The sequence below is a fragment of the Pungitius pungitius genome, chromosome 4 (assembly GCF_949316345.1).
Source record: "Pungitius pungitius chromosome 4, fPunPun2.1, whole genome shotgun sequence".
Lineage (NCBI taxonomy): Eukaryota > Metazoa > Chordata > Actinopteri > Perciformes > Gasterosteidae > Pungitius > Pungitius pungitius.
The window spans coordinates 17,662,441-17,918,723 of NC_084903.1; the positions used below are offsets into that span (position 1 = coordinate 17,662,441).

Sequence of the window (256,283 nt, forward strand, 5' to 3'; positions counted from 1 at the left end):
AATGTACGTACGATCTTAGTGGCCATCCATCAAGCACAATAAGTGACACGCCCAAAATGTTCAAGGGCCTCTACAGTAGGGGCAGCAGCAGGCCGACTTTCACATAATCTGAGAATACGGATACATTTAGTTCAATTAAGGCCTTAAGGTGAGGGCGAGCGGCCTACTTCTACATTCATTGCCTGTTAAAAACAATAACACATAATAACACTGACACGGCCACGATCAATATTTTCAGTGTGGTACGACAAGAAGCAGGCACGGCCCGGGTTAAATACATCTCATCAAACAATCAACTTGATGTCAAAAGAGATGTCCACATTCCACCACGACTGCACTGGAAACTGTTGAAGCCTGCAAAACATCCCGAGAAGGGACAGAGAAGATGGAGGTGTGCCTCCAGCACGCCTGTGGCAAAGCTCCGTCAGATATTGTTTGTGTTTAGCGCTGGGCGCCATGAAGAATTGATGAGGCTCTCTGGAACGGCGTCTGTCATCGGGACAGCGAAGAATCAGAGCATGGCAAAAAAAAAAAATGTCGTCTCTGCCTCTGCTGTGCGAAGCCCGGGCATTTGTTAGAGTCATCCGTTAGGGTCCCGACTCCATCACATTGCATCCGTCCAGTGGCCACTGCGGTGAGAGGGTGGTAGTGTGTGTGCGTGTGTGTGTGTGTGCGTGTGCGTGTGTGTGTGTGTGTGTGTGTGTGTGTGTGTGTGTGCGTGCGTGTGTGCGTGTGTGTGCAAGACAAGAGGCAGGCAGGAGATTTGCTTTTTGGCAAAACCAATAAGGATAGGACAAACAGGGAAATTAAAAGAAGGACATAATAGTGACAACAAAATAAAGTCTATATAAATTCTGTATGTTCTGTGTTTGAAGACTGAGTCAGTGAAGCAGTACGGTGGCTGGTTGAAAACATTTGACTGCATATTAAGTATGCGCTGATGGCATGAGGCACATCCCCTCACGCACTCCGCAGGGGCCATTATGACCGGTGGCTTGTGCGCGGCCTAAGGCACTTGCCAAATGCTGAGGGGTAAAAGCATATGTGTGTGTGTCAGTGTGCGTCTTTGTGTGTAAATGGTGAGACAACAAGAGCTGAAGAATGATTAGAGAAAACATACAAACGCAGAGATTAGAGGATTATTAAAACAGAAATGTGATGTGCAGTCATAGCTACAAAGCATAAAGCGAATGCAAAGGGCACAGCGGTAGCAGAAGACAAACCCTGCGCACACACATTCTCACACACACACACACACACACAGCTGATCTTCTTACATATCCTTGGCTGTCTGTAGGCTAACCACAATCCTGCTCCCAGCAGTTCTGACCGCAAAGCAGTCAACAGAGGCACACTGGGCCTTATCCTGCATGACACGCTGGTCGATAATCATGCACACCACCGCATAGCAACACCACTGTAACTGCAATACCTGGATCTGCCCGCCCGCTTGCCTGCGTGCACAAACAAACGCGCCTGGATGAAGCGATGCTCACGGTCACAGTGGCACATCACGAGGAAACGGAGATCGTTTTAGAACGTGTTGAATATTTGTATCTATTCTCACTGCGGCACTTGTGAGCTTGAAGCAGTTTGACGCCACACTGAGTTTGTGGGGAATTAGAACAAAGAGAGTTTTTCTCTCATATACTTTGGGACTTTGTGGTGAGATGTACCGCCCTACCACCCACATGTTAGCTGTTATTCTTTTTTTTTTTATTTGAATTTTATTTCATGGGACTAATAGGCTACAGAATAATTTTCTTCTTGCAACTCATTTAGCCGTTGCTATGATTTGTGAAAGTTTGTTGAGGCCGCACAGACTGATGGTGGTTAATATAATAACTTTATTTGCAACAAAAAAAAGAATGTTTCATATGGTTTTATTGGTTGGAAATGACTGGTGTGATTTTTCATGCTGTAACCAATTAAGATATGCAGAGATTTACAAAATAGTTACTTTTTTGATGCATGTTCCATACAGGAAGAATAATGGATACCACATAAAACAAACCTCTTTTTTATTATTTTAGAGAGAATGTGTCTGTTTTTCCGTGAGGTTTTTTTTTCCGGTTGTTTCAATACAAGATTATTTTCTCACATGTCAAAGCTGGAAGTCATTTTCAAAAGAATGTTTCATATGGTTTTATTGGTTGGAAATGACTACTGTGATTTTTCATGCTGTAACCAATTAAGATATCCAGAGATTTACAAAATAATAACTTTTTTGAAAACACAGTTTGCAACCTTTTTTAAATTATTTCCAGCTTTGACATGTGAGAAAATAATCTTTGTATTGAAACAACCGGAAAAAAAAACCTCACGGAAAAACAGACACATTCTCTCTAAAATAATAAAAAAGAGGTATGTTTTATGTGGTCTCCATTGAGAGAGTTGTGTACCACACAAATTAACTAAAGAAGTGAAAATTAATTAAATAAAAAATACTGTAAAATGCAGCCAGTGATGTCCTCAGTTTTACCATGTCAATAAAATGTCTGATGGATCACCATTAACCGACATTGCACAGCCCACAGGAACACATTAAAAAGAAAACTGTCATAATTATGCTCATGCAGCCTTTTTAAGCTCTGTCCATGCAGACCAAACTACCCATTGCACCATCAGCCCATTTTTCATCATGAAGTTTGTGAACTGAACAATTTAGTGTGTCTTTTATCCGGCAACAGCTGTTACAAGAAGTAACGGAGAGACAAATACAGCAGAAATGTAGGCTTCAGTGATCTCTCACCACTGTATACAGAAAACCAAATGAAATGCGTATCACAAAAAGTTCTATCCTTGCAGGTCTCCAGAATTATTAATTCACAAATTCAATGTTAATGTTTCAACATTTGAAACAGGGTAAGACAGATGTAAAAAAAATCTATTAATTGTTATTTGATAATGTGGTTGACAAGAACCTTCCCCAAAGTTTAATTCTGCCGGACACTGAACCAGTGGAGAATTTTTCATTTTCATTGGAGGCTTCCAGTAGTAAAACAGGGGGCTTTGATGAGATCGTTCCAATAAAAAGAAAAAAATGGACGGTATCCTTTGAGGTTTTTGTTCTATTTTTTGACAACTCTGGGAGCAGTTTAGACTCTGTGTTAACAGTGTAGGACGAGCAGTCCAGCAGCCTGTGACCATTTTCCTTACAAGGCCTCACTATTCACTGTGAAATCAAACAGAAAAAACAAAGAATGTGGATGGAGAGACTTTTGTTAAACTCAACAGCGCCACCTGCTGTTTATATGTGCCTTGTCCTCTGGGTTCAAGTTTGCGCGTCCCATTCTCGCAGTATGGAGTGTACAGGATGGATGAATGAAGATAACCAGACTGATACAGGATGATTATTAAATCTTTAAGCAGAACAAGCAAAAACCGTTTTTCACATGAAATATACATTCTATGAAAATGGGCACATCATTATTTAGATTTTTGTGGCTTTCCAAAGTTTAAAAATGAAAATCTTAGTTTTCTTGACAAGGCCATGGAGGCGTGGGATTTGAAAAAAATGGGTATTTAAGAGGCCGAGAGGGTCAGATAAAAAACACATTATGGAGAATGTAGGTTGTTGTGTTTTTTTATCTGGATATCACCGCTTGTGCTGCATTGATTCTTTCTGACTATTGTTTTTTCGTCTCTCTCTTTTTCCCAACTTTACTGCAGTTCATTACTAATACTACAAATGCAATACTTGTATGTGTATGTCAAACAAGTTGAAGAACAGATTTATAGTTTTTAATCAAATAATTAAATTTGAATGAGTCATAGATGTTTCATTTAGAAAAGGGTGTGGGCAGTAATGTCAAACCAGAATCACAATTTATTGTATCGAAAATATTCTTTATTATGTGGAAGGACAAGTTAAAACTGGTAAAGGAATGAATGAGATCGCGGCTTGCACACGCACACTATCAGAATCACACAAAATAAACCGGATACCTTTTATCTGAATGTCAAATCACAAGTTACTTTCCACTTTACAGTCCTCTGAACCTTACAAACTAACACACACAAAAGGTCAGTATGTGCGAGCGCACACACACACACCGATTACCCACAATCCATTATCTCAAATATAAACTAAACCCGTACGCATGCATCGACACACTTTAAAAAAAATCCATCCGTCCTCTTTGAAGAGAAACTACAAAGCAGAGAGTGGCGCTGGTCCAGAGAAAGTGGGCTCACATGGGCCCGGATCAGAGGAGCGAAGCCAGGCAGGATCACAGTCCTCGTGTCAGATAGATGGCACCACTTAGCAAATTAGCGGCCTTTTCTTTCGTCCATTGCGACGCACGCGCGGGGCAAACAATGCAAGCGCAGTACACACGTTTGTACGCAAAAACCAGCATCACGTGATGGTGAAAGGCCAGGTCATGAGAGACCAGCAGGAATAGAGAAAGAGAAGAAGAGGGAGAGCAAAAGAAGGAGTGAGAAAGAAGACAAGAGTTATGAGGAAGGTGAGAGGTGAGTGGAGGATGATGGCACACAGAGAGAGGAATGGACGAAAAAAAACACACACAACCAAGAGGAGAGGACGATGGTCAGAAGGTGCAAGGAAAGAGAGCATGAAAAAAAAGAAAAGAAAATGGAGGCAGGTGAGGGGGACGGCGTGCGTCCCAGTGGAGGGAATGGCCACTGGGCAAATTAGTGTAACACCAACAGCCAGTCTGTCTGAGGGACCGTGGGGTGGGCAGAGAGGAGAAGACAGAAGGGGGAATTGCCTGTGGCACGCATCCCTTTTACAGGGGTCACCACCGATACACAGCGGCTCAAATGCACACACACACGCTTACACACCCACACACAGACACACACACACCCTTTTCCCATCGTTTTTTTTGCACCGCTACATGCACTCTTCTAAGGGCATTTTGAGATCATCGTATCAATACGGACGTGGTCGTGATCGTATCAGTGCCGGTTAAATATTTATACAACGGACAATCCACACAATTATGCCTCCTGGTCGTGTTAGTGTGTGTGTGCCCACCCTGCCTCCATCCCAGCATCCAGAGCGTCGCATCGACGGACTAACGGGAGAGCGGAAACACGAGGATCAGATTGATTAACATCGGAGTTCTTAAGAGAGCAAATAAATGTTTTATTCAAAGCCGGACCAGCATCAAACGGTAGAAAAGGCCCCCGACTCGCTCTATAGGCTCTTTCCTCCTCCTCCTCCTCCTCCTCATCTTCCTCCTCCTCTTCCTCCCTTAGCTGTTGATTTTCAGCTGTATTGTGACAGCCACTACAGTGTGTCTCACTAGCTACTACAGGCCCTGCCCTTGTGCCTACACATAATTAGCTCTCCATCTGTCAACTTCCTAACAGGTTCCAGCTAATTCCCAAGGACTCGCTTCATTGCATTCCTATCCAACAGGCAGCAGGAGTCAGATGAAGTCGACGCGCCTCTCTTTTCCTTCACTTTTCCCCCTTATAGCTTCATCCCTCTCCTCTTGTATCCAGTTTGCCAACGCCCCCCTCCCCCCCCCTCTCTCTCTGAACTCATCCTTCACATTTAAACTTTCCTCTCCTCTCATCCTCCCTCTCGGCTATTCTACTCAGACTTGTTGTTTGTCAAAGATTCAATGCTGGCGTCAACAGTAAACAGGGGATAGAGTACGGAGGTCTCTCTCTCCCTCAAACACACACACACACACACACAGATAACCCACACACAATACAAACCAAAGCGACCGGACAAAAGCTGCTTCTCATATCCGTCCGACGCTTAGCATGCTCACATGGAATACAGGCAGACAAAAATCAATACGAATGGGTGGATATGCAACATTGACATTTAAAATACAAATTATAATGAGAAAGCACAGAAAGATGTAGTGGCTAATGGCAGCGACGTTGACACCGGTCCTAGCAAATGGGCTTTGTGGCTGTGTGTGTAACTCTATCTGTAGAGGGGGAATACAGCAGTGGTTGGGTAATGGAAAGGTCATTTAGCCAATCCCCCAGGTAGGGGGGCCGGTCTGACACGGCTCGTTTGTCACAGTTCAATAACTGCCACTCCAGGGAGTGTGAGGGAGAGAGAAAGAAAACGAGTGAGAGAGGGGCAGGGACACTTAAGTGTATTTGTGTGTGAGTGTGCAGCCTGGTGTACCCTGGTGTGTGATAGTGGGCTCAGACCCAGGCAGCACAGCTGATTCCCAGAGCTTGTCCCTCCATTAGAGGCCTCAGACGGGGGTCACAGCAAAGGCCAAGCACCACAGACTCAGTCATCTCCACTCGAAAACTCATTGGGAGCCTTGGTCTCGGAGCTTATTCTGACTTAAACCCCTAAATGTTTCCAAGTGGGACAGCGGAATTAATTTAATCTCTTAAATGCCCAAAGTGGCCGCTCCAGAAGGAGTGATAGCTGGCTAGAAATGTACCCAACTTCCTTCAAAGTATTGGAAAAATTCATTTATTTATGAGAAGTTTTCACAGGAAAGCATTCTTGAATAAATCATCCAAAATAAGATCAAACCAAACAATCAATAAATCAAACATGTCTCTGGCCGGTGTAATATATGTAGAATTGCACCTCAAAGTGCTTCATCATTTATTTATTTTTAAGCACATAAAAGACGACGCTCTATTATTGTCAGTTGGCTGTATTGATTAGTTCTGTCCCTTTTACAACCTCTATGTCGTTAGATGTGTGAATGATCTCTCAGCTTAGCGAGAGAGCCAAAGATTTTCACACATTTCATTGAGTGACGGGTGAGAGACACTCTGTCCTTCTCCTCACTTTGAAAATCAATAACACGCTTCTAGGTTCACGTGTCCACATATCGTCCCAGAAAGACGCCTGAGGCACAGATTTGTTTTCAGCTCAACCGGATTGAGGGATTTGTGATTTTATCTGGGACCCCGGAGACTTAAGAACCACCGACTCCATAATAGGAGGGTTTGATTCCATGTAACACGTGGAGGCTTGTGTTTTTTTAATTTTTTTTTTAGAAAGGTCTGTGTCTCCCCCTTGTGTTCATCACAGGAATGTGCAAGACAACAGTGGGAGGAAAATGTTTTGTCTGTCACAGTACACCTCTTTGAGATATTTATTTGTTATATGGAAATGGTAGCCTAAAAATATATATATATATATATATGTGTGTGTGTATGTATGTATATAACACCATCTGAGCCATCTGAACTGTGAGTTCGAGATGCCGTGTCAATCATTGGCTGAGCTGACTGGTGGTCAGTGACATCATGGGACAGAAGCTCTTCCTCATTCTCAATGACTCACCGACATTCAGGCCACTCACCGCCTTAGCACGGTTTAGTCCGCCTACAACAACTTTATTCAAGGTGTTCATCTCTCTTGAGGGAGAAAGAAGTGAATGAAGTTTACACTGAGGAGCTGTTCAGTGCACGGAGGAAACGGCTGAGATGACACCTTTGATGTTTAAAGATGCTTTCTGGGTGAGTTGTTGTTTGGTGGGCTCATGCCTTGCTGTGGTTGGCTTAGTCCTTGAAACTGAAAGTGCAACGGTGTCTTTGAGGTCTCGCTGTCATCAAAGTTTTTAAACTACAATTGAATTCATCCTTTTATCAGAAAACCAAAATGTCTTTCTTGAATTCCTCGAGTCCTCACAATAGAGCGAGAGAGCACTGCACTAACTTACTGCTCCACTCGTAGAAGGGCAGTTTCATCAAGTACTCACAATGCTGCCATGTCAGAGAAACTATTTTTTGCTCAATGCTAGTTCTGCATTTTTACCTAATAGTGACCCCAGGATTGAGTCAATAACTTGTTGCAACTACTGTTGATAAATCTCTTGCAGTATTTCTCTAAACTTTTTCCATGTCTTCCAAATACAGGGGTCCAACTTCACCTGCCATGCCGGGTACGACGCCGTGATCCAAAGGTTGCAAGATGGGAAGCAAATGTGTAAAGATGTGGAGGAGCTTTTAAAGATGAGGTAGCTTCCGTTTGTGCTTCGGTAACTGAAACCAACACTTGGGGATTTGCCAAATTCTAAATGAGATCATTGTTGTAAAATTCTGTAACCATAAGATATTTCCATATACAGCGCAACAGTAGAAAAAAAGACGGTTGAGTTTCACAAGGTGTTGTGTTGTGTTCTTACTTCTCAGGACGCTAGCGGAGGAGAAGTATGGAAAGGAACTGGTGACTATCGCTCGCAAAGCGGCAGGACACACAGAGATCAGGTTAACACATGAACATCCTGGTTACAGCTCATCAGCATCTACTGTACACACATGCTGTACACTCGGTATATAAGTTAGATATATCAGAAATGCAAATGCAATGAGTTTAATGCTGATTCAAAGCGAGACAACATATCCCATGTGACTTATACACACACTAGTCATGGGTCTATAAGTGATTTGTTCATTTAAAAAGGAAACAACATGAATTGTGTGTGGAACAGAAAGACAGAGATGGAAAAAATAGGTTGTACTGTAGCCTACAGCCTACTACTACTGTACTTCCTGTCACATGCAGTCAGACATCTACGTTTTACTAAGATTTCTCTCATTTATTTCTGATCCTAAATGTGCATTCCTCTTCCAGCACCTTGAAAGCCTCTTTTGAACGATTAAAAACAGGTAAGTTAATGAAGCCAAGGACGAATCGAACCACGGTGCTAAACATTGCTGCGTTTTTTCTGTGTCTATAATGTGCAGAAGTAATTCATTTAGGTGTTTTTGGCTGCAGAAATTGAGAACGTTGGTAGCTTTCACATCCAGCTGTCCGATATATTGAAAGAGGAGGTGAAAAAGATTGAGACATTCAGAGAACGCCAGAAAGAACACAGGAAGAAGGTATTTACCAAACCACCTATTGTACACAAGTTGAGGTTTCAATGACCTGTAATTTCCCCCCAAAGACCATAATGTAACGTTTGATGGCTTTCTTCAGCTTGTGTGCAGATTGTATGTATTACTTTAAGATTATTTAAATCCCTTTTTAGGTAATAAATATTTATTGATATTTACAAAACCATGTAATCACAAAGAAATACACACACCACTTGTATTCTAGTCCACATTATGTTATGTTTTACCTTTAATGTAAGTGAAGTTAGAAAGAAGTCAGTTTATTATTTTACAATAGATGAATCGAATGAAGTTTAAGTTTCACCATTGTGCTTCTGCTCATAGTTCCAAAGCATCATGGAGAAGGTTCAGAAGAAAAAGGTTTCTTTGTACAAGAGGACTGTAGAAGTAAGTGATATCTTTAAGACATTTGGCATTAAATCAGTAAATCAGTAATAAAACTGAAAAAATGTTATGGACTGGTTTCTGTGTCTTCTTTCAGTCTAAGAAGAACTATGAGGCGAGATGCAGAGAGGCGGACGAGGCAGAACAGGGGGCCGAGAAGACAACTACTTCCTGCAAAAACTCAGAAAAGGTTTCATTAAGTCAACTGGCCACCTCACTAGAAGAGTAATGCAGCCCCGTTGGCAGTTTTAAGGAATTCAAACATTTAGCTTTTAACCCCAAACTGCAAGTTTACTGGTGGAACTTCCCTCTAAATGGCTAGAGTGACGCAATAATGCAACATTTAGCAAAGAGGAAGTGAAGTATGTTTAAGTCGGTTTAACATCGGAAGTAAAATTACTGCCATAATACTTAGACGTTTGCATAGTAACGGGGCCAAAGACATATCTTTGAGGGATCTAGCAAACTTCGACCGTATGATGTTTTAATTTGAAGAAGTCTCAGCGGTTTTTGACAAGAGCTTGTCTCACTTGTCATGTTTGTTGCTTCCTTTGTATATACTTTATTCACAGATGCGTAACAGGGCTAAGCAATGCAGACAGGCAGCCAATGAAGCAGGTAGGACCCAGAAGCATGTTTCATCTCTAGAATTTCAGGAATCAGGAAACATTTATTACCAAAATATGCCAGAAATGCAAGGAATTTGACAGCAGACCGTTAGACATATTGAACCTGTCCAACTAAGTGAAAATCTTCATACAGCTTCTAATACAGTCATCACATATTAAATAAGCTTTTAAAAAGATTTGCACCGAGCATGCTTTACAAATGAAGTTGTGTTTGTTGCTGTGTTTCATTTCTATACTAAAAAAAAGTCTAATGTCACTACAATCTCTCACAGAGAAGCTATACTCTACCAACATTGTTCAGCTAGAGAGTGTTCGCAACGACTGGGTGGAAACACACAAAAGCACCTGCGAGGTACAGTGGACTACATCCTATACAACATGCACTGGTGTCTATCTTAGTCATAAACCACGGCGGGGGCTTCTAACCACACACACTAGAACCACCAGACAGATATCCTCTCCGCTACCCCTGACCAGTGAGGAACTACACATCCTGCATTCGGCATGCGATAAAACAATAAACACACAACCATGTTCAACCTACAAAGTTGAGCTATGCTGTGGTTTTTTTCACTGTACATTTTCACAATTGGCGCATCAGCCATTCCTAATACAGTCATCTGATACTGCCGGTGTGTAGTAATGCAGAATTACAAGTTGTAAAGAACATAAATGTTTTAAGTACAGTAGAAACAGAGTGCATGTTTCTCAGGTGTTCCAGCAAATGGAGGGAGATCGAATCCGCATGCTCAGGTGTTCTCTCTGGGACCACTGCAATCATCTGTCCATGCAGTGCGTCAAAGATGATGAGGTGAGCTTACTCTCTTTTTTAATTAAACACAAGCAAATGGATATGAACTCAGGGACAGTTCATCCCAAAATCTAAAATGCACATTAGTGTATTGTGTTGATATTGACAATGTAGATAGCTTTGGTGTAAAATGCAAAGTTCTGTAGGTGTGATTCCCCATTTTTTTGTTAGCATGCTCAGGTTTTAGCTTGCAGTTCAGTGCAGCCCGTATTAAAGCGTGACTGTAGAGCAAAAGCCCTTTTCAGCATTTGGTGGGTAAAGGGTACAATTTGAAAGAATCACCGCTTATTTTCCAGTTCATGGAGGAGGTGAGGCAGCTACTGGAAAAGTGTGACGTCACCACGGACAACAACTACTTCATAGAGATGAAAACCACAGGATCGAAGCCTCCAGGTAACCGTGTGGATTGTCCTTTACCTTTCGGAGAGCCCTACAAACTGAAGGAGAGAAGAGGAAGAAGGGGCCATTCACCAAAGAACAGCTCAACTTCTCACTCTCTGTTTTCAGTGGCAGAAAGCAACACCTGAGCTCCCTTCTCAAAGAAGCCGTTTCTCTTTTCCTCGCACAGAGCCCTTATTGTTTGAAAGCTACTACCGGACGAACACGTCCCGGGACAGCAATCCAAGCCGAGCTCACGTTGCCGTCGGTGAAGAAGACACCGTGATGAGGTCTGACGGCATTGTTATTGTACAACCTAAGGGGTCAAGGGTTAAAACACGCGAATACTGCCAGAGGGCAGTGGCAATAAGGCAATGCCCAATGTCCTCCTAGTTTCTACCGTACCTTTCTCCATTTAAAAATCAAATGTCAAATGTTGTGTGTGTATCCTATACATCTACTCGGACCTGGATCAATCAGGTGCTTTGGTCCCCTTTTCATAAGTGCTGGGAACAGCAGCGTCGACAGTCTTCAAAACTCACACCAGTCACCAGTCGCTCCCTCTAACGAGTGTAAGTAACTAATTCACTTTGCACATCTCTTTTGGAGCACAGTGTTGAGGGGGGCAGTAGCATAGCTTATTTCTACTCACATGGTGAATCTATTTGAATGTCAATTTACATTTGAAATATGACCTTAAAGCAACCAAAATAATTATTGTACGATTTGCATGATGAGTTGGTTTTATACAAATAGATAAATATTGAATACTTGCAAAACACCACACCCTCAATTTTATTACAGCGTTACGGGAATGTTCATATTATTCTTTACATTGGACATGGACCACTTATATTTGTACAATCTATTCAATATACTATTGCTCACTTTCCCTCTGCCTTCAGCTGATGCTTCAGATGGCGGCTACGCGCCCCTACTAGGCCTCCAGTATGCAGCATCCTCAGCCACAGTTTCAGCTGATGTTTCAAATGGAGGCTACGCGCCCCTACCAGGCCTCCAGTATGATGCAGCATCAACGGCCACAGTTTCAGCTAATGCTTCGGATGGAGGCTACGCGCCCCTAATAGGCCTCCAGTATGATGCAGCATCAACGGCCACAGTTTCGGCTGATGCTTCGGATGGAGGCTACGCGCCCCTACCAGGCCTCCAGTGTGATGCACCATCATCGGTCACAGTTTCAGCTGATGAAGAAAGCTACGTCGCACTTTATGATTACGCCGGCCGGGTGATTATTATGACACATTAATCTTGTCACGGTTTATTTTGTAGTTTCATGCCTCTTGTGTCCCCGGGTTAACTTCATCCCCTCTGATTGTCTGCCATGTCTATAATTGTTTCACCTGTATCCAATAACCTGCACCCCCCCCCGTGTGTCTCTTGTCCCTTGTCGTGTCATTGTAGTCTGCAGACGTCTGCATGTTTATATGTTCCTGGTGACCGTCTGTGTTTTGTCCCCCTTTGGAGTTGTGACTATTAAAGTCCTTTTTCGTTTGTGCAAACTGTGCGTTTGGGTCCTCCTTCCTGCCTCTGCCTTCCCCAGCGTGACTAATCTTGTATTCTCTGCAACGCTAAGAGGCTACTGGACATGAACCCAAGTGTACCATCAATGAGTGTACCATTACAGCACTGTACTCTCATTGTGAAGAACGCAGGTACAAAGGTCAGAACTTTCAGCGATAAAGGCCCCTTAATGTGTAACCATTTGTCGTCTTTTTCAGGAAGAGGACGAGCTGTCTGTCAGTCGGGGCGACGTGGTCCGAGTGTTGGAGCAAGGGGAAGATGGCTGGTGGACGGCGGAGAGGAACGGGCAGACTGGACTGGTGCCAGGAAACTATCTGGGAAAAATCTGAACGACTCACCAGAGCTGAACGTTTGGATGGAACGTTTTGAAACAGCATCCAGTGACTCTGCTTCTCAGTATGTGTTTTTTTTTCCACAAAAGTCTAATGAGCAGATGAGGTTCATACGCTGTTGTTAGAAGAGTGACCAGTATTGTGCAGGAGCACTCCATGTTCAACGTTACAACCACAGCATACCTTCGGCCGGCGCAAATGATACAATTTGACATTTGTCTTAATGTGCCAGCGTCATTTAACCTTTTACCTCTTTTAGCAACGTGTACAATAATCCAACTGGTCAGGTTCCTCTTCTCCATTCCCCGCTTGCGTTGACCATTTGGGTAGCTAGATAATTATTCTCCTCCATTGATACTTACTGCATTTGTGTTTGGGATTTCCTTCCGAAATGTTCCGTTGTTCTTAGGCGCCAGTCCTTGAACAGTATTATGTTGATCTCCTGTTTGGATTACAACCATAATCTGCACCTGGTGGGTCGTGAGGTGTTTGATGCAGTTGTTCCTCAAAAGGCAGACTTTCCAAAGTGTGCCATAGGAGATGATGCACCTAACTGGTGGGTCGTTGCTGTGAGATGGTTTTGTTTTGCATTGGATAGCTTGTGATGTCATAGAGCATATTTAGCAAAGATGGCGCGTATAATGATGAGAAACAGCAGGCGATGTTCTCTGCTTTGCTTTATCAGTTATTTTTCCCAATAAATATATTAACTCAATCCGAATAAGGTCAGTAAACTATGCCTAGCATACAGATTTGATCTAATAGGAAGGAACTTTTATAGTTCCTGTTTATACATTGAAGCTGAAAAAAGGTTTTGTGGCATTTCCTCAATGCTAAATATGTGTTTGAATCGGGGCGGATTGAAAGTTACAATACATTTTATGTCTGCGGTTCATTGGGGGCTTGTAACTGCTGGGTAGAACAAATGTCACAAAAAAGTATTAGAAAATAAACTGTATAGCCCGTATATGTCTACACACACTCATGTGTCATGCAACTGACGTTGTTTTATCCGGCAATACACATTCATGTAAATTAAATTAAACAGCCATGTTGAAATGTATGACTTTATTTCTATCTTGAATGTTCTACAGGGTATAGCTCATTTTGTTCGTCATGTTTTACTGCGGCACCAGCTAAATGTCTAGGGGTCAACTTAAAAGCTCAGAAATATGAAAATGGTGCACACTTTCACAAATACGTACCAAATAATGTGTCATAATTCCGATAGCAGGGAAATAACTAACAATATAAACAAAGGGATAGTAAAAAAATCTACACATACAGGTCTTCGGGTAACACTGATAGCACTACTAATAATAGCACTGGACACTAAATGGTACAATAATACATTGGAAATGTCAGGCTAATGAAGCCTGACTCAGAGAAGATCATCACCACAACAGAACATTATTCACAACCTGAATATTTGTGATTATGAAGGGAGTTTTTCTTTCAAACACGGCTTTGAGAAACAAAGCCAACAAAGCCAATGCAAAACCCTTCACCGAGATAAATTAATTAAATTTAACCAATTAACCATTATTTGTACATAGATTTCACTTCACAGCCAGGAAATACTTCCAGCGCTCTGGACACAAGGAAATACATTCTTCTTACGCTCCAAATGAATTATCATGATCCTCACTGGGGGGTTTCATCAAGCCACATTTAAAGAAAAAATTGCAACATCAATAATGTCAATTAGCCATATACAACTTTGGCTACTGTAACTATTCATTTATTTGAAAAGTGAACAAAAAAACAAACATTAAAGTAACAGTAACTTACAAAGCAGGTCAATAAATAGTTAGCTAGTTTCCCCTTGAAGCAAACCTCATCATCGGTGTTCGCTACTTTATCATGAATTGTGCAAGATGTGCTTGAGCTTATGTTACTACAGCTGAACTCTACTGTGGACAGGTCTGGTGATGCTCCTTTTGATTTGTTGAGTGCTTTTGTTGGTGTGACGCCTCTCACCCCCCGTCCATCACGCGTAGCTGTTGGTTGTGACCAGCAGCTCGTATGCAGGGTCGTGGCTCCTCCTGCACAGCACCACGCAGGCACAGAGCATGCCCAGCATCTGCAGGCAGCCAGCAAGCCAGCAAAGGAGAAGCTGTTATTAGAGTCCTTGTGCTTTTCACCAAACCGCAAGAGCGAAAGCTCGGTTACTTTTCTAGTTCTCGTCAAAGCATCCACTTTGCTACAATTAGATAACACTGTGTAAGCAAATGAAAAAACCAGGAAGCGTGATATTTTAACACGATGTGTTATAATGGTACGGTTTGAGTGTAATAACGAGCGATTGGCCGTGCTGTCTTGGTCGCTACTTGGGGAGCATTGTCCTTCTGGTCAGCAGAAACCATGCTGGGCTTCTAAAGTCGGGAAGAATGATTTGACACAATTAGGTCAGAGCTGCTGTCGGCTCAGTTTGTGTTGAGAGAGCCGACTGCAGCTTTAATTATTCTCCCAGTGCTTTTGACTTGTTTTATACACAGTCACGGAATAAGATGACGTATGTGTGTTTTCTGCAGTGAGACAGAAATGTGTTTTTAATAAAGTAACCATATTGTAATACTGACTGTAGTCCTTTTTTATATTTAAACTTGTCCGGCTGTTTGCACTGATTGACTGCCAAATATATTTTGTGTTTTTCCTGATGGTGTTGTGTAGCATGGAAGTTCTCCTACTTACCTGTATAGACGCGAAGGTGAGTGCAGCCCATATAACATACATCATGATCTCCTTCAACTTTTTCACAACAAGAGCCTCACAACCCTACAAAAGAAAACAAATGACATTAATAATCATAATTAGCCATAACAACATTTCTCCCAAAACAAACATGTTAAATTGTGCTTCGGTTTTTGCAAAACTAAAAAAAAAAAAGCAATGCAATCCATGACTGTGACTGTTCTGTGGTTGTGGCATCTTGTACCTCTTGGTAGAGATCTGCAGGTCGGGTCAGAGTGCCGCTACAGTTACTGATGCTGGGCTGACAGCAACTGACTGGGACACTGTTGTTCTTGGATTCTTTAAACCAGCGCGTGTTCCTCCAGTCAGAGTAGTTGTGAATGCCGCAGCAATGAAGCTAACAGGTGGAAGAGGAAAATAGACAGGGGAAAAATATTATCATCACACAAGAACTTAAAAGACGAATGTTTGGAGCAACAGACTTTCCTTCTTACCTGCCTCTGCACATAGTCAATGGCGCGGCTCGGGGCATCGCTGTTAGTGCCGTTGTACTGGTTGTAAACCTTCTGTATGGAGTGATTCACCTCATTTTCTACCTACAACAAAGGCACAACAGCAGATGACAGAGTCCTTGTTGTATGACTGCACAGTTTTAACGGTTATCTCTCAAGGGACAGTCTTTAACATTATTGTAAAATCTAATTTACAATGCAGGCCTTTAGAATAGCACTCTACACATGCAAAATATGTTTTGCTGAAATGTCTAAATTCTACAAAGTATATCCATGTATGTTCCACCTATATATTCCCCCAAATACAATATCACACGTATAGATGCAAAGTTTGAGATTCGACCACATGCTGCACACCTAAACCCACTTTAACTTGACTTGTGGGCCAAGCGGAGCGTGTGTTTACCTTTGCCCTGTATGTGTAGCCGAGCACCACCACCACGCACTCTGTAACAAATACCAGCAGGAGAATGGCAGCAAACTGAAATGACAACAAAGGCGTATTGTGCAGAGGCTCGTTAAGAACAAAATGACTACTTCACATTGGTAATGACATTTTTTTTGGTGCACACTCACTGTTGCCAGGCCGCAGGAGCTTTCACGTATTGTTGCACAGCAGCCAATCAAGCCGATGATGAAGAGAAGAGTCCCGACAGCTATTATTATGATGGCGGGAATCAGAGTGTACACATCTTCAAAGAAGTGGTCGTAGTCGTCGTATGTGATGAACACGTAGGCTCCGATGTAGCATAAAATCCCAGCTGCGGCCTGCGGGAAAAACACAAAGCACAATCAGAAGTAGGACAGGGGACTTTTTTAGTGTGTTCTTGTCTGTTAATTGTTAAACTACGTCTCTGGAATTTTTCTTTTTTGTTTTTGTAAATAGTGAAAATGGAATAAGGGAAAATGGAACTAAATACTGAATTAAGGAAAGAGAAGAACGAACGGTTCCTGCTATTTATAATTGTCTGATTGTGTTTTGTGTGCAATCTGCTTTTTCTGGTGTAATACCCAGAATTTCCCCGCTGTGAGACAAATAAAGGGTTATCTTATTCTATTTAATTATACATTACTATGTAATGGTCTTTTTTTTAAAGATAACCCGAAACTATACTGGTGTGTGTATGTATATTATATATAATCAATACAACGGTAATAACAAGTATACAACTCCACGATTCAACAGCTTAGCCATCAGCAGCTGCAGCACCGAACAGCTTTTGCATTACGTCACCGCTACAACGCGTGGGCGTCAGATACCGACCCACTGCAGCGCGCTGCCTTCACATGATCCTTTCTCCACCCGGGGAGTGCTAAAGTGTTCCTTTGGGACCGTGCATGTTCTGCTTTGAAGGGAGGAGGGTGGCGAGGGGGGGGGGGGATGAAAGGTGCTCGTCTATCGCCGGAGCGGAGAGTGCAGCGCATCTCTGGCGCAGTTCGCTGGTGTGCTAAAGCTCCGCGTCCCCGGCCTCACGGGGGGATGCTGCACATTGTTCACACACGTCGGCGTTTTCTTACCCAAAATATGAGATTGAGGAAAACCAGCACGGTTTTGGATGACGTAATTCCGCACTGTCCCATGGTAACTCCCAAAATGAAAAATGTGAATACAAAAATATATATATTTTGATGCACCTGCACTTTTGCTGGTGTGATAATAAAATGGCTTCGCTCGTCCTGCCTCAAAGTGCAGATTCCTCAGGGCTCGACCAATGAAAGCGCCTCAAAAAACAAGGAGAAAAAAAGGTCACATGCTCCGATGACGTCACCATTCAAAACACTGGGATGAAGTATACTTGGACATTTAGTCCAAAGTAGTGTTTTTACGTACCGTATACAAATAAATAACTGCACCTTCAGGTGTTAATTACATTTACTGCCTGTGAAGTTTTTGGGGGAGAAAAAAAACTGAAAAAATTAATAATTTCTCAGCTTAACGTGAATTTAAGTAGTATGTGTATTACACCTCAGCTATAGTTTGTTTGAAAGTTTTATTATTTTGTGTAGAAACGGCTCCCTTCTTTAGAAGATGACTGTAAGCTCGCTGAAGCCTGTTAGGCGACACGAGGATGGAAACAGTTCAGGGTGTTTGTGTCATCGGGTTTTCTGCCACAGGGTGGCGCTGGAGTACCGCTGGTTTTACCTCACGATAACGACAAAACAAAATATAACAAAACAAATACTCACTGCACACATAGAAACCTGTAGTGGAAATTAATTAATTTAATGTGCCCCAGCTTTCTTTAGTTAAATCTCTAATCTCCTATGAAAGTGGGAGAGACTACTCAAATGAAAATGTGTGTTTTAGGGACACTCACTCCATAATGACTTGGACTTGTCCCTGAAGCCTTGTTTTTATTGAGTTAAAGCTCAAAACATTTGTCTCAGTCTGCCTTTGGTTGTTCAAACGGAGCACTTAGAAATTCAAGGAGAAGCCAAAGCTGGATACACAAACAAAGACATAGCGTGAATTATTAATCAGCGTCACCTGTTGGCTTAACTTTGCTCGATTTTGGGGAAAAAAAACTTTTAGAGTTTAGAGTGTGGCTTCACTTACTTAAAAGTTGAGTTGAGTTTTCACATTCTTCACCTGTTATCAGATTAAAACAGAATGTTTATTCATTTCAATTGGGTGACAAAAATGATAAGTCTTCATAAGTGTACTGGGCAGGAATGCAAATTGAGTTGCCAAGATTCACTATTGTCTGGTAAACATCAATGTCCTCTACTGTCTGTTGTGATTGTTCAAAGTAAAATAATCTCACAAATGGCATACGGAACGACTCTGCAGGCAAAGCTTGAATCAATAAAACACTAAACTGTCTGACTGTGACAAAGCGTCAGTATGGAACCATAAGAACTTTTTTCTTCCCTCAAACTATGAGCAAACAAAAGGAATTACTGATCCCTCACTGAAAAATATACACCTCTCACACAGCAGTGAGTTGGATAAGGTTATTTAAAAAAAATCACTTAAGTATGAAATTAAATAAGTATTAAAATTAACTTTTTTTAAAAGATAAAAATATATACGGCATAATGGATGCACCAGCATAACTTAAGCGTAACTTAATTCTGTAAGCTCAATGTTGTATCTGTTATTCGGGTCGTCTAGTGTGAGTTTCAAGCTGATTACAATTATTTAACAATTATTAGTACAATTCTCCACAGCTATTATACATAACATTGCTAAACTATCTAAGTATTAAAGAAACATTAACTTTTTATTTGAACTATCTGAATCCCAAACTGATCCCTAACTGATCTTGTAAGGTGTACATTAAAATGGCTCATACCAAAAATAATAAAGTTTAAAAAAGAATCCATGAGTAAATAACATTTTAATTTGCTGGAATTTGAAATGTTTTTTTTTAATCTTCAGCAAGCCAAACCTCTGAAATTGTAGACACGCAGCTTATCATATGTGTAGTTTGGCAGAAAGAAGGATAATTGGAAACATCTTGGTAAAAGAACAATAAACAGAGATATTCAAAGTAAACAAAGCTGCTAAATTAAATCTTCCCAGAAAGTTGTGCTCATTTGCAGAAGCACACCAATGAATAATCACTGTATCAACATATTGATCTCAACTGTGTGACAGATTAATAACATGTTGCCGGACTTTTCCAGTTGGTTGATAGAAGAAACAATATTTGTATTTGAGTAATAATTTTATCTCAGTATTAAAAAACACAAGAGAACATGCATGTGTTACCTGTTTAAATAATAAGCAATGCTGATTCATTATTAGACAATAAAATTGTCTTGATTGTTTTCTCACTGTGAAGACAAAGGAAAAGTTTGTACTTTCACAGGTAACCAAAAAGAATGTGTTCACTCTCCTCATCAAATCCAAATGTTTTTAATTATGGACTTTTTTGTAACTACCGAGCAGGCTCATTTCATCAAATTGTACCCAATTTTCAGGCCTAATTTGTGTATAATGCTTTTTCACCTTAGAGCTACAGCTTTGGCAAAACAAGGTTGGCTTAAAATGTGTATTTAAAGAAAAGAAAAAAATTGACTATTTTACCAGAACAATTCTCTCTCTATGACTCTCTATGACCATGAATAAATATTACACTTGAACCTTTTAGGACTGCTCTATTGGATTGTATTCAATTTTAGTGGACATATTCTTTATTCCAAGTTTCCTACTTAGACAAATTTTAAGATTTAACAAGAAATCTAAATTATGCAATTCTCATCTGAATAGTGGATTAAACTATGTTTCCTCCCACCTTTGAATACTGTGAATATGGATGTAAAGCATTAGTCAAAGTATTATGTGAGAGCTATTAAAATAGCCTTCTCTTTATCTGCAAAGTCTTAGCCCAAGGCAAAGAATGGGCCATCTCACCTCAGCACTATCGATCGAGAGAATCATCTCTTTATGCCTTTTATAAGATGCCTACACTTGGATTTATATAAGTTTTATTCTGGACTTATGTACAAAAGTTTTTAAAAGATTACTCATGCTTAGCATAGGTTGGAGTGTGGAGGTAAAGTGTATATCAGACCCTTGTGAAGGCAAACAGGGGCACAAGTTTTCAAGCCATTATCTCAATTACAGAAACCGGACTCTGTTTATTTTAGACCACGTGCACTGGTGCCCCAATGAGCATGTCTCCATTAAGAAACATATAAGAAGCCTGCAGTGGGGGAGCCACAATAAAGCACTTCCGTGAGGGAATCAACACATTCCAATCTTATCATCATTTTTCTGACTCAGATCAAAGTCACAGCAGTGCAAATAATTATTTCATTTATTATAAATAATTTTGAAAGACCAAAATATCATCATGAAAATAAATTGGGGGAGAAAAAACGTTACATGTATTGCAGATGAGCATACATAGTTACATTAAATGACAATCATGATGAACTGTACATTTATTTTAATCCCGGTCAGATGACGTGGAGTCCGTGTTCATGCGTGACGGACATCATCTGTATCACTTTTTGCGTTGGATGTAGCTTTCTAAAATCTTCATCAACATGTCCGCCTCCTGAAACAGAGAGGCCATACCACCACATTCAATAAACATCCAATGTCAGTGCCTTTCACTGCGCAAAACGCAACTGTGCGCGTGTGTCAGTCACCTGGGGGTTCGAGCTCCTCTCCCTGGTATCCACCTGCGCTTGCAACTCCCCCCGCACGAACTGATGAAAAAGCTCCAGGAGGGCGCTCTGCTCCACGGGGAGGCTGACCTCCAGCGCATCGATGCCCTGAGCCGCAGGCAGCAGCGGGGCGTCCATCACGCTCTTCTTGCCCATGAAATGTCCTGTCAAATCCAAGAACGCGCTCGTGAACAATTTACATCAAACCAAAGGGAGAATACATCTTTACCAGAAACGATAGAAGCAAGATGTTATGAGGTGAAGCGAAAACGGAGACTATTGACAGAATTTAAGATCAGACGAGCTTTCTTACCTGTAGCCCAAAGATTGCCTCTTGGATTCACTTTAATTTTTGCAACTTTATTCCTAAGCTCGGCCAGATCCAAACTGACTGCAGCGGTGAAAGACACGAAGGACAGCAGGATAAGACAAGCAAATAAGCCGCAGTGGCAAACTGTATTCAGCGTAAACCCTCTCATCTCAGCGCGGATCAGCGAACTGTCCCCCAGGGTTCAAATTGTCCGATCTGTGTCCTGTTAATCGTGGATTGCTCAGACCCACCCAGCTTTTATAGGCTCCCCTGTGCGGGGCGGGCTCTGGCTGTGTTGCGTTTAGTTAACTTTTCATCAGCTGCTTCAATTTATGTGTGACGCGTCATGCCGTTGTCACGGTTTTGTTGAACCGAGCCTTTGGCTGTGCGTATTTACGCACCAATTGATTCATGTTAATCTCAACATAGATGCGAAATCAGACAAAACATTACACCAAGCAGCCATTATGGTGTCGTGTTTCTCCAGGTTTGGGGATTTTTTTCTGCATTTATTCCCCCAAAATAAATGCATCGTGCACGTGGAACCAATCAAGTACATTTGGATAAAAGCTTCACAAACACATGAATCTTTTTGGGGGTTTGTGCACTTTTGGTGTGTATTGTGCAACCCAGCAACACGGATGAGGGGATACTGCTCGCTGATGGAGGAACACAACAACAAGTCCCTTAACCCCCCTCCCCCCCTCTTCCTGCGGTCAGGTCTGACCCCTAACAATGACTAACAATGCGCCACATGGCATTTGGCCAGTTTGCAGCATGTCGCTGTGATCGCCATCAGGAGAACCTGCTGATTCTCTCTGCTAATTTAGAGCTGATCGGACAGTCAGTCTCGTTGTCACTTCAGGGTGCTAAAGTTGCATGTTTAAGGGCTTCAGTTTGCATCTTGCCCTTTGCATAACCTTTGGTATTCACACACACACACACACGCGTACACACACACTTTTTTAAAGACATTCTGCACAGTTGAATGTCAGTCTAATTAGAAGACTGTCTGACCATCACTCTCACAAACTTCACAGATTAGATCAAATGAGACAGTCACGGTTTTGTGCAACACTGCATTTACCTTATATCGCCTGGTGGATATCACAATTTACTTCTGACCACCCAACCACCAACTGATACTTGATGAACAAGAACTATGGAAGATTGATCAAAAAGTTTCAAGAGACCTCTTGATATTTAAATTTCCTCATCCGCGGTTAATTTCTCATGCTTCAAAATACAGGCAACGACATCAAGGTCTTTAGGGATTAGAGGAGACTTCCAAATAGAACCCCAGCAGTTTCACATGGATCAATATTATGGTTCTATTTTGATCCATACTGCTTCATGATTACATGGCTGCGCTGGAAAGCCTCAGCCAATTTCATGTTGATGACAAGGTTACTTTCAGTGTGCTGCCACTGCATGAGAGGTTCAAACTTAACATGTCTAATGTTCAGTTTAGTTGGGAAAGTTATAGTAAAATTAACATTACATCTTTTATATGACACGTGCAACTAGTTATTTTGGGTATATTTGGGCAATTCTACCTAATTTGAGCTTGCTCCTGGTTTCAAAGAGTATTTAGCTTTATGAATAAAAAAAAAGAAAAACAGGTGGTATGAAACTGTCATCAGACATTTGACTTCAAGGAACTTTATTTTAATTTATTTTTTCTTTACATTTTCTATCAAAGAAGGCATTGCTCAACATTATTTAGGATAAGTAACAATTTTCCTCTTAAGAGGATATCCAGATGAGATAATGCTCCCTGAACAAACACTGAACTGGATTCTGTACTAATAAAAACAGATGTAGGCACGCCATTAATGTGACAGGTCCTGTCATAAGATTGATACTGTTGCTGGATCATCCAATTTTTTTTTTTTAATATAAATTCCATCACTGCAGGGTGAACAATGGCTTTTAATGTAACACAGAGACAAGAGAAAATGAGACAGAGTTAAAATAATCTGTGGATTATCGTGGATCAAAACCAGATTTCATATTTAATATCATTCATATCCAGTTTTCATAAAATGAATCAACAGGAAAAAAAACTGGTTCATCTTGATGAATGCAGTTTCACATTCTCCGGATTACAAATAAAGATGCATTTCAAACTAGATGTAGCCTGATTCCCTAACAAAAATATTTTTAAAGCTTCAATTTTTCAAATGTAAAACACCCTATCCACATTTCTACAAAATGTTCACACAAATGGTACAAAAAAGCCAGTTGGGTTTGACAAAATCTAACTTAATTCTGTTTTGAAAGGCATGCGTGAGGTTTCCTGGACGTGGTTTGTTTTTTTTGAGTTGTGAAGTTTGGGCATCTCACTCTCGGTGGACCAACACAAAGAGACCCAGCATGAAGAGAACAGCATACTGTGAAATGAAGACAACATTTTTAACAAGTTAGTTGGTCGTGCCGAAAATGTTCAAGCCTAAAAAATGAAGCAAATCTTGTAATTGGTTCTCACGGGTCGACACACTTACTTTGAACTTGGGGTAATCATTCATGAGAATGGTAACAATTCCAATGTATGGCACAAACCTGGAGATGTTAAAACAGGCTTACGGTCACGATATTGCATCATATACGTAGCTCTTTAACTGATAATGTTTCCCACAATACACAAAAGGTGTCAAACTTCGGTGAGCAGCTATATCGTTTTGGGATTTAGGTGTAGTTGCAAAGACAAACTTAACAGCACGGCCATTAAAATGATAAAGACAATTAAGCCATTAATCAATATGCATTATTTGATATTATGTATTCTATGTGGGTGATGAAACTTCCATTGATTGCAATTCTCCTCCAGTTTGAGAGACAAATATTTTAATTATACTACAATAGGGGAAGTTTTCAGTCCCATTATTTTATGAAGATATCTTAATCATTCTGTGATTTTGTTCCCAACAGTGTACTTACCCCCTAGCTCGTCCCACCACATCTTTTTTCTCCAGCCAGTGCTGGCCCTGCTTGTAAAGTCCTCTGTCGTCCACTGCATTGTTGTCCCCTTTGGTCAAAAACTTAATGTCACCATTTTCCCTGTGGAGGAAGTATCAGTGTGATTGGGAAATATCACAGGCCTTGCATATTCAGATTACTTTTAAACTTTTAAATTCAAATTAACCAGGGGCAACACTACTAATAGAACGTGTTCATACTTTTCATGGATCTTTAGTACTCTGTGTACTATTGGGATCTCTCTGCCCTCTATCCTGAAGACAACAATCTCTCCGACTCGGATGGGATCCTCTACCCGGTTGGTCAGAAACAGCAGGTCTCCCCTGTGGAAAGCTGGCTCCATACTCCCACTGAAATGAATGGTACATACGAATCATCACATTAGTTACTTAATACCATTGAGATCATTCATAAAGAACATTTACACTTTTATTAAATATGCTACGCCATTCTCAACCTTTTGTTTAACAGAAAATAGCTGCGTCTTGTGGCAGCGAGAATATACATACATTTTAAATTACTTCAAACTAAAAATAATTAGCATATGACTGAAATAGTTTTAAAAAAAATGACTCAACTGAAAACCCTTGGGCAGGAAAAACATAGATCACAGGGTGAACGAGTGATGCCATCGTTTGAACAGCACAGGTGATAATAGTACACGTCCTAACAATATGATCGACAGGTCCACAGTCGATCGCCTGCTTCTACACATTGTTACAATTAGCTACAGATCAGGGTAGACCAAAGGGTTTTGTTGCAGAATGATACTATATCCATACAATATTTCTGTATTTAGTATAATAATGGCAAATGTATTTAATGTTCTTTTTGTTTTCAAATGATTGGCATTATTAGGTAAAACTGCAGCTCAATAAAGACTTTGGACTGAGAGTCAAATATAGCTTTAGTGATCTGTGTATTACAGAGGGATTTGCAATTCTTCAAGATTGTTGACTATATTCTATCTGGATGAGGCTCTCTCCAATGACCAACACATATGTATAATAGAGAGATGCTGTATAAAGAAAAACTACATCCTAGTAAAAATGAGAAAACCCATGATATTCAGTGACTGAGCTACGGTCGCCCGACTGAAAATACCAACACCACAGAAACCATCCAGCTTTTACAAATGTAGCTTGGCTGACATACACATTACAGACTGTCCTTGGGGTGAAGTACTTATTCTTTATTCATGCATTTTGTCATGCAGAACACATTACCCTGAGAAGTTCTTCGCTCCTCACGGAAAGTTAGCTACTTAAATTCACACATCAGTAACTCCCATCACCAGGGGCTACAAATGCCACATTAAGGCAGTGCAAGAACTTAATAACCAACAAATGTGACTCATTTACCTGAGGACAACAACAATTGGACTCTCACTACCAGTGACAACCATCAGTCCCTTCCAGATCATCAGGGCAGAGGAAACAATCATACCAAAGTTCAGCACCTGGTAATAGAGCTGCAAACAAAAAGGAACATTAGAAATGCATCTCTAGTAGTATCCCCCCTAAAAACACCAGCTATATGATTAGCTGTAAATAACACAAACCCTGGTTTTGAATAACTCACGACCCCAAAATCGTTGTTAACTCTGAATATTACAACCATATGTTTGATCGGATTGAATTCCGTGGGGATTCACCGGTAACGTTGTGCTAATGTTAGACTTCAGCTAACGGTGCCGGGACGATTGAGTGGTAAATGAGGAAATTAGCTAGCAAAGCTCCGCTTGAATCGGGGTTATTGTTTGAGCAAGGTTACCAGGCGTATTTAAACTTATGCTACAATATGAAAGGGACCTTTAGGAGACACACGGCCACGAAAACGGGGCACTTTCTATGTTGCTAACAGGTCATAGACGGGCTCCAGCGTAAAAAGTGGCTAACATTAGTTAGCTCAGCGGTACCTCACCATACAAAGACGCGGTCGTAACATCGGAGTAAAATCGTGTTGGGTTACATACCTGACGCTTATTCATGCGCCGAACATCGTCTAGAAAGTCTAGCGACATCATTGTTGCAAACACTACTGGAAAGAAAAGGCGCCTAACGCTGAATCACATTAAGACGTTCAGCGCAATCTGGCATATGGATGCACGGTCCACAACTGAAACTTGCACCGGAGGCTTCCGGGTGCGCTTAACCGGAAGTCCCGCCCCCGTGTCTGCGCTTTGTTGAGGTGTCAAAACAGGATACGAGAGCAGAAGCGGTGCACGAAACTACAAGAAAATGAAACGTGTCGTTGCTCTACTTTTTAAAATCATGCTTCATAGTAGATCATAGACGGCCAAGAAAACATATTGTATTAAAATAAGGACGTCAGTTTTCATTCCCTGGTGATTCAGTAGAAATTGCAAATATAGTAAAGAAAACATAATAAACATATTTATTTATTTTCTTTCTTTTTCTTTTACATAAAATGCTAAATGTTTTGTCAAAAGTAAGATGTAAGTTCATAGGGAAAAGTCTGAGATCTAAAGTAGATGGATAATACAGTAGATACTTTATAACTCTACTATAATGTATCCTTTCAGATTACACACACACACACACAAGCCTTTCGTTTGATGAGCCTTCCTTAGAGCCAAATAGGGTAAAGCTTACAATCAGTGGTATAATTATAATGACTCAGTGGAAATCATAAACCAAACAACCACTATTGTAAACAATAACTCTGAAAGAGTAATTGGTGGCCTATTTGGAGGTGGGTAAACACTGTTCTGTAAATAAAACAGTGCATAAAGGAAATGTAGGGGAGTTTACTTTCCACTACATCCCTAATCAACACACACACTGTGAAAATTGTAATAATATGACACACATTACAAACAAGTGGGAAGCTTTCAACATCCCTAATTATTACTTTTTGTTATCAAGGACCACATCTAATTTCCTCAAGGATGTGCGATTGACTGAGTAACTGATAACAGAATTATAGTGACTACACAACAGAAACCCACCCTCCATGTATTTTTGTTGACTCACCCAGTGGGGACCATTAGCAACATATATGAATCTATTTGAGCCATCATTAAAAAGTCAGGTTTTATGTTGCATTTATATGACTAACACTTAATTGTTTTTCTCTCAGTGTTTAATATTCAAATTGATGTGTTGGTCGTGTGCTTTTCTGGATTGTGTTTCATTATTCCCCTTTTGTGATTGGACTCCATGTTATACTAAGATGGTGTTTTGGCAATGTATCAAACAATATATTAAACAATTTGCTATCAACCAACCGAGGGCAGAGGTAATCTCAAATCCTTTACAATTTTGTTACGACTTAAAAAATAATTGTAACAAAACCTTCCTCCTCTGCATGCATGAAGATCCAAATGCACTTATGGAACAACAGCAGCTGTCAAGTTCCCACACACAGAGCAGTTCAGTTACTCATTGATGAAATTGCTTCTCTTGGGTAGTTTCTGACCCACAAATACTGAATTGAATTCAACTTTTTTCATTCTTGCTGAATTCATAAAAATAACTCAAATGTCTCTGAATTTCCACTTTTGTACATGCCTGATGCAAGCACACATCATCAAGAAGACAATGCAATGTCACTGCTGGTTGATGGTGTCCGTGTCAGTATTTTTATTACAAATACCTCTTTACACGCAGGTGTTGGGAAATGTTGTCATGTGCTTGTAATGCAAAACATATTTGAGAAATCTTTGGCAGGGTATTGTTGGAGATTCGTCTAGCATCTACACCTCCTAATCCTCTGCAGTAATTGAAAGGAGGACTTCTCCGCCCTATTGGATAGCGCTTCAACATGTTCATGGCTGCCATGCAAACATAGCATTTAGACAACACTGATTTGATTCAGATTTAGCCTTTGTGTGATATTCATCAGAATGTCCCTGTTACTTAATCTGCAATAGCTTGCTGTAATGTGATAGATTACCTCAGCATCGACACTCAACCAAGCGATGGCACAGAGACCAGTGGCAGCCTGGGACTTTTGTTGGAAGGTAGATAAAACTTTTTTCAAATACCAACTAGTCTGTGGCATTTAGGGACGTGGGATCATTTTCATTTAATCTGCCCAAATGGTCAACTTCCCTGGCCCGCTGATGGTAATTGAGGTCAGTTAGCCTCAACAATGTGAGGTCAGGCAGCCTCGTGAGAAAGGCCACACACAAACTCGGTGCTGTATCCGTTTCCCCCTTTTGTCTTTTGATTTAATTGGATCTTACCAACGTCAACCTCATTGTTGCTCTGATGCTGTGCAAATAATGTAGAACACAATGTAAAGATGTAATTTTATAATATTAGTCAAAATGGTGATAATGAAATTTGATCTTTGGTTGGAGGAGCATATTTCTTAAACGTTGCAAAATAATTAGGCTGAATGTGAAACTGACTTCTACAAATGTGTTTAATTTATCAAAGACCCAGCCTCTGAGTGTGAGGTCTTCACATTAACGAAACATTATGTCTTATTAAATGAAAAGTCAATTAATTTGGCCCACATGGACACAAAATTTCTACAGTTGGGGACTCACAATTGTCTCATTTGCTACGTCTTATCGTGGGTATTAATGCTGAGATTACTATGAGCGATCCAGTGCTCTTCACAGCATTCAGTCAGAGCTACTCAGCGCAGCAAGAAGATCTGTGCCAATGCATATTCCCTCTGTAATTTCCACACTTTGCTCATAATTATTTCTGTTATATCTTGCAGGACACTCATTCGAATTAGGGTATGTCTCATTGTCATAATTCCTTTCAGACAAATGGGATTTTGATAACGGACAATGAAACTGTCATATTTTTTGCCACTCAGTGATAGTAATGAGAATAACCCTTTATGGTAATACTTTTATTTGTTTGTAAGGAGTATGTCACTTTTTAGAGCACTAATTTACTATTGTGCTAGTTTATACCTGTCATTTAAAAACTATCGACTCATGGAACCCTAAAATTAACCCTAGAAAACCATTACGGCAGTATGACCTACTGCAGGTAAAGTTGTTTTCACTTGTCTTATTTTCATGAACGGTGCGATGATTGAACAAACAGTAGGTGGCAGGAGTGTCTTGTTTCAAGATAGGTCCGATATCCTCCATGTTGTTATCACACATCAACTACACAACATCCATTATGTTCATCTGCGATACCGGGGGTGTGTGTCTGATCCATATATATATTTATATATTTATACATTTCCTTGTGTTTCCTTCCTCACAGATATGCAATGTAACAGAAGTGTCAGCTACCTCACACTAAAGCCTGTCATCGCGTCCTTCTGTTGGCAGCCCTTTACGCTCTCACACTGCTGGACAACATCAGAGTTGACAGTGAACTTCTTTGTGAAGTGTACATTTTGATGTGCGTGAGGCCAATGCTTACATAAAGGATGACTCACTAATGACTGTGAATCACAAATGATTATCATGATGAAGTTTGCCTTTCACCCAGTAAAAACACACTAGTCGCGAGTGTCACGTCACTCTCAAATATTTTGTGTTGTTAAGCATGCAACTAGTGCCATCATCGAGTCAAATTCAAATTTTCCTAATTCTTTGGTATATACCTGAACCTTTTTTGCACCTAAACTACATTCTAAATATTAGCATGTTAGCTCAAAGCATTGTTTCAACCCTGCAGTGCAGACACACAGCCGCCAGCACTGCAATGTCTCATTTTGGTCTTAAAGTCGTTCATTTTTTGTATTAAGACCTGGTTCCAAAATAAACTGTGTTGTACATTCATGCTCCCCATACAGCAGCATTACTTATTTGATCAAATTCTGAAGAATATGATGAAAAGGAAGTGTGACTTTAGTAAAATAGTCAAAAGGAAACAAGCCCAAATAAGGCAGTCCCCTTCATAGACATGCTATAAATAACCAGCACTTGTCAGTATAATGAGGGAAAGCATTGTGACAGAGTCCTCTCAGGAGTCTAAGATAACACAGTGTTACTTATCTTTCAAGACGATGTGATAATGAGTGACTGCAGATGTCAGAGACATTGAGTGGGCTGGTTACATTGATGTGATTCAGCTCACTCCACAAAATTCAAAATTCAAAAAGCACATCATGCACCTTTACAGGCGGTTTCCACAGACATACTAAGCATCATTATATTTTTTTATTCAGTCAAAGTCAAATAAAATGTGCAGTTTGCAAAATGCAGTGCAATGTAGAACAGCAAGTAAACATGACAGGTTACAACATAAAAGCAGAGCACCATTTGCCACCGTACAACAGTGTCATTTGACGCTACATTTGGCTTGATACATAACCAAAACATTTGGTTTGTTTACTCACAGCGTGTACTCAATGTGCTGTACTGTGCATCCGTTATAGCTCAACTTTGCTATTGACATGGCAAATGCCCTACATTCAGATTACTACAATAAACCTCGTAATATTCTAATTCAGTTCAAAAAGTGTTGTCTTGTAAATACATTCAGTACAAATAGACTGTCCTGGGATTGGGATTCACAATCTGTGACATGCAATGGTACATGGATTGATAGAATACAATCCCAGGAAAGCTTCTTCTCACTTTACTTCACTGTATCAATCCCAAGATTGGTTGAATGTAGGAAACAAAAGACAATAACCACAACACGTGAGGACATCAATCCACTCTGATTGATATTGGAGGAATGGTGGCTGTCAAACACTATATATTAATCTCTTTCCTGGTCTCTGTAAGGGTCTTATACTTCTTTCAAAAACAGAGGCGTAATCAGGCTTATTTTGTTTCACCCAACAGTGTTGATACAGTGAACCTTTACCCGTTTAGGACGACAAGTTTTGGAGCAGCCTTTTCTTCAGTGGGGGTGTTTCTTCCCTCTTGCTCAGTCTTCCTGGGCAGTCGGGGGCTTCCAGCAGCTCTGCGGCCGGCCTGAGGGCTGGAGGAGCCGCCGGCCATTTTGCGTTGGAGCAATGGACTCCGGGAGCCCTTCGGCTTCGATGGTGTCGGTAAACAGTCCATGACCTTCAGTGACCTCAGGCTGAGCAGACCGCAGAAGTAGTTGCAACGGTGCTGGGAGACAAACTGCTCAAAAACTTTGGGATTCCCTTCAACAGACAGACCTTGATGCCTGCAGCAACACACGACAAAGCCAAATGTCACAGCTGTGATTGTTGTCAGCATGAATGTAACTTATCTTTAAAACTAGGGTTTCACTCCATAATTGTACTAACCCCGTTGATTTCACTGAAATCCCAACATTGGTGATCTTGGTGTCAACACCTGCGAAAACAAAACAACACAATTACTCTTTTTTTCTGTTGTTCAGTAGACATTTTCAAATACAACAATGTGAATATTCACTCGATTGACTGAACATGTAGGAGAAAAAAATTGACAAGTAGACTCTTATTGCAAGTGTAACGCTTCATAACAAAACTTGTGTCTGTGTGGGGAAAACACATGTCTCCTTCTACGGGTTGAGAAGGTCACATTTTAAGTAGATCAGCACAGACAAATTGTTTGGCTCCCACACTCTTAATTGCAAGCAACATTTTACTTCATTTGTTATGGTGACTAGTGTGTGTAATCCATCACACGCTCAATGCCTCCTCAATTCAGAATAAATGCTTGTTTTTGAAGCGGCATTTAAAGAAAGAAGGCGGCCCCAGTTCAAAAGCATCTTGTATTCCAAAACATTCTCCTATTAATAAAACTTCACTTAACATACATTTTTTCATTTTCGCTGTTGAATTCAAGCGGCCGGCCTATACCTTCGAGTCGAGTGAGTAGCAGACTGCCATTGGTCCACTGAAAGATCCAGTGCTGCAGCGCACAGCACTTCTTTTCTGCCTCAGAGCCTGACCGCATGTCTATTGCGCCTGAATGATCGAGGGTGGAGTATTTCTGAAAGACCCCCGACAGATCAGCCTCCACTGTGGCATAAGGGACCGGGTTTGCTGGTCGGTACATCAGGTAGACCGGGATCACCCTGTGTGACAAAGATGACACCATTGACTTTAAAGCGACGCTGAACAGTGCGTGTACTGTAAAACTAGATTTTAACTGTTGAGGAGAAGTTGAAGGAAAGATCGTACGCACTCAATTCCAGGGCCGAAGTTTGGAATCGTTCTTGCCTCAGCGGAGAAGATTTTGCAGTATTCCCGAGCCAAGTTCTGAATTTTACACTCCTGTATCCAGAACATTGGATTTTTTTTAATCCTGATCAGATTAGTGCCTTAGTAATTATACGTGGGTGGCAAGAATGACTACTGACTGAATTACTTTAATTCTGGATTTGTAAACGGATTGAATGACGTATCTAAGAGTAGACAAATCAAACCTTTTTACATACCTGCTTCACAATGTCCAGGTTCCTGTCTATAAGGGAGCTTTCTGCTTTACCTCCGTAGGCGATGGGGTTGCATGCTTTGATGATGCACGGTTTTCCGGACTCAAACACAGGCTCCAGACCATAGATGACCTTTGCCCTCCAGACTTTACGAGCACACCCATCTCCAATATGAGATTCCTGCATCATTATACGTCCAAAAAATGTGTTACCCCAGACGCCTGAATCCGCCACACCCTTGTTGAATATCATGGGTGTCATTTCGATCTCTTCTCCAACTGCGTAAAGAACAAATGTAAGAATGGCAGTCAGAAAATAATTTGGAAAAGCTGTGGATGAAACACGTAAAGTCTCATCTTACCACCAAGGTCCTCACGTAGGAACATTCCAGCCAAGACTGCAACAGTGACAGAGAGAGAAAGCGGAATAAGACTTATTTCAGTCCAGTAATGTAAAGACAAACATTGGTTTTAAACCAAATGTAAGGTAAAAGAGTACTTACTATCTGCACTAAGGAGACAGTCTGTTGATTTGGTCCCATATTCATTAGTGATCGTGCAGCTGTAAACACCAGAGTCTTTGCAGGTGGCCTGAACAATTGCAAGATTGACCTGAGTTTCATCCCCTGCGCTGAGAACCAGAGAAGAAAATCTTTGTTTTTCCATTTCACACAAGAAGCAACAAAACCATATTATATCATTTTTTATATGATATATTATATTCAGATTTTCCTTGGACTTGCAATGAACACTTACTTTACGTTAATCTGAGCAATTGGCTCTGTATTTCTGTACCATTTGATTGTAGAGTCACTGAGTACATTGAAGAACTGGCACCACAGTTTTAAGTGTCCGGAGGCATCGGCAAACGTTTCACCCCTGACCTTACGAATAACTTGAGGTGCTGGAGGGTAAGAGGCACAAACAGAAGGCATAGTGATGTATTCTGGGGTGTATATTAAATAACAATAGATAATTTAGCTTAAATGTGGAAAACAGATTTTGCACAATTTTTCTCAATTTATACATTATAATTATTTTTTGATACAACTACTGCTAAAGTAGGACAATTTCTAATCAGCCAAGCATTGTAACAATTTCTATTAACCATTCTGGCTATTGTACCTTTGAATGGGTCGTGCTTCTCCTTCTCCGCCGGTTTCCCCTGAGTCTTTGGGACGTGGATATCCTCAGTGGGCGGTTGACTTGGTGCTTGAGACTCAGAGGCCATCTTCCTCCTGCTCAAGAGCGGAGAACGTCTTGCTGCAGGACTGGTCTGCTCCACAGGGGGCCGAAGTAGAGGTGACCTCCTTGACGGCCTTGGAGATGTGGCGAGGGGTACGGGATTGGCGGAAGGCTTGCTGCTCTCTGAAGGATCTTCCTTTGTCTGAGTGGGGTTATCAACCTGTAACGTGACCTCTAAGGCCTCATCGGTTTTGGCTTTGGGAACGATTATTTTGCGCCGGGCCCCAGACGCCAGTTCTTGTGGAGTAGCAGAAGGAATAGGGGAAGCAGAGTCTCGTGTCTTTGACAATGGACTAGCACCAGAGGTTGGATTGCCTGAAACGTCGGCCCTTGAAAATTCCTCAACTCTTGAGCTCTCTCGCTGAGTATTTTCTTGTGTATCTGTTCCATGTACACTTTCAGCGGCCAACATCTGCAAAGGACTGCTGTTTGAGTCGCGTTCTTCCATTTCGCCTTGATCTAGAGTTGTGGAATTAATATCATTAATCCCCTTTGGTGTTTGGTAGTTGAGTGTAGTTTCTGTGGTTAACTTTAGTGAAGCTTGGATGTCTTTGCCGTGAACAGATTCACATTTGGCACGCTCCGAAACTGCATTACTTGACTCTTGATCCCTGTGCTTGAGGGGTGTAAGTGCGAGTGGAGTCCCAGGTTCTCGTGAGACAGTTCCAGATGAAAGTCTTTTGGTCAGTGCATCCTTAGAGTTCAAAGGGGTATGAATTTGTTTTACATTTTCGCTTTGAGAAAGGGAAAAAAGTGGGGAATCTTTAAGAGGAACCTGAGTTGAGGCTCCAGTTTCCTGGCTAATGTCCATGACACCATCATGATATGTTCTGTCACTACCATGAAGTCCTGCAGTCTCTGTAGTGGAGCCGGTGTCTATGACAGAGATTGGGGGGATTACAGATGGGTTTTGTAAAGCCTGAACATGCTGTGAGGTTGCACATTGAGACTGACTCTGTTGATGATCCGTTTTATTTAGTTGGTTATAAACGTCAATGAGGGTTCCTTTTGTGTTTCTGGGAGGAGTTACACTTGTATCAGTTTCCCTGTCAGACATCAACTTCTTCTCTGTTGGTTTACTGTGATCTTCTTTTAACTCCTCACGTGCTTCTGTCACAGTTGTAGTTGGATCTTGTACAAAACAAGCATGAACCGGTAAGGCGGTCACTGAATTTAATAGCACCGAATCAAGAGCCTTTATTTGTGATGCCAAAAGTACAGCTACATGTATGTCATTTGGTTTTACCTGGATCTCTTTAATCCTGAGTTTATTTTTTGTGTGTTCTGAGGGTTTTTTCTGGAGTGGGATTGCAGGCTCCAACATAGATGAGTGTAGATCCTTTGTTGTTGAAATAGTTTCCTCTTTCATTTCTAGCATGTGCTCATTCTTCTCAGTTTCTTTATTGGATTCACCCTCTTTATCGGTTGCGTCTTTGGTCTTTTCTGCTTCTTTGTGTTCAATCATATGCAGGACAGTACTTTTAGTCTCCATCTCAACTATCTTCTCATTTGGAGCCACGCTGTCAGACTCCAGGAACACCTTACCTACCTTTTTGCCTTCGACTTTCTCATCAACTTGTAATTCTGTCCCTTCAACAGTTTTTATAGCTGTATTAAATTGGCTCTGCTGGGCGCAGGGAGAAACGTTACACCCTTGGAAGTTCTCACCACCACCAGGGCTTTGCAGGGAGGACTTCTGTATGTCTGTAAAAAGGGCCCTATGGCTTTCATTTGATCCCCTGGAATGGTCCCATGTGTCCTGTGTAATTTTATCAATCGCTGCTTGCAGACCACAGTGCGACAACGGGGTCTGGGTGTCATCTGCCACCGCCTCTCCTTCTGATCTGGTCTTTTGTGGTGGTTGCGCACCCATCTGGTTGGGGGGAAGCCCAAGGCCGACAGGTGCATCATTCCTCTTCATCTTTGTGTGGGCCTGTGTAACCTCGGGGGCAAAATACAAGCAGAGGTTTCCACGCTGTAAATACGTATCCCCTTATCCCTGGCTATGCAGAACGTGGACAAACACATGTCAATTCAAAAACAGCAACAGCGTAGCTAGCAACAAACAGAGAACGGAAGAGGAGGAGCTTGGCGCAAAAAATGGATTTATGAACCAGAGAAAAGATGGCTTGTGAAAACAAGAAACTACACATCCATCCCTCAAGAACCACTTTACTTCCGGTCTTTGTTTAGTTCCCCGCCCCTTTCCCCCCTCACAGCTGAATTCAGGTTACCATCACTTCACCTATATTTAAGCCCCAATTAGTCACTCAATCCCTGTCAGGTTATCCATCATTCTACCCCAACAGTGTTATTTATCAAGCCCCCAGTGTTCTGAGTGCAAACTATTTTTTAATTTAGCACGAGAGGTTCCCTGTGTCATGTCATGGGATAAGTCACGGTGTAGCTTAAGAGTCATTCTAATTCTGTCCATAGGCTATTTCAAAAAGCAACTGCGAAACATTCAAATACTCAAATATAAATTCTTATTAAATGTTTTAATAATGTTTAAAGAAACCTGTGGCTTTGCTCAGCTGCTTGGTTTCCCTTTCTATCTAATGCTGAAGCCGGCAGGCCTATTCACCAGGAAGGAAGCTATTTTACATTTAAGTGTCGCCAGAAAGGAATGCGAATCATTTTAAGAGGTGCTTCAGCTGTGCATGTTTTTGTCTCAGCACTCACTGCTGTCAGTATTATACCATAAAAGCTAGAGTCAGGAGGATTGCATGAGCGGTGTACAATAAAGATACACAATCCAAATAGCAAAGCTAATGCTTACATAGTCTGTTGAAACATGTACTGTTATCATAAAGGCCTAAACTCAGTAGTTGTAAAGTTACCAAATGTCTCACTAATGGAATTGCTTAATCTATATATCCTAATATTTTCACAATGCCAAACTATAGTTATGAACTAATGGCATGAAAAATATACACCGGAACTCTCAACCTTTTAAAATGAATGTACCTGTTGCATCTGTCAACATGTGCGTCAGCAGGGCATACTTGTAAAAGCCCTAAATAGCTCCAGGATGCTTGTGTTACTGATGAGGCCTCTGTTGGCAGCACAAAGCGCCCATGAGCTCATGCAAAAAGGTTCGCTCACCTCGTTCAGCGGCGCTGGGCGAGACACAGGCACATTCCGTTGGGCGGGGCTTGTTTCCTTCGCAGGCAGCCGATGTCCTGCTTGTTCACGTGGAAGCGAAGAGGTCGTGCTCTCACGTGGTGTGTTCACCGACACAATGTCCCCGCGTGCTAAAGATTCACCAGTGGGAGCGTGTAACTTCTCATCCACATCCATGACTTCAACGCGTGCCGTCTTAGAAACGTAACCTTTCACTGTGCTTCGGGGTGGTGCTGTTGCAGCACTTGACTGTGGATGTGATGAGGTCAAGTGTGGACTTTGTTGCTGCATTTCAAAATGTTGTTCTGTTTCATTACCTTCAGATCCTGAAACAGTAGGACTCGTAAAAGCAGCAGCGGGTACTGAGTTTGGAAGTTGTACTTTCTCTAAAGGAACAGCTACCCCAACAAAAGTATGTCCCTCCTTTAAAGGCCTTTCACCACTCAGTACTCCCCCTGTTTTAGTTCCTGAAACAGTATGACTGGTGAAAGCAGCAGCGGGTACTGAGGTAGGAAGCGGCCCTTCCTGTGAAAGAACAGCGACCTCAACACGTACATTTTTACCCTTTGAGTGTTTTCTTTCAGTTTCTGATTTCTGATGTCGTTCTGACACCTTCCTTGAGTCCTCCGCTGATGAAGTAACCATGTTGTCTACATCCATAAACTCCTCTGAATTCCCCTCTGAGGGAACCGGCTCTGTGCACGCCAGACTCAGAGAGGTTAGGGTCTCATCTTTTGCCCTTCTGCCCTCAGATGGCAGCTCTCCTGGTGGACTGTTGGACATTTTAATCTTCTTTTTGACAAAGGGGGTCTTGGGTTGGTGTGCGATAAAAACCTTCTGGGAAGAGTCGTACGTAAACGTCCCGCTCTTGTTACCAGTTTCACACACCTGTCCATTAGTCACAGCCGACACCGCTCCATTAGCGACGCCAACTGGCTTCTCCTCCGCCTGCTCCACAGTCGCCTCCTGTAACCTGGCTACGGTCTCCACAGGTGCAGCCTGAAGGCTGTCCTCGGCGCCCCCGTCCCCCGTGGAGCTCGGCGTGCTGAGAAAGGCCTCCATTGTGGAGCGACGCTTCCTCTGTGTGCGGTCCGGACTGATGGTTCGTAGCGGCTCCTGGTTTTCTTTGCCTTCCGCTTCGCTGCGTCTGCTCTCTGCCTTTTGTTTGAGTTTGGCGAAGTAGCGCTGGTGGATCTTGAACTCGTTCATTTCGCCCACCTCCAGAACCCCAGAGCAGGACACGATGCCTTTGCTGTTGCTGGCTGAGGTCTGGTATATAGCTGCGTCCTCCACAGTGCAGCTGCAGAGAGAAGCCAATTTCGTTTGTGAGAATTCAAAAGTGAGAATTCAAAAGGGCTGTTTTAGCTGAACTTTGCTGTACAGTCATTCAAGTTTGTTTATTGAAAGTTTGTTTAGAAAAAAATGCATTCAGATGTCATATTGGTGTTTCCAAACATACATACTTGTAGATGTGCAGGGAATGGTTCTGTCCATTGCGGAAAATTTCATATTTGGGCAGTCCACAGTATCTGTCCAACTGCACATCATCCTTGTACCACATGACTTGAGGAATAGGATATCCTTAAAAAAATGAATATACCATCATCATCATTATCATCATCATCAGAGGAAAACATTTCTGTATCAACTAAAAAAGTTTATCCTGCAATTCCTTCCCTGCAGCGTAAATGAAAAAGCGCTTGTCTTGCATATTATACAAATATTTTCAGATGTATTGGCAGCGTATTGAGCCATATTTTTCTTTACGTTTTCACAAAGACATTTTTTCAACAAGAATATAATTATTGTATGTTCCTCTAATGCATTTCCATTAGGGCACAAACAGCTTAAAGCCTTGAAAAGTTGGACAATGAGGTTGTTTTACCTGTAACCACACAGGTGAACTTCACATTGCAGTTCTCAGACACAGCTCTTGACTTGAGGGTTGTTTCGAAGGAGGGCTGAGTTTCCTCAGTTAACTGTGCCATCATGCTGCACAGTGTGCTCCTGTGCAAGAGATTAAGACCACACTAAGATTGTTTCCATATAGTGTTCCATGCCAGTTGTTTCCCAGAGACAACAAAAGCTGAGGCAAGTCTTACAAATTCTGTTTCTATATGCATTCCATATGAAAAGGAAAGAAATGTATACTGGTTGATATTTGGCATCTGATTTTTAGAATGAATAAATATTTGTTGTATCGTTAGAAAGGCCCAATTATTCCAGAAATTTTAATTAAACAGATGAGATACTGTACATCACCATACATGTAATGGCTAAGAACACTGATGTGGAAATGTGGAAGTAACATCGGACACTTACAATGACTTGAATTAATGTTGGCTTGAATGCATATTATAAGAGCAATATTGTGGCGCTTGTATAATTATCTGGTGTTGACATCCATTTCCTTATAGGGTCAGTGTAGTTACGATTACACTCCACTGCATGTGACTCGATGAGCAAATAAATCAAACAAAAATTCATTTATTTAAGGTACTGTGCATAAAGTGAATAACGCTATAAAATAATACTTCAGTGATTTAGCTATGACGCGTACAATTTTAAGCAAAAAATAGTTATTCACCCAATTATGGAACCAACACCACTGTCTATATCCTCTAAATCAGCTTTATGTATCATTTTGCAGTGATAACGCTCAGCAGATTTTTGGGGAATGGACCACAGGGGTAATAGTTTTTTTCAGGACCAACATAAGATAACAACGAATCAAGTTTCTTAAATTTACATTCCCATGCCACTGATGCTGAATATCACTGTATTATCTAATCAGTTAAAACGTTCAGGGAGTAGACAAAAATATATTCATCTCATCATCTTAAACCTTAAGGTCAACTGTTGCGTGAACAGATCTTTTTTTAAAGCCAAACCTATTGTCGGTGTGATGACAATGCTGCCTAACTGGGAGGCTTTTCTGAAGCAACACTTGTGGGCAATGGAAACAAACATAATAACAATATCCCTCCCAAGGTTTGATGCTGCAACACAACAACAGGTAGTACAGCACCCTGGGTTATTGTTGAGTGTGTACCTGTTCTCTGGCCGCACGTTAGAAAGGTAGCTGCAGCTACTGGACCGGCTGCTCCCACTCATATCATCCCCACTGTTAGATCTTCCATTGCCAAAGGAGGAGCGCGACGTCGTCCTCCGTGAATCCATTTTCCACAAGATAAAGTAATACTCCAGGAGAAAAAGAGTTTGTTTTGTCCGTTTTTTGTGGGGCGCGGGGGGCTTTCCAGAGAGATTAATAAGAGCTGAAAGTAAGCCAATAAACAGCAATTATGCAGACAAAAAAACACACAGTGTCCTAAAATATGAGAGATGCCTTGTAAAAATATCTTTTAGATCCTTTCCTATTCATTGTTTGCATAAACTAGTTTATAGATTTAACTCACCATTCACAAGTGTCTCTGCCTCCTTTGACAGACACCCCTCTGCACTGCCTTCAGCCACTGCAATTTCCAATCAAACATGAGCATGCGAAGGCTGCTGTACTATTTATAGTGGGCCTGCAAATAGGCACAGGAGCACATCACAGTTTCCAAAACTTGCCGATGGACCATTGAAAAAAAGAAAAAAAAAAGTTAAAAGCCATCACAAAAGTCTGGAGAGAAATGAAAAACAAATCCTTTTGAAGAAGAAACTTCCAGAGGTCCACGTCAAATTGAAGGTCTTTACGGGCTTAGTACCCTGAATTAAAGGAGAGGATTTTTAAAAAATGGGTGAGCTTTCTTTTCTATTTGGTTTCCAATGCATTACATGCACACAGAGAAGAGAGGACGCAGCTGTGTGGTCAGCTGTGTGTGCTGTCCTTCTCCTCAAACCTTTTGGCTCTGTGTACAGACTGTGGCAAAGAATAACATGAGTCCGTCAATCAGCAGAATGACGACTTCACTCTTAAGCCCATTAATGCGAGCAGCATGTTCTCTCTGCCATGCAGTCTCACCAGGTTACTTTCCAAAGTGTGGATGACAATGACTTCTGTTTGACTGAATTGGCGTTTTATCTCCCCTATTATCAAAAACATTAAAATCTAAAAGGACATTTTACTACTAAATAAAAATCGGATGGTGAAGCCTTCCGGAGAGCTGTGGCATGCATTCTCCAGGGAGCCACAATTTCATTGGATCCCCAGAGGAAAAGCAGTAGGAATAGAACAGCCTTATGTAGGCCGACAACAACGACTGCAAACCCAAGACATGGGTTTTTATCTTTACAAAACATGCCCCCGCACAGACGCACACGCACTCGTCTATTCTCACACACACACACACACACACACACACACATACACACACACACACACACACAAATTAGCAATCAGGGATTACATTTTTTTTTTTTTTTTTAACCAGACAAGTAGAAATTATTAAACATCACTTATACAAATGTTTGAATGGAATGCCAGCATTGACAAAGAGAAACTAGAGCTATTTATTATCAAAATGGCAATAAAAATTCTTCTTCTTCTTCGAGTTGCATGGTAAACAAACTGTAAATCCTTCAAATCTTCTTTCAACTCCGCTGATACCGTTGCTATCCTCTGAATTAAAACTTCCTTGAGTCTGCTCTCCCAAAATCAAGTTGAAAGATGTAATGTTAGACTTGTATGGGCGGTGGAGCCCTGTGTATGACAGGCAGTCCCCCTTTAAAGGCCTCAGCATGGTCTGAATACTCAGGACGGGGTGTGTACAGAGAGATCAAAGCACAGCGCGGGGGGGGACTGGGGGGGCACACAGGGGACAGGAGACTCTGTCATGTGACTCTGTTTGACAGTGAATCCCCTTGTTGCCAAGCTGCTGATGGCTGGAAAGGGATTTCCTAATGTTGAACCATTTATGTCAATACATAATAAAGGCATAAGCAAAAATATTGTCAAGAAATAGGACCAATGGACATCCTTTCATAGGTATCCAATTGCTATTTTTCAATTATTCTTTTCCACCTTTATTGGGCAACCACTTCAGAAAAGGCTACAACCCTTTTTTGCTATCTTTTTTTAAATAATTCCTGTCCAAATATTTAGACACTGCATGCCAATTTCCACATGCTTTTCTTTTTATAGCACTTCTCCAATTCCTCTTGTGTCTTAGTCTGGCAGATTTATAGAAGGGGCTACAGATAATGACCACTGAGATCTCTATACATCTGGCTTTGACGATACCATTATCCGTTTTTGCTAACATAATGGTGCACATGGGGCAAATGTGATTTGTTTCAATCAGTCATTAGAGCCCAGTGGGTATTGGTAGAGCTCAGTTCTAAAGGACTGTTTCCAGATGTCACAAGAGGGTTTTGACCAAAACGTACAAAGCAGAAAGAACAAGTGTCAGCTCCACAGTTTCAATGGCATTTATTTACCAGCTCCATAGATCTTTAATAGTGACCATTCAGCAAGTGATCAACTTTCTCTTGTTTTTCTGGGTCAGTTAAAGTGTAAACTGGCCATTGTAGAACACACCCATTCACCACTAAAACATGTACTATTTGCTCTCTTGTGGTGGCGAAAAACAAATGAAAATGTAATTTAATGTTTCTGTGCAATTTAACAGTCACAACAATTTTGTTATGAACAGGTGCCGTGTGTGACTTCTCCCCAAGTAGCCTGACAACAAATAAACATGTGATGGCTGACAGGGATATTCAAGTCACTTTTATTGGCTGGCATTTAAAATGCCTTTGATGGTGTTTTATGAGGTAATGAACCCCGCTCCTGTGTTACAGAAAGACTTCTAACCAATGTGGAGTGTTTCCTCTTGTTCGGTTCTGTTGATTAATCAAGTGGTTGGGTGCGTTCAAACTATTTTGTTTATTAAGGAAAAAAACTTTTACACTTGATGCAACTAGTTAACTAAAACTCTTAAGACTATTAATAGTAGTTTGTGTACAAAGAATTAATTTGTGATTGAATAAAGTGGGTAATAAATGTTTGATGCTTCCCGTGCAGCAAATCAACACTTGAGATTGATCACTACTATTCAACCTACATGGAGGGCCAGCTGCGCTGGAACATGCTGTTCCAATCCAACTCGGATATTAAAGCACCCAGATCCAAGATGGTGTGAGTGGCGACGTGTCAACACGGACCCACGGGAGAGGGGCGCACCAATGTGCAATCTCGGATGGAGGCCGTCATATGTCAATCAATCCTTCTGGGGAGCATCGTAGCATGTTTACGGGTCCATGAATGCAGACTACAGACAAAACAGATTTTCAAATAAGTCTGATATGATTGAGCGAAAGCAGCTCAGCCAGTGAGGTGTGGCTCTGGCGGGAGATTTTACAAGGCAGGGTGGCCTGATGCCAAGTGTACCCTCAGTGACGCTCCAACACGTACGCACAGTATGACAGCAGATTGTTGTGATGTTTGAGAGGTCTCTGTGGAAACCGAGCTCGGCTTTGTACGGCCGTTGAGGCTGTGACATCATCATCTGGATATTCACACCAGTGTCAGCTCCAAGGAAGCCGAAACAGGAGAAGACTTGGCCTCAAAAGACAGCTGTTATGAGACACACACACACACACACACACACACACACACACACACACACACACACACACACACCCCTATATTGGTGGGCATTATGGTGAATGAGATACATTTTGCATGTATCTGTTTTCAATTGAATTCCATCACATATTGTGTAGGGATACATGCACACACACACGCTTAATAATATAAATTATGAAAAATATCAGTTTGACAGTGTTGCAATCTAAGCGTTCCTTTTTTGCACAAAGTATAAGGTCTCTGTTGCTCAGATTGGACCACAGCTGCTGAATGTCTTCAGCAATACATGTTCCAACTGCATACTTTGTTTTTCGTTTTACAGTCTACTGACAAATACCTTCATAAATATTATTATACACCTCTTTAAAGTTGACCAAGTCCGCCAATGAATGATCTCCAGTAATACTGCACAGAAAAGTGATTTTTCAGCAGGTGGGCTGACAGTGTCCTCTAGTGGTATTAGTAAGAACTCCAAAGTACCACAGAAGAACAAACTTGGATTGAGTGGCTCCATTTGCTGCTCACTATAATGCAGAATGATAGACATCGAGCCATAGACGTTGACCAATTCTGAATAATATATATTAACACCTGAGCAGTCATACAAGGAGAATCTCTAGCGTGGAACTGTGATGCATGTTATAATAAAATTTAAAATAAAAAGTCACATGAGAAGCAGTACCTACCACAGCTCTATAAAAACTCTAATACATTTGAACTTTAACTCCATGCATGAAACATTCTACAAGACTAACACTCACTTTTAAACATTGATATAAATAGAATATAAAAACTGTAGTAAATATATAAAAAGGTAACCTTATTAGAGTGTAAAAAGAAAGACATAGTAAGCTGCCTGGACACATAAATGTACGAAAGCATCAAATTGATTTTTAATGAAAAGCCATATATTACACAAAACCTTTAGAAGTGTACAGTTACTTTCTTCTGTCTTTTTTCTTCAGCATGTCAACAACAGATGGAGCCTTGCGCTTTATGCCTACAGGAGAAAAACAGATAGGACTGTTAGGAAGCAGGATGTTCTGTAAACATGAGAAACACCAGCGAGGATAAACCTCTCAGAATAGATAAGACTTCCCTGCTCTACCTTGTTTTTTGATGGGTGATTCGGCGGGGTCTCCCGATCTCTTAGCATAAGCCAACTTCATCCTCTGGATGTTCTTCTTGCTGATCACTTCATGCTTTACAATGGGCTGCGGATAGTCTTTACCCACAATGCATCCTGCTGCCTGCTGAACACTGCGCGGCGCTTTCCAAGGCTCATAGATATACTCGGCCGGGAACTTCTTCAGAAGAGGAAGGTACTTTCTAAAAGAAGTAGTATGGAGGCATTATAATACAATTATATCTGTATAATTTGTGAAAACACGAGTTTTTTAGGTTCGCGTTCTTACTTGATATAGTCTCCATTTTTGTCCGTCTTCTTGCCGAATGCAACAGGGGAGTAGACCCTGAAGTACTGGTGGAAGAAGGCACTTGCTGAGAGCCATTGCCAGTTTCCGGCATTCAGAGCCCAGTCGCCATCCAGTAAAAGCTCCTCAAACACCTTCAGGGGCAGTCAGCAAAAGTGAGTCCTCCACAGATTTAGCATTGCACTCCTCGAACACTTTCAGGCGGATGGTTGAAAAGGGATGACAATCAATGCAGGAGAATCCTGTTGTTTTAATTCCATGCATTCTACTTCCTCATCAAAACCTGGCGCCTACATGTTTCACAATGCAAACCCGAGTGCCCACAGTTTGCTAGGAGATTCTAGTGTATTATGCTTGTAGCCCAAAAGGTACCAGCTGGAAGCAGAGGTGATGATGTGGATACAGAGCTGTACAAATGCTTACATTTTTCTGACTACACACCCTCAGATCTTTTTTAACTTACTTTATCTTGTAGACTTCACCCCCAGCTGACCCTACTCAAGGCTTTGTACAAAGCAATATTTATATCTAGATGCAGTCTCCTTTTACACACCTTCTGCCCTTCTTCCCAGCTGATCCACAGGTCTCCTCTGGTGAGAAAACAAGCCACAGCATGTCTGGCCAGGTGGTGGATCCAACCCTCCTGCCTCAGCTGAGTCATGATGGCATCGATGAAGGGGAAACCAGTCCGAGCCTTGAGGGACACACAGGATATCCAGGAAGAGAGAGAGGAAAACAAATAAAATAGCGGTGCAACGGTTATAATAATGAAATGTTTTTATTTCAGTTCTTTCTATTAAAAAATGTAAACGATTCAGTACCTCTCTCCATGCAGCCAAATATTCAGGGTTTGTGTCCCAATCCACCTGGGTACATACAGGGTTGCCCTCCATCTTGTTGAAATTGTCGATACCTACACTAGCTGTGTAGAAAAACTCTCTCCACAGTAGCTGACCATGCAGGGAGACCGGAGGATTGGAGTGCTTCTTCTGCAATGCCGCACAAACAAAAACTAAGTCCAAAAGTCTAGAGTTAAACCTACAACACATTTTCTTTCCTATTTCTTACTGTTGAAATGTATTTAACAGCGAGGGAAGTAAAGTCACAATACTATTATTACAGACCATCAGTTGTGCAGCCTCTTGCACGGTAACACTCACCCCCTGATAGACATCCGCCAGCCTCCACCAGAAGGTGCGTGCAGACAGGCAGCCAAACGTGACGTACGGACTGAGGACAGTGGTGCTCGGGCTCAGAGAGTTTGGAGAAGTCTGTGGCTTCTCAAAGCCGCAAACCCATCCCTGAAGAAAACAGGCCATGAAAGTCACACAAAGCCTATCCATCAACGATAAGACGTGCACACTTTCTGTTTTCCGGGTATAATACAAATGTTGTATTTATAGAAAATACACCAAATGGAATCCAGTCCAGTGATGCTTTACTTAAAGGAAAGATGTACATATTCTGTTAACTCAACATTCTTTGGTGCAGATTGGTGCTACGTGGGTAGCTCTTCTCCCCCCTGCTTCTGAAAGAAATTAAAAAGCTCCTGTTGCCGCAGAAACTCTCCATTCTGGCAGAGAACCTCATTAAACACAGATCAATTCTCTTTTGAAAAGCTTCCACAATCTCAAACGCTCCCAGTCCGGCTCGCTCTACCAGCGCCTTCAAAACAGTTTAATGATAAAGCATTGAGACATCAAGGATGTCTCAAACTAGAGCTCCCCGCTTCCCTTCCTCCTTTCGTCAGCTTGTTTAGGAGCTTCTGGCTTTAAGGTAAAAGCTTCCCTGGGATTATTCAGCTCGCCAGGAGAAGTGCTTCACTGGGTTTGACGGCCTCTAGTTTGCTCCTCTCCTCCTCTGGCCTCAGCGTCTGAAGACAACTTACAACCCTTTTTACCAGTTGTCACTGCATTAGTGGGCCTTCTATTGGCCTCCTGAAGGGGTTTCTTCACCGTTGAGGGGCAGGCCACTTTCTATATATATATCTTTCTATATGCCCATCTCATGGATGATGGCTTCCGCTCTCTTCATAATAACCACCTACTCATGTGACACATGGTGACGGACTGGCACTATCCGACAGCATTTGAAGATGCTGCACCTCTGAGACTGACCTCTCATTTTGTCTTTTTTTTGTGGAGAGCTCATTTTGAAATAGATGTCATAGGAGAATCTTCTAAACGAGAGAAAGAGCATATTAATGTTTCTGCAAAGAAAGAAAGTGAAGTACCGTTCTCTTCATATGCTCATCTAATCTCCTCAGGGCCTCCTGTTCTCCTCCTGGGAACTTCTCCCCTCCGAGAGCTGCTGTGTCCTGGCTGAGTTCTTCCAGAGTGGGAATCCCGTAATTCGTCTCATGGGTTTCTGAACATGGCGTCATTGCATCTGTGACAGAAGAATTCGGGCGTATTTCAATTAGCCACTTGTTATGTTTTACTGTCATTTCAATAATGTTTAACAGGATCGAATGTCTTCATGAATGTTTTCGTGAATGCATTCTGATAATTCACTGGCATTACCTGGCAGATCTTCTATGGTCGGTGCAGGGATGGGTCTCTTAGGAGGACCAAGAGTCTTCACTATTGCCTGCATTCGGTTATAAGTAAGCGGAGCCTTGCCACTGTTTTCCTCAATTATCCTATGAAGGCAACAAAAGATTTGTTTTTTAATGTATCACACAGCAGGTAACATCTCTGAAATCAAATATTCCATAACTACAATTGCATAGAATTTAAGTAAAGTATGTAAACAATTCTCCAATGTGTGTAGGCGACAAGTCGATCAATAGTAATCAATACCTTTCTGTATCATAAAGAGTGTGCGAGATTTTGTAGATGACTTCGACTCCGTGTTCTTTGGCCAGCGTGGCCACCGCTTTGTCCCGGCTCAGGCTGTAGGGCTCGGTGTCGTACTCGTAGGTCAACTTTGTTACCTTCCACCTGTCAAACAGCTCGGGGAACACTTCCTCGGGCTTCCCCCTCACAACAAACAGCCTGAAGGAGGCAAAACAAACCCACATCAGAACATCTTTGTGTTCCTTCATAATCAGCACTTTTTCTGAACGTGGTCCTGGTGTCTCTACCTGGAGTTGAGTCTCCTGAGGCTGCAGTCCAGGTCTTTGAGGGCTCCGACGAGAAACCTCCAGCGGTTGATGCCCACACAGGTGTTGTTGTGGAGGTGAGGGTCCACAATGAACACGGGATACAGCTCCTTACAGTCCCTCAGAGCAGCCATCAGGGCTGGGTTGTCATGCAGACGGAGGCCCTTGCGGAACCAGTGAACACACGTATGAGCCATGACCCAAAACCTGGGAACACAGGTTAAGTGAGAACATTTTGTTATTCAACTATGAGCTTAAAAGGAGGCACAAAGGGAATGACTGCACAGACATTGTATAAAAATGTAAACCTTATCTAAGTTAGAAGATTTGTGTTCAAGTTTCAATCCTGCTTGAAATTAGTTGATCTATATTTTGAAACTGTATGTTCTTTCTTTTACCCTTTTACCACAGTGTTGCAAAAAAATGTCCAGATTTGGCTATAAAACCCCTAAACATACGACCCAAGAATATGACAGCAGTGAAGCAAAACAATACCTTATATAGCCCCGAACACAATTCCGTTTGTTCGATGTTGGGTATGCTGGGAGACGTTTGGTAACCAGCACATTTTCGTTACAAAACAGGAAGTTCTGCAACGTGCTCAGCAGAATCAGCCAACCGGAGGGGAGGAGAAGCACCACGTGCGCCCCCGTGCAGTGTGTCCGTTTGTACACTAGATGTCACCTCTGTGCAAACATTACGAGCCGAGCTGCAAGTTTCCTCAGCTAATCATATATCTTTTATAAAAACATTGTTCGTGGGAACATTTACGAAAGGAAATGATTTTGTACATTTTCCCTCCGTACTATCGTGAAGCAGAGACCGCATGCACGTGTACTTAACCAGCCAACAATTCATACAACAGAGCCGCCCGGGTTCCGTGTCAGCCTTAAGTAGGGGTTTTTGCCTCTACACATTCGCCAGCTCATCGTAGCTCGCCGTGATCGTATAGTGGTTAGTACTCTGCGTTGTGGCCGCAGCAACCCCGGTTCGAATCCGGGTCACGGCATTGCGATACACAATGTCACGGCAGATGGGCTGTATTTTTGCAGTTTTCGTCTGTGACAAACTCGGTATTAACAATCCGAAAACCGCCTTATTTTTCTCCACGGAGGTTGTTTTACGTTAAAGTAAGCATGATGTTTTGTATCTTGTGTAATGAGTAGACCTACATTTACTCAAGTAAATCATCATAATAATAGTAGCAATACCGCCAAAGTGCCTTTGTCCACCTTCTACGAATAATTCATTTTAGCCTAGAAACATGTATCGCTACATTTTAAAGTAAAACGAGGAGGTTCTGACGTCAAATGAAAAGTTGATTTTGTAGAGAAAACGTTCTCGGCATACAGCGAAAACACAAATAAATACAATATAAATAATACGATCATATTTTATAAATTACATTGACATTGCATATGTTGCATTTGTGTACAATAAAATAATGAACATTTAAAAAAATAGTTAAAATTAATGAAATATATGGACATTATCGTAGCAATAACACCAATCAACACCATAGTAACACAACCATGCAGGGGACCCTTTTTCTAATAAATGTGTATTATGGAAGTAAGGATGGAAATGCAGGGATTGTTACGGAACGTGTCATGATTAAGTATTGACGACTTTGCTGAGGTAGAGGAGCTAAATGCTATATCGACAGTGTTTTCGTAAATCGCCAACAGAGGGAGACACAGTCAAAGAAACCGGAGAAACACTACTGCAGTAGAATGTTAAGTGTTGTGCGTGACAAAAAGACGTGCTGTATGTTTGTATGTTACAATAACCTTTGAGCTTTTCCCATCCCCATTGGTTTATCAATACACTCATTTGTTTGTGAGTACGTTTATTTATTTTTATTTACAAAATAATATATTTTCGTGCCCATATTAGCTTTCCTATAAGACTAACTGTGGTTACATTAGACATGAGGCAAATACCCAACAGTATAATCAAACGGAAACACCGATTATTTTTGTTTTACATGTCTGCATTTCAAGTGTGCAGGAAACTATGCGTAGCTGCCTTCAAGATATGTCGGAAAAAATCAGGGCGAGTCAACAAATGGTGAAATTAGTAAATCTGGCACGTGCTTACGTTTAATTTATTTAAAAAAAGGTATTTTGTTCATCCAAAAAGTAAAGTTTATGACATGAACATGTAACGTTGATGTTTATTTGTGAGTGCACACCTTGTGAAACCGAAGCCCCTTTGCCTCCCACACTCAAAAAAGTCATTGGTAGAAGAACTCAATTCATTTGTGTGCAGGGTTTCCATCCAATACATATGTGTAGACATACCTCAATCTAAGAACATCATTGAATAGATTAAAAATGTTGTTAGTTCAATTTAATCTCCACTCAAAAAGAAAGTCATTGGATGAACTCAATTAATTTATGTGTAGGATTTACTTTGTGTGTAGACATAATTTAATCTAAGAAAATCCATGCAATATGATTACATTAAATTAGTCCAACTTATTTTAATCAAATACTTAAAAAAATAATTATTTTATTACAAACATGTTTTTATGTGATGCCCACTCTGTTTATTATTCACACGTGGCTGCAGTCACGACCAACGCCAGCCTATCGGAATTCCCTCCCCAGTCGTCACCCCCGTGGAGGCGCAGCCCCTGTGTCGCGGCTTCCTTTTGGCTGAGGGACTCGCCATTCACCGGCCTCGGCCCGCCCTGCAGCGTTACAGCGGCATGGCAACGACGAGGAGACGGCCAACGTGAGGTGAAGGGGGAGGTGGGGAGGGGGGGGGGGGTGACAGTCTTACCGGGACCAGAGGGAGAGCGCGTAAAGCAGCTGCAGGCGCTAAGGAGCACCATTCCCACTCCTCCTCACTGACTGGAAGAAGCGCGCGGAGAAAACGATGCACCACCACCGCCGGCGCTCCGCAACGGTGCACCGTCACTGCCGCTGACCGGGTGTCGGACTACGGGGGTGGGGAGGAGGGGGGCCTGGGTTGGGAGAGGGGGAAGGGGGGGAAGGGGGGGTGTCGGTTAACGGGTCAGAAGATACAACTTGTAGCCTATATGCATGTGCCCCTTCTCCCTGGTCCCGCACGCAGACGACCGAGAAGATGCTGAGCCGATTGATGAGCAGCAGCATCAGGAGTCTGGACAGGGAATGCAACTGCACCGTGAGGCTGCTGGACGACTCGGAGTACACCTGCACCATCCAGGTCAGAGGGGACCAGACATCTCCTGTTTCCTTAATCACCTTTTTTTGGAGGGGGGGGGAGAGGGGGGGGGGTGCTTTTGGCATGTTATAGGGGATCAGGTAAAGATCCCTCAAATCTAATCAGATCAGATCTTAATCAACCCGCTGCAGAGGATGTCTCACAGGACCCTAACTCCATGCAATGTCACTCAAAATATAACATTTGAATGCTCCTATTTTGTTTACGTGCATACGCCGGTCATCACTAGGCTGCAGATGCATGCTTTGGTCTGCGACCACACAGCCTACCTGTGGGTACATAATGATGTGCAATGCGTCAATGGCTATTAATCAGCACTGTAGTAGCAGATGGCAAAATAAATCAAACCAAAATCTGTGTTTAAGCTTTCGACATTTGAGGTGCTTCATGCATGAAACAAATCGGGATTATCTGATCTCGAATGGTTTCAGTGACGAGGATTTCTGTATTGTCTATGTGATAGAGGCAAGGCTGATGAGGTTTTTGGTCAATAACAAAAGATTTAGATTATGTTTTGTCTAATCATAATTTATCATAACATAGAAGGTATCATACCCTGAGTTCTCCATTAGCCCTTCAGACTGACCCCATGTTTGACCCCGTGTTTGACCACAGAGTTTCGCTTTGCTATGAATTTTGGACCCCATTAGCCCTGTTTGGATTAAGTTTACGAGATCGGTTGGCTCCTCAAACCTACAGATCAGTGAACTCATGCAATGCCTCGTTTTTTTATCATGACCTAATGATTCAATTGTCATGGGTCCAAATCGGGTTGAAGCATTGGATGAGAATTAATTGCAAAAAGACAATGTGCCTTAGCCTCCTTTCCATCACTAAAAACAATATTAGAAAATTACACAAAATAACCAGTTGCCCTTCTATTATGCATTTGTTGAAGCTAAATATTGGTCAAATGTAGGGTTAGTTCATGTTCATTTTGTGACTAAGGCTTGTAGTGCTGTTGTATAAAAAGAACTAAGGACATCCCATAGTTACCTGTTGTAGTTTGGGGTCTACCTTTCGCAGGTTTATTGATCGGTCTCCCATGTTCCTCTGTAATATAGATCAGTTCTGAACATTGGAGTCAGTCAATCAGTCAGTCAATCAGTCCCTCACTCAGAGAATCCTTTGCAGATTTGTTTTTTGATTGCTCTTTATTTCTTGTACATCTTGAGGTGTCTCAAAAATCAATTGTATTGACATGAATGAAGGTGAGACATGACTCGAGACAGTAAACAGGCCCGAGTGTTTATAAGCGAGAGAGCGGAGGAGTAAGAGCAGGAGATTATTGTCCATTATTTCCCTTATAAATCAAGTGTGGGTTGTTTACATCGCTGCAATTCCTTTAGCGTTGCCGCATCACTGGCAAGTGTGTGCGCATCATCTAACCTGGTTATTTGAGTAGCTGGAGCTGCGTTTGAAGATTGTTATTCAAAGAGATTCCGTTGCTGCACAAGTGGCAATGACAACAAGCAGAGACCGTCAGAGGACCTGTTCTTTTATGGGATCCGACTGCAAAGAGAAAGCAGGCCTTTTAACGTCTAACATCTTAAAGTGGCAGCACTCTGGGGACAAATGAAACGGTGATTTTACATCAGTCTCGAGTCCCTGTTTGCTCGTCCTGTCTGTGTGTAAAAAAATACATATTGCCAACAAGTGGGAGACCCATGATCTTTTTTTAGACTCTGAGACTCTCATGTTTTTGATTTGGGACTACGCATCGAGATGGTTGTGGATTTCAGTCCCTGAGCAGAGGTTTTGCATTTGATCGAAAATGAATCCCTTATTGTTTAAACAACGTCCCAACAGACCGATCAAAAAACAACATTATGTCCCTCTTTACCTTCTCACTGCATTGTGTCTACCAAATACATCATGCATCTTTACTTTTGATCAGCTCCTTCTCTGAGTCATGTCTTTCTGGGAAATGTTTGGCTCTTAAGAAATGCTGACCCCACCCTTTTAAAAACCGAAAGCACGCAGCAGCGCCCAAATGCCAAATTGCATTCGCTGCAGTGGAGCCCCTGTTAAGAGAGGATTAGCTCTCCATTTTTCATAATTTCAACCATGACAAATGATGAAATATGTTATTATTTGATACTATGGGGCTCATGATGACAAACACAGCTGGTCTAAATGAAAACATAAATAGGATCATCGGCTTAATCATTTGCCTATTGTTTACAAGAATGTCACCGTTGATTTGCTGGCATTGGAACACGTGAACACAACATTTTAGGGAGTTCTAATAATTATGGCATAAGCCCTGTTAAAACTGTAATTTCCTTCATCTCCATGAAGCACGACAGTGAACTTAGTAGAGCATGACAACATTCTGACTCCTTTCCTGCACACCTCAGAGATGTGGCCCAGAATAAGGACCCTAGTGGTGCTCGACAATTGTCACACTTTCCCTTTAGCTCAATTAGCCTACACCTCAAGCTGCTGCTGTTGTACTGAAATCCCATTATAGTGGAATGATGGTTGATATGACCCTTGTAAAAAAAAATATATATTCTTGCAAAGGCATAATGGAGTGTCAAAAGAAAGGAGGCCAGGCAAAGACAGGAGGACAGACTCCCTTCGCCCATTAGTAGTTTGCGGGCTCAAGAGATTCAACCACCACCACCACCACCCATTTACCTCCGCCTTCTGAAAACATTGTTGCTGATTACATCATAACTGAGGGAGCATGGGAAGACTTGTGCTTATTCATTACTTCTGTCATTTCAAAACCATTCATTCCTCCAGGATTTTCAAAGGCTTCTCATTGTCAGGATACACTTTCTTACATTCTCAATACAGGTAATAATTGGTTGGTGGAGACGTGAAATGCCCTGAGAAAGGGCCTCGAAGGCACCATAGAGGCTTTGGGAAGCCCAAGACACAGACGTGAAGGCAGGAAGGAGTTTTAGCTATATGATTGTGAGATGGTGTTGGTGATTCACATCAGCAAAAAATGTCCATAAATACCAGACGCAATATCTCTTTTTTGAAGATACCAGCCAGTGCTGCCTCACTAGAAATTGCCTGGTAATAATCTGAGAGCTGTCACACACAAACCACTGGACACTTTCTCAAAGTAAAAGTGTGGATCTTCCACACTGTGTTGGTTAGGGAGAAAAGGGTGCTTCCAATACCAATGCCCACACACAAACGTCTGAAAGTATCCATGATGGATTATTGTGAAGAGGAAAGACTAAAGAGCAAATGAGAGTATTACAGAATTGCTATTATTTATTATCCGTGTCAATTGTTTCGTGTTGTAGGGTTAGGGTTCTCTTTAAGTCACTTTCCATGTAGTTGTTTGTCACACTATTTGCAGTGTTTGGACTGAGCCTTATTTAACGTATGTAATTAAAGAAACACACAACTGCAGGGATTATTAGGATATATTCTTTGGCAGCGATACAGATGCCTGGTTGTAGTGAAGCAGCTATGGTGCACCAGTAGTATCTCATTAGATAACACAGAAGAGTAGAGTATACACTTTAACGACCTACATTCTATATAGTTATATTGAATGAGTGTATTGTAGTTTGTTATAGGAACATACAAAGCTATGTGATTCAAATCCATTGCATGAACTAAAAGATGCAGATCACACAATCTCAGATTTTGAATTGAGTCAACATAATGTGGGACCATCATGGTAGATATTGGAGCCAGATACTGTGGGCCATTTTCTCTACATTAATATTCCACCCGTGAAGCAAAATGATGTATATCCAAGGTGGAAATTAAGATGAATGATGGAAAACCATTGATCCAGGGAGAGGTACGTTATCAGTGTGAGTGAGTGGTTCGGTCACCTGGCACCAACTCAGACCTCGTAAAGACCACTAATGAAATTAGGGATTTTCGTTTGAAGCAAAATGCAGAACTTGGAAGGCGCTCTGCTCATTTTTCTTTCAGAATGCATAATTGAAAAAGGTTGTTCTTGTCTCTTAAGTGGTCTCTGTGCACTCATATTGTTTTCTTCTCAACATGCACGGCTAAAATTGGAAAAGAGGTTGTAACACATTTTGTTTCCCTTCATGCAACGATCTGTTCTTCTGCAGGTGTTGCCTTTTTCTCTTTACTAATAAAATCTTAATGGCATCTTACCTATAAAGACAATAGATTTTATCATTTAAAAAAATATTATTATTATTTTACTATGCTGCATCATTGATATTAACATAACAAAGGATTTGGTTCTTTTCTTTAGCTGATAGTAAGTAGTGGAATTGTTCCAGTATGCTGAACTACTGCAATCCTTGATAGAACACGATGCACTTCACCTTCACATCTAAGAGGATCTTGGAAGCTGAAATGGTTACGATACGACATTGAGGATTTTGATGTTCATACCCTTTTATTTTATTTCCCTGGGATTGACACAGCTGTTTCAGAGCAATGAGACCAATGGTGTGATTTGCTAAGAGCATGTTTATTATTATCACCACACCACTAGGTGCAAATGCAGCTTCCCCCCCCCCCCCCCCCCCGTTTGCCATTTGCCTTGCTGTTCATAAATAAACAAAATTAGCAGGTGCCGTTTTAGACACACACCGTTTAAGTCTGCTAACGTCACTATGCTCATATTGTAAATCCTGACCGTGTTCATTAGCTATAATGTTTAAAATGGTGATGATTAGTTTAACCATAGCATGTTGGACAATGAAAGTCATGAGGGTCAATCCTCTAGGAATCATGAATGTTGGTGCAAAATGTCACAGCATTGGTCTGTACCAAACTGGTGGGCCAAATTACCAGAATGTCCATCCAAAAGGCCATGCCTACAGCTAATTAAAGTACAAATATAAATGCTGTCTTAAGCTTGTCAAATGTGAAGGTGATTTCAACACGAGATAGAGAGGATTTTAACTCTAACGGTCGGATGAATTAAGGGAATTCTCTTTGGGCTCCATCCAACGTCTGATGGGCATTTGTCAATATTTATGCAATGTTATTGACTGCAGTAAATGTAGAATCAGTCAAACTAAGAAGTAATCAATGGGTTAGATTGCTGCTTTGGGATCGCATTCTGGAGTAATCTTGGATACAGTCGGACGTGCGACTGAAATGACTTCACTCAAAAGCTGCCGTATGAATGTCTATCACCAGGGCTCTCAGTCTCAGCTTTTGTGGATCTGCTCGGCGGCTGATAACAGAAATCAGCTTGGATTGGAAAGCTCACAGATGCAGGTTGGGGCTAAATAGGAATTTAAAAAAGGAGTTCTTTTTGTATTTTTAGACAACTAAATAATACGTTTATTATTGAGTCTGTTGACGGCTTCTCTCCCACACTTTCCAGCACATAGTTATTGAATAGAGAAATGGTTCAGGCTATGGCTAAATATTAATCCACAGCCTGGCAATGCTGGAACAAAAGTAGGATGTGCCTTAGCTCCACCAGAGACAAACCCACATGTCTTCTTTGATTTGAAGGTGCCCGGCTAAATAACATGCTGATCCATAATGGGGAGAAACGTTGCGATAAACCCTGAAGGCTTTGGTGTGCTCTCACGATACGCCACACGGCTATTGGCCATGACACTGATGTCCGGGCCTTCACTCACCACACTGACAGCACATTTACTACAACAAGATTAATCATTATACGACTTAAACCAACTGATTAAATCCAAACCCAAATGATTGACTCTCGTTTAACAAATTAGTAGAAAACTAAGACTACAGGCTAATTCAAGGTAATAAGCAATCAGGGAGAATAACTTTCAGTGAATTTACATTTCTAATAACGTCAAATTGGTGCATCTTTATCATTTTTAGTACAATCAGCAGACTTTTAGCTATTCACTGATTCACTGCTAATCACACATTGGTTCTGAAGTTCTGTACTGACAGATGACTTGCTTGAAGCTTTCATTTAGAGTAATTAGAGAAAATTTGATTAGATAAGACTGTAATAATAATATAATAATGCTACTGTGCAAAATAAAAGTATAATTAATGCACTACAACCATAGCTTAGGCCTATTGTATTTTAAAAAATATATATATTTTGGATGAATTATCACATATTCCACAAGCGAATTTACTGAATATATTATTTAGTTCAATCTAAATGGCTTTGATTCTCAACACTCTTCATTCATCTTCATCTGCAGTCATGTTTGAACAGGGGGCCTTTGAGTCTCACAGGATCTCGTGCCTCCATGGCCTGTCAAACACACCTTTCACTCTGGAATCATGGCCGCAGAGACGACTGAAATTGTGTTTTGAGGGAGAAACACAGAAGGTTGTTCTGGGTTGTTGGGTTTTCTAAATGTGTGTGTGACATGGGTCAATATTTAATGTTGGTAGTCTCTGATGCACGTGAGGTGTTTGATGAGGTCAGCCTGTGCGATTATGTGATGCAGTTGCAGCAGAGATAGGAGAACCCTCCCCCAGTAAATGTAGTAGTACATTTGGTTGCTCTTCCGTGATGTCACACTATCTACTGTGCATATAGATATTCTTCCATTTGATGTCTCTTTCATGCTTCCTCACTTTTCTTGTGCTTTTTCTCCTGGCTTGCCTCTAAATTCCACAAAATCCCTCCTTTGTTCCTTTTGTTCACTTTTCTCCTCTTCTTCTCCCGTCCTTGTCTCTCTCCTCCTCTCTCAGCCAGTAGCACTGCAGCTGAACAGATTAATGAGCTTGCTCTGACTGAACAGGACACAGTTAGATGACACTGCAAAGACATGCTATATATGACCAGGGCTGGGCGGTATGGCCAAAAATCCATGTCACACTATTTAGAAAGACGGTATTTGCAGACACATTAATTCATTGACCCCGAAATGGACCGCCGGCTACCCGAACAGCAGGCCGGCTCGTTAGCTCGTTGGCTAGTTAGCTAGTTAGCGTGTTAGCGTGTTGTGGCTGCTAGTGTTGCCACCAGAGGCAAAACCAGCAGATCGTGTCACAAGTTGTTGTGTCATGTTTTACACTGTTAAAGAGTGTTTGCTGGGGGTAATTCATTGTTGTTTTAAAGTTATAACCATGACTCAATCTCAACACACATAAGAGTAGCTCCGAGGCGTTAACATACAGTATATTCTCCCTCCTGCCGAAGAGCAGCGTGAGTTGTTATGGCGTAACACCGGTATGAACGGAGAAATCTTATACGGTATACCGCCCAGGCCTATATATGACACAGCAATGAGGATGCTGCAGGTATGCACATGTGCATGCAGTCTGCGTGGCCCCAGGTGACTATGCTTTAATCAGAACAACTTTAATTTTCTTTTAAAGCAGAATTTAAAGAAGGTCATTGAGTCCATCTGCTGTGGTCCAAACTAAACAACCTCATGAGTAAATGAAGGAGTGAGTGCAGAAAAATAGTTCAAAAGTACATTTAAGCTCAGCTCCACTAGATTAAATAAAATAGTCAACAATCAGTCTAGCAGAACTCCTCCAGTATGGAGAATTTTAATTTTTGTAGAAACATAATTAAGTCATTTTCCTGTCAGCCTGACTGCATCACCCCAATGTAGGGAGCAGGTACATTTCGGGGACTATTTAGTACGACTACCAGGCCACTGGTAGTTTTATAATTCCTTCTGTGTTTCCTTCATTTAGCAAATCCTGTCACGGCTCCATCCACAATATCAGGCCCAGCTGCAGTAAGGTCTTAAGAGGTACGGCTTGTCTTCACAGAGCTGCAGCGAGGCTCTTAAGATTAGCAGAATGAATGTGTATTAGCCTCTCATCGCTGGTTGACATCAGACTGGCAGAGAAATCCCTCTTTCCCCAGCACAGGTTTTCCAGCAGGGAAATCTTTCAGGCTTTACAGAAATAAGAGATTGCTTTCTTGTGCTCACCGAAGAGTTTTCCACTGCTCCTCTTCCTCTTCTTTCATGTGAAACTTAAAAAGGGCGACAAAGCTTATTTTGGACAGGCGGAGAACCTGTTTTGGTGTCGAGAACTTCACGTGAGAGGAGGAGTTTGGGCACAGCGGTGATTCTGTATGGAATGATGTCGGTCGCATTGACATTGGAAATCATTCTGGCGTGATTTTTTGCACAGACATGGGCCTCATGTGTTATTCATGATTCATTTCCTTCTGGCTGCCACGGTGGTTATTTATTCACCATGCTAATGATGTTTTCAGATGTTTTCTCCTTACCTGTGTATTGTGTTCTGTGTAATAATATTTGTTTTGGTCTGTGTCTTAAAGTAAGAAAAAAAAAAGGTTTTTTGATTTGTGTGAAATTTTGCATCAATAAAGGATGGCAGAATAATTTCTGGGTCCATTGGAGTGAGTGTTGGGTGCTTTTGTAAAGAAAAGGCAAAAAGCTTTAATTACACTCGGATTCTGACGTCCTGTGGGGCTGCCTGCTGGCTTGGCACATTACAGACAACAGTATCCTGTTGTGCGTGTGTGTGTGACTGGAGGTGCTTTGGGAAATCAGGTTTTACATTGGACAAGAGGAAATAGAGATAAAACACCAGAAAGACTAGTCCAATGTCTCCAGGACTTGTGCGGTGGTAACACGCTGTGCATGCTGATTACTCTGCAGCAGAGTGACAAAATACAAAAACATGAATGCGTGGAGATGAGAGGATGCAATATGACTATATAATACTCTCTTGATTGTTGAAACTCTGGGAGTATTTTGTTTTTTGCTATGCCATAAACATGCCTGGGGATGTGCACTGGTGTCTCTATACTAATGTAAGAGTGCTTGCGTCGGTGCGGTCAGTACAGGACGCGTGTTGCGGTCTGCGGTTTGTGTGTGTGTGTGTGTTTATGTTGTAGTTGTCATGTTTGTCGTCTCCTGGGAGTGTGCCGGGACTGGTCTGTGCTGTAAGATGGAATGATGCTGTGTGCTTCCTGTTGGATCCACAGAGGTTCAATTCAGGTGGTGTGAGAGTCATGTGCATCTGCACCAATCAATTAACGATACAAGGATAAGAAATACGATGGGAATATATCAGCTGATCTGTCCTATCACACAAACTACACCAGAAAAATCACGATGTGGTAATGCTACTCTTCCAGAAGATTTTTCTTCTGAAGACCTAGCTGCTACCAACATGTTCCAAGCACTTTTACTACCAAAACACCTGAAAGCTTTTATTTCCTTGTTTGTTTTCTCCACCACAAAAGGAAGAACTCGGCATCTCATTCTGTTGTTCACATTTGTGAAATATAGAAACCAGACCGGTGTGATAACAACTTATTAATTGAATTTCATCTGCTAGGATACGTTTTTTGGGGGGTGGCTGAGCCGTAGCTGAAGTAATGTGGGGGCCAATCCCAATGTCTCCCTGGACCCTAAGCCCTGAACCCTGAGGGACTGAGGGTTGAGTGTGAGAGTCGGTGAGGGCTCAAAGTGGTGTAAATATGAATGGGACAGCACTTTGCTGCCATAAGTCGTGTCACCATGACAACGTCAAAAAATGTGATTTACTATTGAGGTTATTTATTTCATACTTTTTACTTTCTTATTTGAACATTTTCCAAGGTCTTTCCTCGTGAGATGAGAGGTCATTTTAAATATGTTTTTACTAATTTTCTTTTGGTGACAAAATGTATTCTCTTTTGATATCGTCTGATCTCATGTGGGTTTTTTTTAAATCTTTGATTCTTGATGTCCTAAATGTATACAATTGAATATGACAGTCATAACACATGTTCACTTTTTACGTTTCAAAGCTTCCACGGGTTATCCGTTTTTATTGTCACATTGCAATGATTGATGGGTAATTTTCTTGGGCTTAGTCAGCAACTAATGCTGACTTACAGAGAGGGTTCATAAAGGGCTCAAAATTTCAAAGACTCAACGATTTGACAATAGGACAAAAACAATCCCTGAGGAAGTTAGTGGGAGCGCGCCTCAAAGTCCGGGATCGGACCAAAATGTCGGTCCTGAAGAAAAAACCTTCCCTCGGACGCCTGCATTCAGATTTCATTCAAGAGTTTGAATCGAGGCTTATGAATTTTTCACAGGGCTTCGGAAGAGAGATGCTCTTGATATGGCGGCTTTTGTTAAATTCCCTGCTCAGTCCCACGTGTGTTTTGAAGGAGCAACTGAGTTTTGCAAGTGCACTTTATATTTCTGGAGTATGAAACGCATCAGTGTATTCATTTTTATTCTTTTCTTCCAACGATTTTTAGGATTACTCAGCACCGGTGTACAATCATTGAACACAATTGTTGCAAGCATGGAGCAGAGTGGACACACAAACAAGTCCTGCGTGCAAAGCTTTAATTCTACAGCTTTGAGTTATATAGTTTAAGGTGACAAGATGACAAAGATGCCTTTGATCTGATGCCCGATATGATGTGGCAGCAATATGGTGCTAAGTGAACAGTTTGGCAATAAAGCAAGCACACTTTCTTGCCATCTTGTTGAGATTCATTGAAAAGATCAATAAGAAGAAAAAAGAAAACACCTATACACGTATTCTTTCAATAAGTCATTGTGTCCATGTCAGTTTAATGGCATTTCATCATGACAGATGGTTACAATGGTGGTCGGAGAGATGTGAGGTAATTTAAGACCGTGGAAAATAAACAACGAGGCAATCCATTAAAATGCTCTAATGTCCACCACCAATTAAAAGAATGCATGGAAAATGTGGGGGAATCAGAGAAGTTTTTCAGGAGGGGTTCAGTCAATAATTATCATTACCAAGGGCAAAGCCATCCTTACCCCTCCCCTCTCTTCACCGGACGCGGCTGCACGCGCCTTTTCAGCTCAGTTTCTATTTTTAAACTCTCGCTATAGTGGAGCGACCGTGTGTGTGCGTGGAATATTAAGCACTCCTTCTGGCTCTCGCTCATCCCCACTCTTAACTGTGGGTATAACTGTGTAGTCATCGTCGGCTCCCTTCCATACGCAGAGCAGTCGCACACTTCAGTCGAGTGCCAGCCAAAGAGCCCTCGCTTTTTTCCGTCCCGGCTCTCTTGCCTTCCCCTTTTCGCATTCTTCTCCCAATAAAAATCTGCCCGTCGTCTTGCAGCCTTTCATCGCCTCTCTAATATTCCCTCTTTTTTCCCCAGCTTAGCTTCTCCCCCGTTTTGTGGAATGGTAGGCAGTGAAATCAGTGAGCAGACTGGCTAACAGCCTACTTGGTAACCCGATGACGTCTTGGAGAGAGCTGCTGTGTACGCACGGCTGATCACAAATGAGGAAGAGGCATCACAAGGTTCCATGAGGATGCTTCATCTTCTTCATCTTCTTCTTCCTCCTCTTCTCTCGGGTATTTCTTCATGGCTCTCAGCGAGGTGAACAGCTTGAATGACTCACTGAGAGAGATTGATCTTGCGTGCCGCTTGGATATCCGCATGCTGTCATTTTGTACAACGTTGTGTTCCAGGGTAGAAATGAATGTCTATGGACCAAACTTCACTTTTAAAATTGCAATTGTTTGTGCGTCAAGGCTCAGAGGTTTGAGTAATATTTTCCACTCAATGTGGGAGCTTTCAAAGTAAAGTTGATTTAAAATGTGTTCATGAGTAAAACATGCAACTATCCTGGGACTCCTGAGGAACTGCAGCTCTTTAGACATTAAAGGTCTAGTGCCACAAAACCAAGCTGTCGTTGATAACAGGATATGACATTCCTGCACACACGAATCCCAAACAAAATGACCGTAGGCTTATTTTTGCATCTCAGATGTACAAATAGACACAGGTCATACACATTCAATGAGAAATGCAATGGTGACTGCGCATCTTTCATAATTTTGTAGCCGTGAAAACAGATGAGAAGGAACTTTCTAATCAGGGAGAAGAACTGCTGCATTCACACAATACATCATTAGATACAATACATTATAGCTGGAGAGGTGGGGATTTGCAGGTAAGCATTGAAGGGAGATAAAACCCAAAAGGCTCCAGAATCCTTTCAGGGCGGAATGTTCAACATCACTTGGTGCCGTCTTCATGTACTTAACCTGCTATGCTGGACGCTTGACTTGCAGCACCAACCTGCTTTCTAGTTTTACCGAAGGGATGTTGATGAGTACATTTCGAATGCAGAATTATGAGTAAGCATAACTTAAGTATTAGGAGTGCGCGCTCGGTGTTGATTTGTATATTTTTTACATTCTGAAATACTAATTTTATTGAAATGGTATTCATATACACACACATATAAATACAGAGATATCTCTGAGACCATCGAGACGTGGTGTGTTTATGAGATGTAATTAATTGATTACTCAAACAAAATCATATCATGTAGAGTTTTATAATTTTTTTGTTCCCCCTCAAAGTATTTTTTTGTCACTTGAAATGGTTTCACGTGTTATGTATTTGTTATATAAACAGGCATCTAATTAGATGGAGCTGGGTTTCTAGGCCCTAGACATCAAGGCAGGGGTACACTTCATCTCCATGTTTTAAAATGCTATGGCTTTAACTAATGATGAGATGCTGGCTGCAGAGCTCTTTTTTCTCTCCTTTGTTTTTGTTTCCTGCAGCTTTTTTCTCTCTCAGCCAATTCTTTCATCCTTTATTTCCTGTTTTTTTCTCATCTGGATCTCACATCTTCTATGTCAAAAGATTAAACAGGTTCTCTGCCTCAATTACGGGTGAGCAACTCCTTAATTGAGGAAAACTCCCAACCCACACAGCTTTAAAAACACGAGTACACATGTGAAGGTCACTTTTAATTCAGCTCAAAGGGCTGAATTTTATTGTAGTTTTATTATAGTTTTTGATTGTGTTGATCCTCCCAATATATAATAATATATGACAACATATATATATATATATATATATATATAGTGTGTATATATACATATATATATGGTATATTTACACACCAGCTTCCTGAGAAGGGGAGGACAGTCAGATGTCCCCGCACTAGCGGCTGTGTATCATCCTGACACAGCAGTACCACGTCCCAGCCAGCCGGCCCGCTGACTTTGCTCCGCCCTTAGATTTTTTGGAGATGCTGGGGCACCACAGGTCTCCATGGCAACAGGATTATTACATCACTACTCTCCAGCTGCTGTCGTCAAGCTGGTGTTTGGCCAGGCTCTGCGGCAGCCCAAAAGTGACTCCGCACACTCACAACAGAGGAACACACACTGCTGTGCGTGCCAAGATCTTTACCATTAACTCTTCAACAAAAAAGAACCTTGTATCCTCAAATCAGGATTTTGTTAACTGCTAGCATGCTTACATTCATGTTTATTGTGTAGAATCAAAGGGAAATTGTAAAGGTTTTGTTTTAAGGATGGGTGCCACCTCTCTCTGGCGTCCTGTATTTGTGTATTTGAGCCATTTTACTGCAGCAAGACATTTTTTTACAGCATTGATCAGAGCTGAATGCAAAACATGGACCAGCTCTTTGACTCCTTGACTCTGTGTATCTTTTCTGTTTGTGTATACATTAAAGAAAATGGCACATGACTGGATGTTGGTCTGACAAAAATGCCCATTTAAAAATGTGGCATCTTCGGATGTAAGAAATTGTATTTCACACATTTTTCTGATATTTTATAGATCAAACACAAAGTGAATTATCTTCTGAAGAAAATGAAAATGAATTATTGTATCCCTACCTGAAACCATGTAGAAGTCCAGACAGAAGGGGGAAGGAAGGAAGAAAATAAAGCAGAGAGCATGATCATGAAAATAAATAATTTTAGATTAGTGATCGTGTCTGCAACTGCCTTCTCCACTTGTAGCCATCTCTACCCCAGTTTGGTTTTGCCTTGGGGAAGGTTGGTTCTTATAACATTCTGCTATCTTTAAATGGGGTTAACACTCTCGGTTAGCCCAATTTCTGGTGGACTGAGTCCCTGTGGATGTCAGTGATAGATGGCCACATAAAAAGGAACTTACCTATAGTCATCTGTGATGGGCTAATAGTCACAAGGTTGGTACAAAACACTTCAGGAGCACCGGGCCTGTCATTTGTATGCCTTTAACAAAGCTGGCTCTCTTTTACCAAGCCTCATCTCTGCCAGCAACATGGCTTCAAAAAGTGTGGAACATCCACCTGCATCATTCATCAAGCTGACATTACAGGCGATGACAAGACAGTGTATCCCAGAAGGCCTCACACACATCCCTGTTTGTGCAGAGGTCGGTGCGACCTTGCTGCCCGACTGAACTCTCTCCGCTCTGATTATGAACATAACAACATATTAAACATGAGTGCGTGCACAGCGTGCTGTAAGCCCTGGGGTCTGACTAAGTTAGACGGTTCCAGGTGGAGCTTACCTGGCTTAAAAACACAACTTTTACACTGGGTATAAAGACGCTGAACCCCGTATATATATATATATATATATATATATATATATCCTTCTCCTGCATTTTAGAGCAATGCTAAAATAGGAATTAGGATGTCAGCACATATATATGCAGAACAGTCATGGGTGTGGGGGGCGGGGATTTAAAAATTCATAGTGTCAGAATGTGTAAGATAATGCAGGAGAAAAGGTGAGGAGAGAAAGATCGGGGGCAGTGAGAAAAAAAAAGCATGAAAAAGGATGAAATAATTACACCAGCAGTTACATTTGTGTAAATTTTGAGGCATGTCCTCTGTTTAGCACAGTTTCTTTTCTTTAATGTGGCCTTAAAAAAGATTTCATAGCTCAGCCCTCAGGTGTTGTCATCATTAAAATCATGAATGAGGAGTGATGTGAATGGATTCATAAATGAACACACAACACAATTTTCACACTGGGGTTCATCTTTTCGGGTTCGAAAGATCAGAAAAACTCATATTAAATTGAAAATATTGAAGCTGTGACTTCAATGAATGCATCATATTTGATGATTGTTATTCACATGTCTGTACATTTCTGAAAAAAATATAAATTTATTAAAATACATTTTAATTGAATCAAGTTTTTCCTCCTCACTCGAGTAACAAGTCTAAAAGGGTAAACTAGTAGTGAGTAGAAAGCACTTTGAAACTTATTGAAACTTAATCCACACTTTGAAGGTTTTAGTACAATTAGTATATGTCATAAAGATGACTCCTAAACTCTACATTTTCCCTGAACTCTACGGCTCAACTGCTCCTTAATTAGTCAGTTGGTTCTGACTTTGCAGAAATATTTGACCTTAGTTTCCTCTTACTACCTGGATACTTCAACGGCCCGTTAATTAGCTCTTGTGGGGATAAACTGTGCTAAAGTGCTTATCTTGAGTTCTGGATCAAACTTGGTTGTTCTGTTAGTGATTAAGCAGCGACGCTATTCTAATCCGTGCAGCGCTGTTTCCTTTAGTCAGTTTTGGACGTATTTCCTTATTTATTCCTGCTCATGTGTTTTAAGGTTTCTTTTGCAGGGTTTTCTTACTGTCCCCCCTGCTAAATGGAAGGAGATTTGGCGGCTAGAAGAAGCTCTGAGCGGTTGTAAAGGATCTTTATAATTCATATATCACATGTTGTGTTGAGATATTTTTAAATCATTGTCCTGCTGGTGGTGTTGGAAGAAAAGTCTCTAATGTCTCTATTTAGGAGCAAAGTGGTTCACTGTGAGACGGACTGAAATTGCCATCCTTAAAGCACTTAGAACAATACTCTTTTGTATTCTTATTTTTTTTGGGGGTTATAATATTAATCAACTTTCCAACCTAGCTGAAACAGCGATTAATGGCTTTTTTTGCAATATGAGGCACTTATTAACGAGCTCCTCTTGAATGGGGCCAATGGTAATGTCGCTTAGCCGAGCTCTCTTCTCCACGGGCAGCCAGACTAAAGACCTTTAGAACACATCTGGAACTCAATTACCAACTCAAATGACCAATAAGTGCTCCATTCTTTGGAGAAATGGAGTATAATTATGATACCTGGACCACAAAAAACATTTTCTCTCTCAACAAATCTACAATTTTAAAAACATGCTTGCTCCCAGTCTTCTGGGCTACTTTTCTCCAAAATGTGTTCACGTGACATGCAGCGAGTGGCACAACCATGACGGTAGCAGGCCAGACTATCACCAAGAAACAGATCTGCTGTAAAGATCTCACACAATGATCTAATTCCCTCAGTGTAAAGGGTTCGCATGCTCTACAGCTAAATTCTTCTTTTGATGAAACATGGATACTCAGGAAGCCGTTGGGCGCTGCGCACATCTGGCTTTAATGAGGCTTTTTAATGCTGCAGTCATTGTGCTTGCTGTTAAGACAAGATCACACCACTTCCTCCATAAGATTCCATAAAGCTTTCAACTGGCTGTCTTGTCATCAGGGTTGTTGAAGTCACTGCCGTTTTCACTTTTGGAATGAGCAGTCACATGGGGTCACCATGTCAATTTCATTTATTTACCGATCTTTTTTCTGTCTAAAAAATGACATGATACCAAGACAGAATTTTATTGTTGAAGTCACATACAAATGTTCAGAAAATCGCCTCTTTCCCTGCAGACTGTATAAAGACAACTGGATGCCAAACTGCCCACCAGCCTTTTCTCCAACCACAACTCCCAGCCATCGGTCCAGCCTCGTTTACTTCCTTATCGAAAAGGGGAAGGAAGAATTACTCCGGATAAAATTAGTTGTGCAATTTACAACTAACGATTTCAATAAGGGCTACTCATGTATTCACATGTTAAAAATGAAGATATCTGGAATGTGTATGCAATGAGCCGTGTGAACAACGCACTACAGGCTATGCAACACACCCCTAGTCTCCTTAGTCCCCTGCTATTTGAGGCTTCTTCCCTCTCCTCCTTACCGCACAGGGAGAGTGACGTAAGTGTTGGAGGTACTGGAGCTTTTAATTGAAAGACTTGCACAGGAAGTATCTCCGTCTTCCCGATGGGACTTCCACTTCCTCCACAGCTGGAACTCTTCCCTTCAATGAGGCGCAAAGATGAGACTGAGTTTAGACTTCAATCTTTTTATCAAACTCTTAACAGGGTAGAAAAGTTTGCACTGTAGATATTTCCTTTTCACTGGTGGAAAACAGCATATCTTTTGACATATCTCATGACATATCAAAAGAGAGAAGGAAGCATGCTAGCCTTACCTATGTAAACCTGTGTAATCCTATCTGCACCTTCTCACACTTTATGAGAGTCTTAGCAGGAAAAGCACAGCACAATGTTTAGTACACAGATATCACATTTGTTTTGATTTTGAAACCTGTGATGTTGCCAGATCCCATTTCACGGCCATTGATTATGCCGCAGAGATGCTAACGGCGCAGGGCGCAGGGGAATTTGTAATGCCTCAGTAAAGACAAACGTTCAAGCGAGTTGACTGCTAACTCCTCTCTTGTGTTGGACATTGTGTTGCCAGAGGTCGCATGTTGGCACTGCCCACAATGCCCTACGGGTGGGAGCTGGCATGGATGCGGCTGGGTTTAGCCGGGCAGGTGCCCTCAGACAGGGCTCCACCTCGCACCAGGGCCAAAGGGCAGTGCTCTGCGGGGGAGGTTTTGTATGTAAATGCTGCCCAAAATGAAATAGCTGTCTCTGACCTTTAGCTGTCATCAGACTGACCACCATCAGTCCATTACCGGTCAGCCAATGGCAGTCGAATGACAAATGAAAACCTTACACGGTCACGAGGCTAAGCTACGACGTCAGGAAGACAAGATACAGACGGAAAGCCTGGGCGGCGTTTGCCGCGGCAGCTTTTGGTAACGCATATCCTCCTTGACCTTTCTGTCCCGTCGGACACATTATGCAGGGGGCCGAACATAATTCACAATATGAATCACGGCAGCTGGTGGGAAGCTTGACTGGTGTCGGGCGGCGGGCTGTGTGACAGGAATTAGAAGGACTCCTGGTTGTCCTCACAGGGGCTCAGTGACTCTGCAGCTCTGCAGCTGTGTGTGTTGTCATTCTGCGCGCTGAAGCAACATCGCTCTTGTCACAGACTACTATTCGCCAATTGAACACCTTTACGTTAAAGTTTGGTTCAAGATGAAGCCTGTAGATGCAGCAATATTCCAAGCGATATTAAGACTCTCCACTTGTCGGTCGAAAGGATTGTTGGGAACACCTTCCTATGCACATATTTCTGCAAAAAATATTTTGAATAAAAGCCACTGTGCATCTTTTATTCAACGTATCTAGCACACAGACAAAAATCGGCACTGCACCTTTCACTTGTTGTTGAAAACCATTGTTTATGGAGAAAAGAACGGAAGACTGCAGATATGCTTTAGAAAAAATAAATAATTATCAGTACATGGTGTAGTTACAGTACTTGGCGTGACTGACTTTCTTTATTTGTCAGAGCATTTCAGTGAGTCAGCTGAATGCACACATGCTGCGTTGCAACTGAATGGAATTTGAATGACTCAGCAAAACCCACTTGCTGGCTTCCTTTACACCCCTGAGTGTGTACGCAGCCAGTGAAGGCCACCTTTGAAGGATGGTCATTGACGTGGCCTCCACGATGTGTTTCCCCGTCTGCTGTACATGACAATGACGCTGCGCCGATTCAAATTTAGGAAGAGATACAATATATATTTTGCTTTACCAATACAAGGAAGTTATGTACACACCACTCAAAACAAGCTTTCACAAATTAAAAACCTTGCTAAATCAGCATTATATTGCCAATCTACTAGGTGATTAAATTCTTCACAAATATCTAAAACATTTTTATTGACAATTTTATAGACTTTAACACTTTTGCACTTTTTATATAGCGCTTTTCAGAAACTCAAAGTGGTGAGTGCTCCTCATGAGCTCTTCCACTAATGGAGTCCAACAGGCTGAATGTATTGACATGATGTGACTGGACTTTGTTCTATATATGAGCTGGTTTGCAGCAGTGTTTGATTCTGATAACAGAAATGTAATGTGACAGTGCTACCATGACGACTAGAGCAGCAAAGACCTTTGAACTCATCTCAGGGTCCTGGTGCAAATCTGGGAGATGAATGTTGATGTTGCACTTCAAAAAATTAGCTTTTCCTGCACCTAATTTCACTTGGATGCGGCAGGTTTCAAGGTTCCATGTAACCGGAGGGTGTAATTATATATTGTGAGGCTTTGTATTAGGACAGCTGGCTGTCCTTGTTAGTGGGATTTGGTTCAGTTAAAGCAAATAAAATGCCTTTTTTTTCTTCAGTCTTCACTAAAGCGGGAGATTTATGCGGATACGTTATATTTCAAGTGTTCTGTATGCACTGACCCTGCTGTCCGTTAAGACTTTGAATTAGAAACATAACTTTTTCTCTCACGGGTATTTGTGTGCTCTTGGTCCCTTGGTGCCCTTATAATTTCCCCCTGTTACTTCAGAAATAGTTGAAAATGCCTGTTAATGTTTGTTTGCTCAAGTGCATATTTCATCTTCATCTAGATCATTTGAAAAAATCCCATTTGCGTACAAACTTTGGTTGTATATGAGGAGAGCAGCTCAGCGGGAACAAAGAGAGCCCTGATAGGGCCTCTCTATCCTGCAGGCGCCAGCTTTGACACTGGAGCTTTCTTGCTGCAGACCTCTTTCAAACAAAGGAACCAAAAATATTTTCAGAAACTGCTAATTGTCTATAAGCTGTTGGAGCAGAGGTTCTCCTTGGTGGACCCCACAGCGTGGGTGGTTTAATCTCATGTGCTGAGGTTATATGGCTGAGATAAATAAAGCAGAGGGCTGTGAACGCCTGCAGGTAAAACAACAATGGAAAATACAGTAGTGTCGTATGCAGAGAGTTAAAAAAAATAGACATTTTAATATAATAAAGATATTCATCGTGATTATGATTGTCTTGTCTAGCTGCAGTATGTTCAAGATGCTGATACACTTCCCTCACTGCCCAATCTCTACCGTGTCTCCTCCGATTCATCGGCTACACCAGGCCACCATGGTGTGCCTGTAAGCATCTGTCAAGACTTAAGATCACATATCATCTGTTTCTAAGAAACATTTTTATTTTCCTCATGTATCTCTTAAGTTGCATGAAGAAAACTACCCCTACCTGAATGCCACTGTAGTTCTCCCTGGTAAAGGGAGGGTGGTCATCTGCAACACACCATCAGCTGGCAATAAATCGTCTACACTGGGGCTTTAAATGAAGCAAATAGGATGGGAGGTAAACTTTTCAGAGCCCGGTGCGTGGAGATAAAGCCAGTTTGAACTATTTTCGGTGTAGAATGTATGCAGAGGTCAGAGATTCTCTCCCAGAATCAGAAACACTTTTAAAGGCTTGAACACACATTCAATTTTATCTTAGCTGCCAAGGTAATTCATAGTTTATCTTGTTGTAGTAGGAAGAACGTGTTCGAGATATAATGCACCGCTCTCTGGCCCATTCTCTCATGACATCCACCTACAACAATGACCTTAACTGTAAGGGAGATATCTCCGACGGGGTTCAGCTGGTGTGAGGTTGCTTCCACAACAAAGGGGTATCCTCTTCTTGCAGCAGCGTATTGTGTTCTATTCCAAGTACAGCATCATGCATGTTAGAAACAGTTGGGATTTTCCGAGGGGCTCTTTTCTTCCCTCCCTATTAAAACAGGTATTGTTTGTACTGATTTTTCTCAGGTTGACAGATCGGAAGGAGGCTTCACTGCTGCTTCACTGCTGCTCCGGCTCAGTTTCCTATTCACAAAACCATTCTGGCAGCATCCCGACTGTTGTGACAGCGCACCGCCAGTCACGTTGTCCCCGAAAGCATATAAACCTATTCATCCGAAACACAAGTGTCCATTTTGGGGAGCACATTGCCTGTACATTGTCTCAGAGCGTGCCCACCATCTGGTACTTTTGTGAAATAAGATTATTATAAAATGCATGCCTATGTGTGTGTGTGTGTGTGTGTGCGACAGCGTCCTTCCGAATCCTTGTCTGGATGCTAGCGCAGCAGAAGCAGGGCGCCTCCTTCCATCCTGAGCCGCGATCAGTAACACGTTTGACCTGCCGCTTGCTCGCTAAGGGCAACGGTATCGGCTGTTAGCACTTTTTACAGAGCCTTGTGTTACCTCAAGCCACTGCTAAGAGTGCTGCCAAGGTCTTTCCAGAGAGAAATGCATGTTTCCTTGACAAACTACAGGATGAATATGTGTCCTGTGGTCTAACTAAATCTTTGTGTTGGATGTTGTTCCTTCTGTAGTTTTTCTCGTGGGGATTCAACCACAATGTTGTGCAGTGAATGTTATCGCTTACCTTTTTTTATAGCCAGCCAAACGGTTGCTCAGCCAAGTAATAAACTCTATGTATTAGCAGTGCTCCTTGAGTTAATTTCTTAAATGGACGGCCATTAAAGCGTCTCGGGGCATTTAGCCTCTCATTACTTGCTTCTGTCACCTCAACGCAATGAGAAATAACCAATAACCGATGGCACAATAGCAACACATTTTCAGAAGAGGTGTTTTAGAAATCTCATCCGCGAACCAAATGACCTCCTTACTGCCATTGGCAGTTGCATGGCCTCTTATTGATATTATATATCATATTTTTTTCCCAACCACATTCCCTGAACAACCGCCCTACTGTGGCGCGGATTGGCTTGAGCTCATTGCAGTGCAGTCTATTTATAATTCAATAAGGATTTCAACTCAGATGTTCTTTTTTGGGCCTTTTTTCATACATGGGCCTCTTATATAATTACAATATTCCAGTGTCATTACACTGACTATGGGAGAAACTCCTTTTTTTATGTTGCTCTGCATAAATGCATGGAATTAAATGATTAATCACAGATATCCCCTGCTCTTCTCCTAAAAAAATTAAAAATGGCTTTGCTATATCATTTATTATTGTAGAGTAAAGCTGTTTAACTGACGTTATTCATCACAGCATCTGAAGTTCCTTCATTATTGTTATGATACCACATTTATAAATTTTTGCATATTCCAGCTGTAGTTTAACACAGTGTTAAGTGTGATAATGCCCATTTTAAAGTTAGTTTATCACAAAATGCCAGCTTTCAATTAAATATCGTAAGCAGCATTGCCCTACAAATGTTTTTAGTTGTCTCATTTAACATTTCCTACACCAGCTATTTTGCTTCAATTCGGTCCTTTTTAGTTCTTCCTGGTGTGCGATTTCCAGGAGAAGTGCTCCTCATCTGCTGACCGGTTGTTCTGAATCATCTCCCGTTGGTGCTTCTGCTCTGGGTCAAGTTTGTGTAGACCTAAAATTCATTTTGACCTTGTTTGACAAAAAAATAGTGGAATAGAGACCGTCTGCATTGGAATGCTTTCGTCTGTATACTTTGTTCCACCTTCCTTGTTCACCTCTGCTGTGGTTCGTGTCTCTGTCCTCTTGGGCCAGCCAAATGCACAAGCTGTTGGTGTGCTAAATAATACATGCTGCAGAAAGAACAGTATTATCTAGCAGCAGGACCTTTCCTACTCCTTAATTACTTCGGTTGTTCCATCAGGTCAAAAGCTAGATGAATGTGTCCAGTTAATGAGTCAAAAGATTATTAGTCACGGCAGCAGCAGGGCTCCCTCAGTCTGTAGGTTGGTCTCTTCTTGTGGATGGACTGTGCTGAAATTTAGTTCAGACAGTCAGGAAGAATTGCAATAATTTTGATGATCCTTTTCTATGGCCCCTGCAGAATTTTCTAAAGATTCTTATCTGTAATGAGCACACATTCTAAACTAAGAGGGTGAACATTGTAAACATCATACCTGAACTGCTAACAGTGCTAGACTTGTTTAAAACAGCTTTGTTTGTCTATACTCATCCAAATTAAAAGCATATTTTTATGATACCTTTCTAAATGCAACATTACGCATCTGTGCCTTCAGAGATAAGCATTATGCTTGAAGATCTTGCTCTTTCAATGTTTTGCTGTTATTTTGCTGATTCATCCTTCTGCTGTTTTCCCTTTGCAAAGTCTTTCATCTATGTCACTGTTTCTCAAGGAAAGGATAGGTAAAGGGCAAGCAAAGTGACCCAGTCGCTCCTTTTTTCACTGCAAAATACTCCATAAGTGAAGAATCATAAGCAGTCACGAGTAAACTCTGCATGCACCACAATCGATGACTGTACTTAGCAAACATACCATTTTAACACATGAATGATAGATGCAACTTTGATACTATAGATGATACCATATACACAGCCTTTTACCTGGAGCTGTGTCTGTAATTTGTTGAGATGTAAACATTTGTCATCTCATAATTAAAGCGCAGAGGCTCCCTTATGCATGCAAGACTGTCAACATAACTGAACTGAAGATGAGTGATGGTTTATTTTTTGTTTACGTGACTGTCATTTGAGTTTCAGCCCTTCGTACGCTGCGCTCTAATGAGCTTTCTCTTGAAGCTTGTTTAAAAGAGGAGTACGGATGCCAGATGGAGCAGGTTGAAAGAAATGTTTGCAGTGATGATTAATCTGCACACTGAGCAACACAATTGATACAATGATAAAATATGGTATGGTATGACGTCATTCGACTGGCTCCACCGGCTGGATTAGTTTGTAAATGTAGGGGGTTGTTCAACTAAGCTCCAAGTCCAAAGTACGGCTTCCTGCAGAATACCTCGGACTAATAAATGAAAGCGTGGAGACAATTACATTTCTATTTGCAGAACGTCTCCTGTGATCAGGAGCAATGTTCCAGATTTTTGACACAGTTTAGTGGATCCCATTAAGAGTGTCCCTTTATTTTAAGAACATTAACACTTTACACGATAGGCGTAACCGCGCATCCATTTGGGCGGGTCGTGGGTCGCGTCCCCCCCAATATTGAGCAAGACGAAGGGCGGATGAATCTGCTTCTACTCCAACACCAGCTGGTGCAATGACTTAACAGTGATCCTACAACACTGGTCTACTAATGTGGAATCTTTCATCATTAACTGTAAACCCTTTTCATTTGCCGATACCCGAAAAAATGACAGGAAAGGGGAAGGGTATTCATTTGGACACCCCCCCCCCCCCCCCCCCCCAATGTGTAAACCATGGTTACGCCGTTGCTTTACACCCAGTGTTATAAAGGGAGGACGTCCGCCGTCTGATCGCATTCTGGCCAATCAAAAAAAATGTAGAATATGGGATGGAGATGGAAAATTATTATTAGTTATACCTCGGCCCCTGGAGCTGCAAGGTCAAAGGACGGAGAGAACGAGTGCTCAGTGTTTTGGTTTCTTTTTTTTGTTGTGCACATCACTGACCTTTTTCTAAAAAGAGACTTCTCAAATAGGACAAAAAGACACCTTGTGAATGTTGTCTCCTTTTGTCCCGTGGCCGTCGCCTTTACTTTATTATTTCTTCACCTTTCCTTTATCGTTTTCCTTTTCCATTTATCTTCCTTTAGCGTTTTTTTTGCATTTATTTTCCGCACAATGCCGCTTTTCCTTCATCCTTCCCTTACCAATTATGGTGTTAAAGAAGTGGTGAGCACTCAAAGTACGGTCGGCCCTATAACTCTTACTCACTGGGCCTCTCCTCCGCTGTGGCATCACTTAAATGGCGGACCTGGGAGCGGGAGTCGCTGTCTAAACCGGAAAGGATTTACCAGCGTTGCTGAAACCGAGGGCCAATAAGATGGCAGCCTGCTGACAGGGAACGTCTTTTTAAGAGGATCGTTGTCTTTCCTGACTGGAGTTTTAGGTTTTTTGTAGAGGCATGTGATTGAACTTTGTGTTTTACACTGAATAATCTTGTGTTTGAAGAGATATTTTGAGGAGTCTATATGCAGGCAATGTGCTCGTCCGCTAGAAGACTGAATGGTTACGGTCAAGTATTTGGTCAACTTGTTTGTTATCACGAATCTTCATTTTCTTGCATGTGTGCTGTCCACAGCTTTGATTGTCACGGCTGTGGTTCACTCTACTAAAGGGACTGTTGCAGTCCAAAGTATAAAGAAATGTTTTATTAAAATGTTGTGCTTTTATGTTCCACTCAAGCAAAGTCAAAGCACCATCCTTGAAAGTAAAATAAAATGTTAAAGCAATTACTGCGTAAAGGCCCAGGCACCTAAAACATACAGCTTCTCACAGCCTTATTTCACTTGCAGAGTTGTTTCCTGAGTCATGTTGAGGTTAAATAATAAATATATATCAGGAGCAATATGAAAAAGTGCCACAATGCTGTTCAGCACGTATGAATCACCGGCATGCAGCCAAATTACAGTAAAGGCTGTGCATCCAAATAAGATCTAATCTCATACAGTTTTGGAACTTTTGTGGAGAGGAGTGAATCTATAATCTAAAAGCAGCAGTGTGAGTCATCCTCAGAGAATAACCACTACCAAGGATTTTTTAGAAGATGATACAACTCATGGAGGATTTTAAATACCTGAAATACAAACTGAAATACCATTTAAAAGAGGAAATAAAATACCTAATGAAGACAATTTGCCATTACATTCTGCTTATTTGTTCATTTATATCAGCTCTTCTATGTAAACACCGAGACAGACCCATTGGAACCAGCCGGTTATGAACATTCCCATATCATGCTACAGCTATTCATCACCAAGTTATCTATTCCGTTCATTGTCTTTAAATTAAGAAAAATGGCTGCACAACATAGCTAAATAGCCCTGATATAATCATTGAATAATGACTGCTTGTCTGCAGGTGGCCTTGTGGATGAATATAACACATTTATTGCTCATAGTAAATTGTCAAGAGAAAGCTGTAAATCCTCGAACACCATTCATCTGCTTTCTTGACAGGAGCTTCAGCTCCAGTCTTCCACGTCTCTGCCTGCTCTCCAGTGTATGGAAAGTAGCCTGCACATTACCATATCATCAGATTATAGTAAGCCATTTACAAGCTTTGGTGCTCGCGGCCTTGGAGGCTGCAGCCATGAGAACGGTGAAAATCAGCCTGAAGATCATGCAGTGAGGCGCTGAGATGTGCCAAACCGCATACGTTGCTGTTGAGCCCCAAAGCAGCGGCCGTTGTTTTAAGACCACCATAAAGCATTCGTCAACCCAATCTCCTGCTCGCTCGGAGCTCATGGCTGTATGTGAATAAAAAAACTAAAACAATACACCGCTGAGCACCAGCGTTAATGGACGCGACCGCGGAAGCAGAAACATTTCAGGAATTCACCCAGTTGTTGCAATTTCCATCCTCTTGTTTAAAATGACACCATCATTTATTGATGTGGTGTTTCCCAAGCTGACATGGAGCCCCTCTCAATAATTAATCTGACGCAATGCTTGTCCAGGGCCAGAGAGCGGCGTGCTGCCGCCCCACTGAGGACCGCAGAGATCAGTTGGCCCCGGTCTGGCTCATTTCCTTCCACCCGTTTATCACTTTTATTATAGCTGTGATGAGACGCTCTGCGTGCTTCCATAAAACACTTAGGGGGGGTTCTACTTCTTTAATACTTTTCTCTCCCACTGACAGGCTTGCAATAATCTAATTTACCCATGAGTCACTGTGGCTGATATCACCGGCTGGCCATTGCACAACAATAGCATTAGTATAACATATGAAACATATCAGACACATAAATATGAGCATCTGTTACTACCTGCACATGTCTAACAGCCGATGTTACCAGGCAGCAAGTACCTTTAATACTGCTACTGCCACCTTCTTATTATATTTTCATTTAGCTGATGCTTTTATTGAAAGCGATTTACAATAAGTGCATTTAACCAAGAGGGTACAGACCTCAAACAACAAGAATGAAGAAAGTACTATTTCTTCAAAAAAGCCAAATGCAATGAGTAAGGTCCATCATAAGTGCTAAAAAAGTGCTACCTGGTCTAGGTATAGTCGGTAGAGGTGTGTGTGTGTGTGTGTGTGTGCGTGTGTGTGTATGTTTTGCATTGGAAGCTGTGTATGCTTTCTGCTGTCCTGATGTCATTGGGGAGCTCATCCCACCTTGACATGACTCCTGTTTCCACGGTTTAACCAAGTTCAGGCTTTCCACTTAACATGGAGGCCTCTTTTCTTGTTTCAAGTCCGAACAGAACACACTTGCTTTCATGAAATGTTGTGATTTATTCGGGACACTCAGTGATGGATTAGATATTTCAGTTTCTGGGTTGTTACAGTGTACAGATTTGAACAATGTTGTTTGTTGTAAAGTATTCTATAATGTGTAGAATAAATAGCTGAATCGTTTGTGTAAGTTTTCACTGTTTAGCAATTTATCTCAATAGCAGGTTATCACGTTCCTTTTTCCTGGTGTTTTTGCAATAAAAGGGTTTTAATCCTAAAATAGCATGGATCTAATTATTTCCCCCCACAGCAATAACAACCCAAGGGAGAGAAAACTGTAAGGGGAATCAATTCTCACAGTGAAATCACATGACCACAAACCACATCAAAGATCTGCATCGTATCTTCTGTAAAGCAATAAAACAATGCTTTAACTGTGCATTGCAGCCTGGCTCTGAGTTTAAATCTCATAAGGACGTTGACGAACACTTAACTTAACAGATCAATAATGTTTCCGCCTCAGAGCCTGCCTTTGTGTCCCGCCGGAGCCCTGGTCAGCTCGCTGGAGTTCAGGGTGTCTCATCAGTATGCAACGCAACACCGCACGTACATCAGAAGTGTTTGGTCAGCGTCCCGCGGGCCAAAGAGACTGCTGCTTCGTTCCAAAGATGTTCAGTCGAGCGAGACAAGGAGCACGCTGCAAAGTTAGAGTCTGCTTCGATTACTCATTGTTACAAACTGCATGAGCGCAGAGGGAGGCGGGTTACCCCGGGACGACAGGATTTCCCGCGCTGCACTCAGTGTGTTTGTTGCGCAATACTCAAAATCAGAAGCTGTTTATTAAGTTGCACCATTTCAAATCGGTTGTGAGGCCAGATGAATCCATTGCAGAAGGGCGTGGGCTCACACTCTTTTGGTGAGTTCAGACATTTTCATTTGCTGGAGCGTTGGACTGAGATGAATCGCACCGCTTCTCTGCTGTTGCTGCAGAACTTTGACCTTGGATGTGGATCATCACAAACCTCGCGCAGAAACAGACTCAGGCAGGCTATTTGCACACTGGTGCACACACAGAAGAAAAACCGGCACGATCGATTCTGAGGTTCTTTTGGGGTATTGCTGCAGTTTCACTGCGGTGCACAGCAGAAGGAAGGAGTGGGAGGTTCATGCTTTGAAGATGAGGTTTCACAGGTGAACCAAAGACATTTATAATAGAGCAAGAGGGTGGAGGCTTCTTGTGCGCGACTGCACATTGAAGTGTGTGTTTCTATTTTTTTCAGCAGGCCTGTCCTGGTGAGTCAGGGTGTAAGTGTTGACAGTGACATACACTGAGGGGGGGTGGAGGGTCAAACTGGTGCATCCTGGGTCTGCAGAGGTCCGTTAAGCGAGTAGATCTTCACGTTTTGTTGTGGGGATTCAATGTAACACAATATCTTTACTCGCTTTTCAGATCTTCTACTCATGATTATCATTAGAAAATTTACATATGACAATTTCTTGTAATTCTAGCCACAGCTTGGACCTTAATATTTTATTCAATATGGGTGACATACTGCAGCTTTCAATGAAGTACTGAAACAAGCAAATACAGTTTGATGTGTGGGATGTTTTCAACAAGACTGCATTCAAACAAAACAAAAAATATTTTTTTATAGGCAGCGACGGAAGGATGCAACTGTAACTGCTCGCACAAATCTTTAAAAGTACAGAGAGAGTGAAACAGGAAAGAAAATGTTAGAACCGGAGTCACAAGTATAAACTGAGTTCAGTGAGTGACACAAATGAATGTAAATTCCTCATTGCATGCTGCATTGGCTGAGAAAGCTGACATTGTAGCTGCAAAATCGTCTTTTTGTTCTTCCTGAATCCAACGCTGTCAAACAGCGGTAACGTATTTGGATTTCAAGTCTCCACCAGCGGGCGCTCCCTGGACGCTGCTCACAAACCGCTTCCTCTTTCCCAGCATAGCTATATGTTTCCAACGGCTAAAGCGGCATGACATCATTGCAGACGGCGTTATGGACGAGGACACATTTCATAGTGTTACGTCTTTTCAGCTGTATTTATTTCAGCCAGAGAATGGGTGCAGAAATGCAGCCATACGGGACCCCGGGTGTCAGCCATACTGATGGAGGCCGAGGCTGTGGCCACATTAGTTGTGCAAGAGGCTACGGCTGCGCTCAGAAGCTTTTATTTTGCAATGCACTCTTTGACTGCACATTCGATGGCACAGCTTTCTCTGTCCGTTTTAGTGAGGCCTGAACATTATATAACGCTTTGATCAAATACGTTCACCATCAGCACTGATTGGACATCGACGGACTGTTAAAAGCTGCGGCGTTTTCTCTTTGACCCACATGCCAACTGACAGGTTTTTGCTCTGCCGACTCCCGTGACGTGGAGTCAAACAGAAGTGTGAAGAGGCTCACGCATAGAGATTCTCACATTTTCTTCAACGCTATGTCTCAGCGCGTGTGGGGGACTCTGTCAATGTTCTCCTGTCCTCTCCTTTGGGTTTCCGTGCTGTGGCATGCTGCATTGAGACGGATTGATGACCGGCCCGGCGTGTTCTCTCTCTGCCGCTTCCCCTCCTCACTTGGTTTTGTCTTTCTCTTCTCTTGTCCTCTTCCACGCTCGCTTTCTGACTCTGCACTTTTGTGTCACTAATGTGCACGCAGTGTCTTCTCTGAAGGGGACTGTAGGACATTTTAAAGCGTCCTTTGCCACTGTAGGAAGGATAGATTTTAGTTTTACTTAGCACAGTTGGAGGAATCTGTGTTGATATCACTGACACATCACATGCCTAGATTGTAATTGTAATTGGCGTGTGTCAAATTTTGGGGAAAATCAGCTTTAATACGGGTTGTTGTATGTCATTATAAAGATACCAAAGGGGCTGAACTTGGCCATAGATTTACCCAGTGCGTAGGAGATATACGTTTCAGACAACATCGCGGTGTTGGATAACAGTGTGGAAGTTTTTATCTATTCCTTCTCTACGTAACCGCATGTTTAAACTAAGAATTCAAATACGGCTTAAAATAACAACTTATCTCCAGGTTCTCAAATGATACAAAATATACAGAAAGTATTCATGGAAGGGTCCGGTTTCCTCTCCTCTTCAGCCTGTCCTTTGTCCCCACATTTTATCACTTCTTCTGCAGCAGAAATGTCTCAAAGCTTTCACAGGTGGCTGCTGCCTCAATATGAATATTTGATAGGCCTCATATATGTCCCTTGAGGGTAATTAAATATTAAAACACTTTCTGGTGGCTGTTTTGACTTTTTCAGGGGCTCCAAAAATGAGACACTATTGATATGTTTCTTTAAATGTGTGATGCTGTTTGCATGGGTAACTTTCAGTTATAGTATTGGGCACCATTGATTAGCTGATTCATTATTATTATTATTATTATTATTATCATTATATGACTTTTCTCATATTCTTTCTCTTTCAGCGCGATGCCAAAGGACAGTACCTGTTTGACCTCATCTGCCACCATCTCAACCTGCTGGAGAAAGATTACTTTGGTATTAGATATGTTGACCCAGACAAGCAGAGGGTAAGCGTTGGTCCGCAATAATAAACCAAAAAATATTTCAGATTCCTTTTCTCGACATTATTTGCCCATCTCTCTTACTTTATGTCTCTTTATCTCTTCACATTTTTTCATCTGAAATATCTGGAAATATTTCATTTTGAATTCGCCCCCGTAAAAAGTAGTTCATCCAAGTTTTCAGAGAAAATCCTTTATCTCGTAAAACCATATTTTGTTGTTGAATACGGCTACGTGTTTAAATGGGCAAAACTCGGTTTTTAGACTGATTAAACATTTGAGACAAATGTAAATCTTAAAAAGTCCAAGGAAACATTGCAAAGCCAACTCAGATAAGGAACCATCTATGGTCATAATCTACTAGCTTTCACCATCTCCACTCGGGCTATTTAATATGGGATAATTAACATAAATGGAGAAGGAAGAATTACTCAGGATCAGATTGGCATTGTATTATTTTGGCAAGCCTGTATATCAAATAAGTCTCACAGTGAGAGACGGATGCTTTAGTTAATATTGTTAGGTACAAATACCTGAACTTACAGATCGAATGATGCATTTTTACTCCTCCACATAAGTATAAAGGACCGGTATGTAGGGCCTGCTGGTCAATTATGCAAAGGTTAACCACCTTTGATTGCAATAGATATTAATCACAGATATTAACATAACATTTGGTTAATTTGCAGAGTATTTCAGGGCTGGAACATGGCATCCACTTTGTTCTTTGTTTTTGCATTTCAGCTGGGAGATATTTAAAGAACATTTTGAAAGCAATTTTCAATCACATTCATCATTGTGTTTCACAGTCACTGCATTGTTATTCCATCACTGGCTGTGTTGTTTAAGTAAATACAAGGCAAGGAGATGAGTTATTCAACTGTGCCATTCATCTAGAAATCACAATGCTCAGCTGCCGAGCAATCAGACTTCAGAAACGCTGTATCCGCCTTTACTTCTCTTTCTCTCCCCTTCAGCATTGGTTGGAGTTTACAAAGTCAATTGCCAAACAAATTAAATGTAAGTATTTAAATGCTGTATTTCATTAGCTATGAACCCTCAAGGAAATATGGGCTAATTCCAAAATAATAAAGATGACCACACCACACATACTAACAAACTTAAAAACCATGATAAAAGATTTTAAATATTTATCTTTCCCCTCAGCCCAGCCTCCATTCACCATGTGTTTGCGCGTCAAGTTTTACCCGCCTGATCCTGCTGCCCTGAAAGAGGAAATCACCAGGTAAGATTTCAGGATTGATGCATGGGCGGCAGACGGAGGGGGGGCTTGAGGGACTGATGGAAATACAATTGTAACCTTTGCCTCTCATGTCTCCCGTTGTCTCCCAGAGGTTTTAAGAATGAATGAATGTCGTGACGCTTCCGCTTGTCATGTAATACAAGCAGGTGGTTAAAAACGGTTGTTGGACTTATATATATATATATATACATGTTTCTCTGGTACAGCAGATGTTCATAATCAACTACCGGTTGGCACCCGGTTTGACCTCACTGGTGCTAACAACAATAATGAGGAAAAAGGGATAGAAATACAACACATTTGGCATCAACTCAACGAGGGACAATTCCACCATACAATTATATTTTGGGACTCTGAACCACTGTGTAAAAAGGTTGACAAAGAGCAAACCTCGGTGCAGTAGCATTAAGAATACAATGAATGAATAAAAGTAACAGTGATGGCTGCAGCAGAGTGGGCAGGTGAGATGGAATCAGCTGATGAGGTGGGTGTCACTAACAGGTGCACTGGTTGAGCCGATTAGGAGAGAAGTGAAAATACTTCTTAGAAGTGTAACCATTCTTGATTGAAAACTGAAATTGAATAATTTTATGATGGATTTTCATTGAAAACATTTGCTCAGTTTACCGTCTCTATAATTTGGTGAACTACAGTATTTTTATTTTTAATTAAGTGCAATAACTGGCGCAGGTGCTAAAGTAAAACCACAATATCCAGAGGTCAACAGTGAGTCTGTGTGCACGAGGATTTGAGTTTACTCTGTTTCTTATACAGTAAGCTGCAGTGTCATAAAGCTCCCCAACAGGACTGTAGCCTACAGTGTGTGGCGTCCTTGACAGCTGAACAAACGGCTGTGAGGAGTAAGCCACAGCGCTGCGGAGTGCACAGATCCCTGAAAATCACGTCCCTCCACTGGTTGCCAAGCAGTGAAATCTCCTATTTGCAATCCAGCTCTTCTTGATTGAGCTCGAGCGCCGGCAAGGGACGGCGCCTCCATCCTCCTCCTTCTGTTCTGTCTGGAAGCTCACACACACACACACACACAGACACAGACACACAAACACATGGTGGATAAGCACACGCATGTTTTTAACTGCCTTTATACTGTTAATGATGTCACAAAGTGGTCAATAACATCAACCCTAACTATACTGTGGCATGTTTCATTGCAATGCTTCGTGCCGCTGTTCTGTTTATTGCTTTGTTGCTTGGAGAGAAGCAGGAGTTGTGGACAAGATCAAAATACTGAGGTACTCTCACTGGACTTCAGTACAAACATCAGTCATATTGTAGATCATACTTGATTCTCTAAATGAAAAGCCTGCCTCTAGTTCTGCATTCAGGTTGGATTCATTTCCCGTGTCTAATGACTCAGACAACTTTGGATTGGCAATCTTTGATTCATTAGTCTTTTTCTATGCACAGGGTAATTGTAAAGGGGGGCACGAGTAATGGAGTTATGGACAAGTGCTGCATTTTATAACCTACAGCCATCACATCTAAAGGAGACTGGAAAACAGGGCATCAACCGTTCAATATAACAGCCTCTTAGTTTCTTAACACTATCAACTAAAAACACATGTTTCAGGTTCAGCGTCAGGTACGCCAACACATATAAAAGCACACTTTAACACCACACACCTTTTACCGGAGTCAAACACTTCTAACAACCTCTTTGACACCCATGTTGCGTCAAGTGACACCTTTCCTTCAAATCGTAAATATCCACCGTGTGCGTTTACCAGAAGAGGAATGGCGACGATATCGGGCTCGTCTAAATAAATGACCCAGATCCGTTTCTCTGTGTTCCACTCCACAGATATCTCGTCTTCCTGCAGGTTAAGAGGGATCTGTACCACGGCCGCCTCCTGTGCAAGACGTCCGATGCCGCTCTGCTGGCGGCCTACGTATTGCAAGGTACAACAATTAGAGTCAAATCTTTTTAATACTGGCCCTCTCACTTTTTCATTTTATATGGTTAAATACCATATCTCACACATTGTTGCAAAGGGAAATCCCTTAATTTCAATGTAGCCTTGGATGAACGTCCACAATCGTGGTTATACACATCAAACTATTAATCGAAAAGAATGTATTTCCTCTGACAGTGTTTTGTCTGGCACATGTGACATATATATTAATCAGACTGTTTGTGACACGCCGTGGATGTTAGATTTCCCATATGGCCCTGGATGGTAGATTAAACACCTGGCAGCTGTGTTTGTGTGTGTTGGTTTTCACTTTCTGCCACACAAAACATGTAAGTTACTGTGTGCAAGCAGGGCGTGTTTGAAAGGTTGATGCCTCATGCTGCTCTCCTTTGTGTTTAATAGGGAGCTTGAGGATCTGATTCAGTGTTTTTTTTTACTGTGAATTGTACGTCTGGCACTTGCATCTACAGGGTCAGCCGTGACGTTTGGTAATGCAATCGAATTTCAAATCAAATAGGTTGATTAAAAAGATATGGTCAAACACGGAGGTTTTCTTTTCTTTTTCTAATCGTCCAGCTGAAATTGGCGACCATGACCCCGGGAAACACCCACAGGGCTACAGTTCCAAGTTCCAGTTCTTCCCCAAGCACTCTGAGAAGTTGGAGCGGAGGATTGCTGACATCCACAAGGCTGAGCTGATGTAAGGTGACACTGGTCCATGGCCCAATTCCACACTCACTGATACATAGACTTTGAGACATGCTGCAAATGATTTGTTTAAGTATGCACTGCTATAGGTACACACCTGTGCGAATGTGCTGAATATACACTTCTGTTCAGTACATGTATGTGTGTGTGTCCGTGGTTTTTCTTTTTGGGAAACGGTGTTGTTTTAAAGGTCTGAAACCAAGACACCGAAATGTTCACGTTCGGGTGCAGAACACTCTCTCGCACAGCAGAGTGCTCCCTACGATTCCCCGGCTTGGAGGGGCTCTGCCTCAGGCGTGCAGTGACCAGTAGCCAGCGCTCACGCAGCCAATAATGCTGCTGAGTTTGTATTTGCGAGTGCACAGGACGTGGAGCGGCGGGGATGCCGCAGTGCCCACCCATTCTCCCACGGAGCGTTACGAGCGCGTTAGGAGCACGTGGCGTGCGAGTGGCGTCGGGCTCAGCCGATCTACGTGTTCACACCGGTGATGTCGGAAAAAGGTTCACCACTTTTTGGATTTTGGGTCTAGTTTTTTTTTCATGCTGCGATAGGCGCAGTGCTTGTGTTGTACCCGGGGAGTGATGAGAGGTGCCGGTCAGTCAGGGCCGGTTAACGTTGCTTTGCCTCCTCGGGCCCTCAGGTGGAAGGGTGCTCGTGCATGCAGAGGTCGCAGAGGTCACAGCGGGTGTACACGGCGACCCTATCGCACAGAAACCTCGTCATCCTCCGTGCATTACCGGGCTTAGCTGGAATAATATAATAACATGGTTTACTGTGCAAGCTTCGTATGATTTATTGGCTGAATGTATCAACCATATTTGTGAGTACAATGTTTGCATTTTCACCATCTTTCGCACTCACGCACAGGCAGATACAGACATACAAACACAGTATTTAGAAGTCAGGCGGACACAGGCACTGGTTTGATCCTACGCTGCCCTCTATCTTCCATTCATTCAATCTTTTTTGACAGAAATTTAAACATTCAAGATGCATCTCCCCAAACTCAAACGTCATCGCAGAAAAAAGTTGTACCTGACGCCATTTTAAGAAAAGATCATCCTGATACTAATAGACTCCAAAACTAGAGAGGGGGCGATGGGGAAATGGCTCATTTATTCAAAAATTGCCACAAACCTTGACTCAAAGGATGAAATTGAATAAATGTTAAGCACAATAAACGTACATAGTTGTCTGTGTCAGAAGCCGATTGACTGACATTTTATTATTTTCTCTCAGAGGTCAGAGTCCCGAAACGTCAGAGCTCAACTTCCTCCAGAAGGCTCAGATGCTGGAGACATACGGAGTGGACCCTCATCCATGCAAGGTGGTTATTACAAAAACACATGTTTGAGCTTTTTATTAGTTTTAGTTAAGGATTAAATGTGCCATGTGATGCAAAAAAAGTTTTTGTTTGAGTAAATGTGAGATGAACTTATCAAAATGTAATTGTTATACTACTACACTTCTTGAAGTGTATCAATGTATCAATGTTGGACATTTACAATATGATCTGTGATTTAAAATGATGATTCTAAAATAAAACATGGGTTTATGTGCCTGTCAGGATGTGTCTGGCAACCCTGCTTTTCTGGCTTTTACTCCTTTTGGATTCACTGTGCTGCAAGGAAACAGGAGGGTCCATTTCCTCAAATGGTGAGTGAAGATGAACAGTTAAAACTGTATTTGATGCTAGATAAAAAACATATGCAACGGCCAAGTGCATACTCACAAAGCCAGACTTTTTTGTGGTTTTTGTAGTGAAAGTAAAAGTAAAAGCTCCGGATAGAAAAGCAAAAGGATCTAAGCAGACTTTTTGTCTGTGAGTCCTAAATGTCATGAGGGGCAGGTGAACCTAATCAGGGTCCCCAGACGATCAGACAGGTGAGAGAACACAAAGTCAGGATGTAAAACTCACACAAGCTTCTTTTAGCACAATCCAACAGGAAACACTGAACATAGAAAGGGACAATAACAGGGGACACACAAATAAAATAATATAATTAAATTTAACTGATGCTTTTATCCAAAGCAACTTACATTGCATTATGAAACCATGCACTACATTTTTCCTCGGGAGGAATTGGGGGTTGGGTGTCTTGCTCAGGGTCACTTCGACGTGGCACACAGAGACGCCGGGATTTGAACCCCCAACCTTGCGGTTCCTAGCGCACCACACTACTCCACGCTACTCCATCTCCCAGACAATGCACCTGAAACAACAATGCATCTGAAACACCAATGCATCTGAAACACCAATGCATCTGAAACACCAATGCATCTGAAACACCAATGCATCTGAAACACCAATGCATCTGAAACAACAATGCATCTGAAACAACAATGCATCTGAAACACCAATGCATCTGAAACACCAATGCATCTGAAACACCAATGCATCTGAAACACCAATGCATCTGAAACAACAATGCATCTGAAACAACAATGCATCTGAAACACCAATGCATCTGAAACAACAATGCATCTGAAACACCAATGCATCTGAAACACCAATGCATCTGAAACAACAATGCATCTGAAACAAATTGTTGGGAGGAAAGTCAGTTGTAAGGAAAACCTGCTGCATTGGTGTCGCACTGTAAAAACAACAAAAAGAGTAGGGTAAATAAACCCAGGGACAGTCAGACACCACTCCACTAAACTAAATGTATTGCATCATGTCTGTCTGTCTATTTCACACACAGGGAGGAGGTGACCAAACTCAAGTTTGAAGCAAAGACATTCCATATATATGCAAATCAGACAGAGGTACGTGTGTATTAATTATTAAAACCTTTCCCTTTCTAGCCCGTGGAGCTCGGGAAGTGAAATGATTGTGGCTTTGTTTTATGCATGGGACACAGTGGGAAATAGTGCTGTGCTGTGCTTGTCTCTTTAACATGAGAATGTATTGACGATTACCACATTGAGTTGTATTGAAAGTTGTATAAACTGTATTGCTGGACATATTACAGGATAAGAAGATCATACTGACATACTTTGCACCTACACCTGAGGCCTGTAAGCATCTGTGGAAGTGTGGAGTCGAGAATCAGGCCTTCTTCAAGTGAGTCACAAGACCTGCAACACAAAGTGTGCAGAAAGGACACAATGTCTATCATTATTTCATAAATCATGTAAATCACAATTTTCGCACAGGTTGGAGAAGTCAAGTCAAGTCCGCACTGTGTCCAGCAGTAATCTCTTCTTTAAGGGAAGTCGCTTCAGATACAGGTGAATAATTAAGTAAGAATATTAAGCACACATACAATTAGGCAGGTAAACATTTATATGTTAAGAACAGCCTTTGAAATGTTATACATACTGTCCGTCGGTGTATAAACTCAAGTTTTTAATAAATCACATGAAAGGTTTTCCTTTTTCTTTTTTTTTACGTTTCTTTAGTGGAAAGGTCGCAAAAGAGGTGATGGAACAAAGTGCCAAAATTAAGAGAGACCCACCTGAGATACACAGGTCAGAATCTTTAAAAATATAACATCTAAAAATATAACAATATTGCCCTGAATGTGGGCTAGCCACGGTTTATTCATTCGCTGTGTTTTCTGGTCCAGGCATGGCATGGTGCCCAGCAGGAGTTGTCCGTCCATCACGCACGGCCCTCGTTTGACCAGTGTGCCGAGGACCCGGCGGAGAGCTGTGCACATCTCCATCATGGAGGGTAAAGCACACAATCAAAAGAATAGAATAACGTCGTAGAGTAAAACCACTAACTTGTGTCTCCATCAGTGTGAAGCAGATGTTGGTCAGCGAGTCGCACGTCCAGTGGCTATTTTACATACATATTACAATTCTTTCATTTCCATTTTAGTGAAATAAACGAAATAAAAAGTATTTAATTTAAACGTACATTTTTTAAATTATTTTTTATATTATTCAAGTTTGGCACTAGTTGAATAATTAACATTTCAACTATTTATTCATTACAATTAGCTATTGCATGATTAAACTATACATTTTTACCCAGTTATTTCTCCCAATTTTTTCCCATAAACCCTTTCACCATCCACCCAATACATCACCTATCTCCATACATTCTGTTTGTCTAACTATAATTCATTCATTATTTCTATATAATGCTCTTTCAATAATTGCTGTTCCTGGTGTACAGGTCTTGCAGTTTCATGCAACTGTGTGGCTTTAAAAGAATATAAAAATTGTTTTACTATTCAAATAACTTGAACCACTCCACAACCCTCTGGCAACTGAAAAGCCCTTTGGGTAGGATATTTTGGGGGAATCACTTTGTTGGTCCATGTGACTTGATCTGTTGGGATCACACACACACACACACACACACACACACACACACACACACACACACACACACACACACACACACACACACACACACACACACACACACACACACACACACACACACACACACACACACACACACACACACTCCTCATGTCATCCGGGGTCCTTTTTAAGGCGCTGACCTTATTTAAATACACTGATGTCCTGTTTAGACAATGCAGACTTTCCGTCACTCATCTTCTTCACTCAGGGGTGACATCTCGCCCTTTATCTCTTGCTGTACTCCTTCTAACACACTCACACACGCCCACACACACAAGCTTCTGGAGCCAGTGACTCGCAGCAGTATTTAGACACAGAAAAGTCAGTTTATAAAGGGCACGCACTGACCCGTCCTTTCTCCAACAGGCTATTAACCTTTTGCCAATGCTGTCATTGTGATTGAATTTGCTCTCCGTTGACAAGCCTCACTAAAAATAAGCAAACGCACGTTGTAGTGTCTTCAACAAAGAGGGCCTTTTTGTAAAACCAGCCCCCCTCTTGTCACCAACACCCAGGGAAGGCCCCTGACATCGCGACCCACTGTTGCAACGATGAAACAACCCCCCCCCCCCCAGTGTGTTTTGTCGCCGCTGTGGCATTTCCACTGGTAATATTATCCCGGCCTGAAAATAGCTCCTGCCGTCAGGGGCCACGCCGCCGTGCACTGCAGCACAAGTGAGCCACATTCCCCGGGCCTTGTCTTTCACTCTCCTCGTCCGTCTTTCGGGGAGGTAGACCGGAGCCATGGTGAAGTGTCTGATCCGCATCAAGACCAAGGTGAACGTCCACTTGCGCATGGTGAATCATTGCTACAGGGACGTGAAGGTGCGCGTGCTCTCTCTGGGCCCCAGGCTCCTGGGAAGGGTTCTGGGGCTCGTGCCGCTCTTCCCCGCCCTCCCCGGGGTGGGTTTTGCGACCTCGGGCTCTGGTCCCGGGTCGGGACATGGCTCCGGGACTCCTTCCAGACTAGCGGTGCCGCCCCAACGCCACGGGCGCAACCAAGCAGGTAACACACGGGGCTGGCTTCTGTCACGCAGGATTGTGGAGTGTTGTTCTTCTTGCGGATTCAAATGGGACGACTTTGTCTGAAAGAGTAGTCGGAACAATGAGACAGATATTACAAGTTTCTCCGATTGCAAAACCCCAAACCATGGATACAATTTATGGAACTTTGTAATGTGTTGTGTACTTGTTGTGGATATCGGAAGTTTTGCATCTAGCCTCCAGAGTAACATTTGCTCAAACGGAGTGTGGTTTACTTGAAGGTTGGAGTTGCCGTTTATTTCATTTAGAAAACGATGACAGTCTCTCGAGCATAGGTCATGACAAGCTGACCGCTTGTTCAACAGCTCACAGTACCTGAATACTCCCAAAGCCAAAGCTCAACTAGGACCAAATGATCTGAATCAACAATCCCATTTGTGTCCTTTAGAGTCACCGACTGGTCGACCTAATGGGCCACATTTAGTGTCAACAACACCTCCCAGTTCTTAACTATGTCTCCCCCTGTGCTGTGTTTGCAGGTCTCGAGTCCCTCCGAGACAGCGCCCACTCCACACCCGTGCGCTCCGTCTCCCACGGCGACTCCTTCATGTCTTCTCGGGGCCACCTGGAGGACGGCGGCGAGGCCAGCACGTCGGCGGTCATCTCCGACGAGGCCTACTGCCCCTCGGACAGCGTGCTGTCCACGCCCGTGGCCGAGCACGGGGCGGAGATGCCCCCGGCGCGCCACCTCAACGGCGCTCCGCGCAGCGGCGACGAGCAGGGGGGGTCGCAGGCGGGCACCTCGAAGGAGGGCCACGGCGCGGAGTCCCCCTGCGACGGGAGGGCGCCGCGTCCGCTCCGGGGCAAGGCGGCGGCGGCGGGGGCGGCGCCGAGCGACGTGGAGGAGCTGAACAAATTCATCCTGAGCGTGCTGCGGTTGTTCCTGGTGACCATCGGACTGCTGTTCGCCCTGCTGCTGCTCCTCATCATGCTGACCGAGTCGGACCTGGACATTGCCTTCCTGAGAGACATCCGCAAGACCCCCGAATTCCAGCAGTTCCACTTTGAATACTTCTGCCCCCTGCGGCGCTGGTTCGCCTGTAAGTTGCGATGGATGGGAGGGCTCCTCGTCAGCAAGTGAGGCGGAGCCAGGAGCGCAGCGACGCAGGGGATGCAGGGGGGTGGGGGGGGGGGGGGGCAGATGCGACGGAGAGAGAAGGATGCCGTCCGTGTTCCCGATATCCACTCGCCTTCTCCCGGGAGGAAGTTCCCGTGCCAAGCCTCACACTGTTCCCCGCCGTGTTTAATATGTTTGGCCATCACTGCAACAACAACAACAACAAAAAGAAGGAAATCACATTTTACTTTGGAAACTCAGGTCATTTCAAGGTATTTTATTTTTTACACAAAGACACAGTAGCCCGGTTTGATTCAAACACTGAAAGGGACGAACAAGTCTGACAGACTTCACTTATTTAACCAGTTAATAGTTGCCTTTATTTTTGAATTCATTTCCATGTTGCAATATTATTGTAGGACAGAATGACCTGGTGTGTTGTGTAACCCTAAGGGTTTGAATTAAGCACCGAGGGAAAAACAATAACATTCATTACAATGCGAGGAGATAGAAAAGTGCTGTGAAATGGATCAGTCCTGAGTCAAATAACACTCGCAAATGTTAAAACTGTTTTTAGCTGTTTAGCCATGAAGGGTTTTTCACCATGTGACACGAGACAGAAGTGTAGGAATATGAATTCAGCCCATTTTGAGATAATTGTCCTAATGTGCTATACAACCCAACATCTGGTAAGTCAACTGAAACAAAAGGAATGGAATGTATTTGCAGTCACTATTTGACCTGGCTGGGAAGTTGGCGCTGTCCATTTAGATGGCTTAAATGGTCCTTTTTGTAATACGTGTGACTTTGTGGTCGTGGTCGGACATCTATTTAAAGTGCTCACGTGACCATTTTTGTCCAGCCACTAGAGCATCACTAAAGTTGTATTGTCCCGATGACTTTAAGTTATGGATACTTGTAAAGTTATAAGTAATGGAGGTGGTAGGTTAGTGGGTTTTTCCTTTTAATAGCAGCCAAATAATTCATAAAGCTACAATCAACTTTGATGTGTAAGGAACAGTTGTGCGTTTGCCGTAGTTACTATGACTGTAGTTGTAAAGGTGATGGGAATATGTGAGCTCCAGCTGTAGTGATAGTGAAGTATTTGGTTAGTCCTTTGACTCCCACACTCTGTACAAAGGGTTTATCTTGATGTGCAATACTGTTGATACGAGAAAAAAAACAAGCTCCTTTCCACTAAGGGAACTTTGACCTTGTTTTGACATTTTTTTTCTAAAGTACATAAATGAGTGCTATCTTTTCCCCACATCATACAGTTAGGAGAGCTTGGGTTTGTGTACCTGCCGCGTTCACATTCATGCATTTACCTGTTGGCACTGAATACATTTAAACCATGTTTGCATTTTCGTACAGACTGACGTCTCATTTACACGTGGAGATTTCCTCACGGGGGCTTTTAATGGTCTTGAAGCATTATTTTTTCACAGCGTGATGTATAGTTTTTCCCCCTGCTTACAAGAAAGCCCAAGACACGTCACGTTTACGTCCTACTGCAATATTCCTCATCACCACTACCAAAGAAAGGAAAGAAACAAAAGTTGTCTGATGCGTCAACAGATGGGAATTCTGATAGTCTGCTCTCCTTCTCCAGCCTTATTACGTATATTTTATTTCAGTTTGTCTTTTACGTCACAGAGCAGTCGGATGGAGCATAACGGAAAACCACACAGTTAAATATTGGTCCTCCTTACAAGCCACTAGTGATTAAATAAAGATAGGTATATACCATCTTACCTAAAATTAAATGGATGTGTTTCTTATACAAGAGGACTGGTACAGGATGATGATTGGCTGAAAAGTTTCCTCTACATACAGCAGCTTGACAGAAAACACTTAAGTTCATCACTCTGGTGTTAAATACATGGCTTTTAATGTTCATTTAAGTTGTTCATTTTAAGATTTAGAAAACAGTGAAATAGGCGAAAGTATTAATAATTGTAGTAATGCGTTGGATGATTAGGACAGACACATTGACCCTTGTGTTATATTTAACCAAAAAAAGTGTTTTTTTGTGATTGATTTTCAGACTTGACAAGTGACTTATGCATTTGCTTTGATTCAGACGGTGCTCGCTGGTTTCTGATCGACTGTCAGGTGAAAGGCCGGGAGAGGCACATGCGATAACTGTAGTATAATTTGTTCTTCAAATTCTCATTTTATGTTCATGTGTAAGAAGAAAACTAAACATAATTTGAGCAATAAATAACAGCTAATGTTATGAATAGTAATAACCATCCACAGCAAAGGAATGTTGGTCTGTCTGCTGAACAAGAAGAGCCCGTAGATGCACGCGGTGAAGGGGGCGGTGCCCGCTGTTCCCGACCAATCGCAACCAGAGTAACGTCGTCAGCGCGCTGCTCTTCGTGGATTCATTTTAGAGATACGGAGTAGACGCAAGTTGGTCAAATACTTGTAAATGAACCAAGCACCCATCAGTGGACCCATTCTCACCTGACCCTGAAGAGGTTTTACCTGAACGGATTGTATTTTCAGCTCATAAAGAACAGCAGAAGTAGCAGATTCAACTACCTTAATATTTCCTCTGGCAATGTAGTGATTTTTGTATTGTTAAAATCTGTCAAATCACTTGTACTGCTACAGAAGGGGGGACGGTTCCATTAACAGTCGACTCTTGTATTTGTTTTATTGAATCCTGTAAGCAGGAACGAGGCCTCTGATGTGGTGTTACTGTACGCTTCTTTCTTGTACCATGGCGCTGCACATGGAAATGTCTGTAAGCATGTGTTCTGCATTTATTACCTCCAAACAAGACCGCTTATTTCCAATCACTGACCTAAGGCTGGTGTCATTTATTCATGAATAAATATAATAGCAGGTAGTACCTCTACACGTTCAATGAATTCATAGAGGAAGCAACGTGTCGAGAGGAAACCGCTCCTTTTGATGGTTTTCACATTGTCCCTAAAACCAGACTGGAGTCAATGAGAATAATCACAATTCATTTCTGTCACAATGCTGCCCTCCAAGAGGTAAAAACAGTGATGCTAAAATGAGTTGCACTCACACTCAAAATGTTTTGTATAAAAATCTTTTTATTTATTCACTTTGCTCCAGAGGTTAAGAAATAAAAATATATATTTTTTAAAGGAATACAAAAACCACCGAAAGGGAACCAATTTTAGAAATTGTTTAGGTCCTTAAACACATTTGAAGTATTAAACGCTATAAATATTAGAACAGAAAAGTAAAGCGCAAAGCCAAAGTGTGACGAGACAGGCATTTGATTTATTGACTGCTGTTGGAATGTATTTTGGAGTTTGAACAAATATTAACAAAGATTAGCAGCCGTAACTTTAATGAATAAAATCACAAATGACTCTCTGCCATTCTTAGGAGAACTATAAGTAAAGAAACAGGGAGGGGGGGAGGGGGCTGTTGGCCCCCTGACAACGCTTGGAGGGAACAATTTAGTGTGCGACTTGCGACAACAGCCCTAAAGCGATGTGGAGATCCAGACAAAGGAGTGGACGAGCACCGAGGAAACCACTGTAACTGAAATATTTCCTACCTAAAAGAAGGTCGACTAAAGGTCCGGGGTCACATTATTGCTTTTCATCTCGGTCGGAGAAGACGTGCAGGCGCCCTGACGCACTGCCACCGAGGAAGGCATTCCTTGATGGGTGGAAAGCAGTGACCGACACCGCTGTGTAGAAGTTCTCCTCGTCCACAAAGTGGTGCTGCAGCTCGCCGCCTTGGTGGAACACCTGCACCGACCGAGCCCGCGTCGAGTTGACCACAAAGCAATCTTCCCGTTTGGGGTCCCACACCGCCGACAGCTTGGTCCACCGGGCCGCGTGTGTGTTGTGTCTGAGGATGAGGGACGATAGGACAGGCCGTGAGCCTCACACAGACACAGAAACCGCACAAAGAACGGCAAAGTGTGCGAATGAATGAAGGGACTCACCTGATGGATGTCAGCAGGGGAGATTTTGCCGTCATTGAAGATGTGTCATATATCCTGTCGGTTGAGGATAGAATTGAGCTGGAGTTGGAAGGTCAATTGCAATAAGAATAACATCATTTTGCTGAGCCGGCTTCACCTGATCATGTCATCCACGCAGGCTGTGAGCAGTCTGTTTCCAGAGCAAGGGGAGAAATAGGCGTTGGACGTACTTAAAGAGTGTCCATCCAGCTGGGAGACCGCCACGGTTTTAGATTTTTTTAGGCATCTGCTGTCGTAAATATTCACCACCCTGCAGACGAGACCAAAACGTTTCTTCAGTCTTTCAAAAAGACCAACAAGACAGGGGAACATGGATGTACCATCATAATCAGACATACCGGCTTTCTGCAACTGCAAAGTACTGCTTCTGTAAAGGGTGGACGCTCACACAACGCAGGGTCTTGCCCAAAGAGTGAAGGGACTCGTGGGTGTTTCTTCAGAGAAATGAAAAAGCGTGTTTATACAAAAGATCATTTCATTGACAAGAGTTATAATTGTCCACAAAAACTGTTATTCTTCTACACAAAAAAACTCATGCATCTCATTATCCGTAGCAGTTACCCTGGAGTCCGCCTATCGACAATGGCAACTTCTCCAAACCAGTTCCCGACTACCAGTGTAGAACAGTCATGTGACATGAAGTCGAACTTTCTCAGGCCATCTTCAACGTCGTACACCTGCGACAATGCACAAAAAAAGTTACCATAAAAGGCGGTACCAATAAGTAAGGAATTATGTACAAAGGGTTCAGCTCACATCATGAAAGACGGCCTTCTCTACGTCCATACAGCGAACAGATCCGTCGTGGCTGAGGCTCAGCAGCTGGGTGGGATGAACCCTGGAGAACGCCATGCAGCTGACTGGACGAGTGTGGGGCTCGAAGAGTAGCACGCCATCGTCAACCCCCTCGCCCCCCTGAGGGAACATACAAATAAAACTGTGTTTTTGGAGATTTCATGTGATATAAAAAGATACATAAATAAAAAGTGAGATATACAACACATTTCCCCTTAAAAATGTGCACAAAAAAAAGGCATCAGGTACATCTGCTGTTGTTCAGCCAACTTTTCTTTTTTGACATAGCACAATAAGTCCTGTCTTGAGCTGGCTTTGGAGTCTGTGGTGCCATCTGGTGACCAATGTATAAACATTATTAAGATCAGTGGAACAAAAAAAATAACGCACCAACTTCCAGAGTCCAACGTTCCCCAGCTTGTCTCCGGCGGCAACCAACAGGCTGCTGGTACAGGGGTGGAAGGAAGCAGAGTAGATGTGGTCCTTCACCACTTTGGCCACTCTGTCCCCAGTGATCCTCATGTCCTTTAGGGCTGAGCGGTAGCTGCATAGAGACAGTAGTGAATGCACTGGCCTGAGTGAGCATAACGTGCTCTCAGAGATAGAGGAGTCACTTGAAATGAATCAAATCTGAACCAAAACATAAAAATCTTACGCGTTCAGATCAAGATCCTCTTTTCTTTCTTCAGGGTAACCCTATGAAACGAAAAGTCACTAACTGATCCAGGAGCAGGATAAGCATCATCCAGCAAATATGCAGGCAACATATCAACAGTAGACATTTTGTCTTCTAGTTCTAGAGGTCATGGGGCACGACGGTAAACAGCTTAATGTGCATTTCGAGTTCTGGGAGAAAACCACATTGGGAGAAACATTTACAAAGTAATGTCAAAATGTAACATTGCAATAACCAATAGAGGCCAGTCCCACCTCTGAGCACAGCTCAAGAAGTGATGACGGCAGCTTGCTTCCCTCTTCCATGTTGATCGCATCCAAAGGCAGAGGACCGGGAGGTTTCTTCATTGACGTTAACTAAATTAGAATAGTTCAAAAATCAGGAAATAAATAAATACATTCAAAAGAAATGCTCGAGAGACTATATAATCATTTTGATGTAGCTACCGTTTGCATGTCCAGGAGCCCTTTGGGTATCAAGGCGTTTGGCTCTTTATTTTGGAGACGAAGGGATTTGCGAGCCGGCAGCGCTTCCTTTGCAGCAGCCTTCAGCCTGCCACTGCAGAAAAGAACAATGACAACATAACATAAAGGAGACACTGGTTTGTTGGGCTTCTTAAACTTAAAATAAGAAAAGTGTTGTGTGTAGGCAACATCCTTGTCTGAGGAGATGTTTAAAAAGTAATCAATTATCAGGTGTATGAAATGAAGAAAAACAAAAGGGACATCATTTTAACTGACCATCTATTATCTTTACAAACACACGTTCTACCCAATTACCGTTTGAAACCATATCCTCCCAGACACATTTAAAGTAATTGGCGGGGTGATGTATGATGTGCACGCCGGATGTAAATGACTGATCACTGATGAAGAGGTCAGAATTCACACGGTACCTCAGGAGACCTCTCTGCGATGGCTTGGGCCGTGTCAACTGCTTTAACTCCTCAGTTGCCTTTATAAAAGAAAAAGAGAAACACAAAAGATGGCAGTTGGTATATTGGTATTAATGCAAAATAAACCAAAATAATTCTGACCCACATTTTCCACTTTGAATAAATATCTCATTGATTTGGACTGTTGAGTGTGCAGATTTGACTCCACTTTGATGACAAAATAAAAGCATATACTATTTACAGTGCTCTGCTATTAACACTGCATGCTGATCAACTGTATCTATTAGCAAACACACACCTAATCTAATGTAAAATATATGTATGGTACATCTGTTCGTAACTGATGAATTATTGTGCAGTTAAATTATTGTGAAATACTCTGGATGGTTGTCATTTTTGATATCACTGGCTGGTATGGCTATTCTCTTAATTAAAATGGACAATAAATGAACCGAATATAATAACTTACGTTACCTGTAATAAGTTGATGGATGAGAGAAAAGCTCGATTCTGTCTGATGTTCTCCAGACGCTCCAGCTCATATTGCGAAAGTCCGCCATGGTCACTGCGCGTTGTCGTCTTCCCCTTTCAACAAATGATGGACGAGCAAATTAGACGAACAAAAAAATAAGGAAAACATGCAATGCGGTTTTTGATATTGGTCATGTCTCTTACCCTTTTCTGTGTTTTAAAGTTGGTTGTTTCGGGCGAGTACCGTTTGGGTGGGAGGGCGTTTCGTGCTGATTGTCGCACTGGTCCCCGCAGACCCACGGGGCTCATTTCCTACAAGGTGCGCAGAATTGACAGGTGACTAACCTTGTCACTTTTCCAGGGAAACACACCGCTTGTCGTCTAAGCAGCTAACTTAATGTTGTCCAACAAATATAACGTCAGAAATGTTAATATAACCTTAACTAAATACTTGCCAAACTCACCAATGACAGTACCTCCACAGTAACTTCGCGTTTTGCTCGTCTTGTCTCCATACAAGTGCACTTATATCAGCAAGTATGGACTTTTTCATCAGGAGAACTGTCTTCAGGTGGTTATAAGTTACACACACACTTTAAAGACTCTTCGACGTCTGATATTAGAAAAGAGTAAGACGCTTTCGCGCCACGGTGAAAAAGTTATTTAATTGGCCACGCCCACTTTGTCAATGTGCCTTATGTTAGCAGCTCATTGGTTGTCGCTATATGTCAACAAAATAGGAGGCTGTTCTTCTTACGGTCAACAGCCAATCAACAGCCTTACAGTTTGATTGACATCTCATCTCTGGCGTCCGGCTTCAGCTTCGACTGCAACGGAGACAATGTCGCCTCCTGTTGGCAGATCTTGTCAATTGCATGCTGGAACATGACGTAACGTCTCTCTCTCTCTCTCTCCCCCTCGCTATATATATGTATACTACTGTTTTTCAATGCATGAAAGCGTCCCCAAAAGCAACGTTAAAACGTTTAGTTTAGTAACATTGCCATTGAGTTGTTCTAAAGTGAAAATAGTTTGAGAAACACATCAAAAACAGATGTCACCAATAATAAAGGCAGAAAGTGGAGAATTGTTTAATATAAAAACAAGTAGTAATGGAAAAAAACAATTGCTCCCCATCTGAGCGGACTCTGTACCTCTTGGGCAAGACCCCCTTTAAATGTATTTTATCAGGTCAGAAAAAATAGAGAACTCAGCAGCTTGTCCTCATAAAAAAGTCCAGAGATTATCATACACAAGATTGTGTCTTCATGGAGTCATAGAGAAGTCTTTCACCAACAAATGGAGTCAATGGACTAAAAGACCTGCGATAACAGAATATATTTGATCTGCAGGAATCTTTATTGCTGTGCCTAACACCAGGAATGTCACAGAACTGATTATGTGAAGTATTGGTATAGTGGCTACTTCTCTTTAAACAATTAAATGCATCTTCTTTATGAGTTTATTATCAAAAATGTATGGAGTGTAAATCATGTTTAAAAATCAAACTTCTACATAAAACACTCCAGGGAGCATGAAAGCATGTTGTCTCTGGGTTACATTTTCCTGAGTATTCTCAGTCCTCCACTTAGTCGCCATGTCAGTCCTCAAACTACAGGCAAAGGGTAGGAAGCGCATGCAGCCAGTCCACACATGTTTCTTCCTCGCTCGATCAAGAAATATCTGTTGGAATAAAAAAAAGATCACTGGAAGCCTTAACAAGTCACCACAGAAGACACACACTATATTTACCCGTCCATTCCCCAGTTGGAGCCCCAGGAGTTCTTCACAATCCAATACGGCGTGCCGTTCCCTTCGGCACCATAACCCACAGCCAGGACGGCGTGATTCACCTTATCCGCTGTGTCCTTGCACTGGGTGCTAAACAGACAACACTGACGCTTTTAGATCAATGGAGTACATGTCTTTCGTAGGGTGCGTGGGCCTCATCCTGCCGATCCCAAAGATGCGTTTTGGAGCTGTTACTGTCGATATGTTTTATGCCTCTATGAAACTCAAAAACGGGGGCTAATATTAGCACTGTTGTGAGAGCGAGGACAGAAAGTTGACTGAAATGTGTTACAAGCACGCAGCGTAACAAATGAGCTATCGGATCTTCACAGTGGTGAAGTTGTGATTATCCCCCTATTAGGCACGGACATTTTGCAAGCCGGCGGGCAGTACGCCGTGTGATAAAAAACACTTGGTTGTAGAGGCCTGCTAAGTAGTAAAACACCCCCAAAACAAACAGAAGTGTAAAAGATACATTATGCTGTAATGTATGGGGAAGCAGATTTCCGTCACATCCCACCAATCACCATCCACAAGGTTTTGTGTATTTAAATGGTTGCTGTGTTGGTTGCACAATCCCTTTTAAAGGTTAAATAACTCTGGGTTACTAGACAAAAACCCTACAGTAATAATGTTGTAATAAATATTTCATTAGTGCAACAGGGACAAAAACAACATGGCCAGACACAGTCAGTGACAAAAACAAATCCCATGTGAGACTACAGCTCACCTGGTGTAAACACCTTCTCTGTAGTGCATAAAATCAGCAATGACCTCAAAGGCCAAGGACACGGGGTTGAGCCGGGCCACAGCATCAACCATGGCCTTTTCATCATACTGTGGATGGACAAACATACCAACATTTTAATACAGTTAACAGAAAAATGCAGTGAGGAGTCAAGGTTATTATAGAAAATTGTTGACGATCCAAAATGTCAGACTGTCTCTTTAAGCATTCACAACAAAGGCACAAAGTCACATAATTATAAGAAACTACTTTATCGACCAAATGGTTGCTTTTATTTCTTCCTTTTATCAGACCTGCTTCACTGTGCCTGATCTGTGACCAAGTGGTCATTTCTTTAAGGACACAATGTATCTCCACATGTATTCACTTGTTCACTCACACTCGTTATGTTGACAACATCCAGGACAAAAGCAGCTGCGAGGGAAGGCTTAAACTGGCAAGTGTCATCCTGAAAAGTGTAAAAGAGACAAATATCTGACATTTAAAAAATTATTTGAAATAAAATAGAAAAAACACAATGAGAAATTTCCCCAGTAAAGTCACACCTGTCCTTTGTAGGGATAGTCCTCCTCTGTCATAAGGCCTTTGTTGTATTTGATGTACTCAAATGCCTGGCTGGGGAGCCCACTGAAACAAACACGATATTGTTGATGCCAAATACAAATTTTCTTCTTGGTGTATAAAAAAAACCCAACTTCTGTTCAAACATGCTACTTACCCCATGCATCCATGATTGTTGAAGTCTTGGGCACAATCTACCAGCTGCTGCTCGGACTGGTAAACAAAGCAAACGGCATCATGTGTTCATATTCAAAGGAATCATTTTGTAATACTAGTTGGCACTATGAGCAAAGAAGACGAACAACAGATAAACCTCTAAAACGAGTAAATCTGCTTATCTTTGTGGGGAGGTGCCTCGTGGGAAATCTATTGATGATGGATAGTACTGAATAATAAAAAATAACTCACCAGAGATATTAACTTTCCGGAAGCAATAGCATTCACCGACTCCAGACAGCCAGTGGTAGAGAAGGTCCAACAGCTTCCACACGGACCCTGAAGATGCAGACAGGCGATGACTCAAACAACTTGTAAATGTTGAAGTTAAAAGGGGAACTGATATTTTAAAGGTCAATAGCATGTTAAAACAGAACAACGTCCTCTGTGTCTCTGTCTTTGTCCCTGATTTATGCTCATTTACTCTCAAATTAAAGTCTAGTCACATAAATGAAGTTTGTAACAAAATGTTGTTATGATGGCTACTGATGAGGTTTAGCTTCATTAAAGCCCAGTCATATGAGGTAATGTCGGGATGTGCTGTAACACTCAGTATAACTTTGTCATAAGAAAAGCAGGGTAAAGTAAATGCTTCTCTTTGGTTAGGCACCACCACAGGATACCTGGTTCTTCACAGGAGTCACAACGTTGCCCTTCTTCCTCCAGTCAATGGACTCGGGATGAGGACCAGCGCTGCTGCGATGACCCCCATTAGTAGCTGAGCAGTTCTACAAAAAAAGCAGAACCAAAAGATTGTAATTAAAAAAAGTTTTTCCCAGTAAAGCCGCTTGAAGTGGGTGTAGTCAAATTTATAATTTATAAAAGTCTTACCTGAGGCTCGGTCAAAAGAAAAGATTTCCGGAATTCCTCAAATGTCATGCCAGAGAACTGATTCAAGCCCACTGGATTTGAAAAGCATTACACATTTCAGGAGAGCGTTGACGGCAGTGATATCTATATATAACATGTTGTTAGACGGGTGAGGAGCTCTACTGTACTCGTGAAGGAGTGATTTCCAGCATTGTGATGATCAATCTTCCTCTTGTTTTCCGTGAATATGCGAAGCCGGTGGTAATACTCCTCGTTTTCATAAATGTTGTTGTACTGCCGTCAAACAGAGAAGTGTAACAGTACATAGAAAAGAAATAAATTGTTCTTCTTTTTACTTTACTACTACTTTACTTAAAAGACGTAGGAGTATACATTCCAGTAACATTGTTATTATGTAGGCTTAATACATACCTGTGACATCCACTGTTTGAATTGATATTCCTCTGATGGGGAAAAGAATAAAGCCTTCTTTTAATTCAAAAACCTAATCAATATTTCAAACTTTACCACGTTTACAAGGTGTTATAAAGGTAAATGCTACACAGGACTGTTAAGAACGCAATAGAGAAGAGACAGGGGTTGGTGAATCACATAATATTATATAATCAAGAGTTCTGTGAGGGTCGTGTAAACTTGCTAAAGCAAACGATCAGCTAACTAAATACTTATTCCATCATTGTTCACCAGAGAATCAACACATCTATGCATATGTTTTATCCTCGGCATTAATCTGCTGCTTGTTAACACTTTTGTTTTGGTCGCCTGACATCAAATCGGTTTCGATTTGCCGGCTTTCGTCACATAACTTTTAATCGACGGCGATTCACACTCTGCAACGAACTGAACTGAACCAACTGTAAAGCCTTTGGTGTTGACTCACCTTCGAGTGACGCGAACGGAGTTAAATGAACTAAACCGAAAAAGGTGGTCGCGATGCAGAACAGAACACCGAGCGCCATGGTTCCTCCCGTCCAGACTCCCCGAAGGCTGCGAGGGCGAGCCGGATGGTTTTTAAGGTAACACCGCGTGCCCTGTGCCCCCCTCTTTACGGTCCCCACCAAAGGCATACGCGTGCACACAAGTGTCCTAACGCGGCTCAGACTACAGCGTAAAACAAACGTGGACGCCTTGAAGACACTTCTCCCCCTGAGAAAGAATAGATTTATTAACAAGAGGTAATCAGGAAAGAATACACTTTTATACAAAACTGGAAATACTACTCAAGATGTTGAATCAGACTGAAAGATAATTCTCATACCACTGGGCATTGCTCACTGCAAACATTTGATGTGCCTGTTAGAGGGTAAAGATTCATGTGCAAGGGAGAGATATAAATACAGTACACATACTGTTCTAGATATAGATTTGATTTGAACACGTGAAAGTGGTGCATGCCTGCCACTTAAGCTATAGGTGTTTTTCTATACAAAGCCTGTAAAAAATACCTATAAATATTCCAAGAATAAGCACAATATTACCACTGTATAGTTCCTGCTAACACATTGGAAAAGACAGGATACAGAATGTGTTACACTTATAAGTTGTTTTCAACATTTGCTTTAAAGTATCATACACAGAAAAGTTATTACAGAGTTGAACGATCATAAGGATAACACATTTCAAGGGATATGTTTTTAACACATTGCACATTAGGAAATGCATCCGACTGCCTGTACACAGTATTGTACACAGCAAATATTTCTGCTTCATTGGCAAATTGTAGAACAAAATAGTTTACATACTTTTGTATATAGGCTATTTCATGATTAAGGCAAAACCATAATGCACTGGCCAAAGAGGATTAACCATAAAAACGATGCTCTTTCTTTCTGAGTGAAACTGGACATTTAACTTCCTGAAGTGGCTCAATATTGGTTACGTCTGCTACATACACTGCCCGGTGCTTATACTGTATACACATCATGTTGCCCACCAGGGGAATAAGGTGATTATATGCAAAGCATAAAAACCCATCTCTCCAAACCGAAAACACTTCCTGATCTCCAAACTGTGTCACTCCGCAGCTGCATAAAACATCAGAGCAACGTCAGCCTCCGCAGTAGCCCCACTCTGAACTCCCTTCATGTGTCTGAGAAGTTTTCAAAAGTGTCTGTTTTCATTTTTTTTTAGTCAAACCTACTTTTTGTTAGCTGGTCGGCATCGTTTACACAAAACCGCCGTTTCAATTACATTCAATAATTAGTAGTTTTGAACGTTGGTGGCTGCCAGTCTCGCTCTGTGTCCGAGTCAACCAGGACCGACACCTCAATGGTTTCACAAATTTGAGGCACATGCAGCCAGCGGATTAACAGATATCTGTATTTTTTGTTAATTCAAGATCTATACTTTATGGCGAATATAAATATATATATATATATATATATATATATATATATATATATCGAATTAAGGAAGAATGTTTGTGTGGGTACATGTTTGGAGAAAGTTGCACTTGCGTGCCGTTCTTTTGTGACTTTTACGTCAAAGCAAAAAAGTGGGTGTTGACCAATATGTGTCAATTGTGTCCAACATTTATTGTTGAATTTCCGCACTGCACATTCCCAAAAGAATGTGACTAAATATCTTATTTATATACTCTCGTCTGTTTGCTCTGTGGTGGAAAATAAACGGATCATAAAATGGCATTTAAGACGAGAAATAACATATAAATACTCTGTAACTATATAAATAAAACCTCTCTGGGCTTCTACTCAGTCTCTAATAACGGTAATACACTAACGAGTCCATTGAGGAGCACATACTAGAAGGGCACTGCCTACTGTGTCTAATACAAATAATAGTTTATGTACATTATATTATACTGTTTTTGTAGATTCCTCTACACTGGCTGACCGGCTTCATCGTCCCACCCAATATGGTAAAGCAAATACTGAGGGAGGTGAAAACTATTCTGCACATCATCGGGACGGAGATGTCGTCCATGGAGGGTTATCAGGGATGACTTTACTTGTAACGACTTTAACCTGTTCACAGTTAATTTATTTGTATATGTAAATACATAAATAAATAAACTGTGAACTGAATATACACAACATATATTTGCAATGCAATTGCTGTCTGCCCAAATTACATATAATTAATTTAATTTTCAATTATATATATGTTATGAAATTGTCTCTTTAGATTTTGACTTTTACAAACTATTTCATGTTTTAGATCACTGTTGGAATGAGTTTGATTGAGATTGAACTGCTTCTCTATAATTGTTGTGCACATACATAAATGGTCAGTTGATACATAGGGTTGAGAGAGAGAGAGAGAGAGAGAGAGAGAGAGAGAGAGAGAGAGAGAGTTTCCTCTTCATGATGAAGTTTTGGGCTCAATTCTCAGCGAAGCGTCGTACAAGCTCTCCTCATCCAGTGCTGTACTGCTGTCCAGCAAGTACTTTGCAACCTAAATCAATAATGAACACAAAGAAAATGTAAAAGAAGGTCCCAAAATTCCATCTTTATCTTGAACAAATTCCACTTCTGAACAGAAGTCTAAGGAAATATAAAATGACTTTGCATTCAAAAGTTGAGTCTCACATCTGAAAAAGCATAACAATACATTAAAAAATACTTAAATACACAATAAAACGATACCAAAGATAAACTCGCCTTTGGTTGATAATCAATCTTGTAAGCCGTCTGCTGAAATTGCCGTATTTCTCTGATAATGTGAGATATCTGGAAACAAATCAGTTAAAAACAAGTTAAGACAGAAACAACATTACGTTCATGCTGATGTGAGTACTGGGGCTCTCTACCATTCTCATCTTGGAGAAGTTAACCAGATTGTCCTCGGTGTAGTTGGGGGTTCCCTCCTCGATGAAGGCCAGGTCAGTCAGGTACATTCCAAGGTAGGGAACACAGGGAGGGTCGCAGCTGAGGGCAAGAGGAGCTTCAGTCATAGAGAAATAGAGCTTAAATGTAAAGAGGAAAGTATAAAACCTCTCCTCCGTCAACGTGTGAAACGCCGCAGATGCTCACTTCTTCAGAGCTTCTCTCAGGTTTTTGAATCGTCCCTCCGACGACACCAGCTTCTGTAACTTGTCGATAACGGTCTTTGTCTAGAAAGTGGACCAAAGCAAAACTGTTATTGCCAGCAAGCCGAAAGGTAATTGAAATCTTTTATGAACTGAGGACATTTTGCTCTTCAAAATAACCACTACCAGCCTCAGTTAGAGCACGTGGTCTTCCATTTATTTCGACAACTGAACAAATACCCTTTTTTTAAACATTGGGTTAAAGGTTGAACACTATATTTGAAGCTATTGCCATGGGGCGATTGGCTTAGCTCAGCGTAAAGATTGCAAACGGGGAATCAACTAAACCTGGTTCTGTCCACAGGGAACTAAAGCAACAACAAACACATTATACCTGTTTTGTTTAAGCTGTGTAGAAACTACAAGAAGGACTTCTTGGCCTGGCTGTGACTTCCGGTGGTCTTGGCTGGTTGACAAGCTTGGTATTTAGTGTTTAAAGATGAGTGTGGTGATGCTCTTCTCATCAGACGCTCGGCAAGAGAGAAAAATGCTCATCTTTCCCAAAATGGGGTGAACCTTATCACTCATTACTTAGCTAGATCTCACTCAGTTACCTTCACAGCGGGGAAGCAATGTCCAAAATTGTCTGATACCTGCTTGGAGACTTTGAGCCAGGTCTTCTTGAGGCGGAAGATGGAGCTGCGATTGAGAGAGGATGTGATCTCCAGCATGGCGTTGTAGTTGTGGAGGCAGCGACAGATGTCGGCCACTGCCACCCACTTCTCAATCACCCCCACTCGCATGTTGACGTCGTCCCACTGAAGGATCTCTGTGGCGATCTTGTTGCTGATCTGACAAAAAGGAGAAAACATACATTTTGATTATAATGACTAACTGTTGATTAATCCATCCATCCATTAATCTATCTATCTATCTATCTATCTATCTATCTATCTATCTATCTATCTATCTATCTATCTATCTATCATCCATCTATTATCTATCTATCTATCTATCTATCTATCTATCTATCATCCATCTATTATCTATCTATCTATCTATCTATCTATCTATCTATCTATCTATCTATCTATCTATCTATCTATCTATCTATCTATCTATCTATCTATCTATCTATCTATCTATCTATCTATCTATCTATCTATCTATCATCCATCTATTATCTATCTATCTATCTATCCATCTATCTATCTATCTATCTATCTATCTATCTATCTATCTATCTATCTATCTATCTATCTATCTATCTATCTATCTATCTATCTATCTATCTGTCTAAAATGCATTTGTATTCACAACACCGGGGTAAAAACATACATCGTTGAAATGCTTGGTTGTCTTCATAATATAGGGAGTTCTCTCGTTCTTGTCGTTCTTCATCCAACCTTGACCAAAGAACTCCCTGTAGAAGAAAATATTTTCTTTTCAAACAATCAACAGTGAAAAACACACCAACATTTACTATGTGAGCTTCCCTTGGCTCCAACACTCAGCCTTTATCCTTTTCCTCCTATACACCAAGTGCCTGTGTTTGTGCATTCCTGCGTACTCACTCGTAGGGGATGACCTTGAAGACCAGGTGGTCCAGCAGGGTGAGTTGCTCAGCTATCTCCAGGGCAGAGTGGCTCTCAAACGGCTCAGTCTTACAGTCCTCCGTGGCCTGAGACAAAAATACACAAACAGTGAAAAGCATTATCACAATTAGAGTTCAAATTCTTTCTACAGGATGTTTTTGATTGAAAGAGACTTTTAATTTCACTCACCATCTGTATGATCTCCTCCAGTGTGACCTGGTTGTCTCCAGGGTCCTCCTGAGTGAGAGTCCTACATGCAAAAAAAAAGTTTCAGTTTCAGTTTGGGTTAGAGCCACTTTAAGAGTCCGCTCCTCGGGTTCATCAAGTGTGAGCCGTGAAGTGACAATAACACAGTACCGACCTGATGATGTTAGCAGCTGCCTTTCTTTCCTGTGTCAGGAGCTCCGGGTCATGCATTACCTCCTCCAGGAAGCCAATTACCCGCATCTTCATCTCGGTGTTGAGCTCAAAGTCCTGAGGACCAACAAGCAGAGTCATCACAGAAGTTCTGTTTTTCTTATGCAAAGGCACAAAAGACATATTACTGTAACCCACCCCCCAAAAAAAGTTGTAGCAGGAAAGGGGAAGTGTACCTGTGAGTGTTTGGAGACCCAGTGACGCAGAACATTCAGGACTCTGTTCGTGGCAGCTCTTCTGATGACAAACTCTTTGTCCCCATTCCTCTGGTCTGTTGGAAAACCTGGAACACGGTTTAACGAAGTTGCAGTAAAAATGTATTTTCACAGCAAGATTTAACACTATAACAATCCTCTAAATACAGAAGAATTGCATCAATATATATATATATATATATATATATATATATATATATATATATATATATATATATATATATATGTATTATCTATGTCATTATTTTTTGTATTCCCTAAAAGTCTTCTATTGAAGTAGCATCACCTCACAGGACTGACCTGCGCTGGCGAGCGACATGCGGCGGTACTTCTCCTTGGTTGGTGTGCCTTCGTTGGCACCGGCGGTGGCAATGGCAAAGGCCGAAGCAGCGGAAAGGGCACTGCGGTTATTGTCCAGCTCCCGGCAAGATGACACCACCATGCCAACGTTGAAAGAAAACAGGGAAAATTCTGCAGGAAGGAGAACAAAACAGATACTCATCATGATTTTCATTCATCGGTTTATGAATGGCGTTTTTTATTTAAGAAAAACCCAATGAATTATAACTCTGATATTTGTGCGCTCGAGAGTCAGACTGAAAAGGAATTAAAGGCGGCTCACCAGTTAAGCTATGGAAGCTTATTTCTATAAATTGCGGGGGAAATACTATTTAAAGATAAACGAAGCTCAGTTGTTGACCAGTGGAGGGCAACAGAGAGCCAAAACAAACCCAGTACAGTATGTCCTTCAGCTCGTGGCAGTGACGGTGTACACACCACTGTATCTGCATCCCTGCCCCCCTCTCCCCCTCCCTCCCTCCCCGCCTTCCTCCGTTCAGCCGGGGGCGGTATAGAAGAACATGCACATCGTTGCTAAGGTACAAGGTTTCCTTCCACCTACTCACACAAGGCACTGGCTTCCCTTGTATGCAGCACCGTGGGAAGAGAACACGCTGGGGATGAATTGTGCCTGACTACCTACGGGGTGGATGCTCCCTCTCTGTGCGGCACGGGGAGGGCCAGGAGGCTGTGGGTGGTTTTTAGCAAGACCTTATTTGGTTGTAGTTACACTTGTCAAATTCCGAAAAGAAGAAAAAAGTTTTCCATACAGTCCACTGCTGCAGTGTTTATTTAACTTCTCACGCGTACAATCATACTTTGCCAAATGGGAAAAAAAGGAATCAGATGTTAAAAAACACGAAGAGACCTTTTGTTGCTTTGGATATTTTTGATTGACAGAAAATGGGATTTTGACCTAAGATGTACCTGTTTCTTCTATTTTGAAACAGTCGCCTGTTTCATCTGCTCTGCTATGATCTTTTAGGAATTGGTCCAACGCCTGAATGTTTCAAATCAAATATTACATGCATTAAATTGTTTATTTTGTGGAATACGCTTGCCTAGAAATAGATGTGGACAACACTCTCCGGTCTGTAAATATGAACACCAGAAACAAGGCAGCTTAGATTAGCACAAAAGCTAAAAACAGCTTAGCCATGTCCAAGTGTAGCATAATAATAAGTTTGCTTACTAACAACATGTTGTGCTTTTACTGCCAGTGTAGTTGTTTCCCCCTATTCATGGCTGTCTCTTTTTAGAAAAAAATTTTTAATGAAAAAAGAATGGCATCAATCTTCTCATATTTTCCTCTGCAAGAAAGCCAACACTTTGTCAGGAAATATCCTGCGTCACATGGACATAAATACCAGCTGTTTTTTTTTATGGCTGCTTACGGGTCTTTTAAAAACTACTCCAGTGCAAATGCTCTTTTTAAAACTGATTTTAATTTAACCCCACATTTCACATTATCAGAATTTCTGACTAGTTGAATCATCAGCAAGCTGGAAGTGCTCATAGAGGAAGAGGCTTTAGAAAAGCGTGTTACTAATTAAATAGTTATTAAAATGATCCATTATTATTGCTTTTATTTTGTCATTTTTCAAACTTACCAAGACAATCCATTGGCAATATCACTAAGGCCTGAGCTAGTGTAGTTTGCCAGCTCTTGAATTCCTACCAAGTTACATAATAATCTTGCCAACTTGGTTGTTTTTAAACTGGTGGGTTAAAAGTAGATCAAACAATGTTGCGGACCTCCAAAGCACACAAAGGCGCAGAGACAAAGTATACTGCACCAGAGTTTTTTGACTTGACGTTCTTGGGTGTTGATGGTGATTTGGGTGGGGACATTTCTGCTTCGGCTTCGTCACTCTGTCTTGGCTCCTGATCACATTCCTCTCTCACAGATGCTTCTGGACAGACAAAAACGTTTCACAGTCAAGAAAAAGGAAGGCAGCAAAGGCTGAGACGTGCATGGAATTTAAATAAAATGCTATGTTTAAAAATAAACATACATGGAAAACCGTTTCAAAAAGCCTATTTTTATCCTACATTTAACATATGCAACCTATATTAAAAAATGAGATAGAAAGTCAAAGTTACTGTAGTATGAGTGGAGGATACATACAAGATATGAGCATGGCTGTGGGCTGGTGGAAATGCTTCTACACTTCACACGAACCTCATTAAAACTGAGCAAAATCCCACGGACAGTGATTCTGACCTTGCTTGTTAGGGACAGACTCCTCCGCCTTGCCTTCGGCTTTGGTCTCTCCCTCATCGGGGATTTTGCTGGCCGCGTTGCTGGCCACGTAGAGCTTGTTGATGTCGAGGGTGGTCTTACTGAAGGGCGATATGGTGGAGTGCACGCTTGCATAGCCATTGGGAGAACAGCTGAGTGCAGCCAGGTCCAGGGCTTTGCCCCCTGTGATGATGGGGATGTTGAGCGAAAGCTTGCGACGGCGGTTGGGCGAGGACGACTTGGTGATGGAGAGCGGAGGAGGGGAGGAGAATTTGCGGCTGACGCGTGGCGACGTGGGTGGCTCGCCGTAGAGGAGTTTGTTGTTCTGGCTGCTGGCAAAGAAAAGCTCCAAAGAACTGCAGGAAAAAAAGAGACAGGGGGAATGTTAAAGAAGAGCATCTTTTCACAACTACGAATATAACTTTGGGGATTTTTGTTAATTATTTCCGGTGACCTGAATAAGAGAGCACTGGAAGGATTTGCTATAAAGGGGGTTAATGGTGCACTCGGTGTCAGTACATGGAAGCAAAGAGGGAACATATTAACCACAGGGCTCTTCAGGAGCTCCTGCCTCTTTTATTTAAGCTACATTGTTTAAGACAGCATCCTTCTTGCACTGAGAGCCACCCCCTCTGAAGGCCTATAAATAGCATGTCAAGTGACAGTGTGGGAGGCACGGGTGCTGCCAACAGCAACTAGCCCAGGGGAGGCCCACAGAGACACGGGGAGAGAGAAACAGAGAGAAAGGGGGAGCCGGATAGCGAAAGGGGGAGAGAAAAAGGGAGAATGAGACAGAGGGGCAAATACTGCGGGGTGGGGCGGGGGTGAGAACGGAGCAGCACAGTGGATGTGGATTCCACCACAGCGAAGGCTGCTGGCTGGGAGTGGGCGAATGGGAAGCCTCCAGCCCCCGTACGGTGATAGCTGCAGCCATGTTGTGTCTCCTCACCTACATTTGGTAAAAGAAAGGAGGCAAGAATGTCAAAGATGGGATATGTGGGGAGGTCGAAAGAGGGAGAGAAGGGGAGGGGAGAGGGGGGTGAAAAAAAAGGCAAAGCACAAAAAGCAAAGTGGAGAGTTGCGAAAGGTTAGGGTGAACCAGGAGAGAGGAAAATTGAGAGGAGATAATCAAGCAGGAGAAGAGAGAGGGGTAAGACACAAACAAATAAGGAGCTAGAGAGGAGAGCAAGGTCTGGGTGCAAAACACCACCATCAATATTTAATACCGTAGAGCCGCTGCAGATGATGGGAGAAAGGGAGAGAAAGAGGGAGGAAGGGAGGTAGAAGACAAGGAGAGAGGGAGAGGGTGGGGTCCTGCAGCAGAGTGAAGGGTTGCCATGGTGACAGCGCAGCGGAGAGAGGAATGGTCAGACCCGGGGAAAGAAAAATAAAAGTGAGAGAATGGAAAAGGGTAAAGAGAGGAGGGAGGAAGAAGAGGAGGGGTTAGGGAGAGGTGGGTGGACGCAGGACCCAATTAACTGTGGTGGTGGACAGAAGTCGGGAGGAGCGGATGTGATGGGGTGACCTCGCTGCTGCCTTTCCTCTAGTCCCTTCTCACCTGAACAGGGCATGATAGCATGAAGCTTACAGACAGTCCACGAGAGAGAAAGGACTAGTCCAGACACACGGGCAGTCCCACCTGTTCACTGCACCATTACAGCACTGATGCTGCAATGTCAAACTTTGTTCCTTTATTAGGTGTCAGAATCGTCATGTCTTGGGCTCGCACTGCTTGGGGAGTCAAGTGTAACGATACGTTCACCTGTCTCTTTTAAATGTAGACTACAGTCACTCTGAATTAACTTGATCACAATTGCAAGGACTGTTTCAACTGTTTTTTGGTTGCAGTTTCAGCAGGTTCAGACCCTTTTCTTTTGATTTTCTTTCATTCATTTCAAGTCTGCCCCATTTACAGCTCTCTGATCTGCCTGGTTGTTGAAAGGTACGATAGAATTAAACTCGCCTTCAACACCTTCACATTTATCAAATGATCAGCTGTTTTGGGCCTGATGGATCCGTTTTTATTTGACTTTGGAGCTCAGCTAGTTGTGCCATGTTGGTTTACTGTGACAAACGTTACTTACAGCAGTGTTAGCTGCCCTGTGGAGCACTACTTGGGCAGATTGGTGCATTGAGCTAACGTTAGTGTGCTGATAGACTTTGACTTGATGGTGCTAAATGAAAAGTCAGGGGATCCTTGAAATTAGATTATGCTGCAAGATGGGGACTATTCATGACTTTACAAAATTACTGCATGCAATCCATTCATTAGTTATATTGATAAAATATTTCATTTTTGGATCAAGATGGTGGACCAACCAAGTAAGCTTCAAGTGTGGCTAAACAAGTCCGGTATCTTAGTGCTGGTTGCGGACCTCTTCACCTGCTGTTTTTTACCTGTTTCATCAAAGTAAAATATACTTTCTTATGAACTCAAACTGAAATTCACAGGTGTGAAATAAAAACCGTTTTAAATCATCATTCATCAGTCCTTTAAATATAACAAGAAGAAATTCCCTCAAGACGTTGGGTCGCTATCTTCCAACTTCCAACTCTCTCTATTAACCATTAAAAATATGGTTAGTGTGCAAGACTTCATACCAGTGAGCTCATAAAATCCCATCAACGTCTTGGAACAGCCTCACTCGGGGGATCACTCACCGTGCAGGGATGGCACTGATGGGCTTCTTGTAGATGGTGATGAGCTTGTCCAGCACTACGTCAGCGCTCGAGAAGACGCGGTAGGAGTGGAGGAAAGTGTTCAGGAAGTCGATGGAGAGAAAGCGCAAGTCGGTCAGCCTCTCCAACAGGCGCTCCACGCTGGCGTAGCGGATCTGCAGCACCTTGCAAGAGTTCATCATCTTGCTGAAGCGGATGTCGACGTCATCGCAGTACAAGCTGGTGTCCGACCTGTGATGTGCATTAACTGAGGTTAGGAATGTGATTTAGCTCCCAGCGCTCATGCAGAGTACCTTCAGTTACTACATTTCCATGGTCACACGTGGGTCACTGGGTAAAGAATTAACACTGATATGGGTTGAGTAGTTCTCTAAGCTAGAAAAAAACCCTCCTTTAAAAATCTGGACAATATCTGAAAGTATTAGTTTTGACATTTTAACTGGTAAAAATCCAAATGAATGTCTTTCTTTCACTTATTTAACGTGCTGATTCGGGGCCTGATTAGGTTCATGTTAGATGTTGGCATGTAGTTCTGATGGTTAAGGTTAGAGGGTCATATAGCACCATAACCATTCAGCCACACATGGTCACGCATATTTCATGTATGTATGTAACCCCAATGCCAATCTCTGTTTATACATGTACAATGTATGTGCATTTCTGCGTGGTGTCAGACTCTCACTTAATCATCTGTGGCACAGTCACTTTGCTGTTTTCCTCAAAAGCGTTCATCATCAGACCATTGCAGCGAATGTTGTCAATGCACTGTAAGGCAAGCAGACGGACAGAGAAGAGGCAGTTAGGGGTCATAGTGCAGCACGAGGGCTCTAACAAACCTGTGGATGATACATGTTTGTAGAGTTGTTCCGTTCTAATCTTTGCAATGCTACGCTCTGTCCTGAAATGACGTTTGCAGCCTACAATTGAATACTGTCAATTGCGATTCAAACTTTCATTCATCCAACGATGCTTAAGTCAAATCATCATTTATTTGGAGCACATTGAGTCTGTAATCGCGCAGGTGAGGAAACACGCACCTGGCTGATGTCGCTCGTCCACGCCGCTTTCTCCTGTCGGGACGAAGCCACCAGGATGATGGTGTACGGCTGGACGTCTTTGGGCTCCACCATCACTTTAAAGTCGAGGTGCTCTATGTCCTGGCCACTGCGCTCCACTTTGGCTGCAATGTCCAAGCACATTGATTTTACTGTGACAGGGTTGATTATCATATGCTGAGAGAAAACAATGTGAGAAGAGAGATGTTTACACTCAGCAAAGATCAGTTTCTAATTGTAAGTCTAGCTCAAAGGTCTGAGAGGGACAACATCTGGTTTAAATGGTTTGCTCGATTGAATAATATGCAACCAACACCATTTCAACCAGTTTGATTGTATTTGCTAGGTTTGATGATGATGACTGAGTGAAGAAAATAAATCTTTGTAGAAAAAGGGTTTACACCTTCTTCTGGAAAGAGAATTGACTCTAAAAGGCTCAAAGAAACTACATAACTCATCACAATGTAACTTGCTATTTATCCTCTAAAGTTTGCAAGTATTAAATTATACTATTTTATGGACTTACGTTAGATTGAAACGCAGAATAGATATTCTCTACACAACTACTACAAACGTTGGAAAATATTGTACTTACACTCATCGTCCGTCCCCTCTGGCTCCTCCATCAGTGTGCAGTCTATGAGAGAGACCACTCCATTCTGGTACAGGGTCGAAACAACGCCGGGTCACATACAGTTTGCTAATAGACGGTGCAGGTTTCTTTGTATGTTTAGGATCTCTTAACAAATCCTGCTTAAAAAGGCACTGGAATCGCAAATGTAAAAAAAAAACATTTCCCTTTTTATCCTTCAGTTGTGGAAATTCCAAACCTCTCAATGGATTGAATTCGCTTCCTGCCTATCTTTTTTTTTCAAAGATCAGGTCCTCTTAAGTAAATGTACCTTAGTGATGTGTAGTTTTCCCCCAGAGCCGCGGGTACAGATGATGAGATGCTTGGAGAAGAGGAAACACTGTCTCTCGCCTTCTTTCTTCAGAGACAGAGAACCCAGTCGCCCTCTGGTGATCTTCCCTTTCTCGCTCATCGGCACCTGGATCAGGGAACCTGTGGAGTGTCACCGTCACGCACGCACGGACACACACACACACACACACATACAAACAAGAGAGAATACCCAGGATATGTGACTTTGACATTCATTTTATCTTGAGTTAAATTGTGTATTTAAACATTTAGACATTTGTCATTTGTAGTTTGTAGTTACATTTAAATGTATAACAGGGAAGGGTTTGTGAGGTAAGTCACGATTTTATTTACATGTCTGCACAGATGGAGGAATGTTCTGTACATCTGGGTGAGATTATATGTGATGCTTCACAACAGAAATGTTGCTGAAGAGACACGTGAGGACGGTGTTAAAGAAATGAGATCCGTGATGGTCGGTACAGCGTTACTCAGTTTAGTGATAACATCAGTTACTGTAATGCTCTATTACTTTGACGGGTCAGCTTGTTTGCTGTCTGACCAGAACATAAATAGCCGGTTTATTCTCATTGTGTTCAGTGATAAATTGTTGAAAGCAAACATTGCTGTTGGAGACTTTGTCTGACTTACCTTGTCTGACAAATGTCTGACTGGTGTCCAGCAGCACTTCACAACCTTCCACAATCATCCGCTCAATAGCCAAGTTCTTCCTGATGTTCTCCGTCTCGCTCACCTCATCATGCATGATTCTGAAGGTACAGAATTCAAATAAGAAACTTGCCTGTCCAAGTGGTTTGTTGAACTCATTGAACGAGGTATCCTTCCACTGCATAAATATGACAGGCATCTCTGCATCTATTCATTGACACTGAGTTAACATGTACACAAGCACAACGTACAATATATTTTCAATTGCTTGATTGACCGACTGAAAGAGCTACCTGGAAAGTTCCTCCAGTTTTGACTTGGCGTAGTCCAAACTGGTTCTCTCTACGTGCTCATGGGGCGTGTGAGCCAGCAGCTCATGCAGAGTCAGGATGTAACGAGGGATCTGGGAGACAATGATGAGGACAGATGTTTCAATAAAGTTATTGAAATCTTTTAGGGTTAAAGTGTTACTTTAAGCAATTTCAAGCAGTGTCCAACATGTTGAATGAGTCTTTTTTTTTCTTTTACCAGTGAGGTGATCATATTGTTGTTATGTAATTTGGACTTTAAATGTTACACTTGTTGCCCTGATGGGGGAGCCCTGATTAACAGTCAACTTCTTTATACTTAAATGCTGTTTCACAGAAGTTATTGGTCAGTGATCTTTCAGACAACACTGTGTGATTTTGATAAAACATGGAGATTTTAGGCATTTTGTTTGAAACCACATGTTTAAAACCCCCACACTTAACTTAACTGCAATACAATTCAAGGGCACAAAAGTGAAAATGTTCAAATCAAAGCCTTTTTGTTACTTTATAATATTAACAATTTAAATTGATGTCTACCTACAAGTAAACCAGGTTTGGTTCATTCAGGCCAGTACATTAACCTGGAGTTCTTTTCAGAAGGAACTGAGGTTCATGCACTAAACAACGTGCACAGGCTTATTCTTTACAACACGTCCGTGGTATTGTGTAATAACACTGCTGTTATCAACACTTCAACCCCAAAGTCCCACCTGAAACATGGGGTAAGTGAGGAAGGTCTCCAGTGTCCTCTCCTCACAGTCGGGCTTGGCCTCGTATTGCTTCAGCAGCTTGTCAAAGTCTCGGTTCTGTTTGCAGTGAGCTAGGATCTGCAGGCTGTACTGATGGTTCCTCACAAACTCCTGGTAGATGTTGAGCATGGGAAGCAAGATGTCAAAGAGGTCCGCTGCAAAAAGAAGAAGAAATCTCCATAAATATATATATATATATAGTTACATGAATACAGACAAACCCTCTTTATTAAAATATATCAATAAAAATATATCAATAAAACATACGATAATTAAAAAATCATTAACTTGTGTTGTTTAAATTATGTTGGGACAAAAGGCATTGTTTCTGGATGGAGATTTGTGGATGCTACGAGTCCCACGAGCTGGTTGGTGGCCCTCTCAAGTAGGTATCTCCAAAATCTCTATTTCTAGGTATGATTTTGGTGCACCTGACACCTTTGATAAACGCCACCTGCAACACGCCAAATGTTTAATAGTGTGAGTGGCTGAGTCTCTGTGTCCCTTACCCAGCACCAGGGTTGGCCAGCTGGCTATCCGTGCCTTCAGGCCCTGGTAGAAGATCTGATGGAGGAACATGATGGTCTCACTGATCAAACAGATCAAAGCACAACAGCGGTTATGAGCGATTGTCCCCGTGTGGCGGGTTCCATTGTCCCACTTGTCACGAGCAGTCTCAACACCGGCCACCTGTTAAGGAAGATGCTGCTGACGTCATCGTGAGTGATGGGCGGCTTCTTGGAGCTGGCGGCCATGCGCAGCGGCCGCAGGAAGTTGTTGACCAGGATGTGGAGTTGCTGGACGTATTCGGCCTCGGCCTCCAGCATGCTAAACACCACCTGGTTCCTCTTCCTCATGCTTTCAGCGTGGGGCGAACGGATGTAGTCCTGGATGATGGTTTTCCACTTTCTGCGGCATATCCAACCTCGCAGGAAACTCTGGACCTGTTATGAAAAAGGTAAGCTCAGACAAGTTAAGCCACCTTTGTGCACAGGCAGAGATTTGTGACTATACTGAGGTAATCCAGTGGGGTTTAACAAGCCAAACAAGAAGGCTTTTCTCTATAAAGAAGCTATTTTTAGTCCTCCAACTTATTCTGCAGCTTTGGGAAAAATTGTGAGGTTTTCATTTTCAATGCCAATATGTTACATGTAATCTACTGATATTTTCATGTACTTTAAAATGAATATGGAATTTAAAAGGTCTGGGACAGTGGATTCCAAAAGAGTCACAGGTCAAAACCTGTGACTCTTTTTGTCACCAACTGAGATCTGTATTGCAGATGATAATAGTCAGTGCTACTCGGTGTGTGAATGTAAACACAGCTTCCTGCTGCAGATGGACGCCATTTAGGAGCATTGAGAGTGAACCACAACAGAAACATTCAGAGCGCAAAAAACAAAACCAATGACCGCAAAGGCACAAAAAGTGCTCTGTGGAGCTGAGCGAAAATACCGAATTGGTTGATAATTATCCGGAGCCTCGTTGCCTTCTCAGCTTTCGAGTAATTGCCGTTCCAAAACTTTGCAGCTCTGTTAAAGCCGCTGCTTTGGTGGAGCTGAAGAACCAGACTGTGGTTGTAGCGGATGAACAGCTCCCTGCTGTGAATGCAAGTGTGAGATTCCTTGAATTAAATGAAGGTTAAAATTAAAACCTGCTTCAGAAACCATACTCATACCCCTGCTGGAAGAGATCAAACTTCCCCTCGGTCCTTTCCCCGCGTTCCCACTGCGCTTTGCTCTTTGTATCACTATAGTTTTTCTCCTTTTACAAAGCAGCACTGATGCAGTCAGTTCTCACCTTTTTGATCTTCTTGATCTCTGTGTCATCTTCACTGGGAGGCACTTCTGGATTTGACTGGATTTTTTCGTTGTCCTTCAGCAGTCCAGAAATCTGAAATACAACCCGAATGAAGGCTTGACTACCTCACGCTGTAGGCACCTATAATCCTTCTGTTGAATTTGGGAACGTCATAATCTCTCCCTGCACTCACTATTTTTATCCTGATTGTAAAGTCCTGAAGTGTTTTGCTTGGTTTTTGTTGCTGTTCATTAGCAGGTTTCAAAGATTTCATATATAAGCAAACGGCACTTTTGCTTATATTGCATCAGAGTGTATTTCCTTTTTTTAAAACCCTTTTGGATTTACTCCCATTAGACTGAATAGGAAGAGACGAGAAAAAACACCTTTCAAGAAAGGACTGAAATTAAACAAAACAGCCCAAAGTCCATTTCTGCTACCCGTTTCAGCCACAGAAAGGGGGCCATGTTGATTATCATTTTGTTGTGCGGGCGGCGGCTTCGGGTACAATAGAAACTGATTCATGCATATTGAAACCATTCAATTCAAATGGATCCAACCATTAGCACATTAAAGAGAGATGTATTTGATCCATTTCGGACTGAATAATCAGGATACAAAACACCCCGTAACAGCACCGCCTCGTCTCTAACAAGGACAACCCGGGGGGGGGGGGGGGGGGGGGAGGCTGCAAGCTGCGACGCTGGCCGTGAACTCACAGCATTTTGGTTTGAAATCCAGGGCTTGACCTTTGTCCATACTCTGTTACTGACTACTTTTGCTTTGATCTTTTCTCTCTCTGTCCCTGTAAAACATACAGTGACACCAAACAAACACACAAAGGTAGCACTAGCATGGAAATTACAGGGCGAGTTACCTCCGATTTTAGCCGCTCTACCTCGATTTCCCCGTCCTCTATCTGTTGTCGAAGTTGCTTGGCAACCATTTTCTCCGTCTCCACTATTTGGAGTAGATGGAGATACTTCTGCATGAGGGTCTCATGCTCTGTAGCCAGGTTCCTGTAACTATACAGAGACGCACACAGACATTGTGAGGACCTCATTAACGCATGTTTCATGGGCTGGCCGTAGATTTATCTTCGGACCAGCATGTGTTTGAACCACAGACCTTACGACCGCACCGAGCCCTTACGCAACCAGTTCTTCAAATACTTGTGGGCTTAGCAGACCATGTGTAAAGCCTGCTTCTGCATGAGCAATTATTCTGAGCATTACCCAATTCTACAAAAGGTTTTAGATTAATTTGATTAAACATTAAACAAAACAATGAGTTATTGTGAAAATGGGCTGAAATGAATAGAGGTTAAATATACATTAAAAGCATTTAAGTACGGCTTCCATACATGAGAAGCCTCAATAAAGGCAAAATAATGATATGTAAATCTTCATTGTCCTGCTGTGAATAACATGCTTACAGGACAACTTACTACAGAGAGTGCTGCTGCCCTGAGTGAGAAATGATCAATGTGCTCTTCAATAAATCCAATCAATTGACCTTTTGCCTCACACTGCTGACATTTATAGTGATTGTGTTGCTTGGCTTTCACGACACTCATTTTTCTCTGAATCTTAAAGGGGTATTTTGCCCACACTTTTACAGTGGAGTAAAATGGTGGCAAAGTTGAACTTGTACATTTGTTTTGAGCTGAAGGCAGAAGGTAACGGAGAGGACATAGCTAATTAAAATTTAACTTACGGTTGATAACAACCTGTTGTGGTCCTTAGCATCTTTCATAAGATCAATAAGATATTGTTTAAACTAAAACAAATGCCTTGTAGCATGCTAGCAGCAAGGTTCTAGGAGGGACAATTTACGAGAAACAATCGGACTGAATTTAGAGAAATGGCCATTAAATTGTAAAAGAAATATTCAAAGGTCCAAAGCCGTGATGACTCTGGTGACGCCATATCTTTTGGGGTCAGGTGCAATGGTCATTAGTCGTGCGCTGTTTTTTCTCTCAAACAAGAACACACAATTCATTTACGCGGCAGATGTGTATGTTGTGGAGAGATTTGTTTCAGTTTGTAACTATCAGGTTGTAAGAAGTCAATATTACTCCAAATGACTGTTTTGAGCCTAAGAGGTTTACACAGTTCTACATTACAGAGTACACACACACACACACACACACACACACGCAGACAGCTGACTGCATGTATGTGAAGGTGAGAGGTCGAGTGTGAGCGGTACCTGGCCTGTGTGATAGCAGCCACCCACTCATCAGAGTCCTTGACGTCCTCGGTGCGCAGCTCCAAAGCCTTCTGGTTGTCATGATTGAACGTGACGGTAAAGTAGTACTGGAAATAGATATGATCCAAAGAGTCAGATATTTACCGAGCATTCATGAAGACATTCAGTATATGTTAAAGGGTTTTTAGTGAAAAATCTCCCATCTCAGGGGAAACCCTGCATGATTCGTCATCACTGACCGTCTGTTTTCATACAACGACATTGTGTTGAAATGGATGTTGTATGTCTACACACACGCATGTCCATGTGTGTGAGTGGGAGAGAGCGATCCTCAGGGAAAAGTCTTGAGAGATTCATTATAAAGCCTCTGTGCATTCTGCCTGTAACCTGGCAACTCACCTCTGAATTGGTGGATGCCTCTCAACTGACGCCACATTTGGTTTTGCTTTGTCCCGGTGATCTGGCTGCATTTTAGTGACACAAACACCTTTGTTTCCTCGTAGGTTTTTGTGTCCTCGCCAATTATCCCCAGTGACCCTACAGCCTTAAAGGTTGGCAGATGGCAATTATGGCAACTGCATGTGGAATTGTTTTCTAATAGGCTAATCAGGTGAAATTCTCAAACCCACAAAGTGGTGTTCATTGCATTAATCGTACAGACCAACTATTTGTCGTGGAAACACATTGCATTATGTCACACTAATGCATTGTAAATAGACCCCCACAAATCCGATATATTGGATTTTTTTTTATCCCTCCCAAATGCCAAGAGCAAATCATTTGTGAAGGGGAGTAATGTTCCATATTTCCTGATGAGCAGCAGAATGGGTCTTTGTCAATAATGTGCTTCCAATCTCTCGCTTCCTGTGAGCTGTTATGTCAAAGCCTTTATTTTTGCCACAGACACTATCTCTCTTTAAGTGAGACAATGTAAAATCCTTGTTTAAAATCTATGTCAAAAAGGTATTTCAGAAAAAATACGCGCTAAAGTACACTATAATGATTATCATAAATATGGCCTAACCACTAACAAAAAAAACAACTCTCAAAAACGACTCAAATGAATCGTTGATTTGAGTTTGGACATAATTTCTTAGGCCTAAACAATAAAAGCTGTGTTTAAATGTTAAATGTTCCTTTTATACATGTGCAAATGAACAGCAACCCTAATGTTCCTTTTTGCACTCATAAATAACGTACTTAACTCACACTCACTTTTTTATCATCATGATACTTGATTAAAGTTGTTTATAAAAGTGATTCTGAACAAATGACTGGTTTCAGAGTTTGCTACTGACCGCTAACAACACCCGACTTCTCTTTAGACTGCAGTTCTAAAGCACAATTGATTTGTGTTGGATTTATTTTATGGTGTTAAGTGCTGACAGTGCTTCTCTCACAGCACCTCCCCTCCCAAGTCTGGATGTCTGCTGCTGGCGTTTTATAGCAGTGTATCCACCCACAGCGGGTGTAAGTCTGAGTGATCAAGCTATGCCTGACTGCTTAACATATACTGTACCCCTATTTTCTGTGATTTTTGGAATTAACCAATTCCTGGTGTAACAACTGCAGAATGCCACCTTGTGGAATATGCAAATAGTTTAAAGAAGTGACATTTCATCACTTCTTTGGTACGTGTAAAAAAGTACTACCGCTAACATTGGGAAAGCAGGACTCGTACCTAATGGTAATGTTTCTTATGTAGTATGAACAACCAGCAGTGACTACATTCTACAACAGACACATATTTGAAAACAATTGGAACTGTAATTGGACTATTTATGTATGGATGCATTCATTTAGTCTGTACTAGTCATCTTTTGAGTCACCTTTGGATACAGAAAGTGTTGAGAAATACCGGCAGCCATGCTGTTTGTACATTATCAACATGGTTTATTGTATAAATTGTCAGGCTACACTTGACAATTATACCACATGCATTTCATAGATAAAAGTTCTAAAAAATCCACATAGAAGTAACTACAAACAACAGCCAAGTTAAGAAATATATGGTTTGACCAGATCCATTTTTCTTTTGTAAATTTGTTGATGAGAAGCAAATAAAACAGTAGAACCAAGCACTTCTACTTCTCCTGCCGTCTACCCCTCACCACCTCACATGTCTTATCGGCCCACATTTGCTGCACTTGCTAAGTGTAGCACAATGCCGAGGCATGTTATTGCACATTTCGTTGGCCCCTTCAAATGCACTTTTTCAGATGCAAATAGGGGTTGCCATAGTAACTGTGGGCTTAAACGTAGCTCGCCTTCTAAATGGGGAATAAGAACATTTAAAAAGTAGAACACTCCGAAGAATACAATGAGCAGGGAGAGACAGACGGAGAGGGAGGGAGAGAAAGATCTTTTCCCTTCTTGAGGAGTGAGGGCTATAAAAAGCGCTGTAGCCCTGCAAGGTGGCAGTTGGCTTGGCATCTATTCGCTGCATTGTCCCTCTCCCTGTCACACACAGATAAGATCCAGCACTTGCCCGGCCATACCTCCTGCAGCTCTAACACACACAAACACACACACACACAGTGCGTAGAGACACGCAACAGAGACGCTCGTCACAAGTCTGTTGTAATCTGCACATGGACCTGATTTATGTCAGAAATCTACCATCGCATTGCCTCAGATAACCTCTGTAGTGTGCTCATTGACTCAAGTGTCACTCTTTGTTTTTCCAGAGTGGGAAAAGTGAAAAGGAAATCTGTATGCCTTCAGACCCCTGCAGCATTGATTACTACTTCGGTTCTCATTTCACCTTTTAGAGATCGACATCGACGCATGCCAGGAGGTCACAGTGGGGCTAATACCGACTTCCAGTCACATACAGATGTGGACACATGCAGATATGAACACTTGAATGATTGATCGCACTACAAAGCGTACAGTTCTCGCACATAAAAAAAAACACGCATCTGTGCAAATACAGATCCAAATTTTGTATACAAAATTTCACACCCCCACACAAATAACACAAAACTGAGAGAATTTATTCCTGACAGATATTATATAAAGGGACACGTGCTGAACAGAAGACTGTGTTATGCTAATTGAAGGCTTTCAAATTCATTTAATTCACTGTTGAAATAAATTCACTGGAGCAGCCTGCATGAACAGCTGTCATCTTAGATGTCACTCAGTCCATATTTCATCTCAAGAATAAAGCTCTTGTCCTGACAGGGTTTGAAGGAAATGTGCTTTACGGTGAGCAAAGTTTCAAAGTTTACGTCTCTGACCAACAAGTTGACATAACTAAATGAAGTAGGTTGTTCATTGGTGTCTTGCTGATCTACTACATTTAGTCCTGGGTGATTTTTGGCAACTCGTAAAAAAAATGAAGAAAAAAGTTCATGTCAAAAATTTGGCTTGTTAGAAAATAATGAACAAGTGCTTTTCTTTTCTCCAAAATCATAATTTGAATACATTACAGGGAAAAAAGATGGCCTCTGCTAAAGTAAACATGTATTTATTTACAGCACCCTTTTGGTGACACTGGTACGAATCCTGAATGCTGTGCCAGCAAAGAGAAGAGGGTGTGTTTGAAGAACACGACGTGGCTGCTGTCAGTTACTTGGACAGCAACACAGGTGCAGCTGAGGAAAGAAACTGTATGAAATAAAATATTACACAATAAAAAAAAATCTGCGACAACCATTAGTGAAAATACCAGAAACTATGTTGCGGATAGATAGATCATTTAGCTGTGTTTTTTAATTGGTTACCATTGAGACATCGTGAATAACATATAAGTGAAGTAGATATGAAACAGATTTTGTGCCTTAGTTGATGATTTTTTGTAGGGCTTACAGTACAAAACCTTACAAAGTTCTAACTATTTAAAACTTGTTTTTCTAATGCATGCTTTTTAACATCAGGATAATGTGCGCACCCGTATGGTTTTTCTTTTCAATTCTATCATCTGAAAAACATTCAAAGGGATAGCCTCTGGGGATGATGAACCCCTGCCCTCAGTTTCAGTCATTTGTTGCATGTGAAGAACATTAAGGCAAAACACTCCAACGCCACACAAACACGATGTGTGCGAGTTTTTTAGCACGAAACCTTGTCTTTCACTTTATTCGCATGCTTAGCTTTTCATACACGCTCTAAAAATAAATCCCAAACATTATAATACCATTGGTTGTAAACACAACCTTTCATTTCTTTATAAACAAAGATTATGATGGCTGACGAGAAAAAAAAAGGACTTTTGACTTCAATTATTCATTGGCTGTGCTGCAGGGGAAGCAGAGGAGGCTGCAGCTGGCAGAGCGGATTTCAAAAGGTGACTGCAGTCATACAGCTCACAGCTGCTTGACCACTTCCCTGCGTGCTTTTATGCCACAAGATGTATTCCTTCCTAAGCCTTCAACAACAAAAACATGTCTCCATGCTTTCCCTGAGATTATTTCTGACCCTGCCACACTGGCATAAAAAATAGTGGAAATGATGTAGCGCTCACGCATGCTAATCCATCGCACTAAATGGCCGAGGAAATTCTAACCAATGGGGGATACACAGACAAACAAAAGCATGCCTGGGACAGGCTTTGAGCTTCATTCGTGGCTGTCGTTATCGACACTATATGATAATGAGAGAGCTATCAAATGAACCAAGCCGCAATGAACCGGGGAGACGCAGTTGCCAAGGTAGGATGCTATTAATATCAAGACAAGGAATTAAATCAATACGTCAAAACGACAGGGAAGGGGCAGCGCTCCTCCGCAAGATGGCAACCTGCAAACTTTGGATGCTGTTTAACTTTCCTGCCTGCCTATGTGCAGCGATCCCCGAGCGCTTAAGATGTCTACAAATGCAGCCTCTTATATAAAAAAAGGGGGAATGTGCTGCAAGATAAATTGTTATGGTAAGGAGAGAGAGAGGAACAAGTGGAGGTAGGTAAACCAGTTTGCGTGTTTGCAAAGTTCCTCGGAGAATTGCATTCATCCCGTTAACTTTTAACCTCTGCAGGACGAGTTGCGTTCGAGGCTGTGCCTGTGAGGCGATTTTTTTTTAGTGCAGAATCGAGACGATCAATCAGTTAGAATGACGCCATTACGTAACGCCTCGTAACGTCGCGTGAAGCATCCCCGGGACATTGTTTGCGTGATGTATAGATGTTGGGATAAAAACAACCACTCGGCCGTCTGCGCTTCTGCTGCGTAATACAGAAGCGCAGATGATGCGCTCGCACTGATGAAAGAGAGTTTCTCCCAGCAGGAGCCACATCAAGCAGCATTAACGAGAGAGCGCCCGTTCTCACAGGGACGGTGAGCGTTGGCAGGGTTGGCAAGCCGGACTTTATTGACGGGGGGGGGGGGGGGGGGGGGGGGGGGGAGAGGGGAGATGCTTCGCGGGTTCGATTCCCTCACCTGCTTCTCTAAGCATTCCTTCGCGGAGAGGGATGGTTTAGGTGACGGTGCCCTGTCGCAAACGCATCCTTCCAACAGGTACAGTCCGGAGGGGCGTGAGCTGGAGTCGTTCTCGAAATAAAACAGCATGTTCTGCAACAAAGCGAACCACTTGGAATGCCATTTTGTGTTGTCCGAGCTTTTCTTACTCAGGCAACCTCGCCTCGTCCCGTCCTTCTTCGCCAAAAGAGCCAGATAGGTGATGTGGCCGTCATTGAGTCTCATCCCTTTCTGCATTTCGCTCCGTGAATCCGAGAGGATCCGCGGAGTCTTACATGTTCTTCTTCTTCCTTCTCTCCTCCGAAAACCCAGTCAGACTTGGTGGGCAGCAGCCCACTCCCGCGTGCCCATCGTCCACAGTTACCTCAATAATGCCTGCAAAGGCAAAAGAAATAAAAACAAGAAGAAGAAGCAGGAGGAAGGGGGGAGGAGGAGGAGGAGGAAAGGATTGCACGTAGAGTCAAAGTTACGCATTCAACTGCACCGATTCCCCGCTGCGAGCACGGCGTCTTAGAAAAGCCTTCCTCCTGAGCCCGAATCGGTCATGATGAGGACTGAGGTGTCCCCGTGCACAGCCTACGCGCGGGCGCGCACCGCATCCTGCTCTCGCAGAGGGAGGAGAGCGCAGTCACGTGACCCGTCGCAGTCACGTGACCCGTCTCCGGAGCAGCAAGATTTCAGCACCTCGGACAGAAACTCCGAGGAACAACGCAGAGGAGACGCAGCTTCCTCATGCGGAGAATCCCGAAGCAGATAAAGCTCACCGGGAGGCCCTGCACACTCACGAAACACACACACACGTGCGCACGCGCGCGCGAACACACGCACACACACAGTTTTGACAGTAGTGTCTTCTTTCTCAGAATGTGAACCACATGTGGAAGTCTTATTTTAGGATGGGGAATCTAGATAAGCTTATGCAATGGTAATATCACCTATGTTTATGTTACATATGTATATATATATATATATATATATATATATATTTCTTTATATATATATATATATATATATATATATATATATATATATATATATATATATATATATATATATATATATATATATATATATATATATATATATATATATATATATATTTTTTCTGGTTGTATTTATATTCCACCCTTTTTTTTCAATATCTCATGATCTGTTTTTCTTTTCCACTATGATGTACAGTGGTAACTTTTGTGTTTAAATGTGTTATATAAAAATAAGTAACTTGATACTTTAAACTACTGTGACGTATAACATTTAAATGTCCTTGCTCAAGTTGTTAGTTGTTTAAATAGTAATTTTCCTGTTGTCAGCCTCTTGAAACGTTTTCTTTCTTTCCTGTAGCACATTGATTTCATTGGGGATGAACAAAGTAATCTCTTGTTAACTCTTTGATAAAAAAGATTACCTTAGCAGAGACAAAAGGAAAAGTTAGTCATATATTTTATACCCTTTTAAAGGGAGGATAAAAAAGCAGTATACACAATTAAAGTAGATCACACACATCTTATGACATAGAAATATAGTGGAAGTGACGGCATCATATGCAAAAAGAAGACAGCAATGAAGCCAACACGCAGTCTGTGCAAAATGGCAAACTACAATAAAATACAATTTACAAGTTGATGCGTCCGTATTACCAATGTAACAATAACAACAGTCTAAGGTAAAGAAATGGAAAATATTGAAATGTACTTTTACCACTAAGGAGAAGTTTCACATCCTCAAGCTTTGGGCTAAAATATTTACCTTTTAGTAATCCTCAGTTTCAATAACTTTACAATACATTATCCTTGGTACATATTGTGTAACAGCCTTACATCATACAATATATAGATCCCTAATGCAACCTTTGACTGTGCTTGCTTGTCCTGATCTTGAATAACAATATTTTCTTCTTTGTGTAACGAAGCTGAGAATCTCCCAACTGCGCCGTCAAAAAGTTCCATCTCTCTTCCCTCGTCGCTCACTCGACAAGTAAAGAGAATGAAAGTGTCCCAAAAGCACACTTCCTCTGGCCCATACTCACACTGTCTAATTAGGCATTTGAGTCAGGAAGCCATGTCTGTCAAAAGCCACATCAAATAGGCCAGGGTCAGTTTGTACGCTGAGTTTACTTGTAATTTGTACAGTGTAGCATCATTTTCTTGATATAAACTCTGCTTCTAGCAGATTTCCTTGAGTCACATTTACTGTACACACACTACTGATCTGTAGGCACTACAAATTTACTCCTGTGACCCAGTGAGTGTAGACTTTTTTTTCATTTCAGCATTGATATTATTGGAAAACATCTACTAAACCTTTATCCCTGTCACTTTCTATCCTGTCCTGCCTCATTTACAGAGCACAAAGTTAACAAAAGCCTCTGAACGCTGTCCACTGCCGCTACATTAACATATCTAAGAGGGCGAGAGAGATACTCATTAGAGTTGGCCCATAATTAATCCTGGATTACCATATTGGGGCGAGGACACACACAATGGTTTATTTCATCACAGGGTGTCTCACAGTGGGATCACAGTGCTTTGTCTGTGTGGGATCATTAAAAGGATCCAGGGAGGTAACACGGCATAATTGAGTGAGATTCGACTGCTCTGTTTGCTGGATTCAGCTTTATTGTTGTTGTTTTTTTTTATCAAAGAGGAGAGGGGACAAGCCACCATTCTTAGGTTTTTAATTTTTTTTTTCTCCTTTTTTTGGTGTCAGGTGCAGTGAAAATTGCCAGGTAAGTAAAAGTAGTGAGATGCACAGTGTCGCAATGAGCTGCAATTCAACCCCTTGCAGCCATTAGCAGACTGAGCCACCGGGACGCCCCAGGCTCAGTTCTGCTGGCAGGCTGCTTCCATCCCATAATCAGCTCCTCAGACTGGAGTGGTAATGAGGTGTTGATTCTCCTCTCTGACTAGCAATGGTAGTAAAGATCATCTTCATAGCTTCCTTTTATGGACGGTATAAAATGGAACGTGACGCGGAAGATTGGAGAGACAGAGCGGTGATGACATTTGACAAAGGTCACGGAGGGGTGGCAAACCCGCTCTTTCCTGGCTTTCTAGGTTTCTGTGTATCAATAAGCCAGTTATTCATCAAGAAAGCTTGAAATGTTCGTTCATTTGGCCACCTGACACCTGTTTACTTTTCTTTTTAGCTTTGTTTTGGCCTCCTCCAACAGGATATTCAACTGCTCGGTGTTAGAGTTTACCAGCTAATATTTGTATGCTTTCTCTGTTTCATAAAACAATTTTCTGTGTATATTGCATGTGCAAAGTTGGTTCTATCATGAAGGTTGACATTTCCTGAATTAGTTGATTAATTGAAAATAATTAGAATTTTTTTTTTATTTATTGCCGGTGTCAACTAATACATTTTAATATTTCATTACCAAAATAATGTTTAAGAAATTAGGAAATGTGACCTTTTTGTTGGGGTCAGTTTTCAATGTAAACTGGCCAATGAATTATAATGATAACAAAAAAAGTCTTGTGTGCACTTGTTTTTTGTAAATGTGTCAGTAAGACTCATGATGAAACTGTAAAGACCACAAATCCTCTCACGCCTTTCTACCATTCAACCACAGTAATTGTCTCAAGTCACATCCCATTGGGGACGCTGTCAGTCTCCACAGGACATTGAAGTAATGCAAAGACTTTCTGGATTAGGGAAGCAGCCATGACGCTCAGACAACATTTGTCAATTAAATGCCAATTTAGAGTATGCATCTTAAGACCAGAAAGAGGCTACTGTTGACATCCGACAAAGAACCTTGTCGCATTGCGTTTGAATGACTCAGAGTAAGAAACAATTGAGATTATATGAGACACGGCCGGCTCTGTTGTATTTCAAGGAGAAACTCCGATTACGGCTCCCTGAGAGGTAGAGAGACATCGCGCCACTATTTTATCAAATTAGCTTTCAATAGTCCTTGCCAGGGTGGTTGTATAAGTGTCTGTGTCTACTGCTCACTCCCTCTCTCACGGCAGATTGGCCAGTGTGGGCATCTCTTGGTGTGTGCGCTCTGCTGTGTGCCAGGTACCGCATGCAGGGTCACCACCTGGCTGCAGCATCCTCCGGCCAAGCAGCATCACAACTCAGCAAAAGCCCGCTCTTCAGACAAGGGACGAACACGACCTACAGATCTCTCTCCCACGTATCACCTGAACTGTCACAAAGAATATACGAGAAAAAAACAAAAGGAGATGACTCAGAGTCTTTAAGTTGCAGAAGAAGAATTCATTACATCCTTGCTCTCGTGTCATTGCACGTGTGTGTGTGCTAAGTAGTGTGAGGCTAAGCGGGACAACGCTGATATTGTTTTTTATTTTAATTTTATAATAAGCTACAAGAGTTGTAAAACGGGAAAAATGAAGTTTGCTGAAGCCGGGGATCTCTGTCCTTGCTGTCCCTTTGTTTAAACAATGAGTCATTATTTCAGATGGCATATGAGAGAAGGCTTCACAACCACGAGAAAGAGATGTGTGTGTGCAACACCTCTTTTGTTCTTTTTGAGTATCACTTTGAGTGGATATGATAATGCTTTGGTTTATCACCAGTAATTGGTAGAAATAATGACATTCCCATCAGCGTCAGTTGCATATTGCATTTAGGCCTGGTTAGATAAATCATGCCAGCATGATAAAGTAAGAAGGCAACCAAAAAATTCAAAAGTTATGTAAATGTCATTTAAGAAAACTGCACCAATAAATAAAATCAAAAGCAAAATGTGAAATCATTTATTTTTCAATAACTCCACAGAGCTTCAAGCCAAATTATGGCTGGACACGTCCCCTTATGTCTCTGGAACGGTCCACTCTCCCCTTGTCTTCCACCCTTTTCACACAAACCTCCGCAGTGTGACCCTGTCGGCGCTGCATCTGCCTCTCTGTCTAATAGGTGTCCTTCCTACAAGCTCCGCACACTGCAGCGTCAAACGGCTGGCCCGAACATACAGTGTATGCTAATGTCAAGCAAATGCCATGTAGCAGATCTGGAGGCATATAAAATGGAAAGCAGAACATAATCATCGGCTGGAGAAGTGCACTTTCCTTGACAAGCGGATCGTCGCATCTTCACATCTCCACTGCTGAGGCTTTGGGGCCACATCTGCTGTGACACTTGGCTGCACGGAGACACGTCAGGGTCCAGCTTCCCCGTGAACCTGTACGCTCACAGACATCGTCTGTCACATGCACACACAGTCCTGGCTGTGGTATGAAGTGGGCTGACTCATGGAGGCATGTGTTCATTATTATAATGTAGTCAGTGTGGAAGCATTTTAAACTGGTCACAATTTGGATCACATGAAATAATGTGACGGATTTTTACAGACTCCCAGCTTCTTTAATGTGATGTCTGGATTGCACTGGTGTGGATTCACCAGTCGACAAAAGGCTTTACTGGGATTTGGGCTTGTTCCACCTACATGCTCTGTGCTCACAGTGTGTGAAACATAAAGTCAGAGCATAGGTCAACTGCAGGTCATTATGGCGCATTGCAGCACTATGCAAGGAACCAGCAGGGAGAGGGTCCCTATAGTTCAACTGTCAAAATGCCATTGAATCACTAAACTTCCTTATGCTCCACCGGTCATGTCAGCAAAACCAAAAAAATCCTAAAGGAATTACTGGTGTGAAACTGTAGCTAAAAGTTGAGCTCTAAAGTGGCTAAAAAATGGAAATGCAGTTCCCCAAATTGAATAAAAAAGTCTTACATTGAGCAATAAAGCAATCACGTTGAAATAAGGCGATTGAAATATAATTATCATGCAGATAAATGGGTCGTGGCACTTTCCCGTTAATATTCATTTCATCTTCAAACATGCAAGCGCGACACCCTCGACACCTTTATGGCAGATACTGCTATGGTGGACACATCGCTGCATTAATTGTAGATACACACACAGTTGCAAGCGGGCTCATGCCCACACCGAGGCTCAGCTACAAACACTCAACACATACACACATTACAAAGTGTCATCAAGCGTTGAGCCTCTCTTCTGTCTTGTTCCTTTTATAGAAGCTGTTTGGTGGAGAGGCCCAAAATTCGATCATGCATTCTCTCTTGACTGAAGCCCTCCATATTTAGAGAGTCTATTTGTGGCAATGTCTCTCCACAGTTGCCTTTGCCATGCCCCGAGGAGAGAGAGAAGTGGGGGGCGGGGGGGGGGGGGGGGGGGGACTAATAAACCTCCCAGAGTATGCCTCTATTAGTTTCACAACTGCAGCACAACTGTGCATGAACACACTGAGGAACTAGAACGGGAACAGAGCTGAAGGCCGACATGACTGCAGGCTGGTTGTTAGGCTGATCTGTGCAGATTGTTAAAATCCCTCCTTCTTGCTGTGTCATAAGTGTAGGGCTATACATAATTCATAGTAGGTCAGTGAGTAGCAAAAATAGTTTTTATTTTCAACAAGGCATGAGTTAAACTCATTTGGGTCTATATCTAGATTACTTCTAGGGGCATGCTGTATTAATCTTTCATATCATTCTCCTCCTTCAGGGTGATACTTTCCATTGTGAATCTCAATCTAACAAGCTATATAGAGCACTTTATGTATAATTATCCATGTTTTTCATTTTGCTGAGGAAGAACATAATTCAGTGGCAAAGAATAACCGTTTGACTTTAACTTTTTTTTGACAGAACTTTTCTTATCTGAGATGTTGCCATGTCAAACTAATTAAAAGAAATAAAGACAGCAACTTGCCTTGCACACGTTTTGTGCCTTGCAGAAATGACTACTTATACTAGAGCTCCCTGTTAATAAAAATAAACAGTTGAGTGTAGTCTGTGGTATGAATCTAAGCGTTAACTGCCTAAAATGTATAATCCGCCGCATTGGTTCAATCTATAAGGAAAAACAATGGAAGGTAAGGAATAAGGGCAAAGAACATAATGTTTAAGAGGCACTTCATCAAAATACACATAGTATGAGTAACCAAACAACCCACAAAAAAATGGAGGTGAATGGAATTCAGATCAAACGGATCCTTACATAATTAAATAAAAGTGAGCTGTCTTTCCATTTACAGCATCCCCATTACTCTCTGGGTTAACCACAGAATACATGCTTATCAATGAGTCAACTTCTTACCAAGTCAATACTTTGTTATTGTTACTTGAATGACCCATTGGTCCTGAATTTTCAGTTGTAAAAATGAATTTCTTTAATGCAACAAGGCCCAACAAAACAAAATGCCAATAATAGACACTGTACTAGGATTGTCGCCAGTGTTGCCACTTGTTACATTGAAAAAGTAATCTGATTACCCACTACTGATTACTCCTTTAAAAAGTAACTTAGTTACTTTACATATTACTTGATTTTAACAGTAACTAGGTTAGATTACAAGTTACTTTATTAGTTACATTCAGCAGCTGCCGACAAGCCGCCTCAACATAAAAAATGACAACTGGTTTTGCCGACACTCTCTTTATCTAATGGAGTCGGGCAGATGGCTGGGCTGACCGGGGGAGGGGGGTTTGCTGCTGACGATCCGACCGGCTAACTAACACGTTAGATTACTCGTTACTGAAAAAGGTAACACGTTACTGGCATCACTGATTGTCACAAATGTCAAGATGTCGCTTTCTGAAGGAGACAAAAAAAGGGAACGATATGTGTCTTCTTTGTAATTTGAAGGGGAAAAAAATGTTTAAAATAATATATTCTAAGAAAAAGTGAGAAGATAACTGATTATTTTAAGAGGTTGATTTGCAATACTCATCAATATTTCTAATTGCTACCTTTTTTTGAACAAAAATGAAGCCTTTTGGTCTTTTGCCCCTCGAGTCCAGAGGTGGCCACTGGCCAGATGTCTACATCTCAAGCTTAAATGGATACAATAGAATTTTGCAGAACCATTATTGAAAAATTAGGCATCACATATTCCTTTCATCATATACATTTTTCTTTCTGTTCTGTAACCCATTTTCTAAATGTCTCCTGATGATTATAAAGCTGTTCAAAGCCATATTTCTGTCATTTCGGATACTTACTTATTGCACATTTGAGGGTAGATGGCGAGGTTAAGAAACTTAACCTAACCTCTTGAATCCTGTGGACACGGGGGACCTATTGAACAACATTGTCCCTGCTGCTGGACAACCTGTCTGACATGTAGACTGTGGACTTAAAAAGCTTTGCCAAGTGAAAATGGTCGATTTCTTTCCGTTGGTTCATTCCACTATCAAAGCAGATGCAGTTCTTGCCCTCTAGTGTCCGTGGGCGGACAGTGACAGCAGAGACGTGTTGGATCTCAGTTTGCTGGCTTTGCCATTTCAACTGCCAGGTCCTGATGTGTGCTGGCAGCCCTCCATGATCCCATTTCACCCTCCAGCGAACAGCAGGGGTGTAGCGCAGCGCAACAATAGCAGCAGTGGCAGCGGCAGCTCTGGAAGCTCCACGGTGTTGCTTCTCGGGCGAGGTTCATCAGTTGGCGATCTCCTCCTCCATTCGTGCAGCTGTACTGTGATGTTCCTCCACACACAGGGACATGGTGATGATTCATTTTGCTACCTGGAAATAAACCGTTTTTTTACATTGATGATAAAAAAAAAACGTGATAATCTAAAGAATGCATTTGATGTCGGTTTGTATTCTGTATCTGTTGTCCTTTGTCTGTCACCATCTGTAATTGTCTTATTTAGTCAGGCTTTATTTTACATCTCTTGTAACATTGTAATCAAGTGCTCATGGCCAGTTCTTAAAAAGATCTTAATCTCGAGGTTGAATAAAAATACGCTCACCTGTGGGTGACACATGTTATTAAGTTATGAGTCACATGGGTGCACACGCTTTGAGAAGCACTAGCACACCTCTGTGGGGCATCTTCCACACAGGTACAACAGTCACACAGTCACACACAGACAAACAGAGGGCTGTGGTTGGTTTTCAAGGACACATTATTTCAAATCCCACATGATATGTGTCCATGGCAACTGAGTGCTGTTTAGCCTGTCAAAATGGAGCGAGGGTGGTCTGGAAGTGATGGGAAAGGATCAGATGTGAACAGAATTACAACCTTTCAGCTGATAAAGTGCAACCCCACTGGTTCAAGTCACCATTATGCAAGGATCTCCGGCATGGTGGATTGTTTATGTGATTACACGTCTGCTTGTTTGAGAAGTCATGAAATACATTTCCCTCACAAAAAAACACATTATACTACCATACACGTCACATGCATCCCAAAATCTGTAACAAACTGTGTTGAACCACAATCCCAGCATAAGTGTGCTTGTGTAATTGGAACTGGGTGGGAATGAACTTCTGTTTGTCGTTTGCACTAATTAAAAAACACTACTAAGTGAATGCACTTGTTCGATTAGTAAAATATTTGTGCTCTGTACTTAACTGCACACAGATCATCCGATAGTCAATAAGGCTGACTCAATGTGTTGAGGGAGTGGTCTCAATCTGGTCTCAATCTGTCAGAGCAGAACCACCCATCATCCAAATCACAGCTCACAGTAACATGCACCTTTTTAAGCCTCTAGAACACAAAAATACAGACGTGTAACCCACTTTTGCTAATTAGTTGGTTTAATTTTGACAACTTCGATAACCAATAGTGATTCTTCACCTTTTTTATTTTAACTGAAAAGCCAAATCTTAGCCTGCTGTATCAATTTACACTTTCGCCCACTAGAAGGCATCGCACACTCGAAGATGATTCAAGTGATGTGATGTCTTTTTGACAGGCACACGGCAATATGTTAAAATGATTACCTGGGTCAAATAGCTCATATTCTAAAATATACTCTTTGGGTAGTTTTGCATCAAATGTGTACCGTCGACAGGATCAGAGTGTTTTACATGATAACGGTACATCTCATGAGCCTTTGACAGGATAATGTTAACAATCATTGACGGAGCCCGAATAACTCCACCGGCCTACAACTCAGTTTGAGGATTCTCCTTCTTATGTGTCCTTCTCCTTGAGGCATTGCTGACAACAACCGTATCAGTGTGGACCAAAACAATCCACCATGCCTGACCGTATCAGTTTTTGGTTGAGCATTTGTTTATGGTTACAGAAACATATTGCATTGGTTCATGACATTCTAATCTCTTTTGGGTTTCGTGTTGTTATAAAAACACAAACAAGCGTTGTGTAAACAAATTATTGCTTTGAAATGTGAGTAGATTCACTTTATTGGAATAATCTTACGCAGAAGCTCATCTGAAGTACTGAAGGCTGCAGCGTTTTGTATGAAGAGCATCAGTGTGCTGTTGCAGAGTTGAGATTCACATCACCCTTGTGTGAATGTGTGTGTCATTAAGTTGTCATTAAATGTATTGTACGTTTTCTATTTCATTCTGGGATAGAAGTGTGATGTTTATATCTCAGTCCTAAATGGGTTGTGTGTACACCTTTGACACCATGAGCCAAAATGAAACAAATTTAGGAAAATGGAGTATAATTTGCTGACTTGCTTTGTTGGGAAAGCACAGGAGTTGCTGATAGCATGCATGATTAGATTATTAGACTCCTGACTTAATCACATCTGTTCTATTCAGTTTTAGTTAGTCATGGAGCAGTTAGCCAACATGCAATGTTCATTGAGTGTTAATATTTCAACTTGAGCTTTCCCAACAGTGGCATGTCACTATGTGTTCTCTAAAAACAGACAATACCTTCATCAACCCAGACGGTAGCATGGCAAACTACAATTTACAACATATATATATATATATATACATGTTTTCTGGCATAGAAAAAATAGGGTTGTCAATTACAAATACATAAACCCAAATATTTATAGATAGAAGTTGGAATGCGTATAAAATGTAAAACCTTAAGCAATGCTGGAGGAAGCTTGCAGGGACATTCCACTCCAGGGGAGGATTCGACGTGCCAGGGGGTTCTTCCCCCGCTGCCTGGCCCAGCCTAACATCGCGTGTGATGAGTGCATGACATTTAACGGCCTAGAGGCTTGAGGCTGATGAAAACAATACGATGTGAATGAATATTTACAGATTTACAGTATAGGTTATATGACTGCAGTTGAGTGCTCTGCATTGGGGTTCCCTCTTGTTTAATAAGTTTGAGCCCAACGTCAGTTCAGCGTATTCATGTAAATACTTATTAGCAAGTGATTTTTTCATTAGTGCATTATTCTGCTATGGGCTTTCAGAATGTGTCAGGTAGAATTTTTAATGGCATGTGATTGCCTTTGAATGCACACATGTGTCCATGTGTGTGAATGCACACACATGGACACACATGCGTGTGAGCGGTGGGAGCCGCAGAGCAGAGGACCCAGGAATGTGTCCGCACTTATCCCGGTGAGGGACAGAAGGTGTTTTAGCAGATCCCCTCAGGTCCACATGAGTGGCCCCTGAGTCCGAGTCCCCCACAAACTCCGGAAGTGGATAAAGAGAGGCAGACGCCTGTTTGCTTTGCACCAGACTTTCACACGGACGAGAGGAACTCAAATCCTCTCAACTAAATAATCGCCAACAATAGCAGCGGAGACGGCTACGGCCGTTCCTCTCCGGATGGTATGCTAAGACATCACAAAGCATCAACAGCAGAATGCCAAACCATGCGGAAAGAGGGCTGTATATTCCAGCCGGGGGGCAGAAGTAAAAAGTAAAGATTTAACAATTTTACAAGAGATTCTCATTCATTCAAAAACTCAGTCAGAAAATAAACTAAATTTTATTTAAAAATGAAAGAATTCGTGACGTGAAGACGTTTTAGAGGTAACAGAGGTAAAGTTTTCAAAAGCCTGATTTGCGCCTGATTTTCTTCCATCGATGCCAATAAATTCAAATCTTCAAATCCAAAATTATAATTTAAAGTATGTGTATTATTTGTATAAAGTGTTTTAACTTAGAATGTATAATTCTAATATTATAGTGGACTTTTGAGACTAAATGTCTGTTTCATGTATATGAAGCAGTCAGAATATGAAATTAGCCTCATTGAACAGGAAGGATGTATTTGTGACTCCTGGCGTGAGGGGCTGATGGGAACCGTGTGGCGAAGAGGTCGGAGCAGCGCAGCGTGTGCTAAACCGGGAGGACAGCTGACTCAGCACCTCCTCTGTTGGCTTTGTGCTCATTCAACAGTCTCTTCATCCCTGGTGACAGAACGTAGCCTCGGGCCCTCAACTCCTCTCACTGAAAAACCTCCTCCCAGCACGGGCCTGGAACTCGTACGGACACCACTGGTCCTGATCCCGATTCGTCATCGCTCTCTTTTACCACCATCTTTTTACAAAGGCTTGATTTGTGTTAACGTAGAAAAGGTAGCGACGGTTCAATGTTAAGTACGGATTCTGAATAAAGTAGGCACTCGAGTACAGTAAGGTTAAGATGCGTCTTAAACGATGAAGGCAGTAGAGAATATAAAAACCTCATGAAAAAGCAAATTCAACACAAAAGCACCCTGGACCACCTTAAATATCACATTGGAGTTGACTCAACACTTCTCTGATAATTGACAATAAAGCATTACATATTACATCATTATGTAAATGTACAATCTGTAGAAGTGGATTGAATTACTACGCTTGTGAGCGTACATCTACCCTCGAAATGAAGTTGGTAACCTTCGTCTTTATGTGTCTTTCTTTGTGGAACTTAAACACATGCCATGGTATGATAGCTACTAACCTACCCAATACCACTTCAGTACCAAAATCTCCTCATACTGATCATTCATAGTTCAATTTGACTGCTCTGCTCTCGGTTATCTCTTTTTTTTCTTCATATTTATTAATTATTCGTATTTTGTTCTGCAAACACTTTCATGTACCAACCACCAATGAAATGCTCTGGTTCATAGAATCCCATCAACAAAACACATGGAATATGTTAGCAAAACAATCTTTATCAGTGGATCAAACAATAATATCCAGTCTGCACACAACACAAGTTGTTCAAATGGAAATCATTTCTGCATTTATGACGCTTTGTTACTAAACAACATTATTTGGATTCCACAACCATTATGACAAGTAAATATCTTATATCATTACCAATGGGGTCAGTAGCAGCAGCAGCATTATTTTGACAGATGATGTTGCTGCTCTAATATATATTAAAGCCACATGATGTACCCGTTTCCTGTTGACTGAGGGCCCAAAATAGGTTGCAGGCCTGTTTGTGAGTTCAGCATCTGAAGCTTAGTCACCGTGGTTGCTCTGATTCAGCTCAACACATGCACAGACTCGTTCAAAAGGTAATGCACTGCACTGCTCCGCCTTGCTCCGCTTTGCACCTGTGAATGCTGTGAACCGGCACTTCCCACACCTGCCCGAAGGCACGCACCGTTTGTCTCTGCACCCTCGAAGGGAGAAAATGGGAAAGCGAGGGATACACGGGCAAGAGGAAGGAGGGGACGGAGAGCAGGAGAAATGAAGACAGACGTATAGAAACTGTTCTTGAGGAGAGGAGAGAGTCGGAGGCCTGCATACCAGACGGAGCAAACAACACGTCTCGCCTGCTCGCACACATTCTCGTTAAGACTTTACGAGGAGAAAAAAACAGACACAGATGAGCGAATGTTCTCTGCTGGGGGGGGGGGGGGGGGGCACATGCCACTGCCTACACCTGTGCGTTAACTGACTCCACATATCAGGGTGTATCATGAAATGAGATATGACCGTGTGAGCCCCTGATTCCTGGAACACAATGTGTAAAAACACAGTGCTGCCTTTATTTACTATCGCTACTCACATAGTTCACAGGTTGCTTATAATGGCTCTCATGGGTTTACACTCCAAACAGCCTTCAGGCTCAAAGGGAGCCTTTAACTGATCTCTACAAAGACCTTGTCATCAGTGACATACATGGAACCTGTGAGCAATGATGTAGTAAAACAATTTGCTCCAGAGTGACACGTCATAACTTAAAATTAAAGTGAAATGCTTTTAGAAAGAATTAAAGATACACACAGCATGAGTGGATAATCACTTGTTTGTGCAACCCAAAACAGGAGCTATTTCCTTCTCCCTCTCCATGGGCCCCCGTGAGGAGGAGAGGGGAGACTGAGGACCGCCGAGGAGCAGCCGAATACCGCAGGAGCTGACGGGTATGTGCATATTGGAATGTGCTTCTCAGCCACACCTGTGGGCAACACGCCCGCCAAGCCTGGCCTCTCTCATCCAACTGGCTGATCTCCGCATGATTGACAGCTGAAAAAAAGTATTTGGCTCCAGTCCACAAGAGCCAGGGGGCAGGTATGGTGGATTCTGAGCGCGGACCAATGGCAGCGGAGAAATCCCCCGGAGCCAGGCGGGGCTGCGGTGAAATAAAACTCATCAATGGGGTGTGTCTCAAAAGTTAGTCAGCAGTCAAAGGGTGAAGGGCTAGCGGTGCAGGAGCCCACTGGCTCCTCGCCGCGTGAGGACACGAGGAGGGTTTCAGCTGGAAGGGATGGTGGGAAAAGAGACAGGTACACCTCTTCTGCGACCCAACGATGGAAGAAAAGCAATGTTCTCGTCTGCTCCACCTGGGACCTTGAAGGGGAAAGGACGGGCGTTTCACGCTGTCCACAGACGGGGACTTTTTTTTTTTACCTTTCAGGACTCAAACTTTGCCCCCCCCCCCCCCCCTCCCCATGGCTCATCGATGGCAAATGGCGATGGCCTCATCACACTTTGCTAAAGACTGTTAGAGTTGTTGTGGCACTTTGGTCGCCCACATCTCCTTATCACTTTTCCAGCCCAGCTATAGATTATTTATCCGTTGGACGGAGAACTGATAAGGGCATGTGCATGACATTACCTACGGACACCACAGAGACGACATCTGAGACAGAGAGCCGTCGGGTAATTCAGTCACTCAATTCATAATTGTTGATCCTGTCGAGCGCTTTTATTAGCTTTTGTGCTTTGGTTGTTTGCTTTTACTACTATTTAATTTTCTGAGGGAATTTCTTACATATATTGCTAAGAAAATTACAGATTTATTACAGATGTTTGTAAGTGACTAACACTAACATTTCTGTTGCATTGTCATCTTATGATTTGTAAATGCTGAAATGATCTTGTCTTTTTTTAGATGATTTAGCGATGGGTACATTGGGTTGGACTTTACATCCATGGACTGGAAAGAGTAAAAAGTTTCTGTCCCGTAAAATGAGAGACAGCGGAATATCAATATAGATTGCCCTCAGGCAGCTACAAGCACATCTGGTTCATGGTCAAATTTCCCCCGAAAATATGAGGGAAAGTAATCATCTTGGCCAGGTGCGGGATTACTGAAGACTATGTTCTTCTCTAAAAACATATATCAAAGTGTTTTGCAGTAATCAGGATGATCCATAAAAATGAAATACAGGTATTGTGCACACACAGTTCCTGTGTCTAGGGGTTAAGAAGCATGGGAAATCATTTATCCTAAAATTACATATAAAAACCAGCTAGGTAAAAGGTTTTTAGACCCTGACATGATAGAGCATGACTTAATGAACTAAAGTTCAGGGAGTAAATTTTATGATGCATACTAACGTGCTGGCACAATTGCCACACCTACAAATATCAGTTATAAAAACTTTTAAAAAACAAGCCTCCAATAAGTAGCCTAGAGAAGCACCCACCAATCACAAGATGCACAAACTATTTGCAAACACAACTTTTTGCCATCATTCTTCCATAAATATATATAAGAATTTTTAGACCCGCTATCAAACAACAGAGGAAAGTAATACATTCTTAATCAGACATTTATTGCAAAAAGGTATCACACCTGGTTCCCACTTGTATGCTTTTGAGTTTATTTGGATAACAAATGCTAACATTTCAATTCTCAATTGAAGAGGATGAAAGCAACTAACTTTGATACAACAAACAGCGCACAAACGCACACACTCACACACACGCACACAGCAGGTCACTCAGTGAGCTGACTATTCTTCTGGATCAACTGGCTGCTTCCTACCTGCTGTCCCCTGAGGTGTCCACTCCCTCTCAACCTTCTCAAGGACAACAATTTTTTTTCCTCCGAGCCTTAATGTAACACTTCAATGATTCAACTCTCTAACGGTTCAAACTGTACGCAAATAGGCTGCCATCTAGCTTTCCTTGTAGTTCTCAGGGAAAATGTAATACTGCATAACAGGATTTTTTTAATGATGCAATACATTTGATGATAAAAAGTACTATACTATACTGTACTATAGTTTGAAGTCTTAAAATTCCTTTGGGAAAGTTGACATTTTAGTATTCCAAATGAATGAAATTAAAATGTTCAAAAATCAAATGCTCATTTATATATCGCCTCTATTGTGGACAAAGCAATTTAACATTGGCCACCCATCTACACACTGCTGATAGTGGAACTGCCATGCAAGGTGCTGGCCTGCTCTTCAGGAGAAGTTGGGGTTCAGTGTCTTGCTCACATGATATGCAAGAAGGAGGAAGGAATTGAACAATCTTCCAAGCTGGTCTATTTAAAAGCAAGCATTACCTTATTTTGATCAAGACACAGCAGCATACGACAGGTATACAAAAAGCTAAAAGAAAATAATGCATGATTTGCATAATATAAAGATGAAGCAATAGGTTCAGGTTTAAATATTCACCCAACTGAATGGAGTTTGAGATTAAATAGTGCAAAATTTGGTGGCAAATCTTTCAGACCCAAAAGGGGTTATTCATTAATAATGCAATGCCCCTTCTTATTAGATAACAACATAGCTTAGCAGAAGGAGCAGGCTGTTGTCTTTAAGCTAGGCCGACCATGGAAGCACTGAGGTCCCACAGCTTCTTGGCTGCGGCATCATCCAGGGCCTGTGGTGCCGGCTTTTTGGGCGCACAGTCACTGCATGAGGAGATGAAATAGAGAGAGCAGATCAATAAGAGTCTGATACAGCGTTCTGATCAAGTACAGTTGGTAATAGCCATGAATTATGGTTTAATTGGCACAATCTGCAATTGTTCAGCTGGTGGAGAAACGGGCATGTGCTTGCCTGTAGTAGAGGCCACTGCAGTTTGCCTGGCTCTCGTCCACGGCACAGTAGATGCTGGTCTGGGCTCCGGCAGAGGGACTTTTGATCAGCATGAGGAAAGGCTTGAGTATCATCCTCTGCCACAGAGCTAAAGTAGGGAACAAGTGGCGGCCTAACTCGGTGCGGATGACACCAGGGTGGAGACTGTACACCGTCACACCGGTGTCTGATGAGAGAGAGAGAGAACCAGTCCATGCATGAAACACCAAAAGGTCATCCTAAGGCCATTATTTAAAAGAGGAAGGCCAGAGCTAAAACAAAAGAAACTGACATGAATAAGTCAGACTTTAAGTTAAGTTAGGAAAATAAAGCACTGAGATATGGTCAGGTGACTTCACTCCCATCAACTTAATCCTATATCTGATCAATAATAACTCAACATATATTCTGAATATATGAAACACTGGACCTTACCCTTCAGTCTGGAAGCCAGTTCTCTGCAGAAGAGCACATTGGCCAGCTTGCTTTGCCTGTAGCTGTCATGGCGACTGTAGTCTTTATCAAGGTTGATGTCATCAAAGTGTATGCTGCCTGTAAGAAACAATCCGATTTTGTCCTTAACCAGAAATGACTGACATGTAAGTTGTTGTTACTTACCAAAATGTAATATTCCATTGTTGAGTAAAATGTCCGAGATACAATTGTCACTATGAAGTAAATTTCATGAACAAAGATGGCAAAGTATCGTCTGTACCTTTCTCGTGCGCCAGGCTGGAGACGATGACAATGCGACTTGGAGTGGACTTCTTCATCAGGTCAAGAAGGCAGTTGGTGAGGAGAAAATGTCCCAAGTGGTTGACACCAAACTGCATTTCAAAGCCATCCTCCGTCTTCCACTTAGGACACATCATAATACCTAAAAGTCAACAGATAAACGTAAAAAAAATTATTTACAACCTGAAGACACTTTTTGTCCACCTTATAGGATGCTGTTTTATTCCACTTTCACTTGCTTCGAATAATTTGAACTTATTCAGCCGCCTCTCTATGTGTTGGTATTGTATTACTCTCCATACAGTGAATTCAAAATACCTGCATTGTTGATGAGGATGTCCAAACGATCCTCATTCGCCTGGACATCTTTGGCCAGGTCTCTGACAGACTGCAGCGAGGCGAGGTCCAGCTTCTTCACCACCACGTTGCCGTTTCCACTCTGCTGTCGGATCTCGTCGGCTGCCATGCGGGCTCTGGTCATGTCTCTGCAGGCCAGGATCACTCTTGCTCCTTGACACAATAAGGAGGAGTGTCAGTGTGTTAGAGTTCAACAGGAACAGTGGGTGTAGCGATGAATTAGTCTTCAAGGTGACTGGGAATTTTGATGAATCCAGAGCCAATCTAAAGAGAGTGACATAATGCTGCACAAAAAGAGAAAAACAACAAACAAATAATAACATCTTCATAGAAGGTGAAGGTGTTACCTCGCTTGGCCATATCCAGGGCCGTCTCCTTCCCAATGCCAGTGTTGGCTCCTGTGATCAGCACTGTTTTCCCGTCCAGTCTGACCTTGCTCCAACACACTCCCCCAGCCAGCCACTTGCGCAAGGCCAGTATGCCTGCCCCTGACAGAAGAACACATGTAATTTACTCTATGGATCTTTTATTTATTTATTATCTCTAGAGAATAAATGAATGCTTTGTTGTTTAAGAGAAAAGTTGACATCCAAATGGATTACAATTGACCTATTTATACAGTTATGACAATAGTATTATATTGTCTGTGTTTGTGAAATAGTTCACTAAGCTGTTTATAAGATCTGACGTTATATCACTTTAAATAGTGCCTGTGTCAGGATAGAATAAACTGGTTCTTCTGCCTGAATCATGGGTTATACGATTACTCACGTTATCAGTTGGTAGTTTCGATCACTTGCCCTTGCTCTGACATTTAAGATAACAAAATCCTTATGGTAACATAATGTATTTACCTGTAATAAAAGTAGCAGTGAGAATGGTCGCGTGCGTCTCTGCGAAGTGCCCGATTGTCTCTACGTAGTTTTGCATATTTTTGCCTGTTAAAAATGACCAACTTCAATAATTTAAAAGCTTACTATCACCAATTGATGGTAAAACAATTGTCACGTTTAGCAAAACACCGCGGTCCTCCTCAGATGGAACAACATCTGATACGATCAAAGTGCTTACTGAAGAAAACTATCTTTCCGGAAGTGGAGGCGTGGGCTGCACCATTGGGATTTTCGCAATAAGACTCTTGTTCACTGTTTACTTCAGTTGTCTTGGCAACTGTTTGACATATAAGCTGTTGCTGCTTGGCCTCTGTTCACAATGAAGATAAAGAAAGAGGCTGTAAGAAAGCAAATCTTCACCCGTAGTGGTCAGGTTTTGAGGTATCTTGATTGAGAAAATAGTTTTTTTTAATAATGTGCGTGCTGACTTATTTTGAAAACTAAACTTCACGACAGTTGGTGCTCTGATTGGATTAGATAAACAGCACCGAGCGCAGTGTACATAGAAACATGTGTCGTTTTGGGGCCTCAACTGGTTTAAAAACTGATTTACTCACATGAATAATCACAGTGTGTCTTTTTTTTTTTACAATAGTTTGATAACACCGGGCCATTCAAATGTACTTGACCTAAAAAACTTGACCCGGAAGTTCTTCGTGCTCGTGCCACGTCAGAGCTACAACTCTTTTTCTGCTGCTAACATATCGCATATACACCAGCCGCTACACATCTATTACGCTTCTATCTCACGATGTTGTTCCTGGGACTGAGCTGTCTGCTGCTGCATGTGTTTGTGGCGTTTGGGACCGAGCTCACCTTCGAGCTCTCCGACAACGAAAAGCAATGTTTTTACGAGGATATTCAGAAAGACGTGAAGTTTGAAATGGACTTCCAAGTAAGTTACACTGAAAAGCCTCGTCCCTTTCCAAACGTGGACAAGATACTCAACTAGACATAGAACATATTTTAAGCTTGTAATTTGGTGTGTCGGTCGTTGTAGTTCTTCATTTCAAATGCAACTCATTCCCTTTCATCACAAACCTCTCGTGGGTATTTCATCAGTGTTTTTCTTTTCTTTTAGGTCATAGCAGGAGGCAACTATGACGTGGACTGCTTCGTTACCGACCCTCAAAACAACGTGTTGTACAATGAGAAGAAGAAGCAGTATGACAGCTTCTCTCACACCGCCACCATGTCGGGAGTCTACAAGGTCTGCTTCGGCAACGAGTTCTCCACCTACACGCACAAAACCGTGTACCTGGATTTCCGCCACGGAGACGAGAAACCTCTCATTGAGACCATGGGTGGAACCTCACCGCTGACTCAGGTAAGCCTGACGACCAGGGCCTGCTGCGGTGGAAATCCTTCAAAGAGGCGGTCATTTGGGTTAATTCCACTGTGTGTGTGTGTGAGAGAGGGGGGCGTTAAGGTGCACGTACAAAACCACGCAACTCTCTTTAAGGCAGAAATGTTTCCTGCCGCTTTGCTGATGATACTGCATGAGTCTTATTTCCTGAACACTTGCAACTACTTCCTGCTAGGCAAGCACACAAAAAACATACAGAGAAGAAGAAAACTACAATCCAAACATCCACATTTAGAGTATGAGCCAAGTCAAAGAGACACTGAGGGGGAAAACATTATTTGCAGATTAGTTAGTCCAACCTAAAAAAAAAAACTAATCAGCTGTTTAGACTATGGTAAACCCTTTGCTGGTACATTGTAGTTAGTAGTCCACCAGGTGGAGCCAGAGCTGCTTTAACTTCAGTAAAAAGACAATTTATCCTGAGGGACATTGCTGTGTTGCCGTTCACCCATGTTTGTTTACTACCCCTTTTCAGCGCTTTAAATTTGATAACTCAAACTGGACGCAAACAACATTTTCATAACTGTTGCAGGCAGACCCCCTCCCTCCCCCTCCTGTTCACGCGGCCACTTCATTCATCCGCGTTGATCTTTCTCCCTCTTTCAGATGGAGTCGTCTTGCGTCTCCATTCATGAGGTGCTGAAGGTGGTGGCCGACTCACAGACGTGGTACAGGCTGAGAGAGGCCCACGACCGCACGAGTGCCGAGCACCTCCACCTGCGGGTGACCTACTGGTCCATCGGAGAAACCGTTCTGCTGTTTGTCATCGGCGTCGGTCAAGTCATGATGCTCAGGAGCTTCTTCAGCGAGAAGAAAGGCTCTGTTGCCGCCACCACCTAAGTTCTGTTTTCTTGATGTGCCCTCAGAGAGAAAGGCGGAAGCTCGTCAATGTGAACACATAAGTGCGCTTGGGGATTAGCACACGGCTCTCCGTATTTTCAGCAGACCCATTCGTTAAAAGGGAGAGTTTGGGGAGAACCTTTTTTTTAATCTTCCCCACCAAGTTTCATACAAAACTTGTGGGTTCCCTTTTCATCCATCCTGATTTGTTCTTACGAAGCTGTTTTGAAAAGAAACAACTCTTGTACTTGACATTGAGATTGATGCCTTGCAGACATTATTTATTATGTTTACACAAAGCAAGTTTAGTTGGATATGTCTGTGAGTAATTAGGACAGCTTTGGGTTATATTGGTTACTTACGAATTACAAAAGATTTTTTGGCAAATTGGTTGTTGCTGAATGTATGTTGTACTGTTTTTATGTTTAATTTATGTATGCAAAAATATAAAATGTAATAGCTATGTCTCCCTTATTGTGTCTCATAAAGTGCCATTTGTTTAATTTCCTACCAAATGAAAAGTTTACGTTTTTTTGTTAATTGGTCTGTTACGTACAAACGGTTGCTGATTGAATGTACTTCAGTTTTCACCCTTACAAATCCTTGTTTCATAAATAGATATGTTTAATGGACACTACTAAGTGACCCACTTATTGTGGCTTTTCTTTTTCAACAAAAAAAAATGTTTGCTGTCCTTCTGGTTTATCGGTCTCTGTAAAATTAGTCGGCAGATTTAATAAAATTGGGAAGAAAGATGTTTTTGGCAAAGATGAAACCATATTATTAGTTGTATTTTAAGAAATTGTCTTATTCTCTGGTAAAATGTCCATGGAGGTGCCAACTTATATCCAGGGTCACAAGTGTTTCTTCAAGTATTAGTGTTTCTTCGATTAAACATTTACTTCAGAAAACACTAACATAAGTATCTCACATCATTGTGCCCCATCCAACACGATTAAAAACTTGTAAAGAACATTTGTCCCAAGATAGAAATATCTTTCCTGCTGCGACATCGAATAGGTGTCCAAGTTTCACTGTGTGCTGTGGTGTACAATGTGTGACAATCAACGCTCTTTTTAGTTTATTTCACATTTAGTATAATTAAAGATTATATTTACTTTGCAAATTAATAATATATAATAATATAAGCGATTAAGATACAACTATTAATCTCAAGATCTGATATCTGAAATTAAATAAAGATGCACTGGCTTGCGGTATTTGAAGTATTCTAGTATAAAGGTTGTCTAGTAGACTACTTTACCTGAGAAACATCTGGAATGCTTTCACTTTCATTTGTTAAGGGGGTCCGTCTATGCTCTGGCATTGCTAGTTTTACCCAAGTCAAATATTAAAGTACGCTTCTTCAGCCTCCACCGACAATGTGAGAAAAGACCCCACTCCCACGGTCCACTTGCCTCAGCTCCTGTCAGGATGAGTCCCCAAGAGGGAGACGAATTGAAGCGAACTTGAACCCAAAATAAAATCGACCTACGGCTCATTCAAGGCGCGTACTTCGCCCTGATTGGCCCCGGAGCCGCGTTGGCCGGCCAATCAGGGCGAAGCGGGCTCTTTCCAAGCCGACGTGTGTGTTACGTGTTAACACTTGCGTCCCGGGCCAGCTTGCGGACTTCACCTGTCCGTCGCCCACCCCGTAAGCAAAGGAGTACTCCGTTCCGGCGAGTTCGTCACCATGTCGGGTTACCTCAAAGCTCTGACGTCAGCAGCCTCCGCCGCCGCACGGTGCCGACCCCCCGCTGTGCTCTCACCGGCCGCCGTCTGCTTCCGTCGACAGCAACGGAGGAACCGTGAGTCAGCCGTCGACTAACATTTTTCACTCATTTGTGGGGGGGTTCGATGGAGCGTCAGTGTTTAATGACGTGCTCTGAAATGGACACTGGTGTCCGGCTGATGGACAGAGTGTCACCTCCTGAATCATTACATTAGGCCTACATGAGATCCCGAAAACAAAACCGTTGCAAAAGAAATGCAAAACTCAAGGCAGGACAGAAAGTTAAAACTAAATAATAAGAGCTGGGTCGTGGTGAATGAGAGATTAAATCGTTAGTTGTAAAAACCTCACAGCCTTTGAGCCTTTGATGCAGTTGGGCTACAACATAAACTGTGCACTGCAAACACAAAGGAGCTTTATGTGTGGGAGATAAAAAAATAAAAATAAAAAAGAAGGCTTGCCAGGTAAAAGCTGCAATTAAAGCAGTCGTATAATCTCCGTATCACGATGCCGTGCAGGTTGTTTAGTAACTGCATAACTTCAGTAGCATGAAGTAATAAAAAGGGCCATGAAACCAAAAGCAGGTGTGTTTGCTGTCGGGTGATCACACCGTGTCACAGGTCAGCAGGGCACAGGAGATATTCTCCCCCGGACACAACAACCAAAGCAGCAGTATTGACTGAGAGGCAACATAACATCTGAATGTGTTTATTCAGTGACGCCATTTCAAGAAATTATTTTGTTTGATTTGACCAAACAACAAGTCTATGTTGATTCACTGACTGTTTAGATCAAAATAATGGTAGTTGAAACATTTCTTTGTAACTTCGCTAATAGCCAAACTTTTCAGATGCCACAAGGCGCATCAAGGCGGCCCAACCGGTGGTGGAGATGGACGGCGATGAGATGACTCGCATCATATGGGAGTTCATCAAAGAGAAGGTAAATCGAATGTTGGCGTTCTTCAGTTGAGAGAATACTCAAATGGCTTCAGTGGTTGCACTTCAGTGCTGTTGTCCTGATTCCAAATAAAACTTCTGCATCTCTTCCCGTGCAGCTCATCCTGCCACATGTGGACGTTGAGCTGAAGTACTTTGACCTCGGTCTGCCCTACCGGGACCAAACAGACGACCAGGTCACCATCGACTCGGCCGTGGCGACTAAGAAATACAACGTGGCTGTGAAGTGTGCCACCATCACGCCGGACGAGGACCGGGTCGAGGGTCAGTTTAAGGCATTGTGTTGGTTTCTATTGTCTAGTCTTTTCAATAATACATCATATATGTAATTATATATATATATATATATATATATATATAAATAATCAATTAATCAGAATACATGTCATAATACCTTTTTATTGGTTCTGCAGGAGTTCATTATTTGATTGGGTTTTTATATGGTAAAAACTTCTTTTTTTTACCAGAGTTTAAGCTAAAGAAGATGTGGAAAAGTCCCAATGGAACCATTAGGAACATCTTGGGAGGCACCGTTTTCCGCGAGCCGATCCTCTGCAGAAACATCCCTCGTCTGGTTCCCGGATGGACACAAGGCATAACAATCGGCAGACACGCTTTTGGCGACCAGGTAAGACGTGCAAATGTGCGTTGGGCTCTTTGCAAAAGAACCGTAAGCACCTGACCAAGGAACAGTGTCACGGCCCGTTTGATGGTGAATCTCACAGTACAGGGCCACAGACTTTGTTGTCGACCAGCCTGGCAAGTTCAAGATGGTGTTTGCCCCGAGCGATGGAAGCGAGCAGAAGGAGTGGGAGGTGTATGATTTTCCAGCCGGGGGCTGTGGGATGGGAATGTACAACACTGATGAGGTAAGGAAGGGCTTGCTCTTGTGTTTATTTACATGAAAATCATTCTTCATGATTCAAATCTCTACCTTTTTAATATATTATTCATTTTCACAGTCCATCACCGGATTTGCTCACAGCTGCTTCCAGTATGCCATCCAGAAAAGATGGCCTCTGTACATGAGCACCAAGAACACCATCCTCAAGGCCTACGACGGGCGCTTCAAAGACATCTTCCAGGACATCTACGAGCGGTAAGACCTAACACTGGGTTGTTCTATGACGTCGCCCGAGGAACTGACTCTTTTCTATTTCAAACTGTGTCGCCGATTTTCATGTGTGATGGTCGAGTCCACGGGTGTCCCTCTGACACGTAGACCTGAGCATTATGACGTCTTTTTCAGGGAGTACAAGCCCGAGTTCGACAAGCTGAAGATCTGGTACGAGCACCGTCTCATTGACGACATGGTGGCCCAGGTCCTCAAGTCTTCCGGAGGGTTTGTTTGGGCCTGCAAGAATTACGATGGAGACGTGCAGTCGGACATTCTGGCTCAGGGTCAGTGCACCTTCCCTTTTGGGTGAGCGCTGTTTTATTGCCCTGCTTGCTCGGCGAAGGCAACGTACGGTTTGTCTCGGGTTGTGTCCAGGTTTTGGATCTCTAGGCCTCATGACATCCGTGCTGGTGTGCCCTGACGGAAAGACCCTCGAGGCCGAGGCTGCCCACGGCACGGTGACCCGGCACTACCGCGAGCACCAAAAGGTGAGAACCGCCGGGCGGCGGGGCTGTAGGACTCATTCAAGGCTGGGACTAAGGTTCAAAGTTAGATTTAGAACAACGGTTGTAATTAAAAATGATTCTTTAAAAAAATAAATATTATCAGTATTCAATTGCAAGTGTTAATTGAGTCATTGCAATTTCACTCCGTTGGGTGAAAGTGGGCATTAATACATTTCAATGTTAAATAAATAAGTGGAAATTGAGCCAATGTGGTTGTTCAATTCAAGTTTAAAGGCGTTGACACTATCAAATCAAATTGTTTTACATTTCAAGAGCTTTTCTGTCAGATGAGCGGAAACAGGTAAAGTTATTTTGTGATATTTTCAGCAAAGGTGATCAATGTCATTAATAGTTTATGCTGGTGCAGATAATGTGGCAGTTTCTTTAGAATCAAACAGAGCATGAATGAACCTGAAAAAGCAAACACAAGGCACGTTGACGCTTTCTGTAACTAAACCCGACTCTGTCCTCGCGGTGCAGGGGAGACCAACCAGCACCAACCCCATCGCGAGCATCTTCGCTTGGACCAGAGGACTGGAGCACAGAGGCAAACTGGATGGAAATCCTGATTTGATAAAGTGTGTTTTTTTTCTGACGTGATATACCCCTGCAGCTCGTTTCACAGCGCGATAATGTGTCACTCTGCCGTTTGGCTGTGCAGGTTCTGCCAGACGTTAGAACAAGTCTGTGTGACCACTGTGGAAAATGGTGTGATGACCAAGGACCTTGCAGGCTGCATCCACGGCTTGGCCAAGTGAGTTCCCATTATTAGATCCCTCCGTAATACTAAGTTTGTGTATTAAAACATTGGTAAAGGTTGGTCTGCAACCTTTACCAATGTTTTAACAGATGTTAGAATTCATTACAAATTAAACCTCTGCACTTGTCTTGCAGCTGCAAGCTGGATGAACATTATGTGAACACATTGGACTTCCTTGACGCTATCAAGACCAAGTTGGACAAAGTTCTGAATAAATGAAAAGTAATAGGAGGACACACCTGCCGACGTAGATTGTAAACACTTTTTATCCTTTGTTTCTATAAATCTTTGAATTATGTTTTGAAGGAAACAACTTTACTTGACATTTTTGTACAGTTCACTCACACTGCTCATGCCATGCGGTGCAATTAAAAGGTACCACTGTACGAATCGTTATTAATTGATTTTAACAAGACGTTCCCTGAAAATACCTTCTCATTTAATTAGAGGGTATCATGAGGGAACAGATTGTACAATAATATGTTTTGCACCATCAGCATGAATATAAAAAAAATAAATGGTGAGTCAAAAACATCCAGTGTAACACGTCATTCAGTCCTTATCTTCATCTGTAATACTTTTCAGTGCTGTTAACCCTAACGAAACAAAATGCAATTATTATGTGGGAGGTTAGATGAATGTTCTATGATGACCCGCCACTTGGATTGGTTGAACAGATTGAGGGGATTTGATTAAATGTAAGGTGACAGAGAATTTTTGCTTCAGCTTATTAAAATATTTTTCAGTTTTTGGAGATGTCAGAATGGAACGAATCTGTGTCACCAGTGGTCAGCGTTGAGCCAGATTGAATGGGTTTGGTCAATGCTGTAAGACACCAGCAGATGTCGACATGGTCAGCCACTCAGTCGTGTGCGGAAGGCTTCATTGTGCCGCCTTAATGGATGCAATGGTGGCTTTAACCTCATCTAAGAATAAAGTGCAGAACAGCAGAGACCTTCAAACTATGATTACTGTCATTCTCGATGATCTAGTTTTCACTGTTATCCCCAAAAACACAACTTGGGTTAGCCTTCAACTTACCTTTTGAGAAGCAAATGCGAATCAGATTTCACCTGGCCTGCTGGTCATCTAATTAAAAGACATACAAACACTGACAGAAGACTGGTTAGTTTGCGGTTCATTCTTAATAAACAGCATTTAAATCTCGCCAGAAATTAGGAACTGAATCACTGAATTGTTCTATTGCCGTCCTCCTGGGAAATGCTTTCCTTGGCAGGAACAATTGCTGCGAAGCACAAAAGCATCCATGAAACAGCTGAGAACCAATCCGTGGGTACAGCGGGTGGGTCCCACCTGGAGGGGGCCGAGTCGTCCGAGACCACAGATATTACCCAAAAGTAACAACTCACTTCCCAAAACAGCTCATTTTTTTTTGCAATCTCTAACGGTTTGGTTTTAAAGTACCAGTAGTCGAACCAACTGCAGCTCTCAAATATCCACGAGATGGAAATAAGGGATGACATTCATATGAACGTTGCTGCATGATGTTGTTACTGGCCGTCTTGCTGAAGTAGTCCAAATCCCTTCATTTTCCTCCACGGGTTCTCGTTAGTCACCGGTTTAATTTCCGATCGACATCCCTAGCGCCATCAGCACGGCTAAAAATAACCAAAGATTATCCCCTCCACAAAAAAAAAAAAAGACAGATTAAAAACACAAGTCTCCATCATTAAACTAGAGAACCTTTATTAAATAATTCATGGTAAACTTCCATGAGGTCTCAGTTTGATATTCCTCATCTCAAAAGAAGAACTAGTAGACCTCCGGTTTAGTGTGCATATCAGGGCTGCCCTGCATGGCAGGACAGGGGGAGCGGACCGTCTTCCCCAAAAACAACATGATGAAAAACACAAGTAGTGTCAGTCCACTTTCAATTCAAGTCATACAAAATTCAATCTGGAGCTCCCAAAGAAGGTTTTTCTCATCTCCAATCTACGGACTGGATTTGATGCCCACTGTGTTTCGTTTGCGTGGGGAAATACGTTTCTGAATTAAAGTGAATTGAAAGTGAAGTGAAAACGGCCTGGGATTAAAGAGTGCTGAAACTACAAACAACAGAAAACCCAAACTGCTCGTTCCTCAGTTCCCCGTTTAAACTGACACTGAAATATCCGTACTGAGGACTGCAGTTTACAAAAAAAAAGTATTAAGAAAGCAGGTCTGTTTGTGTTGAATAACAATAATATTGCCGTTATGGGGGTCTGGAACATTTTACCATCTTATTTCCCCCAGCTTTTCTCCTTACGATAAATGAGTTCACCACCTACTGAAGACTGTCTTTGCAGGTCAGGCTGAAAAAGGGCTCGAGGTTGTTCACTCGGTAGAACTTTGAGCGGTGCATTCACTACACGGGAGAGATTATCAACGTTAAGCTGAACCATGTGAGTCAAACAACGGTAGGCAAAGCACACGGTCTGTTGCAGAATCCAATCACCTGCACAGTGACGGGGCTTTACGTGTTCTCACGTCCTATTCCGGGGTGTCAGCTGACGTTGGGGCCGTAGCCGCTTCGGGTGGGAAGCTCCCGGGTAAGAGGAAAGCTACAATGCCCGGTGCAAAAAAAAAGCATGCACGCGTGGAAAGGGGCGACCGGTTTAAACTGAGGGCTGGGAGGGAATGGACAAACTACAACGAGGAACCGTTTAGCAAGAGCATTCAAACCTATGAATATGGTGCGACTATGTATCAAAAGTTCGATATACGGTGAGTAAATAGCCAACATGGTGGACGCTTCGTTGCGAATGTATCCAGCTGGCACTTTCAGACGAAAATATAAAAGGTCAAACATTGGTTGCGAATGACAAAAAATGGCAAAATGGAAAACGGATTTCTATCACATTGAAAGCAAATGATGGCTCTGAAACTTTTTTTCTTTTCTTTTGTTTTTTTTCCTCAAATAACTGACACATACACACAGAGACAATTTCCACCGTACGCCAGCGTGAGTCTTTTGAGTCGCTGAGCCGTGGTGATCCCCCAAAAACAGGAGCTCCGGACCCGCGTCTCTGCAACAAGAGTCAAATCCTCTCCTTTGAAGTGCGTCTTTCTTTCTTTCCTGACCTCCCACCAGAGGCCCCTCAGTTCGGCTTCTTCTGGAAAGGAGGCCGTACCTAAATGAAAACCTCGTCCCTGGTGTCTCCCAAAGCTTTGATAACAACTCTATAATTTCCTTCTGTTGAAAAAAAAAAAAAAAAAAAAAACCAAAGCATGTCCTCTGGCTGATCAGCGCTCACGGTGTAGTGTAGCTGCTGGTATCCTTCCCGAAATTGTAATACTCCTCCATGTCCTCTATGTTTGCCGTCGTGAGTTTGGTGAGGTTTTGGGAGCCACCGTTGTCCATATTGTCTTGTGAGGTAAAACCGAAGCTCTGTCCTTCATACTCCCCCTGGCCATCCATTTCTGGAAGAACTTCTGGGGAGAAACAAACAAACAAACATTATAAAGTGAACATTTTGCTTACACTCCGTTTGATCGGTGGCACCACGCTGAAGATGTTCCTGGGACAACAGGGCTCATCGGAGTAACACGTTATTCATTACTGACTGTTTTGGTCTTCTTCTATCAATTTGAAGCCTTTAAAATAGTTATCTCAAACCCTAAGCCATCCTCTTTACTGCTGGATATGTATGATTAAAAAGAAAAAGCAATAATCTGTCCTATCAACTTAGTTCAACACTTTGCAGGCCTTTGAGACATTCCTGCATTACTTGTTGTTTTTGTTGCAGCAGCAATTGTAAACCTACATTACATTACTACATTACATTTATGAGTTAAACTTTCCCTTATGTGGACAAAAAAAAAGAGCCTCAAGTAATATTGTTGCCTGTATGAACAAAATGAATCCGGAACAATTAGATTATTAGTGATTATTAAAAATGAATTTAGTCTTCTTGCATGTCTGGGAAAGATAATGAACATGACGGGGTCCAACGATATGGAACCTTCCGTCACCATCAAAGCTAAACCAGGGGGTCACTGGCGAGAACTGTGGACCGAAGAGGAGCACTTGGATTCAATGGACCTTCACCGGATGAAATAGCAATTAAAGAACACGTGTGACATCACGAGCGGCGCGCTACCTTGTCCTTCCGGTGAGACGTCCATTCCGTGCTTGACCTTCATGTGCCTGCTGAGGTTCCCCTTCAGGTTAAACTTACTGGTGCAGTACGGACACTTGAAGGGCTTACTGCCGGCGTGGAGGTGCATGTGGCCCAGCAGGTTGTACATTCTGTTGAAAGACTTGCCGCATACCTGGAGAAGAAAAACACAAAACAAACACAACCCCCGAAATATTGACACTGATGAACTCAATCCGGGCTGTTATCAAAAGCGCATTAACCTTAAGAACATTCCTCCTCCACACATAATCCGGTTGCATTAAATTCAACTTCAAATGCATCATAGCACATCATTTCACAATGAGATGAATTTGAAAATCTTTCACTCCCCCCCCCCCCCCCCCCCCACCTAGAATATGACTTCAAACACTCACCTTGCATTTGAATGGCTTCACGGGCAGGTGGACGATCATGTGGGTCTTGAGGGTCTGTTTCTGGATGAAGCTCTTAAAGCAGACGTGGCACTGGAAGGGCCTGACGCTGTTGTGGATGAGCATGTGCCTCTTCAGGTTGGCCGACAGGGTGAACTCCCGCGAACACACGTCACACTTGTGTCCTTTCATTCCCTACGGGGAGACCGAGCGGAGCAAAAGGGTCGATCATTCAAATGCACTTCTTTTTCTTCCCTGGTAATATAGCTCACTAAAAAGTGAGACGGAGGTGAAATCAGGTCAAATCCTGAGCTACAAAATGCCACAAAATCATAAAATAAAACCTGAACAAAAAGACATGATACATATTTTCAGTTTCAGCACATTTTACAAAAAATGAAAATAATCCCAAGACGGATAAAAAAAAACATGCTTATTACAACCTCAGACATTCTCCATTATCAATCTTCTTCACATCCAATAGCATCTTGCCAACAGGAACTGCTCAAAAAGCCCACTGCGTTACTGGGCTGTAGCATTGAGATGATTATCCTATACAGAAGTATTAGGACATGGTAGTAGGAAGGACAAAATCCATTCAAACCGGTGTCCTCCTTTTCTTGAATGTCAGATCAATGACTAGAAAAACAAACTATTCATTGGTACTGCGAGTAAATATCTAATGCGTTGGAACTGTGAAAGGACCACGGCCTGTTTGTCTCGTCAGGTCAGTTTGGTGACGTCATGACATTCACATCCTGCCCGTGGCCGGTTGCCCGTTTGACCATATCAAAATCCCCGGCAGCCATTTTGGATCTACTAAAAGGGATCACTACAGCACAGGGAGGGGGAAAAAAAGCCCTTGCCGCCGGTCTTTAGTCTGTTCCAGTAACATCCTCAACCACGTGCGGCAGGAAATGTGGAGTCATCGAGAAGCAGGTCACACAGAGACAATTCACAACATCGGAGGCCTCGAGGCCCGTCTAAATGAACGTGCTGCTGCATTACACACTTCACTCTGCAGTCTATCTCCGCGGACAAACAAGGGAGCCTGAGTAACTGCTTTCTGCTCTAATGAGAAGGACTAATATGTATTAGAAGGTTGCCAGCGGGTTTGAGAGACTGCGGACGGATGTTGCAGACGGTCACGGCCTGCACAGCACGCGTGTGGCGCTGCAGGTTGTCCACCAGGGGGAGCAGTGAACAGACAGCCGGCTCACGTACAAAAGAACATTCTCTCTACTGAGAACACCGACTGCCCTCTCCTTTCCACGTCGAGTGGGTGGCTTAGGGGTTATTGTTTTCGCTGAAAGTAATCAAATTTAGGTAAATCCTCAGGAATTCAGCATTTAAACTCCATCCACTGAAGTGAAAGTCTGAGAAATGTCAGAATCTCACATGTAGCGACTAATGAGGGTCCAGTGGTGAGATAGCTCTCTCTTCCCCACCTGTGTTTATGTGTGTGTGTGTGTATGTGTGAGAGTAGTCAGGGGGTCACTGAGCCATTACAGACACGATGGTGACTATATTGAGGACTACATGAAGACGCTCAGTATTGTAGTGGATGTTCCCAATAAATCTGAAAGTGATTTATTTTGTTCAGCTGTTCATCTGTCCTCCTTTTTTTTTGTTAACATGAATAATCTGTATCAAAGCTGGAAAAGCATCCCGTAGCTTGAATAGAGAACTGCTGATTGACTGCATGCAGGGTGATTGCATGCAAAAAAAAAAATTTACTTCTATTCTGACCTTCAGTAAGAGGTTTTACTCGCAACAACAGAGCAGCGTATGGATGCTTGTCAGGGCAAGTGCTCTTACTTGTCTACTTCACACAGACAACGAGCGGAGGTGTGGTAGCCTCCCTCTGCTGATCCCATACTATTTTTTTCACAAGAAAAATCCGGACTAATAAACGCCCGGGGATCAAATCTATGGTGTGTTTTTTAACTAGAGCACCCAGGAGGTCCAGGAGCGGGAGCGTGGGTACCTTGTGAGTGAGCGAGTGCTGACGCAGGTGGTGGAGCTGCACAAACTCCAGGCCGCACTGGGAGCAGGTGTAAGGCCTCGGGCTCTGGTGCTTCAGCAGGTGGTTCTGGAGCTGGCTGCGGTAGGCGAACGACTTGTTGCACTCGGTGCACTGGAAGGTGTGCGGCCCCTGGTGGCTGGTCTGGTGGCGCTTGAGGTGCGCGTAGGTGGGGAACTCCATGCCGCACTGCGAGCACACGTGGCAGCGCCCGCGCTCGTGCTTCACCTCGTGGGCCCGCAGCTCGCTGGGGTAGGCGAAGCCGCGGCGGCAGAAGCGGCAGCTGTAGGGCTTCACGTCGGTGTGCTGCAGCATGTGGCGCTTCAGGTGGCTGGTCTGGGTGAAGCCCTTCTTGCAGACGGTGCACTTGTGGGGTCGCGTGCCTTGGTGGGTCAGCAGGTGGGTCTGGAGGTGACTGGGCTGCTTAAAGAGCTTCCCGCAGTGGGGACAGGCGTGCGGCTTGATGCCGTTGTGGCCCAGGATGTGCGTGACCAGGTTGTACTTGGAGGTGTACGACTTGTCGCACATGCGGCACTTCCAGCGCTTCAGACCGTCGCCCACGTCCACGCAGTACGATTCGTCGATCTGGATGTTGATGTCCAGTCGGTCCACCCTGCGGCCGCCGTGGCGACGGGGAGGCTGGGGGTGCGGAGGCTGCTGGTGCTGCGCCGCCGCCACCGCCGCCGCCGCCGCCGCGCTCCCGTCCGTCCACATCATGTTCTGGCTGCCGTCTTCGTACTCGCCCGCCATGCCCATTTCCGCCGAGTCGTAGCTGCCCACTTCGCTGGTCTGGAAGTAGCTGCTGATGGCTTCCTCCTGCTGCGTGGGCTTCATCATGCTGTTCCCCTGGTGTTCCACCTCCTCGTCCTCCTCCCTGCCACCTCGGCCGTGGCCCCCCATGGGCCGCTGGCCTTGCAGTCCGCGGTGGCCCTGCTCCCCGCCTCGGTGGCCGACCTGTGGGGGAGGGGGGTGAACGTGCGCGGTGGCCTGCGGCTGGCCGGTGGCTTCCCGCTCGCACTCTGCACAGTTCTTGCTGGCGCTCCTGAGAGTGGCCGGATCCACTTGGACTAAGCCACCCCTGGGAGCCAAATTGTTAAGCATGTGGACACAGGAGGACATTCCAGAGTTCACCACCTCCCCCTTCACATGGGAAGAGGACACGTCGCCGCCCTGAAGGCCGTGGCGGTCGGGGCCGACCATTTTTGTGTCCGGGTGCTGAGGGGGCCCCTGCTGCCACCTCCTCTGACTGCAGCTGGGTTGCATCTGTCCGTCCTCGCCCAAGTTGTCCCCGAGGTAGTCTCCGTTGGCTCCGATGAGCTGGTCTGCGTACTCGTAGTCGACTCCGTCTACTTGGGGTGCGGGGGACTCTTTGGGTTCGCCGGTGTAGAAGCCGTTGGGTGCAATGGTAGCGCCGAACACTTCATTCTGGGAGATGAGACCTAGCACGGCAGCCTGGGCCAGGGACAGCACGACTACTGGATCTGTCTGTGTGCCTGTGTCCACCAGCCTGGCCATTACCTTGGGCTCACATCTACCCAGGCGCCGGCTCGCCTCCTCCTGGAATAGAGAAAAAGATACACAGGCACAGACATCAGCACTGCGAGGAAGCAATTATCAAATATATGCTGTGTCTGACTACAGAGAAGAAGTCTGTCATGACTCATTCCACTCGGCGATATCGTGGGGGGGGGGGGGGGGGGGGGAATAAGAGAAACTAAGGACCTTTTCTCGGTCATCGTCCTACGTTTAAGCAAAGCTCTGTTTGTTTTGTGAACTAAGATGCTTAGAAAACAAATCGAGAACACAACATAGATCGAGATAAATTGAAAGAGCGTGCATTGGTCAATGCAGGAACCTCGGGTTCCTGCATTCTAAACTAAAAGCAGGAAGGCAATGATAACTATTAAGCAAGAGCCAGACTACAGAACACTGTTCTCAGGTAGGAGCGTGTCCTTCATTGACACATGAGCCGTTCATCGAGATAGATGGGAGAAAGAAAGCCCTTTTGTTAAGGACACACTAAAAAAAAATGTCCTCCCACGGAGAGACAACCTCATCACAAATCATTTTTTCTGGAATCAGAAGTCAAGCAAAGGCGAATCTTTAGATCTAGTGATACACGCATGGGCCGTGAAAGACACCGTCCTAATCCCGCGTGCTCACCATGTATGGCTGGTGTGCGTGTGTGTTATGAGGAATAAGATGGCCTATTGATCTACACACAAACGCACATTCAAGCACAAGAGGGGGAGAAAGAGGAAGACAAAACTCAGCAGGATTAAGACATTTTTTTATAGAATGGAAAAGCAGCAGAGGAGACAAAAACAGGAGAACAGAGAGGGGGGGAGAGGGTAAAAAGCAGAGACAGTGAGGGAGGGAGAGAGAGACAGAGAGAGAGAGAGGGGGGGAGATTAGAGCAATGCAAGTCTAGCTGAAGGGAGGGGAGAAGGAAAAAAAATGAAAGGTAGAGGGAGAGTGAAGGAGAGATAAGGAAAAGAGGGGTGGGGAGGAGGGAGGGAGAGACTGGAGAGGGAGGGGGAGAGCTGAGTGAAAGAGTGAGAGGGTGAGTCTAAGGCAGCAGTCAAAAGAGAGCAAGAGGAAGAAAGAGAAAGAAAGATATGTGGAGACAGAAGGAGGGAGGGAGGGAGATGCAGCGAGCAACCAGGAGACAGTTAGAAAATGAAAGCCGGACAGAACGAAAGATAAAAATTTGAAGTGGAAACAGAGCAGGCGAGAGAAGAAAGAGCTTTACGAGGAAGAGTTGAAAAACCGCTCAAAAGAGGGCAGAACGGAGTTAACGCCAGACACAAGCCTCCACGTGTGCAACAAACAACACATCTGCAAATGGCAACTTTAAAAACAAAGAAAACCTACCAAGAATCAAAGCATCCCTGAAGGCAGCTGTCTACCTGTCTGTCAGTGGGACCGAGCCGTGTTGCCCACCCCTCCAGTAAACTACCACTTGATATGCTACGAGGGAGAGCCAATGAACTCACCACGCTCCTCTTGCTGTGAGGTTTCAGGTGCTTTAAGGATCTCATTCTCCAGTGCCAGTGTGTTGAGTGAGAACGGGCTACGTTCCTCCCTTCCTTCTTTATACGTGAGGGATGAGGGGGAGGCGGGGCTAATGTGGCCTGCCTCCACCCCTCTTCTTCAACAGCGCTTTGGTAGTGACTCTGGTCACGCCGTCACAAACACAGGCTGGACGCAGACAAACATTATTCCAACAAATCAGAACAAACAAACAAACAAAAATCCACTGCCTCGCACAAGGTTCCTCGATACTCTGATGATGAACTGACTAAGTCACCTCAAAGTCACAAGACACACACACACACACAACAACGTCAAATCAACACATCATTCTGAAGTGATGGATCCCGCCTCACTTTCCCTGCTTTCCTTCCATCTCCGTCTGTCCTTCTTGGTCTTTGTTTTCTGCCAATCCCAGTCTGGCTCTCTGTCTTTATTCCCGTAGCTCCATCTATTGCCGTTTGTCCTTCCCGTGCGTTTCCTCTACGCATCTCCCTTCCTCTCTCTGCGCCGCTGCATCTTTCACTCTTTCATGTATCAAGTAGGGTTTATGAGTATGAAAACGTGTTCCGTCCAGACTTGGATGCATGCAAGTATGTTGTATAGGGGGCGGGGGGGGGGAGGAAGACAAGAGAGAGAGATAAGGGAGAGAGAGAGACGTTGGAGTGACAAGGAGAGGAGCAAATGGAGGAGAGAGAGATGATGGTGAAAGAGAGGATGAGGAAGGACAGAATACTGAAGGAAAAGGAGAGGGGAGGGCTGGAGGGGAGACAGAAAGAGAGAGAGAAACACAGAGGGGGGGATGGGAAAAGTGGAGCAGAATGCGGTAAAAGAATAAGAAATGGAAGATAGATGAAGCGAAAAGGAGAGAGTGAGAGGTAAAAGGGGGAGAATAAAAAAGGTACCGCGCTTATTTTAACAATAAAGCGAGCAAACCGGCCAATGTTTCCATCGCCCCTCGAAAGCACACACACAGTGCGTCCAAAGTGTGAAGAACTTTTAGATTTTATTTTTTTTCATGGCATGTTGCCACCGGCCAAATTAGGGTAGCGTGGAGAGACGAGACGGTGCCAAAGGTCACGCACATCCTGCCCTACGACGAGGTCACGGGTGAAACCAAACCCTCCCAAAACGGGCCGGTAAATTAAACACACACACACACACACATTTACCCAACGAAGTTGGTGTCAACACGCGAGAGGACTAATGGACAGACAAGCCAACGCCTCTGGGGAAACCAATGATAAACTTGTAGTGCAGAAAGCATTCATTCCAGCTGTAGGTTTAATTCACGGTTAACATTAGTGCCAAAATTGACCGAAGACAAACGAAAGATGGATCCAATTACTTGAGAATACATTAAGCGTTATTCATTTGCAGTGCTTTTGACCTTCTATAATCTTGGTGGATAATAAGACGGGTATCTTCGCTTCCATGTTTCCGTCTACGAAATCAAACTTCCCACAAACAGTTGCATCTCTCGGGTTATGCGACCACTTCCTGTTGATCACAAGCCAGACGAGCACAAAGGTGCTTCCCCTCGCATTTATTCTTTTAAATAAAGTTTTGCTCCATTTACCTTGTGATAAAGTTTAAGTGAGGACCGTGGCCTTTTGCACTGTTGAGCTTTGAACCAATCGGATCTTAAATCATTTATAGTTTTGCTTCTTCTTTTTTTTTCAATTTTCTAGCACTTTGTTCCTGTTTAGCAGCAGTCAGATTTTCCCACTGATTAAATCAAATGGAAAAGGGAAGTGAAACCTGACTAAACGTAGCTGGAGGAGATGCACTATGATGACAGGTGTAATTTGAGGTCTGTCTCGGCTGGATCCAGACTCCTTCGGGGTGAGGACCAAAACACAAAGGTGGTCCCGAACAACGTGGTCCAGACTGCAACTTCTGATTCAAGTCATTAGCCATCTCACCGTGGCAACGTTTGGATACATGATGGTTACAGTGAAAAACGTTGGCCTCCAGCATTGGAAATGTGAGGATTTGCTGCATATTCATGAGGATTTTCAAATGTTTGGCTTGTGAATGATACGTAAAAAGTACAGAAACTTGCCACTGTGCAGAGGGAGCAGCTTGGTGTTTGAGGCGTCGTCTCTGCTGACCTGCGAGGTAAGGGCAGTCACCTGGTGCACCCAGTTTACAGTCCGCTGTGAGGACAATTACTTTCCCTCCTGGTTGTTTTGTTGGCCACTTGTTGAACATAGACGTATACCAGCAAACGGGGGCCCATTGCAGGCAGTTGTATTGAATAACACGGGAGAGTAAATAGCAGCACAGAATGGACGGGTTCAACAAGAAACAAATATATGGTGATGGGGAGAGAAGCTTTTAATCAAGCTTTTCTTTTAGAATTCATATGGTTTCAAACCTGTTTCTTTTTTCTGTCATAGAAAACATTTCTTAAATAAAGTTTGCGACATAAATGCCGTGGGGAAGTGTGGTGAACTACAGGATAGAGAGAACATGGAGGAAAGAGAGAGAAAGGGAAACAGCAGAGGACAAAATGGGGGGCGTAATAGAGTAAGCAGAGAGAGAGAGAGAGAGAGAACAGATGATTGCATGGAATGAAAGAGGGATTGAAGGGGGAGGGAGGGGAGGAGATAAAGAGAACAGCGAGGGGAGGGGGAGCGAGTGAGCGAGTGAGTGAGTGAGTGAGTGAGTGAAATGGTGGGGTGAGAGAGAAAGGGGAGAGAGAAAATGTGAGGCAGCAGTTGGGGGAGGGGATGATGTAGAGGGAGAGCAAGAGAAGCAAGAGAAAGAGAGAGAGAGAGAGAAAAGATAGAAAAAAGGAAAGAGTGGAAGAGCGAGCAAGGGAGAGACGGAGAGAGATGGAGCGGAGAGCAACGTGAGAGCAAGACAGAGAGAGGGAGGGAGGGGCATTGTGCAACGTGAGGGAGAGAGAGAGAGAGAGAGAGAGAGAGAGAGAGAGAGAGGGGAGGGAGGGGAATACATGACGGTAACCAAGAGCCAGAGAGAAATAAAATGAGAGAGAGAAAGAGGGAGGAAGGGAGGGAGGATGAAAGAGGGAGAGCAGAGGATAGAGGAACAGAGAGGGAGGGGGAGGGGAAGAGAAAAACAGAAAGAGTGAGCAGAAAGAAAGAAAAAAAAAGGGAGTGAGCGAGGGAGAGAGAGCACAAAAAAAACCCATTTGGCTTTATTTTGTGGTTTCACAAACATGGCCGCTGCAGCAAGAGAAGTAGAAGAAGAAGAAGAAGAAGAAGAAGGGCACTGCTGGTTTTTACAAGTCCTCCCTGTGTCACACCGACACCAACCGGTAACATTAAAGGGACCGGCATCAGATGTAATCACCCATGTTATTCACTGGGCAGTGGAAACAGCTGCGTTCAGGTGTATTGTGATGTGGCCCCTCCTGAAAAGGCCAAATGTGATTCATCTCAACGGCTAATATGCGAAATAGTGGAGGACAACAGGCATATAGATATGTACAACTGTTTGTTATATTGTTAGCGGGTGATGTTTGCCTAGTGCTCCTTCCTTCGTGGACAAACAGCACTGGATCATGTGGCCTAAAAATGTGTTGGTTCTCAGGTCCGTGTTGAAACAATTGGGAGCATCTTAGAGTCAGCATTGTTCACGGTATGGACAGATTTATGGATGTTTATTTGGGGATGAACATCAGAGATAATCATACCCTTGGAAAAAGTTTTTGTCAATGTCAATTGTGATCGTAACTCGGTGCTGATTCATTCAGTCAATTTTTACAGCCCCACTGTGAATCAATTCTGTAAATCACTCAATTTAGGTTCCTCATCAAAAATATCGCAACACTAAAAGGTGAGTGAAAACGACGTACTCTGGGGACAGCGGCCGATGAAGTGCAGGACACGTCGGCGAAGCTAAAACACTTGTTAAGTTTGGCCTGTGGTAATAAACCCAGTAGAGCTACAGCCAGCGAAGCGAGGGGCGGGGCTCCCGACCTTATTCCCACGCCGCGGCCCAGGTGATGGACCATATGCGCAGGGATGATGTCACACGGGATCATTAACAGGGACCAACGATTCTGCAGATTGGCTCATCTTTTCATGGCGTCTGTATACTTCACCTCAACGTTTCTAAAAACTTACTGAGAGTCTTTGATTTATTGAAAACGATTAGACGCCGACAGGTTGCGGCATGGAATTTAGGTTTTGCTCTGATCACCAATAAACTGCAATGTATGACCTATGACAGATTTAAGCTAGTACTGTTGTGAGTGCTTGAGGTATACAGTACAACATATTTACAAAGAACTGTCCCTTGGGAATAAAGTGTGCGTGGTTGTCTCGTCTTTGCTCTCCTTAATTGGAAACCATTGTTTGACTGCATGACTTATGAGTTACACATTCAAACGCTGATTGACATCCATCCAAACTAACACACCAGCATGTCTCTATTAGTTCAAAATGTAACGTTATTTATACCATGTTTCATCTTCATGTGAAAAATGCAACAATAATAAGATAAAATATCGAGGCACAAACCTCTCAACCCAATTCACAGATAAATAAAGATAAATGCTGCTATGGGCCTCTCATTTTGTTTCTGTGCTTTAAGGGAGTCAAACTTCTTTCTCCTCTTGTCGCTCTCTATCTGTCCTTATGTTTCCATGGATACGTCTCCATCTCCGATAATCTCTTTCCCCACCTTTTTGTCATTTCCTTCTTAACTTCTAGATCCCAACTCCTTCCTTCCTTGCTTGCTTTTAATCATCAACCAGTTTCAATGGTTATAACAGGATGATCAGGATCCTTTACCGTCTCCTCCCTTGTTACATGGGAAACCATTTAAAAAAATATATATATTTTAATATTGATCCCTGTGGGAAATCTTTTTTCATTTGTTCTTTGGAGATGGGCCACACAACAGCACCTCCAGGGACGAGGGGGAGATTTTGGGTCTAGCTCAAGAGCACTTTAGCAGCGAAGCCACCTCTTTTTTTTTATTTTCGAATGGAGATTTAAATATTCCCACTTCGACACTGACCTTTGTAACCTCACAGTGTTGTCACGTATTTGTCTCCTATATCTGCTGGCAGACAGGAACATACCCAGGGGAATACGTTCACTGTTGTTTACATGGAAAATGTGAAGTGTGGAGCTGTTCCATCATCTGACAAAGCAGCATCCTGGCAGCTCAACATGGTCCCGTTGCACGGAGTGTTTGTTGGGTGAGATTTGATCACATCGCATTTAACAAGATTTTAAGCAATTGTTCACCTCGCAACATCTCTTTGGTGGAATGTCTGATCATTGTGAATTTATCTGCATTGCGCTGCATTCCTCCCTCACGGATCGTGAGCATCTTGCACACCGAGTGAGCCCGGCAGCACCGGCAGAGGACAGCATGCACCAAGACAAGCTGTGAGGACATTACTCCTTATGGTAGAAACATAAACACATGACATATTTAAAAACAACCTGATATGGATACCCTAGTTTTCTTTCCCAAGAGTTGTCCCCAATACACACACACACACACTGAATGGGACATGTAAAAATAAACGCATAAGTGCTCCCTTGGAGGAATCTGTCATGGTCACACAGTTACTGGAAAACTGGTAATTAATTCTTCATGTTTTACACCACCTGAGTATTCCTCGTGCTCTAAGTCAATCTAGAAGGCCCCCATATTCATCTTAATCTTTTAACGAGCGACTTCAGTGTGTAATTCTCCCCCCCCCCCCCCCATCCCCCCCTCCCTCCTCCATTATCAGCTTCATTTTAAACCAGATATCAGCAGTAACGGCTGAGGAACAGAACGCGTCAATCAAACCAGAGACGATGTAAAATGGCTGTGCCGTCTCCGGCTCCCTCCGGGACGGCGTCATCCATCCACACAGAGGGTGAGGTTACTGTCCGAGCACCACTGCCCCCCCCCCACCCCCAGAGCTCTGCACACCAACAGTGTCACGACCAAAGGCGAAAGAAAAGGGTGCAGAGAGGACAGGACGGGACACCGGGACGATAAGAGACCGAGACTGAAAACAGAGAGACGCAATGCATGCACTCAAACGCACTAAAGCTAAAATTACATTGAAGAGGGCATGAACTAGGCCACTGCGCCGCACGGTGCAGGAGAGTGGCAGGTAGCTGAGTGAACACACTAGCACTGAAGCTGTAGACATTAATGACTAGTTTGGAACTTTTTGGATAATGGATTTGGAAGTGATTCAAGTTTCCTTAATGTCAATCATTTTTGGTTCCTTTATTCCTTTAGGACAGAAAACTTCCAGCTCTGGAAACACGTTGCAATTTTTTGACATTTTATAGTGCAAAGATCTAACTGATTCATTGAGAACATTATGGATTGATTAATCCACAGTGAAAACGATTGTTAGTTGCAGTTAACCACACACACACACACACACACGATACCATGATTACGGTCTGATCTTGGCTGATCAAAAAAAAACAAAATGCAAACAAATTAGAAGAAAACATAATTTTTTCTCCCCTGAGAAGTGGGCAGTCCACTTTTGAAGGACACATCATTTGAGCTGAGCAAAAACAAACGGGTTTTACGACACCACGTCATGTTGATCTACAGCCATGACCAGCACCTTAATGAGCTGCAGTGGCCTGTAAGAAACTCCTTCTGCATACACTCCTGGAACAGAACAAATATTTAATATCCCTAGCTAAAACACTGAATTTACAGTGTCATTTGTTCTGTCCCCAACTTGTTTATCGGAAGGAAACACAAACTCAACACAACTTCATTTGAAGCATTCAAATTTTAGGATTAAGAGACCCAGCCTTGCTTGCAGCTTAGTGAGTCCGCAGCTAAACTCTTCAACATATTTATACAGCCCCTTCATGCCAACATTTGCATTCTACAGATGAGCCTTTTGGAAAGTCTATTAGTTTGTGCAGGTATTTGCCAAGTGCAAAAAAAAAAAAAAAAGGTATCCGATACGATGATGGCGCAAGATGTAAAGTTAAAGGATCATCAACGTCGTTACTGTGACTGTGTAGAGACTAAAAGGATTCACGCTCTGCCTGCTGAAAATGTAGAGCCACTCCATCAGATAGAAGTTTCACAGAATAAGGTGAAACCTTTGACATCCACAGTACCGCCGCAGTTATTATGATTCATCCACTTTCAGTCTGAATCAAAAGTGATGGACCAACACTCCCACGCCTACAGGAAAAACACATGGAACGCCGCAGACAAAGTATCCCGCAGATGTGAGGTGGAAAACAGGTGACATAGAGGAGTCTGGGTGTAAACCTACCTCCTATTTTGCACCTTTTCACCAAAAACCAACGCTTGACAACAGGGGGGCTATGAATCACAATGACATGCATCACATGGTCCAACGGTAACATGTGCACAGACAGTCAAGCCATTGGCCGACATTCAAACATGCCAAAGCATCGCCTGTCATGCAACGGGGAAATAGCAGGTCACACTTATCAATAAAGCCATGTAGAGAAAAGCAGTAAGCCAACAGAACGGCACGAAGCATAATTTGGCATGTCGTTTATCAACAATTCAAATCTTGCAGGCATCGCTTTTCTCCTCGAAGCACTGCAGCTCTCGAACTACGCAACACACATTCACACTCATCCAGCGCAAACAAACAGAGTGGCATCCCGCCGACAACCAGGCCCTACACATTAGACCTTTGTGCTTCGAGAAACATCATCGGCCTCTTTTTTTTTTTTTTTTCGTTAAACCTTGCCTGCAGCGCTGCAATGTGCTGACACCATCATCAGCTATTCTAAACCTTTTCATCCCCACAAAAGAAAGGAGGGAGAAAAAGCCGCCTCGTTTTAATTCATCTTCATTTACACGATGTTGCGGGCGTCTGTTGAGGCGATTGGCCTCTCGGTGATTTTTTTATTTTTTTTTAATGCATGATGGGGATGTCCTGATGTGCTTTGGGTTTTTTTGGCCCTCTTTCAACTCGGGCCGAGCTGCCGCTGCCGATCCGATCCGCGCACGAGTGGCTGGTGATCCCCCGGGTAGCGTACAGATTGTGTAGTAGCAGCTTGCAGCAGCAGTGTTATAACACATTATCGATTCAAGCTTGGGGAAACTAATTCATCACCGCTCAAGTCAAGCTGGCCGAGCAAGAAAAAAAGAAATAAAAAAATAATTAAAAAAGCGTTCTGTTAAACCTGGAGCCATTCAGAAAGAAAGAATGAAAACACGCCTAAATTGTTGAGAACTCAAATGTGCTTTTGATGAGCTCCACTGGTATTAGTCACGTGTTGGCATCATCACCCCATAATGTCAAAACATACTATTGTACCATCAATCAGACGTTCAAGCGTATAAACAAAGTAAGTATGATCCAAAAACCCAACAGAACGGGTGCCTCATTCACGCTGAGCATGAAAATACATGAAAATAACAAGATTCTGGGTGTGTAGAGCAGATTAGAGAGATCATTAACACAAGGTTAACACAACAAATATAGCAGCCAGCTGAGAGGCAGCCAGTTTGCAAATTAATAATTGGCAAGATGCCTTTGAGCAAAAGCCCGACTATAGAGGTTATCCTCAGACAGTGAAAGTCAGAGAGGCCCAAAGCTGCATTCAGGAAGACTGAGAACTCCACAACATGTCCGTCACTGGAGCTGCTCCACAATCCAGGGTAAAAGGTCCGGCAAGTGCCAATGAATGCACCCTTTAGGAGACAGAGGTGGACTTTGAGTAATACCCGAGCAGCATCACTTCAGATGCTCCCACGGCACAGAAAAAGGGGAGAACTGAGGACGCTCAATCAAAGAGCCGCAGTGAAATTCAATCCCCTCACCAAAGGTTACTGTAGGACTAGAGAATTGGACAGAGACGGTTGGCACCCTTCGTTCCCTCGAACACCGAGTTGATTAAATCAGTTTAGTCAAGATCAGAGTCTGCTCAAAGTGACGGCAGAAATGGGTCAACTTTCTCAAACTGCAATCAATGAGGATCAGCAGGGGGGGAACGGAGATCTGCACGGGTCCAACCACGCTGAGTCACTCGAACGTTTCCACCTAAATGACCATCAATCAGGTGACCCTCAGACCACAAGGGGAGGATGTCTTTTTAATTACTGCCTAACTACTGGAGCACTTCTATAGCCCCCCCCCCCCCCCTCCTCTCCCCTTAAATGCACCCACAGGCCAGGCACTCTGTGGCAGGTATGCGAGGGGGTCAACGCTGTTGTCGCCCATTCTGACCTTGCACTTGGACACACAAAATGCCACGGAAGCGGTCCAATATAAGGAGTATTATATACATACTGTATATACACACACACATGCACCCAGAGGCTACAGCACCTACGCCTCCCTTGGCAGCCGGTGGGCGCTGCAGTGACCTCATTGGTTGCCGTGGAGGATACCTGTGGCCCGTCAATGATCTCTGACAGCCCGGTGAGGGAGTCAGCCAACTGGGGGGGGGGGGGGGGGGGGGGCGGCGGTGGAGGTCCCCGGGCTACAGGTTATCTACTGCAGTGCAGCTCTCTGATGCTTTGAGGTGTCAACCCCCCCCCCCCCCCCCTCCGCCCCCCTGCACCGGGGTTGTGAGACGACTCGTGCACGCTATCAACTCCCAAGCCGCTTAACGTCGGTGGTGTGTTTACTTTCACCTGCGCAAAATGAACCAGTATATGAAAAAAAAAAATAGAAAAGAGAAGAAAAAAAAAAAGAAAAGAAAAAAAAAAGACCCGACAACTTAACAGCTCCAAACTTTTGTTGCCGACAGGCCTTACGGGAGGACACCTCCCCGGGTCCTGGCGCGAGGAGGTGGGCTGTGCTCGATGTGCAGGGCAGCCGCCGCGAATAGTGATGTGCAGACCCGGCATAATGTGGCCTGGTGTTGCCCCCACCCTCCTCCTTTACTCCTTTATGCGTCTCCCCCCCCCCCCCCCCACCCCCAATTCTCTCCCCCCCCCCCATCTCGACGCCATCTGTTTGTGGCATGAGAGAATGTGGAAGTCCCACACAAAAAAAAAAAAAAGAATAGACGACATTTTGACTGTAGTTGCTGACCTACATCGACCAATGCGTTCCTGGTATACGCGTTTTAAATGAAATGCAATAAAAAAAATGAAGACACTCCGCACCGAGAGAGACACGCGAGATGGAACCGCTGCGGGTGTAAAATGTCCAGACATTACGCGCGTACATTTCCTGGCCTGGGCAAGGGGAATTGGATAAGTTGCGGTGGGAGCCCTCCTCCCTCCGCCTCGCCGGCCCCGGACAAGTCAACGCTCCGGCGGCGCGGACGTCTCCTCGACCATCGACCAAGAACAACAACAACAACACAAAATACAAGAAGGAGAAAAAAAAAGGAAAAGACATATTCCAAAAATCGCAACTCACCTGATTCCAAAATCGGTTTATGGTGGCGGCGTGATTGTGGTTAATTTCAATATGGGAAAAACAGTTGGTGGGTCCCCCGATGTGTGTGTCTGTGTGTGTGTGTGTGTGTGTGTGTGAGTGTGTGTGTAGCAGGAAGGAGGGAAGGCAAGGCGAGAGGCGCTGACGTGAATGAATAAACAACTGAGCTCCTCCTCGACGCCACAAGTAAAGGCGAGATGTGGCTCACTGAGAGGAATCCGCCGCCAGCCGCTGCACGTCCCGTTTTACGCGTTTCTCTCACTTGCCTTTTGATAAACAAGCTTCGCAAACCTTCGATGTGGATAATTACAGCCTGCCTGTGCCGAGGCACGTGATTCACTTAAACACAGCCGCCTTTGGACACGATCGCCACTAACGATTCTATTACTGGATGATTTTGATTTTGATATTAAATTACGCCCAGTACAAGTCATTTTTATTGTAAATGCACACGTTTTGCATGGCATTCACGCAACCCACAAGGTGGCGCTATTTTAGCCACCCTGAGGACAAGACTTCATTTATATGATGAATAAAGTCCATTAAGATCCCTGCAGACACGGTTTAAAAATAAATAAAACAAACTAAAAATAATTTATTCAGTAAAGAAAGACTCATACCTTCTCAACAACAGATCCGGGGACGTCTAAGAAGTGTCACTGCTGGGATCAACTGAGAAGGTGTATGTATACATCATGAAGGTTGGAGCATGAGCGGCCTACAAACCAGTTGAAATGTCACACACGGCTGCTCGTATTGGACGAGCCGAGCACAGAGAAGCTTCCCAGATGTTGTCTGCTGTCAAACTCTGACATCCTTGTAAAGGTGAAACGTTCAAATGAACACACGTCTCAGGGGTCGAGGGGCACGTTGATAGAGGAAGCCTTAAAATACAATGGATAACAGTTTTGAGAACCAGCTGGTAGTCCCCAAAATGTGGCTCCTTACGATTCAAGAAATAACAGCAAACACAGAGCCGAACAATGTGACTCATTTGCATTATTTCATTAGCCACTAAACTGAATTTCAGAGGAAAGCTCATCTAGGCTGATTGTTTAGTATGTTAAGATCAAACGGTGAGAACCGGACCACTAGAGAGATATTTGAGTTTTTGTCTGTTTTTCAAGTTTCAGGTTTTTGATTTCAATTAGGAACAAAACATTTTTGATACATCCAAATCCATCCCGCCGCCTCAATCAAAATAAAAATGATTTGTTTTCAGCCAATAATAATATTTTCATTGATTAGATTCAGAAACTGAATTATTATCAGGGGTTTAAAAGCTATGACCCAATAACCATAAAAAAAGAATTCACACATTCAACACTAGAGAGCGCTAGCACCCCACTGAATTTTTATGACTTAGCTTATTGCGAAATGTTGTCTAAATGATTAATCATGTCTCATATGATATCTTAATTCATTAATTTGATTTATACAGAAATTACTTAATACATTTTTCTTCTTATAAGCTGTCGGAGAAGATCAAGGCATGTCGGTCGCATGTGATGCCTTACTCCTTTAAAGGCATTTACAACATGGAAATAAATTATCCTTGATTGATCAGGTTCATTTCTTGCTTGTGTTTAGAAAACGATGGAGGGTTCTTCTTGTTCTTCTCGAAGAATAGCAGTTGGTATTTGTGTCTCATAACTCTGCCTTCCAGTCCCTTTGTACCGTGCTATATCCGTCGAGGACGGATATAGCACGGTAGCCTCCCTGTAGCCTCTGATTATCTAGTGTTATTGACAGAAAATACTCATTTATATCAAGATGCTGTGGTGGCGACCTTTAGCATTCAGAGGCCTGTCAATATACAAATGCACTGTGAATTTAAATGTTTATGGGTTGTTGATCTCGAACTGGGGTTAAAACTGTGTCAGCAAAGTGAGATGGGATGTTATTGATTGTTTTCATAGAAGATTCAGAGGTAAAAAATAAATAAATGTCAGAGTGAACCCTTTCTTCCAAAAGTAGAGAAACAGTAACCAGACAATATGGGGGTGTTTGGGGAGCTCATTGGGTTAGAAGTCACGCTTCTGCCCATTCGAGGATTCCTCATATATATAGTTTCTTTTCTTTTCTTTCATCTATGAGCAGAAGAAATGCTGTTCACACAACGACCTGAATATCTGAGTTAACATGCAGGAGCCCTCTTTGACTTTCAGTAACACGCGCTCCTCAACATATTAGTATTCCAGTCCGGTACTGTTGGTTCATCATGATGCGCAACTGTGATAATTTGACTGCCCGCTTTTTCGCATTGCAGGAATCTGTGCGGTTGAGTCTTTGATGAAAACAGCTTAAAGTGTTGTTCCTGTGGGTGGTTGATTCAACAGCGAGGCCCGTCTCCTCCTCGCCTTCCTCGACTCCGGCCTGCCTGTCCAGACTGCGAGCGGTCCGCTGTTTGCGGTGCTCTCTCTCTCCCTCTCACACACTCTCTCTCACGCGCACACACACACAGAAACAGCAACACACAACATTAAGCAAAACGCTACATCAGATTCTTGTCGGACCTATTGGCCGATTTATCTGCTTTTATTCAGAGGAAAAATACATCAGATAGAGGATTTGCCATGACCGGTTTAAAGTATGATTGTCTTCTAAAGCCGCAGATAACGGAGCCGGTGATGATGCCATCCAACAGCCAGTCATGTAACAATTATTGACAGTAAAGTTTGACACAGTTAAGAACAGGAATATAGGCAGGTTTGTGCAAAATACCTGAAATAAAAGGAGTTTATTTCTCTTAAACTGTCCTTTGTAGCCCACAAACTCACTAACAGATCGATAACAGAGACGTCTCTTGGTGTCTAATCAGAGCCTTGATTCACACAAAGCCCTCGGACCAGGCTCACTGATCACTTTGATCCAGGATGAAAATGTCTCAACATCTACCTGGTGGACTGGCGTCATCTTTTGTTCTCCAGAAAACGAATTAACGTGGTTGACTGTTATTTTTATATCTTGACATCTTCAATGTCAGCCTTTACCTCCAAGCACTGCAGTCTCAATCAGCATGGCTGCACACTCACAGGCGGGTTCAATAATTCAAAGTAAAATAACCTTACAGTTGGAATTGAAGTACAGATATTCTTGTCAATTACATATGCTTCACTGATACTCAACGTCATGTACTTTTTAATTTAGAAAATTTGAAGGGGCATGTTTTTCTCGTGGGGGGGGGGGGGGGGGAAGCATTACCTCATTCTTCCTCAGACAGCTCTCTCCAAGCTTTCAGTGCCTTCCAGAGATGTGCAGGCAGGGCGTGTCGGGGCAACGGGAGTTCACATGTTTGAATTCAAGCTGAATTTCCAGAGAATGCAGCGACTGTTGCGTAAGACCCTGGAAATGCCGTGTTGTCATGAAGCATCTGAACCACAGAGTGAATTACTTATTGTTCCACATCTTTCCTCAAAGTATGCTTCGTTCCCAAACGTTAAAATGCTGCACAGCGATGACCTGAAGGTGTTGCACACCTGTTCCTCTGGATCGTAGAAGAAGCATGTGAACCATGACATTAGCGTGAGCGGCACTGTGCCCTCGGAGTGTCTCAAGAATCCCACTGAAGTGAGGGGATTAATATAGCCGAGGTCCCTCTCCCCCTTTTCCAGTAATTACCAGGGTTCCAAGTTCCAAGTTCTTGTGCCTATTTCAGGATTCACAGCTCCAGATAGGTGTGTTCAGCAGTGTTCAGTGTCAAATGTATGAGAGCTGACTGGCAGACATGACAACCCAACGTGTACAAGAATAGACAATATGTGCAACAATACACAATAAAAGACAACATGTACAATGTTGTACAACAATACATAGTGATATTGCAGCCATTTGCACCATTTGAATAGAGAACACATAAAAACCCTTGAAGACAGTGAATGTTGTAATAATCTTTGAGTGTAAGAGTGAGACCTCTATGCTGGCTTAAGTACAATCCCACTCTCTATCAAGATGAGTAACACTTGTGGTAAAATATGTCTGAACCTTCTTTTGGATGATGCACTCGTTTTGATTACATGAGTGCATGGCTTACCTGATTTATCATCCGCCATGCTTAAAATATGGTTACGTCATTCACCAGGTGAAACAAATCAAATAATTCATTTTGCATTTGTGCAAAACGGCGAAACAAATGCTGTACCGGATGTTTGCATTGACAATAAATGGTTTATACTAAAAGTAATATTAAAAGTAATCGTATTGATACTATTTTCGTCAGGTTATCTCAGTTTACAGCCCGAATAAGCCTTCATTGATTAATTCATTCCCCACCTACTTAAACAGATCAAGCCATAACTACAATCTTTCATTTTAGTGTTAATCTGTTTTTGTTGTAACTACGAGGTTTGCTTTTCATAATAAAAGTTAGCCCTTCTTTCAACTGAACTGAACTGATTCTGGTTTAACTGCTGCCTTGTTTAACGTGAATCTTGAAAGCCATTTAAATCCACTGCGAGGATTGTGGAGCTTTCCACTAACAGCAATAATACGAGGCTCAGGCTGAATGCATGGAAAAAAAGCCTTAAAAGAGAAATGTGATTTCATTAAAATATTCAGAATAATTTCTCAATTACCAATAATTGTTATTCCACTTTTACAGTCTGGTTTTACTCTGCTTCTTGGCAGACCAACGGCATGCTGTTTTACAGCTAATTTTGCTATTTTCTTTTCACATGTTGGAAATGATTCCACGTATTGTGAAGGATATCCTCATTACATGCAGTTGGAAATGGCCCCAACCCGTCAAGTTTCCTTGAAAGCAGCGCTTTTAATCAGAATGGAAACCAGACCACCAAACACTTCATTTTTCTTCCTCCACTTCTTCCCTTGCGAGTCATTTTCATTTTTCAAAACAAGGTCAAACGGGTCACAGAACCACAGAACACCTGCTGAGTTCAACAAAGATACATCTGTCACTGTGTTGAGCATTATTGCTAAATGCTAAATCAAATTATTAACAGAAAGACACATGCTCAAAGGCTGGTATTGATTTTTTCAGAGTGCATCGTAGAACTACATATGTCACATGCTTGTTGCTCCAGCTTAAAAAACACTTGCAGGATGCACTCACCTAGAGGCGGAGAGCAGCTTTTATGTGAGCAAGATATCTTGTTCATCTGGAAGAGAAGACATGTCAGAAAGGTTGTTGGTTCCTACCCGGCTCTGGTGCAAAGCTCTGATTTGGTAGAGTGGAGGATGTAAGCCGTGCACCTGTAAAGGGGTTTCTCCCTCGCTACTTGAAAAGGAGAATGTTTTGCTGCCCGAGGTAAGTGGCGTGCACTTGATTTAGAAACTACGATTGGGGGAAATCCACCCACCTGCATCCTCCTGAATTCACGTCGGCTTTAAAGTACCTTTTGACATCAAGGTTGAGTCTTTGGCACTTAACAGAAGAGATGGATGTGGTTCAGGGACACATCGTGGCAGTTTGAAACTGGAAAGAGATGTTACACCTGTTCTTCTGTCCACAGACTTTATGGTTTACTTCACAAATAAACAGCCTTATTTTATCAAAACTACTACATTGAAGTGACCAATTGATGAAGATTGACTATTTCTGAACTGGTGGGGGAGAGTAGACATATTTTTTAACACGGATATTAAGTACCAACGCCCTTCACATCTACTAAGAGTGCTTGTTTGTGTCACTGAAAATCATTGACGGTACAATCTGACAAAATGGGAGACGTATCGCTCTGAAATGATGAGAAGCGACGCGTAGAGGCTTGCAGTACATGATAAAAACAAGAGCTCCACTCGTATTGTGACTCCTGTCTGTTTGTTCATTGGGAGGAAAACCAAGCGTCCAGTTCTTTTAATACAAGAAGTAAAGATAGATTTAGGGTTTGAAGCAGGACCAAATCCTGTTGTGGCACAATGTGTCATAGCAGGAAGGACCTGTTGTGTTTTTGTTTATTTGTCTTTTTAAGGAAATAGATTGGACTCGGTCGGTATAGTGCCCACAGAGCACATTCCTTTTTTTAAAAGGCATGTCGCAGTCAAGCTTTTTAACTTTAAAAAAATGTTGAAACTTTGAATACTTTAAAATGATCTCTGCCCTCACTGCGCTGGGGCTCTCCAGTAGATATCTCAAAGTCTCAGCATATAAAAAAAACAAAAAACGTATGGCTTAGCCCGAGCAGTCGTACAACAATTACAACAACCTTTAATCAGGCTTTCTTGTGACGGAAACATGAAACAGATGAAACCCGGTCAAAACAATTAGATTCATTGGAAACAAAAGCTGGTCAACGACCAGTTCTTTATTGGTTCATTGTTGAAGCAGGAAGATGAAAGCTGGTAAGATCTTGCAGCAGGGTGAAGTGGTGTCGCGGAGGCCACATTCACCACAAAAAGGGATATGAGATGGGGCCTTGAACTGACTAAATGCAGCTGGACTTCATTCTCAGGAGATCTCAAGTGTCTGAAGGAACTTGCGCAACCTGATGATGCTGTCATTCAGCTTTTAGCAGAGCAAAACAAAACTCTTTAGTAAGCTGCTATTTCAGAGGCTATTCCATCTTTATTATTCGAAATGGTGATGAGCTGAATCCTCTAATCTTGAGGATTTTTAGCTTTTCCTGTTGGCCTGAAAGAAAGATTTCAAAGAGATAACTGAACTTTAAAACTGGACTGATCCCACGTCAGTAAAAAACACATCCATTAGAAGTAATTAAACCATGACACATGGCCCCTGACTCATATGTCACTGAGACACACTCCCGTGTGATAGTTTCACACACGCTTTTATGCATCAGTTGGACCCCATCAGTTGAAGGTTATCAAGTGAGCCGAGGCAGGTCAGAGGATGAGCCTGCAAAGGAGCTTAAGCACGTCCAGTTAGCAGTGACTCACTAAAACACTCAAAGGCCGATTGTATTCAATAAAGAGAAGCAATGCTCACTTCTCCCTCACGTTACCCGAAGGAGCTTTAATACAGCGTTCTCAATCTGATGTCATTTAAGACATATCAAATGAATGACAAAAAACACAACATGACAAAAAAAGAGAAAATGCAATCCAGGCTGGGAGGCCAGATGTGCTGTAAATTTGACTTTTGAACAAATGGAATTAATTCAATTGAATTCATTTTATTTTGTATTGGCCAAAATCACAAATTCCCCTCACAGGGCTTTACAGTCTGTACACATGCAACATCCTCTGTTCCAAAACCCTCACAACGGCACAGGAAAACCTCCCCCAAAAAAGGAAAAAAGCCTTTCAACAGAGAGAAAAAAGGAGGAAACCTCAGGGAGAACGTCAGAGGAGGATCCCTGTCTCGGGATGGACAGAGTACAATAGATGTCATGTGTACAGAAACATGGAACTAATGCCAATGTTTTGTCATCTCCCCTATAAATGTAAATCATAAAGAAGACATCCATTCAAAATACCCCCTGACTGAAACATCTGTCCATGATGCTGTCCTGTAGAATGTGTAATTATGTATTTTGTATACAATATTAAAACTGCAATGATAAATACGATTTATGTTAGAAATGACATCCAATGACATTGTGTGAGATGAAAAGACACTCATTGTACCAAATCCACAGATGGATTTTAGCATTGTTCATGACTTGCTGGTGTTTCCAGAATAGTAATTAGAAGTCAAAGAAAAATGGCATTTTTTTCTCATTTCTGTTTACAACAGCTAAAAGGAGATGGAATATTGGAATAAAATTCGCCTGGTATATAACACACATATAACTCCAAATGAACGCTCGGGAGAATACATTTTAAACTTCCACCAACTATTTTTGTGTCCTTCACAGTTTCATCATCACAGACCATCTATGCTGCAAACCATGAGCAGCGTCACCTCATCCTGGAGCACAATAAGGGCACGCGGGGATCTGATCCGATGATCTATGATTTGGCATTGACGAGACACTGACTGACGCTTAACTACAGGATGTGACGCACGTTCATGGAAAAGTTTCCAGTCAGAGCCCCTGTCACATGTTGCATCACATCCTCTCTTCCCCCTCTGGGCTGACTGCATTCACACGCGCCGGGGTGCGCTCGGGCGTGCCGGAGAGCGTCGACTCTCCTGCTTCGGCACTCAGCGTAGTGTGAGGGCCGTGTTTGTTGTCTGGTCTCTTCTGGCTCCCTTCCTGTCTCCCTCTTCCTGTCGCTCTTCTCAGTTGCGTCAATCCATCGATGATGAATGTCCTCCCCCCCGGGGGGACTTGCCTCATCTTTCACCTGCAGCCTGCCTCACAGCTGTTCAGTGAGCTCAGCGCATGGACCACATGCTTGAACACACAGCTCTGTGCACACCATATGCTTCTATGAGGCTGTATGTATCACATGCCTCTGTCTCTTCACAAATCATCTCATATGCAGTATTTCCCCCATATTATTATTTGTGTGTGTGTGTGTGTGTTATAGATTGGGAGGAGATTTGGGAGTGACAGATCAGTGCAGATGCTAGCTTTGCCTCCTTTTTGCCACTTGGCTCTTTGTATGAGAATCAATGCTGATATTCAATACGTGTCACACTCTCGTTGAAATTCCCAGGAGCACACAAACGAAAAAAAAGGCACTTTTCAGCAGCAGAGGCTGTTATTCTACGTTGTCAATGCCTATTGTATTTGCAGAGGCTGAATCTGCGCTTGTCTTGTATTGACTATTGATGGCGTTGAAGCGGGCGGCCGCCTCGACGGGGCCAATTATGCCGCCTCCCCAATCCGCGATGCTGCATTTCCCTTAACACGGCTCAGCGTTTTCTCGGAGCATGAGGTGAGGAAAGGCTGAATAAATATGTTTATACTCCTCTGCAATGTACCTCAAAGCTTTATTTTAACACTCAACTCCACAGCGTCCACAGTAATATATTTAAATTCATATTCATATTCCCACATATGATGATCAGGTCATATACTCCACACTGGCTCCTTCACGGTTCATTCTGTTCTTCTGGCCTTGGTTTTTTGTTTATGGCAGAAATTATGCTGGCAGGATGTTTCAAACAGCCACATTTAAAAAAAAAGAAGTAAATCTCTAATACGAAGCGCTCAATATTCTGGTTGTTGTTGTATTAAAGTGAAGAACCCAAACCGCACACATTAAAGTCTCTGTTTATAGTTGAGAAGGACTACTGCATCATATGAAAAAAGCCTTTTGTGGTTGCAGAGGGAGCTTTTTGTAGCTAAATTGCCTTGAGTGATGTCCCTGCACCAGGCATCAGTTGGGGATGAATAATGCAAGTTTGAAATATGAAAACAAATTTTGAAGCTGCTGCGTTAGAAAGAATTGATCACACCAAACCTCTGCGGTACATTTGTACTTCACGTTATGGTAGAAGTTTCTCACAGAAACACCACAAACAACCACGACCAACAAGCGTGAACAATGCGTACACGTCTGATCATGGTCCTACATGGCTGGCACTGAATCAATTGCTACCAGGGAAACCGACATAATCCTTTAGTCCAACTGGGAATACATTTAGTAAAAAGGAAATAAAACCCTGCTGCTGATTCCCGCTACACATGTTTGTGTTTGTCTGAATTCTTGTTCCTTCTTTTATCCTCTTAATCCGTTGTATTAATACAAGGGGAGATCTCCCTTTCATTAAGTTTGACATTGATACGTTCTGTTGTGGAAGCATAAGACGAAGAATAACTATAACCAACTACTTGATTATTCCCCTCTAACAAACTGTTTGCTCCAAGGCTTTATTTTTTCTATTCGGTCACATAGTGTTCATCAAAATGCTGTGGATGAAGTTAACAGAAAATATTGGGAGCAAAGCTCTGGGAGATATTGTGACTGACCAGCACTAGACCGACCGAATGCAGCCCCGATGGCATCCCATCCTCACACACACACACGTGCACACACATGTTCTGACAGTGGACGAGACCCAAACCAAAGGAATTCACAAAATGTTGAAAGATATTTGAATTTGACGTTGTCTCGGAATAACTCAAGTACTGAGTTAGTGAGAAAAAAACAATATGATTCCACTCGCAATTAAATCTGAAGCTGCTGAGCTTTTCCATCCGGTCATTTATCGGTGGCATCTGAAACCATGGACAAGCAAGGTCACTTGCCAACATGAACAAACTGGTTACACGCATATAGAGTCCATGTTATCTCTATAAAAACGTATTGCTGGTAATGAGCTGATAATCATACTTGTTAAGAATTGTCTCCTGATGACTTTAATGCTGCATTGAATAATACATTATTATAAATTAAATGATTATACATTATAATATTATTCTCATCCTTATATTAAGCATTTGAAACCAAACCTTTCCACCACATGTTTTTCTGAGTAAAACGCACAGCTGCCACAAAACTGAACTTACAATAACAGTGTTAGAACAGTCTCCACCCTTGGCTTATAGTCAAAAGATCATTTGAAAAGGCGTCCGCAGCCAAGAGCAGCACAGATCTGTTCCCATTTACCGGGAGGAAGTTGACCTCATCAACACGAGACTCGTCAGATGGCTGACATCACTGCGGCACTAATGGTCCCTCTGTCACATCTCAGAGACTCTCCTTCTCCCCCCACGTTGGTGTGTTTAGTGCAGAATATACACGTGTATTCCTTCCTGGACCGGGCCCTTGCACAAAGAGCTATTGAGACGCATCAAGGGTGTCGGTAGCATTATAGCATTTAGCGTTATAGTAAAACCATCGATTGCTCCGCCTTCCCCTGCAGCGCAGCGAACGTCTGCCACATCTTGACAGGTCTTCTTGGTGGTTTGGGAGTTTAATGCCTTTAACATTTAACCAGGCCCAATGGGGCCAAGCTGACATTTGCACATGACGCTGACAGATTATATGCAGCCAATCACAGAGGGGGAACAATGGGGTTCATCGTGGTGCTTTTTCAGTTGACTGGAAGATTTAACGTCTGTTTAACGTCTGTTGTTATTGGTGCTGAGTGGGGGAGTCGAGTAATTTACCTGAAGGCCACCGTAGTTTTTCCACACGCTTGGAAAGGGAGGTGTAGCCTCCCAACGACTCAACACTGCCCCTTCAACTCGCACAGGAACTAAAAGTCCTATTAATTCATTTGCACATTGAGTCATTTACAGTCGGCCCATTTTTTTCCTCTCCGCAATCCTGCTGAAGTGTGGAAAGCGCTTCAGATCTATGACAATATTTATCCCCATTGAGGGAAAACCTTTCGTCAGCCTTTTCCCCCCATTTCCCTTATGTTCCCACTCAGCCATCAGTCTTGTGGATGACTGGCTGTCGAGGTGATTAATAGGCCGGCTGGCTGCAGTGCGGTCTGACTGCGATTCTGTCACCGACTGAATGGCAGACGCGCAGAATAAATGATTAACTCACTGTACAATTAGCCAAGGTGACCAACTGGCCCGCCTGCCGGCTGACTCTCATCAGTGGCTTTGACTTTTTGCATCACCACATGGAGTCAATCTGTGTTTTCCTTATTCTGAGTGTGAAACCCCCCCCCCCAAAAAACAGTGTGGTGGTCTTGTCCTTGGGGCGATTGGTGGCGCATGGAGTAGTGTGATGCTCTGGGAGCCGCAAGGTCGGTGGTTTGAATCCTGGCTGCCCCATGTGCCATGTTAAAGTGTCCCTAAGCAAGACCCCCAACCCTTAATTGCTCCCCAGGCAAAAATGTAATGCAATGTAAGCTGCATTGGATAAAAGTGTAAGCTAAATGACACATATTATCCTTAATATTTTCTGCCTTCCCCAGCTGTCTGTGTCCCTGAGCATGGGACCAATTGATTCAAACTGCTCACATAATACGGTTAAAAAATGTCTCCTGGGCCTCAGTTGGAAGATGGTGATCAATGTTGTGTGGCAACCTTCAAATGAGCTTTCGGGTTGTTTGAGGCTATTTGCTTGGGTCAGTAAATTCTGAATACACCACACACACACACCGCCCTGATAACGTTATGTGAGATTCGCTTACAACGAAAAAGTTGTAGAAAACTATTCAAAACCAGGGGATATAAATCTGATTAAAGTAATTCATTCTATGCTAATTTATAATTGTGCTACTCACAATAGGGAACAATGTGTACATCTCTGGGCTAAACTAGATAACGCCACGCAGGAGTCAGACCTTAAGAGCCCATTTAAGGTTTGGCAGCAAAGCTTTTGGAGTTCGGGGGTGTTGTGAAAGTAAAACTGATGGAAGCAGATTAAAAAAACTCAGGGATTCTTTCCAAGAAAACTCCTTATTAGTCCCTTTTCTTTTCCTCCTCAGCTGCCTGGTGAAACAGGGTCAAGTGATGTTTAAGACTCAGAGACGTCACGTTTCTGTCTCCCTTCAAATCCGCTTCACCTGCTCAATCATTCAAATACGTTAATGTCTCTGCTTCCGTTTTGACTGTTGTTTTATCTGGAAGTTGATAAAAAGGCATCTATTTTGTACTAAGTATTGTACTCTGACCGAGATTCGGTAACATAGCAGGAGTGTATTGTTCCTGAGATACGGGATGAACTTCGGGCTGCACCTGACTCTCATTCTAAGCTCTGAGAGGCCCTTGACCAGACAGTCCATGAAACTGGAAGATCTAGTTAGTAAGAACAGAACAATTTGTTCTGCCAAAGGGGACACACACACACACACACACACACACTAAACAAGTTAAAGTTCCTTCAAGACACAACTAGCCAATTAAAGCTGATGAGATACAGCTGAGGGGACAAAGTGATAATAATTCTCTTGACACTTCATTAAATCATTTGAATCAGAGCATGGGAAAGGGCCCCTCTGCCTCTGGACTGCACTGTACGTTGTTGATGTTCTGGTGAAATGGGACGACAACAAGTACCCTTCACTTGCCAGCCTTGGATCTGTTTAACTGGATTTAGGTTGGCATTACGCTTAAAAGCCTGGGTTGTTGTTGTAATTGAACATAGCGGCAGACAAGGTCATCGGTGCTGTTATATTTTACTTCACTTTTGAAAAAGGATCACACTTTGCCAGCTGGACAGTCTTTGTATTTCCTGTTCTGTAGTGTTACAAAATGTATTTGAAGGCTTCACAGAGCAGAGCAGTTGACATTAGACTGTTGTAAATAATCTTATTGTGTCTTCTAGGGCCGTGCAGCAAATCACACCAAACCTTTGGTTTATTTTACTATGAAAAAAGTTAGTTGGCAAAAGCAAATGTGACCATTTAAAAGAAAATGGGCCATAAAATAAGTGTATACAACAGAGCTGAAATGAAAATACAGCAAACCGAACTGCAGTGGAGCGGAGTAAAATACAAACTCTGCTTTATCTCAGGGATAAAGAGTCTGATACTATTATTGCATCTGCAAATCTCTTACAGAGGAGGCCAGAGGTGCAATGGACCAGCAGCACAGTAACTCAAAAAGATTATATCAATGCAACATAAAACGATAGATAGATAACGTAACGTATATGTTGACAATACAAAATCAACTTCATTTGCATGCAAAATCACAATAGAAACAAATAAAAAAGATGCAAATAACCTAAATGCACTATATTGGTTCTTTCTGTGAAACAGTAAAGATGACGAATACCTCCCTCGTCTGTCCTCCCATCTAACTCTTAAAGAGAAATAACACTTTTTTCAGAAGATGTTGAACTCTTAAAGTGTAAAATGGAACCTTTTTTGTTATGAGACAGTGGATGAGAGCAAGAGAGAAAACGTGTCTATGCTCACGCTTTATCATAATGGATCAATCTGACACAACACGCCATTTAAATCCTGCTGCCTCTCCATTTCAGAAACAGATTGCATGTCTTTGGCCTAAAACACACAATTTATGTACGGGGAATTTTTCAGCACCACAAATATTTTCTGAGCCGTCATTCAGGGGAGCTATTATCCTGTTTGTGGTCATGCTAGTGTCTCTACGGGGGGAAAAGAAAAAGGAAAAGCATGTACCTTCTCCTCTGCGCAACCTTAGCGAGTCCGTCTTCAGCTGCTTGGGGGCAATAACAGGAGTCCCTGTGTATCCAGAGAGAGTGAGGTCTGGCCGTAGGGTTGCCAAGGCAACAGGGAACAGTGCATGCATGGTGGTGAAAGAAGAGGGGGTCTGCACTGATAGCGATAACTGGAGACACCGGGGGACACCTTTGTGCATTAGGATACTCCACACTTCCTTTTCAAGAAAAAAAAAGAAAAGAAGAGAAAGTCACCGTAAAGCTTGAAATTGGGGAGCCCAATATGGGAATGGGCCTCAGGGGCGGACACAGAGCATTTTCCGGGTATCCAGACCAGGGTGCTGGGATACTTTGATCTATTGTTATATCTGCCCTATTAGATATACCCTCTCCAGTGCGCTGAAAATGAACACTTTCGCAATTACACAGTCACAGGCAACAGAGTAAAATTCATTTTGTAAGACTTGAAACTAATAATAGTATTTATCTATAACCAACTCAGACACACCGAGCCTCAAAGAGTATTGAAAAGTGTTTTTCCAACAGCAAGTTCATGTGTTCCACGTATTTGCAACATCTCTGGTCAATTTCCAGCTGGGTACCCTTACTGTGTTTCATGTGTTCCCATTCACTCCCAGCATTTACTGGACTCAAGTACACATACATTATGCATGCTACACCCCAGGTATTTGTATCAAAAACATCTGTTCATTTGTTCTACCTGAGGTCTGGATTTTGCCAAACGTCTTGGCAACGATTGTGCAAGAAATGCTGCGTCCAACATTTTCTTTTGATCAAGCTGTACCTTGAATGAGAGACAGCCTCGCAGTTACATCAACTTTAGAACATCTGGACGCCGGGCCCAGCAGATCCAAATGTCAATATGACCACGAGCCTATCGGAGATAGAGGACCGCACGCTGGTTAATCACTTTATCGAACCAAGGTAGTGGTGCCTTCACATTGCAGTGTAAAATCTCAATGTTGACCCGTCGCTGTAGAAAAAGCACAGGTTTGAGTGATTCATGATGTGCTGGAGTCACAGTTCTGGGTAACTGGGGCGCTTAAACAAAACAAAGCTGTTGCTAATGTTTTTACACCTGTGCTTCGTCTACTTTGAAATCCCGTATATGCTGTGAAAAAGGCCTATCATTAATGTCATTTTCTGCACATACTGTAATTTCATGGCTGCAGGATATAAACTCCTCCTAAATTAACCGTTTTTAACTACATGGCAAACATTTGGCATGAGTACTAAATCATAAGTTCAGCAAAGTGGCGACTGATCCATGCTGTGTCATACAGTCGGTGGAGCGTTGCATGTGCACATGCCTTACTGATGTATTGCAGTTTGATCTGTCATAATGATGTCAACAGTCTTAACCAGTGCTTAGTTTCCAGAGCCTGGGAACCCTGCCACCATGTTGACTTTAGATGTGGCTCCTTCCCACCCGGGCACGATTTCGCCATTTTGTTTTTGTGAGACCAAGACGTTACAGCGTAGGCAAGAAATTAACATTACTTTAAATACTGAAACAGCTTTAGGGGGCTTCTTTTGTCGTGACAATGTTGACTTACTTTTGCGATCTTTAAATAGCCATGAATTCTTTATGTTTGATCCAATATTCTCATCCAATAATCCTCAAACTGATGAATGCAGATTTCAACCTGCATTTATTTGGTTTGAATGGATGTGATATAATCCGAGTATATTAATGCCACTTTCAGTCTTTCACCGTGGTTTCTAATAAAAACAGGCCTTAGTCTCACCTAAATGAGTCATATCCACTTCGTCACATTTCATTAGTAAGTCAAGAGGATATCTAATGGCTTGTGACAAATAAAAGGTCAAACTTATTTAGAACCGTAACAAGTCAACGTAACCATTTTTAAAAAGGTATGGCTGAAAATCTCCAACATCGCCTCTGAACAGAGACGTGTGGTCAATTTCCTTTTCATTACTCACCGACGTGCACAAATGCTTAAAATCAGGCCCTGACTTGAAACATCTGCATGAATCATTGTGGGAAGGTTTGTCTCAGTGAAAATATCCAACATTGCATAAAATTATAGAGGCAGGAGAAGTGTGAGTGGCAGCAGCTCTAAAAGCCCGCAACAATAAATGTGCCAGAAATATGTTAAATAGAGAACCATCATCGACCGTTTAAAAGCATGGTAACTGCGTTGGTGTCGCATTAACCTTTGTCACAGCTGAGTGCTGAGTCATTGTGCTTGTTGTCTCTCAAACGAAGCCACGCTGCCACTCCCGGAGCGTCGCACATGATAAACAGGTCTTTGGCCAGCAATATACCTAAAGGTGCACGCGTTAAATCTGTGGAATGCGATGGTGAAATTTGCAATATTCACCAACAACAAGCTCACTTGACAAGGCTGACCTACGAAGGGACCTCCAAAATGGACAAAGCCTGGTTGTTTGTTGTCACCCAGCGTGTTGCAGTCGCAAGACTGCAAGATGTTAATATCTCCACAATGACGCAGTGAATTTTAGCTACTTAAATTGAAACCTCCATCTCCTTTGCAGTTTAAACCGCAAGGATAGCTCTTATAAAATACCGATAAATAATATGTTGGGAACATCTGGATAACTCTCTCACTGACCTGAGCAATGACCTGCCACACCGCCATGGCTGGCAGCTCATCCCCTACAGTACTTTCCCAACAAGTACTCACCATATCAGCCAGTTTACGCCCCCTTCGGCTTTGTGTGGCCACTTTACAGCGTGACTGCCTCTTACAAGACAATCCATGTGGTGGGTGCAGCTGTATTACCCCACTACAAAGATCTAAGTCACTCAAAGCATAGATCAACATAGACCACTGTGGAAATTAATGACAACAGCTGTGGAAGGTCCTCCTTATCTGCATGTTCCTGCCACCTCTATCCCTCCTATCTTGTTTTCTGCTTGTCTGGTCCCAGATTGGTACAGGCAGAGCAGAGGTGCACCGATGACCCTGAGCTGTCTTTGTTTTCCTACCGACGCCCATTCCTCCCCCTCTCTCTCTCTCTCTCTCTCCCTCTCTCACTCCTTCCTTCTCCCTCTCTGCTCCTCGTTAGGGATGGCAGGCTGCACAAAGACAGGTGAAAGAAGAAGTCTGCGTATGTGTTTTTTTTTTTTTTTTTTCTCTTCCATTTAGCGACGTGCTTTGTCACAACCAGCAGAAAGTGTTTGGAATCACTCACCTGAAATGTCAGTGACTTCCTAACAGGGTGTCCATCAGTGCTTTTTCAAACTGACAAGGGAGCCATTAGCTTGTGGGTGTGTGATGGAAAGGGGTGGGTTTGAGATTTTCTTTTCTTGTGTCAATTCCACAGCCAACTGGTAGCCTCTATGACATTGAAGTAATACAAAAAATAAATGAAACTCAGCACATGGAACGTGCCTGTACTATTTATTTATTGTTACCCTTGGTGTGGGTACATTATTTATGGAAGGTGGTGTGATAATTAGATCGTCTTGATTATAGCTCTTGTATATGCTGTCCTCAATTGTACATAAACACGCACACACACACACACACACACACACACACACACACACACACACACACACACACACACAGGTGCAGCACCATGACGACACTGCACTGCATGCAGCATGGAGACAATCTTTCATCATCTTGTTGTCCGCTGCAGAGGGAGAGTATACAGTGACGGTGATGCAGACACAAACACTAACACAAACACTACGACATACTCACACAGACACACACACACACACACACACACCTTCGCCTGCCTGTAGAACCCCCTCCCTGCTGCAAACCCATCATTGCCTAGTCCATGATGTAATGCTACCAGTCCCCTCCTCTGCTGCCTCTCCCTCCCTCTGTCTCTCAAACACTCCTCTCTTTCTCCCTCTCCTCATTCTATTGGTGGTTCCCATCTGCATCTGCTGGATCAGCTCTGACTCCCTGCACACACACACACACACACACACACACACACACGCACACACACATGCACACATCCACGCTCCCCCTTACACACTTTTACACACATATACTACCGGGGGGATTCCTCCGCCAGTGCAGCCTCAGCTCTCTCCACCTGCCTCCTGTCTTCCGCCGTGGGGGGAAAAGCATGGTGAGTCCCTCCTTTCTCTGATGACAGCGGGCGATAGTGGGTCACAATGAGACAATAGGATGAGAGGATGCTGGGGGTCCATAATACTATGGGAGAGTGGCGGACAAATACCGGTAGGCACTGCAGCCTCGGAGGAGAGGGCTCGCAGCTGAGTTTGTGCTTCGGAAGGGATGAAGTAGTGTGAGGTTGCTCAGTTACTACAGATACCGGTCATGTAGGTGCTGGGTGCCATGGCAATAGATTGGCTAATTGTGTGTCTGTATCCTAGTAAGGGGCTGCAAGCTGTGAGGTGCACGTGTTAGTGTGTGCATGCATTGTGAAGACTAAACGGTGCTGTGAGTTATCTGCTTTACTCTTTGAAAAATGTCAGTCACCTCGCTTTGAGATGCCACAGGAAAAGGAATCACACAATGTAAACCAATGCAGCTTGTGCATTTAAATTCCTCCCATGGTTTAGTTTATTCTGACTATTGCCCGCTGCACAGGGAGGATATTTTGGCTGCTGTGTCAAAACAGGGTGTGTGCTTGTGGTGTGAACTAATGCACCTGTGACATTTGGACCAAAAGGAAATGTGAAAGCTGCAGGGCACATGTGGATGGAAAGACTCCTTCCACATGTGCCCTGCAGCTTTAACTCAGAGGCTCAATGACATTGAGTCTAATAGGAAAAGTAATCATATCAATGCCGCGGCTTTCCGACTGCTAAAAGGCAAATGAATGATAATGTGATTGAGGAGTCACTGCTGCATTTGTCTTTCTTGAGGTGGACCAAATTGCATTTTGTTTATTCACTGTGCGCCGACCTAACCTCACATATCCAGTGTGTTGACATGTTAATATTTTATAGGCGTTGGTCTACTCCACATGTGGACACTCTCATGACTAATTCATCCAGATGGGGTTTTTTTCCATTTCTATTTTACACAGAGCTGAGAAGAAGCCAGACATGATTCGCTGTTTTTCCATTTCAAAATAAAAATCCTATTTTGATTGATTTTTAAGTATCTGCATCTTGTTCAGTTGATTAGTGCATCGCAGGCATCCATAATTCAATCAAGTAAATAATAATTGAATAATCCATCAATTCCATTGGCACAAAACTAAACAAAAATGTTTCATTTGCATGCCATTTTCAAATAACCAACAAACAAGCTTTGCAATGCTTTTCAACTGGCTCATTATTATCCGGGATTGCAGCTGTAACCACATAGAAAGGATGAAACCCCAAAAAGATATTTTGGAAGTCAGCTGGGCTTGTTCATTTTCTCCGCAGGCCCTCGTGCAAAAAAGTAATGATGAGCACATGAATCCGCCCTTCCCCTGGGCCGTCTTTCTGTAGGCATGAATGGAAAGTAATTAGGGTGGTGGTCCAACAACAAACTAATAAACCAACAGGGGTCGAGAAAGCACAGTGCATATCCACTTCCCATTGGTGGTTGAAGCAGTATTTGGGTGCTTAAAAGGTTAGTGCGTGGTCACTTTTATTGATTTCTCACTGTTTGATTGCCTTTACAGCCGATATCCGACAATGTGTTTCCCCACCGCCTCAAAGACCTTTACAAGTAAGACGGGGGGAGCTAATATTGTGACCTGGCACAAAATCTAAATGTTAATATTCTCCCTGAGGCAGCTCATCCATTACTGGATCATCCTCTGGTGGCGAGGAGTCTCTTTTTCTCATCTGTTTTGTCACACATTCTGGCTTTGTGGAGTTGAGGCTGCAGAACTTGTGCTGTTGATATTATGATGAGTTATATGTGAATGCCCTCACTCGGTGTGCTGACATCGTACCAACAAACTGAAGTGAATATTTATATTTTAAATCACTCAGAGCAGAATTGTGAACGACTAGTAAAGTGAAACACGTCAATTTGATCAATATTTCATGGACTTTACTGCCTGCGACCAATTTGGATCCTGAATTCAACTCAGAAAAATATTCACATTCACCTTTCCGTCACTGTTTTCTTTTTACACTCACATATATACAAAAGGATTTTTCATGTAACCATTTCAGTGAGTGTTTGAGTCTTTTCCCCAAATGGCTAAAAACATTCATTCCAGGAATGAAACATGTGATAATGTGGTGCTTTCTTGTGCAAAGAAATGACCGGTAGCTGCTCTGCTTCTGCCGAACGCAATAAAAACACTTTGTTTGTTCACACGCTTTGAATTTGTTCAATTGTCTCTACCACAACTATCAAAATACCTGTGTTGGATTTTTAACATCTTGCCATCCAAGCAGCTGATAGAAATTTTTAAAAAGCAAACCTCAAAAAGGGCTTACAATTTCAAGAACTTAATGGATTAGCCAACCATTAGGAATTACTAACTCAATTAAATTAATTAAATGATTAAATTCACCAAAGATGATCAACTCATTCATTCATTCCCAGTGCTTAGAGGCTTTCTTCCACAGCCTCCCCTCTTCCGCTGTGCAGGACCTTCACCTATGCCCTCCCACAGCGGCACCCACAGCGTCTCTGCTTCAAAACCAGGAAGCAAGAGCCAGACAAAAGGAAGTGCATGTTTCTAGCAAACAGACGCACTGACTTAATTTTAATCAAAGCTGGCCGTCAGCGGCGTCGCTTCCCCCTGAGCTCCCAGGAGAAAACGGGACCACATTTATATGTAATAACTCTTTCCAGTGTGTGCGCGCCGAAGCTGCGAGACAGCAGATATCGGTCATCGTTCCTTAAAGAAGATGAAGATGCATAACAGCCATAACTCCAGCATGTCCTCGTGGCGCGAAGGCTTGGAGAGCAGAAGTGAAGATAATCCTAAAACATTTGCTTCCCTTCAGTTTTTTTTTTTTTTTTACCAAAGCAGGCAAAACCTACAAGAACATCAAAGTCTTCGACAACAATTCGAGACCTTTCATCAGTTGTTTTGATTCTTCAGTCTTAAACTCTTTTCAGTTTCTGACAATGAGCTCTGTTGACGAGTTAGCTGGTAAACCTCTTTGCCAACGCTGTAATTATGCGGGGAACACAAAAACATTAAATATTCCCTTTGAGATGAACATGTCAGGAAGGAAAGAACCAGTTAAAGCAGATGACAGGATTTGCATCTCTTGTTTTATTCTTATCCCCGATCACTATAAACAAAGGTCTTCTCCTGTCGTGACCAGGGAGGGACAGGAAAGGTGTCAGGTATGGCTAATTTCAGGTATTTTTCTTATTGATGCTCACGACGGCTGTTACCAACAACTCTTCCACGACTTTGGTGCTTTCTCTGGTTTCTTTAGGAGTCATTACACCAAGTTTGCATAAATGAATTAAACATGGTCCCTCACATACCTCTTATGATGTTGAGCCATGAGTACAGTTGTGTGTGCTCAGATCTTGGGGCATTTGGTCCTGGGATTTTTGCCTTGACCCAAATTCAATAAAGGTGAAAAGAATTATATTTGTTGCTCTCAAAGCAAAACTCATACTTTCCATGATAAATGTAATACTTATTTTCCTGTTTTCCATCATTCTTTGGCGCTGTTTCACCTTCAACCATGATTAATTTAATATTTTTTAGCTGTTGGCTGCTTACTTCATTTCCTTTGAGAATTGCATTTTGGAAAAATAGTCCTTCGATTTAGGCAACAAACCGACTTAAACAATCAAGGCATGAAGTACAGGCCAATCAACAGTAGGGCGGGGTAGAATTATTGTGTGAAATGAAACAACGTGCTTCAAACATTCCTTCTTCTTTTTTTTATGGCACAACTATTCACTCAAAAAATGTATGTGGTTTACTCTGTGTGCTGTCTGATTTATCTATGTGCTGTCACTTTTACAGTGAACAAAGATAGCTATCAGCGAGATCACAACAATCTACACGATAATGAGAAAATATGATTATTTGCTATTTTATTTTAAAGTGCATTTATGTGCATTGCCATTAGACAAAAATGTTTGAGGATGGTTTCACATTAACACAAACATGAATGTTCTCATCTGGTTAAAGGAAAAGTCTCCATCACTTTCCCAAATGACCTCAAAACAGCAAGTATTTTTTATCCAGATATACCCATCATGTCAAAGTCATGGGGGGGGCATAAGCACAGGGCTGGATTCCATCCCAGTCTGCAGAGCTGGAGCTTACCAGTTAGAGGGAGCCCACCATGTGCTAAAGGGATCATGAGTTCTTTGGTGTAAAGGAATAAAATATGTAATTAAATATGTCTCTCACCATTCAGTTTACCACCGTGGCAGTAATCAAGGACGACAAAGCCAGTCAGCATGCTTGCACACTGTGAGGCTGTACTGTAGCTCAATGCTAACGTGAGCATGATAACATGTGGTTGACAAATTCTACATCGTAGCGTTAGCGTGCTAACAGCCGCTTATTATTACCCGACACAAGGTGCCCCTCTCAACCGGGTTTTCCTTTTGCAGATGCTTTGCCCCTGCACGTGACACAAGGTCATCTAAACTTCAAGTGCATTTGAGACTATTGCTCAAAGAAAAAATGACTTGAGCACATGAAAAATAATTATCGGGTAAATACATTAAACACTGTACAAATCTGGTGTTGGGTATTACTGAAAAAGTCTGTCATACACTTAACCCCAGAAAAAGCTCCATGGGAGGCCCTGACCTTAATATGCTTCCTGGTGTGTTTGCGTGTCAACACAAGGGGATATTTTTGAGTGCGGCGGCAGATTAAGGTTGATCTGATCAACAATCCCGGAGCGTTTGTTAAATTTAACCTTTTGGATTTCAGAAGTTACTTCATATAAAAGTGATTCACCCAGATCTGCACAGGTACTCAGCATTTTGTTTTTGCATCCTCAGTTTGGGGAAAATAAAGTGGGTGCAACTTTTTTTGGCCTCTAAAATCAAGTGAAATAGCTAATATGTACTTAAAATTGTCTATATAATATAATTTGTTTTTGAATAACTGGCCAGCTAAGTATACAGGTATGTGTATATGTGTAACTAAATACAAAAGCAGCAGGAGCTAATTCCATCCATTTGCAGGGGAATTCATGATGAGCAGTGCGCCCTCCTCCCTGTTGTTGCAAACCTGGTTTTTGTACAACTTGGATGGTTTTAATCTTTTCAGAAGTAATCCTTGATTAAATTTCAGGGATTACAGAGGGCTTGGCAGATAAAGGAGAGAAATCTTGATTCGGTGTCTGTCTATCAGGGAACATATAATGATGAGAAAGAGAGAAAACGAAAGAAAGGGACAGCGAGAATGACGTTCCACGAGCCACATATTCTCCCAGTTGGGAGTGGTTGGCCTTAGCTTCATCCTTTGTACAGTCATGTAAAGGCAGTCAGAGAGTGACAACATTTCCAGAATAAAGCTTCAGAGTTCTGTCACACTGGGCCATCAGGATGCAGCCTCAAGCGCTCAGTGGCCGGCTCGCTCCCTGTCATCGAATGTTTTTGGTGTTAACAGCCGAAATATCTGACAAGTTCTCACATTTCAAGCAAGGAGCTGGAGCCTAATTATTTATTTCATCTTGTCCCCTGGGGGTGTAAAGAGTGAATGTGTGTTATCAGTGAGAGTTTGCTTTGGGATAATTTTGATTGGATGTCCAGAGCAGAAATTGAGGCCAAGCTGTGCTCAAAGGAGAACTACACGAATAAGTGTCCACAACTCTTATTATTGTTTTGGGGATAAAAAAAAGAGATGCATGAATGGCTGAGTATGCTTGTGTCTTTGCCTTGGTACATAATCTCTTCTCTTTGTGGTGGATGCTCTCAGTTGTCATTAATAGTTTGTTGAGGGTAACCCTGAGAGAAAATGAACAACATGCACAGACAAGAGAGCAGGAACCCTATTGCTAAGAAAATAAATCAGTCTGACAGATGTTAATGTAAGATTTCTATATAATGATAAACAAAATTTGATAAATAAAATTAGACAAATATGCTAAGAAAAACACAAATGCATAGCTTTCTCTACTCCTATTCAATGCTGAAAGCTTACTGTAGGCTTTATTTTAAATTGTATTCATATTATATCATTCCTTTGTCCAAAGAATGAAGCTGTTGCATTTTTGCCGGCCTTTGTGTTTAAGACCAGGGTGATTTGGGTAAATAAACGGGGCATAAAACCCTCAGTGCGCCACTGCAATTTGATATAAATAGGGTGACATATATTGGGTATATTGAGACATCAGGTAATTTGAGACAGCATAAGGAAAAAACATTTGACTTCTCCTGTGTGATGTCACCTACGTTATGTCACGTGACTTTAGTTTTATGCTTCCTGAGCAATGTATTAGCACCCCTAACATTACCATAGCATCAAGGCAGAAGTAAAATGCTTTTTCCATTTCCTTACCTGTCCCAATATATCCCAATATACCTAAATTTACCCTATAGGAAAAAAGTGTCAAGCTAGGACAAGTGCATTATTGACATAAATGCCCCCCCCCCCCCACCCCCCCACTCACATGACGGGAAAACTGGACACGTAATCTAGAATTGACGTGATATTGGCTTGCTTTGGTTGACTCGATGTGACTTGCGGAGGCAATGAGGCGCCATGTGTGCGTGCCGTGTGGGAGGAGCTAAAGTTCACCAGCAGCAGGAGAGAGCCCCGCCCCTTCGGTCCGTAGTAACGGAGGCTCGCTCACTAACGCTGCGATGATGGACCTCACCTCGCGGACACAATGACCGACTCTTCGTGCTCTTTGCGAAACGCGCCTTGTGGGTTTTAAATGGGCTTTAAGTCCCTTTTTATGTCGACGGTTTTTTCAACGACTGTGAAGACTTGAGCGGGTTTTTTTTTGTATTATCGGCGCTGCAGCTCGTGGACGGTAAGGTCTTCTTTTTTTTTCCTGCCCGGTGTTCTTCGGTTTTCAGGTTGAGACACCTTTACAAACGGAGAGATTTGAAACAAGAGTGAATTCATCACAGCTATATCAAGTTACATTCGGGAGGTATTTTTAGTAATTGCGGTTTCAATGTATTCTAATATGAGAGCGTTTATGCGTAAATGAAGGTTTTCTGAGAGGTTCTGCCTCATGATAGTCGGAACCAAACGTTCATTTCAACGTAGTCCTGTAGACTACACGGTTTGTGTGCTTCTCCCTACAGCTGTTTTCATGTCATTTCAATCAGGGATGAGCTTGATCAGGGTCTAAATGTGCAAATTGCCTGCTTCCATTCAGAAATCGTTGTTACTGCTCATTTATATTGCAGGATTATCAGTGATTTGAATCACTTCTGAGAAAGTCTGCAATGATGTGGACACTGATGTACCTACGTGTTCAAACAGCCCCCCTTTTCAACCCAAACAAACCAAAAGACAATATGCCATTCTGTTGAATTGACTCTGCTTTATTTTCACCCCACTTAAAGTCACACTGGCACCATTGGTGCTGTTAAGAGCTGCTTTAATCACACAGGTCTGTGAGCACCATGTGGAGCCTTTTAGAACTGACCGCACGGCGTTACACTTAATGACAGCACGCCTGTTTCCTGTAATCCTCCTCCAAAAAGCCGCCTACTCTTATCTATGCTGGCATGTGTTGTGCCTCTAATGTCCCTCTGCATTGCTGTGAAACAAACACAGATCCACTCCGGGTGAAGCGTCTGCTTCTGCTCAGTGTTTCGATGAGGCTGATACGCTTTGTTGGAATCGGCCTGCAAATGACCTGTGAAACGGAGTCTCTCCCCTCTGGGCCTCTGCTCCCTGTTACCAGACTGTGATTTAGGTATCAGTAACGCCAAAGAACATTGATCACTCCCAAAGTCACTCCCTTCCCTTTTTTTCCCCGTAAACAAGCGCTTTTATCTGGAAGTACTCGAAGAAGCATCTTGTATGCTTCCTCCCTCGGTTTCTCTGAAAAACGTTCTCATATGCACACACAGAGCCCCTTCCCACGCAATCACGCACACATTCAAACACTCAACAAACACACAGACTCCACCCACTGTAGCGACTTCAGAGGAATGGTCAGCATGTGGAGAGGTTGTTGTGAAAGAGTTGGAAGGGGAGGGGGGGAGTCTTTAACCCCCAAAAGGGCAGTGATAGCCCATATAGTGTCCACGGGGGCTGGAACTGATGGGAACTTCAATGTTCAGGGGACCTTTGATGCCTCCGTTTAGTGCACAGTTGTGGGAAAATGTTGCTTTTGAATGGCGGTGGAGCAAATCCAGCTGCCGCTACATCAGCTTGGTTGAGTTGATTGGCTCTTAAAAAAAAACGATTTGGACCATTTCCTGAACCTGAAACATGTTGCAGGGAAAGGCCTTTCAGTTTGGGACATCTGCAAGAACTCTTGTTGATGTGATGTTTAAACTGTGTAAAGTTTACATTTGAACTCTGGCTGCAGAAGTGTCTATGCATAACTTTTCCTCGCCATTCGTATCCAGCGTGACTTGCAGGTCCTGTAGAAAGGCCGCCCAAGCCTAGAGGGGTTGACTGTAGATCTTGGGCACAGGAGGGCTCAGAATGCAGTTGATGCCCCTCTGGGGAAAGGTGGATGAGCCTGAAATGAATTTCCCCGAAATTTCCCCTTTTCGAAAAACCTTCCTCTGTTCCTTTCAAGTCCACTCTGTCATTACCTCACAAACAAATCTGTTTTTTTTTTTTTCACGGCTACATGTGTTTGCCCTGCATTCGGCTCATCTGTTTGAGACTGTTGTCATGCCTGGTCATCACTGTTCACACAGGACACCGGTCTTTTAGCCGCATGTCCACACACGCTCCACCGCAGGATTACGCAAGTCCCGACAGACGTCCCGTGTGTTTGTTTTAGGCTGTTTGAATGAATGCCTATACGTAGAAAGTATGTCTCCGAAATGCGGTTTCTGCTCTGTTTACACTGGCGACTAAACATGGCATGTTACTGAATATATTTTGTATTCTTTATTTAGGCACCTTTTTTAAAGGTTTTAATGACATACTCTCTCATAACGTTGAAGCATGTCTGGGATTGAGCAGAGAAGAAATGTCTGAGGGGACCAGAATGTAAACTGAAATTAGTGCTGCAGCATTTCTAGTATTCCTCCCGTGGTGGAGAAGCGTGTTCACACATGCACAATAAAGTTAATTGTGACAAACCTGTGTTTAACCGTCGCCAGGCGCGGCCTGCATGGCAGGTTTTATTTTCCCTAAACCTTGCCTGTGTGACAAGTGTTGGAGTTTGTCAGGAGTGTCCCTCTGCATCAACTTGAATGAGGCCTTAACAAAGGTGGCGGTTTTTGGGTGGAAATATATTATGCAACGTGTTCCTCTTCAGAGAGAAATGAACGCCTTGCCTGTTTTCTTTCTCTTGTTTTGACAGAAATGTAGAGAAAGAGAAACTGTGACTTTTGTAATGGAAACCAGACTGCGTTCCTGGAATGTTTTTCCTTGAGACTTTGACTTTACAGTTATTATGTTTAAATTTTGCCCCCAAAAACAGTCTTGATATTCAGCATTTACAAATGAAATGACAAAGTAAAACCATATTATTATACAGCTGTTTTTATTTATTTTTAAACTGTCCTTCTTATAGGGACAGTTAACTCTAAAACACTTATCTTTCCTTTGACCTTAAGGGCTATTTCTCCATCGCGATGTGTTTTGGTGCGAGTTGCGTAGTTTTGGCGAGGTCTGTGGATTATCTTCCAGAACCACGTCATGATCTCTGATGAGGTGATGGCTGTCGAGGTTTTCTTCTTTTTGAGTTGCTGCTTTGAGCACCACAAGCCGAGTGCCTTTAATGTCCCATTGTATTCAAAAGAAGACCGACATGTTGATGGCCAATCTTTACTGATATATGCAACTCGTATCCAAACAATGTAGGTGCTTAGAAAGCATAATAGTTATATGCAGGGTTTTTTTCTGTCTTGACCCTCCCTTTTTAAAACTTCTATTCTCACACATTAACAAACTGCTTCCAACCGTCTGTCTACTTTTATTTACTACTTGCTGGCATCAGATATGTAGTAATTGTATGTAATATAAAACTACAAGCATGTATTTATTCAAGCATACAATTTTAAAGAAACATAATGAGGGATGGAATGGGGGTCAGAAAAAGGGGGAGAGTATTGCAAATTCTGCAGTGCACCTGCAGAAAAGAAATATTGCGTAATGGTTGAAGGAAATGATTTGACGAGCCCCAGATTCCTTCATTCTCTTTTTTTTTTTTTCGGCGCGTGAATCAAATGAGTTCAAGTGATTTTATAGTTTACAGTTTAGTTCTAAGGATTTATTTGGCCGCGGTAAGCATTGCAGTTTTTTTTCTGATCCAGAGAAAATATTGATGGGGGAGGACTTAAGAGACCCTCTTCTATTATATTTTCATTGGTAATCATTCCATTCCAATGTAATCCATCTTTCTAATCATCTCCAAATATTTTCTTATCCTGATTAACTCTGTAGGTTAATAAATTCTCGATGATACCGTCCCTTATCTTATGTCTCAGCTATTATCAGCGGGGTTGTCGCCAGCAGGGGCCACACTGTCGACTTATTACTTCCTTTATTGGCGAGCACTGCTCACGAGGTGCAAAGACGGAGTCCCTGACGGTAAACAAACCAGAAGTGCTCCAGCTGTTTTCTTTTGATGTCGACATATTTGCAGGGAGTAAACCGCCAACGGCCTCCGGGGTGGCAAACCAGAAAAACGCCTTCCGACAAACCGTCACGTTTCCACCCCCGATGAGGAGGAGAACCGCTGCGTGGTCGAGGCCCGGCGTTCACGTCGGCATCCGAAACCAGAGCAGGCCGCCTCGACCGCACTGTTGCGGGTCTGACCGGACCCGGACCGAGGGCCAGCGAGGAAATGCTGTTATCTGTTACACTTTTTAAAATCCGATAACCTTGCCTGTCGACTCGAGTGAAGGAAGGAGTCCTCACGTCGGTTTAGCTGCAGGGATTAAACTTTCCCCCGCCACTCAATGTTTAAGCCATGAGATGAATAGCCTGCCACGGATCGCCAATTCCTCGGGTTTGATGGCGTAATTAGCAAATGAACAGTGATGCTAAAACAGCGTGGTCCGGACCTCACAAAGGCCGGTTATCTGTGATTACACGACTGTAATCTTCCACTGTGCCTTTGTCACGCCATTGGGTTTGTTCGCAGACGCGCCCGACCTCGCCAACTCAGCAGATGAATGAGGTGTTGTTCTCGGGGTTGCGGCCATTTTCCGCTTTTGATGGCAACGGTGTTCCCTACACCTCTCTCTGCTACGACATCACGAGGAGGCCAGTGTGGCGGGAAAATAAATGCCTTTTATTCTCTTCTCACTGCTGACGCCTTTTTAGACTGTCATTAAGTGGCGGATCCGTGAGGGAAAACCAGAATCCTTCTGTCTCCATTTCGGTATGTTTTGATTGGTCGGCGCCCTTCATTGGTCTAGATGGATCGTCAGGTTAAAAGTGTGGCGAGCTTTTTGCACAATAACCAAAAGGAGATTAGTGAAATCTGTTTTTCATTGATTTTGTAGTCCAATAGCAATCCTTTTACAGGGGAAAGCCCTATAATTGGCTTGAACATCTCCAGATTGCCATTGTTTCTGCAAACCGGGCTACGATTGAGTGCGACGCTGGGAAAGGATGTCGCTTGGCGCATGGTATTCTGACTGACGTGCAAAGCTCATTATTGACGCTTTGCGAGTTTTTCAAGAACCAATCTCCCACTGTTCCCCCGTCAGGCTTCAATAATTTGAAGCGAGGGCGACACTGTATCATAGGGACTAAGGTGACCCCAACTCTCCGTTAAGCACTTATCTCCTCTGCCGGTTCTGCTTCACTCGCTCTTTTGAAATGATAATTGCTTCTCCCCGCGTGGCAACTCTGAGCAGCATGTGCTCGAATGTAAAAGGTGGTTTGAATATTCCTCAAAGCCTCTTCGAGCTCCGGATCACTCTTAAAGTGGCGTTACATCACACTCTTTGTTCTTGATTCCAACAATGTGTGTGCATAGCGGATTTTGCGTATAGTTAAGACTTGTTACCAACCTGAAGATGATGCAGAGGGATTCAGAATGTGAGGTCATTACTGCGTTTGCACAAATGCCTTTGACTCAGAGACACGGGCGCGATGGGACCGGTGCTCAGAGTGTAGCTGTCCTGTACCTGTCTGACGGCTCAGGATCATGCAAGGCTAATTAGGACATATTCAATGTCCAGCTTTGCACCTGGTCACTACAAGTAGGCTAAATGCAGAGAGGTGGAACAGAGAGTTGTTGTGGTAATATGCATTGCAATAACCTTTCCAAATCCAAAAAAAATTCTGTTTAATTTTTGTATTTCCTGTTGACCACAAATCTTTCCGGACGTTGAGGCACATCATCTAGATGCAGATCAAGTAAAACCTTGTCAGTTCCTCAAAGAGCACATTGAACGGGAGTGTTCTCTAGTTTAGTAAATAAATCTGGTGTCTGTTATTCTAAAAGGGAACCATTATCCATGTATTGACTTTTACTGGATGGCAGTGTGAACCACAAGTGACTCGCTGAGTCATTTTGAGGCCGTGGGAAGTGAATGGCTTATGACCTGAATAGCCTTCAGCTTTGAAGGAGGTTTGATGCCTCTTGAGTAAAATCCTAGTTTGTAATTATATTTTTTCCTATGACTTTGTTGTTTTAAAATTGTCATAACTTGAAAGCAGGATGCATTACAGCCAGTCATCATTACAAAGATAATTCAATGAATAATTAATAATACATGCAGGAAACATCCGTATCCTGATACTACTGTCCTGGGGACACACATTTGAATCAATAATTCAGTAAATGCTGTTGCTTTCAATTCACTGACACTTTTCTACTACTGTCAAATGAACTCAGGATTGCAGATAATGTTCTGTAGGAAAGGAAACAAAGCTCTCTGTCTTAAGACTTCTGCACTGGCTAAATGTGCATTCAGGGGTTGGTCTTTTTTTGTTAAAATTGTGTTGCAATAAACACACTCAGCTGCTAGCATTACCATGAATGCATTTGCTTAAAGGGAACAATGAGGCACATGTTGAATCAATGTCTCTTGATTTTGAATCAGATCAGTCTCTTTGTGCCATTTGTTGAGATTGGTCTTTTTTTCACAGGAGATTTGCTTTTGGGCGTCAGGATAATGACTCTGTGCAGCTGTCTGATTATTATAGATTCAAAAGTTGAAGAGTTCATAAAGGTTTTTTTTATTTTATCCAGTTTAAAGTCTAGTCTGTTGAGTACTGACACTTGAGAGGCCTCGTCTGCTTTCTACCTGCAGAGTAAAAAATGAAATTGACCCCAGCTAAGCTGCTTTTGCTCAATTTGTCATAGTTGATGTCTTATTGATTCCTTCACTCCTGTTGACATTTCAGGTAAAAAGCTCAATGCACATTTGATTTCCGGCTCTATATGAAGAAGCAAAAACAAAACAATGTCTGGCTGGACTGGTGTTTTTATAAAAGCTGTGCAGTGTTTAGCTTGTTATGACAAAGTTGTTCATATTAAAAACTACGCAAAGGCCTCTCTCGGATAATATCCTGTAGATTTGTCTCTGATAGACAAATTACCTGTGAGCTGATGTACATTCCAATAAAAGCAATAAGCCATTTTGGCACCATTGTAGACACTCTACTGGTACAGTTTATTTTCAACCAAGTCTTGATTTATTTAGGAGTGTGCTTTCTTGGGGCTGGGAGCAGTCTCTCAGCTACACCTTCCTCTTTACTCCCCCTTATCTCATTCCCAGGTGGGCTGGATGAGAGGACACATGGAGCCCCCTCTTCACACCAATGACGTAGCGCTTTATTTCTTTGGCTCTTTGAAAATAACAGTACTGTATTCTAGCCTCGACTGAGGAATCCTTAAACAGTTTAGAATGTAAATTTTTACTTCACAAAGTAAGATGACCTCTTTTTGTTCTAAATGATCTATTCATCTATATTTTTTCCAGATGCACTCAAATCTCTACACGGGGAAAGTAACTTATGCTCTATTGGTAACGTTTCTATGAGTAGCACATGATGCCCTAGATTAAATGTTTTGAATATTATATATTATTTTAAAAGCAAAGGCAATGGATGAGGTAATATTATTGAAATAATTTATTTAAAAGATAATGATTTCAGCCTGTTCCTAGTAATGAATTCAAAGTCTATGAAAAGCCAGTAATGGACTGTTTGGCAGAAAGGGTTTGGCCCCCGCCACCCCCTTCCTTGAGTTTAAACCAATCAAGCTCTGCTCCCTCAGTTACTTCAGACTGCTATAAGTGAGAGTTATAAGGCTCAGCGGGCAGTCTCTGCCTTGTCAGTCACCTATTGAGACCTTTTCTGCTCAACACAATGGCTACATAAATCTCTCTGAATAGCGATTGGCACCCGTGTTGTTTTTAGGGTCGGACTTCGGGAGGAACATTATTGCAAGGCAAGGACGAGTAATGACCCTTCACTTAATCCTGATGCTTCCTCTTTTCTATATTTGTTTGAAACAGTTGCTGACTTCCAGTTGCATTCTCACAAAGTCACCCTTAAAATAGCAAAAAAAAAGATATCAACGCGTTGCCCAATTAAGTACTTAGTTCTCTTTTTCTAATGGCTTTGGACACACTTGTGTTACTGTTAATGGGTTGGACGTCGGCCTAATTGAACCTCCTGTCCGGCCCTGTGATGGCGCTCCCATCACGGGGTGCTGCCCAGCCGCTGATTATCTCCGTGAGTGCCTCACTCTGTTCCAAAGACTAAATGAGAGACAAGTCACTCTGCGGCGCTGAGTTATTGGCGAACTGGTGGCCAAAGCCCAGTCGTTTTGAACAAATCCAGCCAAATGGTTAGCATTCATGACCGGTGAACTTGCCACGACCTGAGCGAGTGTATCGTCCAATATGTACGTTGCATCCTTTTCTCTCTTTCTCAACAGATGCAGGTATTAATGAGAAGCCCCCGAGGGAGGTTTGAAAGGTTAATGAATCTGTAGCCTTAAGCAATATGGCAGCAGATTGACCCTTCATAGACACTCTGGGCGGCAGACCTTCTCCCAGATGAGCAGATGGGTCCTGTGGCACAGAGCGTAGTGGGGCGCCTGTACTCTTAACAGCTCCAGCTCAGATCCGATAAGTCCTTTACCGTCTCACGAGATCACTTTCTTTGGCTTTGAGTATTTCCTGTCAAGTATGATTTAATGATTTAATACACTGCACGATTAAAATGACTAAAATCCATGTAGTTAACATCAATTTCAAGGTTAAATATTGTGGAAGAAAAAAAGCATCAGAGCGACTGCGTTTGTTTAGCCGCCCTTCAGGCCAATCCTCCGCGGATCTGCCTCTTGGGTGTGCAACATCAATCTTGTCCTCTTCAGGTTCTGGCCTCCAAACATTTTATGCTTCACACTTGACTCATCCTGTATTTTGGATTCCCCAGATATCTTCAGTTGCCTCAGTCAGCTAGAGGGGCCTCTTTGTATTGACATAACTGAGACTGAGCACTCCAACTTTTTTTATGCATCCCCGTTCAATTTTACAATCTGTCTCTGCAGAGAGGCTTCTGAGAGAAGTTTTCAAATACAATAGACTTCAATGTATACATTTGACTGGAGTAATGAAGATCTACTGAGCTTTTTTTAAGACATAGCTGTAGTTTGCTAAGAAGCTTTTATTTGGTTTATACAAGTCGCTTCACACCTGAGAAATGGTCTCTCTCTTTTTTTATCTCCGAGTTGTTTATATGGAATATAGTTGGAAAGGATTTTGAGTCATAATTGTAGCTAACTGCACAGAATCACCCCTCAATATGTTTGCCATTCATTCAGTTCACTTTTCTCCCCCTGGTGACAATTTCTGAACCTGTGACTTGGCAAACACCAACGACTTCTTTGGGCACCGAAAGGTCAATGCGAGTGTTGCAATATTTATCCATGCATAACTGGACCCCAGAATTAAGCAGAAAGCGTCCTGATTCTGTGCCGGCAAAGCCTCAGAGCAGCACCCCCCTTTTCATCAAGATGTAAAAGACCTCTGAAGCCGCACAAGGATAAGCTCTGGGAACAAGGCGACCTGGGGTGCGAGTGAGCACACGCTGGGCTGACATGCTTGTTGCTGCCGTCTCAGCAGGCACGAGGGGCACCAGCCAATGTGGGGGGTGGGGGATGCTACCGGATCGTGGGCCGGTGTTGTAGCCTCTCACTCGCCTTGCTTCACTGTAGCCAAACCGACTGGTAGTGAATGGAAGAGTGACACGGACGTATTTGTGCACTGGTTGAGACCCGTGGGATGGAAGGGGAGACCCCGGGTGTGACAGCGAAGCACAGGTGCAGAGATTAGCCAGAGAGCTTTTATTCAGGAAAACTAGTCACCTAGTCTTGTGTCCCTAGACTCAAATGTGAGGCAGATCCTTCACCTACAAAAATGGCTGATACCAGTTATAATGCACAGCTTGCCAGTGAGCTACACTAACAAGGCATGACCTCAACATGCTATCCAGTTAGCGTGCAGCTAAAGGTGCCGGTGTGTAGGTGAACTGCTTTCTTTAGGCAGGTGGGGGGAAAGAGAGGGTTGTAAATCTCTGTTTGTCCTGCTTTCAGTTGTTGTAAGGAGTTTAAAATGGCCTTGTCTCAGTAGACAACATGGGGCCACTAAATGAGCCGCCTGGTCATATGGATTTATTAGCTTCTATAAATATTTGAATGAGTTCCTGTTGGAGTTGTAGCAGTGATGTAAGCTTTCTACCAGAGACGCCATGTGCTCTCCAGTGTTTACTTTTCTGAACGTCACCACCTAAGTGAGATCTCAGGGGCACTTAGACGTCGAGCACTGTGCAATAAGTAGCACTGAGTTGTGTGTATTACAGGAACAGGCTGTGCTTTGTTAACTAGATGCCTGTACTTATAAGACATTGGTAGAATCGTGTAACAATTCGCCCCCAATTCTCAGGATGAATTTAGGTAATCCACTTCTCATCCAGCACCACCGGGTCGACTTAGAGGTGCATCAACAAAAGCAAATCCTGGGACATTCCCATCAGCCTCAACCATGCGTTCAGTTTAGTGTAGCCTTACACCTTAGCGTGGCTGATTTTAAACTATTATCAGTGTTTTTACTTTAAAGTACCATGTAATCTGAAAAGAGACCCTTTCTGACCCAACTTTACTTTACTTTTCTGTTTCAGTTCACTTAACTTCCTCAAACGGTTGCCTAGTCTTAATAGGCAGCTGTTTTTAGGGTGAAAAGCTCTGCACTTGACAGCCAACATAGCTAACAACTACCTGGTGAAAGTGAAACATTCAGCATCTTCAAAGACAAAAGAAATACTAAAAAGGAGAGCCAGTAAGAATCTGTCATGAATGTAGCCTGTTATTAGCTTGATACACTAATACGCAACGGACTGCTAAGCGTCCACCATTCCAGCTTAAAGCTAACCAGCTTTGGTGTCTACAGCTTATTTCTGCTGCCTCCAAGCATCCTCCATTCATTTAAGAACTGCAAACTATTTTATAGGATTTTAATCACAGATGTCCATGATCATTTTTGTACAGTTATTTCAATCAAATGTCTTTCGTTCGCTTAGTAAAGAGGGAGTAGTCCATCTTTCCAAGGAAGACAACCCCCCCCCCTACTAAATAAAATATCTACATAACCTTATCTGCACACTGCGGAGGCCGATAAAAGTGATAAGATGTGTTCGTTGCTCATCTTTGAGACAAATGCCCGGCTTGGCCTGGGAGTCACCGTTCTTTCATTTATTTCCCAACGTTGCCAAAAAATTATAGCAAAGCAGCCATATTTTTGGAAATTTCCCACCAATATATATATTTGTTTATGACGGCATCATTTAAATACGGGGATTGAAAAAAGAGTCCGCCATGTGTTTTTACCTCGGGGAGAACTGTTGTGTGCTTCAGGGAAATTTGGACATTTACTTAGACTTTAAAGTTTGTAAAACCTTTTAAGCTACCACATGATGTGTGCACTCATGTCGGCTGGCTGGTGGTCTGTTTAGTTGAGTCTGTCTTTGGCAGCGTGGTCAAAGTGTAACTAGTAGGATAATATATACATATAGTATATGTTTTGTCATGAAGGCTTTAGCTGAAGCCAACTGTGTGCTGAATACATAAATGTGTATCGATATTTGTTCAAGTCTTAGAACAGAGAGACGCAGAGGGAGATTTCTGGGGCATAAACACAGTAACTATTAAATTCCCAATTTGCTTTTTGCATTCAGATCTGCACCATTTTGCCAGAATGAACCAACATCCAAATGCATCAACCCTTTCTCTTTTCTAGCTGTGGGTTTGAAGTTGGATCGGGATCTGTTATCCCAGCTTTGTGTTGCATCTTTTTTTTTTTTTCTTCACGTTCTTGGATCGAACATAAAGAAAAACTCTCTCTTTCTTCTCTCCACAGAATTAACATGACTTTTAATGAACGGCCACCGGTTGGAGCTGGGCGCTGATCTATCGAAGAGCACTATGAGGAGATGACAACAAGCGGCCCCTAATCCAGAAAGGATTCCTCTTCTCTGTGTAAAGTGCCTGCTAACCGTGTGTAAGGACCATTGGGAGAACAAGAATCAAGTCAAGGACACGTTCACCCCCCCGCAACCTCGCTCAGCTTAGCAGAAGATGGGAGTGAGAAAATAAAGCTCTGCAGAGTAAAGAGAGGCTTAATGAATTCCAAGGAATTTTAAAACAAACAGTGTGCATTGGTGTGTGTGTGTGTGTGTGTGTGTGTGTGTGTGTGTGTGTGAGAGAGAGGATCAACCATGTGCACGTTAGCTGCGTCTGTCCACTGTCTTCTGGCTGCTGCGCTGATATTGGCCATCTGCCTCCAATCATTGACCGCCACTGAGGATGATGTCACACCACGCATCAGTTTCTCTTACAGTAAGTCGAAATACCTGCCATGAACACATTTTTGGGTATTACCCAAGAGAAATGATACTGAGAGTTTAGTATGATGGATTTGTTGTAACGATGACATGGTCAATGCTCAAATGTATGGGTGCCAACTTGAAGAGGCCTGAACTACAAGCACCACTTCCTATAAAAACATGCAATTATATGTTTGTTCACTGAAGAAATAAAAAAAATAGCTATCACTTCTGTGGCATCGCAAAAAACACAAAAAATTTTGGGACTGTGAGTCTGCTCTCATAGTTCATTCCTGCAAAAGCATTGAGCGCTTCCTCCGTTCCTTGCTGCTAAGTGACTGCTGTTACTATTGTACAGCTGAATTCAACACTTTATCTCATAAATATGACCTTATTGTCTCTCCTGACAAATCCATTGATTGGATGGAACCTTTTTTTGCACCTGACTTCATCATTGTATGTAATCGCTGGACACACTGCAGCACCCCTCTTATTATAATGAGTCTGGATTGAGATTTTATAATGCAAAAACATGGTGCTGTTTTTACACCATTGGCTCAGCCAAGAGCTTTTTGCTAATTGATTGATGCATTCTGGCAGCGTAGGACAAATGAGGGGTGAGAGAAACAAAGATGCTGCTTAGAGAATTCAATGTTATCAGGGAAATACTGCTAAACACCTTTTTCTGTAACCTCTTGTGTTGCAGATGTAAAAGGAGAATCCACAAGTTGATTCATAATTGTTTTTCTCGCGCCGACAGTGTATTTTTTATCTTTTTGTTTTGCAACGTTGCTCACACTGACAAATCTGCCGTTCCAGCAGAAACCAAAGAACAGGCGTTTTTTGGGTGTAGTGGTGCGTTGGCAGCTGTACACATTTTCTACCTCTGAAAACAAACAATGTAATGCTAACTCGACCGTTCTTCAGTAATTCACGTGCAGCATCTCAAAATAGTCAACAACTTGAGCCATTTCCCGAAGAACTGAATGGATTAAATTTGCCCAAGACTGGTTCCCAGCAAAGTGTTTTGCAAACCACTGATGTTCCTGTTTTCTGAGAGCATACATTTCAGCTGATGATGAAGCACAGAAAATCTCACTTAAACGTCACTGACACTGATTGTGTCTTATTCATCAAGTTCAATAAAAAAGAACTTCTGCAGCATCACTGACATGCTAAACGTTTCGTATTTAAACCTCCATTCAACCCGCGCAATTGATGCAAAACATGAAAAGCAGGTCACTGTTTTAAACCTCTGTTCTGGTTTGTGTAGTCTGCAGGAAAGGGCCGGCCGGGACTGCTTTCTCTCAAGAGGACCCTTGCCTCGACATGGCCTTTTTCCCGGAAATGCGTCCCTGTTTCCTTTCGTCTTGCCCCCCTCTCCTCTCCCTCCTTCCATCTCTCTTAATGAGCGGGCTAATCTCTCATGTAGAGTGGGTGGAGGTTTTTGTGTTCGAGCCCTGGCTGTTTTTCATTACGTCTCTTGTGCACAGAGAGGGCACAAAGGATCATGGGACTTGAAGCTTCAGGCATCAGTTAGCGGGACGTTTGAGTGTTGGTTATCAGCAGGATGGCACTGTCTTTCTCCAGATGTGCGCCTACCAGATGATTTCTTTTTCTCTTTTCTTTTTCTTTCACTTAGAACGTGATGGAGAAATTTAAGTCCTGCAGTTAATACGAACAGTTTACCTTAATGAGAAGGTTTGGGCATTTGGCAACCTTTTTGATATTGTATGTCACTTTTCTTTTGTGATTCAGCAGTGTACTTAAGTCCATAAGATATCAAAGCGGGGAATGTGTGTGTGTGTGCGTATTTTTTAGCGGGTCGATTTGACATAGTGGCAGATTTTCATGAAGCAAGAAGACATTTCATACAAAAAAAAGCCCAGTAATTAAACCAGCAGCTTAAGTGCATCCAGAGAATCTGTCGGTTACGGTTAGTAGGAAATGTACAACAAAGGAAAGGAAAGATTTTCCATTGTTATACTTTCACACAGGCGGAGCTGCAGAGCACCCTGTGTAGGCTCTGTACTCCGTGTCCATTCCTGTTCATGCTTGATTCATGCTCTGCGAATATTGTGCGCTTTCTCTCATGCATGCAGTGTATGGATCACAGTGTAGAACCAGGGGGGGGGCTGGGGCGAGGCGAGGCGTGGGTCAAGCCACATGCTCGTGACATGCTCCGGTGCCCACTTAAAAACCCGGCCAGGACACCCCCCCCGATCCTGAAAGAAAAGCGGTCTGAGGCTTTCGGCGGAGGCGGCGCTGACAAGTGCCTGCATACAATGCCATAAGGGCGGCAACAACGCAGCACAATTACAGCACATCAACTCGGTTTGCTTCAGACGCTTTAATGGCTTCATCACTTGCACGCTCCAGGAAATGTACAGAAAAGTTCCGTCTTGGCAGATTTCAACCAGGAACATTTGATTTGAAGACAATGGCAAGCAGCAAGGGAATAACAGTGCAGCTTTTAATTAAGATGGACAGAGAGGAATGCAAGGTTAAGAGAGTCACTAGGATTTCTTTGGTGGGAATCGCTGGGGTGCAGTGTGGATTTTTATAGCTCAGTTTGCCTCGTGGCTATTTACATCTTGCAGCAGAGATTTGCTCATTTTAACGGTAATGGTGACACAAAGAACCCCACCTTCTTTTTCTTCTTTTAAATAGATCGCGTTTAGCTTTTTTATAGCATGGTGAAGCGTGAATGACTCATCAGGTGAAATAAATCAAGTCACATTACATTTTGTTATGTGATACACAAACCGTTTTTTTGTCAAACTTCAGTGTTCACAGTGCGTTAAACAATACATTTATGTTTCTATAAAACAAGTCACTCTGTTTGTCTCTGAAAGTTATTCAATCTTGAAAAAGCAAGTATAAATGCATTCAACAAGTATCAAAGGAGATTAAAAATGAATTTTAAACAATTAAAAACCTCTCGCCACGTCAGGTATTTTTAAAAACGTAACAATGTTTATACACAGTGAAAAATAAAATACAATACAATTTGAATGCATGGTATATCAATACAACTCACCATTATTATCTGAAAAAGAACAACGCACTGCTTTGATTTGAGGCAGAACTTAAATGGTTAAAAGCAGTTGTTTCATGAATCTTTCATTAAGAGTCAGAACTTTCCTGATTCGGTTCCAGTACGTTAATGTGTTCCACGTGCGTCTTATTCTTTCTTGTATGGTGTATACTTTTTTTAACTAACCCATAGCATTCTATTTTATTCCTCTTGCACTATGTTGTCTTATCTGGCTTGTTGTCCATTGTCTAACTGTCTGCTCTTATGCGCACACCGCCAAGTCAAATTCCTTGTATGTCTGACCCATCCCTCAGATTTTAAAGTACAGGTTTAGCACTCTGATTCATTGCCCTTTAATGACTGACACCTGTTCACGGAAATATTTGTAATTTCTTTTTCTTTCACTCAAACTTTGTCAACAACATAACCGCTGTGAGCCATAATATGGAGGCCCCTGATAGGAGCAGCATCGTGTGTGTGTGTGTGTGTGTGTGTGTGTGTGTGTGTGTGTGTGTGTGTGTGTGTGTGTGTGTGTGTGTGTGTGTGTGTGTGTGTGTGTGTGTGTGTGTGTGTGTGTGTGTGTGTGTGTGTGTGTGTGTGTGTGTGTGTGTGTGTGTGTGTGTGTGTGTGTGAAAAACCATTAGCAAGGATCCTAAAACCAAAGCCCTTCACCACTTTTCGTCCTTAATACTTTACATTGTGGTGGATGAGCAGCAGACTCCGTTCGCTTGCTCTTCTCATCATCAAGGACCTCTCCAGAGACACACACACACACGCGCATACAAACACACACACACATGTAGGGTAAAGAGTTGTGTGTGCATGCTGTGGTCACACTTAAAGGCCTTTTACACATGTCAGTTCAAAGTGAGTGCACTTAGTAAACTGCACATATTTCCACCGGTGGCCCAAAAAAGTGCGCTAGCTAGAAAATGGCAGGAGAGATTATTGACGCGTACTTTGATCGGATTCAGCCTGTGGCAGAAACCATCTGCAAGCCAGCTGGATTTGGCCATTTCTTTTCCTCTTCAAGTCCACTTGGCTGAGCCATAGATACGATGACATTTATCAAGGAAATCTTTTTCGTTGTGTCTTTATTAGTTTTTTTAGTGTGTAAGGCTTTAAATACCCAAATAAAGAACATCTGAGGTAGGGGAAGGTGGTTTAAGATGTGGAAAATCAGACACCCCTAACCTTTTGGAGATTTATTTTCAACAAGAGCAAATGCTCCTGAAACAGCCATTTTATTAGAAAGAACATCCATCTGTTTGAATGAATGCAGAAAAATTACAAATGCATTTCTGATGATGAACGATCATGTCGCTGCTGCCCCCGGCAACAGACACATGACAACTTCACAAAAGGTGTTTAGCGTAGAGACGTTGAGAGGCATCAACGGTAACTTAAAGCAGCTGGAATAGAGCAGTGTTGCAAACACGAATGCTGGGACTCACTCTTGTATCATTGATCTCTACTTTGCCTGAATGTAATTGAAAATTTAATATTCAATATTAAAAAAAAATGGTTTAACCGTCAACAGCTGAAGGGAAGGGATGCTCAGGACTGACTGGTGCTGTGCGTCAGACCTTTCTGCAGTAAAATACTACGTATTCTAAAGGGACTCTTCTACCGCGATAGAGACTGCAAATCCACAGAAAAACAGTCAAATGTTGGTTTTTTTGCGTAAGCTGCAAGAGGAATAACAGGTGCAAATTAAAGGTCAGCCAACACATGAGTGCATCTAAGCCGGGGCGGTTGCTAACGTTGGCGCTAACCTCGTACACTCTATCAGCAGATTGCAGGTGGCTGGCTAACGCGGCTGGAGCAGGGTTGGTTGTCGAGTCGTGGCATTCGTCAAAAAGCTTTACACACCGCTGCCCTGCTGTAAAATTCAAAATGAACGTCCCAGCTCCACTACTGTAGCAAATTACAGAATTAAACTTATTTTAGTACTTGGCAGGGTGAACCAAAGTTGTCGTGATTTTTTTTCCATTTAGAAGCCCCAAAAATATGTGCTTGTTAAAATTGGAGTCTGTGCCTCAGATTGCGGGGACATCTACTGTCTTTATAGAGAGGAAAGAGGGCGAGCATGGGGGAGGGGGGGGGGGGAATAGAGGTCGGAGAGGCATCCCACACATGACAAGAACAGGCTTGTCTGTTTTGAATTGTGTGTGTGTGAGGGAATGACAGCAACTCTCCGTCTGTGTTGGAATAACCCACCCGGATACCACGCGAGTCTCGCCTAGCTAATATCCAGGATTCCTCTAAGCTTTCAGCCATGAGAGACCACTGTGCTCCATCGCCCCACTGCTTTGTGTTTGCTGGGTGTGCGTGCCGATCTAGAGTGCATCAGGATGACACCGGAGAGCCAATAATTACAGAGCATTGCGCCTGTGTCGCCTCCTTGCTCTCTGCTTTTAATATGGCGTGCGTTGTTTTATGCACTCGCGCTGGCTTTTTCTACAGAGGCGAAAGGAATCAGCGAAACACATAGGTCTTCACATATAACAAATATTCAGTAGTTTTTATTGTGGGTGCCCTGATTCAGAGTCTGCTCATTTAACCATGTGGAACTTTTTTTTGCTGCATAATCCCCACACTCAGCAAACACTGCACTTACACATTGTCAGGCCTCTAGTTATTATCTGCAAGTTGCAGCTGTCTCTCAGTATGATGTTTACACTCTTGCACACATAATAAGAGCGTGTGCAGTGCACGCAAAATTGCTGCAAAGCCACACCATCATTCCCAGTGATTACAAACTACACAACACATCTGTGAAACCTTGCTGCCCGACCTTAAAGACTCTCTCAGCTTTATTTACAGCCTCGTGAAGTGCAGTGAAGTTTTATTTTTCCGTTACTAGCTGTGCATTCATTTTGGAGTTTTTAAAATACAATCCCAATCCACTCACGTAACCACAGTGATCTCTTTGTCGACTGTTCAACAAAGTCATGGTAAAATATTTGCAGTGTAAAGGAAAGGGAATGTGTGAAGTGAGCCGCGTCCTCCGACTGTGCCGACAAAACGGTGTTCCTCCGGCCTCTTGGCCAGCACACTGCAGCAGCTCCTGTTTGCCAGTGGTCACAGACGCTGAAATAACCATCACTTTTTCCCCCAAATGTCACCGGGGTTCAGCGCCGCGATGACCCCCGAAGCGACTCCTGTCGGGAGCTCCTGCGCCGCTTATCGCCCGTCCATTGTCGAATCCTGTCAGAACGGGGCGCGCCTTGAAGCTGCGCGCTCTTGTGTCCCGTCAGCTTGCAGAGGGCAGAGATGGGTAGCAGGTTGTTCAGTGTGAGATTAATATCAGCTTTGCTTCACTCTCTTCTCCTTTTTTTTTTGAGTTTGTTCTCCCAGGCGAGCCCCCCCCCCCGTGTCCCCCGTTGCCCTCGTGTCCTGTGACTCGGCTCACGCTGCTTCAGCTAATCCGGGGCGTATGTTTACAGTCTTTTGCCAGGCGTGTAAGCAGCCAGTCAATCAGCCCACCTTTTAGGGTGCCTGTTACCCCTTTCGAAACATAGTTTGAACCGGCTCTGTTTCCCCCCTGAAATGTGATGCCTGCCAAAGGTGCTGGCGTGTGTTTTATTTCTCAGTGGCACTGTGTCTGCAAGCTGGCACCATCCGATGATATCTCAGTTACCTCAATGGTGACTAAGCACACACTGATCACGCTCAGCTGTGATGTGAACAAACGGATTCCCATCACAGTAATCTTAATTGATGTCACTGTGCTATTTCGGAGGTCTCTCAACAATGAGAGCGTTATCCAGAATCCTAAAAAAAAGCTTTGGTTTATGTCTGGGATTTATTGTCTTTTATGAATCATAAAGATTTTGCCTTAAGGCCACTCACTTTTATATCTACACACATTACAGAACCTTATTCGTCTCACAGAATGAAAATAGAAATACTAAAAATAAAATAGGAATTGCACACATGGCTCTGTCCAAATGTAACACAATGTCAGTACCAACAAATCTAATGCTCCCAAATGAAGACATTGTATCTAATTCAAATGTGAAGAAGAACCCATTGGGATTTTAGAGGGTTTATGTGCTTGTCTGTTTTTGTCTCCCGGCAGAAAAAACAAGTATCACAAACGAGTATAGCATTTGTATGGAATGCAGCATACTGCTACCCTTGTTTCTGTTTCAATACAACACTTGTAGCTGTTTGTCATGTGTGCAGCGATTTAGCCTGATTCCCTCACAAACATCTGTTTGATCACTCCGTGCAATGATTTGTTCCGGCCACCTTTACCTCCACTGGAAGAAAAAAAATCACGCTTTTATGAAGACAATCCCAAGATTGAATTTAGACAAGTGGATTGCTGAGGAGTTATTACGTGTCAGGGGAGAAGAGTCATTCGCTTCTTAAATGTCAGTATTTCAAGCCGACCTCGATCTGTTCTCAAACCACGCGTCTTTTGACTTGTGCCGCTGCGCTCCGGTTGGAACCGTTTTGGCCCAATTTGGCCCAATTTCTTTTGCAGCTTGTAGGCATTAATAACCGCGTAGAAACGAGGCAACTATACGCAGTCTGACTTCAAAGAACCTCTGCCGCTAACTAATGCAGCATGTTAACGCTAGCCATAAAGCAGATATATTGATGTGATGTGACGAGCATTGGCAGAGGCTTTAGGGCCCCGGTTTGTTGACAGCCGCCTGATTAAACAGGCGGGTAATGAATGGACCTGGTGCCTGGCTGTGAGATGGCCTGCAGATGCCCGGCATTCTGCTGCAAGGATGTCAAAACACACAACGGGTCTTCTGCATCGGAAAGTGTGGGGGAAAAAAAAAAAAAAGCGGCGTAGACTTAAATCGCAGAGATACAAGGCACGGGGGTATCGGATGGAATTTGCCGCAGCTTGACACAACTGACGTTTGTTAGTGGCTCGACCTTCTGCTCTCATCAGAAATCCTTCCCAGCGGTGCTTTGAAAATAACATTTTCTTCCCTTGTCTTTGTGCTTCTTTATAGGTCAACGTCTCAATCTAATCTTCCTGGTTACCGCAACTCCCGCTCAGTGTCCCGACCTCATACCCCCCCCACCACCCAACAACACACACATACATTATGCCACTAAGTAGCCCCCCCCCCGGTCCGCTCTCAGAGCAAAAGTTCCTTGAATTTTCTCTCTTTTGCTCGTTATTCCATCGTCTGTCTAACAGGATGTCACTGTGATTTATGTCAGTTTTAATATGCAGAGCGAAGGTGGTTTTTGGTTCAAGTGAACTGCGACAGTGCAGCTATGATATGTTCCCCCAGGTCGAGGGGAGCGATGGCACTCCCTTGTCTGCCGGGGCAGAGTATACCACTCTATGAGCATTTAGGACATTCGTTTTAACAGACTAATTCCCTTTGAATCAAGAGAGTTTCTGCTTCTCCACATTGGAACTTTTATTTTTTCCCTGTCTTAAATGACAAAAGGAAGTCTTTTTTTTTAATTTTACCTCATCGCTGAGGTTTAAAGCCAGGCCCTCCCCTTCATTGTCTCCAGATGTCACAGCGTTTTAAACAAAAAGGGGGGGCTGTTGATCTGGAAAGGGCCTCCGATTCGATTTTGGACAAGATTACGCCTGTGCAGCTGGATTCTCTCCCATAAGAGGGAAGCAATCGGCTGCCAACAGGCCTGCAGAGTGTTGCAGGAACCATTTGTGAGCATGTTGGAAGGTTTAAGTCGTGGGTTGTAAACATTTATTGCTGTTTACTGTCTCCATTTGCATTAAGCAACTGCTGGAATGTTGGAGATAAAAACTTCCCCCTGGTGTCTTATTTGTCTCTCTGTCAGAACGCTTTCATTTTGGAAGCACGTTGCTGGTTCCACACCAGGGAAACACTGCAAAGGGTTAAGCTGCAGCAAATAGTGCCGATGACGACTTCAGATACGAAGCAGTTATCTTATTTGGGGAAGCACATGGAGGCCGTGACCCTCAGTGTTTTGGCTTGGGGAGCACATCAAGTATGTTTTTTTTTTAATGTTTGGAATGGGAGGCCATAGATAAATAAGATGGTCAAAGTCTGCAACGGGTAAGAAGCAATGGAAGCACGGATATATTATTCTACGTCCCATGACTTTGGAGGCCTGAAGAAGATTTTTTTTAGCCGTGTTGATATGCGTTCTATCAAGTGACAACGTTCCACATGGACACAGTGGTACGCAGAAGAAACAAAAAGAGGAAAAACCGCTGCTGATGCCCAGTCGATGATCCTCACTTGTTTTCAGAGAAGTTAAAAGGGATCAACGTGTTGAGAGTGAATCTCTACATTACTAAAACTACTTGAGGCTGCGGGGGAGGGAACGACGTGGGAAAAAGAAACTCCGTTGACCCGCGGCCCGCCTTCTAAAGACGTCCACTTAGAAAGGTTTGGCAGAGTGAAGGAGTTTCAGGTTGGCAAGGAGTTGAAGAGGCTTTTTTTATTTTATTTTTTTGCTACGCGGCTGCCAGTGAGAAATAGAGAGAGGGCGGCCGGCAGAGGACGGTGTGGACGTGGCTCACTGGTATTCTCCTGGAGCTACAGTAGCTGCTGGCTGCGCTGGAGGGATAAACGGAGAGGAGAAAATGACAACATGCTCAGGGAGAGCTTCCCCCCCCTGTTGTCCCATAAATGGATTCGTCCGAGGCGCTCCGCCATGTGTCGTGCTGCGTGTGGTGTTGTAACGGGACGTCTGCCCCCTTGATCCTCCCCCCCCCGGTTGGATTTGTGGCTCTCTGTGTGGCCCTGACGCGGACTCACGGTCCCTCGCTTTGAAGTAGTAAAACACGAGTTCAGATGTTGTTACCTTGTTTGTGTTGGGCCAACACATTGGAGTGGGGGTTATTTTGTGTTTACGTGGTTTTGGGGCTTAATGATGTGTGTCTAATAACGCAAACCTCTGAACAGGTATTTTTGTGGATGTAGAACTCCACTTCAGCCTCAGCATCGTCTACATTAACATATTTATTTTCATCACTTTCATTAGGACTTGTGTCCTAACTGCAATTTTGAAGGATAATAATAATTCACATTTGTTCCATAGATCCAGAGTCAGAACCGCAGACTTGCATACGATTTTTCTAAGTTGGTTCTCCTTTCTCTGCATAATATGATTTCACGGTATGTTGTACGTTTCTTCAGATGTCTTTAGTGCCGCCAAACGATAATTATAAAGTAGTTGTTATCAGCTAAGAAAGCTGTGTACACCAGATTATTTTCAGTATCATCACAAAACCAAACCACAGATATTTTGTATCAAATGAAATCAATAAAACAATGACATTGGGAAATCATCATACTCTCCTCGACATGCGTTTTAAATCCTGGCACCGTGATAAGGAAATATGTGATTGTTTTTCTCTCCACGGAGGACAAGCTCTTGTTTTTTTGCAGCATCAGGACATGTTCTGTCCCCGCCCGTTCCGCTCTGCTCTGTCCCGCGATGTGAATGATAACAGCTTGTTTTCTCCTGCCGTTTTTCCCAGATGCAGCGGAGAGATCGGCCAAGAGATTTTCAGCGCATGGCGTCTTCAATTACACCTTCTTGCTGCTCAGCCAGGAGGACGACATGCTGTACGTCGGAGCCAGGGAGGAGCTGTTTGCCCTCAGCCTCTCGGACATCAGCAAGGCCGAGCTCCAGAAGAATGTCAGTGTGGACACACGCCGAGTGCTTTATTAGAGGGATCATTGCAATGAGACCGGCAGATCATTTAGTCCCAAGTCTGTTTGATTATAATTGTAATTTCAGGTGTATTGTCTCTCTTGTAATGCAGTTTGTAAATACAAAATGTTCACTATTAAATACACACATGTCCTCTGCTGCAACGTCAGAGGTCACTTTGTTTATCTCCAGATCACACCCCTGTGCTTTCTATACATTTTGATAGTCGAAAAACAGTCCTCTTTCATCGGCATGGTTCCCTGAGTTGGGCACCACTTATTCAGGGTTTCTTTTTTTTCATCCTCAGCTGACGTGGGGCACTCCTGCCGGCAAAAGACAGGAGTGCAGCTTCAAAGGAAAGAATCTGCAGGTGAGAGGCACCTTTGCTCCTTCTCCAGCAAAACGGCAAATACAGAAAACGCCTGCGGAAGATACTCGCGTAATGGCAATGTTGAGAGCGCGGATTCTTCTTTCGCAGGAGGCGTTTGTTCTTTCCGTGCAGTCGTCTCTCAAGTCGCTTCACTCGTGCCGTGAGAAGATGAAATGAGCATTGAGTGCTGTGTTGACGAACCTTTCCGGCAGTTCCAAATACATTTGTCATGTGTTCAAACTCGCCAGGGAATTGTTCTTTTCTGTGCACTGCTTCTCGCTCCGTGTCTGTCTGTAACCTTGTTGTCATGCCAGCTGTTGTATCCCTAGGCGACAAACCTCGCTAATCTTAATACTGCAGTGTACAACTATTGCAGAAAGCCCACCAGGCAACTGCTGTGTGATGCCGGGAGGTTTTCCCATCTGCGTTTGAGGACAATTTATTACAACTTTTTCTATCCAGATTTGCAGTTTTTGAAGTATTTGTGTTTTTCTTCTCTTTTTTTTTTTTTTTGCACCGGGTGATTTACTTCTGAATATGCGCTGCAGTGTTCCAGGCACATGTTTTAAGGAGTTAGCCAGCAAAATACATTCAGTTCTAAGAATTTCTTGTGCACTTTGTGGACCTCACACTCCCTCTTTTTGTTCCCCATCCAGACTGATTGCCTTAATTACATCAAAATCCTCCTCCGGCTGAACAGCACTCATCTCTACGTGTGCGGCACCTATGCCTTCAGTCCTATTTGCGCCTACATAGTAAGTGATTAACTCCTAATCTACCCATCGTTCACTTCCAAGAGTTGATTTTGTTTTTCACTCCCCTCGTTCTTGATTTCTATTTCTCTCCAGTCATTAGAGCAGCTTTGGACTTTGATTTTCCTTTGTGTGAGTTCTTGAGGGAAATCGAGCTCTTTTATCCACCGTGTCAGTATTGGATCTGCTGTTACCCAAGCGTAACCAAATGCTGCTGAGGAGGCACCAGAGGAGTCAACGGGGGGGTACACAAGCTGTGGGGTTTACAGCAAGAGGGGAGCAGGAGACCTGTTCATCACATCTGGTGTGATGGTAACCGGCAGCAGGATGACATTGATTTTAGGGCCGGGGGGGGTGGGGGGGGGGAGTTCAAGCCTGGCAACGGCCCGGCTCTTAAAGCGGGGCATTAAACTCTCCGCTTTGACGTCAGAGTGAAAGAAAAACATGGGATTTCTCAGACTGTATATCACTTGGCAGGACTTTAGGCCCTGACCTGAGATTCCAAGCGACTGTGAGCCCGGTTGGTCCGGGTGAACACTCGTCATGTTGAATGAGAGCAGGACTGTGCGTGTCTGTGTCACGACCTGGCTCTCTCTGAGATGCGTGATATTAACGTTTAATAAATGCTTTATTTTTATAGCTCAAAACAGTCTCGGAGGGATTAACGACAGAGTGATAGGACACTGAAGCCAAGAAAAGACACTAAACAATCAGATGACGGACATTAGTTAAAACAAGCCCTCATAACTCATAATAAAGATTCTCAAGAAGGCCCTCAGCATTGTCCTGTTTGATAGAACTGGAAATTGTTTACATACATCTTTTTCATGCGTCTATCGATGGAATACAGAACTTTCCATTTGAATGTTGAGATCCTAATTGCTCAATGGAAGAGATGCATTTTAAAAGCCTTTGCAACGCAAGTGAGGCCCAACGCCGAGCTCACACAAGTGATGTCATTTTTTCTCCGACGTGCCAAGGAAGGCATAATACGACTGCTTTCACAGGCTGATTATTGACCCTCATACTGGCTGTAGAATTCTGTGACGTATACACTTACAGTGTACAACAAACAATATTTTGTGTGCATTAACCAGCCTAAGGCCCCTGGAGTTACTGATTAAGTATGTTCAGAGGCCTGTTAATTAACAAGGTCTGTTTCTAAATCTCAGTGAAGTCCCATTTACGGCAACAGGATACAATACACTTTTCCTTCAATATGTTGAATAATCCTGGTTGTTTTGGAAATATTTAATGACAACGAGTTTTTTATTAAGTTGCCTTTGACGTACAGTTTCCTGACAGACAGAGCTACTGTGTGTTCAGAGGGGCCAGACTCCCTTAAAGTCAGTGTGCTGTGTATATTGTAATGAAGAAGTGGAGAGAACAGAGGCTTTTCTTCTTCCTCTTTCTGTGAATTGAATTTATTTTGAACTGGGCCTGAGGGACGTTTGCTTTTTGTGTCCTCTCTCCAGAACACGTCAACGTTCACACTGGAGAGAGACGAAGCGGGCGAGGTCGTGATGGAAGATGGGCGCGGCCGCTGCCCCTTTAATCCAGAGTATAAATCAACTGCCATCATTGTTGGTATGTATTAACACACTCGTTTTTCCCCTTTGCATGTTACTTTAACCATTTGGCACACTAAGTTCTGATGATGAGCTGTTCATGAGGCCACTTTGATTCAGGAAGGAATCACGTCGTGCCTGCAAATGTTGTTCGTCCACATCTGTCCCTCTTTAACAAGCAATTAGTGAATAAATGACATGTGCATATTAATTGAAATAGTTGTTGGTCTAATCCCTTGACTCTTTGCTCTGTTTCTCTTAATTACTTCTAAACTATAACTTCATCTGTTTTAAAAACTCCTCTACAGCATTTCTTTGTACTTATTATTAATATTTCATTAATAGAAAATCAGGTTGTTCATTTGAACCTATTTCAATTGTTTCCTTTGTTTTCTTCCAGATGGTGAATTGTACACTGGTACTGTCAGCAGCTTCCAGGGGAACGAGCCAGTCATTTACAAGAGTTTGGTTCAGGGAACTGCGCTGAAGACCGAAAACTCTTTAAAATGGCTCCAAGGTAAATTCCATTAGATTTTTTTTTTTTTTTCCTTCTCATCTTCCATTATGTACTTAACAGAGCAGATTAGCTCCAAAAACATATTAGCGAGGCACAGTCACTAATGCAGCAGACCGAGAGCAAAGACGAGCCCTCCCGGTTGTATCAGCGCTCCTGAGTGAACTCTCGACTTCTTCTCCTCAACACAAGTGCAATGCAGAAGTGAGGCACCATTGCGTGGACAACAAAGCTGTCTCTCTAACCTTCATGTTTCCTCTGCGTTTTCTCCACTTATAACAGATCCAGTTTTTGTCGGGTCGGCCTACATCGAGGAGAGTCAGCCAATAGGAAACCCCGTGGGAGACGACGATAAGATTTATTTCTTCTTCAGCGAGGCGGGAAAAGAATATGACTTCTTTGACAACACCATTGTGTCAAGGATTGCTCGCGTGTGTAAGGTAAGTCACCCGCAATTATGTTCAGGTCATTATACAAGATGGTCCTGCAAAAATAAAGAGGCGCAGCATCGCCTCCTTAATCCTGATACAATTGCCCTAAAACGAGGCGAGGCGCTCCCTTGTCAAAGCACGTCGGGTCACAATAAACTCTACATCGTCATGCTTGTTAAGATGCAATGGAAATGTGTCACTGGCGCGGTTAAAGCTTTTTCTATTTCACTGTGCAAACATGTTTTCAACAGATTTGGTTTCCACTCGCATTGAATCATCTGCTCCCACTCACCACGCCCCTCTCCCCTCCCTTTTTCTCTGCAATGTCATCTCCCTTCATCTCCGTCACAGTGGCAGCTGCACTTGTCCATCCCTCCAGCACTTTGCCTTTCTTCACCAGCGCCTTGAGCTTTGCCGGCATTATTAGTATTCAAGGGTGCGTTGCAGCAATACAAAATGCTTTTTTCTCCCTCTGCTAAATGGCCTGTATTTGTTGCAGGCGAAGCATGCAAACTGTAGCAACTGCAGAATTTACTGTTATTATTTAAACTGCTGACGTCATTCTCCTCCTCCTCCTCCTCTTCTTCTTCTTTGAGAGTTTGGTTTGCTTGGATCACCCTGAATAATCAGACGTTCCCCCTCTTCACCTGTACTCGGATCAATTAAACGGCTGCTAGATATACATGCACTTAGCCTCCCTCCCTGACTGATGCCTCTTGTGCACAGAGGCAGTAATGTGAGTAATCGCGGGGACAGCATGTAATCTTAAGTGACAGCTTAATGACTTAGTCCTGCTGGGCTCTGGCAACCGGTGCTGCAACACCTCTCGCTGGCGGCGCACCTCTTGGGTTCTATATATGGAAATCATTGACAGAACGGGGCGCACACTGTGGTGACTTGCTGCAGATGAACTGTGCAGCAGAGACAGAAAAATTGGCTTTCTGTGCTCTCAAAAAGCGCTTTTTTACCTCTGGAATGCAGCAGCCTTCTTTTTCATTTGATCATTTGTTCAGATGCTTTTGTGAGGGAGTACAGTAGGTACTGAGGGTGGTTCATTTCCTAATTGACTGGCGAAAGGAGATCTTTCTCAAATCATCGTGTAGAGATGAAAATACAGGAAATTCACTTATTGTGCAGAGGGACAACACCCCTCATGTGTTGTCGTCAGTCAGTCCTCAGATGTTGCACAAAGCTCTTAACAGAAAGTATAATGTTTCCATGCAATCAATTTGTTTACATCTTGGCAAATTGGCACCAATAATGTTTGTGATATGCTCATGGGTGTATAGAAACCTGCCACCTGATTACTTTGATTATCTAGAACGTTAATGTGTGATAGACATCTAAATGTGCAACTCGCACTGAATCTAAAAATGTGCAGATACACGTCTGTGTATTTAGATCCGACTGAGCTAGGACTCTGAGAAGGAGGCACAAATTGCTGCAATCAAGCTCTAAGGGTTTTAAAGCACCATAATTGCCACCATGAGCTCTGTTGCCATCGCTGTGTACCGCCGCCGATCGCGTTAGTGGGCGACCCCAACTGGAATAACTAACTTCCTGTTGTTTTTCCCCGGCGTGCACCTGTCCGCCTCTCACAGGCTATTTTTCCTCGTATCCCTCGCTTATCTAAAATTAGAAAGTGTCCCTGAGAAACCACCCCCACTGCAGACCCACGTCCCTCCAACTATTAGAAAATGCACCTTTTTTCATTTGCTCATTTCCGAGCGCACAGCCGTGTTGGGCCTCTCCCTGTTGGTGTTTTAGTATCTATAACAGCAGACAGATAGCAAACATGTGGTCCCTTTTATCTACGTGTGCCAGGTCAAGGCCTGTCTGAATGTGCTTTCATTTTGTTATGTAAAATATTTCATGCGCCTTGGTTTTATCTTGCCGGACATTTTGTTACCGTTTTTTAAAAGAGGACAAGTTTCTTGTTTGATAAGATAAATCAAAGCCTCTTTTCAGTCCAAGTCCAACTGCTGTTTCACTGACGTTGCTGCCAAGTAACTCGGCTTCCGAAGTTGTTTTTTCTCCCCCTCTTTCCTATCTGTCCACCTCCCCTTCTTCCACTCCCTCTTTCTTTTGTTTGTTCAGGTGTGCGCGCTAAAGGGACTCCGGAGAATCAGGCGCATTCTGAGCAGCGTGTGGCACCGCGTGGCTCTGCTTCTTGTTTCGTCTCCTTCGGCTCGCCGAACGTGGCGTGAATCTGAAATGTGAAGTTCAGATGAAACGCGACAGTGAGAGCGATGCATTAATTGCACAAGAGCACGGGCACATTTTTGGAGGGTTGTTATCTTTGGCGGGGAGGGGCGCGCTGGTCGACGCTATTGAGAGTACACGCTGCTCAGCAGAGCACAGCAACAACGGCGGTGAACAGCTGAGAGAGCAGGAATGTGGTCTCCTCGTTATGTGCACAGGCCACTAGCACAGCCTAGTAATTGGCTCCCGGGTCCGTGCGTCTGTCCCACGAGGTTTCACCTCACCGTTGTCGAGCAACGGGATCGTGTGTGTGTGAGACGGCCCACAGAGGAGGAGGGAACGGGGTGGGGAGTTTACGGTTTTGCATTTTGTCATCTCCTCACGGGTGATTCGCGCTGTTATGTGTGAGTTTTTACGGTTTCAGAGGCCTCGCTGAAGGGGTAGCGTGTGTCTGTGTCTGGAGACTGGGCCGGACTACTTGTTTTGGTCGTGATCTTCCAGCTCCTCATGTGTTTTTCGGGCTGCTTGCTGGCTGTATTTGAAAAGGAGTTTGTGTTTGGTTTGTGTTTACAATCTCTTAGATAATGACTAGTTGTAGCAAGGTGGTCTGATAACTGTTTATGTGAATATTTAGTGGCGGCCTTAAAAGAAGCAAATTCCTCTTCTTTTTTTTTTTGTCTCTAAGGACAGGTGAACCACGTGTGCTGGCTGCAGAACAATAATTAATAACTAGCTATTCTGTTTACTTTTCATTTCACCATCTCCACTCCATCAAAGGGCTCCATCTGTTTTGTGCTGAGGCATCTTTATCAAGCTTTTTTTGTTATTCACATGTTATTGTCAAAATATCCTTTTATAGTTTTTATTTAAAGGTAGCACACGTATGCTGCACAATGGGAAAGGATTTGCATTCGGACAATAAAATTGGTTGGTTGTGATTATTTGTCCAGTTAATTTCCCTAAAATAATATTATAACTGTCACAGGAACAACTTTCAGCTTCTCTTCTCACAGCAGCATCCTCTAAAGCAAAGAGGAGGGACTGCAGCCCAAGGGCTTTTCTAACGGCTGATAAATTGTACCACCAAAATATATTGTGCTTATTGTTACTTATCTTTGTTCGAGCGTCACTGTGCACAATGATATACAATGATATATGAGTGTGTGTGTGTGTGTGTGTGTGGGGGGGACAAGTGAAGCCATCAGTGCACATACTGAGAGAGGAAGTACGAGACTATAATGTTGAAAAACTTTTAAAATTGGCATTTTAATTGAGACTAATGTTTTATATTGTGTTTTATGTGCTGGGTATTAATAAATAACCTAAACGTGTATGGAGAGGATCTTTTAAGTAAATAGAGAGACTTGCTATCGCCGGGTGTTGTGTTCCTGTCCAATTCCTTCACTCAGTAAATCACACGTTCTGTTCTTCTTTTCAGGCGTAGCTGTAAACGTGATGTTAATAAAAGATGGCTTCTTGAGACATGAAGTCTTCTTTAACATAACATAAAAACACCTTGTTTTCAGGGGGATAAAGGCGGCGAACGCGTGCTGCAGAAGAAATGGACGACCTTCCTTAAGGCCCAGCTCCTGTGTTCCCTCCCAGATGACATTATCTACTTCAACATTATCCAGGACATGTTTGTCCTGAAGCCCACAGGAGACAGCTGGGAAAGCACCGTCTTCTATGGCGTCTTCACCTCGCAGTGGTAAGAGACGATGAATCGGATTCATGGCACCGTTTCAGGTTTTGAGCGTTTTAACACGCAGACCAACACAGCCCTCACACACCATCTTGAGACGCTTTTTATTTTATATCTGCAGTCAAACTTGGCAAGTTGAATTCAGAGCAGCTGCGAGGAGCTTAAACAGTAACACAAGCTCATGCAACCCCAATGTCTATTTATCGTTTTAACAAAATAAGGTTTTAATATGGAGATCATTTAAGCGCCCACTCAACAACTGTTAGAAGTTGCAGCTCCCGTTTCATGAATAAAATGGCGGCTGCAGGGATATATTGGGTGAAATAGTGGTAACATGTGATCAGCCATGGGGGGGGGATTTTGAACTTTGTATGTGTTGACAGGTATAAAGGAGCATCAGGCAGCTCAGCGGTCTGCGCGTTCACCATGGCGCAGGTGGAAAGAGCCTTCAGCGGGCGCTACCGAGAGGTCAACCGGGAGACCCAGAAGTGGCACACGTACAACCACCCGGTGCCAGAACCACGGCCCGGAGCGGTGAGTGGCGCAGGAAGCTATACAGTGCAACTTCTTTTTGCCTTCACTCTCTTATGCATATAAGTATTTGTCACTACTTTGTCCTTGTCCTTTTTTTTTTTTTTTTTTTACCATCACAAATGTCTGTTTTGTTATCACGCTGGCGAACAATATAAATTACAGTCTCCCAACAAAACATTTCCACTTGTAACACGGAACTGATTTTCTTTTCCCTGTGGCGTTTAACAAGTGGGCTTGATTTAGAGCAGATGCTCTCCAAAAGCACCATCTTGACGATGATCTGCTTAACTCTTCACAAGTCCCTCAAGGAAGACAAATGCCTAGAAAAGCTCAAAACGAGTAGTAATAAGGACAGGGCTCAGAAACATGTTACATAACCATTGTATCCAATGATAACCACCCCCACCCCCCAAACTGCCTTCACTTCATAGAAAAGAAAGAATACAATACAACATCCAGGTCTACTTGAACAAGCAGAGATTAATTTTTCATTTCTAATTCACTCCCCACAGTGTGTGACCAACCACGCCAGGCAAATGGGAATCCAGTCGTCCTTGCACATGCCCGATAAAGTGCTCAACTTTGTCAAGGACCATTTCCTGATGGACAGCGTGATCCGCAGCACTCCCCTGCTGTTGAAACGCAACGTGCGCTACACTCAGATCACCGTGCACAAGATCCAAGGCATGGAGAGGGCCTACGACGTGCTCTTCATTGGAACAGGTACAGCTCATTGCACAGCAAGAGGAAGCTATTTGTTGTAGTTTGTGGGTCTTTCCATAAATCTTTAAAAAGGAAAAAATTGTATTGCAAATGTGCTCGCCTGCCATGTTTTTTTCATTTTAAAATAATTGCTCTCATCCCATACAATCCTGTCCCCTGTGTTATGTAATAATCACTTTGACTCATTCCCTGTGAATTCCAGATGATGGAAAGCTCCATAAGGCCATCAACGCCAACGATAAGATGCACATCATAGAGGAGATTATTCTGTTTCCTGAGCCTCAGCCTGTGCAACACATCGAACTTGATCCTCAGAGGGTAAATCACAACTCGTTCATTTTAATGCAAACACATAACCATTATTATTGTACGGTTTTGTGTCAGTTTGTGTTTAACGTCGTGTTTACTTTTTTCATATTCATTTTTACCGGAGAAAGTGTTTGCTGCAGACTCATTCTTTCCAATCGGGCCGCTCTGTTGAGTTTCTAGTTACGGCAACGTCTGGAAAAGTGTTTCTGATCCTCGCTGGCATTTTCCCCAGAGCTGGATTTCATTACCTGTCCCTCTTTATTACATAATGGCCTCTCGCGGGGTCCGAGCCAGCAGACTGAAATCTAAGATTATGTCATTCTAATCAAATCCAAATAGCGATATGATAGACAGACATAATCCACATGATGTCTATATCATAGACTGGTAGATGGCCTAAATGTAGACTGCACTTTTGGGAACACAGGGATGTGCTGGGCATCAGTATCATCATGATATTCATGGTCAACATGCTTTTCTGGATAAAAGTTAGTCTAAACGCTGCAAAAGAATGAATACAAATAAAGGCAAGGCTGTGTAGCAGCTGCTTCCTTTTTCTTGCCATGTGTTTTTGACCAGAACCAAATGACGTGGCACAAGTACATTTACATATAGAATACAAAAAAGTACAGCTGGCCAGAGTTAGAACTTTGTTCAAGTTATATTCCTAAGTAACTGTTTTCACTCTGAATCCGAATCAAGAAACGGAAAGAAGAAGTTCTGTTTGCCGCTTTAACCTTTTTGGGAAAGAAATTTATATTGCGGTCTCATACTTTTTTTCTTCTTCTCTTTTGCAGGGTCTGTTGTTTGTGTCGTCCAACTCTGGGCTGGTGGAGGTTCCTGTGGCCAACTGCTCCAACTACCCGAGCTGTGGAGAGTGCGTGTTGTCCAGAGACCCATACTGCGCCTGGACCGGACATCTGTGTCGGGACGTCAGGATGGCCCCACCGGACAGGTGAGAGATCACACAGCCACAAATCTCTATAACCTGTTCCTAAACGGTCATTTGACGTAGTTTACAGGCTGTATGTGTTCATAAAGACATCTTGATTCCTAAGTTTTACTTTTAATTAAAGAAATTAACTAGTTTTATGTACAGTCCATGTTACTTTTTGAGTTAGATGTAGAGTTCTAAAAGTCCCTGGATATCCCGCATAATTAAAATAATTATTATACAGTAAAATCGCATAACATTACAACCCCATTTGGATGTGAACATGCACCCAAAACAAACTCCTGAAATACAAGCAAAGCTCCTCATCATGTGCTCTTAGTCATAGGGATGAAGCTCTACTCTTAGTCATAGGGATGAAGCTCTACTCTTAGTCATAGGGATGAAGCTCTACTCTTAGTCATAGGGATGAAGCTCTACTCTTAGTCATAGGGATGAAGTTCTACTCTTAGTCATAGGGATGAAGCTCTACTCTCAGTCATAGGGATGAAGCTCTACTCTTAGTCATAGGGATGAAGCTCTACTCTTAGTCATAGGGATGAAGCTCTACTCTTAGTCATAGGGATGAAGCTCTACTCTCAGTCATAGGGATGAAGCTACTCTCAGTCATAGGGATGAAGCTCTACTCTCAGTCATAGGGATGAAGCTATACTCGTAGTCATAGGGATGAAGCTCTACTCTTAGTCATAGGGATGAAGCTCTACTCTTAGTCATAGGGATGAAGCTCTACTCTTAGTCATAGGGATGAAGCTCTACTCTCAGTCATAGGGATGAAGCTCTACTCGTAGTCATAGGGATGAAGCTCTACTCTTAGTCATAGGGATGAAGCTCTACTCTTAGTCATAGGGATGAAGCTCTACTCTTAGTCATAGGGATGAAGCTCTACTCTTAGTCATAGGGATGAAGCTCTACTCTTAGTCATAGGGATGAAGCTCTACTCTTAGTCATAGGGATGAAGCTCTACTCTCAGTCATAGGGATGAAGCTCTACTCTTAGTCATAGGGATGAAGCTCTACTCTTAGTCATAGGGATGAAGCTCTACTCTTAGTCATAGGGATGAAGCTCTACTCTTAGTCATGGGGATGAAGCTCTACTCTCAGTCATAGGGATGAAGCTATACTCGTAGTCATAGGGATGAAGCTCTACTCGTAGTCATAGGGATGAAGCTCTACTCTTAGTCATAGGGATGAAGCTCTACTCTTAGTCATAGGGATGAAGCTCTACTCTCAGTCATAGGGATGAAGCTCTACTCTTAGTCATAGGGATGAAGCTCTACTCTTAGTCATAGGGATGAAGCTCTACTCTTAGTCATAGGGATGAAGCTCTACTCTTAGTCATAGGGATGAAGCTCTACTCTTAGTCATAGGGATGAAGCTCTACTCTTAGTCATGGGGATGAAGCTCTACTCTCAGTCATAGGGATGAAGCTATACTCGTAGTCATAGGGATGAAGCTCTACTCGTAGTCATAGGGATGAAGCTCTACTCTTAGTCATGGGGATGAAGCTCTACTCGTAGTCATAGGGATGAAGCTCTACTCTTAGTCATGGGGATGAAGCTCTACTCTTAGTCATAGGGATGAAGCTCTACTCTCAGTCATAGGGATGAAGCTCTACTCTCAGTCATAGGGATGAAGCTCTACTCTCAGTCATAGGGATGAAGCTCTACTCTCAGTCATAGGGATGAAGCTATACTCGTAGTCATAGGGATGAAGCTATACTCGTAGTCATAGGGATGAAGCTCTACTCGTAGTCATAGGGATGAAGCTCTACTCTTAGTCATGGGGATGAAGCTCTACTCTTAGTCATAGGGATGAAGCTCTACTCTCAGTCATAGGGATGAAGCTACTCTCAGTCATAGGGATGAAGCTCTACTCTCAGTCATAGGGATGAAGCTCTACTCTTAGTCATAGGGATGAAGCTCTACTCTTAGTCATAGGGATGAAGCTCTACTCTTAGTCATAGGGATGAAGCTCTACTCTTAGTCATAGGGATGAAGCTCTACTCTTAGTCATAGGGATGAAGCTCTACTCTTAGTCATAGGGATGAAGCTCTACTCTTAGTCATAGGGATGAAGCTCTACTCTCAGTCATAGGGATGAAGCTCTACTCTTAGTCATAGGGATGAAGCTCTACTCTTAGTCATAGGGATGAAGCTCTACTCTTAGTCATAGGGATGAAGCTCTACTCTTAGTCATGGGGATGAAGCTCTACTCTCAGTCATAGGGATGAAGCTATACTCGTAGTCATAGGGATGAAGCTCTACTCGTAGTCATAGGGATGAAGCTCTACTCTTAGTCATGGGGATGAAGCTCTACTCGTAGTCATGGGGATGAAGCTCTACTCTTAGTCATGGGGATGAAGCTCTACTCTTAGTCATAGGGATGAAGCTCTACTCTCAGTCATAGGGATGAAGCTCTACTCTCAGTCATAGGGATGAAGCTCTACTCTCAGTCATAGGGATGAAGCTCTACTCTCAGTCATAGGGATGAAGCTCTACTCTCAGTCATAGGGATGAAGCTATACTCGTAGTCATAGGGATGAAGCTATACTCGTAGTCATAGGGATGAAGCTCTACTCGTAGTCATAGGGATGAAGCTCTACTCTTAGTCATGGGGATGAAGCTCTACTCTCAGTCATAGGGATGAAGCTCTACTCTCAGTCATAGGGATGAAGCTCTACTCTTAGTCATAGGGATGAAGCTCTACTCTTAGTCATAGGGATGAAGCTATACTCTTAGTCATAGGGATGAAGCTCTACTCTTAGTCATAGGGATGAAGCTCTACTCTTAGTCATAGGGATGAAGCTATACTCGTAGGTATTCCAATGACAGACCCTCTGAGGGTCAAATGACTGCATCCATCTGAGGCTCCTCTTGTTACAGCTGCTCTCCCTCACCATGTTGATTTGTTTTGTCCCAGTCACTGGCAGCAGGATGTCGAAGAGGCCGATACATCTGCCATTTGTAACAGGACGTTTCCCAGAACAACATCTGCCGGACCAGCAGCTTCTCGTGAGTGTGTTCTCCTCCCTGTCAATGGGTCTGTAATTAAAGTGTTGTCCCGTTACCGACACCACAACGGCATGCGCACAGAGCGGTCAGAGAAGAACTGATGACAGCAGATCTTACACTTTTTTTTTCTTGGGTAGAGGTAGAGGATTTTTTTTACTTTTACCTCAAGGCCAGCTGTTTCCCTTCCTTTGTTGGCTAGCCTTAGTCTTTCTAGCTCCAGCATTCAACAGATGTGAGCGTAAAAACATCCTTATTCCAAATGCATTTAGTAAAAATATTACTGTAAGTGAATCTTTTAGCGCTGTGAAGCAACGTTGTTATTCTTTGTTTTTTACACGTAGGTGGCCCCCAATGTAAGCTCATTATAATCCCTGCCAACACGTTCAGAGTCCTGCCATGTAAGCTGCGCTCCAACTTGGCACAGAGAAGGTGGCGTTACAGTGACAACGCCAGCCAGTACCTCTACGCCACACCAGAGGGGGACCTGGTAGTAGTGGCGCAGGCCGACAGGATGGAGACCTACGAGTGCTGGTCGGAGGAGGAGGGTTTCCGCCAGCTGTTGGCCAACTACTGCGTGAAGGCGGAGCCCCGCCAGGAGAGCACCACCGTGATCGGTCACTCGCGCACGTCGCACGTTGAGCCGGCGGAGACCATCCTGCCCGGCGAGTCTCGTTCCCAGCAGCACCACGCAAAGACGTACTGGAACGAGCTGATTGTGGTGTGCGCCCTGCTGGCGTTCTCCCTGGTGGTGTTCTCCCTGTTCGTCATCTACAGGAACCGGGATCACATGAAGTCCATGCTGAAGCAGGGCGAGTGCCCCAACATGCAGCAGAAGAAGCCGAGGATTGTGGGAAAGCCGGCTGAGAGCTTGCCGCTCAACGGCAACACCATCCCCGTCTCCACTTCGGATCACAAGGGCTACCAGACGTTGAATGACAACTACATCTGCAGCACGCCGACCCACGAGTCCTCGCCGGACAACAGCAAGAGCTTCTCCGAGTCCTCCGACAGGCGGCCGCTTAACGTGAAGGAGAGCCACGTGGAATACTCGCCGACCTGCCCGCGGCCCAGAGTGAGGCTCGGCTCGGAGATCAAAGACTCCATTGTTTGAGAGCAACCTGTTCGCTAAAAAGATGCCACCCTGCGTCTCAGATACGGGCCACCGAGCAAAGGAGAGGAGACCCCCCCGACATCCCCCTTTACGTCACGGCACCTTTCTTATTTTTGGTCATCTTCTGTTCTGTGATCAGAGGTCATCTACTTGGTTTAATTATTTCCACTCTGAAGCCGTAGGTTGGTCTGGTAGAGGAAGCTGCGTTACTCGACAGCCATGGCTGCTGCTCAGAGTAGTTCTAACGGTCTTTTGTTTGAGTCGTCATCCTCATGGTGTGTGTGTGTGTGTGTGTGCGCGTGTGTGTGTGTGTGTGCGCGCAGGGCCGGGGCAATATAGGAAGAAGAATAGGGGGAATATAATAAAAATACTGTTAAAAGAAGACTTCTTCCTATATCAACATTCAGCACAGTATCTCTTTAGGTATTCAAGATCCAGTATTAAAATGTTCATCATGATATGAACATCATACAAAGAGTTTAGACCAGTGGAAGGTTCCCCGGCCCGGTTAGATGGCCCAGAAGATGGATGCCACACAGGCAACAGTTTTTTTTTTAAGCACACCAGAACCAAGCTACAGCGCCATCATGACCTGGAGTTCAGGTTTAGCGGAGCATAATACATGCGTTGCATGGAGGCAAGTCAGAAGCACATTTGTTCTTTTTTTTGCTGAACAGATGTCATGACTGTTGGAGGATAAAGCTGCTGAAAGATGAGTAGAGGAACAGTTATTAAAGTGACTGAGAGAAAGTTGATCAAAATGCTCCAGGGCCTGAAAGCGTTAACAATAACCTCCTGAATGTATATTGTTTGTTCCACGGTTTCATTCACACATCACTGCACCACGGACGACTTTGGGAACCCGTTGCTCCTCATCTTCATCTTCAGTATTGACCTGCAGGTACCAGGACGAAGAAACAAAAGACCCTGTTTTGGAGGCGAATTTAGAAAAGAGACCTAAAATTTGATCAGCTACGGCGGTCATTACAAGCCGACAGAGGAAGAAGAAGAAGGTGGGACGTCCACTCCTCTCCTTTCATCAGGGCCGCACCATGTGCACTGTGCCAAAACACAGCAACAACTTCTCTAAATGCAATAGTGCCATACTGTTATGACCACTCCCATGCTTTGCAATAGCATTGATCACTGTCGAAGAGCACACGGGGACGGGCCCAGAAGTGGGTTTGACGAAGGTGAGATGTTGAAAATGTCTCCTCAGACTGTTTCACCCGGTGTTGGGCAAAACTCATTTGACTTTCAAAGGACATGGCCTGGAGATGAGTTCATGTGAAAACCTGTCTCGTGGTTGCCAGGTGAGAAAATATTCCAGTTTTCCTTCAGCCACTCTTAACGTCTCATACCTTCTTGGTATACACATAAACACACAGGTACAACTACTTTGAGACCATCGAGCTTGATGAGCGCTAATAACACAAAATGTGGTTAATAGACAGTGGCAACAACTCAAAAGAAACAGTCACAGAACAGCCAACAACAACTGCAAGTCTATTGGAGAAATAGTATTCCACGTGATCTTATCCAGAGTCGCCTACGTGGCGATGCAGTTGCACAGAGCGCTGTATCAGCTCAACATGACCCTCCAGGTTACATTTCTTGCATACACACTCACTCAGATGTCATTGGAACAGTGAAAGCACAAGTAATCACGGCTGTGGATACTCGCCGGTTTGCACCTCCGTGAAATCAGCTCCAACTCTTAAGAAATGCAACTACTGAGAGACGGAAGGTGTGGCTGCTGAGGGGGGGAAAAAAACAACAACAAAAAAGATTTGTTATTACAGGGACCAGTGCAACCATTACGAAAACACCCTTGCACTCACATTTGCTTCAACTGTTGAGACTTAACAAGCAGAGATTCCCAAAGATGTAGGAAGCAGATGGTGTCGTGTACAGCCATGGGGACAACATGGCACCACATGTCTTAGAATACATCACCAACTAACCCTATTGATCAAGCTAGCCTACAGTAAACAGTATATTCCAGTATCCTACCGAGTACACGTTTAGATATTTCTAACACCGAGCAGATGACTAAATGCTAGGTACCTGCTACAAGTGGACAAAGTGCACAGCATACTGCGCAACAGCCGCCAGTGTTTCCTTTGCTTTTCTTTTCCTGTGTGCGTGTGTGTGTGTGTGAATATATACAGTATCTGTGCTTAATGTTGTGTTTTTTTTTTTTTTTTTCAAGGGACCTTGTGCAAGATGTGTTGTAGAGATAGTCTTGAAACTAGAGAGTGGACACTGCTGATATTTTGTTTTCATAGTGCTTTACTGCCTACTCCCGCTTACATTTCCAATCTTGCACAGATGCTGTCAGCTCTGCACCTGGGCTCGTTTTTTTGTTTTTTTTCAATCAAGCATGCTCAAGCAGGGGGGAGAGCCTTGTTTTGATTTTCATCCCAAACTAAATTGAAGGGGGTGGAAATACGCTTGTTTGCTTTCCTGCTAAGAGTTAAATGGGAAAAGTCATGCCACTTATAACTGTATGTTTAATTAGAAGTTACCACCAGCTGCTGCCAGGAATCACTGGAAAGCTTCTCAAGTTGTGCAAAGCAAGCTAAGCAGTTGTTTGCTGAGGCTTATTCACCATGCACACACGGGTGGTGTCGATCATCCTATCTAACTCTTGGCAGTAGCACAAATGCCCGTATTCCCCAAAAAGGTCAAGCTATTCCGTCGTTTGCTGGGACTAACCAAATAAACAAGAATTAAACGTTTTCCAACAATAAATGAGAGTCTAAAAGCATTAGTGCAAAGCATTGTTTGCCACCACTGCTATATACACGTATATACTACATGTGTACAGTGTAGAATGTCTCTCTGCAGCCTGAGAGCCCTGCTTTAGATGCTCGCTGGAAATCCTCACAACATGCTTTCAAAATGCCTTCAGGTGTCAGGGTGTTCTGCCTTTAGCCCCCGAGCCACATCGTACACGACCCCACAGGGACGCGGTGGATGGCGTGATTGTAGCCCTCCGTGGGCACGCTTCTCTCTTTACCTGCGGAGAGCTGCTCAAAATGATGCACCATTCTGCAGTTTTTGCTTGTGTCACAGGTGATATTATGCACAACATAGCTGGAGACGTCAAGATTTAGGAATAGGGTCGTAAGTTTAAATACCATTTGACCTTCGTAGTAAAACAATACAGAGAAATAAAATAAATGCATATTTATTAATCACATGCTTTTCATTTAGAAGCTAGTATTACCATTGTGATTGATGCTTCATTTTGAGTGGCTCCTCAGTAATGCAACATACTGTACTGGACATGAATGTAGCCAACTATTACATATTTTGTAGAAGCTAAAATGGTAATCCACTGCAGCATCTCATTAGGATTTTGTTTAAATGGTCATGCTGCAAAGAAATAACCCAATAGAAGTAATCACATTAATGAACCATGTGTGCTGCACAGTGTAATGTTGAGGGAAGATGCAAGCACAGCTCCTAATCCTCCATATCGGCGCAGCCATGAGACAAAACCACAGCATTGCCTCGGCATCCTGAACACCATGAGCTTAGTTGACTGAATAACTATTAGACAAATGTGGTCTTGCCTGCATGATTTCCTTTTTTTTAATTGTTGTGTACAAATAACATTGTGTACTGTATTTTTTGTATCATTGAGATTGTGACTGTTGTTTTTATTATATTGTACATAAAAAGCACTTTATTTTAATTTTTTAAGATAAATTAATAAAATACATGTTTGGACATCTGTCGCTCTCTTCTTCTGAATCCAGCAAAATCTCGACACCTTCTCTCTCTCTTGATTATCTGTGACAGATTTGATTTACTTCCAGCCCCAGCCGCTCATCTGCTGTCACCAACCATTTGATGAAGAGCAAAGAGAGCAATTTGCTATTCGTTATTAACAAATCACTGACTGTGAAAAGAATCTTTTGTTTGCCTCGGCTTCGAAAACGATTACAGTCAGCTTTTATTTCAGCCGTGATTGCGTTACATATTTCCTGACAATGCTTCAATGATGGGGAAATTGAAAAGCAGATTTACACAGTCAATGAAAGAAGCTGTAAATTTGTTTAAAGTCCAAACTTTGCAGGTCCCACATCTCTGCTTTGGTTATTCACGTGGTCGATCATTCTTATTGAATGGGTGCTGTAGTGGCTAAAGTTCCCTTTTTTACGTAAGTCAGATGTTTCTTTTCATTTAACCACTTCACAACGGAAAGAACGAGTCTACGCGTGTTTATGGGTTGAACAACGGTAGAAAACGGTGTGTTCGCTCCGTTTGCTTTACTGAAAAGATCTGGCCAGCATAACGTTACACAGGGTTTCTTACGTCATAAAGGGTGCGCGCACTCGCGCAGCTCCAATGTATCAAAACAAAGCATGCACACCACACATGCATCAACCAACATGCATATTCATATCCATTTTTTGTATTCATACTTATAATGTAATAAATCATCATAGAACATAAATCAAAATGATCATAATTTAAACCTAAATTATAACGTGGAAAATGGCACTAACAGGTGCTGATTTGAATTAATTTAGCAATAGTTTGTCCGTACAAAGATATGATTGTAGCTCAGAACATTGGCAAGCAGTCTACGTTCATGTACACATGCTTGTGTGCATACATGGAGACATTTCTTTTCCTTACTCCCTCCTCTGTCTACACACAACTAAAACAATTAAAACCATGTTTTGTGAAGGTCTCATTTTAAAGCATATCATGATTTGTTTTATCTTCTGTTCATTAATTTAGTGTCCCTATAGAAACCATTCTCTTTTTTTGGCGTACAGTGCTCTGCAGCCTGAGAGGTTCCTCCGAGTTGTGTCCAGGGTGTGAAAGGTCTGATGTGATCATTCATGAACGGAGGGGCGCTTCCTGGTGTTATTGTGTGTGCGCTGGCTAACTGAGCCTAGAAGAACTGAATCCTGATCACAGCAGCAGTCTGGAGGAGGTTTCATTTTGGCTTGTTGTTTTTTTTTTTAAACACTATTCGAGAATCTTTGGTCAGCCCACCTGTTAAAAGGTAGTTCCACAGACTCCCACCCGAGCTCCCGAACACAACCATAGTGTTAGACTGTCGACCTTGTAATTAAGGGGTGGCATGTCTGGGCGAGATATTGTGTGCTGTGACTGAGCTCTGAGCCCATTTCACCAGACAAGAGCACTTGCTAGACTACATCCGAAAAACACATCTAAGCTGTGGACACATCCTGAAGCGTCGTACAAATGTAAAGTTATTTTAAGTCGCGACGGGACTGGATCATATTCAGTATCCCCCATCAGACCTATAAACCTATAAATGTATGGCTGTGTTTAACATATGAAAAGCCAAACCGCTACATGGACAGTTGCCCGTTTTCTCCCCAGTTTGTTGTGTCATTGACTATTATGACATTACAGCTCTTCTACAACAACGCATTTTGAAGCAGTGCTTCTCTATCTCGACAAATTCAGCAGAGAAGGCATAACGAGACAAGGCTTCTTGTATAATTTTAATTAGACTGTCATTTCTTCGCATTCTGATTCTCTCATTACCACTGAGCTCCTCTCTTCATCTGTTTTGAAGAAACTCACCAGAATCCACATTCAAGTCATGTTCGGCCTTATGCTTGAATTTAAGTGAGATTTCCCCAAATCTGCAAGCGGAGTATCATGGGTGACAGTGGATAAGGCCCGAATTTTCTCGACTTTAAGCATTTGCTGATTGTGCATTTGTTCCCTTATCACTATTCAACTCTTCAGCTACTTACCCTGCAACCTGAAAAAGCTTAATTCATGACTTAATTATTTGCCCTGTAATCTGAGAACTGAGGACACAAACTCAATGGATATTAAAAAAAAGATTGGCTGTAAATAGGCTGAGCTGTAGCTCACTGAAATATCAGCTATATGCACACAGCGCTTATGTTGACGACAGCAGAAAACATTTGTGCTTGATTTATTTGAGTATTAATAGCATTGAAAGACTTTTTTTTCCATTTATGAAAACCCTTTCAATCTTGAGCTGACACATATCTCAAACTGTATGTGCTCTCGTACCGAGTAATGCGAATAATCAAGAAATTACTCCATGACCAAATCAATCAAACGCAATGTATTGCCTTCACCATTTTGAAACAGCCAACGATCAGCGGTCAGAATGCAGTTATAAAAATACCTCGATGTGTGCTTCCACCTGGTGGTCAGAACGCCACTGCGGGATTATCCCTTCTGCTGGCACACTTTGTCTAATTACAGTTATAACGATATATATTCTGTCTCTAGTGTCACCAGACGGAGCAGAGACAGAACACAGATGTGTCCTTTCCTTAACCACAAGGTAAGAGATGTTTTCTCGTGTTATTTATGGCAAACAGGACCTCTGATGAGTGCTATTCTTTATTACATATTTTTTTTGTTTTTGTCATGTCTTTTGGAGCAAAATGGGGAAAGCAAATGCCATTCTGTTCCCATGTTGCACAATGACAAACATAAAATGTGAATACGTTCACGTCTGTCTAAAAAAGCAGCAAAATTATAATTTGAGCCGATGAAATAAGCAACGGCAATTGAGAAAACAACAGGTAGCAACTTAATGAAGAAAATACACTGATTTAGCCTTTATTATTATTGTGGTCAAAATGCATTCCTCTTGGGAAACTTTGACAGGCTGGTTAATTTTCGAATGCCTCTGGCCGTCATCGCAATTTTACGAGAGGAGAAACACCTTCTGGAGGACGGCATTAGTTTTTAAGTACTGTGCCCGTAACGCACACATCGCAACTACGAGGCTATTGCTGTACTTCCAGCAGACACAACAGCTTTATCCTGTTAAGACTTTGTGTTCCTTGCAGTCTCAGAAAATGATTATGCAACATTTTCTTTATTGCCTTGATTAATGTTGGTTCACTGCTTTAACTCTACGTTGATGAAAACGCATCATAAAACCAGCCAATTGTGATCCTTCTTGTTTCTCTTGAGAGCATCTCGACAAGCTCTGTGCAATTAAAGTTAATGATAATGCACAGAAAAAGAAAGAAAAAGCTGAAACTGGGATGTAAAGTGGAAAAGTTGATTAGTTATACTAGCAGGTTCAGCACTAGCGACTGAGTAAGGAAGACTTAACTGCTTTTACAAAATGGGCCATCTTTGTTTGAAGTAGCTGCAGTGTATTTGAATTTCTAAATATATTAAACTAAATTAAAACATGAAGTCAAACTCTTCAAATACACTAAGAAATGGCTTGTAATAATTCCTAGCCTGCTTTGCCATATTACATTTACATGAATTGCTTGTCATTATGTATCAATAAAAGATGATAGAAAATATAGTTCACATAAAAAGTAAACATCAGCGCTTCAATGACGCACAACAGTATTACAGATCATGTGAAAATAATATGAAACGGCCTCCAGCATTCAGAATAACTCCAGCGAGCATCAACTAAAAAGATACACTTTATTTGAAACCAGCAGGGGATATTTTTGTACAAAAATACACAACTGTTAAGTAGATGTTGTTGTCTTGAAGACTTGTTCTTCCTTCTGCTGCTTACACCACTGATGCTTTTATGCATGCAGCACCAATGTGGGACAACCGTTGACTTGATCGGACAAAAGTAAAAATAAAGAATCCAACGTGGGGAAGAATGTAGGATCCTAGATTCTTGAGGCTAGACAAAATTATCATTCTGAGAAACAACAGGAACAATGCTTAACATGGGATGTTATTGAAGCGCAGAGTTGAATTTGTTTCTGACATCATTCTCTACTTGGACTTGGTCTCCTCCTTCCCCCCTCCATCCGACTTCTTCTGCTTCTGTTGCATTATCTCGGCATCCCTTTGGGAGAGAAGGGGTTTTAAAGAGAGAACATACTCTGGAAAGAAAGGTTAAACTCACAGAGGACCACACGATATGCAGTCGATGTTTTGATTTTGTAAAAATTAAGATTTTAGTGTGCATCCCACTTTATTGTCGTGCAGGTCTGCCTACCTCTGCTTCCGTGCAGCAGCAGAGAGTCCTTCCTCCCCCTTCTTGGGTTTACCCTGGTCGGGATTTTTTTTGGCATTCTTCAGACGTGCAAGCTCACGTTGATTTCCTCCTGTATGAGACAAGGGGACACAAATAAAAAAATTAACGGAACAAATGGCACTTAAATGAGCAACCAATCAGGAATGTGAGCTGCACACTTAAAAGAAAAAAGAAAAAAAGAAAAACACTACCCAATAACAAACAAGTTTCCAACTTAAGGAAAAAAAAGAAAAACAAAACATGTTTCAAGTGTCTACAAGACATGATTATCATTATACGAATATATGGTGGTATGAAGAAAAACTGGTGCAAAAAAAAAACAGCCAACGTGGCAGAAAGGCGCCCGAGAGCAGAGCTTTATGCAAGAACAATAACAGAGATTACATCCGTCCCATTACCGACTGACCAACCGCCCTAAAATACACAAGACAGGCGACGGTGATATACTGGGGGACTACGTTACATTCTGTCCGAGTAGACACCGTGTTTATACACATTTAACCGGTTTAGGTGCGTGGTAGCTAGCGAGCGACCGATCTGAAGTGGGCCTGGTGCAGGCTAACAGCTGGGCACGAGTCGACACGCCGACATGTCCTTGTTGACAAACGTTCCCCGCACACAATGTCAACGTAACGCACTGCTGTGTGACCCTTGTAACAACACAATACCGTCAAATAAATTACTGTCAAAAAACGAAGAGGCCCGTCGGAGTGTGCGATGCTACTGGCACGAATTTCGTGAAAAAATAGGTCGAGTCCACTTCAGCAAATAGACGTGTTTAATGGCGGCTAATGAGAGGCCGAAACACAAGGAGCACTACACCTAAAGCAATCCAACAAAGTACACAGCTGCCTTACAGTCGAAATATTTGTCGATACCCACTCGTCATTTTAATAGACGCCGCTTCTTTCGTTCAAAAGTCCAAATAGTTCAGCTCAGCCAAAGGGCCGTGGGTTCCCTTCGTCGCTCCAGCGGCTGCTACGTTGCGTTGAGGCTGCCAAGTAACGCGAGACTTCCGGACGAGAAGCACGACGTCATGTCACTGTCGAAGAACCAACTGCGCATGCGCAATGCGGTGGAGGTTTACTTATTGACTGGGGTAAGAAATAAATCATGGAACTGCTTTACAGAGTACGAGTAGCACAATCAAACACTAGTAGCAAAATCAAAAAAAAAATCAACTTTTTAAATTGAAAGCCATGTGTTGAGAAATTGATTAAGTTTTACCTTTTTTTAACATCAATAAGTACTTAAAAATTGATTTACTTTACTAAGTCCGATCTTGATTGAAGGGACATCGAGCGCGGCAATGTATACGATTGGCTTTTCTCTAGTAATCCTGGGTCAGTGCCAGGGTGGTAGATGTGTACAAAGAGTCCATTTGCTTTGTAATTAATGTAAATATTCAGATTCATTTGATTTTTTCCAATGGGTTGTAATTTGTGTTCGTGAATATGTATGTGTTTTAAGCAGATAATTTGCCACATTTATAATTTTGATTTAATAAACTCAAATACAGTGAGACGTTAACTTAATAAATCACAATGTAAGGATATCATCTTAAAAACTTACTAGAAAAGAGCCAGCAGGTGGCAGGCTAAGCCAAAGTGGATTTAGAAACTAAGGCACTTACTGTCTGCATTGGCGTTTTAAATCAAAGGTCATCAGAAGTGCGTAAGAACAAAAGAGTCAAATAATAAAATAAGTAGATTACATCCACGGTACGTGAGCAATCAAGTCTGTCTAAACCAGGCAAACTCACACTGGGAAAACAATAACTCTTTCTGTAACTATTAACATAAATGGGTATAACAATTTGATCAAATGGCCAACGTAAGATTCCGGTGATAATAATGCATTATTGCTTTAACGTTAACATTAGTGCAAAACGGAACGTCGTTAATTATTTTATTTCTGTTCCACAATATGAAACGCTTTATGTTTTCCTCGCAGTTTTGGTACAGTGATTTTACGGGCTGTCTGGCAATTAAATAAGCTTGATGACTGAGTCATGTCTGCCCAAAACTACTACACAGACACAGAAACTATGAATAGAAGACAATTTCCTGCTGCCTAATGCACTACTTCATGCCACAGTCAGACAACTGGCGTAGTTTTCAAGTCAAAAAATCTGGTTCATCTGGAGGGAAAGTTCTGATTGATTGCAACTCCATCTGCTCAAATGACATGGCAAGTTTGTTATTTTTTAGTCATTAGAATCAACAAAAACATTAAATTCAACATAATTGTAACATTTAATCAAGAACTGGAAACATAAAACTATACAGCCTCCATATTCCATCTGGAATAGAAATCTTAAAGTGTGTTTTTGGAAGTGTGCTCTAGGAGGAAAATGAAGACAGGGCTATGTTTCTCTGCTGAAAGACAAATACTGTATTTTAAGGCCATAATTACTGTTTGAATACAACGAGCCATCAAACTACTGCTGTGATTGTCTAGCCAACAGTCTATTTGGTTTCAGAAAAGTTATTCTTTGAATTTAATGACATGCTTGAATTTCCTCTGGTCTGCAGCCCTCTGGATATTATTTATCTCATCACGCTCAGCTAAAAACTTTAACTGATAAAAGAAGAGCCCAGAAGCTTTTTCCTTCATGTTTCTCCTCAAAGGGTTCAAAACTAGGGATCCTCAGTGGTCTTACATCACTGACATGAAATCACTTTAAACCCATTGTTACTTAACAGACCTGTTTATGTCTTTGCTGCTTGTGCAGCTGATTTTGATTTTTTTTTTAAAATAATATATTTTTCTAAAAGTATACTGTAAAAATATGAGTAATACGAGTAATAATTGACAATTGAATCAAGTTGTCTAAATTATTTGGCATATTTAAACTAATCAATACTCAAACTCTTCAGTAAACTAATAAGACTCAGAGTCAAAAACATAGCTAGCAAATCTATTGCTGATCTTTGAATGAAATGCATCACACGTGCATACCTCAGTATGCTAACATGCTAACCATGCCAATGGTAGCATGCTGTCCACGTATCCTCAAGCAACAATTGCCAGCAACACATGTCAATATTCACTTGAATCGTATATGCCGTCTTTTCTAAATAACTCGTTGTGGTTTCTCAGTGGAAAACTACTGAGAAAACTACTGAGAAAACTACTGAGAAACCATTATAACGATTGTGAAATATTTAGTTAGGATTATACAACAAAATGAACTCAGGTTCAGGTCAATATTGTCATCCGCATTGAAATAACCTCCCAAGGACCGCAATGACCTTACGCAAGCACGTGACTAACAAATCAACATTGATTTCTCGTTCCATACAGGCAGCAAACAGAGGTCTCCAGAGCCCAGTTTGCTGGCTATTTGAATGGACCAAACGCTTTGGTCCATTTAAATTAATTCATATTTTACAATTACTTACTGTGAAATAGACTCAAATGACTATATTTCTAGTCTCAGTCCCTCATATGGTGTCATTTATTCCTGGCTGCCTTATTGTATTTTAGAACAAAATAGTGAGAAACTGAGAACTTATGTAAAAGGATGATTCCGTGGATACAGAAGAGCGGCATTTTAATGCCACTCGCGTGCTGGAGCGTGACGACTTTAACGGCGTGTAGAACAGCGCGTCGAACACTGTGGTCGGTTTATTGGGCTGCTTGAGACACGGCACAGCCCAGGATGTCTGCCTTCGACTTGTTTTCCCCACAGCTGCTTTCGGAGCCAGCATCCTGCTTAAAGCTAACTATTTTTGTCTCCGTACACAATTATCACCACCTGGTCATTTTGAACAATTTTGACTGCTTCTGCTTTTACAAAACCTCCAAATGTTTATGCAGTCCTCGTGTGCCTGCAGCTCTGGTTGTGTCTGCAATTTAGTCGAATGGACATGGTAGGGAGGGAAAAACAATGTTTTCCATTAATTTCCTACTAAATTTATTAGTGAGATTTCTTATTAACAGGGAGAGTCCTCGCCCTCCCATTACCGGCAGCACTTTCCCATACTGACTACTTAGTGACATTCACACATGATGAAACTAATTTGTTCAGCTTGGGCCTACAAACATGTGCCTGCGTGTTTGACTATCGAGTGTGTGCCGCGCAGGACGATGTCAAGATTCAAAAGCAAAGGGGATTTGTCGAGTTATTCTGTTTGGACGGGCAGATTTTTATCTCCAGCCCAAAGAGTAGGTCCATGATTCATGAGACAGTGGAATTGTTGCGCACTTATGACGCGGGGGACAAGACATCCATCATTAATTTCTCCTCCAACGTTTGATTGCGCCGTCGCCATGACTAGGTCGTACCGTCTGAAGCGGCCTCCGCTGACGCTGATCATGAAGTGGTCGAGGCACTGATGTGTGGCAGTAAAGTGTGACATGCCGGACGTATGGTGCATTCCTCTCTGTCTCGTTTCAACGCTGTCATCCATCACGCTGCCAGAGTCCTGCCTGCTGTCACCAATGATGGATGGGACTTGCTGATCCCGACTTCTGCATCGCCTTAATGTCCCTCGTGTCCTGATTGTTGGAGCTAATTTTGACATTTGCCTGAGATATTCGTATGTTGAATGTTTGCCGTTTTGCAATATGCTGGATTTGTTTTTTGTCGCTACTGAAAAACTCAGTTTTCTAACTGTACATTGTATAGCTTCATTTAGTCTTTACATAAATCTTTGTACTCCATTAAACCAAAGCAAGTTGTTACTTTTCAAAATGTTTTTCACTCCTAAACAGATATTTACTTGGAAAAATGAAAGTGTTCGGTTGCTGAATGTAGTTTAATGGTTAAATAAATTGTCCACACCCTCTCAGCAATTACACTGTAGTAACAAAGATTTGAGCTAAATAATATCATTGATAAACAATGGCTATATGCTGATTTGTGCTTATTTTTTTGTTTGAGCAGGTTAGCATGTTAATGTCTTCTAATTTTAGTGCAGGTTGTTGGAAATGTCACCAGTTTTTGCAGGAATTATCCCTAGTATGGCAACAAAGTACAATTTTGACCTGGTGACTGCCCTAAATTATTATTTGTATCAGTTAAATGAGAATCCTTTAAAAAACATATTATGATTTCAAAGAACCTCACAAAGAAGTTTTCCAGTTGTGCTTGAGGACTTCCTGAGGAGGAGTTTCCATGTGTGTTGGCTTCTGATTGAAGGAGATTTCTTGACAACATTGGCTGATGAACTCAAGACACAGTCCTTTCCTTTTCTCTACTTCTAAGACATAAAGTATCTTTTTTAATATATTAAAATATTCATTTGAACAATAAAAGGTTGTTGAGTCACAAAGCAGCTTTAATCACTTGTTTCTTGCACTGATTAAAGAGGGAGCCGTAGGAGGGAGGATCTGCTGTTTTGGAGCCAGATAAAATGACCTTCTCCCTTCTCCCCTTCGTCTGCAATATTTTCACTCCTTATTTACCAGAAGCCACTTCAGGAGACTCATTGTTTCCCCGGTTCACTCAAGGTCTAACGGCCTCGCCTGAAGGGAACTAGTCAATTTGATCAATATATATTTGGTGACAAAAGAAGAAACATTAACATCAAGGTCGGATGTTGCACTGGTTGACCCTGAACTATAGATGCGACTGGCTTCCAGTGCGAAGACCATTTCAGCCACGTGCATGAGAACAAAGGAAATCCTAAATGATTTGAATCCTCTTCGTGGATTGGAACCCTCACATGCTTAATGATAACAAGAGCTGTGACGCCGAGTGAACATTGTGAGATTAACAGAAGAGGAGCAACAAATTACATTTGATCCGCTGAATCGCCCATCGGTTTTCCCCCTCGTGTAAACGTCCGATTTTACGCCGCTACGTTACTGTGTGCAGTAAATTGTGACGGCGTGTCCTTTTGATACAGCATAATCGAATGTTCTTTCAGGTGGCGCGGAACAATAGCAGTCATCCAAGGGGGAAGATGATGGCTTTATTCCTCTAAATTGATAGCAGACGTACATTCTGTCATCTTCCTTGTGTGTCATGTGTTTGTACCATTGTCTAAGTAACTGTACCAAATGATGAAGGGGGTCCAATCCAAACACAACATAATGTTGTTAAAACTCCTCCAAAAAAAAGCCTACAGACAAGCCCACGATGTTGTTTTATGGATTTTCATTGCCTACATTGTAAAGATGGACTAAAGCCAAAACTGGTCTCATTACGATAATGAAATAAAATCATGACATTGTCCAGATGATGTTTTCAAATGGTTGCCACGGGAACACAGCCATTTCTCTGTTAATGCATGATGTCCAGGATTATAGTAATGACTAGATAACATTGGGCTGGTGTGCTGGATCATACCAAGTGCCTTTGACATGGTTGTCTGGTCAAATTGATGTGGGGAATCTGATCAATTGGGACAAACACAAAACATCCTCAACTCTCAATATAAGAACCTATTTGCTTTTATTATTCCTGGGAATATACTACTGCTCACAAGGTCTCCTTCGTCATCTCCGCCTCTCTTTGTCCTCCTGCTGTGCGTGAGCTCCCCACTGTCTCCTGGCTGACGCGTCTTGGTTGGTTCCAGAGACAGACGATCTGACTAACGGCTCCCACTCTGCATGTAAAGTAAAAGAGTTGTTCCATCTCTGTGAAATCTAGAGGAAGGGCAGTGACAGTTTACTGAAAATACCCTGCAGGCAGGATATGACACTGATTCAACCGACCTCATCGGTGCGTCACCCACGACAGATTTGTAAGGGTGACACAGAGATTGGCCCACAATGGGTAACACAAGGACTGTATGTTACTTAGAAGAAGACGTACCAGAATGTGTTGGCATGTGAAGGCAAAACATGTTGCTACATGTGCCGCTCAAATGAGGGTAAAAACAAAGTTAGTAACACGGAACTTTATTGACTGGAGGTCTTAGCTCCACTGGCAGCGTGGCTTTTATGAAGGGAGTACTCTTTGTTCGGTTCGCCAATGAGGTTTAACCGAAATAGCTCAACAACAATTAGATAAACTGGCATGCAGTCGAGTAGAGACATTCATGGTGCATATGTGATAGAACTAATTGTGGAGTTTCCCCGACTTTCTCTACAGGGCCACAGTGAGGTTGACATCTATGGTGGAGTAAAATGCCTCAAAACTATTGGATGGCCAAAAATCAACGACAAAAAAAGCACTACATTCTCATCAGCTCGTCAGCTGTTATTTCTGTTTGCTACAACTTCCAAATAGTTCAGATCTCTTGAATAAGGTCTTGAAGGTTTGAGGTACTTTTCAATTGCATTACCCACAGCAGATGGCAGTAGTCAGGCCTGCTGTTTGTAATGTAACACTGCTGCCTCTGACTCAATGCATCCATCTGAAAGATAGTCCCACCTAAAACACATTGATATCCCTTAAAGAGTACAGTTTATTTAGAAAATGTAATCTGCTTTGTATTGCTGTCCCTTTTAGGAATTGTGAGCTATTCCTTTGACAAGCATTTGGATGCAGACACAATGATCTGAGGGGGACATTGTGAACACAGCTACTGACCACGAGCATGTTAGGGCTTGGATCATGTGACCATGCTAACATGATCATTTAGCTCACCGCTGTGCTCAAGGAACAGAGGTGTGTGTAACTGTTTCAATCGCTCAGAGGGTGGAAAGTCTGCCGTCCTGGGACAAGACGAGATGCTTGTTTAAATACATGGATAATTTAGACTCTCCATGCGATGTTACTCCATATCTGGTCGCGCGCTGTATGGAAGTAAAATTGTTGGACGCAATATGATCGTTATTTTTATTTTCAATACCAATGCTGCCTTTTAACATATAGACGTATAGAAGTTATGTAGAAGTCCATTTATGCTGTTGTCTCCGTGTATTAAGAAAAATGGGATAAATCCTTCAGTTAAGAAGGTGAGTTTATAATATTCCTCTTTGCGCAAAATATAAATACAAATGTTCAGCATGAACTTAAGAGTGTTCCCAAAAGGGCGACACTAAAAGTAGCATCCCTTTTGTAGGAGTCTCCTCCATGGCAACTTACCTTCACAAGGCCTCAATTAGATGAGTGGCAGGACACATGGGAACCCTTACCCATCTCAAGAGAGAGAGGGAGAGAGAGAGAGAGATGGCTTCTGAGACAGGAGCAGAGGGAATTGAGTACAGCAGACTGGTTATGCACAGTAAAGCCCATTATTGTTGGTCCGCTGAGAGGACGCGTGGAGACAAATATTATGAAGGGTGGAATTAAGACGTAGTTTTCTTCTTTACTCTCGATCTTGCAAAAGAGGCAAAGGGCCGACTCCTGTGATAATGACCTCTGGGTATACAAAAATTAATATTACAGCCATTATTTAGCTAGTATGTATTTCTGGCCACTTTCAAAAGCTCATATAATTGTACTTTAGGTGTTTTAACTTTAATGGAATCTACAGTTGTATTCCAATGATGCAAGAAACATGCACATTAGTCTATGTAATAGAATTGAGTCAGAAGATGCCGTTTTAAGCAGGTATCCAGAAGTTACCATTCACTGTCCTCAGCTGAAATGATGCCACTATTAAATTGTAACTCAGATCCAAAATAGCTTGACCTTAAATGCTTCTGCTCTTTTGTGTCCCAGACTGACTGGAAGAAGAGCTTGTCCCTGAGAAAGATAAATGTGCTCTCCATCCAGCGTCAGAAATCCACCAAACCCCTTTAGCCGACAGTCACCCGCTGTCCTAATCATCGTGTGCTGCATGATGTCCTTTGTGCCTGAGGGCACAATGGCTCGTTCATCAGCTGGATCTGAACATTCACAAACACACACACACAACGTGTTTCGTACAACGCTCACAAAGCAATAAGCCACAAACAAAAGGAGATATATTTGCAAGATATGAGGCTGACATTTTCATTTCTTCCCCTGTGTTGTTCCTTTTTTGCAGATTGAGTCGACACGTCTTCTCTCTCTCTCTCTCTCTCTCTCTCTCTCTCCTCTACGCAGCTGCGGCAATATGAAAGCACTTGCGCTGAATAAGATGACGTCTATGGCCCGAGTGAGTCATCGAGACCCTCAAGAGCTACGGGAAAACTAGTGGGCCGTATGACTGTAGACTTCAACCCCCCCTCAAAGCTTAGGATGAGACGGCTCCAAACACCCAGCTGTACAACATTCACAGAGCGAGTAGGATATTAAACTCTGAGTTAAGACACTGTGCAACTCTTTTGTGTGTCCCTAGTCCTTTGACTTTCAAGTGTGATTACCTGGTCACAGTACATAATACAGCTCTTGACAAGGCGACGACTTTAATCAAGCTTCAAAGGAAGTGGCATTATGGGGTGAAAACATGCACACACACACACACACACACACACACACACACACACACACTCAAAGAACACACTGCTCTGATTTAGTTCTTAAAAACAGAGATGTGTGACTGCTCAGAAGCTTCATGTGATAACTTCCACTGAAAGAAGAAGTTGACATGGAATACCTATTAAACATCTGCATCTTAGCCATAGCTTTATGAGTTTGTTACCATGCTTTGCTCAAACTTTCTGCTATATAACAAAGTAACAGTCTACATCCTACTTGAATTTTTTGGCACCAGAAGTGATACGAGAGTGGAGCTAAGAAAGACAAAAGGTTATATTTAACTTTCACAAATTAAAAACACACCGCCAAAGAGTGAAAGTTGTTGGAATAAAACAACTTACAGACTGGAAGACATGTCATTTACAAGTTAGCCACTCACTGAACTGGACTTCTATATATATATATACACTCACCGGCCACTTTATTAGGTACACCTGTCCAACTGCTCGTTAACACTTAATTTCTAAGCAGCCAATCACATGGCGGCAACTCAGTGCATTTAGGCATGTAGACATTGTCAAGACAATCTCCTGCAGTTCAAACCGAGCATCAGTATGGGGAAGAAAGGTGATTTGAGTGACTTTGAACGTGGCACGATTGTTGGTGCCAGAAGGGCTGGTCTGAATATTTCAGAAACTGCTAATCTACTGGGATTTTCACGCACAACCATCTCTAGGGTTTACAGAGAATGGTCCGAAAAAGAAAAAACATCCAGTGAGCGGCAGTTCTGTGGGCGGAAATGCCTTGTTGATGCCAGAGGTCAGAGGAGAATGGCCAGACTGGTTCGAGCTGATAGAAGGGCAACAGTGACTCAAATAACCACCCGTTACAACCAAGGTGGGCATAAGAGCATCTCTGAACGCACAGTACGTCGAACTTTGAGGCAGATGGGCTACAGCAGCAGAAGACCACACCGGGTGCCACTCCTTTCAGCTAAGAACAGGAAACTGAGGCTACAATTTGCACAAGCTCATCGAAATTGGACAATAGAAGATTGGAAAAACGTTGCCTGGTCTGATGAGTCTCGATTTCTGCTGCGACATTCGGATGGTAGGGTCAGAATTTGGCGTCTACAACATGAAAGCATGGATCCATCCTGCCTTGTATCAACGGTTCAGGCTGGTGGTGGTGGTGTCATGGTGTGGGGAATATTTTCTTGGCACTCTTTGGGCCCCTTGGTACCAATTGAGCATCGTTGCAACACCACAGCCTACCTGAGTATTGTTGCTGACCATGTCCATCCCTTTATGACCACAATGTACCCAACTTCTGATGGCTACTTTCAGCAGGATAAAGCGCCATGTCATAAAGCTGGAATCATCTCAGACTGGTTTCTTGAACATGACAATGAGTTCGCTGTACTCAAATGGCCTCCACAATCACCAGATCTCAATCCAATAGAGCATCTTTGGGATGTGGTGGAACGGGAGATTCGCATCATGGATGTGCAGCCGACAAATCTGCGGCAACTGTGTGATGCCATCATGTCAATATGGACCAAACTCCCTGAGGAATGCTTCCAGCACCTTGTTGAATCTATGCCACGAAGAATTGAGGCAGTTCTGAAGGCAAAAGGGGGTCCAACCCGTTACTAGCATGGGGTACCTAATAAAGTGGCCGGTGAGTGTATATATATATAATCCTACAAGTTTAAGGCACTTCCTCGGTGGCTGCACTTTTCAGCCCGGGAGGACAGCCCCTTGAAATGCATGCTGTGGTTATGGTAAATACGCCTCTGCTCACAATTACCCAAACCTGCTCCAGCGGCAGGCGCCATTCACTGTTGTCTATTGTATGTGCGGTGGAAGAGAGCTGGTTAAGCCAGACCAGAATGATATTTTAACCAGAAATTGTGCAATTATGTCAATTATGTTGTAAAAACAGAGACATCAACCTTCACGCTTCTTCTGGGATTTCGCTGTAAGCAAAGTGTTGCGAAACAAAACAGTTTGAAGACAGAAAGAAACGACATAGAGGAGAATCTGAATTAATTGTTCAAACCCAAACAAATATTAAAACCGTAATGCTAACCACCATCTGAATACTTAAACAACGTGGAAGCAAAGAGGCTTGATGCTGTCTCTTTTCATGCATGGAATGATCAGCCACACCTGCACAGTCTTGGTAAAAGTTGGTCTGTAAAGATCCTTCGATATATATATATAAAAACACCAAACACTTGGGTCTGCTTAGCAACAAGTGTGTACATGCATGTGTGATCGCACAGATCGCACACACACACACACACACAAACACACACATTCAGCTAGAATGAAGAGCTGAATCTGCTGAATCTGATTATGTTTCTTTGTGGGAAAGTTTGCACCCACCTTCACTTTGAAGACAGTGAAAATAAATGTGCAAATCTCAGAAGTGAGCATAATCCACATACTTTGCTCAGTAAACCTGTTGGCTTTGTCCTTGGACCCAAGTTGAAGAAAACAGGATATGGATTTTGTTATGCTTAACAAAGCGAAAGATAAGGTGTCATGCCGTCTCATCACGTTCCCTAAAGGAGTATTTTGACGTGTTGTGAAATAGGTGTACAGCTGATTAGATGAGAGGATTAACACCACTCTCTGTACAATACTCTGTACAATACTCACAAAGTTGGAGCAAGCAGCTAGTTAGCTTAGCTTAGCTTAGCTTAGCGTGAAGACAGGAAACAGGAAAATGTTTCTGGGGCATAACCCCCAGGATTTTTGGTGGCGGAGAAGTAGACTATTGTACTTACTTACTTTTCTCAATGAGACTATGACCTAGCAATTTAGATTTCAAAATACCCACACAGATAATTAGCGACAAGTGCAGATTATTGGATTTTGGAGATTAGCTATTTCCCTCTTTCCAGTTTGACAACTTCGGACAGTTTTTTATCTACTGCACAGTATCCATTTTCTTATCTATTTTACAGAATGTCAAACTATTTTTTTAATTTATTAAATATGAATTAGCTTGTTCCCCAGTTTGTTCTGGGGTTTGTGCTTACAACAACCTTTAGTCAGACATGGAGAGGTCTTGGCTGTCATTATACTGCCAACCCGCCTTGAAAGTAACACATCGTATTGAAATTCCTTCGCCTCTCAATCACAGACGAGTGCGGCTTCAGGCAGAAATGTTAGGATTCGTCACCTTTCAACAGAAACATTCTTTAACCTGTCCAGGTTATTCAAAGAAAGTCCCCCAAAATGTTGATTTAAATACACAAGATCATTACAAATCAACCTGTTAACCTCAATATTCAGATTACGCATCTGAAAAAAAACAAAATCAGCCGTTGAGAATTTTGCCGGTAGGAGAGTGTTAGCTTCTCACCAAAAAGGCGTTGGTGTGTCTAACCCGATACCTTTCCCAGATTCGTAAGCACTTTCTCAATCTGGCTGATACACCATCTCTGCCAGCTGAAATAACAATGTGTGTGTGTGTGTGTGTAAACTGCACACTCACTCAAAGCCTAAGCCTTTGAATCCTTTGCACCGTCTTCGCTGAAGTCGTCAGAGTGAAATGTGCAGTGATGCATGCCCCGTTGATCCTTTGTGTGTATGCTTTTGGTTTCTATCATCGAGTACATTTGAAAAACGTGTCATATATGCAGTCTATGTGTGCTCAATGACACAGAAACAGATATAGATATAAAAG

General features: G+C 42.7%; 16 protein-coding genes and 1 non-coding gene across 24 annotated transcripts; 6 read left to right on the forward strand and 11 right to left on the reverse strand.

Annotated features, from left to right (window-relative positions):
• The first annotated feature begins 7,260 nt into the window (after positions 1-7,260).
• pstpip1b (proline-serine-threonine phosphatase interacting protein 1b) lies at positions 7,261-14,048 on the forward strand. Its single transcript, XM_037452715.2, has 15 exons — positions 7,261-7,431; positions 7,831-7,931; positions 8,107-8,181; positions 8,549-8,583; positions 8,693-8,799; positions 9,139-9,201; positions 9,296-9,388; positions 9,771-9,816; positions 10,100-10,179; positions 10,540-10,638; positions 10,935-11,031; positions 11,207-11,306; positions 11,497-11,588; positions 11,922-12,262; positions 12,756-14,048. The coding sequence occupies exons 1-15, from the start codon at positions 7,399-7,401 to the stop codon at positions 12,885-12,887; spliced, it is 1,494 nt and encodes a 497-aa protein (XP_037308612.2). The 5' UTR covers positions 7,261-7,398; the 3' UTR covers positions 12,888-14,048.
• Positions 13,944-17,809, reverse strand: LOC119196766 (tetraspanin-3). The gene is made up of 7 exons (XM_037452716.2): positions 17,615-17,809; positions 16,673-16,864; positions 16,503-16,577; positions 16,079-16,180; positions 15,829-15,981; positions 15,585-15,668; positions 13,944-14,973 (listed from the first exon to the last, which is right to left on the reverse strand). Exons 1-7 carry the CDS (start codon positions 17,675-17,677, stop codon positions 14,881-14,883), a joined length of 762 nt encoding a protein of 253 aa, XP_037308613.1. The 5' UTR covers positions 17,678-17,809; the 3' UTR covers positions 13,944-14,880.
• A 3,039-nt stretch (positions 17,810-20,848) lies between these two features.
• On the reverse strand, positions 20,849-21,774 carry nmbb (neuromedin Bb). Its single transcript, XM_037448595.2, has 3 exons — positions 21,531-21,774; positions 21,200-21,381; positions 20,849-21,105 (listed from the first exon to the last, which is right to left on the reverse strand). The coding sequence occupies exons 1-3, from the start codon at positions 21,694-21,696 to the stop codon at positions 21,052-21,054; spliced, it is 402 nt and encodes a 133-aa protein (XP_037304492.2). The 5' UTR covers positions 21,697-21,774; the 3' UTR covers positions 20,849-21,051.
• A 1,665-nt stretch (positions 21,775-23,439) lies between these two features.
• Positions 23,440-26,656, reverse strand: sec11a (SEC11 homolog A, signal peptidase complex subunit). The gene is made up of 6 exons (XM_037454421.2): positions 26,482-26,656; positions 25,868-25,977; positions 24,707-24,856; positions 24,468-24,587; positions 24,032-24,089; positions 23,440-23,920 (listed from the first exon to the last, which is right to left on the reverse strand). Exons 1-6 carry the CDS (start codon positions 26,530-26,532, stop codon positions 23,870-23,872), a joined length of 540 nt encoding a protein of 179 aa, XP_037310318.1. The 5' UTR covers positions 26,533-26,656; the 3' UTR covers positions 23,440-23,869.
• A 3,892-nt stretch (positions 26,657-30,548) lies between these two features.
• Positions 30,549-41,027, reverse strand: LOC119196133 (alpha-protein kinase 3-like). Of its 3 annotated transcripts, none has more exons than XM_062561820.1 (14): positions 40,584-41,027; positions 40,220-40,442; positions 39,053-39,174; positions 38,631-38,748; positions 37,150-38,467; positions 33,925-35,977; positions 33,556-33,703; positions 33,303-33,430; positions 33,162-33,197; positions 32,804-33,078; positions 32,551-32,639; positions 32,223-32,440; positions 31,683-31,731; positions 30,549-31,579 (listed from the first exon to the last, which is right to left on the reverse strand). In XM_062561820.1, exons 2-14 carry the CDS (start codon positions 40,345-40,347, stop codon positions 31,267-31,269), a joined length of 4,995 nt encoding a protein of 1,664 aa, XP_062417804.1. In that variant the 5' UTR covers positions 40,348-40,442; positions 40,584-41,027; the 3' UTR covers positions 30,549-31,266. The 3 variants fall into 3 exon arrangements, with proteins under 3 accessions (XP_062417804.1, XP_037307493.2, XP_037307502.2); XM_037451596.2 differs by having other exon boundaries at positions 33,925-35,986; positions 40,584-41,026; XM_037451605.2 differs by lacking the exon at positions 40,584-41,027 and having other exon boundaries at positions 33,925-35,986; positions 40,220-40,477.
• A 2,712-nt stretch (positions 41,028-43,739) lies between these two features.
• cry5 (cryptochrome circadian regulator 5) lies at positions 43,740-48,823 on the reverse strand. Its single transcript, XM_037451618.2, has 11 exons — positions 48,731-48,823; positions 48,218-48,442; positions 47,934-48,128; positions 47,655-47,773; positions 47,366-47,520; positions 46,293-46,433; positions 45,954-46,121; positions 45,686-45,826; positions 45,115-45,266; positions 44,808-45,028; positions 43,740-44,699 (listed from the first exon to the last, which is right to left on the reverse strand). The coding sequence occupies exons 2-11, from the start codon at positions 48,430-48,432 to the stop codon at positions 44,638-44,640; spliced, it is 1,569 nt and encodes a 522-aa protein (XP_037307515.2). The 5' UTR covers positions 48,433-48,442; positions 48,731-48,823; the 3' UTR covers positions 43,740-44,637.
• Positions 48,824-49,172: 349 nt separating this feature from the next.
• Positions 49,173-49,244, forward strand: trnah-gug (transfer RNA histidin (anticodon GUG)). The gene has a single exon. It is a non-coding gene; the product is annotated as a tRNA-His (tRNA).
• A 1,969-nt stretch (positions 49,245-51,213) lies between these two features.
• LOC119229478 (FERM domain-containing protein 5-like) lies at positions 51,214-92,130 on the forward strand. Its single transcript, XM_037489866.2, has 14 exons — positions 51,214-51,430; positions 81,640-81,744; positions 82,716-82,758; positions 82,906-82,984; positions 84,822-84,919; positions 85,510-85,633; positions 86,882-86,969; positions 87,210-87,298; positions 88,348-88,411; positions 88,618-88,709; positions 88,802-88,876; positions 89,048-89,116; positions 89,215-89,321; positions 91,489-92,130. The coding sequence occupies exons 1-14, from the start codon at positions 51,329-51,331 to the stop codon at positions 92,088-92,090; spliced, it is 1,737 nt and encodes a 578-aa protein (XP_037345763.2). The 5' UTR covers positions 51,214-51,328; the 3' UTR covers positions 92,091-92,130.
• A 2,939-nt stretch (positions 92,131-95,069) lies between these two features.
• On the reverse strand, positions 95,070-99,541 carry wdr76 (WD repeat domain 76). Its single transcript, XM_037489852.2, has 14 exons — positions 99,353-99,541; positions 99,093-99,200; positions 98,892-99,002; positions 98,418-98,476; positions 97,969-98,080; positions 97,777-97,878; positions 97,502-97,542; positions 97,237-97,390; positions 96,808-96,966; positions 96,613-96,728; positions 96,390-96,485; positions 96,149-96,301; positions 96,013-96,066; positions 95,070-95,915 (listed from the first exon to the last, which is right to left on the reverse strand). The coding sequence occupies exons 1-14, from the start codon at positions 99,401-99,403 to the stop codon at positions 95,651-95,653; spliced, it is 1,581 nt and encodes a 526-aa protein (XP_037345749.2). The 5' UTR covers positions 99,404-99,541; the 3' UTR covers positions 95,070-95,650.
• A 422-nt stretch (positions 99,542-99,963) lies between these two features.
• On the reverse strand, positions 99,964-104,036 carry ctsh (cathepsin H). Its single transcript, XM_037486514.2, has 12 exons — positions 103,916-104,036; positions 103,447-103,478; positions 103,203-103,308; positions 103,036-103,106; positions 102,828-102,932; positions 102,397-102,483; positions 102,146-102,201; positions 101,973-102,054; positions 101,807-101,875; positions 101,410-101,516; positions 100,641-100,769; positions 99,964-100,571 (listed from the first exon to the last, which is right to left on the reverse strand). Exons 1-12 carry the CDS (start codon positions 103,992-103,994, stop codon positions 100,496-100,498), a joined length of 999 nt encoding a protein of 332 aa, XP_037342411.1. The 5' UTR covers positions 103,995-104,036; the 3' UTR covers positions 99,964-100,495.
• Positions 104,037-104,163: 127 nt separating this feature from the next.
• LOC119227591 (ras-specific guanine nucleotide-releasing factor 1-like) lies at positions 104,164-128,280 on the reverse strand. The gene is made up of 27 exons (XM_037486501.2): positions 127,606-128,280; positions 122,228-122,334; positions 120,894-121,041; positions 120,017-120,109; positions 118,907-119,160; positions 118,726-118,805; positions 118,178-118,371; positions 117,450-117,559; positions 117,139-117,257; positions 116,468-116,628; positions 116,161-116,224; positions 115,548-115,690; positions 115,193-115,275; positions 114,493-114,741; positions 111,814-112,187; positions 111,386-111,502; positions 109,551-109,721; positions 109,212-109,318; positions 108,980-109,092; positions 108,808-108,868; positions 108,598-108,704; positions 108,362-108,446; positions 107,677-107,874; positions 107,028-107,107; positions 106,805-106,922; positions 106,656-106,724; positions 104,164-106,449 (listed from the first exon to the last, which is right to left on the reverse strand). The coding sequence occupies exons 1-27, from the start codon at positions 127,879-127,881 to the stop codon at positions 106,357-106,359; spliced, it is 3,774 nt and encodes a 1,257-aa protein (XP_037342398.2). The 5' UTR covers positions 127,882-128,280; the 3' UTR covers positions 104,164-106,356.
• Positions 128,281-143,303: 15,023 nt separating this feature from the next.
• Positions 143,304-146,775, reverse strand: si:ch211-107o10.3 (uncharacterized protein LOC407663 homolog). 2 transcript variants are annotated; one of them, XM_037452721.2, is made up of 7 exons: positions 146,531-146,775; positions 146,024-146,164; positions 145,638-145,829; positions 145,300-145,461; positions 145,020-145,136; positions 144,567-144,771; positions 143,304-144,418 (listed from the first exon to the last, which is right to left on the reverse strand). In XM_037452721.2, exons 1-7 carry the CDS (start codon positions 146,604-146,606, stop codon positions 144,322-144,324), a joined length of 990 nt encoding a protein of 329 aa, XP_037308618.2. In that variant the 5' UTR covers positions 146,607-146,775; the 3' UTR covers positions 143,304-144,321. The 2 variants fall into 2 exon arrangements, with proteins under 2 accessions (XP_037308618.2, XP_037308619.2); XM_037452722.2 differs by lacking the exon at positions 146,531-146,775 and adding an exon at positions 146,448-146,465.
• Positions 146,776-147,130: 355 nt separating this feature from the next.
• tmed3 (transmembrane p24 trafficking protein 3) lies at positions 147,131-149,532 on the forward strand. Its single transcript, XM_037451493.2, has 3 exons — positions 147,131-147,464; positions 147,651-147,896; positions 148,542-149,532. The coding sequence occupies exons 1-3, from the start codon at positions 147,321-147,323 to the stop codon at positions 148,773-148,775; spliced, it is 624 nt and encodes a 207-aa protein (XP_037307390.1). The 5' UTR covers positions 147,131-147,320; the 3' UTR covers positions 148,776-149,532.
• Positions 149,533-150,350: 818 nt separating this feature from the next.
• LOC119196071 (isocitrate dehydrogenase [NADP], mitochondrial-like) lies at positions 150,351-154,801 on the forward strand. Its single transcript, XM_037451480.2, has 11 exons — positions 150,351-150,583; positions 151,358-151,449; positions 151,565-151,730; positions 151,934-152,094; positions 152,192-152,335; positions 152,429-152,565; positions 152,716-152,867; positions 152,959-153,071; positions 153,570-153,667; positions 153,751-153,843; positions 153,984-154,801. The coding sequence occupies exons 1-11, from the start codon at positions 150,469-150,471 to the stop codon at positions 154,066-154,068; spliced, it is 1,356 nt and encodes a 451-aa protein (XP_037307377.1). The 5' UTR covers positions 150,351-150,468; the 3' UTR covers positions 154,069-154,801.
• Positions 154,802-155,539: 738 nt separating this feature from the next.
• znf710b (zinc finger protein 710b) lies at positions 155,540-174,223 on the reverse strand. Of its 4 annotated transcripts, none has more exons than XM_037449874.2 (5): positions 173,743-174,223; positions 160,347-161,939; positions 158,363-158,554; positions 157,950-158,121; positions 155,540-157,281 (listed from the first exon to the last, which is right to left on the reverse strand). In XM_037449874.2, the coding sequence occupies exons 2-5, from the start codon at positions 161,895-161,897 to the stop codon at positions 157,100-157,102; spliced, it is 2,097 nt and encodes a 698-aa protein (XP_037305771.2). In that variant the 5' UTR covers positions 161,898-161,939; positions 173,743-174,223; the 3' UTR covers positions 155,540-157,099. The 4 variants fall into 4 exon arrangements, with proteins under 4 accessions (XP_037305771.2, XP_037305761.2, XP_037305754.2 ...); XM_037449864.2 differs by lacking the exon at positions 173,743-174,223 and adding an exon at positions 163,379-164,424 and having other exon boundaries at positions 155,540-157,278; XM_037449857.2 differs by lacking the exon at positions 173,743-174,223 and adding an exon at positions 163,379-164,417.
• Positions 174,224-191,528: 17,305 nt separating this feature from the next.
• On the forward strand, positions 191,529-239,068 carry sema4bb (sema domain, immunoglobulin domain (Ig), transmembrane domain (TM) and short cytoplasmic domain, (semaphorin) 4Bb). Of its 2 annotated transcripts, none has more exons than XM_037489387.2 (15): positions 191,529-191,727; positions 210,003-210,481; positions 220,971-221,131; positions 221,454-221,516; positions 222,173-222,271; positions 223,744-223,855; positions 224,237-224,353; positions 224,633-224,790; positions 228,510-228,691; positions 229,069-229,219; positions 229,732-229,942; positions 230,145-230,260; positions 231,049-231,206; positions 234,121-234,212; positions 234,554-239,068. In XM_037489387.2, the coding sequence occupies exons 2-15, from the start codon at positions 210,361-210,363 to the stop codon at positions 235,321-235,323; spliced, it is 2,511 nt and encodes an 836-aa protein (XP_037345284.2). In that variant the 5' UTR covers positions 191,529-191,727; positions 210,003-210,360; the 3' UTR covers positions 235,324-239,068. The 2 variants fall into 2 exon arrangements, with proteins under 2 accessions (XP_037345284.2, XP_037345277.2); XM_037489380.2 differs by lacking the exon at positions 191,529-191,727 and adding an exon at positions 198,276-198,499.
• Positions 239,069-242,747: 3,679 nt separating this feature from the next.
• On the reverse strand, positions 242,748-244,377 carry serf2b (small EDRK-rich factor 2b). The gene is made up of 3 exons (XM_037455338.2): positions 244,223-244,377; positions 243,302-243,410; positions 242,748-243,148 (listed from the first exon to the last, which is right to left on the reverse strand). Exons 1-3 carry the CDS (start codon positions 244,227-244,229, stop codon positions 243,076-243,078), a joined length of 189 nt encoding a protein of 62 aa, XP_037311235.1. The 5' UTR covers positions 244,230-244,377; the 3' UTR covers positions 242,748-243,075.
• Positions 244,378-256,283: the final 11,906 nt, after the last annotated feature.

What these genes read in the sequence shown, in the direction of transcription:
- wdr76 (XM_037489852.2), bottom strand. Translation starts at nt 99,403, where the DNA reads ATGGAGACAAGACGAGCAAAACGCGAAGTTACTGTGGAGGTACTGTCA. An exon ending in CTGTGGAGGTACTGTCATTG is followed by an intron (nt 99,201 to 99,352) that starts GTGAGTTTGGCA and finishes CGCACCTTGTAG; the next exon opens with GAAATGAGCCCCGTGGGTCT. An exon ending in CATCCATCAACTTATTACAG is followed by an intron (nt 98,477 to 98,891) that starts GTAACGTAAGTT and finishes TCTTTTATAAAG; the next exon opens with GCAACTGAGGAGTTAAAGCA.
- serf2b (XM_037455338.2), bottom strand. An exon ending in GCTGCTGCACGGAAGCAGAG is followed by an intron (nt 243,149 to 243,301) that starts GTAGGCAGACCT and finishes TCTCTCCCAAAG; the next exon opens with GGATGCCGAGATAATGCAAC.
- sec11a (XM_037454421.2), bottom strand. Translation starts at nt 26,532, where the DNA reads ATGATGTCGCTAGACTTTCTAGACGATGTTCGGCGCATGAATAAGCGT. An exon ending in GGCGCATGAATAAGCGTCAG is followed by an intron (nt 25,978 to 26,481) that starts GTATGTAACCCA and finishes TTTTGTTTGCAG; the next exon opens with CTCTATTACCAGGTGCTGAA. An exon ending in CCAATTGTTGTTGTCCTCAG is followed by an intron (nt 24,857 to 25,867) that starts GTAAATGAGTCA and finishes CATTCATTTCAG; the next exon opens with TGGGAGTATGGAGCCAGCTT.
- cry5 (XM_037451618.2), bottom strand. Translation starts at nt 48,432, where the DNA reads ATGGCTCATACGTGTGTTCACTGGTTCCGCAAGGGCCTCCGTCTGCAT. An exon ending in ATGAGCATATGAAGAGAACG is followed by an intron (nt 46,434 to 47,365) that starts GTACTTCACTTT and finishes TGTTTTCTTCAG; the next exon opens with GGATGGGTTTGCGGCTTTGA. An exon ending in TGGCGGATGTCTATCAGGGG is followed by an intron (nt 46,122 to 46,292) that starts GTGAGTGTTACC and finishes GCGGCATTGCAG; the next exon opens with AAGAAGCACTCCAATCCTCC.
- znf710b (XM_037449857.2), bottom strand. Translation starts at nt 163,423, where the DNA reads ATGAGATCCTTAAAGCACCTGAAACCTCACAGCAAGAGGAGCGTG. An exon ending in CTCACAGCAAGAGGAGCGTG is followed by an intron (nt 161,940 to 163,378) that starts GTGAGTTCATTG and finishes TCTCTATTCCAG; the next exon opens with GAGGAGGCGAGCCGGCGCCT. An exon ending in CGTCTCACCGGAAGGACAAG is followed by an intron (nt 157,282 to 157,949) that starts GTAGCGCGCCGC and finishes GTTTCTCCCCAG; the next exon opens with AAGTTCTTCCAGAAATGGAT.
- ctsh (XM_037486514.2), bottom strand. Translation starts at nt 103,994, where the DNA reads ATGGCGCTCGGTGTTCTGTTCTGCATCGCGACCACCTTTTTCGGTTTA. An exon ending in AGAGAAGGTGTTTACACCAG is followed by an intron (nt 100,770 to 101,409) that starts GTGAGCTGTAGT and finishes TTGTCTGTTTAG; the next exon opens with CACCCAGTGCAAGGACACAG. An exon ending in TCCAACTGGGGAATGGACGG is followed by an intron (nt 100,572 to 100,640) that starts GTAAATATAGTG and finishes TTATTCCAACAG; the next exon opens with ATATTTCTTGATCGAGCGAG.
- LOC119196071 (XM_037451480.2), top strand. Translation starts at nt 150,469, where the DNA reads ATGTCGGGTTACCTCAAAGCTCTGACGTCAGCAGCCTCCGCCGCCGCA. An exon ending in TCGACAGCAACGGAGGAACC is followed by an intron (nt 150,584 to 151,357) that starts GTGAGTCAGCCG and finishes CAAACTTTTCAG; the next exon opens with ATGCCACAAGGCGCATCAAG. An exon ending in GAATGTACAACACTGATGAG is followed by an intron (nt 152,336 to 152,428) that starts GTAAGGAAGGGC and finishes TCATTTTCACAG; the next exon opens with TCCATCACCGGATTTGCTCA.
- pstpip1b (XM_037452715.2), top strand. Translation starts at nt 7,399, where the DNA reads ATGACACCTTTGATGTTTAAAGATGCTTTCTGG. An exon ending in TGTTTAAAGATGCTTTCTGG is followed by an intron (nt 7,432 to 7,830) that starts GTGAGTTGTTGT and finishes TTCCAAATACAG; the next exon opens with GGGTCCAACTTCACCTGCCA. An exon ending in AGTGCGTCAAAGATGATGAG is followed by an intron (nt 10,639 to 10,934) that starts GTGAGCTTACTC and finishes CTTATTTTCCAG; the next exon opens with TTCATGGAGGAGGTGAGGCA.
- nmbb (XM_037448595.2), bottom strand. Translation starts at nt 21,696, where the DNA reads ATGAGAGGGTTTACGCTGAATACAGTTTGCCACTGCGGCTTATTTGCT. An exon ending in AGGCAATCTTTGGGCTACAG is followed by an intron (nt 21,382 to 21,530) that starts GTAAGAAAGCTC and finishes TGGATTTGACAG; the next exon opens with GACATTTCATGGGCAAGAAG. An exon ending in AGAGGAGCTCGAACCCCCAG is followed by an intron (nt 21,106 to 21,199) that starts GTGACTGACACA and finishes TCTCTGTTTCAG; the next exon opens with GAGGCGGACATGTTGATGAA.
- LOC119227591 (XM_037486501.2), bottom strand. Translation starts at nt 127,881, where the DNA reads ATGCAGAAAGGGATGAGACTCAATGACGGCCACATCACCTATCTGGCT. An exon ending in CATGTCGCTCGCCAGCGCAG is followed by an intron (nt 109,319 to 109,550) that starts GTCAGTCCTGTG and finishes ACCGTGTTCCAG; the next exon opens with GTTTTCCAACAGACCAGAGG. An exon ending in CAACCAAGCATTTCAACGAT is followed by an intron (nt 107,875 to 108,361) that starts GTATGTTTTTAC and finishes CCTTTTTGTCAG; the next exon opens with ATCAGCAACAAGATCGCCAC.
- LOC119196766 (XM_037452716.2), bottom strand. Translation starts at nt 17,677, where the DNA reads ATGGGACAGTGCGGAATTACGTCATCCAAAACCGTGCTGGTTTTCCTC. An exon ending in GCTCCTGCGGCCTGGCAACA is followed by an intron (nt 16,578 to 16,672) that starts GTGAGTGTGCAC and finishes TTGTCATTTCAG; the next exon opens with TTTGCTGCCATTCTCCTGCT. An exon ending in CTGCAGATCTCTACCAAGAG is followed by an intron (nt 15,669 to 15,828) that starts GTACAAGATGCC and finishes TTTCTTTTGTAG; the next exon opens with GGTTGTGAGGCTCTTGTTGT.
- tmed3 (XM_037451493.2), top strand. Translation starts at nt 147,321, where the DNA reads ATGTTGTTCCTGGGACTGAGCTGTCTGCTGCTGCATGTGTTTGTGGCG. An exon ending in AGTTTGAAATGGACTTCCAA is followed by an intron (nt 147,465 to 147,650) that starts GTAAGTTACACT and finishes CTTTTCTTTTAG; the next exon opens with GTCATAGCAGGAGGCAACTA. An exon ending in GAACCTCACCGCTGACTCAG is followed by an intron (nt 147,897 to 148,541) that starts GTAAGCCTGACG and finishes TCCCTCTTTCAG; the next exon opens with ATGGAGTCGTCTTGCGTCTC.
- LOC119196133 (XM_037451596.2), bottom strand. Translation starts at nt 40,347, where the DNA reads ATGGATTCACGGAGGACGACGTCGCGCTCCTCCTTTGGCAATGGAAGA. An exon ending in CATTCCCTGCACATCTACAA is followed by an intron (nt 38,468 to 38,630) that starts GTATGTATGTTT and finishes TTCTCTCTGCAG; the next exon opens with CTGCACTGTGGAGGACGCAG. An exon ending in ATTGCTCAGATTAACGTAAA is followed by an intron (nt 33,431 to 33,555) that starts GTAAGTGTTCAT and finishes TCTGGTTCTCAG; the next exon opens with CGCAGGGGATGAAACTCAGG.
- LOC119229478 (XM_037489866.2), top strand. Translation starts at nt 51,329, where the DNA reads ATGCTGAGCCGATTGATGAGCAGCAGCATCAGGAGTCTGGACAGGGAA. An exon ending in GGCGGCCTACGTATTGCAAG is followed by an intron (nt 84,920 to 85,509) that starts GTACAACAATTA and finishes CTAATCGTCCAG; the next exon opens with CTGAAATTGGCGACCATGAC. An exon ending in TGGACCCTCATCCATGCAAG is followed by an intron (nt 86,970 to 87,209) that starts GTGGTTATTACA and finishes TGTGCCTGTCAG; the next exon opens with GATGTGTCTGGCAACCCTGC.
- sema4bb (XM_037489387.2), top strand. Translation starts at nt 210,361, where the DNA reads ATGTGCACGTTAGCTGCGTCTGTCCACTGTCTTCTGGCTGCTGCGCTG. An exon ending in CAGAACCACGGCCCGGAGCG is followed by an intron (nt 229,220 to 229,731) that starts GTGAGTGGCGCA and finishes CACTCCCCACAG; the next exon opens with TGTGTGACCAACCACGCCAG. An exon ending in TGCCGGACCAGCAGCTTCTC is followed by an intron (nt 234,213 to 234,553) that starts GTGAGTGTGTTC and finishes TTTTACACGTAG; the next exon opens with GTGGCCCCCAATGTAAGCTC.
- si:ch211-107o10.3 (XM_037452721.2), bottom strand. Translation starts at nt 146,606, where the DNA reads ATGCAAAACTACGTAGAGACAATCGGGCACTTCGCAGAGACGCACGCG. An exon ending in ACTGGCTTCCAGACTGAAGG is followed by an intron (nt 144,772 to 145,019) that starts GTAAGGTCCAGT and finishes CTCTCTCATCAG; the next exon opens with ACACCGGTGTGACGGTGTAC. An exon ending in TGCAGTGGCCTCTACTACAG is followed by an intron (nt 144,419 to 144,566) that starts GCAAGCACATGC and finishes CTCCTCATGCAG; the next exon opens with TGACTGTGCGCCCAAAAAGC.